Below are 285,554 nucleotides of genomic sequence, written 5' to 3' on the forward strand. Positions count from 1 at the left end.
TCAAAGTCTGCACAACGCAGTCATGAGAAAATACACTGATGTAGGAAGCTGGGAGTGGCTCGGTGCTCATGGATGTGATGGATGTCGCAGTGCAACAAGGTATGATCTGAATGAGTTAACTCTCACAAATGATATCACTGCAGCTCACTGGGGAGTATGTGTCTGTCAGGGAAGGAAAGGCAGATAAATAAAGTGAGAGAATGTTATTCCATCTCTGACTAACAGTTGTTGTCTTTTCCCAGTCTATTGTGTATTTCACATAATTGCCTGAAAATAACACCAATTTTTGGCTCTAAATTGAATTCTCATCATCCTCTCCTGCATGCTTTCACTAGCACTAAATGACTTCTGCCCCAAATTATTGCCTCATTCTGAGTATAATTGACTGATCTGTATCAGTGAATACTCTCCAGATGCTGATCGCAAAAACCTTGAGTTTCACATTCTAGGTTTACTTTGTAAAGCATGAAAACACTCACATTTGCATGAGAAAACATTAATTATACTGAAATAAAAACAAATACTGCCAACATTGAAAAATCTTTTGGACTTCTCGGCATCTTCATATTTTCTACAGTTTCTCTGTCCTGTTCAGTTATGTAGCAAGCAGGATTTGGACCAAAATACAGAACATGGGGTACGAGAGTCAACTCAAACACTCTGTTATGTTGCTGGTAACTCACAGAACAAACCTAAACAGGGGCAGAAAACACTGGAACACAATGCAGGGAGACACACAACAAATGAGGGAGGACATGACAAAGAACTAAGGAAAACTCAGGGCATAAATACACATAAGAGGTAGTTAGGGAGCAAAGAAACAGCCACAGAATCTAACTGACATGACAAGTGACTAGCAAAATAAAAGATAAAGTAACTAAACACTGAGACAATGACTAGCATACAAAATTGACACTAACAGGAAAGCTAAGAAAATCACAAGAGACTAAATCAAATAACCCTAAGCAGAATGCTAGTTGAAAATAGACATTAACTGAAACTTGAGGACTAAATTATAACCAAGAATCGAAAAACTCGAGCACATAAGCTATCATTCCAAGAACACAGGAAATAATAGATGAGAAAAAAAACTCTTAACTAAGAACAAAGAATAACAAACTTAAAACACTGGGTCAAATACTGAGGACCATGGCACCCTCTTGTTAAACAAGCTTAGACTCATAAGCATGTTTCTAACACTAAAAGAACGCTATCTAAATAGCAGTCCACATCCTTTCTCCTCTTCTTCTTCCATGGCAGGTTGTTGCAGTTGTTGTTGCCTGTAAAATGTTTACAGGTAGGTCCTTAAATACATGGACAAAAATGCTATTTTTTGTAATTTTGCATTTTTTACACCACCACGCGGATTTTAAATCGGACAATCAAGATGTAAAGAAAGTTCAGATTCAGCTTTAATTCATTACAGTGGATTTAATAAATCTTATATTGTCGTATGAAATGTTTAGGATTTTCAGATTCTCAAAAGTAACTGGACAATAATTAATTAGCAAAAATGTAGTAATTACTAATTCCTAATTTCTAACTAATACAATATTTTTTAGGGAGGAAAAAGTTTTTAGCTCTCAAGGATCATCTATTCATACATCAACACACAAAATTTCATAACTTCAACTGATAATTTTGTTGTCATAAACAAAGTTTCCTCATTTAGAAAACGACAAGGACCATTAAATTCCATGGCATTATAAATAAGAATGTGTTTTTCATATATCAGCTTGACTTATTTGGCCCTAAGAAAAACTATATAAACAGTAAAAGTTGTAAAAACACAGTTGATTTATGTAAATTCTACTGCAGCGCAACCTTCTAAGGTGTTGCTGAGTACAAAAGAACAAAAAGAATTATTGCACAAGCTGTTATTATATTGGATAAAATTGGATTTTTTTCATGCTGCCTTTCCATGAAAATGAAGACTTTACAACACTATATCTCAACATATAACGCTCATATAACCATGACAGACACCTCATTACACTCTTTTAGCTGTGGCAGATTGGCTCTTTGTGGTGAGGTCATCTTGCCATAGATGCTCAGACTTCATTACTGAGGGGCTGTGGTGACGCACTGAAGCCGGCTGGGGAGGGACACTGATAAAGTCGCACTCTAGTAGTTGAGAGAAATTGCTTAAATGTTCCAAGTGAGCAGCAAAGAGAGAATCTGAGTAGACTGATGGCTCTTTGTAACATTTCACTCCATCACAGCTGTTGCTCAGTTTGACAAATACATCAGAAGCACCAATATAATCGAATGTATTTCAGCAACCTGTGTTAAAAGTAAAAATTTGGTTTCACTTTATGGTCATTTTCAAGCCTCTCAGTAGTGGATATGTTATATTGAAGGGTGTCTAAAGCTCCGTACTTTTAAGTTTTACCTTCAGTATCTTCAGTCACTTCTCATGCAAGGTTATTATAAATAAAATGCAGGCGAACCACTTCCATTGTAAGGTTAGATTTTTTTTTTTTTTAAGGTTAGATTTGACTAAATAATGCTTAAGTATAAGTAACACTGTAAATTTTGATAAATTGGCTTCACTTAAAAAAAAAACAATGCAAATTTAATTCCCCTGAAAAATAATTAATGCCAATTTCAGAGGGATGAGTAATATAAATGTGTTAATTTTGAGTGTTTAGTTTTCATTAGTATTTCTTTTGTGTTTAAAAGTTAAACTTGTATATGACAGTGTAATAGTACTGGATGATTTATAAATACGTGGAAATGTTTGTGAGAGTGTAAACTGGTAAGTTACAAGGGCTGTACATCTCAGACTTTCAGTACAGCTCTGTGTCATGCCACTTACAGAAATACTCTGACGAACCTTCAGTTGTGGGAAATGTTGGTGACAGGCAGGAGGGGAAGGGCAGAGTACTTTTATAGCCCATTACTCCTCCTTAGTATGTGATTTAGAAATAGAGACATACATGTTTTTCTTGATAAAAAAAGCTTATACATAATGTGTTCATGGTGTCATTTAAAAAGTTGAAGCAAGATTAACTACGAAGTCTCAGTAGATTAATAAACCATTAAGATGAATATATTAATGTATATATACATATACAATGTACTGTGCAAAAGTTTTAGGCAGGTGTAAATTGCTTTAAACAAAGAATGCTTTCATAAATATAAATGATTGTTTATTGGCCCCAAATGTATTCATTTTGCAGGACAATGACCCCAAACATACAGCCAAAGTCATTAAGAACTATCTTAATCATAAAGAAGAGTGATGGTATGGCCCCCACAGAGCCCTGATCTCAACATCATCGAGTGTGTCTGGGATTACATTAGGAGACAGCCTACATCCACAGAAGATCTGTGGTTAGTTCTCCAAGATGTTTGGAACAACCTACCAGACAAGTTCCTTCAAAAACTGTGTGCAAGTGTGTGTAGAAGAATTGATGCTGTTTTGAAGGCAAAGGGTGGTAACACCCTGATTTGACTTAGATTTCTCTTTTGTTTATTCACTGCATTTTGTTCATTTGTTTGTGAGTGTGTTAAAAGTTTTATAAATACTTAATTCATATCATAATTCATGTTTCTTTTGGGAGGCTGCTAGTTTTGAGAGTATTATTTTGAGGAGTGATCTTAAACTAATCATTTGCTTCTGAATATAAGACCAGAGAAATGGTGACTGACTTCATAGAGAAAAGACTACACAACATGTCCAGGGACAGGATGTTCATGTGGTGGAGGAGTACAAGTACCACACTAACAGCAGAATGAACTGAAAGACGAACACAGAAGCTGTGTACAAAAAGGGAGCGAGCAGGTTCTGTTTCCTAAGGAAGCTGAGATCACTCAGTGTGTGCAACACAATGATTGAGATTCACAGTTTTGGTGAGCACAGTGTGTAGGGAGCAGCATCAGACCTGGTGACTCCAACAGACCCAACTGATTAGGAAGGCTGGCTCTGTGATGGCAGAAAATTAGACACTTTTAAAGATGTAATATAGAAGAGGTCCATTAATAAACTGTTACCCATCATGGATAATCCTAACCAACGTCTGCATCATTTTGCTACAACTTTGAAACTGTTGAATATCATTTACTCTCTATGTTCTATGGTCACCATATTGGTGCAAATCATTTCCAGTGTGGCTGCAGATTTAGGCTTTTCTTTATGAAACAAAAACATCATTTATTCTATGCATTTGACTCCTAATGAGTCCCCAAGAAAGAAACTTTAAAGTCTCAAAAAAGAGAGAGCTGGGAGAGAGTAAGCAAACTGGGGGAAGTCAGCTGTTTCTTTCAGAAGATAAGCAGAGCACAGCTAACATGTTAAGCTATTAGAAGTTGTGAGCCAGTGTCACATGTGACACTGTATCTACAAAAGTGATCCAGCACAACTTAATTAACAGCCAGAGAGAGTGAAGCAACAGGCCCTTCTAATGATATGACACAGGGATGAGCTTATGTACTGGCAAATAGAATAGAATAGAATAATCCTTTAATTGTCCCACAAGGAGAAATTTGGTTGTAACAGCAGCCAAAAAGACATATATACAAACAAACAGTACACAGGACACAGAACAGAAACATACACAATTTTTCTTACATATTTACATTAAGGACAATGGTTACTATATACAGAGAGTACTGTACAGTTATTAAATTAAATATAAATAACTACAGATAAGAGGCAAACCAGGTTGTAGTGCGAATCGGTTAATTAACTTAGTGCAGTTACAGTGCTGATGTAAACATCTATGTTTGTTGGGAGCAGTTCTGATTGTACAGTCTGACAGCTGCAGGGAGGAAGGATCTGCGGAAACGCTCCTTCATGCATCTAGGATGCAGCAGTCTGTCACTGAAGGAGCTCTGCAGTTCAGCAACATTTACATGCAAGTTATTCCAAGTTATTCCAAGTTATTCCAAGGAACCATTTATATCAATAACTGTTTTCAGTTAGCATCAGTGCCTATATACTGGTGACCATTTTGATGTAATACTAAATCACCCAGTATATTTGGGGTGGCCATAGCTCAGGTGGTAGAGCGACTCACTGGAAGGTTGGTGGTTCGATCCCAGGCTCCTCCAGCCCACATGCCAAATATCCTTGGGCAAGATACTGACCCCATGTTGCCATCGGAGTGTGAATGCTAGATAGAAGCACTAAAAACCTTAGATAAATCCTTAGAAATGATTGGGTGAATGCACGAGTTGTATAAAGCCAGGTAAACCAGTCCGTTATACCATATATCCAAAGGCATTAGACTGCTGTATAACTTTGGTGTTTGGCAATATCAGAAATATGCTAAAACGAATTAGATATCATTTACCCCATTTAATCTGAAAATCTAATCTGTATTATAGTTTTGACACATATTGAAACTTTCATAGATGTTATTTTTATTTATATAGAGAGATATGACTAAATAAAAGAAGGGGACCTGGAGGTATTGCTTATATACAGAATTATTAGACCGATAACAATTTATTTTTCAAAAGTATTTTCCAAGTGCTCTTAAACAGAGCAAGGGTTTTTCAACACAGCCTTTACAAACATCCTAATTTTGTTTTGGATGCTTAAATTATTTAATTTAATTTATTTTTTTATGTTAGTTTGGACACAGAAGTAAAATTATTTAGCAAAAAAAATGAAAACTAACAGGATCAAAATCATGTTAATAACTAGTCATCCTTTTTGCCTGCAGTAATTTTCTGATGTTTTCAAGAAGTCTTACACACGTCTCTTAAACAGTCTCATTCCCACTTCTTTGGCTAGTCTCTGAAGCTTTCCAGATTTGATAGTTTTCTGACTTTGGCCTTCAGTTCACCCTACAAATTGTTAGTGTGTGGGTGAGCTGAATATCCCAATGCGATAGAAGTCAGGGCCAGTTTGCTCTGAATCCCCCTGCTGGCTGCCTGAGGTTTACTTTTAGAATCTTCACATATTCTTCTTTCTTAATGATTCCTTCTACGTTGATGAGATTCCCAGTTCCACTCTCAAAGCTGCTAAAGCATATCCCCACCACCATGTCCGACTGTGGGGATGGTGTTCTTTGAGTCATATGCCTCTCCCTTCTCTTTTCAAACATAAGAAGCTGTCATGGTCCTCCATTCCTCCTAGACATCCCTGCCAGTTCTCTCTCTCTCTGTGTGTGTGTGTGTGTGAGTGTGTGTGTGTGTGTGTGTGTGTGTGTGTGGATAATCATGCCTTACCTTACGGTGGGGTCTTCCTGGATCTCTGCCCTTCTCTTGGCACACCTGCGAGAACCTGTTCATCATCAGTTAATCTGCTGGCAGCCTACTTAAGCTGGAGACAAACCTTCATCCTTTGCCTGACTGTTGCACTGCCTGTGTTAGTGAATCCTGCTGTCCTGGAAGTCTGGATTTATTTATCTCTCTGAGGATTGCTAATCTCCCATCTCCTTTGTGCAGAATCCTGGCCATTTCCCAGCTATGGTGTTCATGTGAGGGAGAGAACTGTGGAGGAGATTCTGTGCTTGCAAGGATTCAACTCTGCAGACTTGGACTCACTACCTGAAGATTGTTTTGTAAATAAAGACTGTGGATTACCCCTTGCAAGAAGATTCTGTAAATAGTTAATTTACTACATGAACTATAAAAAATAAATTCACTTAACCTGCTTTCTGACTCCTGCATTTGAGTCTGGCCTGCCTGTTGACCATGACAAGCAGCATTGCAAAAGACCTATAATTTTGTCTCATCTGCCTTTTGTGGCACACTTTCCGTATGCATGCTTCAGTATAGTTAGAAGGTGTCTGTTCTCCAGCAGAGGAGTTTTTCTTGATCTGTAGTCCATTCTTGTGCAAGGTTCAAGTGATTGTCTACTTTGAGACAATTCTTCAGTTCTTTGGCAAATTCTGACTTTATTCACTTGTGTCTTGGCAGTTGTTCTGTGGTCTTCAGAAAAATCTCTTGATAGCTTTTTTTTTTTTTTAAATATTTGAAATATTTTGTTCCCTACTTCTGCCAGGCTTGTTCTGTATTGTGTGACACTCTTTGAATTTCTTGATGATACTTCTCACTCTAGTTCTTAACTCTTGGAGGGAGATGCTCTATTTATCCATCTCCTGCTTTGTGGAAATCATCAGTTCTTTTTCTCAAGTCTAAGCTGATTTCTTTTGTTTTTGACATGATGCTTTCTGAAGTGACAGCTCAAGCCCTTGCTTTTATACTGTGTTTAAACTGGAAGATCAGTCTCAGCTTCAACTTGAATTTACAAACTTTGAGCATTGCAAAGTTAAAGCACATCGTTGCCCATCAGTACTTTGTGCTAATTAAACTGACCCTGGTCATTTTTATTTTTTCCTGAAATAGTTCTATTATGTGAAAAACTTTTCTTTAGATACCATTACGTATGCTGAAAATCGCATACTCTATTAAAGAAGCACTTGGGAAAATTTTGACAATAACGTTAAATTTCAAAAGGTGGACGAAGAATTTTGTCCTCATCTGTATATAGCCCAGAATTCCCCAAATATTTGTCATCTTAACATCATCTCATCATGTTGGTTTGCTGCCTGAGAGTGTTTCATCAGAAATGGTAAAAACAGTGTCATTGTGATATTTTAAAATGCTATTTCATCAACCTCAGACCCACTGCCTTTCTCAAAATACTTGATCTCATGGTCTATGATACAGTAACAATGTATGGTACTGTTAAAATTTTAACAGGAAGAAAACTCAAGTAGAATCAGGTTAAGGAAGGGGCACCCATCTGCCGTGACCTGTGGAAGGGAGGCAGAGTTTAATAATAACTAATGATTAATTTCTTAGTGATATAAAACACAAACATTCAAAAACACGATTTTTCGCCCTCAATAAACATGAATCATTAATCATAAGAAGCATGAAGCAGCAGAAGTGTGGGTTCAGGGTCACCAGATCTAGATCTGACCATAAGCTTTGTCAAAAAGGAAAGTTTAGGAATATTGCTTAAATGCAAGTAAGTAATCCTACATATTTGTTTAATATGCACGTTGAAGGACATATCCTGGTCAAAAATGACTCCAAGATTCCTGACATTGTTACTAGAGGCCAAAGTAAAGCTGTCCAGAGAAAGCAGCTAGCTAGATACCACGTTGCTAAGATTTCAATTTCTGAATTTAGAAGCAGGAAATTGTAGTTCATCCAAGGCCCGTATGTCTTTAAGACGTTTCTGCAGTGTGAGAACAATGAACACATGAATGACTACATAAAGTTATTAAACTGAGGATTTGACGTTATTTTTAGTTGCCATTGCAGAAGTTGTCCTTGTTTTGGAATTGTTATGTATTTAATAAAACAGCTATAGCTACAAATATTACTGAACATGTGGGTAAAAATACAAAAATAACTCCATATACACAAGTATTGTTAAAAACTATCTTGAATTCAGTTCACTTATTTAAATGAAATAGGCACATTGTCTGCAATTAGAAACAAAGAAAAAATGACATTTACAAAAATTGTCTTTAGCATCACTAAAAAGTCTTGTCCAAAAGTTCAAAATCCAACACAATCTAAAATCACAGACACACTGGGCTTTATTTTCTTTTAATAAGATTTGTAACCTGGATAGAAAAGATAAGTCAATTGAATTATTTTCTTGAAATGGGAGAAATTTGTAAAGATAACAATTACAATAATAATATAATACAATTCCAATAACAAAAAAGCTATTCTAAAAGAGTCAAACAAGAAAAACACCAGTATTAGGTTGTGATTAGTATCATCAGTAGTTATTTCAACAGAATTTTCGACAGAATTTTTTATTTGTGTACTAACAGCAATTTTTACATGAAATTCATAGTTTATGGCCACATAACATCAAATATCCTTAATAGAGATGTTGAAAGGGACCTATCTCAGCACACTTTGACATGTCATTGCAGAAAAGCTCAGCTGTAAAGAATGACTTTAATGATGACTCTGTGATATTCAGCCTGCTGGTGACCCAGTCTGCACAAAAGAAAACCCTCACCTACAGTAAACAGGATGCAGCCATTATGATATTACTTATTAGTTGCACTTTTCTGACAGGTTAAAATGTCTGTTGTGAAAAAAAAATGAAAAAGAATATTTTACTCTGGTTAGATGCTATTACACTTTCTCTCCCTGCAGAGAGCTTCAGGTGATACATCACACATTCTCAAAGCAAAATGTATTATATAAAGAAAGATTTTTATTTTTTTTTTGATGGAGAGATGAAAGAAAGGCCATGGTCATGTGCCATATAATTTCCCGAACAGGAAAACCAAACTAATATGATTGGTCCTCATGAGAGTCAGATAGGTACATCATTGGCAGGCCTTTTCTGGTTAATCAGGGCTAATGATGGGAATGTTCGTGTGCATGTTTGCACTAGTGTGTGTTTCACCAATTAAAGTCTCAAGATGGCATTGCTGCGCGTAATGTCTGCCATGGGGCTCAAACCAGACCAAATGTATTTATGTATTTAGTTAACTGAGGATGCAATGAAGAGCTCTGGTCGTCTAATTGATCTGAACAAGAACAAGACCTTTATTAAAGCAGCCTCCAGGGACTTGAGCTCTGATGAGTGTGTAAGTGTGCCTGAGTGAAAGAGGAAGTTGCACAACAAGATGAATCTCTCTGTTGGTGTGTGAACTATAATGCAGGTTCTTTTACGACAATAATATACCCTATGTCTCATATGCTGACAGGGCTGTGTGTCATTTTTGTACTTAGATTATCTTTAACATTAATACTAGTCTCTTGTCATGCCAAGCAGAGCCTAGAACTTGGAACCAGTTTAGCCTAGATCAGTAAAATAGTCCAATGGAATACAAAATGTTAAACAAAATATAGATTTCATGTTATGGTCACGTCCAAGAGCCTTTGTGTTTATGACTGGATCAAAGGAGGAAGTCACATATAGCGTTACGCCAGTGTTACTGCATGCAACAGTCTGCTCAAGTCCAAGTAAACACAAGGCTCCATGACAATCTTGGTTTATCCCAATTCCCCCCAACATGATGTGACCTTACGGATTTGTACATCAAAAAATCAAGGGCAAGGCAGGGCATTCAAGAAAAGAGTATAACGAGAACACGTTTTTGTTAGTGGTCTCTGCAGCTGTCTGAGTTTGTGTCATTGTGCCCTTGTGCTTGTGTTATGATCCCCGGGATCCGTCATCGATCTGGGTTTTGTGTTTTGTTTTCCTGTAATGCCACTGTGTATTGCAGACATTTTTTTTGTTTATGTTCTTTTTTAAAATTTTAAGTTTTTATGTGCATGTGGCTTTGAGTATTTTTTCGTCCCCCATGATTGTCCTGATTGTCTACTCCTATCGACTCTTGTCTAGTCTTGTTTCCAATTCCCTGATTATCCAGCGTGTATAAATAGTCCTGTCCTTCCCCTTCATCTTTATCAAGTGTCTGTATATGTCTCCCTGTGTGCTTCTTATTCCGCCTGTTCGTTATCGGTACAGATTGGGATTTTTCGGACTCTTTCTACAACCCAGATAATCTTGTCAACCTTGTCTTTTGTTCATGTCCTGAAATCATAACTTTCGACCAGGTTGTACACAAAGCCTTGATTTTACCCTCTGATTATAAAACCTTTGCTTAGTCAAAGATACAAAAAGTACAAGCCCAGCCTTGTCGGGAGCATGTCAGAGTGAATGGATGGATTTACCAACGCTGACTTTATTATGGGAGACAACAACCTGTTGCATGTTTATTGCACTGCATATCTCTATCTTCTTTTTAACAATGAACCATCACTAACCTTGTATTCAATATTATAAAAGACAACAGAGTGCACCTATTTCAACCTAAGGCTAGTAATTGATTGGATCAGCCAGCGAGATGCTTTGTTTTGACCTGTTATTGGTTTGTTAGCTGTATCTGATGATCACCAGACCATTTCACGGAAAAGGAGGAGCCTCAAATCCCCACCCAAAAAATATATCAAAGTTTGATGGTTCAATCTTTTTAATGTATTAATTTGTTGCCATTTTTCAGTAATTTTAATAATTAAAACATTTGATCTGTTGGTCAGGGAACGCATTGTGATAGTATCCTATTGAGCGCCAGTCCTTTAAAGTACATGAATTTGTGTTTTCAAAAACTAAAACCATAATCCAGATGTTGGGATTTTTTTTAATTAAATAATTTTTAGTTTATTTATTTTTATTTAGTCTGCTCAGCAGCAGCAAAACAATTAAAACAAACAAAAAGCAACTTAGTGAAGTGTATTACTGCTCGGCGTGCAGTCTTTTTCTAATGCCAAGGCTATCACCATTTCTGTGAGGGTGGAATCAACCTTAAATCCAATCGTGTATTATGAGGTCCCCCCCCCTTCAACTCTATATTCTGAAGTATTCCACCTAAGGGTGTTCATCAGTTCATCAGTGTTAGTCAGTGTTTTCCCACCTGTTGGTAATGGACTCATTAGGTAGTATGAGTATGAGAAGGACTTGGGGTACCGCCTTCAATGCCAGACCATTTCCTTTAATACAGCTGCCTCAGTTTGTAACCCATTTTGAAGCTTCTTATTTTTTCACCATGTTCATCTGTGCTCCCTGTAGCAACCTACCTGGAAATCCTGTTTGTGATCTGTTAGCTCGAAGATCAACTTACCAATTGGTTGGTGACTGCTCCTGCTGTTCTTTCACCCCTTAGCATCCTCTTGACTCCACAGACACAGATTTTTCCTGTACTCAACCCACTCTTCTTTGGAAACTCAGCTGTCGAGTAAGGCTGACTCTGATTCCATTAACTCACTGACTCACAATACTTGCCTCCTGGATAACCTGCTAATACTTAGCTAGCTCCCATTAACCATTCGATGTTGTACTGAACTTCCTTCAGCTCTAAGCTGAGTCTGCTTGGTGAGTCTCACAAGTACCTAAATATGACAACCTCATTATTCCCTAAACCTTTTTGCTACACTACACTACATTACTATAAGTTGAATTCAGTAGGTAGTGACAAATTACCTTTATGGTCACTCAGCTTGAATAACCTATATGATTATTCAAGTTGACTTGGCAGGCTAATCACAGTCTGACTGCAGCTCAGTGTTTCACATGACTTAAAAATGATATCAGTCAGATTCTCGCCACATTTTCCCAAGACAGTTTAACTGTTTGCAAGCTAAGGAATACAAAAGTCTTAATTATTTTACTTTTTTCCAACCTATACATGTTCTAAAATGGCACATAGCAGTTAATGCTATTATTGAGTTCATTAGGGAGGAAGTTAGGTGTCATAAACATGTCATTTGCATTACAGCATTAATGATGTTCATTTCCCAAATTTCATCCGGCAGTGTTGGCCCAGTCTTCATTTTCAATTCTGAATGCAGCCTGTATCCTGCTGCAGTAAACTAGGTTTAAACCATCAGGGGAGTTTAGCTGTAATGTATCAGACTAATCTCCTCTGGTTGTCAATGGCAATCCATCACCTAACCCAACTGGGTCCATGTTGAGCCTGGAAGAGAAGAATCTTTTCACATGGGAGACGAAAACCAGTTTGAAACATCACCTATGACGACATTTCAGACGAGTGCAAAGGCCTGCCATTCGTCTGTAGAGGGATGTCTTGATATCGTCCTCTCTACACAATCACCGGTGGGAAGAGAAGTCATTCATACTCTTTTTTTCACTATATTTTTACAGTTAACATCAAATTATTCCTACTACCTTCTGAAAAATTCAAAGGATTATATACATATAGCAAAATATATGCAGATAAGATGAGGTAATGCATTTCAGGGTTATAGTGAGGAACCTTTGTGTTTTGGGTCATTTTTCTAAAGCTTTCTTAAAATTGTCTGTCTTCAGAGACTATACACCACATACATGAGTCATCTGTCTGTCATTGTGCGATATGAAAAACATCTTCATATGGCGTAAATATTTTATAACATTTTCCTGTCGTTAAAATTAATTTAGAGCATCAAATAGCCATGCATCAAATGTTTTGAACACTGCTGTCAACAGAAAATGTAAACTTTCCCTGGCCTTTTCATATATTTCACACTCAAGCGTCCTTTTCCCTTTATTTTAAGCTTGACCTGAAAATAAAAATTGACAGATAGGCTTTTATTTCCCTAACTTGCTTGCATTTTTTTTTCTAGGATCCCTCGATCCTGTTTTCCTTTCATCTCTCTCCATCTTTATTTCAGTCACTTGCCTCTGCCTTGGTTTCTATCTCTCTTACACACTTTCTATCATCATCTATCTTTCCTTTACACTTTTACCTCAGTATCTTTACTTTGTCTCTCCCTACCTGCCACATAAACTCACGAGAGAGATTAACTAAGGTGGCAGAGAGACCTGGGCAAGTCCCATCAGGCTGCAGGCAGCAATCTGCCATCAGAGTTGTCGCTCTATGTGGCTTGCTAATTGGATAATGTGGTGCAGAGAAGGCACTCAGCAAGCCAGGGGATTCCCCTCTTCACACCGTCAGGTGGGAGAGTCACGCTGCCGACTCTCACACAGACACCATTTGGACCTAAAATTGGATTTCACTCATAATTTTTTCCACATTTGTAACCTTTAAAAAATGCAGATGGATTACACCCCTCCACCCCCACCTTTTTTTGTCCCTTTACATCTCTTTTCAACATTTGAGTTAATTATTAGTGTGTTTACTTCTTATAGTTTTTGGATCTCAGAGTTGTTGTTGTTGTTTTTGTTTTGTTTTTTTTGTTTTTTACATCAGACTGTGTATGTTCTGCCACTTTGAGCTGGTTGTGTCACTTTCTTTTTTTCTGTTACTTTGTAGTAATTTTACATCAGCTCGTGTTCTCCCTGTACTTTGTTTTCATTGGTTTGTGGTTATTTTATATCTCCTTGTAGTTGATTTGACTCATTTTGCAGAGTGTCTGACAGACTTGTTAATGTCAGTGCCCCTCTTTGTCGTCCAGTTGTAGGCCTGCCTTCACTCTCCGTCTCCCCGTCTCTCTCCTCTTTGTGAATGTAAGCATGGATGTCACTAACCAGTCTTTTGCAATGGTGGCCAAAGTCTCAGCGGGGACACCTGATCTCCATCTTCAATCAGTGCTGTACTTAAACTTGGATTCCACCATCACCACTCCTTGCTAGATTATTGTCCTGCTATTTAAAAGAGTTCAAACACATTTTAATAATAGACAAAGGCAGCTAAGCAAAACTTTCTAAATGATCCTAATCAAACTTACCTTGCCCTTTGTGAAAAAGTAATTGCATTACCCCACTAAAAAATAACACATCATCCCACAAGCTTAACAAACTCTAACACGTGAGGAAATATAGTTATTGACATCTGTCAGTCTGGAAAGGGTTACAAACAATTTCCAGTGAACCACAATACAAGCTATTCTCCACAAATGGAGAAAACTTGGAACAGAGATGAATATTTCCAGGAGTGGCCGGAGCAACATCTAATGAACTGCAGGCCACTTGGCTGAATTTAGGTTGTGATTCAACAATAAGAAAGAGACTGGGCAAAAACTTCATCCATGAGGGAGTCCTAGGTGAAAACCACTGCTTTTGTTTAAAGCCCCAAAAGAACACAAATGCTCATCTCATATTTGATGTTATAGTTTAGGCTAACTTACCTGCTTACTCGGGTATAATAAATTCTGTACTAACCTGTCTGTCTTCTCCTTCCTTTTATGCTTTAAGGAATTCTGTTGGAAACCCTGCTAAATGCCTACTTTCAAACATGTCTGTCAAACTCTCACTTAACCAGCCATCTCACGTGCTCCAGCGCTCTAAGTACTGCCCTGGTAAAAGAGAAGGGAAGCCCCGACTCCTGTTAGATCACTTGAAAACACTTACCTAATCAAAGTTCCAGCTGTCAACCTTACATGTGATGATTTCATTAAAACTGTGTCCTGCATTTGACTCTTTCAGAGAAGCCTACACAGCTAATGCTTGGTTCAGTGTGCACCCATTTATTGTGACCATACTAAGTGCAAACAGATATGTAAATTTTGCATCTATATATGACAATATGTAATATTCAATACACAACTACACTGCAAAAATTCACAAAAATGTAATGCTGGTTTCAGCTGATCTTTCAGCTGATCTTTGCTGGTTTCATCAAATGCTTTACACAGTCGTCAGTTATTCAGGTGACATCACTTGCATTATGAATTCTCAAGAAAGGCCAGGATTATTTCACTATTCAATGGCCGGGTATATTATTTAGTCCTCAGCACACTATTGTGCTTATATGGAGCTTACATATTTTCTTAAACACAGAATTAACACAGATTAATTTAATTTGTATCAAGTATTTTATTATCTGTTATAATGTTATGTATATCTGCTATACACAAGGCACACAGACCTCAATGAATGTTGCTTGACTGGTGCAGAACCAGGGCTTATTTCTTCCCCCAGTGACCCATGATCCAACCTGGTGAGTTACTTATGGATTGTTGCGTAATAGTGACTGTAAGTTCATGCAAAAGCAGGTTTGAGTTTAGAAATAACAACAAAGTTAGTTGCTTTAGTAGACGTGAACTCAGTACTACTCTAGTACCGGTATTTAAAGTGCCAAATAAAATCTTTTAAAAACAAAAAAGGCATCAGATTCTTGTTGACCTCAGTGCTCTGTGCCATCTTGTGTGCAGAGGTGACCCATTACATGTCTATAGGAACGTTTTCCTCCGTACATTCCATCAAGACCCACATATTAATGCTGATGTTTTTCCTCCATCAGCTTCCTCTTCCTGCACAGATCTGCCTCCAATCACTGCTGTCAATTAGACCAGCTCTTTCTCCATGGACTTCTACATAATCTACTTTCTTTCTGGACTGATCACATTAAGGTTTCACATAGTGCCATCATGACTGAGAAGAGGGAGGGCGAGGAGGTAAAGGGGGGTTCATCTGCTGACTATGACGAGATATCAAGGACCAGATAGGGGCCAGAGACTTTCTTGTCACGAAGAGGTAAATAAAATTTGCAGTAATCATCAGGTGAACAACTGCAAATGCAAGCAAAATGAATCATATTTTTCACATTTTCCATTCAGACACACTCAGCAAAAATCATGAACCACTCCTTATTTCTTTATATTTTGCAGGGAAAATGAGAACTAGGTGCAGTGATTTACTGAAACATGTAAGCATACATAAAAATATACCACAAGTAACAAAAACAGAGTTTTTACAATTCTAACAAGCTTGAAAGTCAACATTTGGTATGACTGCCTTTTATTCTTCAAGATTAGTAATTTCTTCAAATAGTCTTCAGGAATATTTCTTTGGGCTTCCAGGAGGGCATCGAAAGATCTTCTTTGAATGCTGGGTGCCTTTAGATAGTCTTACACTATCTCGATAATGTTGAGGCTCTGGGGAAGCCAATCTATGACTGACATTGTCCCCTTATTTGTTTTCTCTATCCATGTCTGCTTTTACTGCATTGACAGTGTGTTTAAGATGATTCTGATACTGAAAAATGAGCCATCAAATGTTTTCCAGACAGAATTGCATTGTTGATCAATATCTGATGGTACTTTTCTGTATTCATAATTTAGATGAGATCCACAATATCACTGGCTGAAATATTGAGCAGTCAAGATTTAGATAATTTCAGAAAAGCACTGCATAAATGCAGTCCATTTAGGAGGATATCACAATGCAGAACATGTGGTGAAGTAAACAGTCAAGTAAATGCAAAACCATGTATTAAACATCACATACAATGTCACTTACTGCTAATATAAATGATGGAAGTTTTATTTTTTTAATACAATAAGATAAATATATATAAGAAAATATCTAATACTGGGAGTGTCGCAATATGCAGTAGCAGACTGTATTGTGAATACTGGACCCAAATGCAGACACAAAGGAATGTGAAACAGAACTTGAATTAACAAAAAGAGAGCCGTTTAATATGGCTGATGGAGAAATACAAAGTAATGCATAAGGCAAAGAAAGACAAGAATAAACAATAACTAGTAGAAATGAACCTAAAGGACTTAAACATAAACCATAAACATCAAGATAAGCTAAAAAATCAAAACGCTGGGTCAAAACACCCAGGATCGTGACAGGGCGAGATGCACAGTGGTCATTAGTGAGCCAAATCTGAACCGCCAATAAGAAACACATGTTTATTTTTGGCATTTCCCTGATTAAATTCTGTTTTACTTCTGTTCTGCATGTATTTAATGTAATAGGTTGCAGGATTTTCACTCCACATAACAGTTGGCCCTCAAGTCTTTTATATATTTTTTGTGAAATTGAATGCACAGTACCTGTTTTGTGCAACTTATAGAAGATTGTATACTGAAAACATTCTTATGGCATGCTGATTAATAAAACAAGAACTGCACTGTTTTTGGTTCATTTCTCAGAGAGTTGATAACTCTTTAAATCTCGAAGTTAAACACAGAACATGGACTACGTACAGTAGGACATCATCCAGTTTACTGTTCTGTAACCTGTCCTTGCCTCCTGCCAAATCTGGAGCAGCCACCAATATTCAGCCTTCTCCAAAGATCAGCCTCAGGTCCTAAGTTGTGTCTTTTCGTTCTGCTGTCATCTTCATTATCAATAACTGTTTATTTGTGTTGTGATTGTGCCCAGATGAAGTTACAGACTCCTGGGCACAAATGTTTGATGGACCCTAACCAACTTGTTTTGATGACTGGGCTTTTTTCCCCTCTCTTTCATAAACTTGTGTCTCTTGAGAGCACCAGAGACCTGCTTCTGAATAAGTGCTGAAACAATGAAGCAGAGCTCATTGCATTTTTAGATGTGTCTATAAATATAAATCAATAATAATAAAAGTAATAATGCAAGTAAAATAGAAATAATCCCTGGATTATCCCTGGACACGTTATAACAACACAGGATGGGAACATACACAAAAATATACAATGATATATACGTAAATATCAGCATAAATTACAATTTATTGGCAATTTAAATCAAATGCTAAAAACTGGGAAATATGTTAAACTTTTGAAAGTTATAAGTAAGAAGATATTGAGCGATTTCAGGCACAGGTAAATATTCAACTGCAGGTAAATTCTGAATAAAATTTCTGAGGTGACAAAAGGGTAAAACAAAAAAGGTGAATACTTAAATGTTAAAAAGATTTGTTTTTAATATTATTAAAGTTTTAAAAAGTCATTAGTCAAAGACATTAACTATTAAGAGTCAGTTCAAAGTTGGACTAGGAGCGAGGAACAAAGACCAGGGACAAAGTAACACACTATGGAGAACTATGGAGATTAACAGAGACTTTTTAGAGAGTTAGGGCTGATTAGGAATAGCCATGGAACAAAACACAACTGAAAGTAATCAGGATGATTAGAAGACCTTTAAATAAGACCCTAGAAAGAGCCATCTATCAAAGCGAAATAGGTAGCAACCCAGAAGACACATTACTGAACACAGAGACAAAAAGACTCATGCCAAACATAAAGACAGAGACAAGGGAATACTGGAGGAAAAAGGTATAAACACAGGAAAACAAGAAAGAGGAAAGAGCAGACAGAAACACAGAGGGAAGTAAATGCATGAGGAATTCATCAAAACAGAAGCTAAATAAAGACCAAGTATTCAAAACTAGGTCCATAGACTAAACAGCTTGTCCCTGTTTCTGCAGCCTGCATTTGGATCCTAATTCTATGCTTCATGACAACAAGAATTAATGCTCAAGATCCCTAAAATGAAAACAAAAATAAATTTTTAAAAAACTAAATATAATCAAAAACTTAAAAGCTAAACATCGAAATCAAACAGAATGCACAGAATATTAAATATGAATCCACAAAATGACTCAAAACCCTTGAGCCATACCCAGGAACCATGACACAGATCGAATATTTCATATCTTCAAAACATCTATAAAATTTGTGCAAGTTGACATATAATTGCAACAGGATTGTGTTTATCTGTTTAATTCAACAACAATCCTGTGTATTGTTTCTGTGCTTATTTTTTTCAGCTTTGCACTCTCACCTAAAGGCAGCACACAGTCACGCTTTCTCTCTCTGTTTCCCATGTCTGAGCCAATCATCTTTTCCCTCTCCGGTGATATTGGCTAAATGGTTCACACTCATTTGGATGGACGGAGAGATGGATGGATGAGGCGCCAGCTGACGTCACAGCTATTTCACTGTGCCATTCCAGCAGAGCAAATCAGACTCATCAGGGACACTGTGGGTGGACTCAGGAACACTTCAGTCCTGTATGCTATTCTTTTGTTTAAAGCCCAATACAACCTGAAATAGAAAGCAGCATCAGTACTTTGCAAACATCCTGTAATTTTTTTTGGTTATTGGAGGTGTAATCTGCAATATCCATGGCATTTTCTTTTCAGCACTATCAATGATGCTCAGCACTCACTTTAGATTTAAACGAGAAGGTATAAATAGCAGCAATAGAGGATTTTTTTTGGTAGCATTGTTGTGGAATTACTGTTTGTGTCAATGATTAAGTTGATGGAAATAAAAATAAGCTAGAACATCTTCTTCTTCTACACTTCGCATACATTTATAACTTTTAAACACTTTTAAACTCTGGTTGAGAGAGATGGAATGGTGAAACCTCAGATATGCTGAATAAAAGTGGAGTGAACATGTGGTTATTACATGCACATGTATACACACATTAAAATAATTTCTTATCAGTGTCTGAACATTCAAAGGCCAGTGGAAATTGTGTAAAACATCCCAATATCACACTCCACTAGTTATCAGACATTTTCATCAGGTAATGAAATGCACACTGAAATGTTTGAGAGATGTGTTGGCATTAAAATAAATATGAAGAACATGATGAATGTTTTTAATTATTTTTAATTAAATATTTTGATTGCCACAGTGGCTCCACGTTGCATTTTTACTGGTAAATCTACTTTGATGACATTGTTTCTGAAACCAGGAAGCCTTTAAAAAGCAGCTCATTAAAAGAAAAAAGTATTAAATGCATTTAAACAAAATAATTTGTGATTTTTTTAAGGTCTTGCTTTTAATTTTTGTTCTATATTGACGTTTTTATGCTCCAGATCTAAAAATGTAAAACATAATCAGCACTGTACCTCAGAAAATCAGTCAGAAAAAAGCTTCCAAGTTCATGATTTATATTCATCCACAGCTAAAAAGTCTTTTTAAACTCCATTGCTCATGCACTTTTCAAATGCCCATTTTCAGGATGACAACAAAGGGCTGCTATGCAATAAAATTATTTATAAAATCATGTTAACATTTGAAATTCACACCTGTTTAATTCTTATTCTAGTTTCCATTCAGGTCTCAGGGCTTTCGGTTTCATTTCCAGTCCAATTTCCAGTTCTCCCTGACCTGCACTATAGTTTTGCACGATGGGGAACTCATGGGGAAATGATCAGATGAGTCAACAACATCAACCCTGGCATATAAGTTAGTTATTCCTGCGATTAATCAGAAGAAACAGAATAACACTCCCCACTAATTTCACCATAGGCCTCTTTGGTTCCGTGAGCAACACCAATGACGAAAGCAGCGACCCACTGACGTCTCAGGCCCCTGATGAGTCTGATGCTTCTTGAGGAATATCCAGGTGTATAAAACGGCAGCAGAGCTGAAGGTAAACAGAAAGACAAAGGAGAACGAGAGTGAGGAAACATCGGAGCAGCAGTGTGGACATAAAGAAGCGACTCAAGATCAGGAGTCTGGGCAGCACAGCAGAGAGAACCAAACCAGACAACTTTCTCTAGCGCACATGTAAGATTTTCATTTGTATCACAGTAATTCTGGGGTTCCTTTGAGAATTTGTGTTTATTTTTCGTATTTGGTGGGATTTTAGTTTTGGTGTTATGCCGGCTTCCATCTGCTTTTGGAAACTCTTTACTAATAACTAAAAGTTGCGTTTTACATTGAATAAACTACTTGTTTTGGTTTAAATAGCAATTGAAGGCTTTACACTTCTTGACGAAGGGTAATAAAACTCCTCGACATATCCGCGCTGTGCACAATTACGCATGTTTTTCTTTCTTGACAAAATTGAACTGAGTTGCTTTAACGGTGTTTGGTAACGGTTATTTCCCTGACAACCTTTCGAAGATAAACGCTTTTATTTAGTTTCTTCATTCAACATCGAACTCTCACTGCACTGAGAGTCACAGAACTGAGTAGTTAAAAAGAAATTTTGAAGCAAAAGTTACTGATAAAGGTATTTAGACTTCAGGTGATAATTTTCCTCGTGGTATTTTGATGGAGATCGCAAGCGTTTTCTCAATAACTCTTTTGAATTGTAAATTTCAATACCATTTCAGATTAGTTGCGCCAACACAGTCAAAGTATGTGGTATGTGGAATTAAATCTTTAGTCCTACCCTGTGACGGCGACGCGCGCAATTGCGCATTGGATTCCGATGGCTTCTTGTCTTCTCTATGTCAAGATCGTCATCAAAGGGGAAAATTTTTTATAGTTTATTCCACAAATAGTCCTCTCTTCTTTGAATTTGCCTCGAGAAACTGAACTGGACTGTTGCGCGTAATTCCGGATAAAGGATATCCTTCCTCTGTCGGCACGATCAGATGTACTTTCTGTGTTCCAGACCGAATGAGCATAACTCTTCACCATTTCCATCTTCAGGTATAAAGCGATGGTACAACGAACCGGCCCCCACCTGCTTCTCCTAATAGCCCTGTGCAGTGTGTTGTACTCCCGGACCCTAAGTCTACCGCACACAACCATAAGGTAAGGGCAAGCACGTGTTATTTCCAACAAAACGTATAGAGAAGGAAATGTACCCAACACTGTATGGTAGGACGAACAGCTTTTTCTTTAGACTCTGGAGCTGAAACTTTTATGTTCTTGAGTAAATTGTTTAAGTTATTGGTTTTGCTGAGCGCAGATGACATGGATATGAAACTGAAAGAGGGGAGAAAGTTTTCTCGGTAATAAATACCATGAGGTATGCGATTAACTGTTTCCATAGCTGAATGAACCGTTCATTAAATGTAAGCATCGGACTTCTACAATAACGACCAATTTGGAACTATTTAAGAAACTTGTTGGGGGTAAAATTAGAGACATTTGATCATCATTTGTCATTACACTATCATATTACTGAGAAACTTACATAATTTTTCATACGGAAAAAGTAATAAAAGATTCTGTTACAATCATAAGCACGATGGGTATGTTTTAAATGGTTTTTAATGCCTTGTGAATCTGTGCAGAGCGACGAGACACGCAGACGGTCTGTTTACCAGCGGATACAGCAAACTCCTGGGACAGCTATCAGCACGGAGGTACCTGGAGTCTCTGATTGGAAAGCGGGTCAGGTAGGTGAAATAATCCCTCAGAAAGCATGCTGAATTTCGCTTTTGAGAAAGCTGTGGTTCTTTCTCATGCCCAACCCTTTTCTTTTTATTAAATATATATAATGATTCATGTTTAGGCTTAATAAACTCGTGTGTAAATCTGTCAATCCGGACTTGAGGAGCATTTAGATGCGTTTAAAATATTTTCGGATTATAAAGAAATGTGAAGGTTTCAGAAAATTATAAATAAATGAATAAATAAACAAAGCTCATTCTCTGTAGAAAATTTCTTTGTTCATTGATCAAAACCACAGTCGAGGACCAGTTGTTGACCATAAACCATCAAAATATAAAAGTAAAGTACAGTTTGATTTTTACCTTAAAGCTATAAATTAGGTTGAAAATTGATTTTTCTCCAAACCCCCAAAGTTCATATTTTTTTTCATTGATAACATTTAGTCATATAATCAAATTAAATACAAACAAAAGAAATGAGTTTATGAAGACTTCATAGAAATGTTATATTTATTTATATTTACAATTGAAAGAGTTTATGCATTTTGTAATTGCACACATATTTTAAAGGTTAATCAGTGACATCACATCTTGTTTTTATATATTCTAGAGGAACACACACCCATTCACACACGCATGACAGCATGAGTCACAGACCATGAGCTGCACTGAGCTTGCATTAAGACCTGCTGCCCTCTGAGCTATGGTATCACTCTGCTGTCATCTCTTCTGTTCAGTGATGAGCTGATGGATGAGCCAGCAAAGCGTCACACAGACGCTATCTTTACAGACAACTACAGCCGCTTCCGCAAACAGATGGCTGTCAAGAAGTACCTGAACTCTGTCTTATCAGGAAAGAGAAGGTAGGAATCAGTCCTTGTGTTCACTTTTTATTTCACTGTAGTAGTTTCTGAAACTGCTTATGGATGAACAGAAGCAGACATTAAGAAAATAATGGAGCTAAAAGAACATTTACTTTGATTATTTCACTCCATTTTGATGGATGCTGCTTTTTTTGATGTATAAATGAGCGTGATGGTTGCAAATCACAATAACCAGTTGATAAATTGATAAAGTGGCTCTGCTCAAATGTATTTATACTTTTTTTTTATTTGGGTATTGAGTAAAGCAAATTTAGCTGAATATTGTGCAAAACATGCAGCATTTGCTATAAGAAATCCTAATTTTAAGGTTCATTGACTAGACTGTTTGAATTACCTGGACATGTATTTGTAAAGCTACTTTTTTACAAAAACAATAAATACAGAGTCCGTCGGATAATCTGTCCATTTGATTATGTGAAGAAAAAGACCTGTAGAACCCCAAATGGAAAAAAAAATCTCTGCTTGAAAATGCCCAGACAGTAAAAAGACAATCAACTTTGCTTAATATATTGGCTTGTGCGTCTTCAAAACTTTGTCACTTCAATCACTTAGTACACAAATAAAAGCGGTACACTCATCTAACTAGAAAAAAATACACTGAACAATTGTTATGGTTTGTGAAGAAATATGGAAAGGAATAAAGACAAGTCTTTCAGATTATTTAGACCTGTCAGGTGTTTATTTAAAAATTAAAAAAAAATTGTGGACCTTGAACCCCTCTGTCCTCCCCGATGTCCTTACACCACACAGCCTAGAAGATCCTGTAACCAGCGAAGAGTCCAGGGATGAACCCAAAACCTTCCAGGAGAGCTACGACGACATAAACGTAGACCATCTCCTAAACAACTATCAGCTGGTAAGTACAGACACATATGCACACTTATATGCAGTTACTTGCAGTTACACGTGTAGCACACAATGACATAAATCATTCCTTACCGAAGCTCCACTCATATTTGATTTGAGGCCATTGCTAATGTAGCATTGTTTTTTTAAATGCTAACATCAGGTGAAAACATTATTTGACTCCACATCATCTGCTCAGTTTTGGTGCTACTTTTGCAACATGTGCTCCAGACATTGTTCAAAGTATTAGCAATGGAGCTGCTCTGCTCAGATATAATCAAATGTTCTTCCTGCAGCATACGTAGTTAATAATGTGTTTGGAACATATGGGGAAAAAAAACATCAACATCAATGACACCTATTGGTTTCTTTTGACTCAGAATTTTGGGGCCTTAAGACGTGAGGCATGCTCATGCCAGCAAGTTATCAGCCTACAATCATAAACTGTACAGCTGCAATGCACAGACATATTACCAGATAGTTAGTGCTAATTAACAGATTAATGAAATCCTAGATTTGACTCACCAAAACCAAATGCAAAAGTTTTGGGCTGCCTGTGCCACACAGCAGGCCATATTATTTGTCAGAATTTCATTAAAAAGTGCTAAAAGGCACCAAAAGCACAAACAATGTTAAAAGGTCCAGTTTTATGACAAGTATGAAGCTAAATTTCTGAAGTAACTTTTCACACAATTTTCACACAATTAGTACCAGACTATTAGTCAATGCTGTATTATGTATTGCAGTTTTTAACCTTCCTCTCTGCCTTTTCTTTGCTGTTCTTTTTGCAGGCACTTTGAGGAGAAGCCCATGCTCGAGTGAATACCTCAAGTCATCCTCATGAAACCATTCATTCAGAAAAAACAACACCGTATTAATCCAAAGGACATTCAGAAGTCAACCAACAATGATGTGTTCTCCAATGTGGTTATCTAGCTATCTGTTCATCTACACAGTACACGTTTTCACTGTATATATACCACATATATATACACAATGCTAATCGCAAAAGAATTTTCGGGCCGCACTGAGCAACATGCATGTGTCAACAAATGGCAGCAGTGGATAAAAAGGAGGTCGCTCTTCTTCAATTAAACATTTCTGGGGAACAACAGCAGTGTTAAATTTAAGAGAAATGTGTCCCATGAACTTTCAGTTGAAAATTTGAGCCATTGACTATTGATAGAAAAGTGTTTGTTTTTTTTAAATAGCATACCGGTTGATTTTCAGTGGATATACTAGCTTTACTGGCCAATATCTCACTTTCAATGGAAGATAAACTTGATTAATCTCTCACAAACCTTAATTTGTCAGACAAAGGTTTAACTTCCAGTGGAAAAAAAACAATCCAGAATTTTATCTAAGGATATTTGGCCCCATCCGCTTTTGGGATTTTAAATGGCCCAGTCAAGTTAAACTAAAATAATAACACTCAGTCCAATTTCATTTGCACACAGAACGTAATCGGTCCCAGTAAATTTCAGTTGGCATATTTACTTTGGTTTTAACTAACCAGCACTTGTCAAATTAACTTTAAATGGAGCATTCAAATCTATGTGATTAAATTCAGACTCATTTCATTAACTGTCAGTGGAGCATTGGTACAACCGATCTTCAGTGGAACATTAACAGTGTTAACTTTTTGTGAAATTACAGCTTTATGCAAATTTCATCAGACTACTTGTTACATTTTGATTTTAAGATGACTTTTTTCTATTAATTTTCAATGGATAATTTCCCCTGATTATTTCTAATGGTACAACTTTTCCATTAAATTTAATCAATTAGTTGACATGTTGAATGTTAATAAAACATTGGTTTTTATGTCTTCATTTTTCATTTCAGGGTATCTGTAATCCTCTCACATTTAAGTAAAGCATTTGTCCACTCAAACTATAAATGAAATGTGATTTATTTGGTTTCCAGCCAGTGGTGCCATTTGTAAATTTGTTTATTTAGAAATGTTCAGTTGACCCATTTAATGTCAACAGAACAATAGTCAAAAGATTGACAGTGGAAGATTTAATTGATTTCCTTTCAACAGGATAGATAAATTTATTGCTCTTTAATGTACAGTTGTGTTAAATTAAAGTGTTGTCCCAATCATTTTCAGTATTGCAGTCATGAACTGTGCACACACCAAGTTGTCAGAGAATTCATAAATGTTCTTTTCATGGGGGATTCACAGGCGAGGAGGACACACATTGAATGGACACAGATGCATATAATCACTTTACATTATTCAGTATGTAGAGCAAGGAAGTTATAACTGTGCATAGACCTGCCTTTAGTGTATTTAGTGATGTAAACCAGTCACCAAATAAAAGATTTTGGTTTATTTTTCAAAGCTGATGTGTTTTGTCTGCCTGATTGTTTGATGGGTAGAGATCTCATTGCCTTTTACAACCAGCTGATCGTAAGTTTGAGGACAAAAGTTTGTTTAGTGGGAATCCAAAGAAAAGTTGGCAAAAGGTTGGGGTTGGTTTTTTTTCATTCTTAAATGTGTTTCAGTCAAGGAGGCAAATGTTTTTGGGTCAAAATCAGCATGTGAGTTGTTTTTCCTGAAAGCTGAACATTAAAACAGAATGCTATCTCTCTTACACAATCCCTTTTTCCCCCTCAGATTTTAACTGTTTTAAAATATTATTGCTACTCTGGGTCAACCAATCAGACCTTCTCAATGAAAACACCATGAACATAACGTGTAGATGACAACATGTCGACACATATGAGCATGAAGCACCAAGCGGCCTTTACTTTATCCCTGTGGGTTTCATCTGATTGACATAAAGATTTGTGACAGTGACATAAACAAACTGGATACACCCTGAGTGCATTTCGCCTCAACCATTTTCAGTGCCCAGAGAAGCAGGTGTTTCTGTGTGGGGATCCTATCAGGATCTATTTTTAACAAAAGGGAATGTGTTGCCAATGGCGATTCACACTTCATGTCTCTTTTAGGACCCTTATGTCATTTATTTAGATTCACAGTCAGTCAACCGGAAAACATCTATAGCTTTAAAAAAAAATTAATAAATCAGTCAGTTAGTAAAAAATACAGATCATGTTGAGATGATCATACAGAAAACAAAAAGAGCATGCCCCCTGTGAAAAATATGTTGACCACACCACATAAAGTTCTTTTATATAAAGTTTGTTTTAGGTCATCTCAGTCACAAGTTAAAATTAATGTGGCGTATTATAACCTGTGATTCCTCAGCTGTCATTTCTAAATTACTGTAGGATTACTTATCACACAGAGTCTTGAACTTGTACATTTTCTAAGGGAGAAGAAAACCCTTGGGGACCCTAGAAAACAATGAGGAGGAATTTCAGCACCATGGACAGTGACACTGGGATATTATGAGTTTTACATCTTTTGGTTTTTAATTTCTTTCTGATGTGGTTCTTCTAAATGTCTGCCCCGGGATGGGGCTGGATCCTTGTTTTTTGTCTATAGTTATGTCTATTGATACTTTGTATTCTTGCATTTGTGGCATTTGGAGTTTTGTATTCTTTTACTTTCAGCAGTTATTTGTGGTTGGTTTCTTTATGTTAATATTCTCAGACCTTCTTAGCTATATGAATTCTGCTGGTGTTATACTTTGTTTGCATTTGAGTTTTCCTGTATCCTGTTGTTAAGTCATTTCTCTGTATTAGGTGTTTTTCTGTCTTGCCATTTTCTTTATTTTGATTGTCATCTGTCTCTGTTCCCATGTCTTAGTTTTTAATTCCCCATGTCATATTTTCTGATTTAGTTCTGCTGTGTCTCCCAGGTGTCTCCTTTCTGCCCCTATCATCCCTCTGTGCGTTTATAGTCACTGTCTCACTTTGTTCTTTGTCAGATTGTCATCAACACTTTGCGACTTTATGTATGTAAAATTAAACTTTACGTACTTTACTTAATTACTTTACCTAGCATTGTCTTCTGTTGCTGTATCTCCTTCAAGGTTCAAGGTTGGCTGTAACAAGGTTGTGATGAGGGGTTATTTGAGTTACTGCTGCCATCCTATCAGCTTAAAGCAGTCTAGTCATAGCAAAAAGGGTGATGATGTGTCTTCCCACTCACTTGAGGCAACACTGGAGATGACAGGCTTGAAAAGAAAAGCTAAAACCACCTATAGAGAGGAGAGGAAGGTGTTTGCAACAAGATTGCAATACTAAATGCTGCCCTTTCAGAAGAATATGCATTCGAGAAGCTGAAACAGAAGAACACTTGATTGTCAGATTTGTTTGTCTCCCTTTATCTTACTGGATGATACTTTTTTGTTTTTAGAAAGAAAATAAAGAAAAAAATTGGTTTAGTAATAGTATAAAATAATTGCTCAAAACTAAAGTTAGTTTGGAAACAAAAATAATATTAAAAAATGTCAACTTGATCTCAAATCTTTTTTGACAATAAACCTGATTGGTATGTTTCTTATCGTGCTGTAAAGCTAAATCAGGGTTTTCAGTTATACTTGTGTTGATGGCCATTGACCAATAAAGAATGAGAACATCCACAAACTATAGATATTAAATTCAGGAATTTATGTCATTGGGTAAATTAAATATATGCGCACTAGAAAATGATGGTAAGCTACTCACAGTAAGTGTTCATGAAAGAAAAAAGCTTTATATGCAGCCATTTAAGTCAAATATGCTTGTGTCCATTCAGACTTGTGCAGATGGCTACTTTATTTTATTTTTTTCTACAAACAGGCTCAGGTATTTTAGGCCATAACTTGATAAACAAACCAAAAAATCTTATAAGGTTATACTCCCACACACGGACACAAATCCTAATGAGAACATACAAGATCTTTGTTTTAGTGTTTACCTACACAAACCCGATAACAAAAAGAACATTTTAAAACCCGTTCAAAGAGCTTTCAAAGCCATTCTATTGTAGGAACATACAGTTAAAAATGAAGGCTACAATGCTGCAAGCTATACTGCTCGTCACCACCTTCATTAGCAGTTGAAGAAGTAATTAAGGCATCACTCTGGGTTTTCAATTATGAATGAATACTTGGAAACCTCAATGTTCATGAGCGCTACTGTCAAGAAGAGTGGCCCAAAATTTCTCCACAACAACGCGAGAGATTCATAAACAACAAGATGACAGTTACTTCAGGTTATTGCTGCATTATGAGGTACAGGTTGGGGCTCCATAATTCTGCAGTTTGGTTTAGCTTTCGTTAAATAACTAATGTCACAATGCAAAATGTCACGTGCTGTTGCTCATCTGGGCTTGCATGTAAATAGTTTTAGAAGCTGGCAAGTTCAAGATGATTTTTTATTATGTTCAAATACATAAAACCTTGGCATGGACAGAGGGTGTACTTTGGTTTTGTTTTGGCTTTTTTTACCATGAATGTATGTTTTCAGAAGGAATCAATAAGATTTGGACTGGGTGCTACATAAAGAGCTGATTAGTGGAAAAAACCTAATGTGATATGATTTTTTTCTTTTTTCTTTTTCTTTTCAAAATCAAAATAGTAGTGCTAATGGCTCACACTCTCCTAACGTCACACCAAAACCACAAATGAATGCATCTTGCTCTGTTGTACAGTTTGCCTAGTGTAGTTTATTAACACAATATTCTGATATAAACACAATTCAGCTTTTAGAAATAAGTATGTTACACCTTTGATTCCTATTTAGTTGGTCTTCACAGTTTTAGTGTAAGTGTGTCGCACTAGATAATGGACTGCAGGTCTGTTGTGTCATGTCTAAATGATTGTATCATGACTAAAGGTCTAAATGTAGCTGTGCTTTCATCCATGTTGTCATTCTTCATGCCATTTAGGAGACATCTCAGTTATCCCACTGTGAGGTTCCACAGCTTTGCTGTGTAATGACTCCCACTGTGGGAGAGAAAGGTTCCCTGAGATGAAGTTCAAGTAGAAAGTTCTCTCATTGGTACTTCTCACTATTCAGCATAGCATCAACTCAGGAATCAAGTATCATCACATAAAGATTTCTTTGTTTTTTTACTACAAAAAAAATCTAACAAACTCTCTGTTTTCCTCTTTCCTATTGCTAAACTTTTGGCTCTTGAAAGGCTCATCCATGGAGTTTAGCGGGGTCCAGTTTTCCCCAAAGCAATACTTCTTGATAATTCGGACAAGTTCCACACATAGTGTCAACTTATGAGGGTAAAAAACCAAGCCAAAGCTGAAGCTGAAGTTTGCTTCAAAAGATAAATAGTTCCACCAGTGTTTATGCACTTATGATAACTACCCCCAGATTGTATCCCTAAGTGGCTATGTCCATCTTTTATGTACAGTCTCTCCTTTGCATGCACAAACCTGTCACGTCTACCTGAAGTAACAACATTTTAGACTTTGATATGTAAGTTTTGTTGTCACCATCTGCTGACAAGGAAAGGAAAAAACTACTGGTTAACTGTTAAGATTGTCTGTGATGTTAGAATTTCTCTAAATCAAGCTGAAGAATCAACATGACCTTTGTGGAGAAGAACAAGCTGCCTTTGTTCATGTGTAACAGATAACTTAAAATACTCTGGTTAAATCAAAGGTTTATAGTGAACATGTTAAACAACTCTTCTTCATAGCTCAATGCTAATCTACATTTCGGATTTCTCTTTTAACTGATGCTTATGTTATGATTAATTTACTGTCCTTTGCCATTTTTACTATAAAGTCCTTAAATAAACCAAAGAGTAAACCATGCTTGCCCCCAAATGACTGAATTCTGGCGTTAGGTAAAAATGTAATTGCTTGCTTTCAGTTGTGACTCACTTTGTTTACAGGTGTCAAAATGGCAGCAGATATTTGACTCATAAATGTCATAAGCAACATTCTGCAGGGTGGACCCACATGCAACGATCTTATAATTAGAAGGTGTTACTTGTTGTGGGTGAAAAACTTAAATTACTTTGCTGATTCAGTAAAAGCAATCACCAATTTCAAACTGTGCGTGCACAGTAACACTTTGAGCTAAATGCTCACAGTGACGATGTTGACATGCTGATGCTTAGCAGTCCTTACCATTTTCACTATCGTAGCTCAGTGAGTTAGCCTTGCTAACATTTGTTAATAAATCTGTCATCTTCTGCCACGTTGCCAACCAGAACTGCCTGCAGAGATCATAGAATTAGTTTTTCCTTTAGGAACACATGACAGGAAGTAAAGCAAAAAACATCAGGGATAATGAATTCATTCATTGTCCAGTGTAGTCTTGAAAAAAGACTACTGCTTATATCTGCTATACTCTATTACAGCCACCAGTGTGGTCAGTTTACATACAATCATCATGGGCATGAACGCTCAATGAATGAACAGTCCCAAATACCCAGCAAAATTGGTTTTGGAATGGATTAAGCAGGCTAAATTTATGGAATGTGCCAGGAAACCAACTAGTTTAAAAGAAGTCTACCAGTTCTGCCCAGATGACTGGTAGACAGATAGAATTATGCCAGAAGCTTGTTGCTAAAAAAGTGTCTGGTTGAGATGTTGCTTGCTCAGGGACATTTAACCAAATGTTAGTAGAAAAATTAATGCCACTGTAAATAGAAAAGTCCACGCAAAAGATACACAGGTAACTATGTCCTCATTTAAGCATGGCAGTAGTGTATACCTTATATACTTTATACAAATATATACATAAAGTTTTTAAAGTGTGCATGGTTTTAAACACATGCAATAGCCTACACATCAATAGTGTGGGCATGTGTGTGTGTGTGTCCACTCTGTGATTACTGCCTGCTTTGTCGAGGGGCTTCACTCATTAACTATCATCACTGCTGATCTTAATGGACCAAAACAGAGTAAAAATAGACGGGGAGATAGGGCTGCAGCCTTTTAACACCGAGCACTGTGGGTGGGTGTATGCGTCCATGTGAACGTGTGCGCTTGCTAAAGCTCAACTGCTCCTTCTACGATTCTGCTGAAGACACTCATGCATCCACAGAGTCATAAATCCAGCATACTGCTCAACTTAGCACCTTGTTGTTGTTGTTTTTCTCTCAGCACTGTTCACTGATAACACAAGACTTGGTTGCAAACCTTTAGTAAGTTCATGTTCTCTCCACTTACCTCATACAACAAACAGCAGAAATTATTTAATATCAGCTCGTTAGGTGAAAAGTCTGATTTGCGCACAAAACCTGGGTCACACAGAAATGAAAGCCCTTTTGATATTTGTACAGGTCCATTTATCAGCTGCCCTGGAGCTTTTGAAATTAATTTTGCAGTCCAGTCTCACAGCAATTTTTGCAATGCTGGGTTTCACAAACTGTTTGTGTGCGCAGGCACATCTGCAAGGCTATCAAAAATGAAACAAACAAAAACAAAAAAAACCAAAACAAATGTAGATGAAGTAAATTCCCTGTGGTATCCAATTTCTAGTGTTTCCAGTGTTAATTCTCTGTCATCGTGTTTAGTGTTAGTCGTCATGCAACAGTTTTACTTTTTCTCATGTGCTCTCATTCCTTTCACCAGCTTGTGTTTAGGATTTTCTCAATTCTCTAATGTGTGCCTCTTAAGATAAGCTATCTTATCTTATCTTATCTTATCTTATCTTATCTTATCTTATCTTATCTTATCTTATCTTATCTTATCTTATCTTATCTTGTCTCCTCTGTCATCTGTGATCAGTTGCATTTTAGGAAGTGAGACAACCTTCAGCCTGGCATACTGAGAAGGATTTCAGGGTCAGAGACAGGAGGAGAGAAGAGGTTTACCAGAGGAAATATAATTGCTGAAAAGGTGCATCCTTTGTGAGAATATTTTTTTAACCTTCAGTGTACAAAAAAGGGGTGTGACACAGTTGGAATACGCACCACTGTAAGAGGAGGATTCTTTAAATAACAAGTCCTTTCATATTCATAAGTTGTTTGCGTTATTTAAGGTCAAGGTTTAAGGTTCAGTTAAGTATTAAAAGTCAATGACATGCTGAAGTGCATGCTTTCAGCTTTAATAATTGGACAGACTAAGATCATTTTAAATATAAGGACTGTTATTAACCCACTAACACCGGTGGGATTAGTGGGTTAAAGACTATCGGTTAAAAGCTTCCATGAAAGAGCACAAACCAACCCATGAAGTCCAGATTGTATCAAGGCACAAATCTGGGGAAGAGTACAGAAAGATTTTGTCAGCATTTTACCCTATCTATCAAACTTGTTGCTCTACTGTTTTCTATCACACTTTCATGTTAAGGAATAAGAATCTAAGGGCGGCACAGTGGTTAGCACTGTTGCCTTACAGCAAGAAAATCCTGAGTTCAATTTCAGGGCCAGGGTCTTTCTGTGTGGACTTTGCATGCTCTCCCCGTGTCTGTGTGGGTTCTCCCCTGGTACTCTGGCTTCCTTCCGCAGTCCAAAGACATGCAGTTAATGGGGAAATGAAACTCTAAATTGCCCATAGGTGTGAGTGTGAATGGTTATTCTAATAATAATGGATTGCATTTATGTAGCGCTTTTCTAGGCACCCAAAGCGCTTTACAATTCCATTATTCATTCACACACTGGTGCAGGCAAACCACAGTTGTAGCCACAGCTGCCCTGGGGCCCACTGACAGAAGCGAGGCTGCCATATCACGCCATCAGCCCCTCTGGCCAACACCAGTAGGCGGTAGGGTAAAGTGTCTTGCTCAAGGACACAATGACCAGGACAGAGAGAGTTGGGGGATCGAACCGGCAACCTTCCGGTTACAGATGAGCTTCCCAACCGGTTAATTGTCTGACTCTCTGTGTTAGCTCTGCTACAGACTGGCGACCTATCCAGGGCGTACCCTGCCTTTCGCCCTAACACAGCTGGGATAGGTTCCAGCCCCACCGCGACCCTAAAAAAAGGATAAGCGGCAGAGGATGGATGGAATAAGAATCTATACACAGACTTAGAGGTAGGCAAGGCTAAATTTCAAATGCATTTTCAAAAAACAGGTGGTGAAGCAGTCCAAAGGAAAATAAAGCCAGTTAAAGGAAAGGCAACAGAATCCCGCAAGTCCCGGGAACACTCAAAGGCCCATTAAAGTAGTTTTAAGCATAAGGTGACAAAATCTAAAACACACAGCTGGGTAACATATGAACCAAATCACTATATACAAGAGAGAAATAACAATTAAAATAAAACAGGACATGAAAGCGTAACTACATGGGGAGACAAATGTCGTGTTCCAGGTACCTCGGAAGTCAGCTGTCAGAGCTTGGGAGTGACATCACTTATGCAAGAACTTAACAAAAGAGATTGACAAAAAAGGGTTAGATGGGGAACACTAAGAAAAAAAATAAACAAACAGAAACTGGAACTGAGAACTATACAAAGGAAAGCAATAAGCAAACTAAGAATCAAACAGAACATATTTAAGAATAAACAGAACAGGAAAGTCCAAACGATGATATATATACACACAGAAATTCTTACGGCTTTTCTTTTAAACTACTGAAATCTGATTAGATCTGATTATATCACACTAGAACTTTCATTAAAACCTGCCTCCTGTTTTTAGAACATTTACAATTACTTGGAATGGATGAGATCATTGTTGAACTGTACATCACCAGATTAAATCAGAACTGACAAGAGCACAAGCAGCCAGGCAGACGCAAATTTTTAAAAAGACACACACACACACACACACACACACACACACACACACACACACACACACACACACACAAGACCCCTGAACAACAGCTGAAGCCAGATTATCTAAACCCCTTAATTTAGGTGTAAATATGAAAGCCACCATGTATTCTAATAGCAACTGGTTCCACAATTGTGTTTATTATTCAAGGCTGGATTACCAGCCAAGAAGAGCGTGCAGTTCCCCATGGGGCCAAGACCTGCAAGGCCCCAAAATATGTACAACTAATGCACAATCGTGACTTGAATTATTAAGGATCTGTTTGCCTAATGTAGAGGGTCCCTGTGTTTATCTATAATATCAATATTATTTCTGTACACATTATACTTTGTACATGCACAATGATAAATAAATTTGAGCATTAAAAAAAAATCACAAGCTACATCACGGGTGGTAGGTAAGCAAACTGGAAAAGGCCACCATAGCTCATTTTGCCTCTGTGTTGCCCAGTGAGTCAATCTGGTACATCGCTTGTTTCCCAAAGGATGATTTGGGTGTCCGGGCTGCCTTTGTCATCGAAATAAATTTGTTTATCATGAGACTTGGTAAGTACAGACGTACAATAAATTATTGCCTCAATACAACAGCTACAGCTGCTTAAAGAGTACAGGTCAAATATTTCCCACCAAAATATATAAAACATATGAAGCTGGATGTTTCTCAAAGGGAGACAGCAAACTTTCTCTCATGGATTAAGGTTACAAAATATTTGAGCCTGCTTGTAGCACAGCAGTGAACTTGGTTTGTTTGTTATGCTCCATTCTTGATTCACTTCCTGTTTCATTCTTGCTGTGCTGGAGGCGCTCGAATGACAGCTTAATTCCAGGGCTTTTACAGTTCAACTTTGGTGACACATGGCCAATTGACCTGTGGAAGTCACTGCACATCAGGATCATCAACCTGAAAAACACACAGCTCACATGGTCCGGATGTTGCCTTGACATACACCAACCCCCGCACCCTCTGTCCTTGGGCTAAAATGAGCTATTTATGCAAAAAAGCAGAAAAAGCGTGAACTTCAAAAGAGGCAGATAAAACACCCAAAATAGTGACAGAAGAAACACAAGAGGGATGACGGGAGAAATAAAGACATGGATTTCACCATGTGGTGACGCTTTATGTCATCAGGAGGCTTCAGGTCCTAACCTGCACGCTGTGATTAAGTAACCATGGTGTCTGCTAAACACCTGTTTATTAACACACATAGTAAAGCACACACACACACAGAGGTGGAAGCTGAGCCTAATAACTCTTACAATAAGCAGCATCAGGTCTGATTGTGTTGGAGATGTGTCTCGCTGCGGCAGGCGATCAATAAACCTGCGGGATAAATGAGCCTCAGTTGCAGGGGGAGCAAAAGGCCACAGCACAGATTAATCAGCAGCCGCTGCAACAGCTCCATCAGCAGCTCTCACGTTTTACAAAATCGTCCATTTAGTTCCATCATCATGACATTTTCTTACATGTCAGGCGTACAGCTGCTGCTCTTCTCTCTATCAGCACATCTGTGGCTCCTCAGTTACTTTTGAGCCAAATCAGTGGCTTTGCATTAGGTCATTTGTGGTCATTTTATTTTAAAGACACATTTTATTTTAATATGTAAAAATAAATATTACTGGCTCATTCATTTGTTAAGCAAACATACTTCATTAGGGTATGCGATTTGCAGAGTGGTACCTTCCATATTTCAAATTATCAGAGATCAAATTGCAGCGAGATAATATTTTTAAAATACCTCAGATATATTTCTTGTGTTTTTCTCTGTCTGCTGAACACGTCAGTCAGGCTCTGATTAAAACTGTGAGGTTCCTAAACAAAAAACAAGAATTAGGCCAGTCCAGTGTTTTCAGTTTTCATGCCAAAATAAGCAACCTGTTTGTTTTCAGTATAAAACTGTTTCAGTATATAAGATGGACACTTATTGGTTCAATTGTAAACTTCATTTAGCACTGGCTGACATTAATAGTCATATATTCCAAAAGAACCCAGAAAAATAGTCATAAAATGCAACAATCGCCTTTGCTTTTAATTTAAAAGCCCCAATGTTTTTGGCTCCACTGACAGTCTTCGGGCCTGGTGGCTCTTCTTAAATTTGGACACAATAACAGGCTTCAGGCATAACTAATAAAATCAATAAGGATGGTTTAGTTGAGTCCTAAACACTGGGAATGAGACAGCAAATGCAAAACTTCTGGCTATTCTAGTTGGCCTATCCTCCTGAGAACCGAGGAAAAAAAAATCTTCACATTGAACCTTTTTTGTGATTTCCTTCCTCTTTTGGAGCTAAAAGAGGCTACCCAAACACATGCGATATCAATGGAAAGCCCCGGATGTCCTCTGTTTAATACATCAGGACTTAGTAGGATAGCTCAAATAAATCAAAAGATCTAGACCAAAAACAAATGGCCTTTACAGAGGACATTAATGAATAGGCTGGTTCTCAGGAGGCTATTGTTAAGATTAATGTTGTTTTTTATTTTCTTTTAGGTTTCTCACATAACATGTCCACACGGATAGAGGAAACTATTTTTGATAAGAAATGTGTTTTTTACAAGGCCCAAATCAAAGAAACCTAATTGTAAACCTTAAATATACACCAGCTATTTCACAGTGAGCTCTGACAAGCGCACACCTGTAGTGCACCGAGGCTTTTCTGAGAACCACGTCACAGCTCCATCTTGCTAAACAGAAATCATTTCCATGCAAGAGCTAAATGAATGTTGGCTTATGTTTTTATGCGTCATCCCAACAAACCACACACACGCACACACACAGCAAGTCAGCGAAAAGCGAGCGAGGTATAGATAAAGAGAGGGAGAGAGAAAGAGGCGAGAGACAAATGGGCTGTTCTCCAAATGTCAGAGGCAATCATGTAATGTCAGTGATGCTATTTGCAGCTTCATAACTCTTCTAAACAAACGATGACTGATGCAAGCAAAGATTTTTAAGAGGAAACTGAAGACAGATATTTTCATTCCAGGAGGAACTTTTGTTGTGAGGGTTTATTTTAAAAGCGGATTTTCCAAGAGCACAAGGTCAGACTCTCAGGGATGAAAAAATGCATTTAAATGCTAACGTTAAACTGGCACTTCAGGTTTTGCAGGCACTTTATCGAAAAGCAGAACTGAGTTTATGATGGGTATTGGAAAATTATTAATATAATAACTTTGATAAATGTAACACACTTCTAAAACTTCTGTCCAGAATCTCCAATCTGTTTGTAAAACATTAAAAACTGGGGTGTTCACAAGATACCCATGAATGCTACAGCAAGGGCTTCTTCAGGTTCACTGTGGTGTTATTAAGACCTCATTGAACATCATGTAACACTCCTACATGAGAACACAACCCCAAATTATTATGGTGGAACACCGCTGAGGAAAATGTAGTCAAGGATCTTCCCCAGCGTAACAACATGTAGCAGAAAATGTATGGATGCTTGAAAGCACCACCTCCCTCACTAACTACATGTTAAGCCCTTCAGCAAAGAAAGGTGCACATTAATCTTCAGTGGTGATTCACCACTGAAGATTAATGTGCACATGAGAGCCGCATCTTTGCTGAAGCTTGGAGAGGAAATGCGCCTCCAAGGCAGCTCCTTTATGAGGTGATCAAGGAGCCAGGTGGGGCCTTGAGTTTCACAGGACTGTGGCTATATGATGATCGTACAGCAAAGAAGATTAACACAGGTGAACGAAAATAATTTATTTTGAATCTTCACTGTAATAAAAGGATGCTGGACCATGAAATTTTGAGGAAAATTATGTAAATATGTGATTAATGTCAACACTCCCCTCTGGCCTGAATTTGCAAGACTGGGTCCAGTGCTGTACTCATGAGTATAAAGACAGAAAGAGGGAGTGAAAACTGTACTTTTTCATATTTGTCCTAACCATGAGTCACCATGCTAGCCTGCCACAATGGATTCACTTTTTAAAGAAGAACTATTTCTTTAGTTTTTTTTCCCAAAAACTGACCCCTGTGTAAGAAGATGTACATGGTAGGTATATACACTACAGGTACACCTCATAAAACATGAGAACAGATTATACATTTTCTGGACATAAATGTGTTTTTTTCTTTGAATACTCTGTAAAATAGGCTCTCCATAATTCAGCTGTTTTATTTAAACAGTGTTAACATAAATCCGTACAAGCATACATGACCAGTTATCCTATAATCCACAGTATCTTGCAAAAAGATACTGCAAGATCACTTCAGTTCATTTAAATGTCCTGCATTTTCCATGTGAAGAGCAAAATAACAGTCAAATTTCATAAGTTGACAAATGTCCAAAAGTTGAATCTGTTCATCTGGACGTAGCGTTTTGTGGGAGAAACGTTTCGTCACTCATCCAAGTGACTTCTTCAGTCTCAGCTGACTGCAGGTTTCCCCAAACCTTATAAACAGTACATTTGCATAATGACTGAAACCAGCCCACTGAAGGAACAATGGGCTGTGAGGTCAGTTCCTTAATCATAATTATGCAAATTCTCATGACCATTGATCAACAACCACTGACCAAAACCCACTGATCAAAGAACACTGATCAATGGCCATAAGTATCATTCACAGAGAGTTGGGGAATGGCTGCAATCACAGCATTGTAAGATGGCGAAAGATGTACCCTTAGGCCCCCTCCTCGATTCAGAGATGGTCTTTCCCTTTTCACGTAAATGGCCTCCTTGACTCCGCGCTCAAACCAGCGTTCTTCCCTGTCCAGGATGTGTACATCCTCATCGTTGAAAGAGTGTCCACTGGCCTGTAGGTGTAAATAGACTGCAGAGTCCTGGCCCGATGAGGTTGCTCTTCTGTGTTGTGCCATCCGCTTCGCCAGAGGTTGTTTAGTTTCCAAAGCGTACACTATGTTACTCTGTTTGTGTCGGGGGACCCGATCCTTGGGGTGGACCAATTTTTGGCGCAGCGTGTTTTGGGGTTTAAAAGCCACAGAGACTCAGTGTTTAGAAAAAATGCGTCTCAACTGTTCCGATACTCCTGACACATATGGGATCACTACAGGTTTTCGCTTGGGCAGCGGTTGTCCTTCTCTCCTGGATCGGCTGGAGCTTTCTTTAGGTGCCTTTCCAGCTTTGACAAAAGTCCAGCTGGGATAACCACATTTACTCAGAGCCTTCTTTATAAGATTGGGGAAACCTGCAGTCAGCTGAGACTGAAGAAGTCACTTGGATGAGTGACAAAACGTTTCTCCCACAAAACGCTACGTCCAGATGAACAGAATCAACTTTTGGAGATTTACTTTCCTGGATGATTGAGAATGCATCAAGAAGTTGACAAATGGTCAAAAAATACAGAAAAGCTCAACTTTCCTTGTGAATTTGTCTGTGTATCTGTATATGGGATTTTTATCTTTTAGGTAAAATAGCTTGTTTACGTGATTTACCTAACATTTCCTCATAGTTTGTTGCTGTTTATACAGTTTGAAATGCTTTTACAATCAGGCATTAATTCATCTTATTAAAAGAAATTAAATATTTCACAAGAGAGCTTTGGCACTGAGAGGCTTTTTTCATTTAAGTCATAGTCACAGTTATAGATTACTTTAGTGGACAGGAGATAGAGAGGTAGCAAGCAACACTGCCCTCTGCTGTAATAAAAGCTGGCAGATAGAACCGAAAACAAATTGTTCACATCTGATGTATACAACATGGCCATGGAGGCTGCATATTGATTACAGTGGCTCTGTGGGAAATTATTAAAGAGAAATATTTTGAGTACTTAGGAGCTTTAAATGCAGCAATTGTGTTATACTCACAGTTTCTGCAGTCCAGCCTGAAAGTAGTCATCAAGCATTAAAGTTTAATAGTCATTAGTATTACATGTTAAAAAAAAAAATCTCATAGTATCGTATTAACCCAATAAGGTGCTTTGTTTACAGGCTGCAGGTTTGTTATTTCAGAGTTTGAGAAAGTAGAAAAGAAGGCAGAGCCTTCATCTATCAAACTCCACTCGTGTGGAAACCGCTCCCAGTTTTGATCAGGGAACAGACCATCTGCACTTTTAAGATAACGCTTCACTTTCCTTCTTGATAAAAGCAGGATCAGGAGACCTTAAACCATTATCCTTCAGTTATGTTGCTGTACGATTTCCCATGAAGCAGAGCGTTTCATTTCATGCTTTCCATTAATTTAAATGCCACTACTACTTGTCTTCTATAGGTAATGAACCAGACTAAACTGAATTGGTACCATATAAATAAAACTGACTTAAGTATCACTTAAACTAAACTGTGAAAATTTAAATTCAGTTTTGATTTAGTTTAAATATACAGAATTCAAACTTCAAAGCAGTGTTAGCTGTCAGTGTTAACTGACAGCAAAGACATCACTTCTTATTGCAAACTAAACTGATGAGTGCAGAAGCTTTATTCAGCTTCCCTGAGATAAATGTTGTGTTTTTAAAAAAAAATAAATAGAATACAAGGTAAGGTTTTAAAGAAACAATGTATTTACAGGAAACAAAGTACAATACAATAAACTTTAATACTTATATTTCCTGAATATCAAAAAATTTATTTAAAACTACTAAACAATTTACATTATCTAAAAGTTACATTACAATATATTTACACTCATTTCATTTAAAATAAAATAAAAGTCCTTATTTTGGGTTTTTTGGCATCGTCTTCTCACAGTCAGGTTATTTTTTGTGTTCGATTGTGTCAGTAGTTCTTTGAGTGTTTCACTCAGTGTTGACTTCCATATACAGGTTTTGGGAAAAGTACATGCAGTGGAGCCATTTTCAGGTCGAGCTTATATAAAAACTTCCACTCTTGTCTGAAGTTTGGACAGTGCTAGCGGAAACACTGCCGGCTCAGAGGTTGGCTGCTTTAAAAAAAAAGAAAAAAAGAAAAAAAAAAAATCTGAATAAAATTCCACAAAGCTTCCATCACAGTCGCCTGATGTTCCTCTTGCTGCGAGTGCTCCCCGGTAGGAGCGGTGATGTCTTAGAGAAGTTGGCTCGGGGCGTCACGGTTCTGCAGGGGGTCGAGCCATGGAAAGACTCCTGACAGCGAGTGCAGAAGGTGAAGAGACAACTAGGGCGAGTGCACGTAGCTTTCTGAACCTCATTCAGATGTGTTGCTGGTGAGCCGCAGCGCTTGCAGGCACGAAGAGACTCGTGCTGCTTCAGAGTGCTGGCAGCCTGGAGAGAAGATTGAAACATGGAGGTTTGTTAAAAACAAGGCTATAAAGAACATTTATGCATTTCCTACAGTGAAAACATCATTTGGAAAACTAATCTTGGCCATCAGGTTGTTTTTCAGTTCTCTGTTGCATCAGAGTGAATCGTTGAAAACGACGCTCACCTGGATGTACTCGTTGAAGCGTGAGCATCGGGAGGTGGGTGTGCTGCCCCTCTGAGAGGCAGCAGCCCGTCTGGTGGTCATGCAGCTGGGGGTGGACGAGGAGGATGATGATGAAGATGGAGTCTTTGAGGAAGCCATGGTCTGCATGCAGGACAGCACCATCCTGGAGACGGCCACATCTCTTGTCAAACCAATACCCCTCTGTCTCAGAGAGTTCCTTGACTCCTAAAAATGAATTAATCAAATAGATTAGAACATTTGCAGCTTTAGCAGTATAGTGTTATTCATATTGTTGCAAGAAAAACAAAATAAAGAAACTAAATATTCTTATAGAAAGAATGACATGAAGTGTGAATGCGTCATCCTTTCTTATAGCTCTAACGACCACCCGTTACATGTTTTCCTTACATATACAACTGTTCTTTTAAATAACTTGTAAGAAGACCTGTATGGTAGGTTGTGGTCTTTCTTACGATGTAACTACTTCATAAGAATCACACTGATGGCCTGAAGCACAAAAGCACTGTCTGAATCAGTGTCAGGTTGTGCGAGTTTCCTCACCCTGAGTTCCTGCTCAGCTCGCTGACACCGCCTCAGAGCTGCTGTATCTTCACAGATGATTTTCCTCCAAGTCCTGCTCACTTTCTTACAACTGTGAGGTTGAAAAAGGAAAAGTAACATGCAATTAATAAGAGCACAAGATTAGCAGTTAAAGTTTCAAAAATTAATTCTGACATCAACTAAATTCAAATTTCCTTACTTCCAAATACATTTATCCAGATAGGACAAAGTGAAGGGTTTGTAGTTTACCTAATGAGGTCCGAGTCTTCCAGAAAGGCCAGGATCTTTGTCAGGATACATTTCATGTTTCTGGCCAGCAGAAACTGAAAGATATCGATGTACTCCAAGCCCATCTGACGTCCAATCACCCGATCCAAAAGAAAATTCTCTGCAACTTTTGTGACAATGCTCCAGTCGTACCTAACACGCACAGAAAGACAACAACATTTTATAGCTGCGCAAGTGTAAACCAATCCAGATGAACACCCAGTCAAATGAGATGTCAAAATCTTACCTCTTATTCTTCTCATAGCTCTTAGCAAGTTCTTCACACACAACCTGCTGGAAGTTCAGTATAGGCAGGGGGCCATCGCTGTGATGGCCGGATGGGGTGGACGACGAGTATACCGCAGTTCTCCTCTGGGGATGAACCACAGGAGTGCAGACTGCCTCCGGCTGAATAGGGGCGCTCCTTACTTGGCATTTTGAAGGAGAATTATGTGGAATTCCTTGATTTGTAGAAGTAGACAGCACTACTGTGGGCTTTCCCAGGAGGTGGTCATCCTCTTCGTTCTCATGGTGATATTCAATCTGACTGTTTTGCAGAGACAGATAACCACTGTCCTCAAACTCCAGAGTCCTGTCATGCACTATGCCAGTGCTGTTTTCCTTGTCGTGGATTGCACTGGTGTTGTTCTTCGGAGAGAACAACACAGTGGTCACCTTTACAGGGGAACACAGAGGTTTGATGGGGATGGGCTCTTTTATTGGGGAAGCTTTGGCCTCCACGGCAGAGGCTCTTGGAGATTCGCACGCGGCAAACTTCATGATGATTCCGTTAGAATGAGACATATGCACTTTGCAGATTTCTAAGTAAAGGAGAGAAATAACAAGATTGTGTTAGGTTTTACGGAGTGCACGGGACTGAACGCAACACAGCTTCCCAAATGCAAGCTAACCAGGCCACATTAAACATCAAATTTAACCTATGAGTGGCTAGACAGGGAATAAAGCTATAATATAAACGTTGTTGTTTAAAGGGGGGCATAAAGGTTGAAAACTTTTCAATATGATAGTTTTCTAAAGTCTTGATTTTGGCGCGATGCAAATTTGGCGGAAATGTAGCGATGACGTGAAGCTACTTGGTTTTCGCCTATTTATGGTGTCTTTGGTCAAACGTATGTTAAATAACATGAACTGGACATTAATGAAAGTATGATGGACGTTAAATAAAATTCTGCAATACTACCAAGCTATATTTGCGTGGTCTCAGATGATAATACGGTAAGTAGTTTGCCACTAAGAAGCTACTTACGACCCACTCCCCATACCGCGAACAGAATATCGGTCCGCTAAAGAGAACTGTTAAAAGTTTAGAAAAGGTGCGTGACTCCTCTTACCTTACTGTTGCGATGTCGTTATCCACAGAAGAGTCCTTTCAGCAGGTGAAGTATCTTTTCGACTGTCGCCCGCTCTTCCCAGATTAAATACTCCTCAACTGAAAATCCGCCAGTTGTAGCCTCCCTTTTGAAATCGGTGCGCAAATGGCGCAAACCAATCACAGTGCAGGGGGAGGTTGTCTCTTTAAAACGTCAACAAATGAAAGCTGGCTTCAGTTTCGGTGACGTCACCACGCAGTGAACGTGTTGCAAAACTGTCGTGAAAAAAAACATGGCCTTTCTGAGCGCCATTCAGCGTTTGAAGCTGATGTAAACAGATATTTCTCACGCACTTAAACGTAAGAAGTTTCTAAACGTTAGCCGATCTGAAAATCGTGGTATGCAAGTGGCATCCTGCGGAACGTAGCATATTTTGCAGACCACAAATATGCAAAAAACAAAATAATATTTCTAAATCCTATATTTTGATGATGGCACTTCATTCTACATCATGGTACACGCGAAATAAGCCTTTTAAAGTCTTTTAAAGAGTTGGTATGTTCGGAATCTTTAATGCAGCTTGAAATTAGAGTTACTATTGAATAATTCTGTGTTGCTTAACACTGGAAAAAAAATAAAATTATGCATGCACTAATTATGAGATTTTGGGTGAAAATCGATACTACTGTTTAAATAGAATTTATTAAAGAATTTATAGAATTTATTATTAAAAATCTTTATCACACAACCTTTAACCAATTAGGCATACGATAAACATCAGCCATACTGAATTTACCAGTAAATACTGGTAAATTCAATTACTAATTAATTATTTGCAGGGTTTCTGAAAAGTTTGAAAGGTCCACGGATGTTTAATCAGTGTACTTGATTAATCTTTGTGACTGAAACAAACACTCCCGTTTCAGGATGCTTCAAACATTCAAATGGAAACAACAATTATCATCACTGAGTTTTATTGAGCCTATTCTTACATGGAAAACATGAATAAAAGACTCTTTCCCCAATTCTGCCAGGACTCCCATTGCTTGACAAACAAAAGCTCTACAATGCAGATAATGTACAGGGTGGTTAAGTTCACACCCTGCCTGGAATGTGTTAAGTAGCTCTTTCGATGAAACCAGTGGGGGAAGCTGGGGGGTGTAATATAGGTTTATTTCCAGACAGTATCTCAGCTTTTTCCTCTAACACTTTTCTGTTATTTAACTCATAAAAAATATCATCAGGATCTCTGTATAATTTAATATTTACAGGACAGTGAAATGGGAATTGTTGATCAACTGGGAGAAAACATGAGAGAGGGTCACTGAAGATGTATGCGAGGGCTCATTTTGCATGCTGGAGTCCACTCTGATGAGTTTATTGATCCTGTTGTCAAACTCTAATTTAAACGTCTAGTCGTTCTGGTTGAAAGCTGTCCCAGATACATTTCAAAGTCAATAAAAATGCTCAGATGACCGAATCGTTTTTGTAAAAGCCACAAAGGCCATTGTTTGCTATTTAGCTTACAGTTTCTGCAAGCTAAATGTGTATATGTAATCATGTTATTTAACAGTCTGTTGTATACGACTTTAAACTTTAAAAGCAGTATTTTCAGAGTTAGATTCTTAATATTTTCCATAAAATTTCACATAGTGGGGAAACTGCGTGCTATTTTTCCTGGTGTTTATTTCGAGCACTGAGCAATCTACTGTGGGCCAGAGCAAGCAGTAAAGTATGCAAAGCATGTACCAAGCAACATGGTGTGTTTGTGTTGATGTGTTGATGCTGATATTAGAGAATTTTGTTCATGCATGTGCGCAGATGAATTATTGTTTGTATGCACATACATTCCTAGATTGAAGACAGAACACAGTGAAATACCTGCACCCCAGACCACATATGGCCCCTGCTCATCCTCTTGATTGCCAGTTACTTATATGGGTTTCAGCATTATGTTCAAGTGGCATGTTAATTTGTCCTAATGATTCACACCATGCCCGATCAGTGGGGGGTCTACAATTCACATGCAATATCATTGACTCCAAATGCCATGAGAGGCCACTCGAAACCCCCCACCCCCACAGTTAATTAAAAACAAAGTAGCCTTGTTAATTAGTAGCAGCAAGATTATGCAAGACTGATTATATATGAAGAGGATATGTTTATCTTGGGGGTCAGGGATTTATTAACATTACACACTTGCACATCCAATAGGCTAAATTCATTCAAATGTATTTCTAAAATATAATTTATAGCAGTATATCTGATATTTATCTTTTCCTTGTCAGTTCAAGTAGCATTTACAGTGTGGATTTTGTTGACAAGTTCATCAAGGATGGGAAACTTAGTGAATTTAGTATTCATTTATATCATTAGCTCAAAGAAGAAGATGTGCTCATATCTAAGGGTAGTTTCAATAAGTTTGGTCAAAGATACAAAACACAGTATAACAGAGGATCAATCCATCTTAAATAATTCCTTTTTGGAAGTCTAAGGAAACTGGAAAGAAACAAACTGGACTTCTTTAAGTTACATGAAGACGTTTCACCTCTCATCTGAGAGGCTTCTTCAGTTGTGACAGTTTCTGAAGGGTGAATAGTTATATCCTTCAGAAATGGGTAATAATCACGTAGAATGACATGAATTCTAGTCACAAATGTGAAGAGAATGCCATTTTTATTCAACTTATATTATAAGTTATAACATAAAAAACAAAAACATTAGTATGTAGTCTAATTTGAATGAGACTATCACTTCCAAGTTAACAAATTGGTAGTCAAAAATCAGAATTAAATATGAAATTACAGTCAAACTGAAGTTAGAAGCATAATGAAATCAGAAGATGTTAAAAAAAAAGTCAAATTACTGCAGTAAACATGCAAGCTTATGGCTAAATAGTTGAGTAGACCTACTGTGACTGTCCATGGGAATAGCGTTATTATGTTGTTGTTGTTGTTGTTTACCACAATTTCAGATCATGTGTGGTAACCCATTCTTTAGTTTCTCATTGTGGCCAGGTCCAGTACACAGTACCATCCAGAAGGTGGCAGCACTGAACTGTAAAGCTGTTTCCCAATCGCAAGAAATATGAAAAAAAGAAGAAAATATTCAATATGTCTGCGCCCTTTAGCAAGGTGGTAACGAAGCAAGCTGTTTGTAAATGATGTTAATAGGACGTTTCTAGACAATGTTTAAAGAATTTATGACTGGAGACTGATCCGATATAGCCACCGCTAACGGGAAAAATGGATTAAAGCATTCGGCATCTTGAAATTTGATTTTATGATCACGTTGAGCTAGCAGGGAACCTTCAGTGAGTCGTTTACTTCCTCAGATATTCATATCATGTTTTTGTAGATTAGTTCAGACTTAATTGTAAACACACCACCCATCAGCCATGTTTTGTCAAAGATTTTCTGAATCCAAAAGAATAATCTGTTGTTGGGTTGTAGTATTCCGCATGAGAGCTTCTCACCACTGACTTGAACCTGTTACAAAATTTAAAGTGTCATCAAAGTAAAGTTATCACTGCCCTGTTATATTTACGCCGAATTCAAGAATTTCTTTTCACTATATAGGCTGTATCTTAATGTAGCATCTGAAAGGAATTTATTTGTGTTAAAACATAAATAAATACCAACTTCTGTATTTTTGAATGAGATTTGGCTAAATGGACTAGAGACCGGCAAAAATCAAGTCTGTTTACTACGCAGTGAATATTTCAGCCACATCTACATGTAAAATGGCTTACAGAAGACTTCTAAACCTTCTGCCCAGAGGAAAAGAGTCTGCCTATAATCTATGGATACCTCGCTTTCAAAAACCACCATATGTCTTAAACCAAACTGTTGAAAATAGAGCTAAAAGAACTCTTTACACCAGCACGCCACTGATGATGAAGTTGTTGTCAGTGGATGAGATTTTTGCCAGGAAGTCTCTGCAGGAGCACCTAAGGAAGACTGAGGCAGAGTACAGTGAATGTTTACAAGCCATCAGTGGCAATTTGGTAGAGGAGCAGTGCAGTGAGGATGAACTGAAGGCCAAGAGGACCAAAGTGTCCCTGCTGGCTCCTCTTATCCAGACCATCAGAGAGCTGGACACCAAGCAAAAAGAGATTGCAGAGACTGAGACGCTTCTGAAAGGTTTGTGGAGAAAGATCTCTAATTACTAAGCCACAGTTGCTCTCATTTTGTGAGAGTACAATTACTCTCAGATCATGGTAAAAATTCTATGGGTGTCTGTTTTTCCTCAAAGATGAAGACCCATGTTTGCGGGAACTGGCAGAGGTGGAGAGAGCAGGCTGTTTGGAAGATATTCAAACTCTTAGACAAAAGGTAGAAACTTGATTTTTCACTTTGTGATATCAAGGTCTCACCCGAGCTATTGGTAAATCTTATTGAGCGCGCTGACAGTGTTTCTCTTTGCATTTTCAGTGTTGTTATACTTGTTGCACAGCTGACACATTATCACATTTCTCTTGTTAATCAACATGCATCATCAAATCAGATTCTGGATCTATTGATTCCAGAGGAGGAGATTGATCTGAGTGACCTCGTCCTGGAGGTCACCGCTGGCGTTGGTGGTCAAGAAGCCATGCTGTTCACTGCTGAGGTCAGGAAGTCCATATGTGTATTAGTTATTTTAAATTGAATATTGCTATTGCAGCTGGCCAAAAACAGGATGCTCACAGACACACATGCCATCTGCAATAAAGAATAAAGCGAAAGGGTTTTTTTTTTTCTGTATTTACATGCCAACTTCTATGTTCTCCTCTCCCCTTAAGGTGTTTGACATGTACCAGGGCTTTGCTCATCACCACGGCTGGTCCTTTGACATCCTGGAGCACACAACCAGTGAGCTAGGTCAGTGGACATACACATTTCTATTACAAAATCTTCCACACATTTATTTTTCCATCATATCAGGGTTAAAACTTTAAAGAAAAACTATCATTACAGTTTTTTAAAAAAGATTACTTTAATGTATTTATTGGATTTCCAAATGAAGGAAAGACATTAAAAATTAAAAAAAAAAAGGAAAAGAAAATAGATCTGTTCAGTTAAAGACACAAGCTCAGCATCAGTGAAATCATATAGTTTACAGAAGCCAAATTTCTAATTACTATATTTACTCAATTATATATTCATAGCAAAGTAATAATCCTAAAAGACAAAAGAAAGCACAAACAAAAATAATGCCATGCATGCACTAAGAAAACGTCACAGAGAAACAGAAATGCTTGTTTAACAAATTTGAGAGAAGAATCAAAACTAATCAAGAATTATTCCTTAGTTTTTGGTGGTCTCAGTCACGTGGTCATTCTTACGCTTTTATGGATTTTCTCTTGTTTAGTATCTGTCAGAATCAGAGTGAATTCAATTTTATGTGTCCCTTCCACATGAAAAAGACAACGTTTGGCAATTTTTCAGCTAGCGACTGAAATTTAGGTTATGAGGTGATGTCTAATTAAAAAAAGAAGAAAAAGTAGATTTGCGAAACGTGTTTACAAAAAACAGCAAAGGCCTGAAGTTTTGATTTGGTAAAATTGTAGTAACTTATATGAAGCACAAGAGGGAGCCCTTGTGCCACAGAGATACTGAATGTTCAGCGGTATGGATTCAAACAGTGCCATTAAACAGTGGGGAAAAGTTCATTTTTAAACTTGTAATCTAAAAACATGCACCAAATCAAATACTTTATTCGTGGTCACATTAAAAGACTCAATTCACTCAAATCATACCTAAATTTTTTCCATCTGTTTTTGTATTAAAATAGTGAAATTTCTGTGGTTGTTATAATAAAACAACATCAGGGAAATCAGCTTTTTTATGTTACAGTGCTTAACAAATTCCTTAGACCACCTATTGTAAAAAACAAAAACAAAACAACCCCCCCCCCCCCCAAAAAAAACCAAGAATACACAAATATTAAATTTATTTATGTTAATCTATGTTAATTATTTGTCACGTAAGAACAGGTGGACTACGTCACGCCTCAGCTAGTATCAGCGGCCCTCAGAGCTACAAAAGGATGAAGTTTGAGGCAGGAGTTCATCGCGTTCAGAGGGTTCCCAAGACTGAAAAACAGGGCCGGATGCACACCAGCACCATGACTGTGGCTGTGCTGCCCCAGCCCACTGAGGTACAGCTGCAAATGGATGTATCCAAATAACAAGGATGCTGTTAAAACAGCTCAGTTTGCTCAAATGAATCCTCATTAAACTTACAAAGTTTCCAGAGTGTTTTGTTCTGTTTAGCTGCTGCTGATCTAAATATATGTAGTATATGTAATTTGTAATGTTTGTTTGTGTTCTTGTCAGATCTCTTTCACAATAAACCCAAAGGACCTCAGGATAGACACTAAGAGGGCGAGTGGAGCTGGAGGTCAACATGTCAACACCACAGACAGCGCTGTCAGGATAGTTCATCTTCCTACAGGTAAAAACTGGACATAGCACGAAACTGAATGCAATACATGGCAATTAAGTTTGAGGCATCTGTTATTCCTTCCACAAATGGGGAATATAGTCTGTTTTTCATAGACTATTAACGAAAGGAGATGACAGTGCTGTTTAAAGTGGTTGAAAGGAATTAGCACTGCGACAGACTGGCAACCTATCCAGGCTGTACCTTGGCTCTTATCTAGTGGATAGGCCCCAGATCCCCCACGACCCTGAATTAGATAAGAGGAAGAAAATGTAAGGATGGATAAATGCAGTAAAGTAGATCTTTATTGTGTGTTTGTTGGGCAGGTGTGGTTGCGGAATGCCAGCAGGAGCGGTCCCAACTGAAGAACAGGGAGAAAGCCATGAAGTCCCTGAGAGCAAAACTGTACAGCATGAAGCTGGAAGAGGAGACCAGCAAACGCTACAACCAGCGGAAAATACAGGTAGGACACAGTGAGATACAAAGGACAGTTAAAGGTAAACCACAGGTGGAAACCATAAAATACAACATAAAATACAAATGTGATGCTTTGTCTCTAAAACACTGACATGATGTTGAATTTGACTGGTGTGAAAATATAATGAAAACACAGGTAAGATATTAGTGATTTTGTTGCTAGAAGTAACAAACATCGCTAAATTCAGTGCTTCTCCTTTTCCTTCTCCTCCAGATCGGCACTAAAGGACGCTCAGAGAAGATTCGGACCTACAACTTTTCCCAAGATCGCATAACAGACCACCGGATTGGCATGACTCTGCACGATTTAAAAAGCTTCCTGCTGGGAGAGGATCTTCTGGACGAGATGAACTCCTCACTTCAGGAGTTTTCCAGCCAGGAGATTCTCATGGAACTGCTGGGAGAAAACAGTCAGGACAGCTCATGAGTTTGTCTCTGACAGAATTTATTTCAGATAATAATGTAATGCTGGTCATTCCTAGACTGTGAAAACTGTGTAGGGAAAGAGAAGATGATGCATTAAAAGTGGGCACAAATCTCAGCAGTGCCTGATACGAGATGCGTGTCCGAAAGTGACACAGCGTCACAACAAACAAAAAATTGGCAAATAAGTAACTCAACTTTTTTTGAGTGGATCTATAATTTAGTCAATTTGCACATTTGTCTGACAAGTGAAAGATTCTGGGAGGAGACCCAAATACCTCAAGGGAAGTTCAGGGAGGGTGTCTGGCATAAAAATAAGGCAAATCACCAAACATGTTAAATGTTTGTACTGCTTAAGCAGATTATAAATTATCTCTGCTTCCTTACTACCCAAGAGGTCATCACAGTAGATGGATCTATATGTTTGATTTGGCACCAGATGCCTTTCTACAACCCTCCTATTTATCCAGGCTTATGACCTCTGGTCTCAAACTAGGGATGTTTTTAGGCAAACATGTTAACCACTAGACTATGGAACCACTTCAATAAAGACTTTAAAAACTTGTTCCACCAAAATGCAAAACAGTTATTCAGTACAAAATGCTGTTTAATCTCTTGTGCAGTGCTATTAATCATATACTGTCATCTATATTGGAGCATGGGGTGGCAAAAACAAAGTCTGAAAATCATGCCCAGTGATATACAGTGCTTAATAAAATTTATTAGACCATCTTTCCTAACACCAAGGAAACACAAATATTTTAGAAATCTTTTAAAAACTTGTTTAAAAGTTATATTTTTTATTTATTATTTAAATAGCAAACTGAATTCACATTTGTATACCTCAGTTTGAGCTCGCTCACTGGTTACAAATGACTCAAGCATAACTAATTTTTCTGCTCAGGAATGCAAGTGGAATACTTTGATTTGGCATCTTAGTAAAAAAAAAATATCATGCTTTACTGTTTTACAAAAAAAACAGTAAAAATAGTAGATTTGAAGATTCATGGACCAGAACAATAATTAGATTTTAGCATTTCTTGTTTATGTTTATTTTCTGCGATTTTGGTCACTCAGACCACATCACTTTCTCCAGAGATGAACTGCTAAACATCAGGCAGTCGTCTCACTATAGTTCTTATCCATTTTTCACAAACCTGGAAAATTTTTTGGAGATTTTAGTTGGAGGCGCAGCAGCTCTCTGTGGCTCCTGGAGGAGACGTAGACTGGTCGGAGTTTACATCCCTCCTCAGGCCAACTCGAACAACGCACTGTGCGAGCTGGCTGACCAGATCACCACCCTGGAAAGGAAATTCCCGGATTCCTTTACAATTATCCTTGGGGATTTTAACAGAGCAAACCTCAACCACGATCTCTCTAAATACAGACAGCATATAGACTGCCCTACCAGGGACAACATCATACTGGATCACTGTTACACCACTCTAAAAGATGCCTATCGCTCTGTGCCCCGGGCAGCTTTGGGACATTCTGATCACTGCCTGGTCCATCTTATTCCAGTTTATAGGCAAAAACTCAAACGTGCCAAGCCTGTAGTCAAAACCGTGAAGAAGTGGACTAACGCAGCAAAGCAGGAACTGCAGGACTGTTTTGACTGCACTGATTGGACTGTTTTTGAAGCTGCATCTGATAACCTGGATGAGCTCATGGACACTGTGACATCATACATCAGTTTTTGTGAAGACGTGTGTGTGCCAACAAAGACCTTTTGCACATACAACAACAATAAACCATGGTTCACTCCTAAACTCCAACATCTTCGTAAGGCCAAGGAGGACGCCTACAGAAGTGGTGACAGGGCCCTGTACAAGCAAGCCAGGAACACACTGACCAAGGAGATCAAAGCAGCTAAAAGGATCTACTCCCAGAAGCTGGAAGAACGGCTCTCAGCCAACGACCCTGCGTCAGTGTGGAGGGGCCTGCAGGAAATCACCAGCTACAGACGCCCCCCACCCACTGTTGAAGCAAACAAAGACCTGGCCAACGAGCTAAATACATTCTACTGCAGGTTTGAGACGGACAGACTCCCACGCCTCACCCTCCCCTCCCCAGAGACACTGCTTCAGACACTGACCCCCAACATACCTTCCACTTCACCCCCCTTCACCCCCACCCTCCCCAATCCAGACCCAACGACCACCACCACCCTCCCCATTTCAGACTCAACGACCACCACCACCCTCCCCATTTCAAACTCAATGACCATCATCACCCTCTCCAATCCAGACTCAACGACTTCCATCACACCTCTCACCCCCCTTTCCTCCTGGCGATAGATGTACCCTTAGGCCTTTCGCCATCTTACAATGCTGTGATTGCAGCCATTCCCCAACTCTCTGTGAATGGTACTCATGGCCATTGATCAGTGTTCTTTGATCAGTGGGTTTTGGTCAGTGATTGTTGATCAATGGTCATGGGAATTTGCATAATTATGATTAAGGAACTGACCTCACAGCTCATTGTTCCTTCAGTGGGCTGGGTTCAGTCATTATGCAAACCTGGAAACCTGCAGTCAGCTGAGACTGAAGAAGTCACTTGGATGAGTGACGAAACGTTTCTCCCACAAAACGCTACGTCCAGATGAACAGATTCAACTTTTGGAGATTTACTTCCCTGGATGATTGAGAATGCATCAAGATGCCAGATTATAGCCAAAGGCTAATTTCCATCTGTTGTCCTTAAACATAAAAAATAGACATAATAATTCATAAAAATTCATCATTCATTCATAATAAAAACTCCATCACCAAACTTACACATACACACCATTCTGTTCCCAAATAAAACATTAAAACTATACAACTTATACATGATCACACACTTGATTTGTCCATAACCGGTTTTTAACCTGTGCCTTAAACAAATTGAATGTAGAGCACTCTCTAATGGGTTGAGGAAGACTGTTCCACAGATGACCACCCTTGACAGAGAGGACGTTCTGCCCAAATGCTGTCCGTCTGTGGGGTATAAACAAGTCTCCTCGGATTGTAGCTCGAGTGGTCCTGTCTGAGCTTTCTTTATGCCTAATGAACTGCTTTAGTGGTGGTGGAGCAAGGGAGTGTAAGACTTTATATATTAAACAGACTCTTTTAAGTTTCACTAAGTTATTGAAGTTCAGTAATTTATTTTTTTGTAACACATGACAGTGGTGGTGGGAAGTCGGTTTTTTGTCAAGTAGTTTTAAACTTCTTTTCTAAATGTTTTCAATAGTTTTAAGTGTTGTTGGACAAGCAAGTGACCAGGACGTCAAACAATAGTCCATATGAGAGATGATCATTGAGTAAAAATAAGTTTTTGCTACATTCATATTTAAATTATTACGTATATGATTAAAATTTCGATTATTAAATTTAATTACCTGGGACACTTTATTTATGTGACTCTTGAAGGATAATGTTGGGTCTAGAATGACCCCAAGATATTTAAATTCTGGAGCTAATTCAAGCTCTACTCCATCCAGGAATATGTTTGACTGCTTCAAGTCAGTGGATCACCAGCTTCCTGACAGACAGAAAGCAACAAGTGAGGCTGGGGGAGATCACCTCTGAAACTCGGTCCCTCAGTATTGGTGCCCCTCAAGGATGTGTCCTCTCACCACTACTGTTCTCCCCCTACACTAATGACTGCACCTCCATGAACTCGGCTGTTAAACTCCTAAAGTTTGCAGATGACACCACTGTCATTGGCCTCATTCAGGATGGTGATGAGTCTGCATACCGGCAGGAAGTTGAGCGGCTGGTACTCTGGTGCAGTCAGCACAATCTGGAGCTGAACACTCTTAAAACTGTAGAGATGACAGTAGACTTCAGGAGACATCCCTCAACACTGCTCCCCCTCACCATATCAGACAGCCCTGTGTCGACTGTGAAGATCTTCAAGTTCCTGGGTACCACCATCTCCCAGGACCTGAAGTGGGAGACCAACATCAACTCCATCCTCAAAAAGACCCAGCAGAGGATGTACTTCCTGAGACAACTGGGGAAGTACAGTCTTCCACAGGAGCTGCTGATCCAGTTCTACACTGCAGTCATTGAGTCTGTCCTGTGCTCCTCCATCACAGTCTGGTATGGTGCAGCCACTAAACAGGACAGGAGCAGACTGCAGCGGACTGTACGGGCAGCAGAAAGGATCATCGGCACCCCCCTGCCCTCCATCCAGGATCTGTACCTCTCAAGAACCAGGAAATGGGCAGGGAAAATCATCACAGATCCCTCACACCCTGGACACAGACTTTTTGATCTGCTGCCGTCTGGCAGACGGTACAGAAGCCTGCAGACCAGGACCACCCGACACAGGAACAGTTTCTTTCCCCTCGCCATCTCCCTTCTAACAGTTGACCTGTCACGCTGCTCCCACTGCCAGACTGCAACTGCACCTTATGTACATCCTGTAGTATTCATTCCACCTCATTTCATTTCTGTATTTTATGTATATAAGTTTAGATTAGTTATTTATAGTTGGTTTATACAGCTTTGTGTATGTATGTGTATGCATGTGTAATGTATATATAGACACGTGTGTGTATTTGTCTGCACATATACATGGCCAATAAACACGATTCTGATTCTGATTCTGATTAAAAATACAATTTTGATTAAAGAGTTTGCACGTACTGGTGAATTAACCATTACAGAAACACATAAAATTATTTTGGTTATTACCAGTAATGGTAATTTAAGGCAGCTGTGGCATAAACTTTAGATTGAATGGTAGTATAATAAATTCGTTAAGAACTGTATACACCATTCTTGTTGAACTGAATCTGATCAGATATTCTGATTTCCAATTTCCAGTGGACCCCCTTAGCAACCTCATTTTATTTATTTATTTATTCATTTTCTAAAGTCTTGGAGTCACCCTGTTTCTTGTGGGATCTTGCTCAAATTCAACCAAAATGACCTAAGTACTGCTCTCTCTGTCTCTCTTTGTTTTTAAGATATGGGGTATTGTGCTTTATTTTTATATGGATGGAAAATACATTAAAAGAACCACCCTAGACCACATTTGCACTTTCTGTATTAAATAGTGTAAACTCTACTTCGTTTATTTAGAAAATACACTGCTCAAAACAAATGCAGGGAACACAAAAATAAGACATCCCAGATCTGAATGAATGAAATATTCTTATTAAATACTTTGTTCTTTACATAGATGAATGTACTGTAAACAAAATCACACAAAAATTATCAATAGAAATCAAATTTAGCAACCATGAAGATCTGGATTTGGAGTCACACTCAAAATTAAAGTGGAAAAACACACTACAGGCTGATCCAACTTGATATAATGTCCTTAAAACAAGTCAAAATGAGGCTTAGTAGTGTGTGTGGCCTCCACGTGCCTGTATGACCTCCCTACAATGCCTGGGCATCCTCCTGATGAGGTGGCAGATGGTCTTTAGAGGGATTTCCTCCCAGACCTGGACTAAAGCATCCGCCAACTCCTGGACAGTCTGTGGTGCAATGTGGCGTTGGTGGATGGAGCGAGACAAGATGTCCCAGATGTACTCAATTGGATTCAGGTCTGGGGAATGGGCGGGCCAGTCCATAGCATCAATGCCTTCGTCTTGCAGGAACTGCTGATACACTCCAGCAACATGAGGTGTAGCATTGTCTTGCATTACTAGGAACCCAGGGCCAACCGCATCAGCATATGGTCTCACAAGGTGTCTGAGGATCTCATCTCGGCACTTAATGGCAGTCAGGCTACCTCTGGCGAGCACATGTGGCTGTGCGGCCCCCAAAGAAATGCCACCCCACACCATTACTGACCCACTGCCAAACCGGTCATGCTGGAGGATGTTGCAGGCAGCAGTCTCCAGGCAGCAGTCTCCAGTCGGTCAACAGACTGACTGAGTGGTGTTCAGTTAACAACCTCCAACTGAACACCACGAAAACTAAAGAACTCATCTTGGACTTCAGGAAGGGCAGAGCAGACCCGGCCCCACTTTACATTCACGGGAACCGTGTGGAGAGGGTACACTCCATGAGGTTTCTGGGCGTGCAGATCTCTGATGATCTCTCCTGGACTGCAAATACCACGGCGGTGGTAAAAAAGGCCCAGCAGCGTCTCCACTTTCTGAGAGTGCTCAGGAGGAACAACCTGGAGGAGAGGCTGCTGGTGACATTCTACAGAGCCACCATAGAGAGCATCCTAACGTACGGCATAACAACATGGTATGCAGGGTGCTCAGCTGCAGACAGGAAAGTACTGCAGAGGGTCATCAACACAGCCCAGAAGATCACTGGCTGCTCTCTGCCCAGCCTGGAGGTCATTGCAAACTCCCGGTACCTCAGCAGAGCTGGCAATATCATCAAGGACCATTCCCCAGCAATCAACTGTTTGAACTATTACCGTCAGGCCGACGATACAGGTCACATAAAACCAGGACAAACAGATTCAGGGATAGCTTCTTTCCCAGAGCTATCACCGTTGTAAATAAGCACAAAACGATTGAACCTGCTTAGCCATACCATACTGTCACTGTCATTATATTATGCTGCTATTCATACTGTCATACTGTCATTATATTAATGCTGCTATCCTGTAAATATCATGCTTACTTTTGTGAGTACTTAGGTTTGTTTTATTGTACCTTTATATTTTACATTTATATTTATTATTGCATTTTGCACCAAGGGAGTGGCACTCCAATTAAGTTGTACCCTGTACAATGACAATAAAGGCTATTCTATTCTATTCTATCTCCAGACTCTGTCACATGTGCTCAGTGTCAACCTGCTTTCATCTGTGAAGAGCACAGGGCACCAGTGGCGAAGTTGCCAAACTTGGGGTTGTCAGTGTTTTGCTTCCTAAGTGGACAGTTTGATTTCACAGAAGAGCGATTGACTTGGAGTTACATTGTGTTGTTTAAGTGTTCCCTTTATTTTTTGAGCAGTGTAGTTTGGTTGGGCGCTCGTTTTCTTTATGAACTACATCACCCATAATGCTCAGTGCGCTAAGGGAGATTAATAGAGTGATGGGCTCATCGCTCTGCTCCTCAACATCGTCCAATTTCTCCCAGCAGTCGCATCCTGCCTGCAGCTCCATTGCTACCGTTAGCCGGGGCTAATAAGGGAGTAGCAAGTCATTTTTTTACACAGGGAATTTCCTTTTTATGTACCTACATTATGTGATTTAGCTAAGTAGTTTGTTTGGGAAAATGAATTTGACTTTTTTCCGCGGCACGGCGTCTTCTGGAAGAGAAAATTCTCCCTGTAAACTCAGTGTTTTTTCGCGGCGACCTCGGTAGCCGATAAGGTTTAGCAAGTCAGTTTTGGTAACCGATAGATTCATCTGTCCGCCTCTGCTGCTGCTCTGTCGGGGGATATTTAGACAAAGTCAGTCAGATGTTGGACGGTGAAAACATCATCGGAACTCTAACGTTTTTACACCGGGTTGCGAAGTTGAATTACCAAGGTGAACATCTTTCGTGAAAGAGCCAGGAATAATAATAATAATAATAATAAGAGGAGAGCGAGAGTTTGGATCTCGCACCGAAGGAAGAGAAACCGGAGAGAAGAAGGGACGCTGGGGGAAGAAAATCCTGATGCCCAGTGATGGCAAACGAGCCGATTATCCTAAATGTCTATGATATGGTAAGTAGAAGCGGAAACGTGAACGTTTTCTTAGTTATTTGTTATTACTTGATCTAAGAAGTATGTTTGAGATGAGTATTATTTTTGCCGGGACACTACGCTGAAGCGCGTTATAAAAATGCGATTTTAATTCCTCGTTGGTTATCAGCACATGTCCAATAATGGAAGAAAAGCACTTAAAAGCATTTTTCGTGATTACGAACCACTCTTCAATTCGGCATACTCACACAACACCAAAGCAATTGCTGTTTAACGCAGTTTCATCTTTCGTAATTAGTTTGCTTATTTCCCCTCAGTTGTTTTCTTGCAAAACAGTGAGTGACACAGGGTTGCAAAAGGCTGAACCAATTCATGTACGCTTTATTGTATCGTATGATGCTTGTAGAAAGGTTTTTGTCTATTTGTATTAGTTCCAACATTGTTTTGGTGTCTGTTCAGTGCAAACAAAATAAGCCGGTTTGCAAATGGCGACAGGAAAAGCAGTGTGAAAAGATTCAAGAACGAAAATTAAGCAACTTGAAACCCACAGCTGACTTGCTGGTCCATATATTTAATCTCCGTTTGTTCTGGCTATGTTTTAATTATTTTCCATGATAGGACTGCCACAAAACTGGTCCACTGTGGACTACAGACAAAAAACAAAACAAAAAACTATTAAAAGTTTAGGCTTTACAGGAAGTCACTATTTAACTAAGCCTAGTTTTGCATCTTAAGGATTTCAGTTCACTCTAAACACCAAACCAAAAGCAGATGTGAAAGTCGCCTGGTAATTTCTACTGCATAGGACATGCTATTGACTCTTTGTTATAGCGTTAGTCTGAGGTTCAATAATTTGAGTCACTATGTTGTCACCATGCTGGGATGAGTCAGTGGGGATGGGTTCTGGAAATTGATGTATTGATGAATCATTGATTGATATGGCTTTAATATGGCTGAAGATTACATTTAAAGTTGGTCTAGCTTGAGGATATAAAACAGATCGGGGTACTGTTGTGGGACAGTGTGTATGAACTCCTGGCTGGAAAACCACAACATCCTGTGTATGTACACTTGGCTTTTGCTGCATTTAGATGCTGTTATTCCTTTGTGACCTGTGCATCGTAAATCATGTCGGTCTTCCTTACTTGAACATGTTACTTCCTGGTAAAATGTAAAGGGCCTTTTTTAGGACTCGATTCTTTTCTTCTTGGTCCTGCTTTTGTTCTATTTATTGATGTCCCTCTGCAGCTGCTGGTCAATATATCTGCAGAGGTTTGGGGTCACATGGGTGGAAATGGATTAACATTGAAAGCCAGAGAGTTATTAAACAGACCTTTGAGAGTCAGTAGAAAGAGTAGTGTGTTGCACGATTACATATTATATACATTAGTATATATTCATTCCTTTCTTCCTTAGGTTCTTATCCTTTATTCCCTTTTTCTCCTTTCCTGTTCTCTTCATTACTTTCTTTCACTTTCTCTTGCTTTCCACATGACTTCCATTCTCTGTAAAGTCTGAAGAGCTTTTATTTCTGTCTTGCTTCCATTCATGTGAATAGCTGCAGGGGCCGTTGCTTTCAGAAGCTACTCATACACATCTAAAAGACACATGCATAGGATTTTTAGAATATATTTGAGAATCAACAGTAGAGACGGAAGGACATATTTTGCATGCAGAAGAAATTGTGTGTGTTTTTTGCTTCTGCCTAAAGATCAGCTCTGAGCCATGCATATATGTGATGTTTGTGTGGAAACTAGTGCCGCAGCAAACATTCACACTGTGGCAGGAGTCCAGTCATTCATTCCAGCACTTTTTAAAGGCTTCCTCTTTCTTTTAATCAGACAGTTCAGACCTAAGTACTGTAGGAGGGGTGAACTGCTAGTGGCATGATCACTGACTGGTGGGTACATTTTGCTGTCTGCTGATTGTTAATTGGCTTCCTTTCCTTCACTTTTGACAGTTGACCTAAGTAAAATCAGTTTTGCTTTGTACATGCAATGGCCCCCAAGACGATAATAACAGTACAGCAGAACTAATGGTTTTGCACCTCAGTTTGAGTGTAATTATACAGTACTGTGCAAAAGTTTTTGGCAGGTGTGAAAAAATGCTGTAAACAAAGAATGCTTTCAAAGACGGAAGTGCTAATCATTTATTTTCAGCAAGCAACAAAATGGAGTGAATAAACAAGAGAAATCTGAATCAAATCAAAATTTAGTGTGACCACCCTTTCCCTTCAAAACAGCATCAATTCTTTTAGGCACACTTGCACACAGTTTTTGAAGGAACTCGTCTGGTAGGTTGTTCCAAACATCCTGGAGAACTAACCACAGATCTTCTGTGGATGTAGGCTTCCTCACATCCTTCTGTCTCTTCATGCAATCTCAGACACACTCGACTTACAGTACTTCCTGTTCTTCTTTACGTTGAAGCTAGTTCTTAATGACTTTAGCTGTATATTTGGGGTCGTTGTCCTGCTGCAGAATAAATTTGGGGCCAATCATATGCCTCTCTGATGGTATTGCATGATGGATAAGTATCTGTCTGTATTTCTCAGCATTGAGAACGCCATTAATCCTGACCAAATCTCCATTTGCAGAAATGCAGCCCCAAACGTTCAATGAACCTCCACCATGTTGCCTGCACACACTCATTATGGTACCGCTCTCCAGCCCTTCGACAAACAAACTGCTTTGTGCTACTGCCAAATATTTCAAATTTTGACTCATCAGTCCAGAGCACCTGCTGCTATTTTTCTGCACCCCGGTTCCTATGTTTTCATGCATGCTTGAGTTGCTTGGCCTTGTTTCCACATCAGAGGTATGGCTTTTTTGGCTGCAGCTCTTCCATGAAGACCAATTCTGGCTAGTCTTCTCCGGACAATAGCTGGGTGCACTTGGGTCCCACTGGTTTCTGCCAGTTCTGAGCTGATGGCACTGCTGGACATCTTCTGATTTCGAAGGGTAACAAGTAGAGCTGGGCGATATAAGATTTTTTCATATCACGATATGTTTTTTTCATTTCAGGCAATAACGATATATATCACGATATAAGCCAAATAACTATATTTGTAAGATTTAAATGTGCCGTTGCTCACAAGTAAAATGTGAAATAATTAGCAGCTTGTTTTAATTAAAATATTTATTTCCCATAATAAGTTCAACAGGGTAGATGTACTTAAGGAACATGAGACTTCAGTTTCAGATAAATAAAGGCAAATATTGCAAACTACACAAAAGGCAGCCGCTAAAGCGTTTAAGTTTCAAAATAGAACAAACAAAACAGACTACTAAATTGTCAATTCCACTTACAAACAAAATTTTAATTCTAAAAATAAATCTTAGTTTGTTTTACAGAAGAACAGACAAAATTGACTAACTTTTGTCAATATCAAATAAACTGAGAACTAAAAGGAAATTCTCAATCTCTCCTTGTTGTATAGCTTAGCTTTTCAAACAGTTTTAACAGTTACTTTAGTCTGACAAAAGCCGAATGACGAATTAGCGCTTTCAGTCAGAGATTGAGCATGCACCGCTTTATTGTATTTCCAGACTTGCTTTCGGCACAATTTACAGTGCGCACTGCTCTGTTTTTTGTCAGACTTGAAATAGCCGAAATACCTTCACACTACGGAACTTCTGTGGCCCTTCCGTTCGACAAGCTCTCCGGCATTGGAACCGTCATCTGTTTTTTCTTCAGTAACCTTCGCTCACGCTCTCGGTTGATTTTTCTCTAGTCGGCACACTCATTTCCTCCATTACCTGGGCAGCCCGGCTGGCTGCTTCCCAAACAAATACACATGTGCGCCTTGGCGCTTGTGCTGTACGTAACAAGTCACGTGACGTGACGCTGCGGCTGTGATTGGTTCGGCTCTGCGCTACTTAATTTTGATTGGCTGTTCTTTTTTTCCTTTTTTTAAGAGGACAAGAGAGATGAGGCCTATCGCAATAGTTTAATTTTTCTATCGAGAAAAGGTTATTTCGCAATACATATCGTTATTGTTCTATCGCCCAGCTCTAGTAACAAGCTTGATGTTCTTTCATCTGCTGCACTAAGTTTCCTTGGCCGACCACTGCGTCTACGATCCTCAGCGTTGCCTGTTTCTTTGTGCTTCTTCAAAACAGCTTGAACAGCACATCTTGAAACCCCTGTCTGCTTTGAAATCTTTGTCTGGGAGAGACCTTCCTGATGCAGTATACTACCTTGTGCTTGTTGATGTGCTCAATCTTGCCATGAAATGAAACTCTTTCACAACCTCACCTTGGTAGCCGAGTTTGGCTGTTCCTCACCTAGTTTTAAGCCTCCTACACAGCTGCTTCTGTTTCAGTTAATGACTGTGTTTCAACCTACGTGCGACATTGATGATCATTAGCACCTGTTTGGTATAATTGGTTGATCATACCTCTGACTATGATCCTATAAAATCCTTGACTTTGTGCAAGTGTACCTATAGGAATTGATGTTGGTAGTAACACCAAATATTGATTTAAAAAAACTGATAAAAAAATTATTATTTATATTTCTGGAACCATTCTTTGTTTACCACCATTTTTTTCACACCTGCCTAAAACTGTTGCATAGTACTGCACTTGTATGGAAGTTCTGTGTAAATGTGTTTTGCATTCAAGGAAAAAAACATTAGTTTTGCTCTACTGCACCGTAGATCAATCCCAGTGAGTGTTGTTTGACTGATTTGCTTGGAGGCTGGTTGAGTCACTTGGTGGGTGACCATCAGCTTATAGATTGAGTCACTGTTACTGGGCCACCAGTAACAGGGTTTTCTTTTACTTGTGTTCTATGCATATTTTAGCCATGAATCTTTACCAGTATCAAGTACCAGTCCACATTGGAAAGATACAAATAGAAGTTATTTGTGGAGCTTTTTTTCCCCCATTATACGCTAGCTTGTCTGCCGCTGATGTTGCATTAAGTAAAAAGAGAACAACATGAACTGAAGTGAGTGGATCGGACAGCGGATTGACTCATCACTGATACCAGTCCAGCATTTTGGGTCACTATCAGACCAAATATCAGGTAGATACATCCCCAGTGTACAGTAATTTAAAGATTTTCCCAAATGTTTATTTATTTTTTGTTTTTGTGCACATTTTACCTTTAAAACATCAATTATTATATTAACAATACATAATAATCTAATAATCAAGCCCAGATGGGTGTATTTGTAAAGTCTGGAGAAAAGCAGACTATCTAAGCTAAGTGATTTAGCTTCATGCTTTGCAAATGCATCGTAGCTCCTAAATAAGAAAAGTAGTGGTAGTGTATTTCCACAATAACTCTCTTTGAGCTGGAATAAAGTGTTAATATTTTAGTTAATTAAAAAAAATAAAAATTGGATTTCTATGAGGCTATCGTTTTAGCTTACAAAATATAATCTTGGATTTAAGGAAACTGGAGAATAACAGAGCACTGATAGATGAGGAGTGACATGCTTCTTTTACTAACTTGGACTCATGTTGGACTGTTTTTTTCTGATGTTGCCAAAATTCCAGTTAGAATATTTTACCATCCAAAATATTCTTTAAGGACAAAAAAAGGTCCTTAAAGACGCTTTAAGGACAGAAGAGATGGCTCTGTTGTTTTGCTCTTGTGAGGCCACTTTACAACTGTAGAAATTCTTAAGGCTTCTCAGAAAATGTTATACTTCACCTCAGTAATAATGTCTGCATTCATTAAGCCCTTACAACATTAAAATGTCAGTGAGATAACAAAACTGTTTCACTTTTAATGTTTTTAAACCCCCAAAGCGGTATCACATTTATAAAAAAAAAAAATAAAAAAAAAAAATGTCTGAACAGCAGTCATAAATCAGGAAATATTTAGATGACTTTTATGATTATGTCACTTTAAACCAGTTTTCTAATTTATAGGTTGTTTCTTCTTAGTCATCCACTTGAGCAAACAGCTCTAATGTCCCACGATGATGTTCTCATAGAAGTGAATAAGGAAGCTGTGTTTTGTCATGCAGTTTATTTGATGGTCTCAATGGGGCCTGTTTTATTGGGAGGTGCAAGCTTAGGGCTGACATTTCATGTAAAAGAAGGTGAGAAAACTGCAAAGATCAGATGATTGCAGAGGTCAAGACAGTTGAGTAACAACTCAGGATCCTTACCTTCATCTCAAAGTATCATCATGGTGGCATTTTATGCAGTGTGTGTGAGTCTGCCTGCTCTGTTGTTCTTCTTGGAGCACAACTGTGAGCATCTACTCAAAAAGATTGATAACAAGTCCCCATCCCCTTTGAGGATCGATAATGTCACGTGACTGTCAAGAGTGTATGTACAGACATGATTACAGGCGCCCCCTCAGCCCCAAACCACTGCTTTTCCCAATTCCCATTCTGTCAGGTCCTCCCCACAGTCCTGCTCACATCTCAGCTAAGTGGATTTCCTGGACAGCTCTGAGTGGTTTAGTGCACTGCTCTAATGAGACAGCATTATCTGCACACCACCTGTCTGCCTGCCAGCCAGCACCACGGGTTTCTTTGTCTCCAAGCGTGTGAGAGGACATGTTAGGATATTAGGTTTAACTGTGTAATGTAGCCTGATACTCAGCAGAGCAGGCTATGTGTTGGCTGCAGTGTCTTTGTGTGGATCAATTAGGGACATGCAGCAGTCATGATTCCTCCTTTTCTTTTTTGCCACCTAGTTTACAAGGTAACATGGGCCAACACAAAAGAAGTAAGTTGGGAGTGTACTGTGTTGCTACAGCCACTTAAACCTCTGCTAGTGGAATATAGTGCAGCATCTCTAATGGGAAAAAATCAAAACCGATTAAAATAGTACTATAGCTTGGGTGTATGTTTATGGTTATCATTCATTAAACATTGCAATGATGGCAGCTTTCAACTCTGTCTACAATTACATAATAAAAACAATCCGAGTTTGGAACTGGACCTAATTTACTGTACTCTCAATCATTTTAATTAGAGCTAACAGCTGACATATGAAACTGGAGATTTTATTTCCATAATAAACAGTCTCTTAATACAACTTCACATTTGATTCACTCACTCACTATTCACTTTATTATATACAAACAAAAAAACTAATGCAATGCAATCTAAAGCTAACAGTAATGGAAACAATATCTGAACTCTGAACAATATTCTGAATGAATATCTTAACACTCTATCTGAAAAATCCTTTGTGTGTAAGGCAAATGTCTTAACGCTACACCACAGGTTATGGGAATGTCAAAATTGCTCATTTGTGTTAATAAAATCAACAGACAGCAGTACAAAGAGCTCACAGGAATCAGTGACTTGGAATCAGCAGTGATCTTAATTTTTTTATTAATCATTTACCTAGTTCAGTGTAAACCTGCTGAGTGTTTAAAAAAAGAAAAAAAAAGTAACGCACTTTGCGTGGGAGATTTCAGATAACTTTGTGGGTAAAACTAGGGCAAACTATTATTGCAGATGAAGGTAAAATTCACCAGCACCTAGCTTGTGGCTGGTAGTAGCTTCCTTCCATCGATTTCTGTTTTGAGCTTGGTTTCAGTCCGCTTGTTTCCGCTACACTTTCAAATCAGCGGTGTACATCTTAACAACTTAAAAACAGAAGAAAACTACAGAGCAAACTACAGCAAGCATTCATCCACCTCTCTGTCTCCCGTTCCTTTCATTATCTGTCTTTTAATTCATTCATAAACACTCAGCCTGTTCTCTACAGCACACAGGTTTTAACAAGCTTTGAAGTAATGAGGTCTAAGATAAGAGTCTTAGTTCACTACCAACAGGGGCGAGGAGTAGCAGCGTAGTAGACTATTTGTCTTTGTTACTCCTGTTAACAGAGCGCGAGACAGTCATGTTGCATTTTTTTGCAGATTAGTTTTCTTAAAATAACTCCTACACACGTTCTACAAGGACATATTGGCACATACTACACTGCCACTGGGTGTTAGTTCACCAACGTGCTGTTTATGCTTCGCCTTATATAAAGTCAGTTAAAGAGGTTTTTTGGGGGGTATCTGTTTATTTTTTTTGCAGCTCAAATGCTGATGTGTGTTCAAGTTTTCTAAACTGGCTTCTGTCACCATTACTGTAACAGAAATGTAGAAAATGTTTTAAAAAGGAGCCAGCAGCCAAGGCTTCTCAGTCTGTGAGAACCAGCTGGTGCACACACAGATGGCTGCTGTTCCTGGGCTCAAAGAAACCACTACAGATCTGATACAGACATGATTTCATATCCGTAGGAGATCAGCTGATGTGAGAAACTCTTTGGTGGGAAAAACCCTTCCAGAAGTAATGTTAGGAAATGGAAAAATGAGATGCTTTATTGTGTTAGTTTGTGGACTCGATGTTGGTCCTCTATCACTGACCTTTATCAAAATCAAAAAGGTCTCTATAGTGAGAGATACGTCTGCAAGCTCTAAATGCACAAGCTGTAGCTGGACTCTGGTAAAATGGGGATATACAGTGGCATTTTTGCTTCTTCAAACAAAACTACTGACAGACTCGTGTTGTGGCTTTCTTTGTGCAACGTTTGACCCATATGTAGTTCAGGAAACAGAAACCCGGCAGCATGAGAAGTTTGAAATGTGGGTATGAAAAAACAAAAGTTGTGCCAAAGGCTCAGTAAATGTTGTACTTGATCAGAATGCAGATTCTGTTTTAAATCAGTTCCCTAAATAAAGTTTAAGGGTGTGAAATTGTGCTGTTCGCTTGAGCCAATTGAAAGATTAGATGACACCTTTGAAAAGGGACCAGTGAAGCGTTTCCTTATTTTATACATATATATAAAATATAAGGATTTTTTTTTTTTGCATATACTGTTACAATGGTTGGTGTGCATATTTAACATGGCTGACTCCGTGCAAGTAATCCTATAAGCCTAAAGCTTAGGTTTCAGCTTGGTTTCATGCATTTGGATGGTCTTAGCTCTGTATGATGTCAGTGAGAGGATATCCTAGTATGGTCATCTCAATCACAGAGCTTCACCATGAGCATGGCAGCCCCAACCATCTGAATTCAAATAACAAAAAATGAAAGAAGCACATCAGATAGTGGATAAAGTGTTTAAGGTGCAATGTAACTGTTTAAGATATTCTAGTAGATTTGAAGGATACATCCAGTGTACTCCTAGTGCTGTTTTTCCGCTCCCAAGACTGGAAAAACGGGGAGCGTTGCATCCAGAAGGGCATCCAGCAAGTAGCATCCGCAAAGCCTTTGTGATCAGTTTGTGTTTAAACTTTTACATTCCACAGAGGTTATATTTTGCATTGCAGATGTGGCAGAGACCAGCAGCTCTGCCACAAGTGACTTTAAGCAGCCACATAATGTATTTGCATAATGACAGACAGGAAATGTGTCGACTGTTTTAAATAGCATGCTGTCTTCTGTGATACCTGATAACTGTAGTTTGCATTGGAAGCTGTTTCCATGTCAAGAAGGAAAGCCTCTGTGTGTACACACTAATAAAATTTAATCAATTTGTTTATTGTCACTCTGGTTAAACACATGTAATGCCTCAAATATGTAAGATGGAAATCTCTAATATAATATACAAATCCAAATAATACTTAAAATCGATGTCTTTAAATGGTCAGCATAACACAGAGCTCAAAGAAACTGTTAAAAATCGAAGCGCTACATCTCAGACTCTACAGGCCTTAGTTAACTGTTAAAGGTCATGGCAGTACAGTTAGAAAAAAGACATTTATGGCTTGTTTGGAAGTGTTACCAGGACCAAGCTGCCAAGTATGGTGTTACAGGGGTGACTATTTGGGCTTGTTTGGCAGCCGTAAGACCTGGAAACCTTGAAGTCAGTGAGTTGACCCCGACTTCCTCTGTATACCAAATTATTCTAGAATCAAATGTGAGCCCATCTGTCCAGCAGCTAAAGCTCAGCCAAAATTAAGTCATGCAACAGGACAACGATCCTAAACACAACAGCAAATCTGCAACATAATGGCTGAAAAAAAGAATCACTTTTGCAATGGCTTAGTCTGTCTTAAATGCTGTGGTGAACCTTGAGAGTTGTGTTCGCAAACCTCAGTGAACTGAAGCAATGTTGTAAAAAAGAACAGGCCAACATTCCTCCACAACAATTTGAGAGACTAATAAAGTCGTACAGAAAATAATTACTTCAAGTTATTGCTAGTAAAGGTGGTTCTACAAGCAACTAACTTATTGGTTATGCTTAGTTTTTCACAGGACTGCAGATTAGAAAACCTTAATTTCTTTATATGACAGTGTAGGTGTATATTTTTTTGTAGACTTAGTCTACAAAAAAAATTGTCTCAGATTTGCATGGTAAGAAATCTGTCACCTTTGTTACAGTGCACTGGCAGAAAGGAACTGCTATTGGTTAACTTGGCATGTTTTAATTCATGCTGATCAGCACTTGATTTGGTTTGAAGAAACATCAACAAGGTTTTAGGTTCAGACCTGTCCTGACCAATCATGTGATTGTTTGAATGAATACATGTCGCATCACATCAGTACACTTGCATCTTCCTGCAGCTTGTTTGAGAGTGCATACTGGATTGATCAGTATAGATGTAGAAAGATTTTTGAGGTATGAACAAATATTAGATTTAGAGTTCTGAGACGCTTCGCCAACACTCTCCTCTGCTCCATTTTTTGTGATAAAATAATGGTTTTTTTGAGTGAAAATTCTGCCTAGCAACAGCCTGCCCAATCACCTTGTAGACACAATGTTTAACAGACATACTACAGAAAAGATGGATAGCAGTTTCAAAGATTAGTGCAGCAGTTATTGATTTATTTTTGTGCAGCTTGACTTTCATTATCTGCATGTAAAGAAATCTTGTGTAAGCATCAGGGATAACATCTGAACTGTGGTCATAAATACCCACAGAAAAGTTTGTAAATGTTTTTTGTAGCTTGCGTTGAATTTGATTATTCTGATATGAAGACTGGATAAAGGCCAAAGTACAATAGGACAATGACAATTCAGTAATAAGGTTTGCATAGCTGCAGGATGTCAAACATATTGCCTTTTCAGCTGCCGTCTGTGGCTTTATTGCAGTGGAGGCTACATTTTAAAGGAATTTCCCGTCTTTCAGAGGTCAAAAAATTGAACTATCACTTGTAGTTATGCAATGATTCACTGTCTGTCTGTAACAGCAAGGATTTGGAGATGCCCTGGAGCTCTCTGTGCATACTCCTCATTCCTTCTTTCTGCCTCAGTGAGGGGGAGGGTGTTGTCTTCCTCCTGAAAAATATCCACATACATTTGATACTACATTGTTTTAGCACATATTGTTTAATTTGATTCTTGTTGTTGGAGCTTCAGTGCTTCTTCTAGCACCTTAACTGACCTGATCACAAAAAAATAAATCACATGCAGTATGATGCAGATCCCCGGGCACATAATTTGAATTTTATGCGTAGTGATTTGTCTTGCCACTAAAACAATAATTGAATTCATTAAATCACATTTTATCACAGTGAATCATTCCAGTCATTTAGCGAGGAAAAGGCTTTAATAGTTGCTGGTTCAGATTTCTTAAATAATTAGCTGCTTCTTTCACTTTACTATGATATGTTTACATTTTGAACGGTTTAACAAGAAAAACTTTCATGTTGGCCTGTGGGAAATTGTGATGGATTGTTTTCGTTGACATTTTGTAGACTAAAAAATAAAATGTATGAAATCAATAGGTGTAGAAAACATGCATTATTATTTTACTGTTATTTAACAAATGTGTTATTCTGTGTTTCTCCTTCTGCCTTCAGTACTGGATCAATGAGTTCACCAGCTCTCTGGGCATCGGAGTCTTTCATTCAGGGATTGAGCTCTATGGAAGAGGTAAGGTTACCCAGAAATAAGACTCCGCCTACATCAAGTCATCTGCCTAAGGATAGTGTTACAGAGAGGATGCTTATTTTATAGCTAGGATATATATACACGCCACTATGTTCCCTTCCGGGCATGTTTGAACATACTTATATATAGTGTATGTAAAACTATGTTATCTGCTAATGGCTTTTGTAACATCAGCAGCTCAAATTTGTGTGTTCTTGTGTGTTTAGAGTTTGCCTATGGCGGACACCCGTACCCATTCTCAGGGATCTTTGAGATTACACCAGGTGATGCAACTGAGCTTGGCGAGACCTTTAAGTTCAAGTAAGTGTGGGATAATTGGTGTTTATATGAGACATACAAGCACAGATATGCATGTGTTCTGTTTTGCTAAATATCTTTCGCAACAGCCTGGGCAGCTCGCAACATGCTTGTTGAGTTGGCCTGTTTAATGTAGAATGTTAATCAAATGGCGAGTCAGTCAGGTTATGGCTCGGAAGTTTGTTAGTCTATTAGCTTTTTAACTCAGAAGTGACAAGAGAACAGTTGCTCATGCTGCAAGGGCTGGGCAGTAAAATAATGCCAAAACCCTTCAGTTACTATGATAAACCAATGAGGAATGTATCATAAATCTATTTGGGTCCACCCTTATCTGTGCAGTTACCTCAGTAGGTTGAAGCAACACAGGATCTTTGGAAAAATGAGTAACTGCAAGGGTTGCCAGCTGGCGCACAAGGGAGGGGAAGTTGTTGGGAATCTGTAGAAATAGTTCTAAACATGGAAAAATAGAAAATCCGTGCTGCAAAATCTTCCAGCAACCCACAACAACAAAGACAAACACAGCCATCTTTTGTTCCTAGGAGGCTGAAGTTCAAGGCACACCTGGGACCACTTTTAAGTTTATGCTAGAACATTTTCTAGTTAAGAGTGCCAGGTTCTGCCCCAAAGGCATGATGCTGGCGCATATTTTTTACGCACCTATCTAAACAGCTATTAGAAGTCACTTAACATTACTTACTTGCTGTAGGTTTTAATAACCATTAACAGCCTTTTAGGTTGTTTGCTGGGCAAGGACAATCTCAGTTAAGTCCATTCTGCTCATTAAATGGCTGATTGTTCATGTCATTCTTCCACAATATGATTATGTGTGGAGTGATCAGTTTGGAAATTCAGGCAGTGTGTCAAATGTCTTTTGACAACTGACAATGCCCAGTTTGGTTTAGGTGGAGATGCTGGTAGGTTCTGGTAGCACATACAGTAAGCGTGTATAGTGACTGTTTTGGTCAATCAGCCATTGGCCAAGTTAGAAAGCACTGATTTGTTCCCTAAATAAGTTAGAGATTCATGTCTTGGTCAAAGACTGAATAAAACAGAAGATTGAGATTTGAAAAAAGCTCAGCTTATCTTGAACTGAAACTGCAAGTTTTCTCTTTTGCTTTATTTTGAGGAACGCGGTGAAGCTGAAAAAGTAACGCTAACAAATTGCAGACTGCAGTTCCACTTATGGCCACTCAAGGCTGGATGTATTAAACCTTTACAACAGAAAGAAAAAAAAATATTATTACTGCTGGAAAGTCGGACATTTTTCTTTTGGATCATTTATACTTTCATGACATCTGTGGGGGCAATAATATTTTATTTAACTCAGCAGGCTAAATTGTGTTTAGGCTTGAACACAGTGTTTGGCTGTAATAAAATAAATAAAATTCATAATTGTTGATGTACTTTTCAAGTATAGTCTAATAATTAGAGTTTTGCAAATACACTGCAAATCAGTGCAGCTTTTTACCATATCGCCAGCTGTCTTTTAAAAGCTGTTTTTGTAGTGGACTGCAGCAAAATGTGCAATGTTTCTGATTTGTTTTTGTTTTTTTTCCATCCTGCGAAATATGCACATGATGCGCTGTAGGAATGTGGAGCCCAAATGTACAAATCGCAACATCCTATTTCAGAAAATCGGTTCAGTATGTTTCTGTGCTTGTCTACTCAGACCTACTCTGCTGCTGAGTATTACTTCTGCTCTAGTTGATTTGCCCTGTGGCTTTAGACAGACTCCGCCTGTCACACACACACATATGCACACACAGTAACTGTCTCCAAGCAGGCCACTAGACCAAATATGGATCATCTGTGACAAATGCCTGCTTATTATCCACAGAGCTGAGGCCTATCCCAGTGAATAAAGCACTCTCTCATACTAAAATCATCATAATTCCATTTCATTTTATTTCATTTGATTTTAAAGCCAAAAACTCAGATCGCGTTTAAAATGTTTTTAAAGTTCACTACTTATTTTTTTGGCTGAATGGAAAATCACAAAAAATATGTCAATGTTTTCTTCAAAAAATGTGCAACATGGTTGTACTGGATATAATGTTAAAAAAATCAGTGTTGGTTTAAATGCACACAGTGTTGAACATTTTTCACTACTTTATCTGCTGTCAGACAGCTTTTTCCAACACGAAGTGGAACAGTCACGCTCAGCCAGACCACACTCACAGAAACAGTAAAGACAAACAGTAAAGAATATATCAATAAAGGAAAATGGTAAAAAGTAGAATTGGATTAGAAACATTTCTTTCCCAGAAGATGCTCTTTCAGTAACATCAGTACCTTCTGCCTGTTTGTCTCTGCAGAGAAGCTATTGTCCTGGGAAGCACAGACTTCACAGAAGAGGATGTGGAACGGATCGTGGAAGAGATGGGGAAGGAGTACAAAGGCAACGCCTACCACCTCATGCACAAGAACTGCAACCACTTCTCCTCAGCACTGTCGGAGGTGGGTTAAAAAAACACTCCATTTCATTGCACATTACTCTGAGCTGCGCTGAGTTTAAAAGCCAAGTCTTACGGTGATTTCGCACCTATAGTTTGTTTACTGTGGTTGAAATCAGTTGAAGAGTTTGTAAACTTGTAGATTTTCCCATTATTTGGTTTGTTTTCACACAGAGAAACACCAAGCGAACCAAAATGCATCACTCAAAAAACCATGTGAGACTGATCGCTCATTGGTCAGATGTGTCTGGGGTGGGAGCAACAACAGTAAATACAGGAAAAAAGTGCTGTGTGAGATCAGAGATTATACCTGGTAGTTGGTTCAGATCACGTTCACACCATAAACGAACCACTCTGAAGTTCATTTGGAACTTTACAGAGATCACCCCCCCTCTAAAGGGTTACTTAAATCTATCTCTCTCGCTCTCTGTGTGGACGGGTATTAACATCTTTGTGTGGGGACCAAAAATTGGAAGTTTACTATACTTGTGGGGACCAACAGCCCTTATGGGGATCAAAATCCTGGTCCTCACGAGTTTGAAGGCATTTTTGAGGCTCAAAATGTGGTTTTAGTGTCAGTGTTACAATTAGGTTATAGTTAGGTTTAGGGTGGTTAGGCATTCATTTTTGATGGTTAGGGTAAGCGGTGAGGGAAAGCATTAGATCAATGAGATGTCCCCACAAGGATATAAATACACACACACACACACACACACACACACACACACACACACACACACACACGTGTGTGTGTGTGTGTGTGTGTGTGTGCGCGCGCACGCACCCGCGCACCTAATTTCAATCAGCTTATCCTGGTGTGACTAATGAGCAGGGAGTTTTACAGTTAGCATCTAATGCTGAGTTGGGGATTAGGACACTGATACAAGCCCAGACATGCAGAGCCAGCTGGTAAACACACACACAAACGTGTAGAAACACAGACAATTAATAAAAGACACATCCTTACAACATACCATGGTAATTTCTAAACCTTAAATGCAGACAGTACTTCACATCGGTGCAATAGAATAAAATTCAGACATGTACGTGGAAATAAAATCAAGCACACATGCAGGTTTACCATCAAGAGTCATCCATCTTCCATCTCAGGATTTGATTTTTATGCTTACTGTAACTGCATTACCTTGAGAGGCTGACTCAAAGCGACAGTAAAAAATGGCAGGACACATTGATTGTTGTTGCAGGAATGCAGGATGCATGAAAGATCAAGCATAAAAATTAAATCTTCAGAAAGAATGTTTGATGTGTACGTCTTAGATGTCAGTTTTGTTTTTGAAAAATCAATACTGTGCTCCCTGCAGACCACTGAACTCTAACTGTAGATCAGTAGAAATTCCTAATAACCTTTCAGTATTGTAGACCTAGTAGTCTGCCAGAAAACTAGATTTATAAACCTTTACTTGGCTCTGTTTTATAAAATGTTGGCCACAGTGTGGGGCTCTAGCCAGTCAGAATACTGTTTGTTTGTTTCAAAGTAAGGTCATTACTATTGGTTATTCCAGAAACACAGATATGTGCGGAATATTCCTTCACATTGCGAGATGATAAGCACATTTAAAGCATGTACATATTGCTGAAGAGTTCAAAGAGACTCTTTAGTATTTAAATATGTAGCTGTTTGGTTGTGTTGATAGATTTGCCACAAAAGCATGTGAGTAGTTTATCCTTCAGCTAGAGCTGGGCGATATAAGATTTTTTCATATCACGATATGTTTTTTTCATTTCAGGCGATAACGATATATATCACGATATAAGCCAAATAACTATATTTGTAAGATTTAAATGTGCCGTTGCTCACAAGTAAAATGTGAAATAATTAGCAGCTTGTTTTAATTAAAATATTTATTTCCCATAATAAGTTCAACAGGGTAGATGTACTTAAGGAACATGAGACTTCAGTTTCAGATAAAGGCAAATATTGTAAACTACACAAAAGGCAGCCGCTAAAGCGTTTAAGTTTCAAAATAGAACAAACAAAACAGACCACTAAATTGTCAATTCCACTTAGAAACAAAATTTTAATTCTAAAAATAAATCTTAGGTCGTTTTACAGAAGAACAGACAAAATTGACTAACTTTTGTCAATATCAAATAAACTGAGAACGAAAAGGAAATTCTCAGGCTACGTCCACACGTACACGGGTATTTTTGAAAACGGAGATTTTCCGTTTTCGTTTAAAAAAATAATCCCGTCCACACGTAAACGCAGAAATGAAGGAAAACGCTGCTAGGAACATGCCAAAGCAACAGGTGGCGATATATTCCTAACCGTGTAGAAATGTTGGCCAATCAGAAGTCTAGAAGCCTCGGTAGGAAATAGTAAACAAAGATGGGGCATAGAAACAGAACCGAGTCGTATGTGTGGAGGGACAGTAACTATGTGTGTATATGTAAGCATTTAAACACTGCAGAGAGTACAATTAACAGTAACAGTATTGTAGAAATTCATTTCACCGAAACAATAACGTGGCGCACAGTGTGACGTCAAAAAAGGCGCACACCTTTGACGCTGCGTTTTCTCCGTTTTTCTTGTCCACACGTAAATGCAAAAACGGAGTTTTCGAAAATATCCACCCTGGCAGGCGTTTTTAGAAATCTCCGTTTTCAGTGACTGAAAACGCCGTTTACGTGTGGACGAAAGGTGCAAACGCATAGAAAAATCTGCGTTTTCAAAAATACCCGGGTACGTGTGGACGTAGCATCAATCTCTCCTTGTTGTATAGCTTAGCTTTTCAAACAGTTTTAACAGTGACTTTAGTCTGACAAAAGCCGAATGACGAATTAGCGCTTTCAGTCAGAGATTGAGCATGCACCGCTTTATTGTATATCCAGACTTGCTTTCGGCACAATTTACAGTGCGCGCTACTCTGTTTTTTGTCAGACTTGAAATAGCCGAAATACCTTCACACTACGGAACTTCTGTGGCCCTTCCGTTTGACAATCTCTCCAGCATTGGAACCATCATCTGTTTTTTCTTCGGTAACCTTCGCTCACGCTCTCGGTTGATTTTTCTCTAGTCGGCAAACTCATTTCCTTCATTACCTGGGCGGCCCGGCTGCAAAAACAAATACACATGTGCGCCTTGGTGCTTGTGCTGTACGTAACAAGTCATGTGACGTGACGCTGCGGCTGTGATTGGTTCGGCTCTGCGCTACTTAATTTGGATTGGCTGTTCTTTTTTTTTTTTTTAGAGGACAAGAGAGATGAGGTCTATCGCAATAGTTTAATTTTTCTATCGAGAAAAAGTTATTTCGCAATACATATCGTTATCGTTTTATCGCCCAGCTCTACCTTCAGCTAACATAGCCAAATGCTCATGACTGTGGGAGTGGATTATCTTTAAGTACCATATGTGGTGCATGTGTATAACTGTGTTTGGCTTTGCAAGACTTTTGCCAGCTTTAAATCAATGGTTCTCTCTCGTTATGTCGCCAGACCTAATGTATGATAAGAATCATTAAACAGGAATTTCAAAGTTACAGTCATGCCTGACTTATTTCTCATTTAAAATCGATTTCTTGTGAACCAGCGGACCACAGGTAGCACTTCTGCTCTTTTTAGGTCATCTGTGGAAATCCCATCCTTTAGCATGCTTGCAATTTCACCACAGACCCTAAACTTGCACAGAGTGTAAAATTGACTGTCTCAGGCTTTTGAAAACTAAGTTGCAGCCAACTGGTTCCAATTAAATAATGATGAATGTCCAAGGGCAAAGATGAAGCCAAACCAGAGGCATGCTCATCATTTATTTTTTATATTTATTTATTTATTTGTTTGTAAGATGTCCCATCCTGTAACTTCATTCTCTACCTGAAAATAAAAACTCAGGTTGAAGGATCACCATTTTGACACACTGGAGGTCTAGCTCTTGTGACAGAGAGATAAGTGCATTGAATGCAAAAATATAAAAATAAATATAGGAATACAGTGGTCCCTCGTTTATCATGGGAGTTACGTTCTAAAAATAATCCGTGATAGGTGAAATCCGCGAAGTAGCCAAATTTATTTTTTACAATTATTATAGATGTTTTAAGGCTGTAAAACCCCTCACTACACACTTTATACACTTTTTTCAGACAGGCATGAACATTTTCACACTTTTCCCTCTTGTTTAAACACTCTCAAAGTTCAAACCTTGGTAGGAAAATAAGTCCAGTATTATAGAATCAAACCAAGGCACCCACAGGTGTCTTTGACGGTGCAAAACGTTTCGTTGACATTGTTTTGTTTGTTGGGGAGAAAGCTTACAAACATACAGAACATCACTTCAGAGTCACACTGCTAACAATCGAAGATTTATGTAAATTTGACAAGCTGAACGTATTCTGTACTATACAGAAGGCACAGGGCGAGATTGATTGACAATGGTCTACAGCCAATCAGGACGCAGAACACAATGCGCTGTAAAAAATTTAAAAAAAATCATGCAAAATTGCACAAAAAAAATCCGCAAAACAGCGAGGCCGCGAAAGGTGAAGGACCGCTTTATAGGAATTGATAAGATATCATTGATACCAGTGTCATTAACAAATCTGCTTATCAGTCTGGTTCTTTAGCACTTCTCTTATTGTTTTTTTGTTTGTTTGTTTGTTTTTAAGTCTGATTGTAAATGAGGAAACAAGGAATATCTACACAGACTTTCAGTGTAAATACAACTGCTTTATCGTTTAAAATCCCAAAAAGACTACTCCCTAATTCCAGTTGTAGCATCAGTCTCTCAGTCAACATCTAAACTGGATAAAATGAAAGAATATTTATTTTCATTCAAGCTTTCTTAGTCAAATAAAATTGTGCTAAGAATCTTTACGGATGAGCTGCTCGGTTGGGAAAGAGTAGCAGCAGTGCTTGTGGTGCACATACGCATAGTGTCAAATACATGGCATAGAAAAATGTTTCTGTTGTTGGTGATGTTTCCAACCCATTTGAAGTAATCCTGTTATAGAGATTACACTTTGGACCACTTTACCCTTCCTGCCGTGACTCCTTTTTGTAGCACCTGCAGTCATTGATAAAGGAATTGATAAGCTCAGACACACATGAGCTTAAGTGGCACCATGTTCAGTTAGAAAAGACCATTTTATATGGGATGAATAGTGCCTGTTGGTGATCTGAAGACTTATTTTATTATTGCAAAGGAATATTTCATGACTGTAGTGTGAATTGCTACAGTTTATTATATGTCAGCCACATGTCAGCAAACACTGAAACAGATGATATTTAAGGCTTAGATGGTTCTTTTGGTGAATGTAGGCCACCTCCTCCTCCTCTGCGAGGAGCAGTCCTTGCAGAGTCTCTGAAGAAGTGGAAGAACCTCATTGCTGGAGCCTAAACAAACTATGCAATCTAGTATCATCAGCAAAAATCAGCCACTTTGTAAGAATTTTTTTGTAGATAAAAGCAAACCCACTGTCTCCATCTCCTTACACGTCTGAAAAAGCAGCTCGTCAGCAGCTTCAATAAATGTTCTGATCGAAGCATAATTAAGCCCTTTCACTGGGAAAACACTTTGAATTTCTTGGAAGCCACTTTTCCCATTATGCTGTAATAACCTCTAATAGTGCTGAGTAATCATAATTAGCCCCAACACAGACTGTGTCTGCCTGTGCAAGCATGTTAGTTGTTAAGGAAGATTGTGAGAGAGAAAAATCAACCACAGACTGAAAAAGGTCCAACTAGACGTACTCGTGAACAAACTGTTACAGTAGGTTGAGAAATCGCTAGCACAGAGTCATATTACTGATTTATTTATGGCATAGAAAGTCAGGAAATCTGATTCAGTTTCCTGGAAGTTCAAGACACAGGCAGGATGTAGTTTCTGGTTATGCAGTCATTGTTTCAGATTCATTTCCTCCACAGCATTCTCACAACACTGACAAGTGCTCTGAAATGGAGAACAAACTAACCAAGAAGTGACAGAAGTGACTCATTGAATATCATTTAATACTTATTACTGCTCTTAATCTCACTCAGTGTTGGCATAGTCAGTTATTTTATATTCTCTAGCACTTGACTTGCCAATTGACACAACTCACTGGCGATACGGAAATTCAGAAAATACTATAATATAATACGTGGAAGTAAACTTTGCAACTTTTTATCTACGCAGCTCTTTTCTCTCTCCTCGTGTCCCTCACTCTCTTCCCCATGGAAGCTTATTTCCACCACTGAAACAAAAACCCTACACAATCCTGCCAGTCAAAATTTTGACTTGACTCGCAATTTCAATGAATTCTTTTCAATTTCCAGTTATTTTCCCAGAAGTTTAAGTTTATAAGTTGACATTTTTAGATACTTAACTCAAATTTTAAGATGATCTGAATGTTCTAGATAACATCCTGAAATTTTGACTTAAGGATGGCAAAAATGTGTTTCTCAGTGGCAGAATCTCCCATACTTCCTTCTCAAGGTATTTTCCCGTTAAAAGGACTTGGTAGCATTATTCTATCGTTCATCTTTTCTCTCTCATTCGGTTCGTTCTTTACTCTATAATGTAAGCTAATTGAGACAGATTTTCTTTTGAACTGAAGCTTCATACATAAGTTGAATTTAAGTAAACCTTTGATTTTTCTGTCAGTCTAGTAACCAGTGATTTGTATTGGTATTGTATTGCCCAGCGGCCGCGAGAGTTGAGGCGCGGGTGTGAAATTTATGGCTTTCGGGGTTTTTATTGGTTTTCATCATTATTTTTTTTTCCCGTGTTATCTTTAACTCTGTTTTCCTGGGTCTTTTCCCGTGTGTTATGAATAAATCTTTTTTGGTACCAGTACTGGTTTTATTTTGTTGTATTTATCCGCGACACCTTAAAGGCCGGTCCATGAAAATATTGTCAGACATAAACCAGTCTGTGGCGCACAAAAGGTTAGGGACCACTGGTATTGACTACTAATTAAAATACACCAGTTATGGTCAGTTATTTGTACTGTTAGACACAAAAATAGTAGCGCTGCATGATTTGCAGATCAGTTTAACCCTTGTTTGTCATGTACTGGGTCTTTGTGCAGATCCTCAGTTCATCTTCTGTCTGAGAGGAGTCATTGTAGTTCCCTTCCACCTCCCTTTAAGCAAACTTTATTCTGTCCCTAAAAAAAAACGACTTGAATAGCAGGTGGATGGAGCTTTTGTGTCTGAAATGACTTCTTTGATTTAATTTTACTGTACTTAGTTTCATTTGCCGTTGTGGCTGTATTGCAGCCTGAGGTTTGAAGTTCTTTAGTAGCTGGAGTAACAAGTGTTTTTGTTAAAGTACAGATATGAAGTTACTAGGCGAAAAGGGGTCTGTGCTGTTTTTGTGTGAATATAGTTTATTACGTACCCCAAAACTGCAAACCATAACAAAACATGTAAGTGAAAGGCACTAAACACGACTGATTACTTTTTTCCTTGATTTTGACGACTTACGTGGAGTTGAAAAATGTAATATTATTCATTCACATAAAAAAGAATCTACATTTGCTTTAAGGAGTCACTTCTTGTGTACTGAACTTACTAAAACTTTCCCTTCTTCCTTCCTGTCTTTCTTCTCAGATCCTGTGTGGCAGGGAGATCCCTCGCTGGGTCAATCGCCTGGCCTACTTCAGCTCCTGCGTGCCATTCCTCCAGAGCTGCCTGCCCAAAGAGTGGCTGACCCCAGCTGCCTTACAGTCCAGTGTGAGCCAGGAGCTCCACGGAGGTGAACTGGAGGAGGCAGAGGATGCCGCCGCCACAGCCTCCCTGGCCTCCATGTCACCCTGCTCACCTTCTTCGTCCTCCAGCCCTTCCTCCTCCTTGCCTCGTCACTCTCGCCACCAGCCCCGCAGGTAGAGGCTGCACGGCATGCTGGGAAACTGGAGGCTGGACTCGTTACATTGGCAGCCAGGTAACAGAAAACCTGCTGCAGTTGATGGATCTATCTACAGCCAAAGGTCCTGTCAGACTTATCCTCGCTCATGGTGGGGTGTCAGCCAAACACATGAAGAAATCCAGAGCAGTGAAGTGTTTTTTTTCCTGCCGAAGAAAGGAGCTCTTATTGCTGACAAAGACGGGAAACCTGTGGTCATCGCTCTCAACAATCTGAGATTTTAACTTTTTCACATTAAATATGTTTTCATTATTTTACCTGCCAAATTCCTTCATGTGTTTACCAGCCACATCCAAACTATACCAGTGCTTTATTTATCAGTGGTGTTGATCCTCACCAAAAGGGTATGATTTAGCTTTGTTAAGGCTTATGGCTGTGTTAAAAATGTCAGAGGACCGCTACAGAAATTAAAAGTGCTGGATGCTCTGCCTTATACTTTTAAGTACTTGAGCGACCTCCCAGTTATTGGTGGTTTTAAATGTCCAGGACCTGAGCGCTGATATCATTTGATCTGTGGCTGGTAAATGTTTCCACTGCCACCTGCTGTATTTCAGATCTGGTCTGGGACAGGTGGCTGCTAAAATCCTGAAAGTAACAGGTGGATTTCAGGAACTCTTACCCTTTGCCTCAAATTGCTGGATCCTCTGCCTTTTTTTTTTTTTTTATTACAGCAGGCTGTAGGTTTGTAAACAGCCTAAACCAGAACTACAATCAGCTGCATAGACAAGAACAAACAGATCCAGAACCACTGTCAATCCATAAGACTTTCTTAGCTTCACAGAGACCCCTGCCTCTCTTCTATGATGTCAGACCCCCTCCCCCCATCCTGAATAACCTCACATGCTTTGATTAAAACAAACTAATGAAGTGGATTTACTTAATAATTATGAAGTAGCAACAAGTATTTCACCACCAATAATGTAAAATGTTTCTAAATCATTTTGTAGTTAGGTTCTAGTGCAGGGAGAGTGATTTAAGAGGGGAAACATTTCTTTCTCAGTAGCAGCTGCCAAGGTGCCTTAGAGCACCCACAAGTGTTCCGTTGGTCAACCGTAGAAGACTCTGGTTGTTCTGGAAATCTCCCAGTAGTTTAAAAGTGTAAAGCAAAACGTTTTATCCGAAAAATTCGAGGTCCGCGCTCACACTTAGGACACAATGTCAGTCTGTAATGTATAAAAATGTGTCTGAAGAAGAAGCGAAAGCAGACGAGCTCTTCTTTAACTGACCTCTCTTCAGCCTGCACTTCTCACAGTCTTTTTCTTCACACTGTGTCCAGGTGGGAGCGACACAACGTGGTGCCGTTTTGAAACATCGCTGCACAGTTAAGTTTGATTATCGGAAGGTTATTGGTGGGGAAAACCTCATGATTTACTCAGACAAATATATATCCTGTTAACAAGGGGACATATGCTGCATATTGTGTATTGTCCCAAACAAGAGCCATGGATGTTCTGAAAACATGTAATGAAGACTAACTGATCTTGGATACCCTTTTTTTTCTTTTTCTTTTTAAAAAAAAAAATCCTTATAGTATTTCTACAAAATAAAGACTGGCCTTTTTGTCTGTTTTGCCGTCAAACTCAGGACTCTAAAAGGCTTTGTAACATATGATCTTTTAAACTTTTTTATGCCACATGCTCATTTGCGTCGTCGCTGTTGCTTTTCGAATGCAGTTGTCACTCCATAGAGCTTTTCGGCAGCACACTGTGGCAGTGCAGTTTTCTACTCTTCGCTCAGATTTAAAGAAAAGGCTTTGTTTACATCCTGTATGCTTGTTTGCGAGCCTGCACACTTTTTCCTTTTCTTTTCTTCTCCTGTCTGTGCATGAATGTAGGAGCGTGTGCCCCCACTTAGTATAAGCGGTTTCAACGAGCTGCCAACTGGGCCAAATTTACCACACATCTCTTACACACTGCAAAAAAAATATCAATCTTAACAAATGTAGCACTGTTTTCAGGGTGTATTTACAAATGCGTCTGCATCTTTAAGAGATTAGTTTTATTCTTTTTGTGCTCACGCTAATTTTTAGCAACATTTTGTCGCAGTGTCAACTATCGGGTAAAAATGTTGTTTTCGGGACTTTCTAACAAAACTGAAGCAGTTTTACAGGAATCCTGTAAAACGCACAAAGACCAGCATATTTTATCTGATTTGAAGTGAAAGGATTTAATTTTTAAAAGTTATTTTCATGTTTCAGTAAATAAACTTTATAATGCACACTCACACGTACTGTTGTTGACGACGCCCTCTGCTGGCTGTTATTTGTACTGTTATTGAGGTTTCCTGTAACCTTCATAGCTTCAGGTGGTTTTCAGCTGTGATACAATCATCTGTCTGTTGACAAATACACAATAAATCATTAAACACTAATCACCAACAAGCTTAGTTATTATTTTACTTGTGATTTAAGGTATAGTAAATTAAAATGACCAAAGATGGCTGTAATGTCACTTTTTTTTTTCTTTAATTTTTGTTTTACGTTGGCAACCTATGAATTGTAGTCATCCTCATTCCTTATGTGCATTTATTTTCTCAGAGTAGTAAATATCCTTTAAAGTGATTACTTGTGAGACTTTTGTACCACATTTGTGAGCTATGAATGCAGATCGGGAAACCTCAATCATTCAAAACACAGAAAAACTGACTTCAGCCGTTTCACAGTGAACTTGCAGAGACTTTAGATGGAGCCGAACACATTTGTATCTGTTGGAAAGTTATTAAAGAAAATATACAATCTGTGACTGTGTTTGTGTTATTTCAGAAATAAGAAGCCCCAGGTACACCACCAACCTGTTCGTGTGTCTAACCGTTTTTCCCCACTCGGCGACACACCCGCCGGGGGTCAAACTCTGGTAATTGGTGATTCTGTTCTCAGACATGTGAAGCTAGAGACACCGGCAACCATAGTCAATTGTCTTCCAGGGGCCAGAGCAGGCGACATTGAAGGAAATTTAAAACTGCTGGCTAAGGGTAAACGTAAATACAGTAAGATCATAATTCACGTCGGCAGTAATGACACCCGGTTACGCCAATCGGAGGTCACTAAAATCAATATTGAATCGGTGTGTAACTTTGCCAAAACAATGTGGGACTCTGTAGTTTTCTCTGGTCCCCTCCCCAATCAGACCAGGAGTGACATGTTTAGCCGCATGTTCTCCTTAAATTGCTGGCTGTCTGAGTGGTGTCCCAGAAACGATGTGGGCTTCATAGATAATTGGCAAACCTTCTGGAGGAAACCTGGTCTTGTTAGGAGAGACGGCATCCATCCCACTTTGGATGGAGCAGCTCTCATTTCTAGAAATATGGACAAATTTATTAAACCCCCCAAAATATGACTATCCAGAGTTGGGACCAGGAAGCAGAGTTGCAGTCTTACACGCCTCTCTGCAGCTTCTCTCCTCCTGCTACCCCCCCAAAAACCCATCTCCATTGAGACTGTGTCAGCTCCCAAAAAGACAAAAAACAAACCAAAAACCAGCAATAAACAACTTAAACATAAAAAATCACAAAGAAAGAACAATACAGTATCCACATCTGAACCAAAGAGTAAAACAGTGAAATGTGGATTATTAAATATTAGGTCTCTCTCCCCCAAGTCTCTGTTAGTACATGACTTAATAATTGATCAACAAATCGATTTACTCTGCCTTACAGAAACCTGGTTGCAGCAGGATGAGTATGTTAGTTTAAATGAATCAACACCCCGAGTCATTCTAACTACCAGAAATCTCGAAGCACAGGCCGAGGGGGCGGTGTGGCAGCAATTTTTCACACCAGCCTATTAATTAACGAAAGACCAAGACAGACTTTTAATTCATTTGAAAGCCTGATGCTTAGCCTCGTCCACCCCAGCTGTAAAACTCAGAAACCAGTCTTACTTGTTATCATCTATCGTCCACCTGGGCCTTACACAGAGTTTCTCTCTGATTTCTCAGACTTTTTATCTGATTTAGTGCTCAGCTCAGATAAAATAATTATTGTGGGTGATTTTAACATCCATGTAGATGCTAAAAATGACAGCCTCAACATCGCATTTAATCTGTTATTAGACTCAATTGGCTTCTCTCAAAATGTAAAAGAACCCACCCACCACTTTAATCACACTCTAGATCTTGTTTTAACATATGGCATAGAAACTGAACATTTAACAGTGTTTCCTGAAAACCCTCTGCTGTCTGATCATTTCCTGATAACATTTACATTTACAATAATTGATAACACAGCAATGGAGAGTAGACTTTATCAAAGTAGATGTCTTTCTGAAAGTGCTGTAACTAAGTTTAAGAATATAATCCACCCACTGTTATCATCTTCAATGCCCTGTACCAACATAGAGCAGAGCAGCTATCTGAACGCTACTCCAACAGAGGTCGATTATCTTGTTAATAATTTTACCTCCTCACTACGTACGACTCTGGATACTGTAGCTCCTGTGAAAACTAAGGTCTCAAATCAGAAGTACCTGACTCCGTGGTATAATTCTCAAACACGTAGCCTAAAGCAGATAACTCGTAAGCTGGAGAGGAAATGGCGTGTCACAAATTTAGAGGATCATCATTTAGCCTGGAGAAATAGTTTGCTGCTTTATAAGAAAGCCCTCCGCAAAGCCAGAACATCTTACTATTCGTCACTGATTGAAGAAAATAAGAACAACCCCAGGTTTCTCTTCAGCACTGTAGCCAGGCTGACAAAAAGTCAGAGCTCTACTGAGCCAACAATCCCTTTAACGTTAACTAGTAATGACTTCATGAACTTCTTCACAAATAAAATTTTTATCATTAGAGAAAAAATTACCAATAATCATCCCACAGATGTAATATTATCTACAGCTACTTTTAGTACCATCAATGTTAAGTTAGACTCTTTTTCTCCAATTGATCTTTCTGAGTTAACTTCAATAATTAATTCCTCCAAACCATCAACGTGTCTTTTAGACCCCATTCCTACAAAACTGCTCAAAGAAGTCCTGCCATTAATTAATGCTTCAATCTTAAATATGATCAACCTATCTCTAATAATCGGCTATGTACCACAGGCCTTCAAGCTGGCTGTAGTTAAACCTTTACTTAAAAAGCCATCTCTAGACCCAGCTGTCTTAGCTAATTATAGGCCAATCTCCAACCTTCCTTTCATATCAAAAATCCTTGAAAGAGTAGTTGTCAAACAGCTAACTGATCATCTGCAGAGGAATGGCTTATTTGAAGAGTTTCAGTCAGGTTTCAGAGCTCAGCACAGCACAGAAACAGCTTTAGTGAAGGTTACAAATGATCTTCTTATGGCCTCTGACAGTGGACTCATCTCTGTGCTTGTCCTGCTAGACCTCAGTGCTGCGTTCGATACTGTCGACCATAATATCCTATTAGAGCGATTAGAACATGCTGTAGGTATTACAGGTACTGCACTGCAGTGGTTTGTATCATATCTATCTAATAGACTCCAATTTGTACATGTAAATGGAGAGTCCTCTTCAGACACTAAGGTCAGTTATGGTGTTCCACAGGGTTCAGTGCTAGGACCAATTCTATTTACATTATACATGCTTCCCTTAGGCAGCATCATTAGAAGACATAGCATAAATTTTCACTGCTATGCAGATGACACGCAGCTCTATCTATCCATGAAGCCAGGTATCACAGACCAATTAGTTAAACTGCAGGAATGTCTTAAAGACATAAAGACCTGGATGGCCGCTAACTTTCTGCTTCTTAATTCAGATAAAACTGAGGTTATTGTACTCGGCCCTGAAAATCTTAGAAATATGGTATCTAAGCAGATTCTTACTCTGGATGGCATTACCTTGGCCTCCAGTAACACTGTGAGAAACCTTGGAGTCATTTTTGACCAGGACATGTCCTTCAACGCACATATTAAACAAATATGTAAGACTGCTTTCTTCCATTTGCGCAACATCTCTAAAATTAGAAATATCCTGTCTCAGAGTGATGCTGAAAAACTAGTTCATGCATTTATTACTTCCAGGCTGGACTACTGTAATTCTTTATTATCAGGATGTCCTAAAAACTCGCTGAAAAGCCTTCAGCTAATCCAAAATGCTGCAGCAAGGGTACTGACAGGGACTAGAAAGAGAGAGCATATTTCTCCTGTTTTGGCTTCCCTTCATTGGCTTCCTGTTAAATCCAGAATTGAATTCAAAATCCTGCTCCTCACATACAAGGTCTTAAATAATCAGGCCCCATCTTATCTTAGTGACCTTGTAGTACCATATCACCCTATTAGAGCACTTCGCTCTTGCACTGCAGGCCTACTTGTTGTTCCTAGAGTATTTAAAAGTAGAATGGGAGGCAGAGCCTTCAGTTTTCAGGCCCCTCTTCTGTGGAACCAACTTCCAGTTTGGATTCGGGAGACAGACACTATCTCTACTTTCAAGATTAGGCTTAAAACTTTCCTTTTTGCTAAAGCATATAGTTAGGGCTGGACCAGGTGACCCTGAATCCTCCCTTAGTTATGCTGCAATAGACGTAGGCTGCCGGGGATTCCCATGATGCATTGAGCTTTTCCTTTCCAGTCACCTTTCTCACTCACTGTGTTAATAGACCTCTCTGCATCGAATCATATCTGTTATTAACCTCTGTCTCTCTTCCACAGCATGTCTTTATCCTGTTTTTCTTCTTTCACCCCAACCGGTCGCAGCAGATGGCCGCCCCTCCCTGAGCCTGGTTCTGCCGGAGGTTTCTTCCTGTTAAAAGGGAGTTTTTCCTTCCCACTGTCGCCAAAGTGCTTGCTCATAGGGGGTCATATGATTGTTGGGTTTTTCTCTGTATTTATTATTGTGCTATCTACTGTACAATATAAAGCGCCTTGAGGCAACTTTTGTTGTGATTTGGCGCTATATAAATAAAATTGAATTGAATTGAATTGAATATTTTTCACTAATAAGCCAAAAATAAGTCCATATAATTAAAAAGTGTGAGTAGTAGCAGAGTGCATTTTAAGGCTGTAAACTCCATTCATTAGTTTATTAAACACTGACCCTTGGCACACTGATGGGTTTAATCATGTGACAGTAACCCGTGTCACTGATGTTTGATCAAGATCTTTATCTCTTTGGGTCTCCTGGGTTATTGTGGAAAAAGAAAATAATAATAAGCCAGATAGATTAGTTTAGGTGACATGTTATAGAGCCCCTATGCGATGGCAAAAGGGTGTTTTTTTTCTTCTGACTCAACTGTCGATGCAAACAGTGAAAATGCAAACAAAAGAAGATTAAGAAGCCTCTGAACCTTTGTACATATTATTTGTCTCAGAGTCCATTGGCCACAGAGAGGCTTTAAGGTCGCTTGTTTTCCAGCTCGCAGCCAGATTTCCTCTCCTGTTTGTTGGAACAACGTTAAAATGTTTTTCACCTGGACTTTGCTGGCCCTGCTTTTTACTTTGATATTACTGTGAGTATTCCTCCAAAGCAATAGCTGGGTGTCATCCTGGCTGATTTTTTTAATTTTTTTATTTTACTGTCCAACTGATGATCCCAGATTTTTTCTTTTTTGTAACACAGATATGGAATATCGCCATATCGGTTCTTCAAAAAGCTGGGGATACCTGGACCGAGGCCGCTGCCTTTTATTGGAACGATGCTGGGCATGAGGAAGGTACGCACAGAAACCAAACTCACATTAGAGACTGGGATATGAAGAGCTGACTGATTTGATCTTTGAGAATTCGAGATGAGGGTGTTTTTAATGAAATGATTGATTATCAGTCTCAGTGACCTGCCTGACCTCTCTGTATACTTTGGGTGCACATGTCCTGTTCAGTGGCTTTTTTACACTAAAACAAATTTTCTTCTAACTTCTTGTAGGGATTTCTTGCTTTTGACAGAGAGTGCCATGCCAAATATGGGGACATCTGGGGGTGAGTTCTTGCTTCATCAGTATACATACAAGAAATCACCAGGAGGTCTGTTGATATCAAATTCTGTCTGTGAGCCATGATCACTGGGACAGGGTGGAAAAATATTCACTGGCTCCCATTTTTCATGAAGCCGTTTCTCCTTGTGGCCTGAAGCATATCTCTTTTAGTGGAAGCATAGGATTCCAATTTTCTTTATTTTAGGGATAAAAGGGGAAAAAGGTTGGGGACAGTTCTTCACAACACAAGGCGAAATGTCTGAAATGCATATATCCTACTATATCAACACTAGATTCACAAACAGGTTCACAGTATAAGTATGTCAAAATTCCTTTATCAATATATCAATAAAATGATTAATAAAAGATTTGAAAAGCAGTTATTTCACTTCAGCTTTAAATTGGTTCATCATCCTTTTTCACTCTTTTTTGCCAAATGAATTCCAGTCAAAATATGAGTTCAGAGAATCTGAAATGAGAAGCATATGAAAACCTACAAAAATAAATTCTATAAAATTTCTTATTCCATTGTCATGTATTTATTTATTAATAATAGCACCGTGATATCCTATTCATAGCATCATGTGTAATTTTACTACCTGCACAGATGAAAAAACCTCTTTGATTAACTGAAGGTTGTTTACTTATCCAGATGCTTAATAATGCCTTAAATGATTTGCTGTGATTTAAGCTACTGTGAAAGGCTCTTTCCTTTTTTGCAGGTTGTACGATGGACAAATGCCGGTGTTAATGGTAACCGACCCTGAGATTGTTAAAACTGTTATGGTGAAAGAGTGCTACTCTTTATTTACCAACCGCAGGGTAAGAGGCTCCGCTTTTTATCGTAGAGTGAAAATTCAGCAAATCGTGAAACCTTTGGACGTCCTGTCAGCGCAACACTCCCCAAAAGAGTTTTATCTTTTGCTTTTTTGTTTGAAAGCTAGATTAGTCACATATGTTCCCCCCCCCCCCCCCCCCAGATATATCATTAACATGGGGTAGAAGGGCAGGCTAATAATTACATTGTACTCTGGCCTGTCCAAACTGTTCTAATTCCATATGCATTGATCTATCCAAACAAAGTCCTACATGAAAATGCATAATATAGAGCTAACACAGAAATGATGTTACAAGATATTACAAATGATATTACATTATCTGAGCAAACTACACGAGTTGTTATGGGACTGGAAGATGTTGGTGGAAGCAAACTGTAAACACTAAGAGTAGTTTTTCCTTGTCCTTTTCAAAGGATACTGGTCTCTTCAGCGGACCTCTGGATGATGCAGTGGTAGCAGTGAAAGACGAAAGGTGGAAACGGATTCGCAACACTCTGTCTCCATGCTTCACCAGCGGCAGACTGAAACAGGTCGATATCATATGTGGGTTCATTAACCACGTCTGTGTTTCATGTGTGCTTACAACAAAAGTAATAGATTTATTTCTTGTTCAAATGTCATCACTTTATATTGGGTTCCCCCCCCCCTCAAACTACTTATACAGGCATCATTGGGGTGACCGTGGCTCAGGGGGTTGGGAAGCATATCTGCAACCGGAAGGTCGCCGGTTCAATCCCTGGGCTCTCTGTCCTGGTCACTGTGTCCTTGGGCAAGACACTTTACCCTACCGCCTATTGGTGTTGGCCAGAGGGGCCGATGGTGCGATATGGCAGCCTCGCCTCTGTCAGTCTGCCCCAGGGCAGCTGTGGCTACAACAGTAGCTTGCCTCCACCAGTGTGTGAATGTGAGAGTGAATGAATAGTGGCATTGTAAAGCGCTTTGGGTGCCTTGAAAAGCGCTATATGAAATCCAATCCATTATCATTAAAAAGTTTTGGTACCTTTACACATAATATATAAAATCACTAACATTTAGCTGTTTCTTTGGATAACACTGACATAAAGGTACACAGTAATTTGAGGTATTTCAGGAAATCACTAAAATAAGGCACTATTTGTAGCTCCTAATAGCCTTATTTCACTATTTCCACTTCAATTGACATTAATTAAAGCCCTGAATTTAAAGTGAATTGTGTTCTGGTACTTGCCATTCCTTTTTCAAGTTCCCAAAGTGTGCAAATAAGTATAGCTAAATGTTGTCCACGGCTCAAAATATAATCAAATAACAGACACTTTTGGCTGCCCCCTTATTCAAAAGGTGTCATTACACCTATTACATTTAGCAGAGTGTTATACTAAATTTCTGTCTTCTCCTGGTACTAAACCAGTGAGTTTTTGCTTGTTTGGCAATTCTGAAAACCACCTTATTATGAAGCTACCAAACATACCACTAGTTATTATTATTATTATCATCGGATATCACTAGTTATTTATAAGTCCTCAGAGAAATCAGTAATTTTCAGAATGAGCAGGAATTTGACTCTTTTATTGCTCTTTTATTGTTTTATTTTGTGGCAAACATGGGTATATCTCTCCAAAATAAAATAAAGGTACCAACATTAGAGCATTCACAATATAATATAATTCTCTTCTTTTGTCTTTTATTTTTTTAAGGTTTTTCCCCTCGTTGCCCGCTATGCAGAACGACTTGTTGCAAAACTTGAGGAAACAAATCTGGATGAACCCATCAATGTTAAACAGTATGTTGTTAATCTGTAAAATGCAAACCTATTACATTGTTCACTGTAAAATAAATTCATTCACCACATGTATTTTCAAATCTTATAGGTTTGTGGCTCCTTACAGTTTAGACACTGTGACCAGTGCTTCTTTCAGTGTGGAGATAGACTCCATAAACAATCCAAACGACCCTATTAATGTTCAAATTATGAAGGTCCTTAAAGTCAACATTGGGCTTTTCTTTTTGCTAGGTATGACCTTACTTTTACTCTTTTACACAAACTCCATTTGATCATATGGTATCCTTTTGTTAACCAGTCTTTACTCTTCTTTCAGTGGCATTTCCCCTCGGTCGTCGTCTGTTAAAGCAGCTCAAAATTGAGATCATCCCCAAAGAAAACATGAACTTTTTCCTCAACATCATCAAGCGATTTAAAGATGAGCATCGTGAAGACAAATCTGTAAGCATTATATCTGTAAAGGAAGATCAACATTATCTTGTCTGTATGCACTGGGTCATTTTCAAGTCCTGCTATGAAACGTCCCCATTTTAATGCTTTAAACCAGACACGACCAGACTTCCTGCATGTGTTGATTCAGAGTGAGATCCCAGAAAAGAACTATAAGAACAATGAAGAACAGCCAAGTAAAGGTATGTTTTTATCGCAGAAGTAACCAAGACCAAGTTAGCCTCCAGTCTCAAATATGAGGTCTCCGATATATGATGGAGTCTTGTTCATTAAGAGCTTTGTATTTGAGGATGAAGATTTTAAATTCAATTCTGTATAGCTGATTACTGATCATTTATTTTAACAGTTAATGTCAAAATACATTTTCTAAGAGGGAAGAATACTGGGCAGAGCTCACGAATGTAGTTGAGACAAGCTCTGGGTGGTAATGAAGAGTTTTGAGTGTTTTTAAGCGTTGAGGGGAAACTGCCAAGAATGTGTTTGGTATATCCTCTGGATAGAGGAAAGAGGACAAGCATGATTTAGTGATTTAGAAATGGAGAAGTACAAGAAAGTATTCAAACGTAGAGGTTAGCGAAGAAAATGTGAACTAGGGAGATGAAGACAGTACACAGGAGAACTGCTCTGAGTCTCTTGTTTTCACAATGTTAATGGACACGTTGACAGATGAGCTCAGGCAGTGCTGTTCACCGATGACATTTGTAGTGAACGAAGGGAGCAGGTGGAAGACAGCCTGAAGAGATGGAGGGAGACTTTGGAGAGAAGAGGAAGGAAAGTCAGTAGATGCAAGACAGAATACATGTGTCTGAATGAGAGGGAGACAGATGCTACAGTGACGCTGCCAGGAGGAGAGATACTGAAGCTATAGGAGTTTAAATACTTGGGGTCAACCATCCAAAGCAACAGATAGTCCAGAAGAGAGTGGACTGGACATAGAGTGAAGTGGGTATATATGAGTGTGAGGGGGGAAGGCTAACAAGAATGTAGTTGTGCCTACATGTAAGGTTTAGAGATGGTGACCCTAGAAAAGGCTGAGCTGGAGGTGGACAGCTCAGTTTGAGCACTTTAACGACAAGGTTAGAGAACGAGATAGTTGTACATGTCCAGAGGACGGATAGTAGATATGTTAGGTAAAGGGTGTTGAATATGGAGCTGCCAGGCGGGAGGAAAAGGGAAAGACCTCAGAGGAAGCTGTAGTAAAGAAGGACACGCAGAGCATTAGTGTGACAGAGGAAGACGCTAGCGACAGTGTGAGATGGAGGAATATGATCTGCTGTGGCGACCCCTACAGGGGGCAGCTGAAAGAAGATCAACAATGTCAACCAGTATTTGGTCCCTGCTCCACTTTTTATTACCATAAAAATCTTTTGTTTTTTGTTCATAGGTTTGACTGAACATGAGATACTTTCCCAGGCCTTCGTCTTCATCCTTGGAGGCTACGACACCACTAGTAACACTGTTACTAACATCCTTTATAATCTGGCTACAAACCCTGATGTGTTGCAGACCTTACACAAAGAAATCGATGATAACCTGAAGGAAGATGTACAGTAATTCTTTACATAATTTTCTGCCATCTTTGTTTGAATAATAGACACCAATGTGTTTTCTTTTTGTGCTTGCCACCTCCATTATTTGTCTAGGCGCCCATTTCATACGAGGAGCTGACCGGTCTACAGTACCTGGACCAAGTTATACTTGAATCGATGCGATTGATTCCCGTTGTCCCTCGCCTCGACAGGGTGTGCAAAAAAACTGTTAAAGTGAATGGCCTCACCATCCCTGAGGGAACCGTGGTTGGAATTCCTATGTGGTTGTTGCACAAAGACCCACGCTACTGGAACTCACCTGAGCTTTTCAGACCAGAGAGGTAAATCTGTGCCATTAGAAACTTATTGAAAACTCCTCCACTGGGACATAATTCTTAAAGAAAATGTATTTGTGCAGAGTAACCCAGCCATATCTCTCTTTTTTACACACCTGCTATGTTATTTTTTAATGTTTCAAATAGCGGATTTGAAAAGTCTCATCTGTATCTGCAGGTTTAGTAAAGACAGCGGGGAGGAGGTGAACCCATACGTGTACATGCCATTTGGACTCGGCCCTCGTAACTGTGTTGGGAGGCGCTACGGCCTACTCACCACGAAGATGGTTATTGTCTGTCTCTTGCAGAAGTACACTTTGGAAACATGCAAAGAGACCATGGTAAGAGCAGCACTGCCACATACTGTCATACAACTCTGCTGTCATGTTCCTGATTTTCTTTTCTTTTTCGTTTAGATTCCACTTCAGATTGACTGGAAGTTTGAACCTGTTCAGCCTGTAAAACTCAAGTTTGTTCCCAGAAAAGAGTAATCTAAGAGGGAACGTCTCCAAATCCCATCAAACATGTTTTTATATCTGCTGCCAAGATAACGTTCACTGAGTTGATATTTTCAGCTACTTTAAAATGTTATTTGAATCAGAGCAGGGTAAACATCTGATTTTTGTTTTTTTGCTGTGTTGATCTCTTTTAATTACTTTTATTTAAATTGTGTTGAAAATTTGATCTATTTTGTGTCCAAAAGCTACACCAGTCGGTGTCTTAAATGGACCTTACACTCAAGAGATTTTGACTTTAACGTCTATACATTTTTAAATTATAATTGCATTTATTAAATCATAAGGCTACTGCTTGTGCGATACACCTCTCACTGATGACTGTAGTTTTATTATTGGTGGTATCTGTTAGGTTTTTGTATTGTTGATTGTCATTTATGCTTAGAAGTATATAATCATTTGTAGATTGAAAGAATGTCTCATCCTAGGAGGTCTATAACAACTCTGTGTAGCATGAAGAGGGGAGTGCGTTCACTCCTCTTCAGAGTGTTCTGGCATAGATCACACACCTCCTAGGAGAGGTCGTATCTTCTCCTGCTGATATATGGTATAGCAAACACACGTATATCTGTTTGAGTCTAAGAGCCTTTTGTTTAGATGGACCGCTAGACTCCTGGCACCAGCTTTGGGGAGTCACACACACACACACACACACACACACACACACACGGTATTCTTTGTTCACATGTATATCTATGAAAGAGGTCATATGTTAATGAACCTATGCATATTCATGTAACCACAATAAAAGAGCAGTGTTACGGGAGAGCGGACGAGAGCAACTGGGGTCAAGCGAAGGAACGGCGCCTGTCCAGTTCTCTCCCGTGCACGTGAAACATAAAGAACTTGCCTACTCGTGTCTTGCTTGCTGTGTAATTACATTGTCTTCAACGTTCCAGCGAATAGGTTCAAGCTACAAACCTATCAGTATCTGTCTCCACCTAGCTTCAACAGCTGGCAACAAGCGTTTGATTTGTTCTAAACTTTGACCACTGTCCATTGCTGGTTATATAGAAAGAAATTTCAGATTGTGTCATCAAATGCAAATACTTGCATCACCTGTTTACTGTCAGTTTCTTTCACGTTTTCACAATAAAATACGTCCAAAATCCACAGTTCCAGCGTATGTTTCCAGAACTGAGCCTCTGAGATTTTTCTTTTACGCTGACAATTTGGATAAATTTTGTTTTCCAGAAGGAATAGTTCCACATGCTCCTTCTCTTTTATTATTTTTAACAGCGGCATGTTGAGCAAATGCAGTACTGAGTAAAAATCTGTAAAAATCTGTAAAGTTTGCCTGTTTAAAATGGCTCGTTTCATAGACAGGATAAACTGGGGAGCTGAATAAAGCAGCGGTCCTCAACCTTTTTTGCACCACGGATCGGTTTATGCCCAACAATATTTTCACGGACCAGACTTTAAGGTGTTGCGGATAAATACAACAAAATAAAACCAGTACCGGTACCAAAAAAAAAAAAAAAAAAAAAAAAAAATTTAAAGAAAGATTTATTCATAACACATGCGAAAAGACCCAGGGAAACCGAGTTAACGATAAAAACGATTAAAAAAAATAATGATAAAAAACCGATAAAAACCCCGAAAACCATAAATTTCCCACCTAAACCTCAACTCTCACGGCCCGATACTGGTCCGTGGCTCGGGGGTTGGGGACCACTGGAATAAAGCATATGATAAGTACAGCTTGAGCTACTCTGGAGTCCAAGTATACAAATATAGAACAGGAATTCAGCATAACTGGTCCGTTTTAATTAGTGAGCAATACAAAACATTGGTTTTTGGACTGTCAGAAAACCACAATCAAACCTGTGAGTCCAGAATGAGCCCCACTAGCTGTTGAAAAATGGGTGGAGACAGAAACCACCAACAATAGGGCTACAGCCATCACTAAGACATGCATCACTGCCAGCAGCATATTTAATGCACATGACAGATTTTAAAAAGACTGAAGTCTCTAGACTATATTTATTTACTTTGTATTTATTAACCCATGAAACGCATACATGAAGAGAAATCAAAATCTACCAAACTGACACAAAGGTAATCAAACAATGATGAAAAGCAAATTTAAAGAAGAAGTGTCACAAAATAAATAGAACTAGTATAGTTATCTTTTTGAACTCAGATCAATCAGATTAAAAATTCAATGTAATTTAAAGAAAAGTCATTAACATTTATTAATGTTGTAAGAAAATTAAAGTATTTACAATACACTGACTTGATAACCTTATAAAATTTAGCAGTAGAAAAAAAAAAATGCACAATGAACGTCATCATGGTAGCAGCTCCCTCTACTGATTTCTGGAGACAAACTTGAGTGTTACAGGCTTAACTGGCTGAAACTTCCAGTCAAACTGAAGTGGAATCTAAAAAAAAAAAGAAATGGATGTAACATCAGGGACAGGACAGCAGAGTACCATGACAGTTTGAATGTGGAGGAGTGTTGCTCTTACCATGGTCTCTTTGCATGTTTCCAAAGTGTACTTCTGCAAGAGACAGACAATAACCATCTTCATAACGAGGATGGCGTAGCGCATCCCAACGCAGTTACGAGGGCCGAGTCCAAACGGCATGAACGCGTATGGGTTCACCTCCTCCCCGCTGTCTTTACTGAACCTGCAGATACAGATCAAACAAACCTTTAAAAATGTAGATATGTAAAGTCCTACAATTCACTGTATGATGTTCAGGCAGCCCTCTGTAGACCTTCAACATAAAGAGTAGGAGGGCGTAGTTCAGGGTAAAAATATACTGTTACTTCTAAAGCTTTGAGGAGCTCTCGGGCCTGATTGAGGACAAGTCAGATCAAAACCAGCTCCACACTGCAGCACCCTCCGTCTAGGGGAACAGTTCAGCTTTCAGAACAACAATGACTCGAAGCAGACAGCTGAAGACAACACTGCAGAGGTTTTGGGATTAAAAAGATAAGGCAATTGTCCCAGATTTCACTAATTTCTCTCTCTTGTGGAAGACGACAGGGTTCTTCATAACCTTGTGATGACACACCTACACTCACATTTACCTCTCTGGTCTGAAAAGCTCAGGTGAGTCCCAGTAGCGTGGGTCTTTGTGCAACATCCACACAGGAACCCCAACTATGGTTCCCTCGGGGATGGTGAGGCCATGCACCTGCACGGTTTTTTTGCATGTCCTGTCAATTCGAGGGGCAGTGGGAATCAGTCGCATTGATTCAAGTATAACTTGGTCCAGGTACTGTAGACCGGTCAGCTCCTCGTATGAAATGGGTGCCTAGACAAATAAAGGCAGCAAACACAAAAAAGACAATCTGTAAATGGTGTCCACCACTGAATCAGTGATGGAAACACATTACGACCAATTACTGTACATCTTTCTTCAGGTTAGCATCAATTTCTTTGTGCAAGGTCTGCAACGCATCAGGGTTGGTGGCCAGATTATAAAGGATGTTAGTTAGAGTGGTACTGGTGGTCTCGTAGCCTCCAAAGATGAAGATCAAGGCCTGGGAAAGCATCTCATGTTCAGTCAAACCTATAGAAAAAACAACATCAAAGTCAGTTTATAATTAATATAATAACCCTAAAGTAATGATTAACCAGTACTGAGCCAATCTCACACTGAAACTAACAACTGATCAAAAGGAAAAATGCCAGAGACAGTTTCCTAAATTTGAAGGTGATGTGAAGAACCACATAATGTTTGACACTCCTGAGGAATTACTTTAATAGCTAACAAATTCTCTAGATAGTTAACTGAATGTAAGACAAACTAATTATTGCAAGTGTTTTGTGACATGGATACAGCGTTTTGAGTTTGTGTGTTCTCCATTTTGTCTCTCTAGGTTAATTATAGCGGACTTTTATCCGTTCCCTTTTGTGCCTGTGTTGTGAAGACAGTCATGTCTCTGTGTTTGTTACCTGTGTCAAGTCCTCTCATCTCCATCTCAGTGTAATTTCCTGTTTTATTGTGATAGTATCTTGTCTCAGGTGCTTTGTATTCCGTTTAACTTCCCTTGTCTCGTTATTCCTGATTTGCTCCCGGTGTATTTCCCCCCCGTTTCCCATCTCCCCTCATTACCTGCTGTGTATTTATTGTCTGTCTCTCCTTGCTCTTTGTCATGTTGTATTCGCATGCTGTGTGTCTTCGCTTGTGTGTTATGTTTCTCCAGTAGTTTCCAAGTTCCAATAGCTCTAAAATGCTGTATAAGAAGTGGTAACACCAACTAGAAATAGATATCCCATTTCTCCTGGCTACTCTTCCATGGCTCCCTCATCTTGAAATACAAAGCCCTTAATGCTCCACAATATCCTATAGACCTCATAGTGCCATATTGGCCTGTTACAGTCCAGGCTTACTTGTGCTTCCTAGAGTTTCCAATAACAGGAGGCAGAACCTTCAGTTATGAGGCTCACCTCATGTGGAGTGCCCAGTGTGGATTCAGGAGGCAGAAAACCTCTGCAATTTTAAGATTGACATTTTCATCTAATCTTATATAATATTACTTTATCCTTACTGTTAGTATTATTAATGAAGCAATCACTTTGATATCTCTCACATACACTTAGCCAGGCTGGCTATATAAATACTTACAGGGATATTACAGAGGTATGTACAGCCCTTCATTTAATTATCACCCAGGTCCTGATTTATAACATATAACACTGACAGGTCTCTTGTACATGAGACATATGAGCAGACTCATGTCATGAGAAAAATTTGTGTGTAAAACCCCTGATCCTGAGTGGTCTGAAGTAAATGTGACATGAGTGACTTGAAAGTGGACAAGCTGAGCCCTACACTTGGCCCTACTTGCACTGTTACTTCTGTGGTCAAAACATGCCTTTACTTGGCTGTTCTTCATCATCCTTATACGTCTTTTCCGGGATCTCACTCTGAATCAACACCTGCAGAAAGTCTGCTCGGTCCTAGATAAGAAAAGAAAACATTCATCGTTAGCAACAATTCCAGAAACCATGTATGAAATTGAATATTCCAAAGTTAAAACAATACTAGATCAGCACACACAAGTTAATACAGGTGAAATTAGTTCATAAGGAGAAGTTATAGGAAAATAGAAAATAGAGACAGCTTTGGCCCTTCTTGTAGCGGACTTCCATGTTTTTAATGAAGTCCAGTTTATCATCAATGTGAACATCAATTCAATTTTATTTAGATAGCGCCAACGTGTTGTAAGGTTTGTCGCCGCACAGACTTCATGGATGAAAACAGGTATCACTGGTGTTCTTGTCAAAAATACATCCAATATAAAAGATGGCAAAAGTTTCTCCAAAGTTTTTCCCTGAAGTTTTTTTTTTCCTAATGGCCACCAGGGGGTGACTGCTCTTGTTTCAAAGCTACATAAAACACCACTTTGGCTATATTGTGTCACTTTCCTGATGAGGTGATTGCCTCTGCAACTAGTTTCATTTCCTTTTAAATTCAACAGTACGTGTGCTTTGTAAATTATGGTCCCATTAGAATGACACAGGAAGAAAAGGCATGGCATGTTTTACTATGTGATTGAGAAGTTGCCAGTGAGGATAGAGCTGCTCATTGTTTGACATGTTAAGTTTAAAACATCAGGATGGGGACACTGAAAAAACTATAGTACTGCTATACTATTATTGTACAGTATTATAGCCAAGGATATGTACAGTCCCTCGTAGCATCTTCCTTTTCGACCCCACATAACATGAAGCTACAGCTACATGACAATGACCCAAAGGTTAGTGCATACATACAAGACAATGTTGATCTTCCGTTTCAAACTTCATGCTTACAGATTTCTCTTCATGATGCTGATCTTTAAATCTCTTGATGATGTTGTAGAAAAACTCAATGCTGTCCTTGGGCACAATATCAATTTTCAGGAGCTCTACCAGACGTCCACCAAAGGGAAATGCCACTGAAAAGACAGCAAAGAGTGGTTAACCTAAAGCTAAAGATAGCATATTACCAAATGGTGTTTGCATAAAAGGACGACATACTTAGTAAGAATAAAAGCCAAATTTTCATCTTAAGGAGTTTCTGCACTTGAACATTAACAGGATCATTTGGATTGTTTATGGAGTCTGTCTCTACACTGAAAGAAGCACTGGTCACAGTGTCTAAACTGTAAGGAGCCACAAACCTATGAGAGTTGGAAAAGACAAGTGGTCAGTGCATTATTTATTTTAGGATGAACAGTGTAATATGTTTGCATTTTACAGATTACCAACATACTGTTTGACAGTGATGGGTTCATCCAAATTCGTTTCCTCAAGTTTTGCAACAAGTCGTTCTGCATAGCGAGCAACGAGGGGAAAAACCTTTTTTTTTTTTTAATAATGGAAACAAAATAAGAGAATTATGTTATTGTTCTGTATGTGTTACATGTTTGTCAATTAATATAAAAAGAAAAGAGATAAAGACACACTGATGATGTTGGTACCTTTATTTTACAGTTTTTTAAGTAGTACCATGTCAATATTTTTTGTCCATGATTTTTTTTAAGTGTAACGGTACCAACAGTTTTAGCCATGCCTGGGAATTGTTCTTCCAACATATTTGAGCAAGTAAAAAATGCATTTCTTCTTTCATATACATGTTAACACACAAGTGGTTAATGAAGTCAGATGTGATATCCACCTGTTTCAGTCTTCCACTTGTGAAGCATGGAGACAGGCTGTTGCGAATTCGTTTCCACCTTTCATCTTTGACTACCGTAATAGCGTCATCCATAGGTCCACTGACAAAACTGGTATCCTGTGAAAAGGAAATAACTTTACTGTTGCTTCCACCCTGTCACACAGAAACTCAAAGTTTCCTCAGATAATGTAATGTCTTCTAACACCATTTTCGCCAAAGCGCAAGCGCTTATGATGTTTTCATTACAACATACTGACGTCAACCTGAGTTTATAGCAGAATGCTGATGTCTGACCTTTGACCCCTGACCTTGAAGCATTACATACTAAAATTTTATGACCAATATGATTTTATTACCCTTACGATAGGAAGCAATGATTGTTGGCTGAAATCTTTGGCTTCTAATATCTGAGATCTTAAGATATATTCACGCAGTGTGTGATTTTGTACAGCTCCAAGCCCTTCTATATAATATATTATACTCTATATGTTTTTTTGATTTTATTGCCGAGGTCCACTTTGACGTACGTCACTAACAATGAAGGTCAACCTCCAGTGCTTAGTCAACCTAGGTACTCATGTCATCCAAGGCCTAGTATACTGTTATGAAGATTAAAGATGATCCATAAAAAATTGTAGGTAATATAAACTTTTTCCCTATTTGGTGCAACCTTTACCTTAACCAGATTTTCACCAGAAATGGAGAAGTTTTTTGTATCTACCAGCACACAAAACTGACTGCTAACAAACAGACAGAACCAATTATATATGCCGGGGGAGAATTATAAAAATGCCTTCTTACACCAGATATATAATATCTGCACTATATGTACTGCAGCAGTACCATGCTTGAATTCAGTGAGCTCTTTAGAATAACCCATTCTTTCACAAATGTTTGTAAAGGTAAAGTGCTTGGCTTGGTGCTTGATTTTATACACCTGTGGCAATGGGACTGAAAAGTCTGAATTCAAAGATTATGTTGTGGACCAATAATGTTGTTCACATAGTACATGTGTTTACAAATGACAGGTCACAGAAAAGAAGCGTGTTTTAATTTTAATTTCCTGTGGGCTGAGCCATGCTTGTCCCGAGCTATGCTTGTCCCACATTCACTTCACATTCTCAATAGACATGAGCCTAATGTCATTTAAGCACCTCAGCCCAAAATATATACCTATTCCTTCTATTTGATGATGCTTAGTTAAACAGTTATATAAATTAAAAAATGAGCCCTGAAAAAAATCCCTCCTTTTAATCTATTCTGAAGCAGTCCCAGAAAAATAAATGTCACAAGGTGAATTTGTTTAAATATATAAAACCTTTGTAAAATTCTCTCTGATTCTTCTATACAGAGCAAGAAAGATAACATCTATCTTTCGTCTCCAGGTGGCTACAAAACAATGAAGTGTGTTGCTTGGTTTACTTCATGTGTCTCAGCTCCTGTGTACGTGTGGGCTGATGTAACCCTTGAGTATAAATGTGTAACTCTTGGTGAAAGTCCAATCTGCCAGATTTGAACATTACTTCATTTATATACTTCATTTATATTTGATATAATACCAGTTTGTCCCTGTAGTTATTGTGTTACTACACACGTCAGCCTCAGACTATAGCGCCACTGAAAGCAAACTTGGAAAAATAATAAAGTAAAAAACAAGGTTTTGTTAGCAGACTCCATGTTACATGGAGAGTGTTGCACTGACAGGACTTCTGATATACAACAAGATGAGCCTCTTACCCTGCGGTTGGTAAATGCAGAGTAGCACTCCTTCACCATCACAGTTTTAACAATCTCAGGGTCAGCAATCATCAACACTGGCGTTCGTCCATCGTACAACCTAAAAAGAAGAAAAGAGCCTGTTAGGTCTAATTGTTGAATGTTGCCATTGTGTTTCTTAAAATTGTACAGTCTTAGTTCAAGCAGTATTATCAAAGCTATTCCTTTGATCCTGAGCACCTCTAACCACTTTGTGTTGGGGGAGGTTTTATAGCAGATACATCCTATCTGGAAGATCTACTTCCTTTGATGTAAGCTTCCTGCGTTTACGACCCTTTGGTCAGCAGGAGGACACACACACACACACACACACACACATACCTGCATATACATACATACAGTGCCTTGTCTTTGTAACCAAAGGGGGTTACGAGGGGAGGTGTTTTGTAAACTATTGTTTGAAGTTTGTCAATAAAAGCCAGCGAGAGGAGGTCCTCGGGGGGTCACTTCCATGCTGGACATAGACGAGGCCTCCCTTGCGCAAGTAATCGATCGATCGCTGACTGTCTTGTTTTCATTCATGATGAATAAGTCTCTAGAATTAGCGGGGTTTGTGGGAACAGACCCAACATTTATTTGGTCCTCCGAGCCGGAGCCCAACACATTGCCTCCATCGCGAGGAGAGGGAGAGGACGCCACCGCAACGTCTGGGATGATTGACGGAAAGCCCTGGTGCCTTGATGCTTGTCACCAGGCCGGGAAGTTTGCGTCTGAACTCCCCTCGGGATGGATGGCGATTGACGGGATACAGAGACTCTTCCCATGAACGGAAACAACACGAACAGTAAGTACAGAAGGCCTTAGAGAGCGGCTACGTGACCCTGCGTTGATCGCAGGTACGGGAGCGCGCTAGCCGCGTGAGAGAGACGCAGGCTTCTCCGCCGTGTGGGGCGTGGAGATAACCTAGGTTCGGTAGCTCCGCCGTGAGGAGTGTTCGGAATCTCCGCCATTTGGGGCGTTTGGAGAGTGTCCGAAGGTTGGAATCTCCGCCATTTGGGGCGTTTGGAGAGTGTCCGACGGTTGAATTCTCCGCCATATGGGGCGTTTGAGAGTTTTCAACAGAGCGCGCTAGCTGTGCGTGTAGACGCAAGCGATAGGCCTATGTTGTGTGTGTGCGGGCCAGACGTGGTCTGCGTGAGTGTGGCTGATTGTTGTCTTGTGTGAGAATAAAATGTGTAAGTCTGCCTTAGAAGGGGATGTAAAATTTATGGAGAAATATTCACCGGGCAGCATGCAGTATGTAGGTTGTTGGTGTATTTGAAGGGATATTAGTGGAAGTTCAGTGTAAAATGCTTGTAGAAAGAATAACTCTAAGTGCAGCAGGTAAAACAGGGACAGCTAAGCAGAGGAAGGAATTGCAGTTAGCAGTCGCTAAGTTGTGGAACAACACCGTGGAAAAGCATTAGAAAGAGCAAGAATGTTAGCAGAAAAAAAAAAGAGCCAGAGAAGAGCGTAAGAGGCAGAGGTGGAGGAGAGACTAAAGGCTGAGTATGGAGAGGCATTAGGAGCAGCGTTGAGTCCAAAACAGACTAGGCAGGAGAGGAGACAGAAAGGAAAGAAAGTGAACATAAACGTTGCAACCACATATCCATCCCTGATACAACAGAAAAAAAACCATATGGTGTTTAAGTCTGCCTTGAAAGAGGATGAAATACACTGCAAAGTTTTATTGGGCAGCACGTGGTGTGTGGATCGTTGATGAATGAAGTGAAATTGTGCTCTAAGCAGAAGCGAGTGTGAGTGTGTCTGACGTCACGGTGTGTGTGAAAAGGCATCCAGCTGGGGCAGACGTGATTCTGCAGGTCACCTGCCCAGCGGACAAAGAAATAACATAATTTGTGTGGTGAATGATAGCACGAAGAGTGTTTGGTGTTTCTCAGCCTGAAACAGCTATAATGCTACTTTCTGTTTATGAGAGAAGGATAGTTTAAAAGAGAGAGAGAGAGAGATGTGTGTGGTTTTAAGCAGTGATGAGATTAATGAAATGTGATGAGAGGAACACAAAAACATACAGAAAATACATCAACCATACTAACCCTACATGCATATACACAATAAATGATACTCATGAAGACCAGACAGCATCTTGAGATTCATGCATGAGATTCTGTTTGTCATCTTGTCCAAGTCACTAGTACGATGAAAGTGATACATAGACTAGTGGACTGAATATTATAGGAGGAAGAATGCTGATGAGGGGTTTTAAATGAGTGAGCTGATTGTGAGTTTCTGGTGTATGAAGAAGTTTTACCACGGCAAACATTTTTTTGGTTACATGAGAAGAAACTTATTATGTGATGAGACAACAGGGTTATGCTGTATGTTGTGTATGTGACTGATTGGATGAATGTTTGAGGTTAAACTGGCTGTTGATTTGTCTTTTGTTACCAAGTTGAGCCTGCCAAATGGGTTGTTACGATTTATCCCCCTGGCATGAAGAACACGTGTCATGACTTAAACAAGGCCTTTCTTTCCTTTGCTTTCCTTTCTTTTTTTATTTTGTTACTTTCATGGTGCACTGAAGGTTTCGGTTGATGATCTCTGTTTGAGCAGATATCCACGATTAGAATAAAAGAGCTATACGACTCATCGTCGAGAAAACTGTTGCAAAAGTGAGTTTCTCCAAAAAATTTAAATGAGCTCAGGAGAAAGCCACTTATTTGGGACAATCAGAAAACAAGTCCCTGTCAAAAAGGATTCAGAGAGGGAATCCAATTTGGAGTTTTTCTTTTTCCTTTTGAAATGACGTTATTTTGCTGTGGGTGAAAATGAAAATGCGACGATAAAATTCCACAATCAGCAAAAAGAAAGAATGGATGACTGTGTGAATGAGTGAGAATTTTAAAATAAATGGGGAACTAACTAACTGACTGACAAAAGCTGACAAGACTGACTGACTTAACACCATTGTGTGAAGTTAACCCCCACCTGACAAAGGTGTGGATGTATCTCTGTGTGTGTCTCTGTTGCAGGAACAGAAGGAGACCACAGGAGGAAACTTGGGTCACATGACTATGTGAACTCTGCAAATTTAACCTTTTGGTTTAAAATTTTCTGTGTCTGTGAATTCACCATGGGTGTGTTATTAACTACTTTGTGTTGCTCACAGAGATCACTGTGAGAAAGAGTGTATACACCTGCGCAGCGCTAACATTAACATTTCTTTTTACAGCAGATGGTTAATCATGTGATTTGATCATGTGATTTATAGCAGGACACAACTTAATGTGTTTTTTCTACCACAGGATTACTGAGATTTTGTGTGAAGAAAACTGTGGTTACAGGCTGTGTGTTGATGATGAAATTACACTGTGTTGTGGAGAAAATATGAATGTTACAGGGGAGAAGTGAATACAGTTTGAGACATACTGTGATGAAACTATTGTTACTTTTTCTACAGCGAGTGTTAACTTTATGACTTTTCACAGCTTCTCTGGAATCTGAATGGCCGACACCTGATAACCAGGATGAACTGTGTTTGGCTAATGTTTGTTTTCTTTAAGAGTGCTTGTAAGGGATTCAGCACAGACAGAGAAGTGACAATTGAACAAATGTGCAGTGGTTACAGAATAGTTGAATATGGGGCTCATTAGCTGGCCACTACTGAGCTCATAGTGATAAAATGAGTGGAGTGACATTGCTTAAGGAAAGTCACCGATTAAATTGTGGAATAAATTGGGATGATTCATGATTTGGGACAAATTGTGATAATAATAGTGATTTAATGATTGGGGAAAACCTGCACATGATATTTGTCTTTTATGCTGAATACTTTATTATTCCTTTGATCTATAGTCGGTTGAAAATGTGAAGTTTGATTTAACGGATTTGTCTTCCAGGATACAGGCTCCAGGTGGAGCTGAGAGTTAGACAAGCTAAACATTTAATTGCTGACTAATGTTTTTACACAGGGTTACAGGTTGGAGTGAAGCTGCTCCAAGGGACAAACCCTGGAGATTGTTTTAGGGAGAATGTGCAACATTCTTGTACATGTCTCATTGGGGAGTTGACACATGGCGGAAGCCATGTGGCAAGAGGAGTGTCATTTTAATTTGCAGATGTCGTGAGATGCCATGACGAGAGAAGTGACTGAGAGGATCGTCCACAAGATGGGAGCTGAGGCCTGGAGAGAGTCTTCAGGAGGATCAGAGATCGCCTTCAGCACAGAGAGCTGTGCTACTGAGCTTCCAGGAGATCGTCATGAGGAGACTCTGCACAGCAAAATCTTAAAATAAAATGAAAGAGTTTCGACGTTGACGTTGAGGAAGACAACTAAGGTGTACGACGTGCTCTGCCTTTAAAATCTTCAGCAACGTTGAATCATGAGGATTTGAGGGAGCGTGCCAGGCTCCATAAGTGACAGCGCAGAGGAGGTCCAGCGATGGACTTGTGGTTCTGTGAACAGCATAAATGCCAGGTGACTGTGATATAACTAACAGCACTTTTTTTTCCACAAGTGAAGCCAGTAACTTACTATCCTAAAAGATTAGCTCTAGTTGCTTGTGCTTTACCTCCATGTGTGAGATCAGTATGTGCAGCAGCCTAAGCTGTACAATGTTTCAGGAAATAGTTTATTTCACCTTTTGACATTGTTAGTTTCACACGAGGTAGATGTCTACTACTGCAGACTAAAATTACATTTCTGTCACCTACAAGACACTTGTCTTTAATGTTACTGTTACTCTCACAACCACATATAACCATAAAGTGATGCACAATTCTGAATCCATCAAACCTTTTGCCAACGAAAGAAGAGGGCACTTCTCATGAGTGTAGACAGCGCGTAGAGAGGAGTATAAGCCGAGGGATGACTTAACAGATGTGCCACTTGGTGAGGGAAAGGTTTGGTTTGTTGGTGGTTGAGTTCTACAACAGTAGAGGGACAAACTAAAACGGGTTTACTGTAGTAGATAGTGAGAAAGTTATTTATGCAGGACAACTAGCATGTTTTATATTTGCTTGAGTAGCAGAGATGCTAGCTTTAACGGAAGTGTCTAATTCTGCAGAGAAATAAGATGTGACGATATACACTGATAGCCAGTATGCATTTGCTACATTACATTTCTTCGTGGTACAGTGGGTGAGCTGAGGTGTGACAGCCTCTACAGGGAAACCTGTAGAACATGCCAAACTCTTGCAAAATCTGCTGGAGGCAGTGTTATTACCCAGTAGAATTGCCGTTTGTAAATGTGTAGCACACATGTGAGGGAAAGATCCAGATGCATTAGAGAATGCTTTTGCAGATAAGATCGCGAAAGAGGCAACTTTAGGAGAACATGGTGTTAACGTTTTAGCAGTGCACCGCCAGCAGACGTTGGCTATTATGCGGGATGCACTGGCAGACATGCAGGGCCACTCATCTACTGCAGGGAAACAGTTGTGACTTACAGTAGGAGCGAGCTTGCAGGATGGTGTTTGTTATCTGTGTGATAAACCAATACTGCCTTAGAATTGGTATAAAACTGTTGCTATTTTGCGCCATGGGCTTTGCCATGTCGCAACAGGAGGGAGATAATGAGTAGTTTATACTTTAAGATTAAATACCCTTAAAAAAAATTTTGCAGGTCATGTATGATATGCTGCAAATATTTGGAACATGGGATTCCCGAGACCATTTATAGTGATAATGGTCCACAATTTGTAAATAAAGTGATTAGATTAATGGCACAACATCTAGGGATAACATTAACAACATAATTGTTTATATCACCCACAAAGTGCAGGGTTGGTAGAGAGACCTAATGGAACAGTAAAGTTAAAACTTAGGAAGACTTTGGAAGAGACATGCAGGACATGGTTAGACTGTGTAGAATTAGTTAAGATGTATATGAATGTACATGAGGATTACTCCAACAGAGAATGGTCTGATTCTTTGAGATTATATATGTTAGAGCATTTAGAGTTCTAGTCTTCTGTAGTGATGATAGGAGAGCAGAAGAGAGAGCATATTAGCAGGTTAGATGCTTAAAGTGTTTAAAAGTAAAAAAGTCTTGAGAACAAATGATCTGCCAGATGATTCTGTTCTCCACAGGAGCAGAGTCTGAAGTCTGGAGATTGGATGTGGACAAGGCCATGGAGAGGAAGTGCTGGTCCAGTCCACGGTGGGAAGGTCCATATCGGGTGCTGCTGACGACGACCACAGCAGTGAAGATTGCTGAAAGGACACTTGGATACATCAAGCGCACTGCAAGAAGGTGACACACATCCAGGCCAGCTCGGAGTAAGTGGCAGGAAGACCGGGTACAAAGGGGGGAGAAAGCCTCCAGGGCCCCTCGTCTCAATCCGGTGAAGAAACCAACTGAGCCACAGGTACTCATCAGATGGCTGGGAATGTGCTGTGCGCCTTCTTGTGCCTGTGGACCCAGAGTGGGATGACAGGAGCGCACTGGGACAGAGCAAACCACACCCAGTGCCTGCATGGGGTTTTCAACCAACTATTGGTGGCAGTTTGTGAACACAACCGCTCACATAAAGAACGAGACCAATGGTTATGCTTGTGAAGCCACTGTCTACACATTCTTCTGGACTGTGGCCATATAGCATCACTGAGAGCGAGACAGTTTGTTTGGTTGCCGTAGCAACACATCCAGGAGTAAACATACTTGGAACACTGCCAACTTTTCAACTTCTGAACCTGACGGTTGATTCACCAGTAGCTGGGAAGGTGAACTGCTCTGGTAAGACAGACCTGCTAGTCCGACTCCAACTATCTGACTTGCTGCAGGACATTGAACAGCTAAATAAACTGGAAACAGGCCAGTTGCCTATGTGTATGAAGGGCAATGGATTAGTCCAAGTTGGAGATTTACCATGAAATCTGAGCAACGTCACCTATTCTTGTGTCCTCTGCAAGAAGGATGCAAACAGAGAAGCCCTTTGTCTACATCTACATCATCTACATCTACATCAAGCTGGCTGAGGTTTTGAGCCAAGAAGATCAAAACACCTTGATCCAATTTCCTTTACAAAGGTTTTCCTGTGGTGACAACATGACAGGAGAAGTTGTAAATGCGGATAATTTACCAGTTGACTCTAACCCCCACAGGATGCCTACAGTGAGAAGATTTGGGGGTTGATAGGAGTCATAAAGAAGGGTGTTGACCAGGCTACAGCTTTGAAGTTAGCTGAGAGCCACATGGACAAACAATAAAGTCAACTGATGTGTTTGAATGTCTATGTCTGTATACAGTTGTATTGTAGTGACATATGATTTTTGAGAATGTTGATTCTTCTTGTTTGACTGTTACATTCAGTTGTTTACTTGCAGGAATACATAATGAATTGCACGACAGGAGTAGATGCACCACAAGGCTGGATAACTTGGTGAATGTCTGGTCCTTGGTGGCATCTTCTTTTGAAAATATTAATTCCTGTTTTTGGACTGTTGATACTGATTTGCTTACGTATAGGATGTAGTTTACTGTGTATGAGATCAATGAGAAGCAGGTTAACTGCTTACATGTATTAACTGTGAACTTTTGCATCGATAGAAGGTGAATGAAGAGGAGTTGTGTATGAATGAAATCTACACTGACACTGTCCAAACAAAGGGTGCATAAGTTGAAATTTAAGTATATACAATGACAAAAAGGGGGGAAATGTTAGGTCTAATTGTTGAATGTTGCCATTGTGTTTCTTAAAATTGTACAGTCTTAGTTCAAGCAGTATTATCAAAGCTATTCCTTTGATCCTGAGCACCTCTAACCACTTTGTGTTGGGGGAGGTTTTATAGCAGATACATCCTATCTGGAAGATCTACTTCCTTTGATGTAAGCTTCCTGCGTTTACGACCCTTTGGTCAGCAGGAGGACACACACACACACACACACACATACCTGCATATACATACATACAGTGCCTTGTCTTTGTAACCAAAGGGGGTTACGAGGGGAGGTGTTTTGTAAACTATTGTTTGAAGTTTGTCAATAAAAGCCAGCGAGAGGAGGTCCTCGGGGGGTCACTTCCATGCTGGACATAGACGAGGCCTCCCTTGCGCAAGTAATCGATCGATCGCTGACTGTCTTGTTTTCATTCATGATGAATAAGTCTCTAGAATTAGCGGGGTTTGTGGGAACAGACCCAACAGAGCCTTTCACAAATCTTTTTTTTTTGTATTATTACACATCTGGATATGTAAGCTGATTTTTGCAATTATCCCTAAAGAGAAAATGGTTTATGTTTCCACCGAAAGATTTTTGTTTACCATCTCATCTCACATTTAACCTATTTTACCACATCAAGCTCCAAAGTAGGAACAGCTTCATAAAAAGAGGAAGCCAGTAAAAAAACTTTTTTTCATTATTCCATCCTGTCACAGTGTTGACCTCACAACCACAGTCACAGCGGATATTTACATTTTAAACAGATTGTGAGTTTGGCTCCCAGATATATTTTGATATGAGTGGATATCAGTGGTGGTTTTGAATGCTCTTCTGTCAGTCATGATGAATTAACAACTCACCCCCAGACGTCCCCATACTTGGCATGGCACTCTAGGTCAAAAGCAAGAAATCCCTGCAAAAACGTAGACAGGAAAAAAAATGTGTCTTAGTGTCAAAAAGCCACTGAATTGGACATGAGCACAGAGAAGCTTATCAAACAAATCCTGATCTCTAATTCTCAATGATTAAATCAGTCAGCTCCTCGTATCCCAGTCGCTAAGGTGAGTTTAGTGTATGTACGTACCTTCTTCATGCCCAGCATCGTTCCAATATAAGGCAGGGGCCTCGGTCCAGGTATCCCCAGCTTTTTGAATAACCGATATGGCCATATTCCGTACCTGTGTTTCAAAAAGAGAGAGAGAATCTGAAATAGGCAGTTGGACAATAAAACAAACAGCAAGCCTGACACCCAACTGTTGCTTTCGAGGTAATTAAGGAGAAACAAGATTCCAGGTGCGGTGGCTTGACCGCAGTGAACAGTCGAGGAATACTCACAGTAATATCAGCGTGAAAAGGAGGGCAAGCAAAGTCCAGGTGGTTGCTGAAAACAGCGTGAAAAACATTTTGACCTCGTTCCGACAAAAGCGTAGGTGTAGCTGAAGGCTGGAAAACCAGCGAACCTCTATTTAAGAAGACGTTATGTGGTGGGAGGAGCGTATGAGACAAAAATGTGTTTATGTAATAAGATGTAAAGGTCATAGGCTTTTAAAACGTTTTTAGTTTTGCGCAAGTCTGAATAAAATACTTTAACCATCAATGATTTCTAATGTGTCTGCTATTTCTGCTGCATGAAATGATCCGCTTTAGGGTGTCCTCGGTTTGTAAATCAACTTTCGTTTTGATCTGTTTTTAATACTTCCCGGTAATAACGAAGCAATTTCACCCGGAAGTTCACCATTATTCTCCCAATAATTATTTTCTCACTTTCCACGGTTGCCGTCCCGTCTAGTTTGTCTCTAATCGACTTTTAACATATGAGTCTTGTGAATTTTTCTACGGGGCTATTACTCCTGCGCATGCTCAGCAGTTGTTTAGGAGGCCCTGCAGAAGCTGACGTAATGTCCCTGACACAGGCTGCTGTAAAATGATCACGCATCAGTGTTCCAAGGGTTACTGTTTAACAAATTTATGGTGTATTTACACTAGGTTTATTAGTCGTCTTACACATCGGCGGGTTATTCACTGACTGAAAAAAACTGTGTAATCCAAAGTGATGAGAATTTAAAATACAGTTACAATTACCTATATGTAATTCAAGTATAGTGGTTCAGCTGTTTTCTTTTTCCCCCCTTAACTCTCTTACAACAAGCAGGTTTCTGGCAAATTCCTCAGGAGATGTTTACGTCCTGTCTTTACAAAAACAGAGTAAAGTTGTCTTATTCTTCTCTCACAGCTTTGTGGAAGTGTGCAAACATTACTCTCGTCAGTACTTTTGTTGTGTTTTACTTAACATGTTTATCGCTCTGATGAGGTGGTCCATACTAATTGCAGTGAGATTTATCTAATTCTACCGTGCATTAGAGTTTTGCTGGCGTGTTATTGTCCAAACTAAAGAACAAAGATATCTCCTAGAGAGTATAAAGATTAGCAAAGGAGTAGGCACAGGGTTTGCGACTCTAATTACATTGAATTGTGTAAACATTTCCAATTCTGGGTAGCATGTCTGTTTTTCCTGTTTGGCCAGTGAGTTGAGAATCCAGCATGACACACAATGACCCCAGCTTGAATCTGGTCTTAGTTTCTCAGTTAATTTCTATGCTTTCATCATCGAATAAATATTAATTTCCCAGCTTCTCAGTTGGTTTCTTAGCTAAGTCTCTCCCTGCACTACAGCCTAATTCTGAAGTTATCCAAAAACATTTCACAGTATTCATCATTAAATAATTGTTCCTGCTTTGAGATTATTAGATAAATCATTTCTTTTATTTTAAAATGTACACCAATTCAATTCAGTTTCATTTATAAAGCGTCAAATCACAACAACAGCTGCCTCAAGGTCCTTTATATTGTAAGCTAATGACCCTAAAAAATACAAAGAAAAGCGAGAAAACCTCAACAATCATATGACCAAGCCCTGAGCAAGCGCTTTGGAGATGGTGCGAACGAAAAACTCCCTCTTAACAGAAAGAAACCTTCAGCAGAACCAGGTCTGGGGGGCAACCATCTGGCATTTGGTTATTCTATGATGGGAGTTATGATGTGACACAGAAGAACACTCATGAAAGTTAAATTTATCTCCTTTAAGCAGACAGAACCTCAAAGTAACATTAAGTAATCTGACATTTGAACTGTGATTTAATGGGAAAACGTTTAAATCTTGGTTTGATGGGAGACATGTCAATAAATTTCCCATGCTTTTCAGTGTTAAGAGCACCTTTCCTCTGAAGGAAAAACTCTACCATTGCTCTGGATTGCTGCAGAAATTTGCCTGACACTCTCACCCAGAGCAGTTTGCACTTTACTGCCTTGCTTGAGGACAGTCTGACAGGACTTCTTGCTGCAGGCATTCTGTAATCTGACTGCCTGTTCCCAGACCCAAGTTCCCCAGCTGGACATGCAGCCTTAAACTGCGGGGCTGGTTGTGAGAATGACAAGTCAAGGAGGAGGATGGGCTGCGGGACAACACAGGGGGCTCTGGATAAAGATAAGGAAAGAATCTAAATGCTAGTGTTAAATTTCAGTGAATTCATAACATTTTTCTCTAACATGGACGTAATAACCGAACCTCCAACTCCACATGAATCACATGAATTATGGAATCTAATAATACAAATAAAGAGCTCAAAGGCAGCATAAGTGGTGAATTTTAAATAGTTAACTAAACCCCCAAATTTGTTTCTATAAAATTCAGTTTTTACTTTTTCTTTCACCGTTAATTTCAAAGTCCTTCGAATTGATGTTGTGACTCTGGTTTGCCTCAGTTTGGGAACTAAGGGATCGACGTATGCTTTCCTCTTTGTTTACTGCTGTGAATGTGGCTTTTTCTTGAACATTTTTCCCACCACCCCATAAATTCTGCTCAGTTATTTTGGACTCTTAGGTAGCCAGACTAAGACAGACTAAAAAAAATGCTTGCAGAGACATTTCCACCAAAATTAAAAGTTTAGGTGCAAAGAGTTATGTCATGAAAAGTTTCCTCACACCTGCTGATAGGTCCTCTATGGTTGGATAAAGGAGCCTGATGGCTCCATTTAAGGGCAGATCTTCTAAATCATGGCTTGCTTTTTTTTTAATTGGTCACAACTTTCCTTAAAAGGGTGTGTTAATCTGATTACATGCTGGCTCTTTCTTTGCATACTATTGGTGTTGATTATGACTGATTACATAATGGCTTATGCTGCAGACTGCTTAAGTGTTCATATCCTCCGTACGGCGGATCCTACCACATTTTGTTTCGGATGTTTGTTGGACTTAAATGTTTCAGATCATCAAACAAATATGGACAAAGATAATAAAATTAAACACAGCATGCATACAAAACGTCTAAATGAAGGTGTTTATTATTAAGGGTGGAAAAAATCCAAACCTAAAAGGTCCTACATATTCCATATGTTTGTAGAATGATCCCCGTCTTACCTGGCCACACCCAACAACTTATGCATAAAACATCTGTGCTCGTGGAAATCACTGATAGTTTGATTATAACGTTCACCAAGTGGCCCTAGAGCTAGAGAGAGTCTCTCACTGAGACAACCAAGGTTACAACATAGCCAAACATTCGCTACTGTATCTTGACTGTCTCTCCACTCTGTTAACTCTTTAAGACACCCCAAGAGGAGGTGGAGCAGCCCAATATTCTGACCACAACACTGTAAAAACCATTAATGAATGTGTATATTTACATGCTAACTAGGTCCAGGCTTTGTAAGATGTGAACATTCATGCCTGAGAGCCAGAGAGGCTATCGGTCTACAAGACTCAAGACTGGATGCAGGAGGGAAAATGGAGTATCTGCTCTGACTAGCCCACAAGACCCTATGCCTTTGGAAACCTGACTACCTGTGAGGTAAAACCAATAATAAGACTACAACCATCAATGAGACGTGTATAGCTGCCAGCAGCTTATTTCATGGACTTAACTGTCCCAAGAGATATTCTGATAAGTCTCTAGATTTCAAATTGTAATTTTATTTATTCATTTGTATAAAGCTCATGCATGACGGAAAACAAGACAAAAATAACAAAGGCAAACCTAAAGATAAAGTGTCACAGAATAATATGTTTGCACAAATCAAAGATGGTTATCAGGAAATTCATACAGTAAACCATTAGTAAAGTTAGCTTTTTGAAAAAATTCAACACAATTTTAAAAAAAGTAATTAAAATACATTTGATTTATTAATATTGCAAGACAATTCAAATATTTACACTGCACTGATTTAACATTTTACAGTTAAGCAGCAGAAAAAAATTGCATACTGAATGCCCTTATGGCAGCACTTGCCCCACATCAAAAGAAAATCATACAATAAAATGTCTGAGAGGATTTGGAGAGGTTCCCTCTCAGACTACTTATTTCTGGGAACAAACTTGAGTTTTACAGGCTGAACTGGTTGAAACTTCCAGTCATACTGAAGTGGAATCTAGAAAAAAGAAAAGAAATGGATGTAACATCAGGGACAGGACAGCAGAGTACCATGACACTTTGAATGTGGAGGAGTGTTGCTCTTACCATGGTCTCTTTGCATGTTTCCAAAGTGTACTTCTGCAAGAGACAGACAATAACCATCTTCATGACGAGGAGGGCGTAGCGCATCCCAATGCAGTTACGAGGGCCGAGTCCAAATGGCATGAACGCGTATGGGTTCACCTCCTCCCCGCTGTCTTTACTGAACCTGCAGATACAGATCAAACAAACCTTTAAAAATGCAGATATGTAAAATCAAATAATTCTCATTGTATTGAGCCATGATTTTTAGGCAGTCTGTAAACCTACAACATAAAGAGTAGGGGGGCATAGGTCAGGGCAAAAATATATCATTACTTCTAAAGCTTTGAGGGGTCTTCCTGCTAAACCATCTAATCAGGGATTAGGGACCCATTGGCCAGTTAGATCTTACAGCAGGGAAAAACCTATGATCAAAGCAGTACTTAGGTGGAAGCTATAATGGATAAAACATCCAAAAGATCTACCAAAGATAAAGCAAAGCATAATGTCCCAGGTTTCACTAATTACTCTTTCTTGCAAAGGATAACAGAGTTCTTCATAACCTTGTGATGACACACCTACACGCACATTTACCTCTCTGGTCTAAAAAGCTCAGGTGAGTCCCAGTAGCGTGGATCTTTGTGCAACACCCACACCGGAATTCTAATTGTGGTTCCTTCAGGGATGGTGAGTCCATTCACTTGCACAGTTTTTTTGCACACCCTGTTAAGGCGAGGGGCAGTGGGAATCAGTCGCATGGATTCAAGTATAACTTGCTCCAGGTACTGTAGACCGGTCAGCTCTTCATATGAAATGGTTGCCTAGGCAAAATATAAAGAAGAAGGCAAACATAAAAATAAAATATGCAAATGGCATCCACCACTGACTCAAGGATGGCAACAAATTATGTGATGAATTACTGTACATCTTTCTTCAGGTTAGCATCAATTTCTTTGTGTAAGGTCTGCAACGCATCAGGGTTGGTGGCCAGATTATAAAGGATGTTAGTTAGAGTGGTACTGGTGGTCTCGTAGCCTCCAAAGATGAAGACCAAGGCCTGGGAAAGGATCTCATGTTCAGTCAAACCTATGAAAAAAAAAAATTAATGATCTTATTTAAGCGTAATCAGTAGCTAGTACTTTCTTGCCCCTGTGGGCAGCTAGAGTTAGGGTTAGGGTTAAAGCTGGTGCTACTAATTCCTACAGGCGTTCTGACTTTTCTGGAGTCTTGGAACACACTGTGGTACCATATCCTCATGAGCATCAGTTGAATATGGTTGTACTGCAGAAAGTAGTGTGTTACTACAAAAATGGCAAGAAAAAGGGAATTAAGATGGAGGAGAGACAGACTAACATAACACTTACAGATGTAGGTCTTTCTTACAGAGAAATTGTAAACAAAGTCAGACCCAAAGAAACAACTGAATTCGAGGACAAGTTTCTGTGAGTTAACAGCTTGCATGATAGGCAGCTCACAGGACAACAGCTTAATAGTGGTCGTAGTTATTAGGAGTTGGGATGGTGTGTGTTGCTGTCCTGTCATTTCCCTTTTTCGGCGCAGGCAGGCAGGACTGTGATCCTCTGAATTCCCTGGCACACCTGTAGGGCATCAGGCATCATCAGCTGGGGCCATTTGAGGAGCAGCACAGCTGCTCTCTGGTGTCGGAGTATTGCCTCATGCACAAGTGGTAACGTGTTGGTTTCTTTCTGAATATTGGTCACCCTCGTCAGCCTGCGCCGTCACTAGCCCGCACTCTATTTGCCTCATCCACCAGCTCCTCACACCCCCTGGCCCAGCCTGTCACCAAACTTGTGGCAAGTAAGCTCTCCAACTCACTCACCTCACATAGTCCTCGTCTTCCTCTCACCGTGTCTATTCTCTAATCTCTGCTCCCTTGCCTTCCCATAGACTGTTTGAGTCCTCCACCACTTATAACGGCAATCCCAGAACTGTGTTATTGTTACTCTGTCACTGTAAATAAATCATTTACGCTGTAGCTTAAAGTGTCTGTGCGATTTGCTACCTGGGTCCACACGGGTTGACCCTAACAGCAGTAAGCAAGTCTCAGCTTCAAATGTACAGAGAAGACTTCGAGCTGCAGGCATGACAGGACGAGTTGAAGCAAGAAAGCCATCGGTAAGATGTTAGAATAAGCCATAAAACACTGCCATTGGACTATTGAAGACTGGAAGAAGGTATCGACTCATGAATCAAAATTTGAAAATTTGAAATCTTCATTTCATCATGCAGGACATTTGTACGCCATCAAGAAGGCAAATTTTTGGTTCCACAGTGTGTGGCATCAACTGTCAAACATGGAGGAGGAAGTGCGATGGTCTGGGGCTGTTTTGCTGGATCCAGGTTCAGTGACTTGTACAGAGGGAGAGGCACCCTGAACCAAAACGACTACCACAACATTCTGCAGCGGCATGCAACACCCTCTGGTATGAACCTAGTTGGTCAGGGGTTCATCCTACAGCAAGATAATGACCCAAAACATAATTCCAAGCTTTGCCAGACTACCTCAGGAAAAAAAGAACAAGATGGTAACCTTGAAATCAGGGAGTGGCCAGCACAGTCTCCAGACTCAAACCTTTGGTTTGGGTTGGACTTGGCAGAAGAGTGAAACCAAAGCAACATACAAGTGCCACTCATTTATGGGAACCTCTGCATCAGATATGAGAAGAACTTTCTAAAAGAATATTCGATATTTTTTGTTTTATTGTAGAATGAATCCCACGGGTGTGTTCAGCTGTTATATCTGTCAAAGGTGGCTGCTTTGATGGGTCAAAAGTTTAGAATACATTTTGGTTCATAAATTGATTCCATGATTTCTTTTTTTTAAACTCCAACTGCATATTTGTAATATTCATTCGTTTCATTTCAGAGTGCAATGAGACATTAAACTGCATCATTTTTAATAAAAAGATACAAGAACTGATTTCCCTGTTCTTGTATTATTTTTCTATGCTTTTAAGATTAATACTAAAACTTTCTGTGATGGAGTGTGGTTTGTGGCTCAGCTGCAGGGGAAGGGTGTAGCAGCAGGTTCAGGGTGTGGTGTCAGAGGCTGTACACACCTGAGCTCCATCATCCAGTCATGGCTCCCCGATAAAGGATGTGCTGGGACCTGAGGTAGGAAGTGTGTGTGCTACAGGGCAGCTGAAAAGTTGCTCAGTGAAACTGTACATTTAGTTAAGGGTATGCATTGGCACCAATGCATACCCTTAACCTCGATTCTTGTCTTCTGTAGTTTACATTCTGGCTGAAGCTCTACATGTTGACCTGAGATCCAACTTGGTTAATGTAATTTTTTATAGCCACATTCTCAAAAATGTTACCATAGCTAGGGTGGCTCTATAAATATTTACAGGGATGTCATAGTGATGTGTAGAGCCCTTCAGCTGATTATCATCCAGCTCCTGGCTTATAATATATGATACTGACTGACTGGTCTTTTGAGACATTTGATCTCATGAGAAAAGTGTGTGTGTTAAACCCCTGATCCTGAGTTGTCTAAAGTAAATGTGACATAGGTGACTGGATTATTCTGGATTACTTCTGTGGTAAACACATACCTTTACTTGGTTGTTCTTCATCATTCTTATACGTCTTTTCTGGGATCTCACTCTCAATCAACACCTGCAGGAAGTCTGCTCGAGCCTACATCAGAAAAGACAATATTCAAATGTGCTCACATGTGGATGATTGAGAGTCAATAGCAGAAGAAAAATATCAATAATGTTTGCGGTGTGCATAGACTGTATATAAAAGGTGGCAAATGATTCCAGGTATTGCCCTAAATTATTTTCCCATAGCTTACAGGGAGCGAGTGCTGTGGTTTCAAAGCTAGATGTATATGGAAAACAACCTTCTCTTGTCTCTCATGTCTATAAACATTTCTGATGAGCTGATGGCCTCTGTGACTAGTTTCATGTTCTTGTCGATTTAAAGCTTACAGATTTGTCTTCATGATGCTGGTTTTTAAATTTCTTGAGGAGGTTGTAGAAAAAGTCAACACTGTCCCTGGGTGTGATTTCCATGTTCAGGAACTTTGCCAGATGTCCACCAAAGGGAACTGCCACTGAAAGGAGACCAGACCGAATAAGCAAAATTTGACACCTGCAGATACCATTGAGTTTGCTTTCTGAAAACAACTCAATTAAATGAGTTTTTTAAAAGTCAAAAGAAGGACATACTTATGAATAAGAAAAGCCACATTTTGAATTTAAGGAACTTTTGGACTTGAACATTAACTGGATCATTTTGATTGTTTATGGAGTCTATCTCCACGCTGAAAGAAGCACTGGTCACAGTGTCTAAACTGTAAGGAGCCACAAACCTATGAGAATTGGAAAAGACAAGTGGTCAGTGCATTATTTATTTTAGGATGAACAATTTAATATGTTTGCATATTTCTGATTAACAACATACTGTTTGACAGTGATGGGTTCATCCAAATTCATTTCCTCAAGTTTTGCAACAAGTCGTTCTGCATAGCGAGCAACGAGGGGAAAAACCTTTTTTATATAATGGAGACAAAATAAGAAAATTATGTTATTAATATTCTGTATATGTTAAATGTCTGTCAGATATGTAGAAAGAAAACAGATCAAAACACACTGATGATGTATTTACATTTTTTTTGTAAACTCGTTTTCTCTATTTTAAGAACTTTAACAATGTTTGTACAGTAGCTGTGAAAAAAATAAGAACATATAATGGGAACTGCTGGCTTTTGTATTTGTACTTCATTTTGTATATAGTTTAATCACATTAGTGGTTATGTCTTGATGCATGCTCAATCATCCAGGTATTGAAATCCAGAAAAGTTGATTCTGTTCTTCTGGACGTAGCGTTTTCAGTGGGGGAAATGTTTCACCACCTTTCACCCACTGAAACAAACTTTTTGGGATATAAGTGGTTAATGAACTAAGATATGATATCAACCTGTTTCAGTCTTCCACTGGTGAAGCATGGAGACACGCTGTTGCGAATTCGTTTCCACCTTTCATCTTTGACTACTACAACAGCGTCTTCCATAGGTCCGGTGAAAAAACCAGTATCCTGTGAAAAGGAAATAATAACTCTCAATGTTTGCTTACATCTCCCTCATCCGTTTCCACGTATAATGTAATGTAGTTGGTATCTTCTCTTTGTTGGCTCTATGTTGATTATTCATATGGAACAATCTTTGGATAGATCGACACACATGGCTACATGCAACAGTGGAAAGTAAACAAACAACAAATACCAACATCACCATAAATAAGCACTACAGTGTAAAGAGGTTTGAGTAAAATGTAATCATTAACCCGTCCTCTTTCTCCAGGTTTGTTTGATAATATAGATGTGGGGAAATATGTGATATTTGTTAAAAATATCTTAACTACTACCACTGCTTAATGATGATTGATTAAATAAGCATATGTCAGAAAACTGTTTCAAAGTACACCACTCACTAGTACAACGCTGATAATTTATATTGATTATATATTATATAATATATTTATATATTGTTTCTGGGACAGAAACAATAATGTGATGATTTCAATTGGTTTAAATTAGGGCTGTCAAAATTAACACGTTAACGCAAATTAATCTGCCATCGCGGTCAACGCGATTAAATTTTTTAACGCAATTAACGCATCTGGAGTGGAGAATGACTCAAAATCCCTGAAATATTTCTGTTAACGCATTTTGGGCAGTTTGTCCAAGTAGAGTTACCTTCACACATGCACAAATGGGCAGTTGATCTGTTAATCACGGGCAGCTGAACCAATCAACTCAGTATGGAAGATGATAAACGCACATTGGCCCTCTCGATGGGAAATTTGAGTAGTAAAAGAATAACAAGACGGAACAGTCGACCGACATAAAGTATTATGCACGCTGTGCAAGAATGAATTTTCTTTTCATCGAAGCACTTCCAGCTGAAAATATCACATTGACCCGAACCATACATTAGCCAGGGGTGCTGCTAGCACTTTGGCCCAACTTGCGACAAACCACTCACGGAGCATCGGGGACTCAGTAAGTCCACCTCTGAAATATTGACTGACACAGTTGCCAAGAGGATTGCAACAAACTGCAGACCTATTACTATCGTTTAGAAGACGCACATAGCTTTGGTTCCTCATTTCAAGGACTTGAAGTGACTCTCAAGAGTGACAGAGAGAGTGGATAAAAGTTTACTGAGTTTTTTTGTTAACATGAATTTCAAGATGTTCAATAAACATGTTAGGTGTGTATATTTTCCTTTTTTCGCGAGTCTGTTTGCTCATGCCAAATGAAATGGGATTAATATAGAATAAGAATGAATGATATTTAGTCGTGATTAATCAAAATTAATCCACAGTAACCCTGTGTTGGATCAGATTAAACATTTTAATTGTTGACAGAACTAATATATATTATATATTAGTGTATACTTAACTATTAGTATATAGGTTTTTTTTATAGTTGTATTTCACAGGAGAGAACCTGTGTTCAGAGACTGAAGGAAACTATTCAAATTCTCTTTGAATTTAAGCACACATTCTTTGTGTTTATTCTGCATTTACTTCATTATATTGCATAAATTTCAGTTACAAGCTTAACTAAAAGTTTTGAAGTAATTGACCAGGCTATTGATCAAGTCACTGTGATTAATGGTGATTAATTACAGAAAGTTGTGAGATTAATTAGTTAATTTTTAATCCATTGACAGCACTAGTTTAAATACATAAACCCTTCCTACAATTAGTTTTGATTCTGTCATACAGAGTGAGATAGATGTTAAACATCTGTCTTTGTTGTGTAGTTTTTTTGTGAAACAGTGAAGTGTGTTTCCTGGTTTGCTTCATGTTCTTCAGCTGCTGTGTTGGCTGATGTAACCCTTGAGTAATATTACTTCTTTTACATTTCATCTGGTAACAGTCTTTCCCTGTAGTGCTGCTGACACTATAAACTGGAGAATTTCCTAAGTTGCTTTCAAAATCACTGCTAGCAATTTTGTTAATGTAAAATAGTGAGAAAGTATTTGTATCCATGTTTTGCTAATATTTTACGTTCTATGGGGAGTGGCAGGACGTCCAGAGGTTTCATGAAATCTAATAAATGATGCAACTTAACAGAAATCTGAGAGCAGATGTCAGCATTGTACTACATATGATTAGCTGAATTTTCACTCTGGTATATGATAGAAAGAGGAGCTTCTTACCCTGCGGTTGGTGAACACAGAGTAGCACTCCTTCACCATCACGGTTTTAACAATCTCAGGATCGGCCACCATTAACAATGGCGTTCGTCCATCGTACAACCTGCAAAAAAGAAAACAGCCGTTTACAATAACACAATTCATGGCTAATTGTTTAAGGCATTTTTTGTTTTAAACACCCTTTTTTTTTTTTTTGCTTTAGACCGCAGCATTATTGACAATGAATTCAGAATTGTTCTATTTTATTTTTTATTTTATTTATTCTTTTTTTTGGGGGTGGGGGGCTCACAAACATATTTTAACATGAGTGGACTTCCTGGTTGATGAAGTAAATACCAGAGGTGGGACCAAGTCATTGTTTTGCAAGTCTCAAGTAAGTCCCAAGTCTTTATCCTCAAGTCACAAGTCAAGTCTCAAGTAAAGTCAAGCAAGTCAGAGTCAAGTCGCAAGTCAAGACAGACAACTTTCAAGTCAAGTCCCAAGTCCGAAACTTTGAATTTCAAGTCCTTTCAAGTCTTTTTTTAACCCTCTGGGGTCCCGGGTATAATTGGCCGTTCTTGACTACTTTTGATTTTACTTCTATATTTCACTTTTAAAATATGTTTTTCTTGCCTTGTTTGGTATCATTATTTACAGCACAACCTCAAATATCTGAAATTTGAGTTATTTTTTTCATTTTGGTATACTATATTAGCACAGTTGATCTAAATTCAGACAAAAAATTCAGAATCCGAGTAGAAAAAAGTTATATTTTTTTACATGTTTAACGAATCATTTTCATAACTTGAAATGCAAATAGAAATTGTACATTTCTAAAAATTATGCACAAGTTTTGCAAACAACAAAGTTATATGGTACTATTTACCTAAAAATGCAGCCAAGGCCTCAGGCGTTTTTTATATAACCATTTAAATCTATTTACAGAACAATCAGGTGTGCTGCCTCAAATAAGAAGGCACACAAATTATTTGTGCCAGTCCAAAAAATGTAGTTTGTGTTCAGTATAAGACAGAGGAGAACACCACAGGCCTAAACCCTGCAGGTCTGACAACTGGAGGTGCAACAGTCCAGTTTTCTATGTGGAGACAGCGTTTACACTGGAATCTGCCTTTGACAGCTTTTTTAGATCAAATATGAAATTCAGCAGTCTAACCGACACACAATACAAAACAATAACTACACGACAAACTAACTACAGCCTCCAAACACGCTAAACGTCACTAATGTCTCACATATGAAAACTCTCTCTCTCTCTTTCTTTCGCTCGCCCGCTTTCCGTCGCGGGTGTCACTCCTAAAAACTTCCCCTTCTCCCTAAACAACCAAATGTCACATGTTGCCTTATCATTTTTTTGATTGGCTGACATGGTAAACTCTAACACCAATAGGGAAGGGGTGTTTTTTCTTTTTCTTTTTTCACTCGCAAGTGGAGAGCGTATGCTAGGCTGTCTGTAGAAAACGCCGTTTTTGTCTAGCATCCCTGTTGAGAATAACCTTTGCAAATAAACAACAGCTAATAATATAAGATCAAAGTATTTTATTTGATGTATTGACATAAATGACAGAAGAAAAAGGCCATGTATAGCAGGACTACTCAATTACACACTAAGGTGGGCCAGATTTTCTAACCAAAAAAAATTTTTTTCCCTGGCTCAGACATGCAAAAGTTAAACACGACCATACACTAATTGCAAATTAAACACAGTGATTTTGAATTGTGATGTGATGGTAAAATAAATATTTGTCAGTCTAAACTGGGTTAAATCTACGGGGTTAATGATGGGGAGGAGACGGAGAGGGACTGAGTACAGCTACAGAACCCACTTTCTGAAACGGACCCTGCTCACCATTCACCGACAATTCTGAGCTAACAAGTTGCATGTTATTCTTGGATGCGCTTGCAGGACCGGATTTAAAATAGCATGACAAACATATCATACCTGTTAAAGCCAAACAGTATCATCAACGTAGCCCGAAGAACATTTGCTAATAAGATGAAGTTAGCTAAGTCAGCTGTCTCATCGTAGCAAAAAAAAAAAAAAAAAAAGCACCACCTACCGTTCTTTATGCAACTTCAAATGTCGGACAAAGTTGGAAGTTGTTCCATCTGTGATTCTCTTCTTGCATGTTTTGCATATTGCATTTCGTTTTTTGTTGACTACTTCGTAGTTTATGTACCCGAAAGAAATTACTCTTGGAAGCATTTTTGGCTCGAGCGTTTTTGTTCTTGTTTTTTTCAAATCTGGTTAATTTGATTGGCTGTGCTACAGCCCACGCTCACATACATACAGAGTGTGGTAAGAATGAATGAATGAATAAAGTGAATTAATGGTCCGCACTTTTTATATAATATGTATGTTAAATTTTAGATTTGGGTAAAATATCAAGTCTTTTCAAGTAAACAGGTTCAAGTCCAATTCAAGTCCCAAGTCACTGGTGTAAAAGTCCAAGTCACAAGTCTTACAACCTTTTTTCAAGTCAAGTCTAAAGTCATAAAATTAATGACTCGAGTCCGACTCGAGTCCAAGTCATGTGACTCGAGTCCACACCTCTGGTAAATACTCACCCCCAGACGTCCCCATACTTGGCATGGCACTCTAGGTCAAAACCAAGAATTCCCTGCAAAAAGTTATAGGAAAATGTGTTTTAGTGTCAATATGCCACTGAATAGGACATGTGCATTCAAAATACAGAGAAGTCAGGCAGGTCAGTGATAGTGACGATTGATAAGGATATTAAATATTTCCTCCTCACTTCTCAAAGATCAAATCAGTCAGCTCCTCATATCTCAGTCTCTAAGGTGAGTTTGGTTTCTGTGCGTACCTTTCTTATGCCCAGCATCGTTCCAATATAAGGCAGGGGCCTCGGTCCAGGTATCCCCAGCTTTCTGAAGAACCGATATGGCCATATTCCGTACCTGTGTCACAAAACAGAGAAAATCTGAAATCGTCAGTTGGACATTAAAACAAAGGGAATACAGGAGAAACAAAATTCCACGACGGGTGGGTGGACCGCGACATAACATAAGGGCTCGATTGTCTTGCAAAACAGTAGTCGAGGAATACTCACAGTAATATCAGCGTGAAAAGCAGGACCAGCAAAGTCCAGGTGGTTGCTGAAAACAGCGTGAAAAACATTGCGACTTCTTTCTGACAAAGCGCTACAGGTGATTCTATTTTTTATGACGTTTGTGTGAAACTATTACAGCTGCGCATGCTCAGCACTTTTGTGTAACTTTTCCCACAATAACACAGGAAGAGCAAGGAGATAAAAACGCTGGTGTAAAGTTAGTGATATTGGTCACATGTATCAGTGTGCCAAGGGCAACTGCTTAGTAAATGCACGACCTATTTAACACTGGATTTACTAGTACTTTTACACACCTGTGGTGTTTATTCACTGACAAAAATGCACAGAATTTAATGAAGTCGTTTATCTTAAAACTGTGGAATTGCAATTAGAATTTAAGATACAATTACACAAACATTCATCATTTGAGTATAAATGTTTCAATTTCTTTTCAGTTTTATGAAAAACAGATTTCAGGCAAATTCTTCTCTGTGATATTATTTGTGAGGTTTATTTTCACAAATCTTTGTAGGAAAATTTCCATCTTTACAAAAAAGATAATTAATTTTATTTCCTCTTCGCACACCTTTATGGAAATGTGCTCACATTAATCCCTTCAGTACAGGTAGCTGCAGAGTTAGCTGGATCAATATGCCAACATTCACAATTCTAGGAAGCAGCACTGTTCTTCCTGTTACAGTCTATTCTTTTTGTTTTACTTACAGTCTATTCTTTTTGTTTTACTGGCGGATGCATATATTTAACAGTTTCAAATAATCAAGTCAATATATGTGAATCCCTACAACGCGTAATAGAGTTATTTCAGAAACAGCAGCTCCACCCACCTGCTGTTCAACTCTCGGCTTTGAGGGACAGCCAAGTAGAAGAAAGTTTGATAGGTGGAAGGTTTAGTATTATTGTTAGGATTTTCTTTCATTTAAGAATACAATCAAACGATCTCAAAGACAGCATTCAAATTTATCTTGTGATGCTTTGGTGTGTCTCTGTTCAGAGACTAAAGAATTGACTAGAAAACACCTGTACCTGTATAAATATTAGGTTATGTTAGACACTCCACACTGAGGGCATTTTTTTAATAGCATCAGTAAACTTTGTGAGTACTGTTTCTTTATTTTTCTGTGATGACTGATGAAAGGCTTGAGCTGGGTCTGAATGAGAAAAAGTTTCCTCCAGTCTTCCAAGTAGCATTCTGCTTACTTAGATTTTTGAGGATAAATTCAGTTTTGTGGAGTAGTATTGGTGAACTTTATGGTTTCCTTTTTGTCTACAATTGTGAAATTGATGTTTTCTAGAACATTTTCCCACCACTTCATAAATCCTGCTCAATTACTTTAGGTGGACACATTAAGACAGACTTAAAAATGCTTCTGGTGACAACGTGCAAAGAATGATGTCATGAAAGGTTTCCTCACACCTGAAGGTGAGGGTTGGAGGTTTTCAGACTGGATGGCTAGAATGAAAACTAGCAGGGTTCCCTGCACTGCAGAGACACTTTGGTTAAGGCTGTTTTGTGCTACACCAATTAAAAAGGTGGAAAATAACAGAAACTTCCTGCTGTTTTGCTATTTCACTGTCCTGCACCTTGATATAAACACAGGAGCAACCACTGCAGATCATCTTCTTATATTACTGTCAGTTACACTTTAACCCATCATGTGGCATCTGCAGGCTTTATGCCATGTATGCCATGTGTCTATGCTCACTGTCTCACCTTTACTGCTGATAAATTCTCATTGGGGCAGGTAAATCAACCTGGTGTCAGTGGCTCCATTTAAGGGCAGATGCTTTCTAGGTCACAGTTTATTTAGTTACAACCTACTGCAATATTTCCTTAAAAGGTTGCGATAATCAGGTCACCTGCTGGCTCTTCCCCTAGATACTATTGGCACGGATGACTGATTGTGTAATACATCTTTTATAAAAAGTGTGTTACCAGTGTGTATAAAAGCAAAGTTTATAATGCAAACACACGCACCCAAACACACCCAAGAGTGCTTTATACAGTTCTTGAGCTCACCTGTGTACTTCATAGCTTCAGGTGGTTTTCAGACAACTACATCAGTCAACTCAATTATTGTGCTGTATTCATGTCGCCAAGTTTAAGGTATAAAAATTAAATTACAAAAGATAAATCTAACTTCATTTTGTTTTTATGGCACTTTATTTCTTCAAATGATCATCATCATTATTATTTGTGTACATTTAAGAAAACTCAGATTAAATATTCAACACAATAAAAAGTGAATTAAAATACATTTGATTCATCAACACAGCAGCTGAAAAAAGAAATGACACGGTCAATGTCATCCTGGCAGCAGTTCCCTCACATTAAAGCAAAATCATAAACATGTTTGATGGGATTTGGAGAGGTTCCCTCTCAGACTACTTATTTCTGGGAACAAACTTGAGTTTTACAGGCTGAATTGGCTGAAACTTCCAGTCATACCGAAGTGGAATCTAAAAAAAAGAAAAGAAATGGATGTAACATCAGGGACAGGACAGCAGAGTACCATGACAGTCTGAATGTGGAGGAGTGCTGCTCTTACCATGGTCTCTTTGCATGTTTCCAAAGTGTACTTCTGCAAGAGACAGACAATAACCATTTTCATGACAAGGATGGCGTAGCGCATCCCAACGCAGTTACGAGGGCCGAGTCCAAATGGCATGAACGCGTATGGGTTCACCTCTTCCATGTTGTCTTTACTGAACCTGCAGATACAGATCAAACAAACCTTTAAAAATGTAGATATGTAAAGTCAAATAATTCTCATTGTATTGAGCCATGATTTTAAGGCAGCCCTATGTAGACCCACAACATAAAGAGTAGGGAGGCATAGGTCAGGACAAAAGTATTCCATTACTTCTAAAGCTTTGAGGAGCTCCTCCTGCAGAGCCATCTAAGCATAGTCTTGGCCAGGAATTAGGGACCCATTGGCCAGTCAGATCTTACAGCAGGGAAGAACCTATGATCACAGTGGTACTTAGGTAGAAGCTACACTGGATAAAAAGTATTGAAGAAAACCAGTCCCACAGTGCAGCACTCTCAGTCTCGGGGAAACCAGCAAGCTTCCCGAACAACAATGACTCAAAGCAGACAGCTGCAGAGGTTTTGGAATGCCTATCTGGCTACTATTCATTTAAACCACATAGAACATCAGTGAAGGGACCTACATGTGGCAGTTCATTGATCTACCAAAGACAACAACAACGCATAATGTCCCAGGTTTCACTAACTACTCTGTCTTGTGGAGGGCGACCAGGTTCTTCATAACCTTGTGATGACACACCTACACGCACATTTACCTCTCTGGTCTAAAAAGCTCAGGTGAGTCCCAGTAGCGTGGGTCTTTGTGCAACACCCACACAGGAATCCCAATTGTGGTTCCTTCAGGGATGGTGAGTCCATTCACTTGCACAGTTTTTTTGCACACCCTGTCAATTCGAGGGGCAGTGGGAATCAGTCGCATGGATTCAAGTATAACTTGCTCCAGGTACTGTAGACCGGTCAGCTCTTCATATGAAATGGGTGCCTAGGCAAAATATAAAGAAGAAGGCAAACATAAAAATAAAATATGCTAATGGTGTCCACCACTGACTCAAGGATGGCAACAAATTATGTGATGAATTACTGTACATCTTTCTTCAGGTTAGCATCAATTTCTTTGTGCAAGGTCTGCAGCGCATCAGGGTTGGTGGCCAGATTATAAAGGATGTTAGTTAGAATGGTACTGGTGGTCTCGTAGGCTCCAAAGATGAAGATCAAGGCCTGGGAAAGGATCTCATGTTCAGTCAAACCTATGGAAAAAAAAAAAATTCATGATCTTATTTAAGCGTAATCAGTAACTAGTACTTATAACTTTCTCGCCCCTGTGGGCAGTTAGAGTTATGGTTAGGGTTAAAGCTGGTGCTACTAATTCCTACAGGTGTTCTGAATTTTCTGGAGTCTTGGAACACACTGTGGTACCATACCCTCATGAGCATCAGTTGAGCAGTGTTGTACTGCAGAAAGTAGTGTGCTACTACAAAAATGGCAAGAAAAAGGGAATTAAGATGGAGGAGAGACAGGCTATCATAACACTTACAGATGTAGGTCTTTCTTACAGAGAAATTGTAAACAAAGTCAGACCCAAAGAAACAACTGAATTCGAGGACAAGTTTCTGAGAGTTAACAGCTTGCATGATAGGCAGCTCACAGGACAACAGCTTAATAGTGGTTGTAGTTATTAGGAGTTGGGATGGTGTGTGTTGTTGCTGTCCTGTCATTTCCCTTTTTTGGAGCAGGCGGCAGGACTGTGATCCTCTGAATTCCCTGGCATACCTGTAGGGCAGGGGTCTCGAACTCCAGGCCTCAAGGGCCGGTGTCCTATAGGGTTTAGATGTGTCCTTAATCCAACACAGCTGATTCAAATGGCTAAATTACCTCCTCAAAATGTCTTGAAGTTCTCCAGAGGCCTGGTAATGAACTAATCATTTGATTCAGGTGTGCTGACCCAGGGTGATATCTGAAACCTGCAGGACACCGGCCCTCGAGGCCTGGAGTTCGAGACCCCTGCTGTAGGGCATCAGGCATCATCAGCTGGGGCCATTTGAGGAGCAGCGCAGCTGCTGTCTGGTGTCGGACTTTTGCTTCATCCACAAGTGGTAACGTGTTGGTCTCTTTCTGAATATTGGTCACCCTCGTCAGCCTGCGCCGTCACTAGCCCGCACTCTACTCGCCTCATCCACCAGCTCCTCACACCCCCTGGCCCAGCCTGTCAAACTTGTGACAAGTAAGCTCTCTCACCTCACATAGTCCCCGTCTTCCTCTCACCGTGTCTATTCTCTAATCTCTGCTCTCTTACCTTCCCATAGACTGTTTGAGTCCTCCACCAGTTATCCCTGCAATCCCAGAACTGTGTTATTGTTACTCTGTCACTGTAAATAAATCATTTACACTGTAGCTTAACGTGTCTGTGCGATCTGCTACCTGGGTCCACACGGGTTGACCCTAACAGCAGTAAGCAAGTCTCAGTTTCAAATGTACAGAGAAGACTTCGAGCTGCAGGCATGACAGGAGGAGTTGAAGCAAGAAAGCCATCGGTAAGATGTTAGAATAAGCCATAAAACACTGCCATTGGACTTTTCAAGACTGGAAGAAGGTATCGACTCATGAATCAAAAATTGAAATCTTCTGTTCTTAATGCAGGAGATTTGTACGCCATCAAGAAGGCGAAAGGATGGTTCCACAGTGTGTGGCATCAACTGTCAAACATGGAGGAGGAAGTGCGATGGTCTGGGGCTGTTTTGCTGGATCCAGGTTTGGTGACTTGTACAGAGGGAGAGGCACCCTGAACCAAAACAACTACCACAACATTCTGCAGCGGCATGCAACACCCTCTGGTATGTACGGAGCCCCTCTGATGACATGGTCCAAAAAATAAATAAATTGTGGCCACAAAATACTATTTCGAGGGCACGAAATAGGTATAACGTGCGCACGAAATGCTAATTTGTGGGCACGAAACACTTCCCAGGCCCTTGCAGTTGGCTGACAATAAAATCTATCCCGGTGTCCAGGTCGTACTTATGTCTGTAAAGCAACTGGGCTCTCAATATCCTATTTAAATGTCTCTCCGTAAAAATGGTTCCTTGAATTGCCAGGCTTTTCAAAATGCATTTGTAGCTCATTCCCAGCCTAAAATAGAACTCAATCATACTGCCTCTGTCCATGGTGTATAGGTTTAGCCTACTCTTATGCTTATGTCTCTACGCAGCTGTCCAGGAATTGTATCAATATGATGTGCGCACGTTATCTATTTCGTTGCCACAAATGCGTAATTCGTTGCCACGTTATACCCAATTCGTGCCCACAAATTAGCATTTCGTGCGCACGTTATACCCATTTCGTGCCCTCAAAATAGTATTTCGTGGCCACAAATAAGTATTTCGTGGGCACGTTATACTATTTCGAGAGCACGAAGTAGTATTTTGTGGCCACAATTTATTTATTTTTTGGACCATGTCATCAGAGGGGCTCCGTAGGTATGAACCTAGTTGGTCAGGGGTTCATCCTACAGCAACATAATGACCCAAAACATAATTCCAAGCTTTGCCAGACAACCTCAGGAAAAAAAGAACAAGATGGTAACCTTGAAATCAGGGAGTGGCCAGCACAGTCTCCAGACTCAAACCTTTGGTTTGGGTTGGACTTGGCAGAAGAGTGAAACCAAAGCAACATACAAGTGCCACTCATTTATGGGAACCTCTGCATCAGATATGAGAAGAACTTTCTAAAAGAATATTTGATATTTTTTGTTTTATTGTAGAATGAATCCCACAGGTGTGTTCAGCTGTTATATCTGTCAAAGGTGGCTGCTTTGATGGGTCAAAAGTTTAGAATACATTTTGGTTCATAAATTTCACGATTTATTTTTTATTTTTTTAACTCCAATTGCTTATTTGTAATATTCATTCGTTTCATTTCAGAGTGCAATGAGACATTAAACTGCATAATTTTTAATAAAAAACTGGAAAAATTAAGGTGTTCTAAAACTTTTGACCAGTATCAAAATTAGGAACACTGTCTTAAAATGAAAGAAAAAAAAAGTTTCCAATGGTAGAGCACTTTAGCTATCAGACTTCCCTGTTCTTGTATTATTTTTCTATGCTTTTAAGATTAATACTAAAACTTTCTGTGATGGAGTGTGGTTCGTGGCTCAGCTGCAGGGGAAGGGTGTAGCAGCAGGTTCAGGGTGTGGTGTCAGAGGCTGCACACACCTGAGCTCCATCATCCAGTCATGGCTCCCCGATAAAGGATGTGCTGGGACCTGAGGTAGGAAGTGTGTGTGCTACATGCAGGGCAGCTGAAAAGTTGCTCAGTGAAACTGTACATTTAGTTAAGGGTATGCATTGGCACCAATGCATACCCTTAACCTCGATTCTTTTCTTCTGTAGTTTACATTCTGGCTGAAGCTCTACATGTTGACCTGAGATCCAACTTGGTTAATGTAATTTTTTATAGCCACATTCTCAAAAATGTTACCATAGCTAGGGTGGCTCTATAAATATTTACAGGGATGTCATAGTGATGTGTAGAGCCCTTCAGCTGATTATCATCCAGCTCCTGGCTTATAATATATGATACTGACTGACTGGTCTTTTGAGACATTTGATCTCATGAGAAAAGTGTGTGTGTAAAACCCCTGATCCTGAGTTGTCTAAAGTAAATGTGACATAGGTGACTGGGTTATTCTGGATTACTTCTGTGGTAAACACATACCTTTACTTGGCTGTTCTTCATCGTTCTTATACGTCTTTTCTGGGATCTCACTCTGGATCAACACCTGCAGGAAGTCTGCTTGAGCCTACATCAGAAAAGACAATATTCAAATGTGCTCACATGTGAATGATTGAGAGTCAACAGCAGAAGAAAATAGGCAATTATGTTTGCGGTGTGCATAGACTGTATATAAAAGATGGCAAATGATTCCAGGTATTGCCCTAAATTATTTTCCCGTAGCTTACAGGGAGCGAGTGCTGTGGTTTCAAAGCTAGATGTATATGGAAAACAACCTTCTCTTGTCTCTTATGTCTGTAAACATTTCTGATGAGCTGATGGCCTCTGTGACTAGTTTCATGTTCTTGTCTCCACACTGAAAGAAGCACTGGTCACAGTGTCTAAACTGTAAGGAGCCACAAACCTATGAGAGTTGGAAAAGACAAATGGTCAGTGCATTATTTATTTTAGGATGAACAATTTAATATGTTTGCATATTTCTGATTAACAACATACTGTTTGACAGTGATGGGTTCATCCAAATTTGTTTCCTCAAGTTTTGCAACAAGTCGTTCTGCATAGCGAGCAACGAGGGGAAAAACCTTTTTTTTTATATAATGGAGACAAAATAAGAAAATTATGTTATTAATATTCTCTATATGTTACATGTCTATCAGAAATGTAGAAAGAAAACAGATCAAAACACACTGATGATGTTGGTACATTTTTTTGTAAACTCGTTTTCTCTATTTTAAGAACTTTAACAATGTTTGTACAGTAGCTGTGAAAAAAATAAGAACATATAATGGGAATTGCTGGCTTTTGTATTTGTACTTCATTTTGTATATAGTTTAATCACATTAGTGGTTATGTCTTGATGCATGCTCAATCATCCAGGTATTGAAATCCAGAAAAGTTGATTCTGTTCTTCTGGATGTAGCGTTTTCAGTGGGGGAAATGTTTCACCACCTTTCACCCACTGAAACAAGCTTTTTGGGATATAAGTGGTTAATGAACTAAGATATGATATCAACCTGTTTCAGTCTTCCACTGGTGAAGCATGGAGACACGCTGTTGCGAATTCGTTTCCACCTTTCATCTTTGACTACTACAACAGCGTCTTCCATAGGTCCGGTGAAAAAACCAGTATCCTGTGAAAAGGAAATAATAACTCTCAATGTTTGCTTACATCCCCAACATCGGTTTGCACATATAATGTAATGTAATTGGTATCTTCTCTGTGTGTGCTCTATGTTGATTATTCATATAGAACAATCTTTGGATAGATCGACACACATGGCTACATGCAACAGTACAAAGTAAACAAACAACAAATACCAACATCACCATACATAAGCACTACAGTGTAAAGAGGTTCGAGTAAAATGTAATCATTAACCCGTCCTCTTTCTCCAGGTTTGTTTGATAATATAGATGTGGGGAAATATGTGATATTTGTCAAAAATATCTTAACTACTACCACTGCTTAATGATGATTGATTAAATAAGCACATATCAGAAAACTGTTTCAAAGTACACCACTCACTAGTACAACGCTGATAATTTATATTGATTATATATTATATAATATATTTATATGTGTGATGATTAAAATGTGATGATTTCAATTGGTTTAAATTAGGGCTGTCAAAATTAACACGTTAACGCAAATTAATCTACCATCGCGGTCAATGCAATAAAATTTTTAACGCAATTAACGCATCTGGAGTGGAGAATGACTCAAAATCTCTGAAATGTTTCTGTTAACGCATTTCGAGCAGTTTGTCCAAGTAGAGTTACCTTCACACATGCACAAATGGGCAGTTGATCTGTTAATGACGGGCAGCTGAACCAATCAACTCAGTATGGAAGATGATAAACGGATGGGAAATTTGAGTAGTAAAAGAATAACAAGACGGAACAGTCGACCGACATAAAGTATTATGCACGCTGTGCAAGAATGAATTTTCTTTTCATCGAAGCACTTCCAGCTTAAAATATCACATTGGCAGGAAGCATACGTTAGCCAGGGGTGCTGCTAGCACTTTGGCTAACGCTCACCCAACTTGCGACAAACCACTCACGGAGCATCGGGGACTCAGTAAGTCTCCCTCGGTAATATTGACCTACACAGTTGCCAAGAGGATTGCAACAAACTGCAGACCTATTAATATCGTTTAGAAGACACGCATAGCTTTGGTTCCTCATTTCAAGGACTTGAAGTGACTCCCAAGAGTGACAGAGAGAGTTGATAAAAGTTTACTGAGTTTTTTGTTAACATGAATTTCAAGATGTTCAATAAACATGTTAGGTGTGTATAGTTCCCCTTTTTTCGCGAGTCTGTTTACTCATGCAAAACGAAATGGGATTAATATGGAATAAAAATGAATGATATTTAATCGTGATGAATCAAAATTAATCCACAGTAACCCTGTGTTGAATCAGATTAAACATTTTAATTGTTTGACAACACTAATGTATATTATACTAATATATACATATATATATATATATATATATATATATATATATATATATATATATATATATATATATATATATATATATTAGTGTATATATATATATATATATATATATATACACTAATATATATTATATATTAGTGTATACTTAACTATTAGTATATAGGTTTTTGTTTTTTTCTATTTCACAGGAGAGAACCTGTGTTCAGAGACTGAAGGAAACTATTCAAATTCTCTTTGAATTTAAGCACACATTCTTTGTGTTTATTCAGCATTTACTTCATTATATTGCATAAATGTCAGTTACAAGCTTAACTAAAAGTTCAAAAAAAGTTTTAAAAAAGTAATTGCAACCAGGCTATTGACCAAGTAATTGTGATTATTCGTGATTAATTACAGAAAGTTGTGAGATTAATTAGTTAATTTTTAATCTATTGACAGCACTAGTTTAAATACATAAACCCTTCCTACAATTAGCTTTGATTCTGTCATACAGAATGAGATAGATGTTAAACATCTGTCTTTGTTGTGTAGTTTTTTTGTGAAACAGTGAAGTGTGTTTCCTGGTTTACTTCATGTTCTTCAGCTGCTGTGTTGGCTGATGTAACCCTTGAGTAATAAAAGTGTAACTCTTTGTGTAAAGCACAGGGAACTACTGCAAGTCCAGCCTCTTGGATTTTAATATTACTTCATTTACATTTCATGTGGTAACAGTCTTTCCCTGTAGTGCTGCTGTTGTTTTCCTAAACACATCGGCCTGACACTATAAACTGGAGAATTTCCTAAGTTGCTTTCAAAATCACTGCTAGCAATTTTGTTAATGTAAAAAAGTGAGAAAGTATTTGTATCCATGTTTTGCTAACATTTTACGTTCTATGGGGAGTGGCAGGACGTCCAAAGGTTTCATGAAATCTAATAAATGATTCAACTTAACAGAAATCTGAGAGCAGATGTCAGCATTGTACTACATATGATTAGCTGAATTTTCACTCTGGTATCCCAGATAGCAAGACGACATTGAATCTATGTTGATTTTTCATCCGAACCGTCGTATATGGTCGGGGTTGAAATGCCAATGTTGTAACAACATTGAAATACTGTGGTAAACCGACGGTCTTACTATAGGGACGTTGTAACGATGTTGATTCACCGTTGTTTTTTTGTCATTGATATTTGATCTATTTATAGTCGACCAGGTGACAACAACAACGTCGAGAAAACGTCTATTTATAGTTGACGATCATTCGGCTCCGGTCACCATCAAAAACCATCGATTTGTAGTTGAGCATTAAATTGCATTGCAACTGATCGGGTATAAAGTACCAGAGAAAGTAGATTTATTGTTTATTTGTTATCAATGACTTGGTCTAGTTCACCAGCTTTAAAAAATCGTGTCTACGTGCAATTTATGTGTAGTTGACCGGGAAATTAAAGCAGCGATCACTTGGACTATTCCGCAGCACCCCTCTCACATTGGTACATCCCCCCAGGTATTCATTGTCTTCTACAGTAGAGCGGGACATTTGATTTACTCTCAGCAGAATTGACCGGAGAAGGCATCAGTTCATGCACTGCACTGGCCCGCACCACGATTAGTATAAGGTAAGAATGAATGATTTTTTCCCTACTCGTTATTTCCATGTTTGCATTTGAATAACAGTAAAAAACTCGTTAATGTTGTATATTAACGAGTTTTTTTTACTGTTATTTACGTTGCTCCACAAAATGTGGGAGCCCGAAATTGTGTCTACTTCTTACAATCCGGCAACAAATAAATTGCACTGCGAACAAAGTATATCAACAAAGAAAACATTTTCGTTTCATAATTTCTTCGTTATATTCCCTTACAAAGCTAGCTTTAACGCTTCGAGGTTTCCTTTGTTCTTGCCGTCGTCGCCTCAGCGCTTGACCCAGACTTTCGCTCTGTAGTTGCTTAGTACTACAAAAAATTCTAAATCTGTGATATATGATTTAACGTAAAGTTAACTGTATAAACGTGTTCAATGACTTTGTTACTTTTGATGATTGGAGAGCACTCGCTTCAATTCGCACACGAAAACTTTAGACTCAGTTTGAATGCTCACGCAGCATGCCCACGTGACTGTACGTTGCACGCTGACCTAACTTTACGTTGCACGCGTACATGACTTTCCGTTTGTGCCTTGAATAATGAATAAGGCTACGTCCACACGTACCAGCGTATTTTTGAAACCGCTGATTTTTTTCTATGCGTTTGCACCTTTTGTCCACACCTAATGTATGTCTGGCCGTACGTTGTGTTTGTATTTCCAGGCACATTTCACGAAGCAGAACGCAGTCGTCAGAGATATCCACGTGAACGCTGTGATACGTCTGACCTTCAGTCCGAAGAAGAAACCCAGACCAGGCTTAAAAGAAAGCACAAGTAAAACCTTTTTATTCACAAACATATCTTTGATTGTTAAGAATTTATGATCTTGTCTTTTATACATATCTGTGGTGCTTGCATACTGCAATATCACCACATAATATAGTCCAAAAACTGGAAGTTTGTAAACTTTTTAAAAATGCAAAGCCGTGTACACTTGTGCACTTCAAAAATTCATTGTATACTGTACCTTCTTGCACGTCTCTGTTTCCTGTGTGTGTTGTTAGAAATCAAACTAACTTTAGGAAACAATATGCCAAAAGCATATTTACAATTACTTAAGACCGTTTTTAATTTCTTTTCTTTAGACCAAATCCCCTGTACACATATATGGACTCAGAGGATGAGCAGCCTACAAAAAAACGGTTTCCCCAGGCCCCTCGAGTGAAAATACCAGGTAATAAAATACTGTCTAGTGTCTGTGTACATATCTGTGTCTGACACGAGGAAACTTTTCTGACAAGTTGTCTGTATTCTTAAATACTTAAATTATCTTTTTCTAAACAGCCCTCATCACTCCGCAGTCTGCCCCCCAGACCACTGATAGCAACCATCATAATGCCCCACCCAGCTTCCGGCACCTTTCGCCACTCCGGCACAAACCGACACAGCTTTGCGATCTCGCCAGCATGCAGAGTCTGATGTCTTCCCTATAGATGGTATGCTTTTAAAAAAGCTTTAAAGCTGCATCACAATGTCATTGTACTCTTATCTAAAAAAATCCCCAATTTATACTCCTGAATGTCATCTTGTTGTGATTTTTTTTTTTCTGTAGATTCCAGAGACTCTGTGAGGCCACTATTACAAGGCAAGTTTGAAAATCTTGGAATTTCACAGTTTACATGGTATAACAAATATATGTGACAGGCAAAAACTAGTAAACACTTTTAGCAGTTACAAGAACTAACAAATGAATATCCAACAAAAGGGAATAGAAATACATTGTACTGCCAATACTTTGGTTTATTCTTTGTATGACTTGAAAATCAGGCTTTAGGGAAAACTAAATGACATGTTTCTATCATCAATTACATGAAGTAAACACACAAGCACTTGCATACACATTTAAGACATGAGACACGCTAATTCCATCTCATAAAATGTGTCTATAGGTGAGACGCTTTGCGTTGATTGGTGCTGCTGGACCACACTGGAGGTGCGAGTCCGCCGTGTAATGGTTTATGCCATTACAAAGGAGCTGGCCTCTGTACTCAACTGGGCAGGGGAAAAAAAACCAAGGACCAGACAAAGCAAAAAAGGGCATTTAAAGAGACAGCGCTGTGCAGATGCGTATTTGGTAAGTTTTAACATTTATTGTAGTTTTATGAGCCTAAAGTGAACAATAAAGGGATCAATTGATGTGCTGGGTGCGTTTCACATTTCCTATGTCTGGTTTTTGCTATATTACTTTGTCTTTCTTAATAACAAGACTTTCATGTCCGGTTAATCTGGAGATAGTCTTTGGTCTTCGGCTTGTCTTGTCCTCGGGTTGTACACTTTGTACAGCCCGAGGACCCCATGTTTTCTTTCTTTTTTTTTTTTTTTTAAAAGGATACATGTGTATCCTTTAAAAAAAACGGCACACCATGCTAAGACACATCACATTTTCAGCTTATAGCTCTTTGGGAATCAAATGCGGCAGTTTGCCGATTTCCGCCTGGTGACTTTCATGTTTATCAGCCTAGGAGTTTACATACTTTCTCCCTGCTGAAGACAATTAACAAGAGCTTATTCATGTGCTCTAATTCCCTTTTTTTTGTCTTTGTTTTTTTGTGTGTGTGTCTATTTTTGTCCTAGATGGCCTGGCGCAGCAGGTAGGGGCGAACTCTGTCTGAGTTGGTCTTTGCTCAAGCAGTCCAGAAATGGCTCAGATATGCTCCAGATCGTACGGGTGGCGCGCAGGACGCACATCATCCATCCCCATCCCAGAGTAAATGATAAAAAGTGACGTGAAACATAGAAATGTAAATAGGAAACTTTGTCTTTTAATAAAGTATTTTGCAAATGATACATGTCTATTGACCTTTTTTGTTTTTGTTTTTTTTTTTCAATAAAAAGCAACTGTGCGAAAGGGGTGGAAAATCAATACCATAGCTCAACAGTGTTTCAATATCAGAATCTGACATTGTTTCAATGTCAACAGTGTTAGAAAATATAACGTCGAATCAATGTCAGGTTTCAACATTGATTCAACATCAAAACCTGACGTTGTTTCAACGTTAAAAATGGGTGCAAGAGTGACGTTGGGTCAACGTCACACTTCAACGTTGCTTCAATGACGTCGCCTGATATTGACTCAACATTGTTTCAATGTTTCCTTGCTATCTGGGATATGATAGAAAGAGGAGCTTCTTACCCTGCGGTTGGTGAACACAGAGTAGCACTCCTTCACCATCACGGTTTTAACAATCTCAGGATCGGCCACCATTAACAACGGCGTTCGTCCATCGTACAACCTGCAAAAAAGAAAACAGCCGTTTACAATAACACAATTCATGGCTAATTGTTTAAGGCATTTTTTGTTTTTTTGTTTTTTGCTTTAGACCGCAGCATTATTGACAATGAATTCAGAATTGTTTTGTTTTATTTTATTTATTCTTTTTGGCGCGGGGGGGGGGGGTATGCATGGCTCACAAACATATTTTAACATGAGTGGACTTCCTGGTTGATGAAGTAAATACTCACCCCCAGACGTCCCCATACTTGGCATGGCACTCTAGGTCAAAACCAAGAAGTCCCTGCAAGAAGTTATAGGAAAATGTGTTTTAGTGTCAATATGCCACTGAATAGGACATGTGCATTCAAAATACAGAGAAGTCAGGCAGGTCAGTGATAGTGACGATTGATAAGGACATTACATATGTCCTTCTCACTTATTAAAGATCAGATCAGTCAGCTCCTCATATCCCAGTCTCTAAGGTGAGTTTGGTTTCTGTGCGTACCTTTCTTATGCCCAGCATCGTTCCAATATAAGGCAGGGGCCTCGGTCCAGGTATCCCCAGCTTTTTGAAGAACCGATATGGCCATAATCCGTACCTGTGTCACAAAACAGAGAAAACCTGAAATCGTCAGTTGGACATTAAAACAAAAGGAATACAGGAGAAACAAAATTCCACGTATGGGTGGCTTTAGATAAAGGCTCGATTGTCTTGCAAAACAGTAGTCGAGGAATACTCACAGGAATATCAGCGTGAAAAGCAGGACCAGCAAAGTCCAGGTGGTTGCTGAAAACAGCGTGAAAAACATTGCGACTTCTTTCCGACAAAGCGCTACAGGTGAGGAAGAAGGCTGGAAAATCTGTGTTTTAAAGCCTCTGCCTCTGTGTGGTGGGAGGAGTCCATGAGACAGAAATGTGATTATGTAATAAGCTCCATAAAGGGTCAGAGGCGGGTCAGAAGCTTTTAAACCTTTTTTCTTCGCATTCTTACTGTGTTTGCGCAACAACTGAATGAGAAGAAAACACACTTTAGCCTTCACACTGAACACCACTGCCTGCAAAATATGGCTCTTCTCCAAGAAAATCAAGCAAAATAAAATTTATTTAATTTAAAACGTTTAATTTCGGTTTTTTCTCTTTCTTTCTTTCTTTCTTTCTTTCTTTCTTTCTTTTTTTTTTTGCTGTTGTTCTTATTGAACGCATTTCTGATCGTTTTTCATCTTGTCGGATATTCAGTTGCAAACAGGATAGAAGGTCAGCTAAAAGACAAAAATATTTCTGCCGTGAGTAAATAAAATAACTAAATGCCTGTATTTGTATAGCGCTTTACTTAGTCCCTAAGGACCCCAAAGCGCTTTAAACTACATTCAGTCATTCACCCATTCACACACTGGTGATAGCAAGCTACATTGTAGCCCCAGCTGCTCTGGGGAGCACTGACAGAGGTGAGGCTTCCGGACACTGGCGCCACGGGGCCCTCTGACCACCACCAAGTAGGAAAACATGGGGTTAGTATCTTGCCCAAGGATATTTAGCATACAGCCAAACGCAGCCGGGGATCGAACCACCGACCTTCTAATTAGGGGCTGACCGCCTCTGCCACATGAGCTACAGCCACAGTGTGAGTGTGAAATTGCTCTGTAAATTAGCTTTTGTTTTGAACCATTTTAATATTTCTTCACGGTTATAATGTTAGAATCTGAAGTTCTTCATTATCCCCATAATAGTTATTTTTCCACCTTCCACGGCTGCTACGTGATCTAGTTGGTTTGTGATTGACTTTTGACATAAAAGTCTTGTTATCCGATTCTCTTTTTTTATGACGTTTGTGTGAAACTATTACAGCTGCGCATGCTCTGCACTTTTGTGTAACCTTTCCCACAATAACACAGGAAGAGCAAGGAGATAAAAACGCTGGTGTAAAGTTAGTGATATTGGTCACATGTATCAGTGTGCCAAGGGTAACTGCTTAGTAAATGCACGACCTATTTAACACTGGATTTATTAGTACTTTTACACAGCTGTGGTGTTTATTCACTGACAAAAATGCACAGAATTTAATGAAGTCGTTTATCTTAAAACTGTGGAATTGTAATTAGAATTTAAAATACAATTACACACACATACATCATTTGAGTATAAAGGTTTCAATTTCTTTTCAGTTTTATGAAAAACAGATTTCAGGCAAATTCTTCTCTGTGGTATTATTTGTGAGGTTTATTTTCACAAATCTTTGTAGGAAAATTTCCATCTTTACAAAAAAGATAATTAATTTTATTTCCTTTTCTCACACCTTTATGGAAATTCACATTAATCCCTTCAGTACAGGTAGCTGCAGAGTTAGCTGGATCAATATGCCAACATTCCCAATCTAGGAAGCAGCACTGTTCTTCCTGTTACAGTCTATTCTTTCTGTTTTACTGATGGATGCTCATATTTAACAGTTTCAAATAATCAAGTCAGTAGGGGAGACCGGGGATAGTTGTAACGTGGGTCAGTTGTAACACTTCCAATTTCTCCAATCAGGGCTAAGTTTCAAATGATGTGATTCATCCTGTGCATGCCCAATTCAGTTCTTCTATCACATGTGAAAAATCAGCACATTTTGTCAAACACAGACAATTTAACACGAAAAAAAGTAATTTGTATGCCAAAAAGTAAGTTTTTCTACTTTATTTCAATTTCTAATAGCATTATCTGCTTTGCAGTTAAACTCATCAAACTTAAATTATGTTATTTGTATGTCTATGGGGATATATTCTGTGTAGGTCTTTAGTGCTAATGTTTTAGCCGTTGGCTGTAATGTTAGCTAGTTCATGGCTATAGGAGTCTGGGTCAGTTGTAACAGCAACAGTCTGGGTTAGCTGTAACAATAATGCAGATGTTACAACTTACCACACTATTACTTTAACTTATATTAAACAAGTTGGGGCAACGACATCAGCAGAGAGAGGTTCACTGGTCGCTTTTGTATATGCGGTTAATGCCATTGGCAGCACAATTCCTCCACTGTTTGTGTTCCCACACATACATTATGCAGACCACTGTGTCAGAGATGGACCAGTAGGAAGTATTGGTAGTGGAAATAAATCAGGATGGGTGCAAGAAACAGATTTCCTCATCTTTCTGAAGCACTTTGCAAACCACACCAAGGTAAGCCATGATAAAAAGTAATGGAATTGCGATGCTGGTGAACAACTACAATTTTTCAGCTTCATTGTTATGTTCAAAATTGGTGCAAGAGTTGTAGGTTATAATGCCCACTGAGCCAAACTCAAGGAAGACCAACCAAAATTAATGAAATATTCAGTTGCAGAAAATTCCATCATTTGTCTTTTTTGGGGGGTTGGAATATGTTCAAAAGCTAGATTTCTGCATTCTGTCACACACACACACACAGCTACATAAATGGCTCTAAGTGCATTCATGTGTTGAATAAGCAAAGATTACATGTTAATGTTTTGTCAGTACCCTTATTTCATTGTGTTACATTTCACCCCAGGATATGTTACAACTAACCCAGACTATGGGGTTAATTGTAACATTTCACTCTTTGTGTTTGAGACCATACCATGCAATGGGTAATTGTGCTGCAGAGAAAATAGCTGCACTATTTAATAGCAGAGACATGTAATTACTTTGCATTACATTTTGAATCCACTACCTTAAAAGAGCTCCAAGCTACAGACAGAAATGTCAAAAATGTTACAACTATCCCCGGTCTCTATATGTGAAATCCCTACAACGCCTAATCGAGTTATTTCAGAAACAGCAGCTCCACCCACCTGCTGTTCAACTCTTGGCTTTGAGGGACAGCCAAGTAGAAGAAAGTTTGATAGGTGGAAGGTTTAGTATTATTGTTAGGATTTTGTTGCATTTAAGAATTCAATCAAAAGATCTCAAAGACAGCATTCAAATTTATCTTGTGACTCTTTGGTGTGTCTGTATTTGGAGACTAAAGAATTAACTAGAAAACACCTGTACCTGTATAAATATTAGGTTATGTTAGACACTCCACACTGAGGGCCTTTGTTCTTTTAATAGCATCAGTAAACTTTGTGAGTACTGTTTCTTTATTTTTCTGTGATGACTGATGAAAGGTTTGAGCTGGGTCTGACAGAGTAAAGTTTCCTCCAGTCTTCCAAGTAGCATTCTGCTTACTTAGATTTTTGAGGATAAATTCAGTTTTGTGGAGTAGTATTGGTGATCTTTATGATTTCCTTTTTGTCTACAACTGTGAAATTGATGTTTTCTAGAACATTTTCCCATCACTTCATAAATCCTGCTCAAATACTTTAGGTGGACACATTAAGACAGACTTAAAAATGCTTCTGGTGACAACGTGCAAAGAATGATGTCATGAAAGGTTTCCTCACACCTGAAGGTGATGGCTGGAGGTTTTCAGGCTGGATGGCTAGAATGAAAACTAGCAGGGTTCCCTGCACTGCAGAGACACTTTGGTTAAGGCTGTTTTGTGCTACACCAATTAAAAAGGTGGAAAATAACAGAAACTTCCTGCTGTTTTGCTATTTCACTGTCCTGCACCTTGATATAAACACAGGAGCAACCACTGCAGATCATCTTCTTATATTATTGTCAGTTACACTTTAACCCATCATGTAGCATCTGCAGGCTCTATGCCATGTATGCACACAAGATGAAAGTGTCTATGCTCACTGTCTCACCTTTACTGCTGATAAATTCTCATTGGGGTGGGTAAATCAACCTGGTGTCAGTGGCTCCATTTAATGGCAGATGCTTTCAAGGTCACTGTTTATTTAGTTACAACCTACTGCAATATTTCCTTAAAAGGTTGCGATAATCAGGTCACCTGCTGGCTCTTCCCCTAGATACTATTGGCACCGATGACTAATTGTGTAATACATCTTTTATAAAAAGTGTGTATCTGATGGGTCTTACAAAGCAAACTTTATAATGCAAACACACGCACCCAAACACGTCCAAGAGTGCTTTATACAGTTCTTGAGCTCACCTGTGTACTTCATAGCTTCAGGTGGTTTTCAGACAACTACATCAGTCAACTCAATTATTGTGCTGTATTCATGTCGCCAAGTTTAAGGTATAAAAATTAAATTACAAAAGATAAATCTAACTTCATTTTGTTTTTATGGCACTTTATTTCTTCAAATGATCATCATCATTATTATTTGTGTACATTTAAGAAAACTCAGATTAAACATTCAACACAATAAAAAATGAATTAAAATACATTTCATTCATCAACACAGCAGCTGAAAAAAGAAATTACATGGTCAATGTCATCCTGGCAGCAGTTCCCTCACATTAAAGCAAAATCATAAAATAATATGTTTGATGGGATTTGGAGACGTTCCCTCTCAGACTACTTATTTCTGGGAACAAACTTGAGTTTTACAGGCTTAACTGGCTGAAACTTCCAGTCATACCGAAGTGGAATCTAAAAAAAAGAAAAGAAATGATGTTAAATCAGGGACAGGACAGCAGAGTACCATGACAGTCTGAATGTGGAGGAGTGTTGCTCTTACCATGGTCTCTTTGCATGTTTCCAAAGTGTACTTCTTCAAGAGACAGACAATAACCATCTTCATGACAAGGATGGCGTAGCGCATCCCAACGCAGTTACGAGGGCCGAGTCCAAATGGCATGTACGCGTATGGGTTCACCTCCTCCATGTTGTCTTTACTGAACCTGCAGATACAGATCAAATAAACCTTTAAAAATGTAGATATGTAAAGTCAAATAATTCTCTTTGTATTGAGCCATGATTTTAAGGCAGTCTGTAGACCTACAACGTAAAGAGTAGGGGGGCATAGGTCAGGACAAAAGTATTCCATTAGTTCTAAAGCTTTGGTCAGGGATTAGGGACCCATTGGCCAGTCAGATCTTACAGCAGGGAAAAACCTATGATCAAAGCAGTACTTAGGTGGAAGCTACACTGGATAAAAAGCATTGAAGAAAACCAGTCCCACAGTGCAGCACTCTCAGTCTCAGGGAACCAGCCAGCTTCCAGAACTATAATGACTCAAAGCAGACAGCTGCAGACAACACTGCAGAGGTTTTGGGATGCGTATCTGGCTGTCACTCAATTGAACCACTGAGAACATCAGTGAAGGGACCTACATATGGCACCTCATTGATCTACCAAAGATAAAGGAAAGCATAATGTCCCAGGTTTCACTAATTACACTGTCTTGTGGAGGGCGACAGGGTTCTTCATAACCTTGTGATGACACACCTACACGCATATTTACCTCTCTGGTCTAAAAAGCTCAGGTGAGTCCCAGTAGCGTGGGTCTTTGTGTAACACCCATGCAGGAATCACAATTGTGGTTCCTTCAGGGATGGTGAGTCCATTCACTTGCACAGTTTTTTTGCACACCCTGTCAATTCGAGGGGCAGGGGGAATCAGTCGCATGGATTCAAGTATAACTTGGTCCAGGTACTGTAGACCGGTCAGCTCTTCATATGAAATGGGTGCCTAGGCAAAATATAAAGAAGAAGGCAAACATAAAAATAAAATATGCAAATGGCGTCCACCACTCAATCGAGGATGGCAACAAATTATGTGATGAATTACTGTACATCTTTCTTCAGGTTAGCATCAATTTCTTTGTGCAAGGTCTGCAGCGCATCAGGGTTGGTGGCCAGATTATAAAGGATGTTAGTTAGTGCGGTACTGGTGGTCTCGTAGCCTCCAAAGATGAAGACCAAGGCCTGGGAAAGGATCTCATGTTCAGTCAAACCTATGGAAAGAACATTTCATGATCTTATTTAAGAGTAATCAGTAGCTAGTACTTCTAACTTTCTTGGCCCTGTGGACGGTCAAGCTCTATGAACCTCGGATCCTCTATCAGAGGTGTGTGTGTGTGTGTGTGTGTGTGTGGTGGTGGTGGGGGGGTCCTACAGGGCTCAGTTCTAGGCCCCCTCCTCTTCTCTTTATATCTGCTTCCTCTTGGTTCTATACTGAGAAAGCACGGCATTGCATTCCACTTTTATGCTGATGACTGTCAGATCTACGTCCCTCTAAAGAAAAAAGACACATGCTCCACACAGCCATAACTTCAGTGTCTTGATGACATTAAGGCTTGGATGTCTCTTAACATTTTAAAATTCAATGATAAAAAGACTGAGGTGATGGTTTTTGGTACCCCCACTGAGACCCCCAATGTGTATTTAGATACCTTGGCCGAGTGTGTTAAACCAGCTGTCACAAACCCTGGGGTCAAAGTGGACTGTGATCTGAAGTTTGACAATTAGATTAAGGCAGTGGTAAAATCAAGCTTCTTTCAGCTCAGGCAGCTGTCCAAAATAAAGCCAATTCTTTCACAGCAGCACTTTGAGACAGTGATCCATGCCTTTGTTAGCACTCGGCTGGATTACTGTAATGCACTTTATATTGCGGTCAGTTCATCATACATTACTCATCTACAGAGGATGCAAAATGCCGCAGCTCGTCTTTTAACTGGCAGTTGAAAGCTTGAGCACATTTCCCCTATTTTAGCTTCACTTCACTGGCTGCCCATTTCTTTTAGTATTCTTTTAGGACTCCTGAAAACCTACCTCTTTACCCTGGCCTATGACACCACGTGAGATGTTGGTTTTTATTTTTTATTTTAGTTGTTTTTAGTTGATTCTATGCCGTTTTATCTTGTTTTCTTTTTTAATATAGGGCTGTTTTAATTTTTATGTATTATGTGCTTTATTTATTTATTTTTGCTGTTTTCTGTTATTCTAACTTATTTTCTGTACAGCACTTAGGTCCTGTGCTGGGTATTTTAAAGTGGTTTATAAATAAAATTGGATTGGATTGGATCATCCAGCTCCTGGCTTATAATATATGATACTGACTGACTTTTCTTTTGCGTATGAGACATTTGAGCACATTGATGTCATGAGAAAAATGTGTGTGAAAACCCCTGATTCTGAGTTGTCTAAAGTAATGTGACGTGAGTGACTGGATATTATGGATTGCTTCTGTGGTAAACACATACCTTTACTTGGCTGTTCTTCATCATTCTTATACGTCTTTTCTGGGATCTCACTCTGGATCAACACCTGCAGGAAGTCTGCTTGAGCCTACATCAGAAAAGACAATATTCAAATGTGCTCACATGTGGATGATTGAGAGTCAACAGCAGAAGAAAATTATCAATAATGTTTGCAGTGTGCATAGACTGTATAGAAAAGATGGCAAATGATTTCAGGGTTTGCCCTAAATTATTTTCCCATAGCTTACAGGGAGCGAGTCCTGTGGTTTCAAATCTAGATGTATATGGAAAACATATACATCTAGATTTGTCTCTCATGTCTGTAAACATTTCTGATGAGCTGATGGCCTCTGTGACTAGTTTCATGTCCTTTTCAATGTTCAGTGAACATGCAGTATCCCAAAAGCTGCTTCTGGCTTTAAAATAATCAAGATAGAGACATCAAAAAGACAACAGGACGTGTATGGACACGACAATGTTGATGTTCCTTTATAAATTTAATACTTACAGATTTGTCTTCATGATGCTGGTTTTTAAATTTCTTGAGGAGGTTGTAGAAAAAGGCAACGCTGTCCTTGGGTATGATTTCCATGTTCAGGAACTTTGCCAGACGTCTACCAAAGGGAACTGCCACTGAAATGAGACCAGACCGAATACCGGTAAGCAAAATTTGACATCCTGCAGATACCATTGAGTTTGCTTTCTGAAAACAAAACATTAAATGAGTTTTTAAAAGTCAAAAGAAGGACATACTTATTAATAACAAAAGCCACATTTTTAATTTAAGGAGCTTCTGCGCTTGAACATTAACTGGATCATTTGGATTGTTTATGGAGTCTATCTCCACACTGAAAGAAGCACTGGTCACAGTGTCTAAACTGTAAGGAGCCACAAACCTATGAGAGTTGGAAAAGACAAGTGGTCAGTGCATTATTTATTTTAGGATGAACAATTTAATATGTTTGCATATTTCTGATTAACAACATACTGTTTGACAGAGATGGGTTCATCCAAATTCATTTCCTCAAGTTTTGCAACAAGTCGTTCTGCATAGCGAGCAACGAGGGGAAAAACCTTTTTTTTATATAATGGAGACAAAATAAGAAAATTATGTTATTAATATTCTCTATATGTTACATGTCTGTCAGAAATGTAGAAAGAAAACAGATCAAAACGCACTGATGATGTTGGTACATTTTTTGTAAACTCGTTTTCTCTATTTTACAAACTTTAACAATGTCTGTGAAAAAAATAAGAACATCTCTGGGAACTGCTGGCTTTTTTTTGTACTTTGTATATAGTTTAATCACATTAGTGGTTATGTCTTGATGCATACTCAATCATCCAGGTAATGAAATCCAGAAAAGTTGATTCTGTTCTTTTGGACGTAGCGTTTTCAGTGGGGGAAATGTTTCATCACCTTTCACCCATTGAAAAAGAAACTTTTTGGGATATAAGTGGTTAATGAACTAAGATATATTAACCTGTTTCAGTCTTCCACTGGTGAAGCATGGAGACACGCTGTTGCGAATTCGTTTCCACCTTTCATCTTTGACTACTACAACAGCGTCTTCCATAGGTCCGGTGAAAAAACCAGCATCCTGTGAAAAGGAAATAATAACTCTCAATGTTTGCTTACATCTCCCTCATCCGTTTGCACGTATAATGTAATGTAATTGGTATCTTCTCTGTGTGTGCTCATATAGAACTTCCTTTGGCTAGATCAACACACATGGCTACATGCAACAGTGGAAAGTAAACAAACAACAAATACCAACATCACCATAAATAAGTACTACAGTGTAAAGAGGTTTGAGTAAAATGTAATCATTAACCCGTCCTCTTTCTCCAGGTTTGTTTGATAATATAGATGTGGGGAAATATGTGATATTTGTTAAAAATATCTTAACTACTACCACTGCTTAATGATGATTGATTAAATAAGCACATATCAGAAAACTGTTTCAAAGTACACCACTCACTAGTACAACGCTGATAATTTATATATTCACTAACTCTTTTTAAACTCAGCTGTACAGGAAGCAGTCCCAGAAACAATAATGTGATTATTTGAATTGGTTTAAATACATAAAACCTTCATAAAATTAGCTTTGATTCTGTCATACAGAGTGAGATAGATGTTAAACATCTGTCTTTGTTGTGTAGTTTTTTTGTGAAACAGTGAAGTGTGTTTCCTGGTTTGCTTCATGTTCTTCAGCTGCTGTGTTGGCTGATGTAACCCTTGAGTAACAAAAGTGTAACTCTTTGTGTAAAGCACAGGGAACTGCTGCAAGTCCAGCCTGTTGGATTTTAATATTACTTCATTTACATATTATGTGGTAACAGTCTTTCCCTGTAGTGCTGCTGTTGTTTTCCTAAACACATCGGCCTGACACTATAAACTGCAACATTTCCTAAGTTGCTTTGAAAATCACTGCTAGCAATTTTGTTAATGTAAAAAAGTGAGAAAGTGTTTGTATCCATGTTTTGCTAATATTTTACGTTCTATGGGGAGTGGCAGGACGTCCAGAGGTTTCATGAAATCTAATAAATGATTCAAATTAACAGAAATCTGAGAGCAGATGTCAGCGTTGTACTACATATGATTTGCTGAATTTTCACTCTGGTACATCATAGAAAGAGGAGCTTCTTACCCTGCGGTTGGTGAACACAGAGTAGCACTCCTTCACCATCACAGTTTTAACAATCTCAGGATCGGCCACCATTAACAACGGCGTTCGTCCATCGTACAACCTGCAAAAAAGAAAACAGCCTTTTTTTTTAAACAATAACACAATTCACATTTTTTGTTTTGTTTTTTAGTTGCTTTAGATCGCCACATTATTGACAATGAATTCAGAACTTTTGTATTTTATTTTACTTATTTATTTATTTTGTCTGTGTGTGGGTGTGCACTTCCTGGTTGATGAAGTAAATACTCACCCCCAGACGTCCCCATACTTGGCATGGCACTCTAGGTCAAAACCAAGAAATCCCTGCAAGAAGTAAAATATGTTTTAGTGTCAATATGCCACTGAGTAGGACATGTGCATTCAAAAACACACAGACAGCTCAGGCAGGTCAGTGATAGTGACGATTGATAAGGATATTAAATATTTCCTTCTCACTTCTCAAAGATCAAATCAGTCAGCTGCTCGTATCCCAGTCTCTAAGGTGAGTTTGGTTTCTGTGCGTACCTTTCTTATGCCCAGCATCGTTCCAATATAAGGCAGGGGCCTCGGTCCAGGTATCCCCAGCTTTTTGAAGAATCGATATGGCCATATTCCGTACCTGTGTCACAAAACAGAGAAAACCTGAAATCGTCAGTTGGACATTAAAACAAAAGGAATACAGGAGAAACAAAATTCCACGTACGGGTGGTTTGACCGCGACATAACATAAGGGCTCGATTGTCTTGCAAAACAGTAGTCGAGGAATACTCACAGTAATATCAGCGTGAAAAGCAGGACCAGCAAAGTCCAGGTGGTTGCTGAAAACAGCGTGAAAAACATTGCGACTTCTTTCCGACAAAGCGCTACAGGTGAGGAAGAAGACTGGAAAATCTGTGTTTTTAAAGCCTCTGCCTCTGTGTGGTGGGAGGAGTCCATGAGACAGAAATGTGATTATGTAATAAGCTCCATAAAGGGTCAGAGGCGGGTCAGAAGCTTTTAAACCTTTTTTCTTCGCATTCTTACTGTGTTTGCGCAACAACTGAATGAGAAGAAAACACACTTTAGCCTTCACACTGAACACCACTGCCTGCAAAATATGGCTCTTCTCCAGAAAATCAAGCAAAATAAAGTTTATTTAAGCTAAAACGTTTAATTTCTTTTTCCTTTTTCTTTTTTTGCTGTTGTTCTTATTAAACGCATTTCTGATCGTTTTTCATCTTGTCGGGTTATAGAAGGTAAACTAAAAGACAAAGGTGTGGTTATCGGTTATATTTGTGCTGTGAGTGTGAAACGAGCCGCTCTCCTTGCTCTGTAAATTAGCTTTCGTTTTGAACCATGTTAATATTTCTTCACGGTTATAATAAAGCTGTTAGAATCTGAAGTTCTTCATTATCCCCATAATAGTTATTTTTCCACCTTCCACGGCTGCTACGTGATGTAGTTGGTCCGTGATTGACTTTTGACATAAAAGTCTTGTTATCCGATCCTCTTTTTTTTTATGTTTGTGTGAAACTTTTACAGCTGCGCATGCTCAGCACTTTTGTGTAACCTTTCCCACAATAACATAGGAAGCGCAAGGAGATAAAAACGCTGATGTAATGTTAGTGATATTGGTCACATGTATCAGTGTGCCAAGGGTAACTGCTTAGTAAATGCACGACCTATTTGACATTGGGTTAATTAGTATTTTTTTTGTCTTATTTGTTTAGATTTAAACGGTGGAAATGTAATTATAATTAAAAAAAAAACCCCACACATATTTAATTTGAGTAGGGATAAAGGTTTCAATCTCTTTTCAGTTGTATGAAAACCAGATTTCAGGCAAATTCTTCGCTGTAATTATTTGTGAGGTTTATTTTCATAAATCAAAAAAGAACATTAATTTTATTTCCTTTTCTCGCACAAAGGAGCTTAGGCAGCTGAAGTGTAGTGGTAAGACTGCGCACCTTTTCAGCGGTAGTCACAAGTTCGATTCCCACCTGCTATCCAGTAAGGGTCCTGGCTAAACCCCCCATGCTAAAACCAAACTCTGGAATGGCGCAGCCTGTCCGCAGCTCGGACACAAGAATTTCACTACATGTTGTACTCTGTATAATTGTGTATGTGACAAATAAAGGGTGTTTGTGGAAATGTGCTCACATTAATCCCTTCAGTACAGGTAGCTGCAGAGTTAGCTGGATCAATATGCCAACATTCCCAATTCTAGGAAGCAGCACTGTTCTTCCTGTTACAGTCTATTCTTTCTGTTTTACTGATGGATGCTCATATTTAACAGTTTCAAATAATCAAGTCAGTATATGTGAAATCCCTACAACGCCTAATAGAGTTATTTCAGAAACAGCAGCTCCACCCACCTGCTGTTCAACTCTCGGCTTTGAGGGACAGCCAAGTAGAAGAAAGTTTGATAGGTGGAAGGTTTAGTATTATTGTTAGGATTTTCTTGCATTTAAGAATTCAATCAAAAGATCTCAAAGACAGCATTCAAATTTATCTTGTGACTCTTTGGTGTGTCTCTGTTCAGAGACTAAAGAATTAACTAGAAACCACCTGTACCTGTATAAATATTAGGTTATGTTAGACACTCCACACTGAGGGCCTTTGTTCTTTTAATAGCATCAGTAAATTTTGTGAGTACTGTTTCTTTATTTTTCTGTGATGACTGATGAAAGGCTTGAGCTGGGTCTGACAGAGAAAACGTTTCCTCCAGTCTTCCAAGTAGCATTCTGCTTACTTAGATTTTTGAGGATAAATTCAGTTTTGTGGAGTAGTATTGGTGAACTTTATGGTTTCCTTTTTGTCTACAACTGTGAAATTAATTTTCCCATCACTTTATAAATCATGCTCAATTACTTTGGACCCTTAGGTGGACACATTAAAACAGACTAAAAAATGCTTCTGGTGACAACGTGCAAAGAATAATGTCATTAAAGGTTTGCTCACACCTGAAGGTGAGGGCTGGAGGATGACTGGATGACTGGATGGCTAGAATGAAAACCAGCAGGGCAACCACTCCAGATTATCTTCTTATATTACTGTCAGTTACAGTTGTGACATCTGCAGGCTTTATGCCATGTATGCCATGTGTCTATGCTCACTGTCTCACCTTTACTGCTGATAAATTCTCATTGGGGCGGGTAAATCAACCTGGTGTCAGTGGCTCCATTTAAGGGCAGATGCTTTCTAGGTCACAGTTTATTTAGTTACAACCTACTGCAATATTTCCTTAAAAGGTTGTGATAATCAGGTCACCTGCTGGCTCTTCCCCTAGATACTATTGGCACCGATGGCTGATTGTGTAATACATCTTTTATATAAAGTGTGTTACCAGTGTGTATAAAAGCAAACTTTATAATGCAAACACACGCACCCAAACACACCCAAGAGTGCTTTATACAGTTCTTGAGCTCACCTGTGTACTTCATAGCTTCAGGTGGTTTTCAGACAACAACATCAGCCAACTCAATTATTGTGCTGTATTCATGTCGCCAAGTTTAAGGTATAAAAATTAAATTACCAAAGATAAATCTAACTTCATTTTGTTTTTTTTATCCTTTTATGCCTTCAAATTATCACCATCATCATTATTTTTGTACATTTAATTTGTCAGAGTTGAAGATAGATCACATACAATTTTCACTTGAGTGACATTTTTAACTCATTTGCAAATTATAATTTTAGATTGGGGAACTTCATTAATTGGAAATCTCAAAAAGTGACTTCCGCGATTTTCCATTAGTTATCATTGTTAAAATAAATGTGTATAAATATAAATATATGTGGCTCTGTTTATGTTGCATGACTGTTTGATTGTTTGGATAAATTAATTAAATGTTTATGATTGATTTAATTCCATAAATATAACTAATGATTCCTTCTGTCTGGAAGCAGAGGACTTATTCAAGATGTAAAACAATAGTACTACATTACGGGAAACATGCTTATTCATAGTCTTGCAAGTTACAAGAGATACAACTCTTGTACTCATGGACTCATAAATTTATAAAGTCCTGTTAAAAAAAATTGCCGTGCTATGAAACAACTTTATTATTGTCTGTGTGTAACAGGTTTGTTTCAACCAGAGCTCACAAGAAGAGCATGTGGAACTTGCTAATATAATGTATTCAAATTGCCAACCCAAGCACTGAAGTTCAAGTTTAGGATTTTGTTCTGGAACTCTGGATTTGGTAAAAAAAAAAAAAAAAAAAAAAAAAGATTCAGTACATCAAGTATAAATTTATAATTCAAGTGTTTGGATTTGAGGACATACTGTAAGATTTCCTTTTGATATAATCAGCAGTGGACAGCTGTCAATGTTTAAAACAAATTATCGGTCGAAGCTGGTCGCCAGCTGTTGAAGCTAGGTGGAGACAGATACCACCAATAATAAGGCTAAATACATCAGGGCATGTGTGTTCACTGCCAGCAGCTTATTTCATGGCCCTGACAGTCTCAAGGAACATGCCAAAGCAACAGGTGGCGATATATTCCTAACCGTGTAGAAATGTTGGCCAATCAGAAGTCTAGAAGCCTCGGTGGGAAATAGTAAACAAAGATGGGGCATAGAAGCAGAACCGAGTTGTATGTGTGGAGGGACAGTAACTGTGTGTGTATATGTAAGCATTTAAACACTGCAGAGAGTACAATTAACGGTAACAGTATTGTAGAAATTAATTTCACCGAAACAATAACGTGGCGCACAGTGTGACGTCAAAAAAGGCGCACACCTATGACGCTGCGTTTTCTCCGTTTTCCTCGTCCACACGTAAATGCAAAAACGGAGTTTTCGAAAATATCCACCCTGGCAGGCGTTTTTAGAAATCTCCGTTTTCAGTGACCGAAAACGCCGTTTACGTGTGGACGAAAGGTGCAAACGCATAGAAAAATCTGCGTTTTCAAAAATACCCGGGTACGTGTGGACGTAGCCTTTGACAAGACTCTGAAGTCTCTGAATTTCTAGTTGTAACTGTATTTATTGCATCATGAAGCTCATACATGAACAGACATCAATTTCTACCAAACAAGGAAGAAATGCGACCCATAAAGCAGAAGTGTCAAAAGATAATATGGATGTTTGCACTTTTCAGAAGTCACAAGTCCAAGAATGTCATCAAAAAATTCATGCAATTAACCATAAAAGGAGAAATAGCAAAGGTAGATGTGTTTTTTGAACACAGAAAAGTCCGATTAAACATTCAACACAATAGAAAAATGGAAGTAAAATACATTTCATTCATCAACACAGCAGCTGAAAAAAGAAATGACACGGTCAATGTCATCCTGGCAGCAGTTCCCTCACATTAAAGCAAAATCATAAACATGTTTGATGGGATTTGGAGACGTTCCTTCTTAGACTACTTATTTCTGGGAACAAACTTGAGTGTTACAGGCTGAACTGGCTGAAACTTCCAGTCAAACTGAAGTGGAATCTAAAAAAGAGAAAAGAAATGGATGTAACATCAGGGACAGGACAGCAGAGTACCATGACAGTCTGAATGTGGAGGAGTGTTGCTCTTACCATGGTCTCTTTGCATGTTTCCAAAGTGTACTTCTGCAAGAGACGGACAATAATCATCTTCATAACGAGGATGGCGTAGCGCATCCCAACGCAGTTACGAGGGCCGAGTCCAAATGGCATGTACGCGTATGGGTTCACCTCCTCCCCGCTGTCTTTACTGAACCTGCAGATACAGATCAAACAAACCTTTAAAATCATGGAGTTACTACGTAAAAGGAAAAGGCTCTGCTGTTACAAAAGGATGCAGTTAATCTAGCTACTCGAAGCAGTAGCAAAAAATCCTGTGTTGAATTCTTTCTTTTTTTTACATTTATTTCAGGTGTAGTATTCAGTAAGAATATTTGTAGTTTTTACTTCAGCACTCTAACACAAAAACGAATACTGTTAACCAGTGTTGGTCAAGTTACTTGAAAAAAGTAATCAGTAGAGCTGGGCGATAAAACGATAACGATATGTATTGCGAAATAACTTTTTCTCGATAGAAAAATTAAACTATTGCGATAGGCCTCATCTCTCTTGTCCTCTTAAAAAAAAAAAAAAAGAACAGCCAATCCAAATTAAGTAGCGCAGAGCCGAACCAATCACAGCCGCAGCGTCACGTCACATGACTTGTTACGTACAGCACAAGCGCCAAGGCGCACATGTGTATTTGTTTTTGCAGCCGTGCAGCCCGGGTAATGAAGGAAATGAGTTTGCTAGAGAAAAATCAACCGAGAGCGTGAGCGAAGGTTACCGAAGAAAAAACAGATGATGGTTCCAATGCTGGAGAGATTGTCAAACGGAAGGGCCACAGAAGTTCCGTAGTGTGAAGGTATTTCGGCTATTTCAAGTCTGACAAAAAACAGAGTAGCGCGCACTGTAAATTGTGCCGAAAGCAAGTCTGGATATACAATAAAGCGGTGCATGCTCAATCTCTGACTGAAAGCGCTAATTCGTCATTCGGCTTTTGTCAGACTAAAGTAACTGTTAAAACTGTTTGAAAAGCTAAGCTATACAACAAGGAGAAATTGAGAATTTCCTTTTCGTTCTCAGTTTATTTGATATCGACAAAAGTTAGTCAATTTTGTCTGTTCTTCTGTAAAACGACCTAAGATTTATTTTTAGAATTAATATTTTGTTTCTAAGTGAAATTGACAATTTAGTAGTCTGTTTTGTTTGTTCTATTTTGAAAGTTAAACGCTTTAGCGGCTGCCTTTTGTGTAGTTTACAATATTTGCCTTTATCTGAAACTGAAGTCTCATGTTCCTTAAGTACATCTACCCTGTTGAACTTATTATGGGAAATAAATATTTTAATTAAAACAAGCTGCTAATTATTTCACATTTTACTTGTGAGCAACGGCACATTTAAATCTTACAAATATAGTTAGTTGGCTTATATCGTGATATATATTGTTATCGCCTGAAATGAAAAAAACATATCGTGATATGAAAAAATCTTATATCGCCCAGCTCTAGTAATCAGTAACTAATTACTGATTACTTCCCCCCAAAAGTAATCTGGTTACTTCACTGATTACTTATTTTCAAAAGTAATTAATTTGTTTAACATTTAAACCTATTTTCTGCACATTCCAGCACATAAAATAAAATATTTTTTTGTGTTTACACTCAGTCTTTCAAATAAATGCAAGTGAAACACAGCAGAAAATAAATAAAATCAAAGACTCAGCGGTCCTGTTGCTCTATTTTCACCTGTTTAGCAGGCGGATGTTTGCGCTGGTGCAGGTGTGCCGCAGCGGTCAGTGGAAGAATCCGCGAGTTTGTCTGTGAATTTCTCATTCCGTGGTAGCGCACTCGGTGCTTGCTCGGAAGTTAAGGGGTTTTTTCGCTGTAAAAAGAAGTTTTCTTCCCACACAGTGAACAGCGGACGCTAATGTTTTTGTCACTTTTTACGGAATCAAACTCAAAGTAAGGTCAGTACTTCCACGCTTTAAACGCTGCACGGTCATACTCTCTCCCGCACTCGATATATTATCCATTGTTGATCTGCACACAGCTGTTGCCACGAATGTCGCACTCGCTTACGTCACTGTCATGAGACACTCTCGCAAAAAAAAATCACGGTTTTAGTAACGCAGTAACGCAGCGTGTTTACGGGAAAGTAACAGTAATCTAATTACCTTTTTTGCAATAGTAATCCCTTACTTTACTCGTTACTTGAAAAAAGTAATCGGATTACAGTAACGCGTTACTGCCCATCTCTGCTGTTAACCCTCTACAGCACAGTGTGGCCCCTGGACTACAGAAAGTTTTTGGGTGTCTATGATCAGATAAGATTCGGCCTCTCCTAAATCACATCCTCATGAAGCTTTAACACAGTCTTAAGACACCACTTGATAAGTCTCTGGCTATCCTTGACTTAAAGTAAAGGGACCTAAAGCTTTTCATGAAGTCTGCTCGAGAGGATCTGTCAGGATAAATGGGATGAATGGCCCAAAATCCATGTGTGCACAGCTGCTGCCAAAGGGACTGTTGCAAACTAGCCAATTAAGAGAGCCTGAGTGTTACAAATGAGAGATTCAAGTTTTTGATTTTCATTAAATTTTCAAAAATGTCATCACTTCATTACTTGAAATATTAAGAATAAACTGATGGGAACTAGAATTTGTATATATTTAAATAGAAGGAATTATGCAAATACAGAGAAATCTAAAAAAGATGAAAAGAAATTGAATCTTTTTATAAATGTATTTAAAATAAATCTATAACTAATTTCAATACAGCCTTGCTTTGTCTTGTTGTGATGATTGTGTAGATGTCTCTGAGTCGCTTCTTGTCAGAAAACCCAACTGTATTTCAGCATCTATGTCAGGTTTGTTTGTAAGGTTTACAAAGACAAAGTGATATGAGTGGCTTAGTCTATAAAAATAAACCTTGTAAAGCACCCTTTCTTTAAAATTAGTGTCCAAGATTTAACCAAGATTGGTTCTTGATAAGACTGCAGATTTACCTCTCTGGTCTGAAAAGCTCAGGTGAGTTCCAGTAGCGTGGGTCTTTGTGCAACAACCACACAGGAATCCCAATTACGGTTCCCTCAGGGATGGTGAGGCCATGCACCTGCACAGTTTTTTTGCATGTCCTGTCGAGGCGAGGGCCAGTGGGAATCAAACGCAACGACTCGTGTATGACATGGTCCAGGTATTGCAGGTCTGTCAGCTCCTCATAAGACATGGGTGCCTAGGAAAAATATGAAAAGACACAATCACAAAAAAGGAAAATGTGATAAGACTGTCCGCTACTGTAACAAAGACAAATTATGTGATGAATTACCGTACATCTTTCTTCAGGTTAGCGTCAATTTCTTTGTGTAAGGTCTGCAACGCATCAGGGTTGGTGGCCAGATTATAAAGCATGTAAGTAAGAGTGGTACTGGTGGTCTCATAGCCGCCCAAGATGAAGACCAAGGCCTGGGAAAGGATCTCATGTTCAGTCAAACCTATCAAAAAGAGAAATCCTTGTCAGTGTCATTTTCAGAATCATATTCAAAGCTAGTGTAGTCCTAATGTAATAACTGACTGGTATTGGTTAAATACTGATTTAAAGTCCAACCTTCCTGGTGTACATTTTTGATACTCAGTACATGTTATTAGTGGTTCTCGTGTACAGTTTAGTACACATAGTTGCCTGGCTGTCTCTAAATATTTGCAGGGATGTTATAGGGATATAATATCCCTGTTTATGGATTACCTATCTGGTAAAAACATACCTTTACTTGGCTGTTCTTCATCATTCTTATACTCCTTTTCTGGGATCTCACTCTGAATTAGCACCTGCAGGAAGTCTGCTCGGGCCTTGATCAAAAAGACAACATTCAGTGTCAGCAACAAATGCAAACTTGCTCAAAGTCTATTGACTCAAATATGGGTGACTGAAAGACAACAGCAGAAGAAAATTGCAAATTATATTTGCAGTATGGGTAGACTGTATGTAAAAGATGGACACAGTTTTCAATTGTTGCCCAGCTAATAGTCAGGTTATTAAACCTATGAAAAACAAAAACACATTTCTCAAATTTAGTTTTGTTTTTTTAATACAAATTAAAATAAACCAGAACAAAAATTTGTAGATAAAGTGTACGCAGCTCATTTCCTGTTTTCAAGCTAATATAATGAGCTTGACTGCTGTGCTTCACAGTCATTAATGTAACAAAATAGAAAGCATTCTATTTTGTGAAATGTTGAACTTCTTTTACAAATTTAATTCTTACAGATTCGTGTTCATGATGCTGGGTTTTAAATCTCTTAATGATGTTGTAGAAAAAGTCAATGCTGTCCTTGGGCATGATTTCAATCTTCAGGAGATCTAGCAGATGTTTACCAAAGGGAAAAACCACTGAAAAGAGACAAAAGAGCAGTTGAACAAAATTGAAAAACCTAGCAATACTATATGAGCAAATGGAGTTTGAATAAGCGTCAAAAGGAAGTCATACTTTGGAAAAGTATAGGCCAAAATTTGAAGTTAAGGACCTTCTGGACCTGCACATTCACAGGATCATTTGGATTGTTTATGGAGTCTGTCTCCACGCTGAAAGAAGCACTGGTCACAGTGTCTAAACTGTAAGGAGCCACAAACCTATGAGAGTTGGAAAAGACAAGTCAGTGCATTATTTACTATAGGATGAACAATGCATTACGCTGGCATATTAAAGATTAACAACATACTTTTTGACATTGATGGGTTCATCCAAATTTGTTTCCTCAAGTTTGGCAATGAGTCGGTCTGCATAGCGAGCAACGAGGGGATAAACCTTAAAAAAGGAGACAGAGAATTATATTATTTATGTTTTGTTTGGAATGCATGTCAGTATGTTTACAGAGAAAGAAATGATGTAGATACTATAGAGATGGATGTAACTAACGATGTTGGACCAGAAAGACAGAATTTTTCATAAGACATAAGGGAGAATTTCCTTTGGACAGATTAACAAAATTGGAATCACAACATAACTGATACAAAATATCAACCTGTTTCAGTCTTCCACTGGTGAAGCATGGGGACACGGTGCTCCGAATTCTTTTCCACCTTTCATCTTTGACTACTGAAACTGCATCATCCAGAGGTCCATTCATCAAACCAGAATCCTGTGAAAATTAAATTACACTTAAAGCTTAAATTTAGCTTCCTCCAGCATCTCCATGTCCCACATCAACTTATGAAGTTTGCTCAGATAATGTAATGCAAGTGTAATGTCTTTACAAACTAGAATAACAAGCCTGTCTGTTCTGTCTGTAATGCTGTTTTTTAATATATGCATAGGTGTGTACAAATGACAAATTTGAAAAAAAAATAAAAAATACATTTCCCATGTTTCATTAGTACCTATCCCAGGCAAAAGCAGGCAGGTTGTCAGGTAATCAAACTATTCCTGCTACTGAATGACGGCTAAATAAACACATTCATGTAAATAAACCTGCAAAGGGACTTTTGCAGGTTTATTTACATCACTGCCATTAAACCCTTGTTATGTTACTTGAATTCTCAACGGTTTCTTTGAGTCTAATATGTGATGTAGCTTTATAGAAACCTGACAGTGTCACCTTTTCATTGAACTAGATATTTGCGTAGGTTTCACTTTGCTATGTGATAGAAAGGGTCTCTTACCCTGCGGTTGGTAAACGCAGTGTAGCACTCCTTCACAGTGACAGTTTTAACAATCTCAGGGTCAGCCACCATTAAAACCGGTGTTCTTGCATCGTACAACCTGCAAAAAGGAGGCATCTAGTCATTTGAGTTAACATTTTGGATTTATGCTTGAACCAAAAGAGATCTGCACTCTTTTTTTTTAACAATTTCAGGTCCAAAGGAGGAACACCTTCATAAAAACAGGAAATACTCCCAATCATAGTCACGTACAACTTATTTAAAAGGCACGCAAGTGCAGCTAAGTGTACTTGAGTTGAAAACATCTTTCACATGAAGCAACAACTCACCCCCAGATGTCCCCATACTTCGCCTGGCACTCTCGGTCAAAAGCAAGAATTCCCTACAAGAAGATGCAGGAAACTGTGTTTTAGAATAGGATGTATGCATTCAAATTAAATAGAGAAGACAGGTACTCATTCTCAGTCATCAGTCAGCTCCTTTGGCTGTAAGGTGAGGTGTATTACTATGTTGGTGTTTGGTTTTGTTACCTTTTTAAAGCCAAGTGCTGTTCCAACAAAAGGGAGAGGCGATGGTCCAGGTATCCCCAGCTTTTTGAAAAACCGATATGGCCAAATTCCATACCTGTGTTACAAAAAAAGGAGAGAAACTGAGATCGATATGACAGTTATTATAAACAAATAACTATCACTAACTAATAACAAAGCTTGACACCCAGTTGTTGCCTTCGCAGAATACTCACAGCAAAAGCAGGGTAAACACGAGCGCCAGCAACGTCCAGGTGGTTGGTGAAAATAATGTGAAAAACATTTTAGACTTTCTTCCTGAAAGCGCTGGAGAGGGAACTGAGGAAACGAGCAGGGAGCCTGATCTTAAAGCCACTCCATGATGGGAGGAGACTGACAAATTATCAGGCTGTAAAAAAAAAAAAGAAAAAAAAAGAGGTCAGTGGTGGGTCAGTTTACCACCTCTGACTCAGCGGCTTTTCCAGGATATCAAACAAAAATGTGATCAGAAAATAAAGTTTATTCGAATTGAAGCATTTAAATTCGCAATAAACAAACAACTTAAATAAAGTAGCAGTTTGGCGCAAAAACTGCTACTTTTTTAACGCTCAGATGCGTAAATTCGCAATGACACGACCTGATAAACAATTTAAATGTTACAGTTTGATACTTTTTTCTAATTAATTCCTAATTATACGTTTAAAAATAGTTTTACGCCTTTTTAAAAAAACGCGTTTTCGGAAGACTTTTGGGCCTTTTCAGGCCCCATAGTTTGCCCGGAAATACAAACAATGACCCGGGAAGTTAGCTTCGAATGCTAGTTATGCGGCTTGTTTTTTGTCTTGTTTTTTCTTTGTGTTTTAATCAAATTGAGTGATCCTGTCTTCTGGTCAGAGTTTCAGCTGCTTTTACCGCAGTCAGAAGGTAAGTTAAAGATTAGATGCGTGGTTTCCCATTTTGTGCCTGCTGTGACTCTGAAATGATCCGTTTTTAAACTGTCCTTGTTCTGCAACGTGAATCACGGCTGACATTAGCTTTCGTTTAGAGCTTCCATTTAGAGCTTTTCATTTAAACCACGCTGAGGTGTTTGCTTGTTCCATATTTTTAAATATTTTTCCCACCTTTATAACAAAAAGGTTAGACTCGTAATACATTTCATGATTTTTTTCTTTTTATAACGGTTTCTGTGTAAAGGGCATTTACTTCTGGGGCGTCAAGGTTGTTTTTAGTTGATGAATCACATACAGCTTAATCTGACCTCAGTAAAACCATTGGATAATAACTTACCTTTTCTAAATGTTTGGTAGTATAATTAACGTTGATATTGGTTCACAAAGCAGATAATTTAGGGATCAAATGCAGGTTTTGCTATAAATTTGTCCCATGCCACTCTATTCATGCACATCACCAGACTCCTCATTTTGCATTATAACCCTAGTTGTTTCCTATTATGTCATATATAATATGATATTTTATATCCGAGTATCACTGCACAATTAACATGACCCAAAGAATTTACTTTAATGATGTCATTGCAATATTTATAGTGAATGTTGGGAAAAAGGAATAATACAGATGTTAGTCAGATTTATTTTAAATTAGCAAGAGGATTAGTATAGGATATTCATAGTGTGCATATTTTATTTATTTATCTTTTTTCTTTTTTTTAATAACTCCATAGTTATAATGGCGTGGTTAGACTCTTAGGAAGTTTTATGTCCACTATACTCCTAATAATTATTTTCCACCTAATAATCCTTACTATATTACTCTGTTGAAGTATAACCTAAACATCAAAGATATCTCCCAGATGGAAAAATGATTGCAGTTATATAAAAAAGGTGAGTTGGTGCAAGGTTAGCAGCTCCAAATATGTTGGAGTCCAGTGTAAACATTCCCAAGTCTAGGTAGCTACTCTGTTCTTCCTGTTTGGCCTTTTTAAAAGAAAATCTGAATGCAGCATGAAGCATAATGGCTTGAATCTGGTCATTTTATGTTTCATCATTTGCAGTATTTTTTTCTTTTTCTTTTTTTTTTTTTATGGGCTGTGGCTCAGGAGGTAGAGTGGGTTGCCTACCAATCGGAAGGCTGGTGGCTTAATCTCTGTCTCTATTCTGCATACCAAAGGATCCTTGGGCAAGATACTGAACCCTTAATTGCTCCTGACGCATACTGAGTATGACTGTTAGATTAAAGTGCTTAGGCACAGACAATGGTGCTTGTAGGAAGGTATATGATTGGGTGAATGTATTAAGTAGTAGAAGTAGTTCCCCTAAAATAAAGTTTTATTGGTGAAATAGTGAAGTTTTTCTCAGTGTACAGTTGGATTCATAGCAGTATGTAGTTAGCATTATGGGAATTGTTTATTGTATGCTCTTTTCTTTTCTTTTTTTTGTTAACAAAACTTGAAAATGCAAACGTCTTAGAAAACTGGTTTGTCAAGCAATTTCCAGTCTGTCCCAACCTTCGTTGGATTTAATATCAGCTTTCCTTCAGTGTACTTTTTATTTTTAGCCCTTTCTTAAAAGAAATCATTTTCATTTAAAATGTTCAAGTTTGTAATCACTTTGTCTTTTGGTTATTTTCTGCCAATTTTGAATGTCTCTGAAGCCCCGCTATATTTTCATCAAAGCCCTTTTGCTGTCATGAATTGTCTCCACAGCAGTCCCTAATTTCAGCTGTTTTCGTCTTTCACAGAAATAATTTGCCATCATGTTCCTCACCCTCACCCTTCTGCGAAAAGGTATTCCTGGAAAGCAGTGGATCGGAAAGTATCGACGGCCTCGACAGATTACTTGGCAAATGAAACGCAACACACTGAAGCAACTGGAGCGCGAAGCTGAGAACGAGTACTGGATCAGCCGGCCGTACATGACCCAGGAACAGGAGCACGGGCATGCAGCAGAACGCAGAGCCCAGAACTGGCTCAAGATCAAGGAGGCCAACTTTGCGAATTTTCCTGAACACAAACGCATCACAGATCACCTGAGTCATCTGAGAATCACCAAGAACTGGTCAAGTTAATGTGTGAAGTGACATGCAAAGACTGTTTATAGTATAACAATCTAAAACTGTTAATTTGTCCAAAGAAGCTCTGTTTTTGTTTGTTATGGCTTATTATTACTGAGTTGCTTGATGTCAACTGAGAAGCCCCCTTGAAGTGTTCCCAAAAGACCGTTTTCACTCCCTCTGTTCGCAGATGTTTTGGGTTCGGCTGAAATTGTGACTGGAATTCTTCCTTTCGATGTAGCTTTCTTTGGATAAAATCCTCTTCAAAAGCCACGTTTTATCTGTGCGTCCTTAATTAAGAGCTTAACAACAAAATACACTTTTAAGTTCAGCCTCCCCACTGGTTACAAAAGCTCTTTAACTGAATGAGCTGCACAAGTGTATTCCATGAGGAACTGAGAAATTGTATAGATTATCTGGGGCATTTAGGGCAAAATTATGTAACTTTAACAAACAATTGAACCCATTTTTAATTTGTTGTGACTGTAAAGCCTTTTTGACCCTTTGAAGTTTTATAAGAGTGGGAGGAATATTTTTTTTTTATCTAAAGGAAATGCTGTTGTTTTATTCACAGATCCTTTTAAGGTATTGTGTTTGTAGGTAATGAGCCTTATTATTTTATCTACTGCTCTGTAGTTTTGTGATAAGATATGCTTTATGATTCCTGCTATTGCCACAAATCTAAGGCTCTCCAGAGACTCTGGATTATTGGCCCTCATGAAAACTCAGGCAGTCTCCTCAGATGCAGCACAACACTGTTGTCTAACAGTGGTTATTGCCATCACATATCAGTAATATTGACAGAACCAATACGTATCTGTAGGAAGAACCTTTTAAGGACAGACTGAATAAAGGAAGGTGTGACCCAAACACAAACTCAAATTACATGCCCTTAAATGGAAACACAGACCTGAGGCAAATTTATGTGTAGTTTACTTTAAGACCTCATTCAGCATTTCCAAGCAATAAAGCAGACAATGCATAACACATTCTGTATTGGCCATGGATATAAGAAATAATTCACTGTATAGTATAAACACTTTTGTTAAAATTCTTTTACACAATGAGGGTTTAAAGAAGGGTGTCACAAACAATAGTATGAAATGCTAATTTAGTTAGTGTTCTACATAAATCTGTGTTTCAGGTAATTGATAGAATCAGCACTAAAGAAGATACTGACTGTCAGTGAGAACACAACCAATCTGCACACACGCAGTATTACACTGTTGTCTGATAACAGTTATTGCTTTTATGTAATAATTCATAATTATATCACCAGAGAGGTGGAAAAGCCAGCAGGTGACCTGATTATTATATCCTTTTAAGGAAAGACTGGAGTAAGTTGTGACCAAATTAAAAAAAAGAAAAGCAAACACTGACTCGGAAATCATTTGCCCTTAAATGGAGCCATCAGGCTCATGTACCCACCCCAATGAGGGTTTATCGTCAGTGACGTACACATGGTGAGCATAAACACTTTGATTTTGTGTGCATAATGCCTCCAGATGCTACATGAGGGGTTAAAGTGTAACTGGCAATAATATAAGATAATGTGCTCTGGTTGCTCCTGTCTTTCTATCAGTGTGTGCAGGACAGTGAAATAGCAAAATAGCAGGAAGATTCTGCCATTTTCCACCTTTTTAATTGGTGTAGCACAAAACAGCGGTAACCAGAGCTTCTCTGCAGCACAGGCAGGTTGCTGGTTTCCATAGTAGCCATCCAGTCTGATTTAGGCTTGCTACAACAGGCGAGCCCAAACTGTGAGGACAGAAAACCTGCAGCCCTCACCTGCAGGTATGAGGAAACCATTCATGACATCATTCTTTGCACCTAAACTGTTTTAATTTCGATGGAAATGTCACTGCAGGATTGTTTTTCTTAGTGTGGCCACCTACGGGTCCAAAATAATTGAGCAAGATTTATGAGGTGGTGAAAAAAATGTTCTAGAAAGAGCTCACGGCAGTAAACAAAGAGGAAACCACAAAGTTCAACATTACTGTTCCTGCAAAGTAACTAACCAGAATTCTTCAGGGGGGATTTTAGGAAGGTTTTTTCTTCATTTAATAACACCCGCAAACTGAGAAGAGAGGTTAAACCTCACTGTTTGAGATTTGACTTTTATAACTAAAAAACCCAAAAAACTGAGGGTCGGGGCCCAACACAGAGACACGAGTTAAATTTGAAGGGTTGTGTGATGTTTAATGAAGAAGAAAACAGGTGCAAATGTAAGTTCTGCTGCATAACTTATATCTAAAAATAAATAATGTGAAGTAAAAAGTACAATTTCCACCGCAAAGTTCCATAGCATCTTGAAGGTATCTTGAAATTTTTATTTTTTTTTCTTTCTCATGCATTATATAAATTTTTGCAGTGGCCTTCCATTGATCTTTGAGTAGTCCTTCATATTATTAGACAGTTATGTGCTCTTATGAGTATTTTTTCATCACTCTACACATATTTTGGCTTGTTTTATGTCCTGTCGTCTTCCCCCCCACTGTCAGAGTAAGGAGTCAAAGTAATTTTCTTTTTACTCCTTTTCTCTTTGTTGTGATTTTGAGAAGATTTGTTCTAATTCCATGTTGTAGTCTTGTAAGATTTTGTGTCTGTTAATATATGTTTTAGATATTTTGGTTAGTTTTTGTTTTTCGGGGGGTCTGTTTGGAGGTCATTTTCAGTTCTTTGAGGTTATTTTTGAGTCCCTTTGCAGTTGCCTTGGCCTCTGTGTGGATATTTAATTGATTTTCCAAAGAGGAATATGACTTCAAAACGTCTGTCCTAGGGTTTCCCTTTCGCCTTTGGCCATCTGAGTTGTGCTTGTTGGGTTCTTTCAGTGGTTAATCCCCCCGTGACTTAAACGCTCTTAGTTCCACAACTGCAGTTTGTTGAGGGCAGGAGCCACTGCGAACTTGCAGTGTACGCATAATTATGTCCAGCAGATGGAGCTCCAGGTCCTGTTAGTAACATCAGTCAATAACAGCCAACCCAGAGTCTCTCCTCTCCTCTCCTCTCCTGGATGATGAGGTGCGTAAAGAGGCGCCAACGCACCACACCGGGCTTGGGAGGTAGCTAATGAGCAGACCAGACAGCCAGCCCCTGTCCAAGAAATCCGCTCAGAGCCGGAGACACCATGAAGACAAACTGCAGATTGCGGAGTAACGATTCACCGGCAGACGACTGAGTGAAGCGGCAGGATGGCGGGGGGTCGGAGGGGACTTGTGGCCCCTCAGAATACTTTTTTGGAGAATATTGTCAGACGGTCGAACGGTAAGGATGATGCGATTTAAACATTGAAAATGAAATCTACTCTGTTTTGGAAAGCTAGGCATAATAAATGCCTCGACACAATCAACTAGTCTAATTAACTAATAACGAGGAGGGCTAATTAATTAGGAATCCTTTATTGAGATTTTTTTAAAGTAAAATTTTAGTGATCTTTTTACCAGGAGGGGAAAAACTACTGGGTGTTAAACATTCTGATTAATGTTTCTAGTAGGACTGTCAATATCTCACTCATGTATTTAGAGTAAGCCTATTCATCTTTAAAATTATTTCATTTTTTCACTTCGAGTTCCCATTTGTGAGCCCCTACTGTGTGCATTACAAGCATTAAATGTACTACTGATTACATAAGACCATTGGAAATGTCTAAGGAAAGATTGTATGGCTCAGAAATGTCTGGCGTGATACTTATTTCTATAGTTTTCACATGAATAGATTATCAGTATAATATACAGAGTGAAAAGTCCTGCGTTTGACAGGATTCACTTTAATTTCCCTTTAAGTTACAGGTCAGTTTGAAATTTAGCTGCTGGGATTTTATTATAAACATCTGAGGCATTATTATTTATTAAACTAAATCTAAAAATGTATCCAAAAGTAGTTGACATTTGTCCAGCCATAATCCTAATAGTTATTTTTTATCATTTTCACTTTTCTTCATGGAGTCTGGAAAGCCTTGCACCATGTTCTAACTGGTGCTATGAGTCAGTTAATAGAGGTTTTCTTTTATAGCATTTTGAGTTACATTTCACTGAAAGAAAACACACAGATCAGACTTCTCAGGAAAAATATATGAACTAAAATTAGGATTCATTATTTTTCAAACTTATAGAGACAAGTGGGATTTGTTAAGCCAACTGTTCTTTTAGTGAAAGCTGGGAATCTTGCAGTATTTTTGGACACTAGCTTCAGTAAAAACACAGAAAGTAGCTTTTCTGTGTTTTTTAGATCCAACAGGACGTGACAGCACGGACTGGAGAGTTGACAGCTAGCTGTGACAGTGAACCACCTGCGTTTGTTAATGCCTCTTTCATGAGACACATTTTGGGAAAATTACTGGATACGTACTATCTTTATGGGTTTTTTTGTTTTTGTTTTTTTTAAATAGGGGTTCACACATGTGAAACCACCATGTTTCTGTGCATGAACTCTCCGCCTCACTGTCAGTCTGCTCCTGCTGCACATATCTACATTTAAATGTGTTATGACAAACAGGGAGCAGCCTGCTCAGAGACAGTGACAGCATCTCTTCACAGTGAGGCTGGCTTTACAGCGTGATGTCTGGATTCCTAAGCTGTATAATATATTTAAGAAAATCCACCCTTTAAAAAACAAAAGCAGATACATATGTTTTTCTTATGGCCTTAGGCAGCCCATGATGGATTAGTGAGCGGTAAATCTCTCCCAAGCTTGAAACAAAGGAGCCGAGACTATAATCTGCTGGATGCCACTGAGACAGTGGTGGGTGGGCATTCGCAAACAATGAAACATTCCTTTTATGTACCAGTCATTCATTTTTAAATAGCTAGCTTTGTGCTATATTTTGATGACAGTGTTCAAGACAACTTTTTGATTTTCGTGCCCAGCAGTTCACCACCTACTTTGACTTTTAAATTATGCAGATATCTTCTCTTCTCTCACTATACTTACACTCCCCATTTAAACCTGTCAAACATTTTTCTCAGCACTTGTCTTAAAAGGAAACGAACAGTCACAAAGCACAGCACTGATGGCTCAATTACACATGTCAGTAACTTAAAAAGGTACATATTATGCTCATTTCCACCTCTGTATTTTTATTCTGGTAGTCCACTAGATTAGCTTTGCATGACTGAAAGTTTAAAAAAACATCTTTGATATACCTGTTTTATATGTTGCCCCTGAGTTCGTCCTCTTGTCCAAAACAATCCCTAGATTTCTTTACTGAAGTCTATTTCCCTCTGATTGGCTGACTTCTAGAAGCCTGCCGAGGGGCAGCACTGACAGTTCTATGTGCTGTCCCTGTAGAAGACGACTGTATAAGAACATCACATGGAAAAAACAGACTGAAGCCTGAGATTTTGGCTCACAGAGATTAGATGTCACTGTTTGAAACTTTTTCTCCCAAAATTTGGTTCATACTAACAACCTGCATAGGTCTCTTTACTCATCTTTTCAAATGACATTATACTAACAAAAAAGCATAAGATAGGCACGGTTGAAGAAACAGCTGAAACAAGGTCAGATTACATTGATATTAGTGTTATATTTGATACTGTAATATAAACTTACCTTGACTTTTGTAGAACATAGTCATGTTAGCTATAAATTTTATTTTGTATTTATGTTTTTCTGTAGCAGTGTTGTAGAAGAGTGTATGTAGTCCAGGCATTTTAAGAGCACTGAGCAACACTGATAATGTTACACTATATTTACAACTCCAGTTATGAGCAAATGCAATGCTGGCATTACTTTAAGTCCTTTTAGGGTTGGTCCCATATAAAATAGGGTAAAGCATAATAGGTCGCTTTTATTTGTTTCGAGTAAAGGTGCCACTAAAGTGTCCTGGAAACCTTGAAAACTGTTACAATGCATCTCAGAAATTAGTATAATTATAACCAATCAGCAAAAACAGAATGCTACTAGTTCAGGCCCAGCTGATGATCAGCTGTTAGAATGATTATTCAGCTGCTGAAACAGCTGCTGTTGTTTATGGTAGTGCACTGTTAGGTTATGCAGTTGCCATTCTGCTACACATTTGCCACATTTTATCGAATTAAACCAAAATGCTTATTTTTAGGACCTCCATCAAGAGCTGCAGCACATTTGACTCTAACGACCTTACCACATTTAAATTAACTTAAATTAACTTTCTTTCCCATTTCGATGTTCAGATTGAGCTTTGTCAGGTCATCTTGACCATGGCTGCATTCCTAAATATGTCAAGTTGCTGCCGATTGGCTGATTAGATATTTATGTTAATGAGCAGTTGAACAAGTGTAGCTACTGAGTGGGGCACTGGGTGTATAAGTGAAGCTGATGTTAGGTGAAGAAAGTTGAATCCATTAGCAGCTAAAGTGGCAAATATTTCTCTCAGAAGTTATTAAAGATGAAATCAAAGCTTAAAAAATTGATCACAGGGCTATAAATGTGATTAAGTCTGTATGCTTGTTTCTGTTTTTATCGGCCCTCATGTGGCCACTAATGTGTTAACTTAATCAGAATAGTTTTTTTTTCAGATAGTTGCTTTAAATGTCTAACAGCAGCTATTCAAGTTAAACACAAGCGTGTCTCTGTTTGTTTGACATTCAGTGCATGTTTCTCTCTGTAATCTGTTAACCCTCTTTTCTTTTCAAACATTTCAGTTTGGACACTGTCACATAGGCAGACAGGTACTATGAAGTTTAATTTGGCGTGCTGCTCATATTCCCCCTACAGTGTCTCTCTTTTTGTAATGTAACACTTAATGTTCTAGACCAAATGCTGTTAATTTACAAAGCTCAGATCTGAAATGTTTGCTGCAACCCATTAGTGAGTGAACAGATGCCTCCTTTTATGCCTCCTTCCTCCCAGGATCCCAACATTAACATGTGTTCACTGCAAAATAACATGTTGGCATGAAATGTTCTGTGCATCGTCCCCATGCTTTTAGTGATCATTCATGTGTTTTTGTGTTTAGATGTGATATGCAAACTGTGTTTTGTGATCCAGTGTTTTGAATTCCTTCCCTCCTGCTCCTTTACCTCAGTGTTGTGACATTGTTCTAGTCTATGCCTGTATGTTTAGTTTTTCATGTTAGTTAAAATCACTATGTCCACTAATACATAGTATGTTTTATTTTATTATCTTATCCAGAAAAATCACCAGAATCTTCCTTTGATTTTGATCCCTGTAGAACATTGTGTGATTGTGTGAGCTAGCTGCCAGGCATTATATGCGTAATGTTTTGCACATTTTATATATCACAATGTGCATATGCACAAGTTATTTCATTTGTCATTTAAAGCAAATGTTATTTGTAAAAGTGACACATATTCATGTTAAAATTTGTCTGAGTTTTTCAAAGTTTCCCAGAAAAACCCACTGCAGTCATGTGCATGATGTAGTACTTGATCTCAGTTTTTTAAAATGTCCCCTAAAATAAAAAAATAGCAAAGTTATCTGTTTATTTAATGTATTACGACATGAATAATGGCACTGACTATGCTAATTATATAACCACTGACAGGCTGAAAAAAATAGGATGGAAGCAAGTACGCATGCGAGTCTGGTTATTTAAGCTTATTAACATTTTAGCCACAAATACGTTTTGCTCTGAATAATTCAAAATATGCCACATGATAACAAATGTGTTCTGTTCTCCATAAAGGGTAGATACAGATATTTACAGTTTTCCATATCTATAAATTAATGGCAAACATAACTACTACACACACACACACACACACACACACACACACACACACACACACATTAAGCAGCTAATTAGGTCTATTACAAACTCTACATAGGTAAATATAAAAAAGCAATAAAAACCTGTTTTTGCACTGCCGAGAAGCAAGTTAATGAAGCAGATAGTTGGATGCTTTCTGCATAAGCAAAGAGTTTTGTTTACACTTGCCCAGAGTGTTTAATGAGCCATAGGCGACCATGGACTCTAATAAAAATCTTTAAACTGCTTTAAGTCACCAATCTCTTCAATTATAGACATTACAAAGATAAACATATGCCCATAAAATAGAGAGATATAGAGATACATGGATAGTGGTCGATAACTTTTTTACTTTTTCGGTTTAAGATACAGTTGCACCAATTACTTTGCTGTTAGGTCTTTTCCCCTACCCCGTCTGTAGTTGAAGTATGTTACTCTATAATGCTGTTTTTAGGAAATGCTGCGAGTTATTTGCCCTTTTTATTTCCTGTTGACTCTAAAACAGATACCAACTTTGTCCTGGGAAATGCTCAGATAGTGGACTGGCCCATCGTCTACAGCAATGATGGTTTCTGCAAGCTGTCGGGGTATCACAGAGCAGAGGTGATGCAGAAAAGCAGCACCTGCAGGTAGGCAGAAGGGAACTCTATCTATTAATATATTGTACGTTAAAAGCTAAAAACAAGAAACTGTCATACGTATTTAAATTTATTAAGAGAATTTCAAGACCACATCACAACATAAACATTAGCTTTGTTCATTTTACCAATTATTTTTTAATTACAGAGAGGTAATGAACTAAAAACTAGTTTAACATAGCCAGGATCTGGGTTGGCAAAACCTAAAACTACATCATGTAAAAGGAGGGCTTAACATGTAATTTGGCTATTCTTCGGCACATAATTGGTAGATTAATTAAGAGCTGTCTTCATTCAAAGACATCATTAGAATGAGTGCCAGGGATGTATAAAGAATATAAAAAACAAAACATAAAACCAGTCGTACAAATACACCAAGAGAGCAGCTCTACACAATAGACTTACTGTCTTCAGACTTGATCTATTTGAATGTTATGGGCTACTATAAGTGCAGTTAGGTCCAGCAGTCAAACAACTAAAGGTGTGCAAATTCCAGGGAGATTTATACTGTTTTCACTGCTGTGATTTCTTTCTTCTAACGTACAGCTCAAGAAGTTGCACGTAAAAATGTATTCCTTAATCAGAATGTCTTTTTTTACACTTAGAGTACTGAAAATTCAAAGAATCAGTATAAAAATTGGAGCTTACAGACGATTTTAACCCGACACTGAACCTGAATCTGACAGGGAACAAGGTAATGTACTGTATTGTACTGTACTACTGAAAACTTTAAATTTAGACTCAAAATACTTCATTAAGCCCTCAAGCATTTAGTTGTTATGGTACTACCTTAGTGTGAACTTTTTTTTTTTACAGCTGTTTCTCGTCAATAAATAAATGATTGTTCAGTGACACTTTGAGAACATGTTATGGCCGCTGCTGTCTCGATGAGCTCCTGGCAATGCTAAAATATTCACACTTTATGTTTAATCAAGTTAGTTTAAATTTCTCCATTAAAAAGAAATTTGTGGAGCCCTCACTTAGATCCTTTCATCACATAGGTATGGTGTTACTTTGGGTCCTGTGATAAAAGATCTGTATGGGGTTGGCATTGTTTGATCTGACATCAGACAGTTTAATATGCATTTCTTTCACAATAGGAGTCATTTTTAGTTATGGATGCAGTTACTGTGAATTCCTTTGATTTTATGCATTTACACCTTCTATCACCAGGCAGAGCTGATGTTGTGAAGTGGGAAAGCCTTATTTAAGGATAATGTAATCAGAGGTTGCTTGTGCTCTGAGAGATCTGCCTTTAATGAATATTTGGAGTTATTTTAATTGAAATGGAAAATATAGCCTATACTGCTAATAGTCCCTACATGCCACAACTGACTATATGTACTGTTTTCAGATTGAACTTCTATGCAAAATTGCTTGTTAATTACCAGAATAAGAGGAACACTTACCCATCAGCAGTACATGCAAATGTTTTTCCTGTTATTTTTTTTAATGAAATAGCAAGAAGTACTTCTGGTCTGGTGCAGCATCTGCAGTAATGGGATTTGTTGTTCAGTACAGTGAAGTTGTACTTGAGGTACGGTGCAATGAAAAAGTATTTGCCCTCTACCTGGTTTCTTACTTTCTTGCATATTTATCACATTTACATATTCCAGATCATCTTATAATTTTAATTAAACAAAGATCACCCGAGTAAACACAAAGTGCACATTCTAAATGATCATTTCATTTATTAGGGGGTTAAAAAAAGCTATCCAAACCTACCTGTGTGAAAATTTAACTGCTCTTTTAACAACTGGTTGTGCCATTCTTGACAACAAGAGCTGCAATCAAGTGTTTGTGACTGGCCGTTTTCACACTGCTTTGGAGAAATTTTTGCACATTGTTCTTTAGAGAATCGTTTTAATTCAGCCACACTGCAGGATTCTCAAGGTGGACATTCTGGTGTGTATGGATTATTGTCCTGCTGCATAACTGGAGTGTGCTTGAGCTTCAGAGCATGAACTGATGGCTGGACATTTTTGGCAAATGTGAGGCTCTTTGTTCTTTTTGGTCAGCCTTGGACGTCTTCCATAGATGCTATTTTTGCCCAGTCTCTTTCTTGTTGTGTGAGGCCTGCAGTTATTTAGATATTCTGAGTTCTTTTGTGACCTCATGGATGAGTCGTCAATGTGCTCTTGGAGTAATTTTGGTAAGCTGGTCTCTATGAAGTGTTCTCCAGTTGTGGCTCTCACCGTGTTTCCTTCCAGTCCCAGTCCTCAGAGATGGCTTTGTAACCCTTTCCAGACCCAGAGATTACAATGACTTTTATATTGAATTCTTTAAATTCTGGCATGATGTCTTGTGTTTTGAGATCTCTTAGTGTACTTCACTTCTAAGTTTTCTTGATTCAACAGGTCTGCCAGTAATCAGTGCTGGGTATTGCTAGTGAAATTTAACTTGTAATAATTTGTTTGATGGTCAGAAATGAAAGTGTGACAAACATGCAAAAACCACTACTGTTGTGCATTATATATATATATTTTTTTACATGCAACCAGCACTCTGCATCCACTTTACACTGCCACACACTTGACCAATTGTCAGTGTGACAGGAATGTCTAAACTTTGCCCAAGTGCTTCTCTAGGTGGAGATACATTTTATTTAATCATAAACCAAAGTAATGGACAAACTGACATTAAAGCTATAGTGCTACACAAAAGGTTAAGGGATCACCAAAGTTTATTTATGTTTAATCCGGTAGGAGACAAGACATAACACTCCCAAACATAAATGCCAACTTCAATGACACTATGTAGGAAAAGTCAGGGGATCAGACCAGATTTCATGGCAATATCGGTGGGATATTTCAGTCTGGGCCAAATTGCTGGGCTTGACAGGGGATTGATAGAGCCGTGTCTCTAGCAGGCCTGAGAGGCTGAGTGATCAGTTTTTGATTTATTTGTCACAAATTCAAACCTAAAAATACAAATATCAGCGTAAACCTAACAATTAAGATGTGGATACACAGTTATTAGTGACACTGTGGGGCTAACTTTGCTATGTCAAAGGCCTGGCTTTATTCGAGCCCCAGCTGACAGGAGAATCAATTCTTTTTGCCAGAGCATCTCACCAGAGGAAGTTCAAATTACACAGACCACTCAATTAGATCTGATATGATATTCCCATAGTTAAACACAGTCTAGCAGATTGTTGTTTTTTTTTTTGCACCACCACAGAGCCAGAAACCAGACACAAATCTGTGATGTAATCAGCTTGTAACAGCTGAAACTGCCTTTGCAACTGTAACGGTAAACCTGTGGATATACATAAACATAAAGGAATAAAAGGTTATTGGAGTGAGTAAATAATTTCAGGACTTGTGTTTGTTGTGCCTACAATAAGGATGCCACTAACCACTATATTAATAGGATCCCAGTGAAAACAGTTGGTGCTGCCAAATCTGAAAAACGTGGGAGATTTCATCTGTTGCGGGAGATGGTGTTTGTTACAGCCAGCACTGCGGCTATTACTGATTTAGACCCTCGGGTACCCAAACATAAGCTGCAGAGCACTCGCCAATACAAATATTGAAGCCAATGTGTAATGGTTTGTTGTAGGTTTAATATCAGGTCGGTAAATCAAGTGCAGTCTTCTGTTTGAAAGAGGAAGAAAAACAAACTTAAAATCTCCCGAATGTCTTTGATGGAAAGCAGAAAACGAGTGAGGGAGGAAACCTGATAATTAATAAATCACTAATGTGTTATTTTTGCAATAGGTAGTAATGAATTGTAGGAGAACACACTGAGAGATATATTCATCACTAATTACTTAATTATTGTGGGGAAAAGATCATACTGAGCACTTACTATTAAACGGCTCACAAGAGTGAGGAAGAGCATAAAAAGAGAAACCAGTGATTAATAGTTATCAGTGAACGAATTAATGAAACAAAACATTTCCGTACATAAACTTGCATTTCTCTATTTCCGCAATTTATTGGTTATTCCTGTGTCTTTGTAGCTACACTTCTATATTTATCTTCACATATTTATTCCTGTATTTCTTTGTGGGGATTTCTACTATCTTAAGTCTAAAGCAGGATCTTAGTGAACTAAACAAAGGCAAATAATTGCTATTAAATATGTATGACACAAGCCAACTGCTGGCCTATTAGCAACACCCAATAGGGGCTGTTTATAGGCCTTATAAAATCACAGGGTAAGCATTTTGTGAGGTAGTCTTGCTGTAGGGAGATGTTAGGAAAGCGGCACACACTAGCATCGCCTCCTTTCTTTGAGATTATTTTTTCGGTTATTATTATTTTATATTTATCAATATTTAATTTATCCTGAGAGTAGGGATTTGAAATCTTGAGTAGTGGTGGAAAGTTTGGAAAATGTCATCAACTTGAATGCTTTTTTACAGTTTTTTTTGTGGCACAAACACTATTAGTGTGGAAAGAAGAAGAAGAAGAAGAATAGGTTTGCTGGTGCTTCACTGCTTTGTCAGAAGAATCTTAAAAACGTCTAATTTTATCATGTTAAATGGGGCATTATTCTTACACAAAGAAATGAACCGAAAGGCAATACTTTAAAAAGTTACATTAAACACAAAATTAAGAAAAAAAAGTATTATTAAAAAACAAAAGACTTTCAGGTTGAAACTACAGTTTCTTGCGCCTACCTCTCTTAAATATATATATTAACTGGCACTGAAAGACATAATTACAATACTCCAGCTGTATAAAAGGCTATTATGACCACAGTAATAAAGTGATTTTCCCATGGCAGTGACTGTGAAAGCAGAAATTTTGATATATCTCAGCCCTCAACATGGTCATAAAGGCTGAATCTGAGCCAAGCAAGAAGCAAAACAAAAATCAGCTATTTCATTAAAACCTGGCAGCGCTGGTGTTACTGCCAGTGTTTAACTGCTTATGGAAGATAACTATACAACACTGTCTTTTTATGCATTGCTGTATGTTAGGAATGGAGTCACTGGCTATACACTCAGCAGCTTACACAGTTCTCATGTTAATAATTCATATTTGCTGCATTTTTTTACATGAGTCGGTACTCTGTTTGTTTGTTTTTTAGCTGGTTCTCTACTGGAAGATAACTTTCCAGATCAATTTTATTTTTTGAACTGAACCATTTAAAAAAGTCATTTAGGTAGTAGCCACTTTCTCTTCAGAGATATTCCCGCACCTTTAATCATCCTGGTGTTTAAGTTATTTTTATTTTATATTAAAAAAAAAATCCTGTGCTTTATTATGAGCTCATAAAACATTCACATTGTGGATTTTTAATGTTTTTGAAGATGACTCAAACATAAGCTGTATGCTCATTTCTCCAGAGTCTAATAACGAGCTCTTTTTGCGCATCAGTTACATCCTTCTATATACACACATGATGATGATGATGATGATGATGATGATGATGATGATGATGATGAAGTGATTTGAGGAATTGCTATTACATATTCTTCTTTGAAGAATGTCATTCTCCTCCCCACACAGGGGAAAGACAGGAGGTGTGAGATGAGGACATTCGTCACTGATGTTACATCAAGCGCTGGTCTGAAAAGTCTCTGCAGCATCAGAATTTAGTCTCATTAAATTTAGCCTTCCTTTTGTATTTCATAACAGACTATATTTAGATCACGCTGGAGCGGGCTGCTACTGAGGCTGGCACTAATAAGTAAAGTGAGATGAATGTCTCTGTAGTGTACTTAAAAGTGTCCGTGGTTGCTTAACCCATCTTCAGGTTTAATTTGCATTTGGCCAATTAGCATCCAGGGCTGCATTTGTCTTTTTATGCTTTCAGGATACATTTATATGAATTTTAACCCACTTGATATTTTACACAGCTTGGTCTGCTTAGTTTAGATATAATTTTTTATAACTGAGGTGAGGAAATCATGACCAAGGAATGATTTAAAGGTAAATGCAGCGACATAAAAAGTTGTCAAAGCAGTGCTTGATTTTAAGCCAACAGAACAAAATCTCACAAGGTAATCTAACACTAAAGATATTCTCACATTTAAACCTTTCTCGCCACCCTTTTAGCAAAAGAGAGAAAGCTGCTTCTCTTTTAAGATTTCAAATTGTTATTTCCCTTTGTGTTTTCCAGCTTCATGTACGGGGAGCTCACAGACAAGGACACGACGGAAAAAATGCGACTAACATTTGAGAATTATGAGATGAACTCGTTTGAAATACTGATGTACAAGAAGAACAGTGAGTAGCGACTCCACATGCGAGAAAAGAGAAAACTTCCACTGTCTCCTCGTCATGCAAATGTATTCAGAGCCTCTGTAACATACAGCAGAGTTCAAAGGCAGCCAAGAACATTTCTACCTCTAGAAATGTGCTAATTGGTTGAGAGCCAGACCAGAGGAGCCTTCCTCAGCAAAATGTTGGGGTTGTTTGTTTCCTGTTGCTGGTGTAACATGCAAAGTTTTGAAAGGCCATGCAATCAAGATTCCTACTATGCTATATGCACACTCTGATTATTTCCCTTTATAAAAAGCAAGTGATGAAGCTAAATGTTTGCTGTTCTTTGTACTTTCAGGGACGCCTGTTTGGTTTTTTGTGAAGATTGCTCCCATTCGTAATGAACAAGAAAAAGTGGTCCTGTTTCTCTGCACATTCAGTGACATCACAGCCTTTAAACAGCCTATTGAAGACGATTCTTCCAAAGGTTAGACTCTGGGCAAATTTAATTTGTTTAACTTCACATTTTTATCAGACAGGGTGAGAGTGAGTAAAATAGAAAAAAAAAGAAAAGAATGTACATCCATACTTGGGCGCCACATGAGTCTGTAAAATCCTGTTAGATCTATTTTTCCACTACACATGATAGACCCGTATGATCTACTTCTCATTCAGAGGTAGAAGTCAAATCAGTCTGCCAGCTTTCACCATTCAACCCTCTACATTGTGCATCTGCTCTGGAAAGTACCCAGTCAGTCAAATGTGACTCATCTTCATAGTTATAGTGTTAAAGACAGATAAAATAGAACATGAATTAGTGCAAGAGTGCATCCAGTAATAGGGGCAAAAACGGGGTTTGTCGTTAACATGAAACTGAAATTATAGTTCAGGCTTGAGCATCAACAGGTAGGATGAAAAGACATGTATGTTTGTGTTTCCTGAACTGATACTGGAGACTGTAGTAACATACTGCCAAAACAGCATTTGGAGGGTTGATGGATAAATGCATTTCATCACTATAAAAAATACATTTATGTGCACTATAGGGCTCTAAACTAACTAGCAGTTGCCGGTTTCCACATGTAGCAGAGAGGGAGTGGTATTTTTAATAATTAGGATTCATCTTTTAATTCACCTTATGGACATAGGTCCAATATTTCCACTCCGTTGTGCTCTATTTTTAGTCTTCACCAACTCTTTAGTGAAATGTATGATTCTGAATGCTCAACAGTGTTCACCAGCCAGTGGCTAACTTTGTCTGTCTGCTGCTTGGTGCTCAGTAGGGGACGTGCACTGCTTTTGCTGAAAACAGCAGCCTGCTGTGACCATAAACAACATTAATGAGAGTGAACCAAAGCCACCCACGCAATTTTGTTGCCCAAAAGATGCAGAAATCTAAACATTACCCTGATATGATCTGTTTTTTGACCTGATAGATTTGTGGAAATAAAAACAAAACACACAATAAGTTGCATTGTGTATGTTTGTGCACCAATATCCCTTCTTAAAAATGTCTATCGTGACTCTGAATTTTGTATGAGTACAGTAAGTATACCCTTACTGTTTTCACAGAAATTAAGACGGTAAGTAGCAGCCAGGTGCTGCTAATCAAATTCACTTGATTAATTGATCATCACCAAGTGTGACCACCTCTATAACAGGAAACGTTTTTTTCTGGCCCGGAGCATTCAGCTTTGTGTGTACACAATGCCACAATCTTCCCATGAGCAGACGTGCCAGCAAATTTGCCCAAGGTCAGACCGTGTAACGTTAAGAGAAACTGCAAAAACCCAACAGCTTCATCTTAGACTCTACAGGCCGCAGTTAGCATGTTAAATGTTAAACTTAGCGACAGCATAATTAGAAAAAGCCTGAGCAAGTACAGGTTGTTTGGAAGTGTTGCCAGGAAAAAGCTTATTCTCTCTAAAAAGGTACATGGCAGCACTGCTTACAAAGCTACATCTGAGCAAACCACAAAGGTTCTCTAACAATGTCCGTTGACCATAATGCACTGTGCCACATTGGGTGAAAGCAAACACAGCATATCAGCACAGATACCTCATACCAAGCACGGTGATGGAGGGGTGATGATTTGGGCTTGTTTTGCAGCCACAGTAGCAGCTTGCTCAACCATGAACTCCTCATTATGCCAAAATATTCTACTGTCAAATGTGAGAGCATCTGTCAGACAGTGAAAGCGTAGTCAAAACTGGGTCATGCAACAGCACAATGATCTCACTCATAGCAGCAAATCTACAACAAAATGCTATAGTCCAATCGAAGGCCAGATTCAACCTGCCTAAAATGCTGTGATTGGGCCGTAACAGATCTGTGCAAGTGCCCACAAACCTTAGTGAACTACAGCAACATTGTAAAGAGGAGTAGGTCAAAATTCCTCCACAAAGATGCGACTGACTGATCATACATTTCAAGTTATTGCTGCTAAAAGTGGTTCTCCAAGCTTTTATATGATAATGTATGTTTCTAAGCATATGACAGAAGATATAAACAGATCTATACTCATGATCTCATGTGATCGTATATGATCAGGTGGTCTGACAATGTTCATGAAGGTAACTCAAAAAATTAAACACGGGACTATAGAAAACCACATCCTGTCAGTGGTTGACTAACATTTTATGATGAACTTCTCTTTAATTCGCCTGGACCAAGAACTCAACAGTGTTTTTAAAACCCAGAGGCTGTTATCATGTTCTGTCCTATTTGGCTTATAAGACTTTTGCTGGGCAGTTTGGCTTGGTCTTCTTCACCTGCACATGAATTTTTGTAAAAGTGAGGTATCATGAATTTATTCAAAGTGAAATCTGAAGCTTGTTGAAGTTGTTGATGCCCTACATACCCAGATAATAATCAAGCTTTAATATCAGCAGGTGCTGAGCAAATGTTCAATACTGAAAAAAGTGATTTCAGAGCCACAACTCTACAAGCAGCGAAAGCGTGTTGTAGCCCCAGGAAAAATCTAAAGTATCAAGACTCATATTGAAAATTTGCTTTCTGTTCGTGTTTAATGATCAGGCTGGGGAAAGTTCGCCCGGCTGACTCGTGCTCTAACAAGCAGCAGAGGAGTCTTACAACAGCTGCAGCCCACAGTTCACAAAGGAGAGAACGTCCACAAGCACTCCCGCCTCGCTGAGGTAAGGTTCGCTCATTGGATTTAATTTCAGATTTTTTTTTCCACTGTTGAAGTTAAACAGTGTAACATTCTGTAGGAAATAAAATGTCCACAGATGTGAGATGGTGCTTAAATCTCATTAGTAGGTGAAGATCTAATAAAAATATGAATATTGTGTGTGAGAGGGAAAACAGAGTAAACGAACAAGGGAGTTTGTTACATATGAGCTAACTTTGGAGACATTTTTCATGACCAGGTGAGCTTTAGTCACTAAAATGATTATGTAATGCAAACCTTAGCTGCTGCATTTTTGGCTCCCTATTGTGGCAATTTACCTGTCTGCGCTGAGCTTTACATATTTACTGGGGGTTTTTGTGCAGGTTCTGCAGCTCGGCTCAGATATCCTACCTCAGTACAAGCAGGAGACTCCCAAAACTCCTCCTCACATCATCCTGCACTACTGCCTCTTCAAGACCACATGGGACTGGGTTATCCTCATCCTCACCTTCTACACCGCCATCATGGTGCCCTACAATGTCTCCTTCAAGATGAAGCAGAACAACGTCACGTGGCTGGTGGTAGACAGCATTGTGGATGTCATCTTTTTGGTGGACATAGTTTTAAACTTCCACACCACATTTGTTGGACCTGCCGGTGAGGTCATCTCAGACCCCAAGCTGATTCGAATGAATTACCTGAAGACTTGGTTTGTTATTGACCTGCTGTCCTGCCTGCCATATGATGTCATCAACGCCTTCGAGAATGTAGATGAGGTGAGTGCAGCGCTGTGCGTATGGCTCAAATGATTTGTTGATTGAAAGATTGCCTCCCAAATAATAGCAGTTGTTGTTTTTCTTTGCTTTGGCTCATAGTAAACAAAACAGTTGGACTGTCTTGACCTGGCAGAAACTGAATGTATTATTTTTAGGTATTTTTAAGAGGTTACTGGCTGTTTCCCCATTTTCTACTAATCAAGGAATATGAATGCATATTATTTTAGATTTAATCCTAAGTTTTAGACTGTTGGTCAGTCTAAATAACTTCTTGAAACACCTTGAAGTAACAAGCAAATTATTCTAAACTGGTGATAAAATATAAAGCCATCAGCCATATGGACCTTTGGTGGTGTCCGTCATGTCTGGTACCTCAGAGGATGGCGCTTTAAGGGGTTTTCAAGTGATTGGCTTGTCACGCGTCACTTTGTAGGTGACATTTTGTCACTGGTGATCATTCTGGCCTCCAGTTGCCTAGGTAGTAGGCCCCTGATGTGTTTACCATCTGTCATCAGTAAATCAACAGTATCCTTCGCTGTTGTATCCTTGTCTTAGAGCTGGTCTTTTTGCCCGTTGTTACACTTGAAGTCACTAATTGTCACTGAATTTCTGGCTGCCATGCCGATTCCTCTCTGGATGCCACCTTAGACTCTTTGTAGTGTTCCCCCAAGCTGTTCCCGAACAGTGTTTGCTGCTCGAGGAGGACACAGCTGTCAGCGAGTGCCTTTATGCTAGACCTGCAAGAATGTTTTAAGATGGAATCAATCGCATGAATGCAAGGATTTAAGGATTTTCAGCAGAATATTGAGTAGTAATGAGATGATGAATGCATCTTACTTCAGCTTTCAGTGGTTTTAATGTTGTGGTTAACTGGGTGGTTTGGTAAATTCTGATTCTCTTCAGTCAAACTGAATTCAGCATTTAATAGTGATGTTTAAAATGCATGTTATCCACTGTTATTTTTTTATTTTACTTTAAACAACATGGAAATACACAAATATATTAACATATTAAAGCATGAAATTAATTTTCCACTGTGTAATAACTGATCTCTAAGAAAGTTTTGAAGTATCCAAGTCTGTTATTAGTAGTTTGACATATGCATTGTTGTTGAATTATTTGCTTATTTGAATTGAACTTTTTTAAAGTTTTCCAATGGTTAAAACATGTACTTAAGCTTAGGTTATTAAATAATAAGCTTGCAACCTTAACTATCTGGAAAATCTCTGCAGTAACGATGGGGGAAAGATAGCATTGCATGAACCAGGCCTTTGTTTCTTTCCTATAGGGCAGCAAACACAATATAAAACATCTGGATAGGTGTTACTCTGAAATGTGTACACTAAATGGTTTACCAGAGTAGATTAAGCACTGATGCTGGCATGCACTTCACAGTGACTGCAGCCGCTTATCATGTTCTCTTGCTGCAAACTTCCCACAAGAAGAGACTTAGATTACATACATGGTTCTTAAAGATGAAGGCTTTGCTGGTGATAAGTGCATCACTTTGCATCAGATTACTGCTGCATTCTCTGCTGCTTATTCTCTCATCAGTCACCCTGAGTACAGTGTATGTTGTTGTGCGGATAAACAAATGCTCGAGAATCTTAGTTGGATCTTAGTTACTGGATCTAAATATATCTAAATAACTTTGTTGCTAAGCGATCGCCAGTACTCATCAGCCAATGTAAAGATTTAACAATTAAAATGAACTTTTAATCCGAAGTTTGTGAGATGAATGTGATACATTCTTTACAGCATGTGGTGCCAGCTCTATGACCCTCTCTAAAATGTGAAAATGCACTGGAAGCCCTCTAAACCAATCAGGACTTTTCTTACTTTGGTTTCTCAGAGCCATCAACAGCAACTTCACATTAAGATTAAACAACGGAAAAATAATTTTACTGTTAAATGCAAATTAAAATCCTGTAAATAATGATTTGATGGACAGGTTATTAGATTACCATGCAGCCATTTAACCACATTATTAACTACTCTGTATCAGAGCCCATTCACTGGTTGTTATTTTGGGTAGGAACATTAAAAAACAAGTTTTAATGAACGGCTTAATAATATGCTTGTTTGTGAATAAATGTTCCACTATAGTGATGAGTGTTTGCTGGAGAGCCATCACAGGATCTCGAGATAATTGGCACATTTTAATTTGAGGAAGGAGCGTTAACACTGTTGAACTCGGCCACTCGCCAGTGCTCCACTGTGTCACTGATGCCCTAAAGCCATTAACACCTAATGACAGCTGACTAATCATGGGAAACAGTGCCATTCTACCAGACAAGCACTTTGAGTTAGTCCATTTTTAATGGATAAATTTCAGTTTCATAATGTGATGAAGGAAGGTTTGCTAAAAGCCTAACTTTGGTTGGTTCTCTGAAGAAAAAAAGGTTTTTTACGTGATACCATTTCTCATCTGCATTTAGAATAAAGAGAAAAAATAACTTAAAGGAAGGTTTGCATGTAAAATATTGTACATGTTTAGCTCTGTGTGATTAAAATTGTCCGAGGAGAAACCGCAGCTTCAGAATCTGGCGAAAATGTACATGGAGATCTTTTTTTCTCCCTCAAACAAACGTGTTGATTAGGCACTTTAAAGTCCTGCATTTGCCGGTATTCATTATTTCAGTGCATCATTTTGTGTCTCGGTGTGTGTATATGTGCCACATCTCTTGATGTGTGTGTGTGTGAGTGTGTAAAACACTGTAATAGCAGTTTACAGCGCAGTTTCTCACAAAGTGAGCAGGCACTGTTGGGTGTCCCACACAGTATAAGATATGCAGTAGTAAAGCTGATTGGTGGACAGAGAGCATTTAGTTGTGCTTGCAGATCAGGCATTTCAGCCTTTCTAGTGTTTCATCGGTTCAGCATTCTAAATGCTGACGAGTTCAGTTGACCGGAGCAGTCAGGGGTCAGTAGAAAGGAAAAGCAGCAACCTTTTTGTGGCTTGAATGCTGATGTTATTTGATCACGTGATGTTCATTAAAGAAAAACTAAACCAACCATGGACTGTCTGAATAGCTTTTGTCATTGACAAAATCTTTTGAAAGTATATGAAAAAGCTACAGTTCTTCTTAGTTGATTTTTTTTAAAAAGACAGTTGATTATATAAATTGCTGCCAGTTTAAGTAAATGCATCATTAATTGTAGCTTTAAATTGTGAATATTGGCTGGTTTTACAGTAGATTGAAATTTCATTTGGACTGTCATTGGGACCAAATAGGGATTTTGTTCAGTCTTTCACTGAGCATTGAGGTCAAACAATAGCTGGAGTGTTTGATTGTTTAGGTTTTCTTTGTATTATTCTAGTGTCTCTGCTGTCCAATATAAAATGCCTTAATGTGACTGCTGTTGTAATTTGGTGCTATATAAATTGAATTGAATGTGTGTTGTATCCAAAATAAATTGGAGACTCATTTAGGCTGATTATACTCTCCTGAATACAAGTACAGTAGATAGCTGTGGTACTCAGAAGCGAGTGTTTTTGGTGCATCAGTCAGAACTTGTGGTCACAGGAAATTGGAGAGCAAGCAGATGTCCGCAAGAGGCCTCTGATGATCAAATTTGCATAACGGAGACCCAAGAGGACCCGACATACTCAGGGAAGTGGATGCACTGGGGGGTTTTTATAACCGATGCACAGCACTACTAGGGATCAGAACTCCCTAGGGTACCAATTCAGCAACTGAACAAACGCTGAAGTTATGGTTTTATAGATGCCTTAAAATTCACATGAAATAATCAGTTATTTTATAGTGTGCATTTCATGCAGGTTAATGCCATTTAAAATTCTTTACTGATGACTGAACATAAAGGAAATGATAAAATCATAAATAATACTAAAGACATGTAAAAGCTCATTTTATAGCTCGAAAGCCAGGCTAAAAACATGTGCTTTTAGTTTGGTTACACTTTGTCAGTTCTCAGTAACTTTAACAGTCGTCTTTCATGCAAATACTGAAAAACTTGCATACATACATGTGTGTTTCGATTTCACCATATGGCATCCAGCAGTATCCAGTTGTCTAAGAAACAGAATCATTGCACAGTATAGTCAGTGCAGTATACTGTAAACTGAGCATGCTCGGTACGCACTTGAAAAGACGTCACTTGCTATTCCATTGACGTGGCTGGAATATTATATGATATCAGAATCAGATCAGAATCAGAATCGTGTTTATTGGCCAAGTATACGTGCAGACAAATACAAGGAATTTGGTTCCGGTAGATGGATATGTGGCTTTGACAACTAAACACTGCTTGTCAGGTGTTGCTGGCTTTATTCTGTAACATATGTTATTTTTATTTTTCACTCTTTCCATTTTAAAGTGATTATTTGCTTCTTATGCTGCCAAGGATACAGTGTCGCCTTCTGAAATAATTATCCATTTAGGTGATTGTCATCCATTTATAAGCTGTTTATCAAAACAATATGTCAGATATTCAAAGGTCAGTGGTTTTCTCAGTTGAATATAATTATGTTTTTTTTATATAGATTTCACAGCTAGTAAAAAAAAAAGAGCTATTTACTTGGACTTTCTTTTGAGATACTATTTTACAGACTTGACATTTACCCCTTAATTCATAAAAACATCTGCAGCAGCGAAGATAATTATTTGATGCAGCCTTACACGAAACAGTGCAGCCTAACACTTATGTATGTATCTGCTGTGAGTAAGAAATGTGATACGGCAATGAAAGTAATGGATGCATTGGCTGTAAACCGACATCAAAGCCATGACCGCAAACTCAGGATCATCTTCTATTGTGTCTCTGCAACAACTCAGTGACTCCAATTTGTTCCAAATTGCTTTGAGGCAATCCATGGCAAGGGTAAATGAGAGTGAGCAAACAATTGCCTGTGTTATTAAACCAGTATGGAAACATCTTGCTGCTGCAGCGGACCTCAACGGCTGACATGAATAACTTTGATGGCTGTTTTCCCCCAACAGGTTTCCGAATAGGAAAGATTAGATCATTAACGGGGAGCCGCTGTCAAAGTTATTCTTGGCAATTTGAAACACTGACCGATTTGGTTTTCACTCAGGGATAACCCAAAACTACAATAAATGGACCACCTCATGTTGCAAGTGGTTTGAAATAATAAAGCTTTGAGTGCGTGCTTTGCACTGTAAACACTTTAAAAACACAGATAAGAATGTTCTTTTGTGTTTCCTTTTGCTTGATTATTGAATGTTGATTTTTTTTAAACTGTGTTTATTCATCGCTTACCAATGATCAAGTATGTTTTCTCTTACTTGTGCTTCGTTTTTGTTTTCTTCTTTTTATCCCTCCATTCTGTTTGCATGGCCCCCCCATCCTCTTCTGCCTGTGTTCATGCATGGAACGTGATGGGAAGAATTGGAACCACCGAGCTGTCACTCAAGTAGGCTTCAGTTTGATTAGAATATCACAGAATGTGTTTTTATTTTACTTGTAGACACACATTCACACATTAATATGAAAAAAAAAAAAAAGTCTCGATCAGGCCTTAACAATTATAATAGGTGCACAATGTTCTCAATGAGGATATGGCAGCATGAATGCATGAACTGTCAAGATAAGATATGGGATTCTTGTTTTTTTTCTCTCTCTGCAAAGCTTTTTAATGCCAGGATTGTCTTCTGCAATATTTAAAAATGAGGTTCATTAAACTTGCACAAGAGCAGATTGAGTCCTCACATCAGCAATCATTTATGACAAACCGACTACAGTTAAGTTTTCAACATAAGAGTCATCCTGGGATTAAAAATGTCTTTTAAGACAGGGTGTTTCTAATATAGAGTAGTATACATTATTATAAGAACCACCTCTTGCTGTTAGCCATCTCTGACGGCTTTCATTACTTAACTGGCTACCTTAGAGTTGAGTTTAAGGGCAAAGTTCTGAAATAGATCCAAACAGTCTGTAGGTTAAGGTGGTCGTTAACCTGCACACTGTTAGGAAATTAAATAAAAGGCTTTTTACTGAAACTTGCAGAATTATATTACAACAAAAGTTGCTGCAGGAAAATTCAGGAAACTGCAAAAGAGCATAAGGACAAATACCAAATCTCTTAACAACTCCGGGTCAAGGAAGGCAATGCAGCCAAAAAACCGAGGGAGAGCAAAATATATAACCAGGTTCAGAGGGTAATGAGGCACAGGTGAGCTATGCCAAACTATAACGAGGGTGAGAAAGGAACACAGACAGGAAGTAAGCCACATGAGAAATAACCTTCATAATAAAACATGAAGCAGCTAAAAAAGATATAAAACACACAGACGCAGGACACAGACAGAGACACAAAGACCAACAGAGAGAGAAAACCAAAGAAAAACTGAGGACTATGACAACCAGAAGCTAGAATTTTTACAACGTATTTTAATATTGAACTTTTTAGTGTTGCTAAATCTGCCTAATTAATGTCATATGAAATTAATTATGTACCTGACATATGTGATGACCAAAGCAATGTCAATTAAACAGTTACAAGAGATAACAACAGTATGCATTTTTTTTTAAAAAAATGATAAGCTTAAATTTAAAAACAAAAAAGGCTGTTATCTCAACCGTTCAACCGTTGTTTTACACGTCTGAGATTTTTTTTAGAATTTATTTATTATTAGTTTTATTAAGAGTAAACTTTATCTATAAAAAGCTTCTTTTAAAGAAATTATTAGTGAAAAATATATCTTGTTACAGTTAAACTGTAGTCTTCTTGGCTCATCCCAGCAAACAAATTTTACTCTCAAATATTATTATATTATTATGGTTTTTTTCTTCAGTGATACCTGAACCGTTTGCCTTTATTTTGCATGATTTTGGACAAAGCAATCTCACGACAATGTCCATTTAGTTTTAGATAAAAATGTAAATACCACAGAATCCTAGTTGTGAGAGTAGATTATATTAAAAAAGTTGCGTGGTTGTCAGGTGTGTAGGAAATTGAAGTATTTCAAATTCAGTTTTCAATTTTCAGACATTAAACTAAATCTAATTGTGCGAATTTGTAGTTTTTCTAAATGATATCTTAAAGAAAGCTGCATAACAAGTACCAAGTACACTCTAATCACTCTAATTTACTCGGTGCCATCTCCACTTTCACCAAACTCCAGTAGCATCAGCAACATGAGCATCCAATCACATTGTCCTTCAGCCCCCAGTAGGTTGGTATACATTTTATGAGGCAGTGTAAATCCATCATAAAATGTAATTACTCTGGGTAAAACCACAAATCAAATCTAACTGAAACAAACAAGATATTCTGTGATTGTGGATGAGCTCTAATGCTGGCATGTGTGTTTTGGAATAACTGTGGCTCTACTGCCATATTTAGTGCACAGACACGATGATTTAATCTAAGTGCATCTCCACAAAAAGGCAAATAAGCACATCTACCAGCTTGTCCTTTGATTAAATCTCTCTCGTATCTCTTCACTGGCAAACTTTTCTTCCAACTTGTGCTTGTAGAGTTTGCAGCAGAACTCAGAAGCACGATTGCACTGATAATTAAATCATGTCAGAGCTCAGAGCTGTAAAGTGATTTCAGAGAACCTGAGGTGTCTGGCAGGCAGCTAGATCAGATCAAGTGACAGCGAGCACTGCAGTTGTACTGGCATTGCAGACCACAGCACATTAGCAAAATCAATATCTTTGACTGAACGTGCGCACACACACGCACACTCGCATTATGACACTAGCACTGAACTGCAAAGGAGACTGATGCGATTGCAGTTGTCTGTCTGAATCACTGTGTTGGTGCTTCAGCATACAGTTAAGCTGAGTAGGCATTTAGCTGCCGGTTATGTAAGTGAAGGAAGTTGTAAAATTTCATCTCATTTTACATAAATGTTTTCAAAATCAGCTGAGCAGATGCTTGGAGTCTTTTGTTATTCCTCATCTTATTTGTGTATTTTGTGTTTGTTGTTACGTTATGGTTCATAAACACTCATATTTATTCTTTAAAATGCATCTGAGGATTTGTTTCTCTCGCTATGCATTCTGATATATCATTACACAGTAGAACACTGAATCTTATTTAATTTTCGGATTTTGGATTTCCACTGCTACTTTTGCATGTTTGAAAGGATACAGATTAAAATATGTTTGTTAATTAGGATTTATTACCTTATACCACTGATTACCAAACAGTGGGTGGTGCATGCTGTTTGTGGGGAATATAGCCACTACTAGTGTGAAGTAGATGACCAAAGAAAAGCATGTGTACATTTGGTGAACTTTTGTAAACAAATTTTTTAAAGAATTTGCTAATGCTATTGTTCTAACTATTATTCCGCTGAAATGTTACTTTTTTTTATTAGCTTTTATAACAAGCAGGGCTTTGCAGACTTTTTTTTTTTTAAAACAATTTTAGAGTTTAAATAAATTAGAATTATTTAAACTGTATGCAAAAATATATGTAATACTTTAGGTAGATTCTTTACGCTAGGGACTTATACATTTTTTTAAGTGGGAAATTGCAGCGAAAAAAAGCGGGGAAAAAAAAGTAGAAAAATAATACTACTGATTTCTATCAATACCATTCATAAATGTAACTTAACATTTAACAAATGGCTAAAACTTATGAATACATTATAATGTAGTTGTATAAATTATATCTCCAAAGTAGCAACAAATATTTAAAATAGATTAACACTTAAAGACAAATTACTTGGTAATTACCTGTTTTGTTTTGTTTTTTTGTAACCACTACACTCTGTGGCACATTACCACCTCCACCTGACACATGTGAAATCTTGTGAGGTGAGAGTAACCAAACAGGAACGTACTCATCAAACCATTGGTTACTTTTTAGTCTACAAGGTATCTATGGATGCCAACAAGAACACAGTGTAATATTATGTGTTTTAAATGTTTTTATAAACAGTGTTTCTAAAAGAAAAGCTTTGTATTAGCGCAGCACAATTATTGTAGATAAAGTCAAGTCCTGGATATTATTCACAAGAGCTTGACGTAAAATTATATCAATTTGAAATATCTTGAAATATAGTTTCTGATACCTGCCTTTGTTGTGTGTACTTTTCTCCTGTTTTAGGGCATCAGCAGTCTATTCAGCTCACTTAAGGTGGTTCGGCTTCTCCGGCTGGGTCGGGTAGCTCGTAAACTGGATCACTACATTGAGTACGGAGCAGCAGTCCTGGTGCTGCTGGTGTGTGTTTTTGGACTGGCTGCTCACTGGCTGGCCTGTATTTGGTATGTTCAAGTCACTTTATTAATAATAATACAGTTTTGTCTCATACAGTAAAACCAGAATTCTAGTTTAATTGCTAAAATCGTCTTAACAGGTAATCATGTGACATTTGAGGTATTACTGTACTTTACTGTAGGTTTGAATTACATAGTATGTTTTGATTTTCTGCCACATTTGCAATAACAGCCCAGCTAATTAATAGAAACAAGGTCACTGATTAAGATAATGAGGTCATTAATTATCAGTTACTTTTTGCCAACATCCTTGTTCTCACACATTTTAAACTGCATGTTCTTCCACACTTTAAAGCCAAGAAAGCGTTATTGTAGTTTCAAGGGAATTAGTTTTTTTTTTCCTTCCCATTAATATGCAAATTTATGGAGCAAAGGCCTCCAAAGTCTAATCAGATCTTCTGCTCTACAGGGGGCAAGTGTGGCAGAAGCATTAACTCTCCATTGTGTGTCGTGCTTGATTTATTATGTTTATAAGAATGTCTACACATGCAGAGTGACTGACAGAGCCCATCATGACGAGTTAATGTCCTGCATGCATAAAAACAGAGAATGTGTCTGACAGTTTATGATGAACATTTCTTCTTTGTAGATATTTTCTCATTTTCATAAGAGGTCTCGTGAAAAGCCCCGTAACTACATTTAATTACATATATTAACATAGATGTAAGATTTCAAACAGAGGCTGTAACCAGTGTCATAAAGATTGTTTTTGGAGCCAGACAGTGTAATCAAACTTGATAGGCTGAAGCAGACAATAATACCAGTAAAAATAGCTCCTGTATCGTTTCCCTCCAAATGGTTTCTGTGGTTGCCATGGTCACATGCCGAACCGTGTCGCCGACTTGAGAAAAGTTAAACCATCATCAAGTGAGATGACAGGAGCAACAGCCGTAGCCTCCCTCTCTCCTTGTTGCTGTCACTTTTTTTATAACGAGGAAAAAAATGGAGGTGGTCGCAGCAAGACATGAACACCAAGGCTGTAAATAAGAAAGTCATAATCAGACCATACAATAAAAACTATTGAGTTTTGCTTCCTCGGGGCTATATAAAAATATATTCAGATGATACAGTCAGACGAGGGGAAATGCATTCTGTAATTTTCCATAGAGAAACCCACAACAGAAAGAAGGAATGAAAACAGCGTTTGTTGCATTACTGGGGTTATTTTTTCATCTCCAGGGCTTTCTGCAAGGAACTAGGTATCTTCAAGCTTTTATATGTAAATAGTGAACTCAGGCAGATGTATTTTAAGCTGTGTGTCTTTTTCACTCAATCTGAAAAGTTCAGAGGTCCGGTCCCTGAAATTAAAGTGAATTGGTGGATATTTATTTTTGTTGTTGTTTTAAAACCAAAAAAACAGCCCCCCAATATCTGCCACTTCCTAACTAAATGAATAACTGTGCATTCACTGGTCATTTAGTTAGATACACTTGTTTGTTTGCTCATTAATGTAAATATCAAATCAGTCACGTGGCATGATTTTTGGTGCCAGACAGGCTGGTTTCAGAAAGTGCTGATCTGCTTGAATTCATCGTGCTACGCATCAGCAGCTCAGTTTGGAGGATGTGTAATGGGATATTTTATTTTCACTTACCTCTTCCTCACCATTTAAACATTGTCTCATAAAGCAGGACGGCAAACTGAAAGCAAGTCAGTTTAAATATGTATGTACATTTCATCTCTATAGAAACTTCTGCAGTTGACTCAATGTTTGAGTCTTGAGTCTACACTGTTTGTGTGCAATGCATAATCATTAGCAGTCAATAGAAATTTCATTCTATATCTCAGAAGGACATTTTCACATACTAGTTTTCGTGTAGGCTCAGTAGAAAGTACTCTGCAATATTCTTTTTATATGGAAAGTCATTGTTTTTATAGATTTTTGGAGCTAGAAAGCACACAGTGACATGAGGTAAGCTAAAAAATCATTATGGGTACCATTAAAAAGTTATAAACAGTGGGAGATTTTTTTGAAATTCAAGCTGCTGTCTGGGAGATTTTGCTTTGGAAAGTGTGCCAAAAGAAAAAAAATAGACTCAAAGTGTGAAGGCTTCTGTGTGGAGCCATATATTGATGGAAGACGTCTATCTGTTCCATGTGATGGGCATCAGTAAGCATTTCTAGAAGCTTTTTTATGCCTTGTTTAAGACTCAAATTCTATTGGTAAGTAGCTGTAGTTATGGACTGAGTATTAAGTATGAAATGGAATGTAAAATACATGATTGATTCTTTGCACTTTGCAGGTACAGCATTGGTTATTATGAGATTATTGATGAGGAAACCAACATCATTCGGAAGGACAGCTGGCTCTACATCCTGGCTGAGACAGTGGGCTCACCATACTACTACAACGACAGCTCAGGGAACTGGGACGGAGGGCCTAATAATGACTCTGTCTACATCACTTCTTTGTACTTCACCATGACTAGCCTGACAAGTATAGGCTTTGGTAACATCGCCCCAACGACAGACGGAGAGAAAATCTTTGCCGTGGCCATGATGATGATTGGATGTGAGTAGAGGTGTTTTATCTTCCCTGGAATCTAGCACATACAAGATAAATGATAAGTCCAACTACGCTCTTTAAAGCCACAATCCTCTGAGGTGGTGAATAAGTGAATTATAAATAGAGTTATTGAAATTCAGAAGATAACACACACGATTAGCTGAGCAGTCTTTCTACCTCTCTTGATACCTTGAATGTGTTGCTGAGGTTGATTATAGTTCACTGCCTGAACTACTGGCAGAATTCTTATTTCATTTACTGTATCCTGATCCTGTATTGTATTTGAATGGTGCTTTTGCTGCCTAACGTGCAGTGTATATACAGCTTTGACAAAATGTCACACTATAAAACACTGGTTGCATGGGTAATTCCAGTTCTCTAAAAACCATGTGAGGTATACCATATTGCTAAAAGTTTTCACTCGCTTATCCAAATCATTGAATTTGCTCCAATCACTTCCATGGTCACAGGTGTATAAAATCAAACACCTAGCCACACAGACTGCCTCTACAAACATTTGTGAAAGAATAGGATGATATTCAAATTTGTATGCATGCAAAAGCAGATGAGCAAATACTTTTGGCAGTATAGTTATAGGATATAACTATAGTATGTTGGTTTTTAAGGTCTAAACATTAGCGTTTTGGCCAGCACCATTTTAGTTATTTGGAGCCACAAGTTACATTATATTGGATAAGGTGTAAAATTTAATGCTATAAAGCTGGGCATTTAAAAAGTGTTAAGTGGCCATTAGAGGAAATGCAGTTATTGGCACTTCCAAACTGGCTTCATTGGTAGTGTGTATATATCAGTCTCCACCTTATTCATAAAGACATTTATCAGTAATGTTAGATAGCTATTACACTATACATGTTACATATTTTAGCATTTGTATGATATTTGTGATTGCACATGCATATTACATGCATTTCCATTCATTTGCACTTTTTTAATTCAGTTTTAAAATTCCATGGGATATGTGAATTTCAAAAAAAGAGGGACGAATATAGATTTTAAACTTACTTTTTGACCTCTGGGAATATTTTTCACCATCGGTAGACTGACAGCCAGATTGAACTGCCCTTTGATTTTTGCTTAACAACTAAAAAGGTTGACATTGTTTAATACCAGACAAACTTTTGTTTTACTTTCAGTGGTGACTGATTGACCTGACCTTTTGATTTTTCATTTTTGACACTTGAGAAGCTGCCAGAAATATGTTCTTATAGACATTCAGTCATCACCACCATATAAAGGGACTAAATTGATCTATTAAATTTTAGTAATTTTATTGTCCCATTAGCATCTGAGCTTATAAAGATGCTAACTGCCCATTAGCCTGCCACTTGAGCAAGCTTCTTCTTTAGCCCTGATGAATTTCATTGCCACTTCTGATATGGCCAAGCTGTAATTTGCATAGGTCTTTTTCCAACTACCTGTACAGTTACTTTTTTAAGTAACTGTTTTCATGTGCACAGGAATCTCATTCTCAGTCATAGATGGATTCAGGTCTCAATCACACAGAGATAGTAACCAGCTGATGAGCTGCTAGCAACTTCCAGTCACTTGGCAAAAATATCTATTACCTGACCAGGTGCGAGTGGTTTCTGGTTGCCAAGTGAAATTAGTTGCAAAGATTGTGTTGCACCAAAAACCTACTTGGAACTGTTTTGATCAATATTGGATTGCCACAGTTGCCAATAGTTTGCATACAAGACATTAACTTCCACTTTGCTGCATATAATACAACATCCACCTTCAAAGTAAATTTTTAAATAAGTTGCATTTTAGTTTTTCAACCAACACATTTGAAAAGGAGTAACTTTTACTTCATAAGCAAACAGTCTCTTTTTCTTTTGCGTTGGACTTTTCATAGTTGAACTATTTCTTGGCAAGTAGTTTACAGGTGTTTGCAGACAAGTTGGCATATTCCATGCAAACAACTGACAATGTGCTCACTGCTCAGTCATAAGGAATATTATTGTGATGCACCACTGTAAATCACTTAGTGTCCAATTTCAACCTCCATCAAGCACTTGCCAACCAGCTGAGACAGATAGTTGAGAGACAGTCCAGCCAACTGGTCTCCAGGCCTGTGTGACTGAGGCCCAAGAAAAACTGGAAACTATATTACAAATATGATTTCCTTCATTTAAATGATAGATTGGTTTCTCCAGCTCTATCAGACAATATTTATCCACTTTGATATGGATCAATTTTTCATAATTTGCATACTATGAAGCAGCTTTTTGTTGGGTTTGTATTGCTCGTTTGCCAATCATTGAGTGTCTTAGGAAGAATAGTTTTTGGGCCACAGCGCGTCTTGTAACGAATGTGGGAAGTTGCACTAACAAGGTCTGGTCACCATGCCAAAATCACCTCACATTTCTGTTCTGTTCCCGGGTACTTGATCTCAATCCTTCAGAGCTCTAATTGGCCCAGTTGTCAGTGAATTATGTGAATTGCTGAAAAGAATCAGAGATGTGGACAGGTTGAAATGGGCTTCTGCATGAGTGCTGTAACAGTCTTACACAACAGCTTCTTGTAGAAGTAAATCTAAGCAAAACATATTGATACAGTGATTTTTTTTATAAATATATGAGACGATGTAAGGCATATAAACTGAATCCTTTTTTTTTTCATTCTTATCCACACTTCTGTTAGCTTCAAGTGAAACTGTTTTAATGAATTGGTATACATATATTTCAAGGTCTTGCCTGAGTGAGACTTGTTACCTCAGTGTGCTATTCAGTTGTTCTGAATTATTAAGAATTTCTGAAGCGTATTTAAATGCCTTAGGGAAAAAAAACAAAACAGCTGGAATAGTGGAAAAGAAAACACTGTCTCACAGGCTGGAGTAATATTAAAATATATATATATATGTATATGTATTTGTTGTAGTGAAGATATTTTAAGAGTATCAACAACCTTTGTGTATGTCACCAGCTGTGGTTTGCTAGTTTTTTCTTTAAACAACTAAGATCTTAATTGGTAAATGTTCAGTTTTTTATTTTTATTTGAAATTGTACACCTCTGATTCTTCACCCAGAATTTGGATCAGTCCTAACCCCCTAGATTCGTTCACATCCCCCCAAATTGATATTAGTTTGACGAAGGTGGAGGTTCAGGGGGCCATTGGGCAGTTACAAAACAGAAAATCTCCCGGCCGTGACGGTTTTAGTGTAGAATTTTACAAAGCATGTTCCAGCATCTTGCCATATCTGGTTAATGTTTATAACAAATCTTTCATTACAGTTGTTTGCCCCCAATCCTAACTGAAGCTAATATTTCACTTTCATTTAAAAAAGATAAGAATCCCCTTCAATGCATCAGGTATAACCTATTTCACTTTTAAATGTGGACCAGAAAATTCTTGCCAAGGTCCTAGCCATATGTTAATAGCAATTACCTGCGGTAATATCAGCTGACCAGACTGGTTTCATGGCGGGAAGGAACTCATCATTTAATACTAGACAGGTTTTCAATATTAATGGGTTCACCTGATCCTGTGGTACCGGAAGTGAAAATATCCTTGGATGCAGAGAAAGTGCTTGACAGAGTTGAGTGGAAATATCTTTACTAGATTCTGTCAAAATTTGGTTTTGGCTCTGATTGTATTGTATGGAGTAGAGCACTCTATGACTGTCCTACTGCTCATGTTCTTACAAATGGTGAGAGATCTTCCCCCTTTGACTTTTGCTGGGGCACCAGGCAGAGGTGCCCTCTCTCCCCACTTCTATTAGCGTTAGCAGTAGAGCCATTGGCCATCTGGCTTCATCGGAAGGCGGGAGCAGAAGGCATCACCAGAAATGGTTTTACCCATAAACTTTCTCTGTATGCTGATGTTTGTTGCTATATGTATCAAACCCAGTTTCATCTATTCTCGTCATTACAGACATTCTAATTCTATTTGCAAAATACTGTGGCTATAGATTAAATTTTGGTGAAAGTGATCTTCTCCCTGTTCAGAAGGTTGCCAACATCCTGCTTCCCATTCAAGGTTGTCCAAAAAGGATTTAGATATTTGGGAGTTTTTAATACTCCTACCTTTGACAACCTTTTTGGCAGAAATTTTCATCCTCTTGTTGGCAAATGTAAGCGGGATATGACTCGTTGGTCCTCTCTCGCGCTTTCCATAACTGGCAGAATTAATCTTATAAAGCTGGTGATCCTTCCGAAATTTCTCTTCAGTTCCAACACATTCCAGTATTTATGAAAAGATCCTTTTTTCGCCAACTGGATTGGGCAGTATTCTTTTTTTATATGGTCTGGCAGGCCTCCCTATATTAATAAAGCTGTTTTGCAGTTCCCCAAAAAGCTGGGGGGTCTTGCATTACCCAATTTTAGTCAGTACTATTGGGCATTCAGTATCAACACGCTCCGCCATTGGCTCAAGGCCCCGCCTGGACCGAAACAGAGCTGCGGTCCTCAAAGTTCCCGCTACACTCTCTTATTTGTGCACCACTTCCCCTTAAGATCCATAACATTTCACAGGATCCTGTGGTCACCAAGTCCTTGAAAATTTGGACTCATTTTCATCCAAACACTATGTTTTGCATGAACCTTTCAATGTAGCTCAAATTTTTTTTAATCATTTTTTTTTTCCTCTTTGTCTGACCCTACTTTTCATTACAGAGAAAACATTTTCTTTACAAAGAAAACACCTTTACTAATCTCACAGAGCTTACAACCAGATTTGGGTTGCCCAACTCTCACATCTTCCATTTCCTTCAAACCAGAGACTTTGTCAAATACATATCCTCATTTTCTTAATCATCCACTAGGGTCACTGCTGACCCATATGTAAAAGAAATAGTAAAAACCTATATGATTTACTCATGAAAGTGGCCACTTTCTCATTACTTTCATATACTGTTTTAGTAAGTATCCAAAACATACAAGTTTCATTTATATAATCTTTCAAGGGATCTTATATCTGTTTTCACTCTTGTATGCTTTTCATACAAGTTTCACACAAGACAGATACAAACTTTATAAGATTTATATATATCTTTTCCATATGGGGATTGACTCCTTGCTCACTCAGGACTCTGCTCAGAGACACTCTGTTTCCGTGATATCTAGCCTCATTGTTTCTCCTGATAGTGCTCGGATGGCTCATCCTAAGCGGACCAAGGAGGAGGAAATAGGGGTACTGATACCACATAGTCAGTGAACCCTAATTTTTCATCCTCCATATGTTTCATGGTTTATTTCAATGTGAGTATTCTTTTTAGAGTACACTACACAAATGCTTGGCTTGCGAAAATTTATCCAACCACCAGCGACAGTTGCAATAGATGTCAACAGTCTCCAACCAACCATACTCACATGTTTTGGTCCTGCCCAAGCCTCTCTAATTTTTGGAGCCAAATATGAGACACTCTTGCTACAGTGCTGAATGTAGAACTTAGCCTTGACCCCTCCTCAAACTTAATTTGGTATCCCCCCACTTAAATTGACTAGTATCCCATCTATAGAGTGTAGTGTATTTGCCTTTACAGCCCTATTACCCAGGTGTCTCAATCTACTCATAACAGCTGGCTCAGGGAAGTTTTGACTCCCATCAAACTTGAAAAACTTAGATACACTCTTGCAGGTTCTTGCAAGACATTTAATAATATCTGGCAACCCTTCTTAGAATATTTAGACAAAACAATTATCTATTCAGAAAGTGATTAGATGCCCCCCAGGTTGCTTACTTTCTTATTTTATGCAGGGTTATTTTTGTTGTCTTGTTAGGAAGGGAAGGGGGTACAGCATAATTTAGGCTCTGTAGATATCATCACAAGCCCTGCTAGTTGTTTAGGTTGTTATTGATGCCAACGGATTTCTAGTATTGCAAATATCCCACTGCCAGTTAATCCAAGGACACCAATATGTTCTTTGTTCTGTATGTAAATAAAGAAAAAAAATAATAATCTTGCCTCTGCATTTGAACAAAACATGTAATATGCTAAATGAGGCAGGTTTTCACAGCATGCCCTTCTTTCCACGTCTCAATATTTATAAGCCATCTCGTGTTTGTGTGGCTCATAAACACTGTATGCCACAGTGCGGTGCCATTATGTGCAACTGCACACAGAGAGCAACACCTCGGAGCAATAACTGACACTGCCAGATCAATTTAGCGCAGTGCTCCCTCCGATCCCTCTGCAATCACTCCTCACCTCCGCTGTACTTTTTTTCAGCCACAATCTCAACCCTGAGACTTGGAGGAAGATTCACCTCCCCCTTACTTTTTGGTTGCGCAGGTTTTATTAATACACTCTCTTGGGAACTGGCAAAACTCATCTGCACTTGTCTGTGTCTAAATTTTTCATTGTGAGGTACATATAATCTTAAAGCACAAATATCTAAAATCAGACAGCCTCGGGAGGATTCAGTAGTAGATGCAATCTAGTGTCGTCCACGGCTGTTCTCTATGAAATATAGATGCCCTGATACTGTTCTATTTTTACCAGCAGCACTGGATGGGGGCTGGCAGAAGAAGATCACAGTGTGACGAGGGATTGCGGGATGGCATGGGGAAAAGGAAGGGGGAGGCAGTGGGGGCACTATACATATGTCCTGTTTCTATAGCAACTGTTGGCCGGGGGCTTGAGTTTCTGACAACTGTCTTTTAACTACCTTCAAACAAGCCAGCTGTTGGACGGCGAGTGTCGTGTGATGAAGTTGCGTACGTCAGCAAGTAAAGAGCTGTTGGGAGCTAGATGAGGCTCCGCTCTGCAGGGACCGATTGAGTTTCCTTTGATACAGCATTCTCTGCTTATCAGAGACATCAGCATTGCCATCTGTGTTCAGGCTCGAGGAAGCAGCCACGCCAAACTTTGGCAACTTCAAAAGGAGTAGATTCTAAAATCATCATTTTACAAGGAGACGACTGTCATACTGTCTGTATATATACCTCGATGTGCTTCTTGCTTTTCCTATCTTCCTATATAGATTGTGCTCTCTGGTGGTGCCCAGATGTGGACTTTGCTTCACCTTAAGTCATTGCCTTAGATCAGGGTTGTCAAACATGTGACCTCTGTCCACCAAAGAGACAAATTTGGTCAACTGGTCAATTGAAAATACACTCCGGATAGGCCGCCCGTCCATCATGGGGCAAATACAGTGAGACAAAAAAATCATTGATCACTGGCCAATTTAGAATTGCAGATTAATCTAGCATGTATGTCTTTGGAAAAAAAACAAAACATGCTTGAACAAGGAGAATATGAGCATATAGAAAGCCAGCAGCTGGCCAGTAGCTTTACTAACAAGAGATGATAAAATTAAGGGAATGTAAAGGTATTCCATAGAGTTTTGCTGGTCTGGTCCTCTGGATATGACACCCCTGCTTAGACATCTGACTTTCTGCCTGTAAATGTGCCAGACTATCATGGCCCCTGGTTTTGCCCCTCAATACTTGGATATTAAGCTTTCTTTCTGTCTTTTTGAGGCTCATTTTTGTTAACTTGTCTATCTCTAAGTCCCGGTTCCTGAAATTTTTTTTAACATACTCATAAAATCTTTCCATTATGTGGCTTCACTTCACGCTGGCAATCAACCTAAATGGTCACATGAAGGTGGTTATCAACCAACCACTGGGTTAACCCAGAGTTTATCAATTGAGTTTTGCACGCATAAAAGGGTTGGCCTTGGTAGCATATGAACAATCGCAAACATGGCACCAGAGCAGCTCGTTTAACAAAGAAAGACAGTCCAGAAGAGATTAAACACATAATACAGAATAAAAGAGACACAACTGCTACAAAACAGCAGTGTGAGTGTGCGTGTGAGAAGAAAATGTGCGTACACTTCAAGTGCTTTGGTCAGTAAAGACCAGTTTAGCTAATTTAAGAATAAGAAGTGTCTAAGAGAGTTTACACCCTGCTCTTTGAGCTGTAGTCCTGGTAAGGGTTAAGGGTCTGAGAGCAAGAGAAAAAATAATTTCCAATTCAAATGTAAGCTTAGAAATCTAAATTTAATTTAAATACAAATTTAAAACATACAAATAGATACCCCGTTTTAGGGTCATATATAACAATATAATTAATGTGAAATTGTTTGCAGCAAAAAGGAAAAAGAAAAGCAGAGAATAAAAATCACTCTCCACACAGAGAGGTCTCTGGAAGGAACACAATTTGTCAGATAGTTGATTAATCAGTAAATGAAGATTTCATACCTGATGGTCTCTAATGTGGAACATAGCCTGGTCTGGAGCAGGTTAGATTCAATTCAATTTTATTTATATAGCGCCAAATCACAACAAAAGTTGCCTCAAGGCGCTTTATATTGTACAGTAGATTGCACAATAATAAATACAGAGAAATCTGCAGCGTAGGTTCCCATGGTGATGCTTTTTTAGTAGTAAGAAGTGAACTGCCCTCCATACTACTGAAAAATCCAGGGTTAACCCTGATGTTACCTCAGTTATCCCAAGTCCTTCTGTATTTAGCTCTATTCTTTGTTATTTTTCATGTTTTACTTTGAAAGTCTATTGTGTCTTGAGTTTACTTCCCCTTTGCCTTCTTCCCTTTTGCCATATTGTTTGTTGTTGATCACAAACTATCACACTATAATGGTGACTTTTATATCATTCTTTTAAACAAAATTTGGGAAGAATTATTTATGCAAGATGGAGACAAAGAGATTAGGAAACTGATTTTTTCTTTACTGGTGTTTATGTCTCTAAAAAGAAACGCCTATTAAAGGTGTACCTCGCTTCTCTTACTTTGATAAGTTTGATTAGCAGCTAACAAGGTATCAACTATAATGAACGACTGAGTGATAGTAATAAAAAGGTGAAGTTGTGGTTATCCTGAGCCTGAAGGAGTTTTGAATGCTTTTTAATTAGTATTATTCCCTGTGCAGTTTTTCACCCCTTTGATTGTACGCTGTGAAATAAACAAACATACACAAACAATTGCACAGGTTACTGTCATCATCTGAGGATAATTGAAATGTGTGGCTGGCATGTTTCCTCTCCGTCCCTTCTAGCAGGGCTAATTAGGGCTCTGCTGCCAGGAGAACAGTGCACACACTGAGCAGACATCTGATGGCTTTGATCCACACATACACGCCAGCTGTTGCACCAGTTCAACCACCCAACCACCTTGGAGATGCTCTGCACTTCTCTTTCTGTTGCTTTTCATTTAATTCGTCTATTACGAATTATGAAAACCGTTATTTAGTGGGATGGTAGCTGCATGGGGATGGATGGTTACACACAGTCAAAATGAAGCTCTAATTGTAGTTTTCCTTTCGGCGAGACTTTTGTTGATTATATTTGGAGGCAGTCATAGGTAGTAATAGTTAATTTCCCATGTGACAAATTCAAGTATAAACCACATAAAACAATATTAAGTCTTAAGGCACATTTGTTCAAAACTGAAATGTGAAAATAATTATAATCCTAAATTAAGCTTTTGGAAATTTTTATGTAATTGTGAATGAATTTGTTGATTTGCTGGTTGTCTTCTTAAACCCCATTGCTACTTTTATGCACTTGTAAACCAGGTTTTGGATGTTTTTAAGTCTTTAAAAAACAAGTTTTAGAGACTTTACTTTACAGTTATGTAAACTATGCTCTGGGGATTTGTTTTATATTATTTTGAAACCAACTACCATTTTTTGTGTCCTTTTAAAAAAATTCTCCTTTTAAACAAGGAGAATTTTAAAAAAAATAAATTATTTGTATAAAACTATATTTTGTTACAGGTATATTTTTTTTGCTTTTTTAAAACCAAATCTTAGATTTTATTTTTATATATATTTTTAGATCTATAAGACTTTACTTATTTTTATATCCTGAATCTCTACAAATTGAGTTTTTTTTAAAATCCAAAAACATAATTTATTTACATCATTTTCAATGGCAAATAGCTGCCCTCATTATCTTCAAAGCTAATAAAACAAAAATCTGCTATTTTAGATTTTCTCTTAACGTCTTCCTTTGTATTTTCTCTATATTCCCCCAGCCCTTCTTTATGCCACCATTTTTGGTAACGTGACAACGATTTTTCAGCAGATGTACGCCAACACAAATCGTTATCATGAGATGCTCAACAGTGTCCGGGACTTCCTGAAGCTCTACCAGGTCCCAAAGGGCTTAAGTGAAAGAGTGATGGACTACATCGCCTCCACCTGGTCCATGTCACGGGGCATAGACACTGAAAAGGTATGTCAACATGCGCTCGCTGGCTATTTATTTTTGTTTCTAATTAACAGATGACCTTTATTTATTCTTGGTTGAAATGCAGAAATTTTTAATAATGTGCAAATAGCATATAGATGTAAGCATAAGAATACAGGGTAAATTATATACTGTAAATAACCATATATATATATATATATATATATATATATATATATATATATATATATAAAATAAAATATTACACACTGAAAAACTACCTGGTTACTCTTTGGCAAAATTTATGAGTTTGCTAAAAAGAGACACTGCTGTGGTGCTCATTCAGTCATCCTCCTGAATTAAAATGATGCTAAAACGATCTGAGTGTGTTCAAATTAAGCATTAAAATCTGGAAGCGGAGACACTGAAATAGTGCCACTCTGGTTAATCGCAAGCCAAAAAGCATTCATATCACTGCATCCCATTTAAATCCACTTATTATATCATTTCACCTCCAATTAGGGTCATAACTACAATGACACAGGGATTTTATTACAGGGAACGCCACCTCGGTGATTCAACTGTAATGATTCTTTTGCTCACTTATACTGTTGTTTCTATGTTGAGGCTGAACTGCATGTATGGATCATCTATTTGTCTAGCTGAAGGCCACACTAAAGGGTCTAAAAATGGCACATAATCCCTTTCTGCTTGACATTCATCTTCAAAGAGATGTGTTTTAAAGGCAGAACCCTGCAACGGCCTGGCATCCTGTTGATTAGCTGTACTTGGAATGACATGCTGCCACTCAGTGACACTCAGCAGAGAGGTGGCTGGACTCTGCTGGCAGCAGCTTCCATGTTCCACACATGTGAAACCTGACATATTTACAACCCCATTTGACAGATAAGTTGACTCCTAGTGCAGAAATTAGCTGGACACATATATTGTCTGTTTTATCGCACACCATATAAGAAGGGCCTGCATAATATTTGCTATGGATTTCACATTTAACAATAAACTAACAAAAGGTTTAAATGTATAACTTAAACTATATAAAGTTTATATAAGTTTATTTCTCTTTATGAATTTGAAAAAGCTTCAGTCTTAAGGTACTTTACTTTTTCAACTTCCATGAAATCTGCTGCACAGTTATAAGACATCTGTTTTGCTCATTAATGGATATTGAACAATTGCAGAAAAGTTTAAAAATTCACACTTTAGTAGACTCAATTAAAACATATATGTATAGTATAATAAATACTCTGCTTTTTGCTGGAAGAATATGGACAGAAATACCGGCCCACCTACACATTACATCTGCAAGAGCTGCTCAGCCATGGAAACCTGTGCCCTGAGGCTCCTGCTGCACAGTTTTGAGCAGTTCAGTTTTATTTTTATTGCACCAAATCCTAACAGTCATCTCAAGGTGCTTTATACTGTGAGGTAAAGACCCTAAAATAATACAGAGAATATACAAAAAATCACATGACCCCCCTATGAGCAAGCGCTTGGCAACAGTGGGAAGGAAAAACTTGCTTTTAATAGGAAGAAACTTCTGGCAGAAACAGGCTGAGGGCAGGGGCAGCCTGCTGACATGTGGTAAAGGGAAGAAGACGGGACAAAAGACACACTGTGGAAGAGAGCCACAGATGAATTATAACTGATGACTAAATGATGTGAAAATGCATAGAGAGGGAAAAGTCGAATCCTAAAAGTAGAAAGGGCGTCTGCTTTGTGACTCCAAACTGGGAGCTGGTTACACAAAAGACTGGGTCTGAAAGCTGAAGGCTCCGCCTCCCATTCTAGGTTTTAACACTGTAGGGACCATAAGTAAACCAACGGTCTGATGCTGAAGTGCTATGTCGGAGTACTAGGAGGTCTTTAAGATAAGAAGTGACAGTTCTTTTATGTAGTTTGATAAAAGTTTGACAACCACAACTTGTAAAAAAGGAGGACAATAGGTGCTTTTCTGTCTGTTAACAAGGTAAAGCAACATGGGAAATTATCCTTTATATAATTTTAGTTATGCAGTCGCCACCTACTCTGTCAGGACCAAATGAATCACTGCCTCATATATAAGCCCACATATAACAACCTTAATCACTTACTGATGAATAATGGTTTCAAATACCCTTAATGCATCAAGCCAGATAAACACCTGTATGTATGTCACACTAGTGAAATGAGGCAAGCTGTGACGGTGGACTGTGTAGTGTGAATTATAAGGTCTTTTCTTTTATTTGTTTCCAGGTGTTACAGATTTGTCCGAAGGACATGAGAGCAGATATTTGTGTTCATCTCAATCGCAAAGTTTTTAAAGAGCACCCGGCTTTCCGACTGGCCAGTGATGGGTGTCTCCGAGCACTGGCCATGGAGTTTCAGACTATCCACTGCGCCCCTGGCGACCTGATCTATCACGCTGGTGAAAGTGTGGACAGCCTCTGTTTTGTGGTGTCAGGGTCACTGGAGGTCATTCAGGATGATGAGGTAGTTGCCATTTTAGGTGAGTAAAGCTCCTTTGTTTTACTTTGAAGAGAACTATGTGTAATTCCCAATTTTTACATTAGATTTGACTTGATCTTACCAAATAAAAGCAGATGTAAAAGATGTTTTATAATACTAAAATGTCAGGTACTTATTTTTCATTACATTTCTAAATTCACCAGATAGCAGGAAATTGACCTAATTTTTTAAACTTCTCTCTAATGTTCCTCATAGCTGCTTTGGGCTTTTTTCACTGCTCATACCGAGGCTGCTGCCTTGTGGCTAGCTCTGCACTCTAGCTAGCTTCAGATGTATCTACTTTCCCTTCATCAAACTAGGCATGTTTAGCTGGGCAAAGGTGATTCAAGTGTCTTATTAGACTTGTTGTTACAAAGTAATCATGGTGATTCACTCACGGTTTACTTTGGCAAATTTTTTGTCTTTATTCTCTCACGAATGCCTACAGCCACAAGCTAATGACATGTTCGGGTATGGCTGTGAGTGTCTGAGTGATTATTTGTCTTCAACATTGTGTTGCACATGCATGAAACCGAGTGGCTCCTAATTGGAAAAATGTGACTGACCAGCCGGTCACCGCTCCAGGCCGAGCATGCTGAAATTTCATTCTCCGATGAACTGATCAGTGCATTTCTACAAAAATAAAAATGTAGAAAATATTGAAAAGTAATCTTCCTTTAAAGAAACCTCATTCTATAATAATGATAAATTTGCATCATACTGAAAATATACAACATGTATAGTATAAATTTTCAGGCCATTTGAAGAAATATACTACTACTACATGCTTGATGGGGAAATTTGCATTTCCTCCATCGGAGAAGCATTATACCTCTTCATTTCCCCAGCTGTCGAAGGACCTGCTGCTGATCTCCTCGGTTGTTTCACAATATGAAGTTTTAGATTACTAAAGCTGTGTGACTCATTGCCAATAGTGTCTCTAATCTGAATTTATTGTCTTGGAAGCAGAGCCTCACCAAAACACTGGATGATAGCATAAAGGCTTTTAAGTCTAAGTGGCCTCTAGCTCTCTCTGAACATCATAGCAAGAAAATAATTTTGTTCGAGGACTTACTTAAATCCTCTCTTTTCTTTTTTGCGTAGCAGCACTTTACAAACTGTCCCTGTCTGCAGTGTAAGCTGAGCTGTTTGGGGATCACTTTCTGCTGAGTGATGGATTCAGGATTTGGACAAGAATTTGTTTGTCAGTCCTCTCAGCAACACTTCAAATAAAGTCTGGTATTTTCAGTTTTATCTGAATCACATTAAGCCAGCTCACGTACTTTGGGCGCATATTGTAATAATCTCCAGTACATCAAATTTACTGCATTTTATTGGCTGTCCCCTTAAATATTGTCTGAGATCAATGAAAGATTTTAGCATTTTAAACAATTGGAATGATGAAGATTTGTGGTGCTGTGAACTGCATTAACAAACATTTTTTTAAACTTCAGTTTTGCCTGTATGAATTCATCTGTGTGAACTCCAAGGGTATAAGTGAATTAAATTTAGTGTAAAAAACATACTCTACATACCTGAAAAACCACCTAAAAGTATATTATTTAGCGTAAAACTACCTAGAATAAGCTTCTGTGGTTAATAAGTGTCTTGGGATTTACTCTCAGTTCTTTTGGTGAAATTTGTCAATCTAACCAGTCTGTGGTGTCTGTGAAACTATGCTCAGTGCTGTATTCATTTAAGTGAAATGAAATTAGTTGAAACTAAACCTAACTGAAAATAATCATTTTAAAATAAATAATAATTAAAAGTATTATAACTCAGGACTGAACAGAAAACCACAACGCAACACTTGCGATTTTTTGGCCTTCAAAGGTTACAATCAATACCTGTGCCACAGGTTCATTTCAAGCAAACATGTAATAATGCTGCCTGGATTGATTTTTCACTGATTTATTGAAAAGGCAATGCAACTGAACAACATAAACTAAATAAACCAACATTATTTTCAAATACCTAGTTAGCTAATAATAAAATCCTAAGAAATAATGGAAGCTAATTTGAAAAAGCTTTAGTTAAAATTGCATCTTTCACAATCTGTAGCCAATGACGCAACAGTCAGAAGATAATAACTATCTAACAAAGCTATGTTGAGTAATTTATAATAAACCTGTAAAGAAATATTACCTGAATCTGCACATGATTAGCAGTGCATCTACAACTTTATTGGTTGGCTTTACACCAGCTCAACTAACTGGTGACTATAGTAGAGACTTTTCTGGAGATTTAGCTCTTTAAGACCTACATATTTCACTTAAGAGTTAGTAGAAACAAAAAGAAAAGGGTTAAAAAGTTCACACTTGCTCATAAGGGATTGCTGGATCGTTGGGGTTCTCTCTATAATGTTATAGGGTTTTTTTTCCCTTTTAATATTAAGCATACTGGAATAAATAACGGTGAACATAATGGAAAACCTGAGGGGTTGGTAGAAACCAAAGGCGGTGCTAAAAGGGGGTAAATATCATTACATTTGCAGTCTGCTTGCTCATAAGTGATTTATTAGCGAACACACTATTATAAAGGCCACTAATTTCCTGAAGTATTTTTTCCCACAGTGGTTGTGATAGATGTATTGACCTGAGACCTGTGCCAGTAAATGAGACCATACTTGACCAGATTAAAGTAAGCACAGTATCAGCGTCTGTAATGATTACGCCATCTAAGCCTAATGAATATTGATAAGGACCTACTCCTAACTACTGGGATACTTCCCATGTTAGTGACCCTAGTTTGTCTTCCAATGCATCTAGATTTGATCTTATTTTAAAAAGAAAAGTGGAAAACTGTTCACAGCAGAATGTTTCGTTGTTACATTTAACGTGCTTTATGAGTGATTAAATGAATAACGGATGCCATGCTCTGGTAGGAAATGTTACAGTTCCTTGGCTGGTTTTTGTCAATATCCTTCTATTGTTTTCTCTTTGCATAAATCAATATACTGTCAACATGAAACCAATGAACCGGAAGGCAACTATAGTGATGAATAAATAGCTTCTTTGTATTGAATTCCTTATGAGACTAATAACAATGTAAAAAGAAACGGCATGTAAAATAAATCAGCAAACAAGACAGAGCATCTGGTTTAATCAACTACTGCTATTTTTACCACTGTACCACATACTGCTTTATATTAATGCTTTTGCCACATATAAGGTTTATTTTCATCCACTGCGTGCGTTTCGTCATGTCATCATGTGCAGAAATAACAAGGTGTTTTTAGTCAAGACAACTAAAAAAAAAACTTTATTCATCTTTTCTGGAGGTAAAGTTCATGATAAGCTGTTGATTATACTGAGTCATAGTACTCCTTTGTTCAGGGTAGTTTTATGGTAATACTGGGCTTCTCAAACTTAAAGAAAGTGCTGTGCATGAGTCACAAATGACAGACCTTATAAATTACTGAGTTGGTCTAATGAGCTTTAGATTATGAAGGTAATTTAACACTCTTTATAAAGGTTTAAAAGCTATATTTCTTATATGTATTAATAGTTAATACACCAGTTGTAAGCCATTACCTCGAACAGCAGAAAATCCTCATCTAGCTTTGTCTTCAGTTTTAAATATACATAAAAGTCTCCTCAAAAGAACAAAGGGATTTAGTTCCAGCTGTTCTGCAGCATCTGTCATGCTGGAGGGGGACTTTCCAAGACCTCCCAACCCAAAATATGTTCTTGACTCATAAATGATCCACATTGCATAACTGTATTATTTATAACCAACCTAAAACAAGTAACTGCTGCTTTCATTCAATATATGGAGGGACTTTTCACAGGTAAAAGACTCACCGTCCACTTTATTTGGTTTCTACTGGATCTGGATGGATGTGGTCAGTAACAATACTTAGGCAGCCTGTGGTGTTCAGACAGTCCTCTTGTGTGCCAAAAAATATCCCCCAAACTATTACACCTCTACTGGCAGCCTGAACTCTTGATACAGGCCTACTTTCACGTTGCTTACGTGAAATTCTCACCCTGCCATCCGAACGTCAGAGCAGAAAGCTCTGGTATGTTGCTTTCTTAAGTAAACCTATAGATGTGTGGGAAATTCGGTTTGTTTTGTCTCTGACTGTTTTCTTTTACCTGGAAGATCAGATCTTGTTGCTGAATTAACATGGAACTAAAATTGTGCGCTCTCTCATGCAGGAAAGGGAGACGTATTTGGGGACGTTTTCTGGAAAGAGGTGACTCTGGCTCAGTCCTGCGCCAATGTGCGAGCTCTGACCTACTGCGACCTCCACGTTATTAAACGCGACGCTCTGCAGAAGGTGCTGGAATTCTACACGGCATTTTCCAACCACTTCTCTCGAAACCTGCTGCTCACTTATAACCTGCGTAAGAGGGTGAGTGACTGTTCAGATACCAGATACAGTTGACTGCATTTTCATTTAGGATTTACACAGACGTTTTCATCTGCAAAGACTTCAGCCATGTGCACACTGGTACATGAAAAAGAAACAAGATTATATTAGAAACATTTTAGAATATATTTACGAATTCCAATCATATTTTTCTGCAAAATTCTGTATTGATATTACCAGTACCAGACAGTACCACTTATAAAATTATGTTTAACATTTTTCAAAAGAAAAAACCTGAATATTGCAACCTTTAAGAAGAGAGATTTTTTTTTTGTAATCCAAGTTGAAATTGCATTAAATTCAACAAGATGAAAGCCTGGACGATTTATTAAATAAATCAATTCATCAATATTGAACCTATATATGTTTTTACTCATGTCAATATATTTCACAGCAGAAGACAGCCTACCTTTCATGATCTGGAGCTGCTTTAACTTGCCTTATAACTGCAACAATGAATCAACGTGAACCATACTGACAATCACAATTGCTCACACACATCAATTCTTGTTAAATAGGAGCCAGAAACTCCCACTCTGGGAAAAGGTAACCACAAAAAACCTTATATTCAACCTAAAGGACATGTGCACCTACTGCATTCAGTCACACAGCACTGCATACAAAAACAGAGCTCCATTAAACAGCCACCATGTACTAAAGCCACTCTCACGTCCTTCATTCAGAAATGAGCAGCTGTGATCAACAATAGCGTAAGAGTAGCTACCAATCATTGCTTCATTCTTAATGAGGTTAGCCTGCCCGGGAGAGTGCAAGTGAGATTGGATTGCTTGCATTTGAAGAGGCAATCTCATCTTCTGCATTAAAGTTACTATTCACCAGGGTCCCACATGTCCTGAATGTATGCAGCAGGGAAATCCCGATATGGGTTGACTAAGGAGCCTAATGCTGCCTTCAAATGGAGCTGCTGAGATTGTGTTTTTGACTGAGTGATCCAGCAGAGCAGACAATGTGCATTTAAGCAGTCTAAGTTGTGAAAACTTTATTGCTACAAGACAGAGAAGGAAGCTGATGCTGTCTTACCTTTTCAAATGTGATGAGTGACTTTCTGTGTGTTGCAAAAATAATGCCTAGACTTTCTGAGTTAAAACTGCCACATAAGCTATTTTAATCAGATAATGTCCATTTGAAAGTATTTAGTGCAGCAGAGGAATATAGTTAGAGTTCATTGTTGCTTCTGAATATGAAGAAACTGGGGAGTGATTAGCCTGTAAGTGGACAATAGGTGGTAAAATAGCAGGTAGCGATGCAGGGCAGCAGTGGCATTGACGTGTCAGAGGGAGAGATAGATTTATTTAATTTATCTCTCCCTAGAGAGATAGATTTGCAGATTAAATAAATGACCAAATTGGGAGGGTGTTTTTGTTACAGCGTGAGGACAGTAAAGAATTAACCAGCACAGCTTGAGTTGAGTTCCCTGCACTAGCTTTACTAGACTAGACTCTTCACTTAAATACAGCTAAAAAAAAAAAAAACCCCAAACCTGATAAACAATCATTAGGTAAAACGAAATGTCTCAAAGACATTACATTCATGCAAATTAACTGCATGTAGTCAAATGTTTGTACATGTTGGAGGTATTTTCCCCCTTTGTAGTGTTAACACAGAACACTTTTCTTAAAAATAATGCAGTACTCTACTTAATTTCTCCCAGGACAAAGTAAATTGTTATTCTACTTCTTATATTGCTTTCATTTTACTATGTAAAATGGCCTGAAACACACGGTCTCGTAATTACCATTTAACTCCATTTAACAATATAAACCTATATGCTACAGCCCCACACATAACACAAATCCCTATCTTAATGAGGACACACCTATGATCTTTCTCTTAGTATTTAGATATGAACATAAAGCCAACACCAAACATAAAGCAAGGAAAAAAACCTGCACAAAGAGACACTGAACTAATCGCCATAGTAATTCTACTGTAGAAACATGAACAGATAGAAATGAAGGCTGCAGACTGACTGCTCATTAGGTTGTTACCTGTTGAAGTTCAGGTTGTCGCTGGCTCAGCTTTTCACTCTGGGTTCCTGGCTAGCTTAGCCTTAGCATGGTGTCTGTGCAGATGCTTGCAAATAGCTGAAGTTGTGTTAGCAACATAATGCAGCTGTTTTTGCCCTGGATGCAGTTCGCACTTTACTATTGCATTCCCATCGTTGTGTGCAATAAAAATAAAAGAACTGCCCGTACCCACACCCAACTGAAAAGCAGTATCAATAGGCAAGCAGGCTGATTCCCAGTAGTCCAATTCCAGGGAATTGGACTACTGGGAATCAGTTCTATACAAGAACCAGTTCTCGAGTTTTAGCACTGTCATGTATCCCTGAGACAAACAAACAGCTACTCAAGTTGTTTCAAACTTTGGTCTATTAAGACCCTAAATGTCAAGAGCAGTTTGCGCTTATTTTCATCTGCTTTTTTGGGGTTTTGCTTGCAGACCTTAAAGTTGAATTGCTTACTGACAAAATGAATGTTATACGTTGAATGTTAGAGTGAGTGGGACACAAAGCTCTTACAAGCGCTATTAGCGGCCAGCAAAAAATCAATAACCAGAAAGTGGTTAAATCCAACTCTGCCAACACTTGAGGATTGGTTTAATGTGGTTTTTGAAATATTTAAAATGGAAAAATTGACTTTTTTTTTTTTTTTTTTTTAAATTCAAAAAGGCAAATTCTACAAAATATAGAATAAATGGATTAGCTTTGTGTCCCCCATCCGCCCTGAATTTAGGTAAGACCAGCCCTGAATTGGTGTATCTCCCATGTATCGTACAATGTCAGGTTGACCCTCAACTTCATAATATGTACTTAATGTTGTCTTTGTAAATAAGTTAAACATGCTGCATTATGTAATACACTGTCAAGCCACCGAGTTCATTTTTTCACTATCTGAATGTAAAACAAAAGGACTAAGAAAAAGACTTTTCCTTTTTTTCTTTTTTTTTTTTGACTAAATAATATCAATGCACTTTATTGTAACAAGTCCTTTTTTTTCTTCAATAAAAATATAATAATAAAAAAAAAGAATGTTAGAGTGTGACGTTAATGAAGGTTAATAAAGTATTCCTGAACATGTGAATACTGAATGTGTATTTGTTTTTTAATTATTACTATTAATTAATATTAATCCCTAATTGATGAGGCAAATGGATTACTGGATTGGGAGACTGGGATTGGGACATTTTAAAGCACAGAAATAAAGCTACAAAGGTAAAAACTGAAAATACAAAATGCCTAAAACATAGTTGTCCATTAGCATCATCTGGGTGGTAAACTGACAGTGTGTCTTCACCCGCTGAAGCCAGAGGCTTGATATGAACTTTCCCTGTACGCCATGGGAATTAGCCTTTTTAAAGTGACATTTGCAAAGAACACACATTTTGACATATTGGCAATCTTTCACACACAAACTCTACAATCAATAAGCGAGATGGTGAAAATGATGTTGATGTGCTTTTGTACTACTTCAGGAGGCTAAACTGACATGAGTGTGAGAGTGGTTTGGGTATAATTTTGCTTGTGTGCTGTCAAAATCTGAAACTTTTGGTCATTAAACTTTGTGGGGTTTTTTTTATGATGGTCTTTTAGTCATAGCAATTTTAAATTCTCTTTCAGATCGTTTTTCGAAAGATCAGTGATGTGAAACGGGAAGAGGAGGAGAGACGGAACCGTAAAAATGAGGCCCCTCTGAATTTGCCACCAGATCACCCAGTACGAAAACTTTTCCAGCGCTTTCGACAGCAGAAGGAGGCCCGCATGGCGACTGGGAAACCAGAAACAGATGAACAAGACATTGAGAAGGGTCCTCTCTATGTGGACATCCCCAAAAATAAATCGGCTATTACAACTACCAGCATTGTCACCGTAACAGAAAGCCCAGCTACACCTTCATCTTCAACTCCTCAATCACCATCACCTCTCAACTGTACAGTTGCAGACAAGGCGAAACTGCAGGTGCCATCGTCCATTTCTTTGGTTGGTGGCCGCTCTGCTGAACCACCCAAACTGAAAGGCTGGGGTCGCTTTAAGGAGTCGATGGCCAAAGCTGACAACTGGAACACAGTGTCTAAAGCTGAATCCATGGAGACTTTACCTGAACGAACCAAGGTGCAAGAATCCCCAATCTCTCTAAAGAAGACGGACTCATGTGACAGCGGCATTACCAAAAGTGAGTTGCGCCTGGACAAAGTGGGTGACTTCCGCTTGACGCCTCAGGACCGCAGTCCTGCCCAGCCTCCAGAAATGAGGCATTTCTTCTACCCCATCCCAGAGCAAACGCTTCAGGCTTCACTGCAGGAGCTCAAGCTAGAGCTAAAGGATGACCTTAAAGACCTAAATGTTCGAATGTCAGGCCTAGAGACGCAACTCACAGAAGTGCTAAAACTCCTCAAAGCCAGCCATTCAAGCTCTGGCTCTCCACAGCATCTTTTTGACATTTCTAGACCTGCTTCACCAGAACTGGACAAAGAGGATATCTTCTCTTGAAGAATGAAAGAGTCATCCGGCAACAGTTGACCTTAAATTCAGCTGGAATCCAGTAATATGCAGATTACTCGGATGGCTGAGACCGCACTGGGTATACCATTTAGATTAGGCAGCAGTGTGGTAAGATGCACCAGCCTTCATCAGGGTGTACCTACCTGGTAGCAAGGTAACGTCGTGTTGACAAGTTGAGGTCGTAACCTAGATTTTCGTGTCTTGGAATCGAATATCTGAAGGTTACACAAAAACTGACAGCTCTATGTTTGTACATAAGTTTGATTTATCTTTCTGCTGCACTATGATGGAAAAATACTTTGAGGGGTGGCATTTTATGAAAAGTCTGTTCAGATTTTGGGGGAGGTAGGAGAAGGAGGTATCTCCATTGGAAGGTTCCAATGGAAGCAGCATGAACCACTGGTTTGTTAGCATTCGTAAGAGATTCTTTGCATGTCACATAAAGTAGACGTCTGCCTCAAATAGCAGTTGGCGCATATTTGATTAATTGAGGCTGCACGCCGATCCATTTGCATTATTTCACATTGACAGTGAAAGAGGACAGTTTTTGCATATGCTGAATCAATCTTAGAGTAATTTCCTCAAACAGTTATGTTATTAATATCAGCTGCCAGAATCATTATGAATTAAACAACAGGTAACTCTGCCTGACCAATCTGATTTTTCAAAAACATGTTTGAGCAGAGATCATAATTTCCATAAACCACAAATAGATGTGCTTAATGGAAAATTAAATGAAATGCTAACTATTGAGGCAGCAGTTGGCAAGTTATCCCTCTTTCCTGATGTCTAGGTTTACTATGCTACAGCTTTGGCGATGCATACAGTAATTTTATAGGTACTGACTGTGGCCAAAACCCTTATAAATATAGAAAGTAATGGCGATTTGCACAATATTTGTAAACTAAAATTTATGTACAATAAAACAGGCTGAGATCATCAGATCATTTTTGACTTTAATGGTCCCTTAAGTAAATTTTTACATTTTAATCCTGTTAACGTGCATGATTTAACATTTCTGTTTGTCCTCATTTTTACTTGAGAAAGCAAACACACAAAAGCTAATATGAGTTGACTAGTATTAGGAGGTCTTTTCAGAGCACATGTTCAGGGTGAGTGTTTGAAATGCAGATGATCTTGAACTGCTTTAAATGTGTTAACTTGCTTCTGGCTTTGAACAACTGAAGAGTTTCCTACAGAGTGGGAAAAATCTTTAACCCCTCAACCCCTTTTTAATATGATGCAGTCAATACAAAAACATCTGAAAAAATGTGTTGCACACATTCAAATGTTTTTTAAAATTAGACCCTTTGTGCAGTAATGCCTGAATTATGCTTCAGCGGTAAATCTACGGCATAACTTACGTTACCCGAAACTCCTTTTTTAGCCGTAGGCCTTCCACCTAAGCTGATGTGCCCCGAGAAATATAACTACAGGTCGGGTCGACACAGCCCACAGCGACTGAATGCCAGTGTAGGGTTAAAAGGGTTACATTGTCAGTTATGCCGTAGATTTCCCGCAGAAGTCCAAATCACGCATAGCTGTTGTAGGAGTGTTTCATGTAGATGGTTTATGTTTATGTTAATATATATTATTTGATTGTTACAATATACACTTTCACTTCATCAGGTACACCTTGCTAGAACTGGCTTATTTCTTCATGACATACATGTAGATTCAATAAGGTGCTGAAACATTGCTCAGAAATTTTGGTCCATATTGATGTGATAGCATCATGCAGTTGCTGCAAATGTGTTGGCTGTACATTCATGAAGCAAATCTTCAGCTGCACCACATCCCAAAGGTGCTCTATTGGATTAAGATCTGGTCACTTCAGAGGGCATTTGATTACAACAAACTTATTCCCATTTTTAAGAAACCAGTCTGAGATGATATCATTTTGTGACATGGGACTTTCTTCTGCTAGAAGCAGGCATCAGACTAGGTGACATTTTTCCAATCTTACAACTGTCCAATTTTGATGAACCTGTGTGAATTGTAGCCCCAGTTTCTCGTGGCACCTGGTATGGTATTCTGCTGCTACATTCGGTGATGCTCTTCTGCATATCTTGGTTGTAACTAGTAGTTATTTGAGTTTCTGTTGCCTGCCTTCTCTGACTTCTGAAATCAATAAGATATTTTCACCCAGAGAACCCAAACCCAGTTTTCATTTTTTTCATTTTTCAGACCCTTCTCTGTAAACCCTAGAGGTGGTTGCGTGGGAAAATTCCAGTAGGTCAGCAGTTTCTGAAACACCCAGAACAGCCTGTCTAGCATCAAAAACCATGCCACTTTCAAAGCCACTTAAATCATCTCTCTTCACCGGATATCTGCATGCCTAGATGCATTGTGCTGCTGCCATGTGATTTGCTGATTAGATATTTGTGTTAAGCAGTCAAACAGGTGTACCTAATGAAGTGGCTGGTAACAATATAGAAGATTTAATATGATTATTTTTTTTAATTTTTTAAATGAAACATCTTTATTTTATTTCACTGTGAACATGCAATTATTTCTTTTTAATATCAAAAGACTTGTTTTTCCCCAATTCCACATAATCTTCAGTAGTTGTAGCGTCTAACTGGCCAAGAGGAGCTGCATTTGTATCATACAGACATTTAGTTTATACTAATGAGCACCTTGCTTTACGTAACACGATGACAACTGTAGACTCTGAGGGTAGAAATTGAATGTTGACATAGAATGCTGTATTTTTATCAAGTCCCAAAATGTATTTATTTCTTTGTTTTTTGTATTGAACACCAGCATCAGGCAGATTCCTCCAATCAGTATAAATAAAATATACAATAACAGGAACAATCTCTACAATTTCATTTTTCTCTTTAACTCTTGTTAAATAAGGATTAACTCAGATGTTACAATTTACAATAATTCCTGCATGATAAATACTAAAAGTTTACATATATGCCAACTATTAACATCAAATTTGTCCTTTGACTTTAAATTTTATTGACCAAAACAAATTGACGCACTATCACGTATCCGAAAGCAAGAAAACAAAAATACAATAGACAATCAAGGTGGACAGGCTGAGTGAGTGGAACATAAATGAGAAAAATATGCATGAAAAAAGTAAAGCAGAGCAATGCGCTCTGGTATTAAGCAATAAAAAAGGCACAGTTAGCTTTTACAGTACAATTTAGTTCTAAGATATCAGTCGCCGCACTTGAGAACCAATGAATAATGGAAGAAAGTTTCATAATACTCTGCAAATGTGAGTCATTTTTTAAACAATCAGACTGCAGGTAATGAAGCCCGGAAAGTGGTTGCAATCATCTGAAATAAAGTTTTATATCACTGAAATTAACGCTTGTGTTTCTAAAACAAATAATATGGTTTTTGGTTCGTCTTTGGAAAAAGTAAGAGCTTTACTGAATTTATCTAATAAAAGTATTTCTTTTCATGAGAAAAAAAATAGCCATTATTCTTTATTATTCATCACTCATGGATAATTTATGTTCCCTGCGCGCTTTCTCCATCACAAAAGACAAGCTGGGACGGACACAGCTGAGAGGAAAAAGATGCTGAGGTTTTTACTCCAACACTTTCTGTAGCCTCATGTTCCATCAAAAATTCAGCCTGCTAAAAATAAATGGGCATGTCATCACAGAACTGAGAAACTCATTAGGTTTATTGCCAGTGTTTGTGGGTTTGCTTTCTCCAAGAATTGTGATCTCAAAACCAAAAAAATGCACTAAAAATCACCATGGCCTCTCGATCACAGATTATTCATAAAGCTGCTGCGCATGAGTTCACAAATCAAAGGGAGAGGAAAAGAGGTCAGACGGCATCGCTGAGGAATTCAGTCACTGTAATGAAAGAAGGATCTAAAGATTATGTAACTTGAGACAAAGTCTTTATCTTAGCAGCAAAATCAACCATCAGATGTTTTTAAAAGCTTTGAAAGTGCAAACAGATGTGACAAAAACGTATTTATTATCTATGAATAGATGAGATGAGGATGATCATCTCGTGTAGTCATTATGTTTGAAGCCCACAGAGTTCAACACAGACTCTGATAATTGACAAATCTCTGGCTGTGAGCCTGCAACTTTTTTTCCTTTTCAGATCTGTTTTTGTAAGTGACTATTTTAATGTTCAATTTCAACTTATCTGAAAAAAAAGAAATGATAGGGTTTAGTTTAATACCTGTTACTGTGGCTTTCACAATTGAGCATATAAAGCATGGTTGCTTGAACAAACTCATTCCCAACACCGTAGGACAAATCCAGTAAAGTTACTGTGTGTTATTTTAAGAAAAAGCAGACCTACTTTGGCGGTTTTGAGGCTACATTTGGCAGATGCTAAGTCAAGTTTATATCAATAGCATACAAAATTCTTGAAACAACATTAAAGTATAATTTAATATCTCTGCATTTGTGACAAGTTGTGAGAAGATTTAAACCACACTCATGTCTGTGCAATAACTGCAGAGTAATGGGCCGCTCACATAAACATACTTAAGAGAGTGATAGGATGCTTTGTGCAGCCCGCTGAGCACCCGAGATTTAAACTCCACTTTATGCAAATGATCCAACAACTACACAAGAGCCAGTTACGCCCATTTTATTGTGCACTGAAACCTAAGCGCAGCGGTTTAGTACTCTGCTCCACCAAGGGTAGGGAAATTGCTTCAGCGCAGACATACGGCTGTAATCATTATCAGTCTCGTTGGTTTTGTATAATAACAGATTCAACAGTGGTTTAAAAACTGTAACAGGGAAATGAAGTGTGCTGTATGGCAGCAGCATGCCCCCTCCTTCTTCTTCATCCCTCTCTCTTGCTGTCTCCTAAGAGACAGACAGAGAGAAAACCCAGCGGGAAAACCCAGAACTCATTAAGGCAAAAAACTCAAATAGTTGCAATAGTTACCTTGATTAAATTGGATTTTAACTCAGTTTTTTTTTCCCCCAACAATGAAAAACTCAACGAATATCAGTAATGTAATTTATATGTAATCTATATGTGATTACAGGAGGCTTTTAGAAAGAAACATTTCTAGGGCTAGTCATGTAGATGTCAACATTTGAAATCTTCGCGTCAAACAGAAGATTAAATTAAAACACCTGCACTGATTTTTAGTGAAAAATGGCACATTAAAGTGGATCTATTATGCTTTTTATTGTTACAATTTTAGAGGCTTGCATTAAATATGGTGTAAGATTTAAAAAAGTGAAGTTAGTGCATGTGCAACTAATTCCTTTGAGCCAAATGCTCAGGTTTAAGAGTTTTTCTTGTTTTTGTTTTGTTTTTTTAACACTGGTTGATGTCAGAGAAAACAGATATTCCTAATATGGTAATCTAACAGAAGCTCCGCCCACCTGTTAAAATCTGTTTGGGAGGTGCAACCAATCAATCAATATCAGCCTTAAAACAACTTGATTCAGACAGTGGATGAACTGAGGGGCTCCACCAAGGCCTAACATAAGGTCAAAACATTTATTTTGAACTGTGAATCATACAAATCTATTCTAGTAGAGTCCAAGAATAACAATATGAAGCTGGAAATGAGTGTAACAGGTCCCCTTTAAGATATAATATTTTCACTGAAATCACAATAAATTGCTGTTTCACTTTATCAATGACAGGGTAATATTCATATATTTAAACTTTTATTATGAATGACACAACCTTATGACTATCATTTGGTATGTACCTTATTCCCTCATTGTAATCGGTTTTATTCATATTGTAAATTTACTGTTATATTACTTTTACATTTGTTCCATTAAGGCAGAAAACCAAATCTGATTGTTTTAAAATGAAAATAGTAAAAAACATCAAATCTGATTCATGCAGCTCAGTAACAAAGATACGGCCCGTGCAGGGTACTCTCACTTAGGCCTGTGGCAAGGCCATAAATATACAATACTAAAAGGGATGCACTCTAAAATGCTTGAAAGAAATATGTAGTTCTTTGCTTTAACATTTGTAAAAACAAACACACACACACACACACACACACACACACACACACACACACACACACACACACAAAAACTGATCCAAACAACAACGCAAATATAGAAAACATTAAGTTACCAAGTACAGCACCACGGTTTCATAACATCAACATTTACATATTAAAGTCGTTACCTTTGATTGCTACTGAGAAGCATGCGACACTGTGCCTTCATGATATTGCCCCCTTCTCCTTCTCCAAGCAGCATTAAATACCCAAATTACTGTTGCTCCTTTGAGAAGATTTACACTGATCTATTTTTGTGGTCAGCTATGGAAAGCTGCCTAGTTAGCAAACTCTACACAGAGATATAGAAATAGATATATAGAGAGATATGCACAAGTTGTACTGCAACGTTTGGATTCTTAAGAAAGAGCAGAATTTGAATTTTGTGTATGGTTTATGTATTATGCACATGCCTCTATGTTCACGTCATGTGATGAGAAATGTATTTTAAGCACAATGGAAACTCCGTGTTATGAACTGTGACATACTGTGCTATTCATAATAAATATTTTATACATGCTGCACGCTGTCAGATCTCTTCAGGGAATGGTTCATGGGTGTCTTTCGTGTTGTTGTGTTATAGCTCCTCTGTCAACGATAAGGACGCCTCTCTAAGAAGGTGTAACTCAGCAGGTGTATTCTGCTGCTGATCTTCTTGTGTCAGATAAGCCTCACTCTATTGTGCTAATTTAAGAGGATTCTTCACTGACCCCCCCCCCCCCCCCCCTCCCCCCTTCACACTGATCCTCCTTAGTGCCACAGATGTGATTATCCCAATGAAAGAAATCAACTAATGGAAAGACCTGAGCCTTATCAGAACAGCAGAGTCCAGATTACAATGTACTTCTGTTACTTAAGGGCAGAAAAGCTTGTGTCATACAAGTGTTTATACACCAAATTGCAGACCACTGCAGGTTAAGCAATTTAAACTCTGGGAACAGTCAGCTGCTGTGGCATGATCATGCAAAACTCAGGACCCTGAGGCAAGGTAATAGCTTTCAGTTATGACACATCTGACTTAAAATTCATTAATTCCTAACCTAATCTTCTTGAATCCGTACCCCGAAGCTGTTTACTTTCATTATTGTGCACTGTGAATAGCAAGAAGCCCAGACTGTTTTGCCACATTGCATGAAAAGCACAGATTACTTAAGTACTTAAACATGAAGTTTAAAAAATGTTGACAAACCCCTGAAAGGTAAAGAGGAGATGCAAATCCCTTGGAGTTGGTAGCCTTGGTTGCCAAAAACTGTGCTGTGGCTCACTGGTCAAACTTTAAAAATTTACTCTTAATAAATTACATGTTCCAGGCTTTCATAACCGATTAATGTGAAGATTTCTTTCTCTTCTACCAATCTTAATTTCTGTTGAATGGCTTATGGTTATTTGATTAGTTGTCATGAATTTTCACATTCAACTCTCCATAGTTTGGTTTGCCATGTGACAAAAATTTTCAACCTCTCTTTAAGGATCAGTCTGGAAAACAAAAGGTAACAAACAAACAGTTTCAGTGGAGCTGATCTCACCAATTATTACACTGTGTCATATACTATCACTTTTGTCAAAACCTTTTTCAAAACTTATCAAAGAGCCACAGTGTTGGTCTGATTGTAATCGATGTACTTAATCCCTGTCCTAGAATATGTAGTAAACACTAATTTGCTGTTTCAAGAACATTTAATAATGTATTTAAAAAAATATTAGTAAATAGCCAGGCCAATGGGACATAGTGGGTGACTCAGAAAAACATTAAGAAGATAAATAGTTTTATGTTTTGGCACGTTCAGATGTTTCTTGCTTTTGGCAACTAGCTTTACACACCACATTTTGCATACATTATAGTCACCACCCTTAGAATAAGGCTGTTTTAAAATCATTTTTGTATGATGATTTATGGAAGGCTGAAGGAGTTCCTCGGTCTAGAATATGAAAATTTAAAGCCTGTAACATACTGGCAAAAACCTCTCAGCAGAGCTGACATTTTTAATGGATTAAAATTGAAGCTGAGGCAGAAGTAGTAGGTGCTGGCACCCAAAAAATATCTGGCTACAACACAGTATTCAAAAAGTGTCAGCTTCTCTAATAAAATACTAAGTCATTACATTTTTTTTCCCACCACTCATTATGATGTCAGTTAAATTCACAATCTGCCCCCCATATTAATGAAAAAAAACTTAATAGATATTAGCCGTCAAACACATGTCAAAAAGACATATGTTTGGAGCAATGCCTCAGTGACTCTCTGTGCCTGAAGATGATTTCCCTATCGTTATTACTGAAGAGGTTTCAGAGATCCCTCTCATCCTCTGTGTCATTTCTTCACTTGCTTTTAAAATGGGGCAATTGTGCACGAGTAAAAATTCACCATCAACGTCATTAGTTACACCTTGCTAGTTCCTCATCGGACTCCCTTTTGCCTTTTTCAGAACTGCCTTAATAAAACAAGGTGCTGGAAACAGTCATCAGAGATTGTTGAAGAGAGAAGTTGAAGATTTGTCAGCTTCGCATCCATGTTGTGACTCTCCCATTCCACCACATCCCAAAGGCGCTCTATTGGATTGAGATCTGGTGACTCTGGAGGTCATTTAAGTGCACTGAACTTGCCATGTTGGAGAAACCAGTTTCACATAATCTAACCTTTATGGCAGGGTGCATTAAGGGGCCCAAATTATGCTCTTCAAACCATTACACCACCACCACTGGCCTGAACTGCTAATAAGTGCAGGATGGATACATGCTTTCATGTTATTTATTTCAAATTTTGACTTAACCATCCAAATGTGACAGCAGAAATCAAGACTCATCAGAGCAGGCAAGATTGTTCTAACCTCCTATTGACCTGTGTGAATTGTGATGCCTCAGTTATCCATTTTTAGCCGACAGGAGCTGCACCTGGTGTGGTATTCCACTGCTGTAACCCATCTGCGCTGACGTGGTGTGCACTCAGAGATGCTCTTCTGCGTGACTTAGTTATTTGAGTTACTGTTGCCTTTCCATCAATTCAAAGTAGTCTAGCTATTTTCCTCTGACTCCTGGCATCAATGAGGCATTTCTCCCAGAGAACTGCTGCTCACTGGGTAATTTCTCTTTTTTGGACCACTCACTGTAAACCTTAGAGACAGTTATTTGGGAAAATCCCAGCAGATCAGCAGTTTTTGAAATACCCTGATGAGCCTGTCTGGCATCAACAACCATGCTATGTTCAAAGTCGCTTAAATCACCTTTTCCACCATGTCTACATGCTAAAATGCAATGAGTTGCTGCCATGTGATTAGCTGATTAGATATTTGCATTACGACCCTTAGAAATGTTGAACAGTTAAACAACACACTGATTAACACGGAGTGTATATAAGGCTATATTATATTTATTCTTAGTATGTACAGTATAATACCTTTTTTTTTTAAGTAAATGGAGTGAATATTGAGTAATATACATTGACATTTAATCTGGCAGTGTAACTTTGAACATACAATTTGAAAGTGCCTTAAATACCCCCCAACACACACACAAACACACTGCTAAATGTTTTTTTTCTTCAAAACAAAGAGTCAGTCGGCATTATTTACGTCCAACAACATCTATCAGCTCTAATGCACATTATTCAGCAGTGTCACTCTCACCGGTGTAATCACCCTATGACTTGCAAAACCCCCTTGAAACACAAGCTTTACAGTAAATCACAAATGGATTGGACTCCTCTGCTGTTTCATAACCCTCAGTGTTAATCGCATTGCTTTGACTGAGCAGGCACATTCTGACAGTCCTTGATGACCAAGTACTTGACAGATTTGGACAGATGGCGGATGAGTTTTGCAACAAAATGAGATTTTACTTTTGTCTAAATTTAGTTGTTATGTTGACATTTTGGAAATGAAAGGTGATTTACTATGTAACAACAAATAAGCCAAAAACAGCTTGTGTTTATTTCACAAGCTGTAACAGCTTGTCATTCATTACATCCCAGATGTAATAAACTGATAATCAACACGATTCGTATTTTGAATCAAAAGCTGAAGCTGCATATGCTTTTTTTTGTCAACCGTCTACATCTGATTGTTTTTTGTGGAGAGCTACAGGAAGATGGTACTTTCTTCAGCTTCCTGCAACTCCGAGCAATACCTTGTCAAAGTCATATAACCAAGAGAGAGAGTCCACATTTTCTTTTACAGTTTCTTAGAAAAGCAGTGATTTCATCTAGCTTACTGCCTCACGACTGCTATTACAGACTGCCCTAAATTTTCAGCATTTTATTACAGTTTGGGTACACTTACATTTCACCCAAAGTTCAGAAAACTTTCTCTGTAAGTATCAGCTTACAGACAAATTTTGTGCAGACCTGCGGGTTTTGGAAAGTGGCTGCTCAGCCGTACTTCAGCCAGGTTTGGACAGGTTGTGTGGCTATGAGCCAGGTCCACCACAGTGAGACTCTGGCTGGTGAGAGCAAGGCAGTGGAGTCAGCAGGTTGTTGTATCTGTCCAGTAGCAGGGATTCTCAGTCGCTGCTCTTAAGTCAAGGTGACTCACGGTGGGTGAGGAGTCCACTCAAGTCCAATCTGAGCATAGCAGTAGAGGAAAGCTAGCATTGGTGGGGCCATGGTAGACCAGCCTGAAACCAAAAGAAAGCAAATATATTTGCATGTTTTTTGATTTACAAACTATCTGGATAATGAAGTCTATGTGTTGTTGTCAGTTATTTAATTATGAATGAAGCTTAAACGCAGCTTAAAAGTATACGCTAAGTGAGTAGGTTTGCTCATTTCCCTGTGCCATACTGCGTCGTGTTACGTTTTTTTCCTCCTTTTTCTATATTTAGCCGTTTCTCCGAGGGTCGTGCAGGCAGGTAAGGACAGCTGTCTGCACCTGCTCCCCAACTGGCCTGCCTCCAGATTATCTCAGTAACCTGCACCTGCACCCACAATGCTTTTCAATGGTCTATTCTTCTCTATTCATGCCAAAATCTAATTCACATACACACTGGCTGCTTTATGCACAGCTGTACTGTCAGTTTGCTGTCTGCGTAAAAAAAGGTTACATGAGCTGAGGCCAGAAAAGCTTTATTATGATGCAAAATATTTTAATGGCGCACGGAGGATAAGTTTTGTGTTGTGTAGTATGCACAGTGCGTTTCTGTCTGATTGCAACCGTCTTTAAGAAAAGCCTTGATGTTTTAGTAAATATGAACTAATTATTAATCACACTGGGTATAACCATTTTCACATAAGCTATCATTATATGAAGCCTTTCTCACCTGTTTATTCATTATTTAAACCCCTCTAGCTTGCATGTACATCCCAGTGTTTTGCTTTTGCAGGTATCTGCATTTCATTAACACCCTCAGTGTGAAATATGTTCTCCAGTCAGTCATCCAATCTTTAACGTGGCCAACAACTAACATAGTAGAAAGGCAAAGTTAAAAGAAACACTACTAGCCAAACGTAACTTCAGAAATATGTTGGAACTGATTGTATTTTTTAAAAATGTATTCAGTGTTTTCAATGCTTCTTGATTATTGGCAAAGTTTTTTGCAGGCAACTAAAATCTAAACACAAAATAAAACCAACTGATGACCAGAACAACTTTTCAGATAAAAGAATCTTAAAAATTGTAGGTTAGCTCTTTTTTTTTTTTTTTTTCCACCTCTTTGTTTATATAATAGCACTAGAAAGGCAGAAGTAGAGGAAAATGTGATTGTTTTCCTACCGCTGACAGTCACTCAGTCATTTTTCTATGGACTCAAGAGACTGTCCCATTTCTTATCAGTGGATTATGGATTCACCCAGCTAACAAAAGCTAACTAGCCACTGCTAGCTTAGCAACTCTACGGTCTTATCCCAATCACAGTGATGACTGCTTTAAAACAAACAAAGAAAAGAAAAGAAAAGAAAGTCAAATCAGATAGGGACATCATAAGGGTTCCACCTATCTTTTACATACAAGATGTGTTTAGTGCTACTTATTGAATGTTAGCATGCTTGCACACTAAAAAACTAGCTTACTGAAACGCTAATACTATGGCTTAACAGTGTAGTGGTTAACAACCTGGCCTAACACACAAAAGATTTCTGCTTCAAGATTTGGAGGAGACATAAATGCTTGGAAGGGTTGAATTAAGAAGGACATCTGGTGTAAAAGTCTGTGGTAAAATGAAATGCGTGGAGTCATCTGCTAAGGCGACCACAGTGGGTAGCTCCGCATGTTTGCTTTGGCAGGATTTTTATGTTGGATGTCCCTCCTGACGCAACCCCAGAAGGGACTTGTGTCTCTTCCCAGAAAGTACTATTATTATTTAGACAAAACAGAATGTGCTAAAATTGGGAACAACACACTTTTGTTGCCTAAAGTAAATATACAGCAATTCTACCAATGTTAGGTAAATGTCCTAAGGGGAAATACTGCCATTTTTAGGACTTCATGTGCCTTAAATTGAGCTTTAAGGAATATTTGCAGTTAAAAATGAAACACAGAAACTACTCCTTGGGTAACAGTGAAGATGTCATCAGCACATTTGTGTGTGCAATAAACAAAACCAAAAACAAAACACAACACATAACACTGTAGTGGTACTTTTTGCTGTGCTTGTGTACTCTTGAATTAAAACTTGGTCTGTCTCTTAGTTGTAACTTTAGAGTACATGGGGACTTTCAGGTGCAAGACTCAAGGGGACACTGTTAACACAAACAACTTAAGACACACAGTGTGTTCAGAAAATTGTTTGTTGTACATTTTGCCAGAAAGGTCAGGGAGCAATTACACTACTGCCTGCACCACTCACAATCCCAGACACTCATGTTAATGAAACCACAGCTCCCTCTCTGCGGTTTCCTGTGAGGACACACGCAGGCACAAGTAACTGCCTCAGGCGTTTCTGCTGGAACCATTATATCTCAATTTAAAGTGCAAAAACACATGTAATCAGTGAAAGAACCGAGCTTATTAAGTGATTTGTTAAATCATGTATTTCTAATTTTCCAGTCTTTATTTTTAGCATTTCAATGATCTTAATAAATCACCATAAAAGCAAACTGAGATTCTCAGCTATTGCGCAGCTCTTGCTCTGAATAATTCACAACTGAAATGGTATTTTCAAACACCATGCACTTATTTTTAGGTTCCTCTTAACTTATTTACACCGAGACTACAGTCTTGTGAGCACGAAGGAGGTCAGGAGTGCTAGAGGAGGTGTAAAGTTACGCACCATTTGCTGCCTCCAACAAAATTTTACTGTGACAATGAAGCTTAAGTGGTGACTGGAAAATACCCTGTCAGACTGCTTAGGGTTGACTTTAAGAGCCCACAGGCTATATAAACAGAAATGCTAAAATAATAAAAAGTGATAAAGAAAAGGAATAAAGCAGTGCTTCAGTTTGTGGATTTACACTCACTGCACATCATGAACTAAAATCTGCATGAGATGGAAAGATGGTCCTTTACCCTTTATCTGTCACCTGAGTTTACCTCTTGCCACTGCATTCGTGGATGATATTACACGACCTTTAAATCTAACAGTAAACCATTCACATCAATACTACTGATCTTCACATCAATGTATATGTATTTTTTAAATGAATGATAACAACAATCTGTCATTGTGAAGAAAAAAAAACCCGTCCCCGGCACTACATAGATCAGCTTAGTAACAACTGTCATCTCTTCAAGTCCCTTTTAAAATCCTATTTTAAACAGCAGGCAACCCTTTTCAGCTCTCATGAGCACAGTGTAAACCATAGTTTCAGCACCAAACATAAGCACACTGGCACAGTCTGGGACTGGCTGGTAAATGCATTTAGCAGCTAAAGATTCACTTATTTCCCTCAGGAGTTAGTAGAGTCAAAGAAAGAGCTGGGAAGCAAGAGAGAATGAAGCAATTATGCAGCTGTTTCCTAACATCCAACACTTGTACAAACTTTACAGGGTAGAAATGTTGTTGTTGTACAGCTTCCACCGCTGCTCATAAGTGGATAAATGTCATGTTTTGGTTCAAGCTATTGCTCGCTTTATTTTGTAATCACTGCTTCTCTTCTGTTGATGTAAGTTTTACTTCCTGCAGTAACTTTTTTTCTATTTGCCCCTGCCTTATTAGTTTTTCCTGTGTCATCTTCCACACCTGTTCCCTGTCTCTCCTGTGTTAAATCAGCGACTCACCCAACAGTATTTATATAGATACACTCCCCAGTTTCCACAGATCTCTACCAGATTGTCTTATTCCTTCTTATCTTTTTGTGTTTGTCTCGTTTGTGACTGATAATTGGATTTAGCGTTTGCCTGCTCTTCTTCTGGATCCTTTGCTGGGCTGCTTGCTTTACTGTCTGTGACCTTTGCCGGTTTTGAATAATAATTTACATTTTGGACTTTTAATCAGCCTCTATGTTTACTCATTTATATCGCTAAAATGTGGCAAACTCATATTCAACTCAATTTAAATTCCACATTAAAGTTTTGGTTAATATACAATATTGATGATGTGACATCCACTGATGGGCTTTTTTGTACCGACTGTGCTCCCAGCCCAGCAGCGAGTGCAGCTCAGACTGCTTATCGTAACTAGACAGGCTTCAAGAGGAGCTGCCATCTTTCTTTAGGTATCCAATGAGCCAAAAAAAGAGACACTGGGAGAAAAATAGGTCCTGGCACAACCACATAAGCAGATGTCTCTTTATTTGCCTGTGCAGATTAATTAAATTAGAAAAACTGTTAAATACACAAACCTACAGAGAAGCAAAATTTTTAATGATTTCTTATATTTTATTTCCAATTTTATTTTCTAGTACACACTGGCTGTCTTCGCTCTGTTGCTTTAGAAAAAACAATATTTAGCTGCTCTCATCGCTGAGGGCAAACATGTGATGACCTACAATGCAACTCAGCTGTCAAATTAAAAGGAGCACATGACTGATAATCCACACTGGAGAATGTACAAATGCCAGCTGAAACAATCCTGCAAAATAAAGCCACACGCAATTCCCACTGAGTGAATGTTGTGGAAAGCAATTTACCGTGAATGAAGACACGCTTCCAGAAGATTCTGCCAACATGTATTCCCCCAAGGAACACCAGATTAGAAAGGATGAGCATAGCAGTGGAGAAGGCAAAGACAAGGGCGATGCATCGCCTTTTCATCACCGCAGAGAAATTCTGCTCCTGGGAAATCAGAAAAATAAATACTAAGAGGCGAACCACAAGACATTTCTATTGTACATGGCAGAAGGAACAGAGAGGCACCTGGCACAAATGAACTGTGTGACCATAAACTAGGTGGATTTCACGGTGTGCCATCAGATATGAGTACTATATTGAGAACATGAACCATCTCCCAAGGCTATGGCCAAAGAAGCAATTGGGAACAGGCTTTTACTAACATGAATATTTGAGGTTAACTGTACTTCCCAATTAGATGTGACAAGATCCAGCCAGTTTGTCTCCAGTCTGTAATTAGTGTACCCTCTCTAGGCATCATCAAATAACATAATATGACCTCTTTATTTCTGACTGCAGGAGAGATTTTTATTACATCCACACATCTTAAATGAAAGACTCAGTAGGTAATTTAAATCTAATGTTTTAGCACTGTCAGTGGATTTCAAACTTACAACTATGGAGTGAATAAAGGTCGAGGCAAAGAGGGACTTCGCAGTATTTTCCACCAGAACTCCAGCCCAATTCATCAGGGCCCAGTACTGTAAGAAGTCATGTCCGCCGTGCCAGAGGCAGACGAATCCGAACGCAACGCCAGTGGAAAACATTTTGCAAAGAGGACCATGGCGTGAACCTCCCAGTGGAACATAGATGTATCTGAAACACGAATACATGACATAAAAATAACAGTAATCCAGTGTCAACAGAATAAAAAAGGGGATACTATCCTGTGTAAAGACTAACCAATGCAAAACATTGCAAGTGTAAAAATAGCACCACAATGCAAAGATGGACTAATCAGAACCAGAAAAAACTGCGCGGTCATGCTGATTTTACTTTTAAACGTGGCTTTGACGTCTAGTTGCAAAAATAGAGGCAAGCCAGATAATACTAATCAACCTATTAACAACTCTGGAGGAGAGTTAATGTTTTTAAGTGTTTTTTTATGATTCACACACATTTAACCCACTGTCAAACTCACAAATTCTGTATTATTCAACACTTTAGCGCACTTCTTTTTGCTCCTGGTTCTGACTTCAGTGTATCAGTTAATAAACTGTGAGGATACACAGTTAAATAAAAGAGCGACAATTCTCATGAGGTAATTCATCAAACAGTAAAGCTATAGCACAGCTCCTGCAGTTCATTTTTGTGGTTTAGATTAGATTACGTTCCATGTGGTATAAAAATAGCACCTCATGTGATAGCACACTTGATGTGAATAGCATCCAGTCGTTATCAAATGCAGAGCATGTTGTGAAGAAAAATTGCCTCAGATACTGTGAGAACCTTGTCTGTCCCAGAGGTACTGACAAGAGTCTGAACATGCTATATCACTCCAACACACTTAACAAACAAATCATTGTGTGCAGTGTTGCTGAGCTGGGAACTCATTATCTCAGCCACCCTGTGGCTAATCAATGTTCCTGAAAGATGAGCCAGCATTTTCTAAGCCTGAAATAGAGGGGCCAGCTCGGCCATATTGAGGATGAAAGTAGGTGCGAAAACAGATGGAAAGGTACCAGATTGTCGGAGCCAGAGGAAACTGAATACCTAAACATGCAGAGTATCTATCCATCTAATACATTCATTTGGATGTAGATGGATTCTAAACAGATGTTTTTCAAAATATGATAATATCATGCTGTACATTAATCTGTGATTAATCAATGTGTTATGTAACACCTGATTAATCCAAGCAGGTGGTGCAGACAACAACATGCTCACAGGCTTTATCGACTGTCATTAGGAATTAAAGAGTGTAGTATATATTATTGTTGTTGTGTAGGCATGCAGCTCACTTAATCTGTTTTGCTTTAAATGCACTAAAAACCAAAGTTAATTTCTGACCTTGCACCATACCTGACCTATTCCCCCACTTACATATTTGGAACCAATATTTACTAAGGTGTGAGATCAAATGCTTCTGCTCGTGTGTAGCTGCAATAATTCAATCAATAACCCAGTGAGAGCTCTTTTGTTGGGCAATAACTGAATGCGAGTGAAATGGAGAACCTGAGAGACGGTGGCACACAGACAGGAAAAGCGCAATGGAATGGCGAAGAATGAGCCACTTAGCTGCCCAGGGAGACGGAGTGTCAGTGAGTCATGTAGAGTACATCATTTAACACCTACGCACTCATCTAACGCTCTTCAGACAATTTCAACTGAATTTCAGAACTGCATTAAAACCTCTTTAAAAGCACTTTTGCAAGAAGGAACGTCGGGGGCATTGTGTCATGGGTATCATTTTGCATCTGCGGTAGGATAATTGCAACTGATGCCATTAAGCAGGAGAAAACAATTTCCAATGGGCACAAATTAAAATGGAAACTTGCATTTGCAATTTAAATTTTGGGATCTCTAGCAAATTAATTGGAGCCGTTTTAAATCTCTAATATGCATTCTTTCATAAAAGTAGATGTACACATGCACCGTCATACTGTACCCTTCACACAACTGAGAAAAAAATAAAACCCCAATTAGCAAATAATAACCAAGACAGGGGAACATTTCCACTGTGTTCTCTGACAACCATGCAACTGTAGCGTTGACTAAATGTAGCAACCTGCCTCCACCAAGCAAACCATAAACTCCCAATAGGCTGCATTCAGCCAAGTGTGCATCATTAAAAGCGAACAAACCAATAATGTGTGTTGTCCAAAGTACAAGTGTGCAAATTAGAAATGCACATATTAAACAAGGAGGCATTTCTCCAGGGTGCACGGGCAGCGCCACAATAGGGGAACTATTCACCAACAACATGCAACCTCATAATCATGAGAAAGCCTACATGCAAATGCAGCATCCTTGTCCATTATGATGAAAAATGTGGGCAGGCAGCAGGAGAATGGCATGTTTTTTTTAAGGTTATTCAGCTGACAAGTTCAATGCCCCACAGGAAATAAGCTCTTTTTAATTGCATAATAGATAACAGATGCGATACAAAAGTATTCCAAATATTAGATAAGACAGACATAGATAAAGACAGACAAATAAATAGATGCAGATAGGTAGATATTCTTGAGGCATTACTTGATTTAGATGACATTTCTCATTTTAAGTATGCATTAACATTGGAATTAGTCAGTCCATCGCTGAAGTGCCTCTTACCTGATGAGCCATCGATACAGCCCCTCATCAAAGTGCCTAAGAGTGAAAAAAATACATTGAGTCACAAATTTACATAATAATAATATATCATTGAGTAAGAGCCAGCTGAGCACTGGGCTTCATATAAACTGAGACCTGTGCAATAAGTATGTTTAGCGCATTTGTGTTTATGTGCTTCCTCTTTGTCATTAAGAAGATTAGATTTGGCTCAGTCTATAACTGGAGTTGTTTCATCAGCAATGTTGATGGATAGCTTTATGCAATCCATCAGTGATTTCGACCAGCACACACAGAGGCTCGATTGGAGTGCATCAGTGTCAGCACACTGGTCCGTCTATCCTACCTACAGCCGGGTTTTTTTTTTTCTGCTATACCAACCCACAGCCTTCTAGCTCAGCTTTTTGTACTCTAAATATGGGGAATTTCTCACTGTTAATTACATTTGGGAACAAGACTGATTGTACTGGGAGAAAGTGACAAACTGCTGGGATACTCTGGTAATTTATAACCAGGATCTAAACCCAATTTGAGTTGCTCCTTTTGTTGCAGACGGCAATATGTTCAAGGTTTGCACTTAATGGCATGTTTGTTCTGTTTAAAAACTGCCCAATGCTATACTAAGCTGCTAGTTTATACGGCAAGCTAAAACGGTCCTGCAGTAAAGCGTCCCTTGATGCAGGATATAAGCTCTTGTAGAGAGATTTAACTTCATGGTGATGATGATTATTACTTTGGAGTATTTATTTTTAAGATATGAAGAGTTGTTTCAACTGTCTACCCTTAACCTTAACCCATAAAAATAAAGTAAAGCCTGCCATCATCATACACATGAAACCTGATCATAAAAGTGAATCATTTAAGAGCTAAACAACAAATAACTGCACAGTATAAGCTTGTAATAGATAAGATCAAATGAATGTATATTTTGCATTATAAATACATAAAGAGATTTTCTGAAGTGGCAAAGGCTAAATACTAACAGCACTCTAGCACAAATGTTCATCCTTATTTATACACTTCAGTGTGTTATTGTTTTTGTTAATGAAATACCTGCTGAATAAGATTCCTTGTCCCTGTGTAACAAGCGTTTTCCTTTGCATGTTCATTAACTTGAGCAATTGTGACCCCTTCAGTATAAACTAGGAACAGCTCTATTAGACCAGTTTTCATTTTAATTGAAAAAATAAGTGAAAAGACAACTTATTTGTATTTTTTCTGCTCAGTGTGACAGAAATAATTCAATACAAGCACATTCTAAACCACGAAACAGAAAAAATCAAAGCATCTTTCCTGTTTCTTACAGTTACACAGCACTGTGTAAAATAATAATAAACCGGAAATATCCAGGTTCCTTTAACTGACACACAAGTAAAATTGAATTATTAAAGCTTTTGGTTTCACTCTACAAGGTTTCAGTTTGTTTCATAATTTCCTTGCTGTCTAAACAAGACTGCAACAAATCTGCTGATTAAGAATTAAAGAAAAACAATTGGCCTAAAAATAATAGCTTAACGTGTGCTTATCATTATGATGAGTCTGAAAGAATGATCTTCAGGTGATCTTGTGTAAGATAACCTGTTGTTTTTATTGTTAACAACATAAAATGAAACTATTTTCCGCGCCCACTTTGAAACTTGACAATAAATGACTTTGTTTTAAAATGAAACTATTTTCCGCGCCCACTTTGAAACTTGACAATAAATGACTTTGTTTTAATTTAAGGTCATGATGAAAGGTAGCTTTTCTAGTAAAGGGAATATTTAGCAAAGCTGTAAGAGCAGTATAGTACTATGTTTATTATTCAATCACTGTGGTTTCCCAGAATTGATTCCACTGTCTTACCTCCACATGCCTGTGAAACTGTACATGATGCTGACACAACGGGGAAGCTTTGGGGGAACCAGCTCATCCAAAGTAGCGAGCATGGATGGAAGGCCAAACAGTACCAGATACTTCACATAGAAGAACTGGACCACAGCTAGAGCAAGACCACCTGTGACAAAGATGAAAGTAGGTGGTAAAATGAAAAGTTCTTAATGTAAAAAAGTTCTATATAATCCTCAAACGTATGTTAGGTCAGTTTTATATTTATAAACAAATCTCAAAAGATATATGGGAAAGGAGGATTAGATGTGATTTATTTGTTCCACAGGTTTTACAGTCATCTTATTGTCCAAAAGTCTTGATCTAAACTTCATTTCTTCATATTTTCTTTTTTATTATTATTATTTATCATCTGCATGGTATATCCAGTTTTATTATGCAACACAGTATAAACTCTCTTAGGTAAGCTTTCTTGTCATTTCTTTAAGTTGTCTTCAGAAATAGTTCTCCAGGATTCTTGAAGCACATTCCAAAGCTCGTCTTTGGATGTTGCCTGTCAATCCCTGACTGATGTGTTCTAATGTATGGTTTCTATCCAGGCTTGTTTTTACTGCATTAGCAGTATGTTTGGGATCAGCATGGTGGATCAAAATCTGATATACTGTACTTCACAATTCCATAAATTTTTCCAAAATCCCTGACAACACTGGCTGAAATGCAGCCCCAAACCATGACAGAGCCTCCACTTGTACCTCTCTCCTGATCTCCTCTCTACATACTGACAACGATTTAAACCAAAAATTTCAAATTTGGATTAATTACTCAGTAAGATCCATAAGATAAGATCAGTGATTTTCAGTCCAGTTTTTGTATAATTTGGCATACATAATGGCCACTCTTCCACTAAGACTATATCTGATGAAGCTCTGGCAAACAATACACGAACCAACTGCAGGTCCAGAAGCATCTCTTAGGTCCTTTGCTGGATTTTGTTTCCAATTTCTTAAGGATATATCCTTTTTGTTCATCTGCAGTATAGTGATTTTAGGCCACTTGTCCAATTTCTTCACATTTTCAGATATGCCAATTGTCTAGCGAACAGCTTTTTAGGAATCTCCTTGTTGCAAAAATAATATTTTATGTCTGTCAAATTTGGCATTTTTCATATAGTGAACGAAGAAAATTGGAACAAATTATGTTTTTGCAACAGGCCAATAGTAACAAAGTCTTTCAGACCTTCAGAAAGCCTTGAGACGTTTGCTTTAAAATACCACTTACAAGAAAGTCTGGCTTCTTGGAAGCAAAATATAAAGAAATGAAGGATTAGATGGCACCAATTCAATTGTGTCAATAAGCAAACTGTGCTCAGATTGCAACGACACAACTGCCCAGAAGTTTCTGGAATAAACCAGATGTAGTGCAGGTTTAACATATAACCAGTAACCTTGGATTACTCAAGTGTGTGTTTCTCTATTATATCATCTTCGACATAAGTTCATAATCCAAGAGGTGTTTTAAAATTCATGTTACCAATTTTTGCTTAAAATTCAAAGAATTTATGCAAGACATTTTAGACAACCACCTGCATAAACTGTATATCTGACTCTATATGCATGTCAGAGGGCAGCCTTGCTAATTTCGAGTGGGCTGATATTTAACTTAAGTGCAAATAAATTATTATATCAAATACAAACAAATACACACATATATGAGAAAGTTTTAAAACTTACATAATCCTGTGGTGGTAACATGTAGCAGGTAAATGTAAAGTTTAAATTTTAATAAAGCTGTGCTGTTGGTGGAAAAAAAACAGAGTATCAAGACTTGCCTAAGGCCCAAGGAGGAAGAATTTCTATGTAGGTCTCATTAGACTGGATGGAGTGCATGTACATGACGTGGATCATGTATTCTGCAATACACCACCACAAAATGATCCGTCCTAATCTGAGCACCAAGTAACTAAGGGCAGATTCATCCCTGTTGCTTTCCTCCGTAGACTTCTGCATCTGTAAGTGGAGCAAGAGAGCATGTTGTTAAGGACTGCCAGCTGAATCTTTATTCACCTCCCAAAACCCCTCCCCCAAATCTCAGGGTTGTAATAAAAGAGCCAACACATAAAATAAGGATAAGTACAAAACTACAACAAAAAAAGAGAAGCCGATTAAAAAAAAGACGTGAATATGTGATGTTACTGCTCTTTTGTACTGTAAAAGGGAGATCTGCTCTCAGGAGCACCAATCAGCTTCAGTCTCTTGCAGATAAAAAAAAAAACAAAGAGGAAAATTTGATTCTCAGTTTAATTTAGAAGAATGCTTTGATGTCTCTTACCTGCTCAATGTAGTTTTTGTAGGTTATTATGGGTCCATTATAGAAAAAAGGATGATAGAAGGTATACGAAAACAGCCAGCAAAGCTGCACAACACTGCAATGGTCTTCAGGGCTCCAGCAATGCTCCAGGCTGAAGCTGATGAAGCGCAGACCACAAACAGCAACACTGAAGAGCAGCAGATAGTGCTCCTCATCACTCTCATACCAGCCTCTCTGTGTAATACAGTGGGAAGGCCAATTACATGTGACGCATTCCATCAAAATCCTTGCATTAGTAGTAACAGCACAAAGATAGACACTAAATATATATTCTATTTATTTATACAGTATAGGTAGACTATACTGAAATGGTTAAGTTACATTAAAAAATGAATCTAAATGTTTGCATTTTGTCTGAAATTATTTCTATTTATCATTTATCATGGAGGAAATTGAACCATGTGATGTGGATATTCTGTAGGAAGGTGAGTGACCAAATGGTTCCCTTAGTATTTTGCGCCCTCTTGTGTTCTTGGAAAATATGACATTTAGTAACAATCACAGAAGAATTAAGGATAAAGGAAGTTTTCAAATTGTAACTGGATAAAGTGCTGCTATAGAATAACAATAGGTTTTTACAACAAAAAAAATAGTTTAATATTATTATTTATATATTTTATATAGCCCTGTGATGGGCTGGTAAACTGCCCAGCATATACCCTGCCTTTTACCCCATGACATAGCAGTTAAAAAAGATTTTTTTCATATTTTAAAGGATATATAATCTCCTGAAAATAAGACCTGTGTTTTTATGATCTTACAATGACCTCTTCATATTTGCAGATGGAGTAGTCTGCCATTGTTTCTACAGTGGTTTGGATGGGACAAAAAAAAAAAAAAACCCACTCACTGGCAGATACCTGGCTTTGTGTTTGTTTGCTAATACCAATGTAGAAATAAAACAGTTTTTGCAGAACAGTCTATGGTTTGTTGTTGATGCAGTCAAAGTTACTATTTTTGTGTTAGTTTTAGAACTAGGTGTTGCTTTGTAAGTGTTCAGAACACCTACAAGCGTACAGGAAAAGATTTATTGTAGGAGTTAAAGCCAAGTCAACCCACCTGGAGGTCTTGAAGTTCCTTGATATGAGGTGTGTAGAGCAGCAGCAGGTTACATGCCCACGACAGAGCGGGCTTTCGCAGCTGGGCCATAGAAAAGGACAAGCCCAGATGTACTAGCAGCACACTCACACCTTTAATCCCCAAAACACTGCTGGCTGCTAAGAAGCCATATATCGCAAGTGCTGGCACTCTAAGCTGTTGGAAAAACACATAAAAATGTGTGGGATTAAACGGTACCACCTATATCATATTTAAAGATTACTGTAGCAACAGCTTCATACCTTGGGGTAAAAAATGCTGGTTAATCTTGATAAGACAGCATGACCAATCAGAGTCCACAGTAAAGAGTGCTTAGCCCAGTCAGTCCAGAAATTCCACTCAAAATCTAAAGGGTCCTGATAAAAAAAACAACAATGCACTTATAACACCTGAAACTTGCTCAAAAGCAGCTTTAAACAATGTAAATCTGTTAAGGTATTTTATTTCTATGCATCCATTAAATTGAAATTATTATTTTGTTATTCTAAATTTAAAATTAACTGGAAATTACCACAAACCTTTAGTGCACTATGAAGTCTTAAAATCTAGTCTGTTGGTTCAGACATGGCTTTACATCAATAAATTCAGCACTGAACTTACCCTTTTAAAACCCTTAACAAGGCCCTTTTCCAACTGGAATTCTCTCTCTAATCCCGCTTCATACTCTGGGGCAAAAACAGGATATAACAGCTTTATTTTTCGTCTCATTTTATCCAACTAATTTTAGTAGTCATCTTTCTACTTTACCTTTGCTGAACCTGTGAAGTTGATAGAAAGAGTAGAGATGAGAGCCCAAGGAAAGCACCCAATAGACAAGGACCTCTGTCCTTGGCAAGGGAGCCAACTGGGCTTTTGATATAGATGCCATCAATGAAAGTCAATCCGCTATAGTATACCTAAAAAAAATTAAAATGACCATAGACTAAATTACATTCGGCATATAATATCACAGGGATAATTACTCAAATACATTACTTGATCTATTAGAGTTGTAATTCCTAGTAGAGTTATGTTTGGACACTATCTGCTGTAGTTCTGACTCATTTCATGTGGTAAATATATTAATATTTTAGAAAGAAAATCTTGCTTTCACATGTTATTAATAGTTAAACAATGCAGTACTGCTTATACAAGTTTTTTTTTTTGTTTTTTTTTTACCAATTTAATGCAGGAAACCACGAAAAATTGCAACAAGACACTGTAAATAGTTCAGTAGTGATACTTCTCAGTAATTCTCATAATTAATACACTGTTTGGGTGTGCATATACAACACAAAGAGAAGGTAACAAGAAGACTACAAAGGTGGGAGAACTTTCTTTAGTTTAGTTTTAAAACTGATTTTCACACATAACCTATTTTAAATACATACTTCAATACACCCTGAGATATATCCTTTAGTTGAAACACAGCAGAAGCTTATGTGGAGGGAAATTACGTGTTGGTTTTTTTTCTTTCTTTCATTCTACTGACTGAAGGAGGCACAGAGACTGCAGTGCGTGTCAGTGCTAATCCGTAGGCTAGCACTGCGGTCGCTAGGTAACACTGTCCAGAGGTTGCTGGCCATGACGTATCGACCCTCTTAACTGCCTAAACAAATTAACGTTACTCTATACCAGAAACCGTCTCGGTATTTCGTCTTAAAAAGAGCCCACTGACATAAAGTCGGTGCATGTATGTTTAAACGTGAAAATTTGGGCATTAATTTTCGAGGTTTCCTGGGAAATTCCGTAAGCCATCCCACCAAAATACATATTTAGCTAAGCTAGCTCATCGATTGAAGACTTCGTAATGTTACCTAGTAATACTGGGCTGGTGTCCATTGCGTTGTTGTAGATTGCAGACTTTACTGTATAATAGTGCTTGGACAGTAGATTCCCCCGGTATCCAACATTCAAAGGTATGGCATTCTTCTTTTGCTTTTCCTTGGCTAGAACTTTTTGGAGCATGACTGCCCCCAATTGTGCGGGAGTTGCTTAGCTGGAGAAGTACTAGAGAAGTAGAAGTAATAGAAAACGTACTTTTTACGTACGTACGTTTTAGTCGTGATTTCATTTTTAGTATTGGAAGTTCAGCCGAACTCATAGCAGTTACTCACGATTTCTTATTTTGTTTTTACTATAAGCTACCAGGTATTTTCCAGACTTTCAGGAATTTTCAGAGAGTACTGTAGACATTAGTGTGTATGGTTTTTTGTTGTTGTTGTTTATATTACTCTCCATTTCTTGAATGAAAAATGAGAAGATTAATTAAATACAGAACTGTTAAACTGCGTAAACTAGCTTAAATGTTCCCAGTCATACATCCATTAATGTTTCAGCACACATGACATTTGCCAAGTGAGTATACAATTTGATATGGGTATGATAAGGATGATCTTTTGTTCGTTTTGTTCACTTCTTCTTTTCCCCCCCAGACATCCAAATAGTTAATAACATTTCTGAAATTTACATTGTACATACTAATACTGTATATTTCAAGAATTCATTCAGAGTGCACTAAATTATTTACAGTGTTACAGTTTATTGTGGAGAAACGGTGTTGTGTTGTTTTGTTTGGTTAAGGGATCAGCAACAGCATGCATTATTGAGTTAAACAAGTTTTGGTTTTTATAGCGCAGCAAATCATCAGACATTTGTAACAACAAAAAAAGACAATGTTGAGCGATAACAGTTATGGTAACAAGTTCAGACAGCCTGCACAAGAGTGACTTAGCATTCATCATCTATTCATCATATATGATTCATTCCTCAATGGGACATTCTGCAATTTTTCACCTACAACAGCAAACTTTCAGACAAATTAAAGGACTGTTTGGCTCAACTTATAAACTTATCAAACAGACATTTGATGTTTCATCTCCCCATAACAAATAAAGCTTTTTGCTTTACAACAGAGCATATTAAGATCAGGACCTCATTTTGTTTGTACGCTTTTAACTGTCCACACTGGGAGATTCAAATTCATCAGTGTAATAGTTAATTATAAGCTCAACATTTGTGTGTGCATGCTATGGTGTATGCATGCAGTTATTCTTGTGTGTGAGTATGTGCATGGTAATCAGTATGAATATGCTTTCACAGCTCGTCGGTCTCTCCATCGAAGGGCACAGCATCCGTCTCCATGTGAATGCTGCTGGGCTCGCTGCTGCCCACCCAGCCAATAGGAGTGCGATTGAATGAAGGCCTGCAGCTAATGTCATGATGGTACACAACTGCAGGTTCAGGCTCTTCTTTGGTTGCCTCAGCTTCTGGCAGCTGAAATTTCAGAAACTGATTGGCCTTTTCAAAACCGCCGTAGGGCATGGCACTCCTGTCAAAGCAAGGTGAAAGGTTAATTAAAGCTCTTTTTTTTCCCCCACAAATCTTCTACATATCAGACCTCAAGGGAACTACCTGTTGAAACACTTGTACTGGGGTAATTCCTTTTTGGCATTGGGATGTGGCATATTGGTTTTTAGAGTGGCTAACAGAGTCTCATCACCCTTCATGGCCTTCTCCCATGGGGACACGTAGGTTTTCACATGAATTTGCTTCTTAGTACCGTCATGTTTTCCACCTCCTGTAAAGAAAGTCATCCACATGTGCTGGTAACTAAAACTTAAAAATAAAGGTTGTGGCATGATTGAAATGCCCCTCTTATGCATGTATTGCTGCTAGAAATTGAAAGATTGTGACAAAATAAACCACCAATTTATCTGCAGACAGACAGCTTTTATTTTAGCTTTCTCTACATTTAGTTGTGCTTTTAGTAAGAAAGCAAATACAAATATTCAACACATTTTGAATAGTTCAGTGTATATTAGACATATGTAATTTTGCAAAAAATAAATATATATATAATATATATATAGTGTACACCAGGGGTGCCCAATCCTAGTCCTCGAGAGCTACTGTCCTGCAGCTTTTAGATGCATCCCTACTCCAACACAGCTGAATCAAATGGTTTGATGACCTCTTCAGCATGCCATCAAGTTTGGCAAAGGCCTGATAACAAGACATTCATTTGATTCAGGTGTGTTGGAACAAGGATGAATCTAAAAGCTGCAGGAAAGTAGCTCTCGAGGACTAGGATTGGGCACCCCTGGTGTACACTGTTATTTTTTATTAAATTATAAGGTTGTCTTTCTAGATGTATTTCTCAAGATGTAAACACACTTTGTTAATGCATTTTAAATAATTTTTGGAGAAATAGCCTTCTGTACATAAAACAGAATTGCACTACAAATGGCCAAAAGAAAAAGAAATTAGACGAACCTTTTAGTGGAGACCACTCACTACTACCTTCTCCTTTTCCACCTTTCTCGCCCACACCAACTCCTCCTGCACTTCCTGCTCCACCTGCACCTCCCGATCCTCCTGCTCCTTTGCTTCCAGGCTTTGGGGGAGGCACAGGGGCCCCTCCTCCTGTTTGTAGCCCTACAAAATTCAGACGTCCAGACTCCTTGCTAACAAAATGCCCACCGAGGTTTATTATTTGACCTCCCACTTGACCTCCCAGGGAGGGAACAAACTTCTGAAGGTTGTCCTGAAAGAAAGAGTAAATGGACTGGTTGTTATATAGTGCTTTTCTACTCTACCTGAGCACTCAAAGCTGTTTATACAACTTGCCTCATTCACACAACCATTTTTTTCTATGCATAAGTGCTATCTATCTAACATTCACACACATTCATGCAGCTTGGGGTTAGTGTTCTGCTCAAGGATATTTGGTATGCAAAGTGGGAGCAGCCAGGGATCAAACCACCAACCTTCTGATTAGTAGATGACCTGCTCTACCTCCAGAGCTTCAGCCACCCCATATATAGCTAAGTATCGCCATTATAATCAATCATACATCATACAATGCTTTGATTTGTACTTACTGAGTAATAATGATCAGGACTTGAGCATTAGAATAGTTAGAATTATGATTGTGTGGCATTTATCTGCTTCAAGACCAAAAAAAGACTCTTATATCACTGTTAAAATCAATCAGTAATGATTATAATTAAAGCCCAGGTGACTTTACATTTAAATAATCACCATCTGCATGCTAGTACTAGGTTTCTTTCAAATATTTATATCAACAAAAGCAAAATTGTAAAGGTATAGATACAGTTCTTCAGGTGTTACCTTTCTTCATGAAATTCAAAGCTATTTCAAGATTTATTTGTCTCAAATTCACTTGGATTATCAACCTAGTGTCAATAAATTTGCATTGCAATGACAAACAAGACTTTGTTTTGTTTATGAACTAGGCTCTCACCATGGACTCACTACTGAAGACGTCAGGGTTGTTCTCATAGATGAATTTCTCCACTCTCTGCTGTCTCATCCTGAACATCTTGGATCCTCGGTTCTTCAGCAGGGAAAGCTCTTCCAGCATGATGTCTTTAGGAGTCCTGATCTTTGTTCCCAGGTCAAACTCCGATGCCTCTGGCTCTGACTCATATTCTACGTAAGTGAGAGCCAAACAATGGCCCTAACATTGGTAAATGAGATCAAAAGTAGTACTAACTCATAAACATCGTTTCATTAAAGAATGGTATCCTTTATTAGTAAAGTAGATTGACTTAATTGTACTGCAAATAAGCAGCTCGTTCTCTAATATTTGTACCCCATATTTGTTTTACCACCGTGTATTTCTGTGTACTGTGTTTATATGAAAGAGCTCTACTGAGCAGTGGTAATTTGGTTTCATAGTCACGTCATTTTATGCAAGCCTTACCATCCTGAGGGATATGTGATAGGTCAGTTATGATCTTGGAGGGCTTTTTCCGCTTGGTTAGGGGAGCAGGTGTTCCCAGAGGCATGACTTGAGGGCCAGGGGAGAACACAGAACATTACTTTTGGTTAGAAAAATATAAAACAAGTGATATATTAACCTGAACACATACTTAAGCAATGAAACCCTTATGTTCAAGAGTCAAAAGTTAATTAATGTTAAGTAATATCAAAACATCTCCAGAAAAAAAACTCCTGAAAGGGATTAAGTCTAGATAAATAACATAGAAAACTTTAAGAGGTTTAGTATGAAAAAAAAGTAAATTAAAAAAATAGAAACCAAATAAGAGAAAGTAATTGATACCTTCAGTTGTAATTTTCTATGTCACACTACACATCCATATTCAAAGGAATTCATGAATCACAATTTGACTCTAAAGCTTTAATTGCACTGAAAGGGGTGTTGTTGCTTCAATTTTATCATTGATTTGCACCATAGTCACAAAATAACTCTCAACCATCAACACTTTACCACCACCCCTGAAAGTGAATCCCCAGGACCTGAATGTATCAGACAGACTGACAGCAAGAGCCCTCCTCATTTTTCAAGTTCAAACGGGATGTCAGTGCCCTCAGATTTCTTACATTCTCTAGTGAAACAGATGTCTGCCCCGAAGGAAACATATAGCTCAATATGTGTTTCAGTTTTGTTTGGAGACACAAGATCTGTACGCAGTCTGTGCCAATGTAAACAGAACCGTGTTATGGTTGAGACAGAAGCCTCAGGCTTATTAAAAATGATGGAATTATTTGTAATATATTATCGCAGTCTCTTGCATGGAAACATAAAAGTGGGCAAACTTCCCTCTATCTCATAGGCCAAGCTATCCATTGTGAAAGACATGCATCTGGTTTACATGTAATTATATGCATGCGTGTTTGTCTTTCTGAACAGATATCAACACTTTCAGCTCTCACCAGTTTCTTTAAGGCCCAGTCAAGTGGCAAAACATCACATCACATCTACTGGCTGTAACTCAACCCACTGAAGCTATTTTTAAAAGCCATTTCCAGCCAAGACATTTTAGCGACATGGAATGGCGTCATTCGGCTATCAAATGGGCTCAACATAACCCTTAAGAACACACACCTCCACAAAACAATTCGGACTATATATTTGGCCATCTCTCAAAACAGGTGTACAAACTGGTTTAGTTAATGGATGTTAACGAGGAGGATTTTCAACACTGTCTTTGAATTCCCTTAAATAATTAAAGGCTCAGACAAATCTGTTCTCAGATTTACCAACCCCTCTCAGGGTTTGGCAGTGCCATATAAAACATATGCTACACCCACCGAGTGAGATGATCAGCACATTTACCCACTCCTTTGATAATTTTAAAAACAGCAAAGGAACTTTTATAGCTATGTTGCATCTGCAATTAATTATTTGTCATAAAATTAAACTGCTAACTGATCATTTTTATTTATTGAACTTTTGAGGTCTTGCATTAGTTTCTCCTTAAGATCAGCTGCAGAAATATGAGTGGGACCACATTGTTAAATGTGTTAATTCCCTCTCACAGTTTTTGCAGTATGCAAAACTGAAATCCTCTCAGTTATGAGCTGTCAGTTGATTGGTAGAACAAATGGACACAGTGATTTGTGGGATGTAGATCCACTTACCGAGTTTTTGTTGTCGTCCTGGCAAGAAAGACAGACCTATAAATACCAAACAGTGAAGAGGAGACCGAGGGACCGATGTTGGTGATCTCGATCACAAGTTTACAAATCCCTCAGTGCCTCTGACCCTACGTTCGCCTGGACCCAGGTCCCGGGAAGTGCAAAACCCAACCAGCACTCAGATGGCAGCTCTTTCAGGGGGTTGGGGCTGTTGGTGTTCGTATCAAGACGGGAGGAGGAGGTTGAAGTTGAGTGTATGAATAGAGATTGAGGAGGGGGCAGGGGGGCATTAAAGTCAGGGGAGAAGTCTCTGTTGGCCAGCTGAAACTGCTGATGGTGATATTAAGGGAACAAAATCATTCTCACAGATGGCTCAGAAGCCTATATTTAGTAGCAAAGAGTGAGGGGGACAGAACCCAACTATAATATAACCTCAGAGGACTCTGGGGTGTGTTTAGGGTACACAGAAAGACTTGTCAGTTTCCCTGAACCACTGAATGCGATGGACATGCAGACAATGAGGTGACAGATATTTAAAACATTTTGTGCAAACCATCTGAATGTAGTGGAGTGCAAACAAAGAACAACAATAACTGTCAATAACTTTTATTTTTCTGTAAATGGACTTCAGACTACAAGCTATTACCTGTAAGTCTGTAAGTTGTTCACCCAGAAAGGGACTAGAATTATAAAGAGACTTAACTATAGTTACTTACTATTAAATAAATTACTACTAGTAATTTAAACCCCAAAACTACCAAAGATGTGTACTGGTAACTGTATATCTTCCATTTTAAACAAAAACACAAATTTTTGCTTTCTTGTGTGCAAAAACACATCCTGCCTTTGAATCACACCTTTTCCCAGGGCTTAAAAAATCTTCAGTAAATATATGTAATTACATTGTCATAACAACAGTGTTATCTTTTAGGTGGGGGTATAACAATATTAGATTTTTTCTACATTATTATAGTGATGAACAAAAAAATCACAATACTATGGGAAAGTTTGGACAAAACGTAATAGCATGCAATACAGGCATATGATCATGTGAAAAAGAAAGTTTTCACAGGGGTCTATGCAATCCTGTGAAAAACTAAGTACATTCAGTAGCTTGTAGAACCACCTTTAGCACCAATAACTTTAAAGTAATTTTTTTTTCTATATAACTTTATTAGTCTCTTACATTGTTGTGGAATAATTTTGGTCCATTCTTCTTTACGACACTGCTTCCATTCATTGAGGTTTGTGGGCATTCATTTATGCACAGCCCTCTCAAGATCTCACCATAGTATTTCAGTTGGGTTGAGGTCTGGCCTTTGACTGGGTCGTTTCAGCACTCTTTTCTTTTGTTTTTCAGCTTTTCCATAGTAGATTTGCTGCTGTGCTTATCCTGTTTCATGACATGCTTGAACTGCCAGGCAGATGGCCTCACATCTGACTATAGAATGCTTTTGTAAAAAGAGGTGGTGGACTCTGTAACTGCAAGGTGTCTAGATCTTGTGGCTGCAAAAACAAACCCAAATCCTTGTAATATCTCTGAGCATTGCATGGTTTGACCTTGGAATGAAATTTGCTGGGATGTCCACTACTGGGAAGATTGTGACATTGTGCCAACACAACTGAATGCTTCAATCCAGCAAACTGTTTTGCTGGATTGAAGCCTAATGAGTGTTTGATTATTAGCACCTGGCTGCTACTTACCCCTTAATTCCTATGCTAGCAGTAAAAGAGTACTTAATTTTTCACAGGACTATACAGTCCTGTGATACCTTTCTTTTTCATATGACTGTATAAACATGTATGTAACTCTATAACTCTCCTTAGTGTGTATTTTTTCTTTTTTGTGCAAATTTTAAAAAGGTAAATATACAGTTATATACAGGTATCATATGTACAAATTGACACAATATGAATGTGTCACTTTTAAATATTACTGTTACAATTCATATATATTTATAAAAACATGATTGTTAGTTGGCAAAATAATCCCAGGGGTCCTGAGTGAATGTCAGATTTTATGTGCTTCATTTGATCTAGAAAACTTTGACTCTGAAGCACTAGCTAAATCTGCAGTTGCTTTCTCTGAAAGTCAGTTAACTTTGTATTGTTCTAGTGTACTTGAGCACACAATCAAAGTAGAAAATGCAACTGGTAACTTTGTGGCTCTGTTTGGATGTTTGACTGTATTCAAGTACAATTGATCTATATGCTATGTGCAACATTGTTCTTAAGTTAAACTTCAATTCCAAGTAAGATGTATCTTATTTTACTTTATATATTCTAAGATATTTTATAATGCACGATTCTGAAATGTAGGAAAGCCATCAGACATTGGGTTTTTGACATCAATACAAATGCCCAATATTGTTAGTTTCCTTTATCTCTTAGGGTTAACTTCCTTAAATATTACCCAGGTCAGCTTTATATCAAAAAGGCTTGTTCAGGCTCTTCTTCATAAAGTCTTGATTTCTCATAAATTTTTGGCTCATCTCTGGCATCCAAAATCTAAAGAAAATTATCTATTTTTATCAAAATGATCACTGCAGAGAAGTGCTTGTAACAAGTGACATGTTTTCAGTCTTTCTTCGGACCAACTGAGGTCTTATATTTAAATAACAATGGTCACACTGTTTAAAATGTGTGTTTTATTTTTATACATACCTCGGTATACATTTCATTGTTTCATATGAAATGTAGAAATATCCATGTCCCTGCTCTGATCAATTCAAATGACAATTCAACGAAGTATTAAAGGGAAAGCACTAAGATATGCTGCAGATGTTCTATTACTAGTACATCCCATGGAAAACACTCCACGGGATGTTTTCTGCACATCTTGAAATAGAAACTTTCCGTAGGCCCCTTTTTTAATGTGTCTTTTTTTAAGTAGGTAAATTAAGAAGCAACTCTTAATTACAGTAGGGACCTGGCAACAATTCATTTTCTTTATAAATAAAGAGTATTATGTTTGGATATTAGCAGCTCTATATATAGCCTCCCATGTGAGTATGGGGCTTGGCCATTTTTAATGCACTGTCAGTGTACACTGCAGCCCCACAGTGCCACTTAGTGGCAAGTGTTCATTTAGGCAAAAAAAAAGAAAAAAAAAGAAAAGAAAAATACACTGACACACAGTACAACCGTATTACATTATTACATTACATTAAAGTCAAAACATATACATGAATATACATTTTGAGTTCCAGATATAGAATCACACATTCTGTGGGTTGGGAAATGAATATATGGCATTAAACAACAAGTTTCCAATGATAATGCACTTTTTGAGTATTAATTTTTAATCTTACTAACAGAAAAAAAATGAAAATAGTAATAGTTTTTTTTAAACACCAAACCACCCCTGCCCATTTTATATATATAATGTCCAGATTTAGCTCACTCCTACAGTCTTTACTGAAAAGTAAGAAAGTAAGACAAAGATTTGTCAAGAAGATGACTCAGCCTATCGGAACTGCAGAACTAATAAATCACTAAATCTTCACAATTTAGCTCTATGAAATATGTCAAAAAGAAGCTAACTCAATCTCAAACAACCGCTTCAACATTTGTGTTTAAAATGAGAAAAAACCATTAGAAAATACAAAGAAGGGCATTTTGTATGTTATAAATTGTACTGACCAGCTATTTCTCCAATATGATGATATGATACTTAAAAGTTTAGCCCATACTGTAGTTTTTGAAGTTTCCTCCTGTGAAATATAGGATGAAACATCCAAGGTTTCAATGCTTATGTCTGTTAGTCTGTCACATTAAATTGATGGAGTTTTGTTACTCTAGGATATATCCCATAATATAGATGTGCAGAGCTGTTTATAGAAAAAAAAGAAGAAAGAAATTACACTTTGGCTTTAAATTGTGACATTTGGAGTGGTTGCACATTTGATCTACCTACAATTTTTAACAATGCTTAAATGTATTTTCCAGCCCTGAAAATTTAATGTGGCTAGCTCCAATGTTAGAATTTTGATCTTTATCCATACTTTAAGAACTCACAAAATATTCAGAAGGTAGAATTTTTCATGGCTTTATTAAATGTGATAAAGTTGTTGTACAAACAAAAATCAGCTGATTCTACTCAAGTTAAACACACTCACTGATTTTTCATAGAATGACCCAATAGGTTCCTTATGTAGAAATATAATTCATATTCTATTATATTATCTGAGTTACTATTTTTATTATTGAGCTACAAACTTATGTAATTCATAGAATTAGTCTGAAGTAAAAAAAAAAAAATTCTCTGCACTGGCAATTATTTTTTATCTTTTAATCCTTTTTTAATGTTTAAACTAATATACAGTTACATTTATTTCATTGCTCAGTTACAAGTAACATTTTTGCATGCTTTTTGTCATACATTAAAAGACTAACCAACAGAGGGCAGTATAAAATCAGACATGTCAGACAGCTGGAGAGCCTTTAAGTCTAATTTTATTCCTCTAAAAATATCTTGTCATCTGTCAGTATAAACTTCTTCTCAGCAATAATAACAAACATTTTTCACACTCATTATTTAATTCATGTACTTTCAGAAACTCACACTGTACACCTCAGCATATCTATATCTAAGATCTAGTTTTCTGTAATCATAACATAATGAAAACAAGAACAAGCTTGAAGAGAAACTGTATTTTAAAAAGGGTAAAAAATCCAAAAAAAAAAATTCTACCAAGAGTACCACAAATATAACACAACAGTCTTTCTGTGTTTCTTACTTGTTCCTTTAACATATCCAGTCATTGGAAGCACATATTTGTCAAACATATTTCTCCTTACGTTTTAACAGCACCCATTGTTATTTAGAACACAACAGCTAAACCTCTGTGCTTCTGTCCAACAAACTTCATGGCTCAAACTTTCCTGGTCATTCTAATTTAATTTCTAGAGGCTGTGCGGTATCAAACTAAGAGACAGAAGTCTTACTTTGATTGTGACCACTTCAGTGAAATGGCAACACCAGAACTGTGACCCCATTATTCCTAAATATGTCCTCGTTCCACAGCCACTCTCTTTCCATTAACCCCTTCAGAAGGGCCAGTGCTTCTCTGTCTATCTACTTCCCCTTGCATTCCCTCTGAATAAATTACAACTTTACAAAACAAAATACACATTTCTTCATCTGTGTTATTTGTTTAATAAAAGTTACGAATTTACATATAGTTGCAAAGTTCACACTGATTCTAAGGAGACTCTGGTGTGTCTAGGTGGTAAATGGAAGCAGTGATATCCAGTAACAAGTGTTCATTCAGTGACAGCCCAGGCACTTGTTGTATGTGACCTGGGCTAAAAAGATAGCATTTCTCTCTAGTTATAGTGAGTAGAGGTATCTGACTCATTGCAAGAGCAAACCTTGTCTTCACTTATAGATCCTAGTGAGCTGAGGTGTTTAAAAAACAGCCATGCACCATTTAAACACCCAGAAAAAAAGAGTTTACATGACTGAATAGGGCCAGTACTGTGAATTACATGTTATTAGATCCACCTACTCCAGTCTACATCACACAACATATAATTTTAGTGGTTTGAGCTTTGCTCATAATGGCATTCATTCATTCATTGTTCACTTTTCAGACATTTCAAGTTTCAAAGAATAATTCAGTACAGGCTCTGATTAGACGGGTTTTCCGCTAAATTAGTAGAAGAGATCTCCAGAAGCCTTACACAAACCTCCCCCAGGACAGGCATATGGTGGGCTATACAGTGTATGGCAATATAGTTTAACACTAGTGTGACTCATTTAATCTGTTAGCAGCAAAATAAATGTGATAAGCAGCACTTTGAGCAAAAAAAGATCTATTGTTCTCATTTAACTGAACTCACTTGTTTTTTATATTTCAATTTCATACTCAATTGCCATTTTATGTTACTTCAGCTAATTTTTGCAGCTGAGTCCTGATCTTTGCCCAAGAGTTTCCCAAAGCATAAAATATCTTTAACTCCATGTTTTTTCTATCAACCAATTAACAAAATTGTCAGATATATTTCTGTCCTTAATTAATTAGCCTTTTCATGAATATGAAGATGTCCAAGCACGGTACTGACTGCTTCATTGCCCTTAGATTGCCCCTGGCCTCCAGACACGGGGCTGAACACCTCCCTTGGTGGCTACAAAACGTGGTTTGGGTGCCTGTACTGGGTTGGACTTGAGTGGAGGCAGAGAGGCAAGGATGCTTAGCTCAGGAGCACTCTGGAACTGTTTGGCTGACTGGAGCCCAGTGGTATATGACACTGGAGCATAAGGTGTTGGGACTGCAGGGGGCACTGGGTTTGGAATGGGAGTGGCAGAAAATTTTGGAAGGTTGGGTGGTCCAGTTGGTTGGGACAGAGGTGAGGCTGGGGTTGGTATACTGTCTGGTGCTGTTGTCAAGGCAGAGACTGGAGTTGGAGTGAAGGTTTCAGGAGGTGGGGAGGTCATGCCAGAGTGAGTCAAACGTTCTCCAAGTGAAGTGGCTGAGCGTGGTGCGAGGACTTTGGGAGCGAGAGATGGACCAGACATAGGTGTAGGTGTGGAGAATCGTTTGACCTCATAGACACGGGCTGTTTTGAAAGGGATCTGCCTTGGTGAGGTCAAGGAGCTTCCTACCATTGGTGGTATGTAGTCACGCTGCTGGGCCTGGTAAGAAGGCATAGCTGCTAGATTAGCAGCGCTGCCCCCATAGTTAAACATGGCAGAATTGAGCTGATAGGGTTGCCTTCTCATGAAATCCAGTGCTTTGATGCCCTCTCTTGGAGAGCTTCCTCTACCCCTGTTGTCTGCCTTGTTTGTTTCTCTCTGAGGGCCAGTAGGGATAGATGGGGCCAAAAGTGGGTTGTACCCAATTGGGGGCGGTGCACGGACATTTGGGGAGTATTTCCATTGAGAAGGAAGTGAAGGATTGAGGGAGGAACCAAGGGGTTGTGCTGCACTGTGCATTGCCCCTTCCTTCTGGTAACTAGTCTCGGGTGGAGTGTCCACTACATACATACCCATACGGCTCTGCCTTTTCGCAAACAGTTGGGCCCCCTTACCTCCTGCTTGGAGAATCTGTGGAGCTTCGTGAACAACTCGTGGCTTAGGTGCCACTGGAGGAGGCACCTTTCCTATGCTAGCCTCATCGCTTCTTATTTCCTCAGAATCATCAAAGATATTCTCGTTGGGTGGTTGGCCATAGTTGTGTCGGCTGGATCTGTCATCCAGATTCTGCACCATAGACAACAGTTCAGGATTGGGGGATTTCTTTTTAACATCTGGCACATTGAACATTGGTTTGGGTTTCCCACTACGCCTTCGAGCCTCAAGCAAGATTCCTGTGCGACCTGTTGGACCAGGAACTGGGGTTGGAGCTACAGTTTCAGGCTGGGAGACCACTGACACTTGAGACAAAGGTGCAATTGAAGATTGCAGTGGTAGTTGAGCAACTGGTGTTTGAAGTGGAGACACTGGGAAAACTTGGTCAGCTGAGACAGGAATTTGGGATGTAGGTTGACCAGGGGCTAGAATCACTGGTACCTGTGTTGCTGGTGGTACTGATGGAACAGAGGCTGGAGTCACAGTTGGAAATGGAGCCTGATGAACAGTAGTCATTAGTGGTGTTGACTGCACACAAATAGAGAGGGATGGAGGGTGATAGGTAACAGGAGTTTCTGGCTTTGAGGCCAAGGAACTTTGAAGTATGGAAGATTGTGGCGAGATCACTGATGAAGTACCAGGGGATAGCTGTGAAGTTCCTGCTGTATTGTTAATGTCTAGTTCAGATGTAGTGGAAAATGCTGGTGGCACAACAGCTGTTGAGGCAGGACGCTGGGTTGTCTTTGTGACAGGTGGCCGGAACGTCACAGGGGCAGTTGCAGCCCGAATGCTGATAAAGCCAGGGGTAAAAGGACGTGCTGTCCTATTGAGAACATTACTCACAGGTAGTTCTGGCAATGATGTTTCGGCTGGTTGACCAGGACTGGTCAGAATGGTCACTGAGGCAGTAGCTGGTTTGGGTGCCACTGGTAGAGATGACTCCTCCATGCTAGCTGTGCTGACTGCAGAATAGGATAGGTCTCCATTACTCATTCCACGGGCTGCAACAGGAACTGGACCTAGGGCTTGTGATAGCATTGGTTGTGCGGATATAGGTCCAGGTAGTGTTATGTGCTGAGGTTGTAAGTTTGTTTGTACTTGTGGCTGTACTTCTTGTTGTGACTGATACATCTGGGGTATCTGAGGTTCCTCATGGACTTGGGATTGTGGAGGTACTTGAGGTTTTGCTGCTTCTACCTTCTTGGCATGCTCAGCAACCCTTTTTCTCTGTTGATCAAATAACTTGGCACCCTTGCCCACAGTGTCACTCAAACCTGGACTCGGAGCGTCCTCTGCTCCATCCCCACGACCTTCAGTGCCTGCTGTTGCCCTCTTTTCCAGCATATCCAGATAGTCGCTGTCCCAAGTTGGGTCAGGAAGTGATGAAAAACCTTCCTCATCAAACTCAGATTCACTGCCAGGAAGTACCCCATCCTCCTCTTGTGAGTCCTGACACCTGTCCTCATCAACACTACCAAAGCTAGTGAGTGTGTACTTCTTGGAGCGCTGCCTTCTCTTCTTGAACATTAACACACCTTTTGAGTGAGGATTAGGAGCATCTGTCAGAAGAGAGGCGATTGTTCTACACTTGGTTTTGGCTTCCTTTACTTGTTTGTCTTGCAGTGTATCCCCTCGGTTCAGTTCTGCAGGATATGAAAGTCAAAACTATTAGAAGTTTTTATGCAGTGGCATAATGTAAAGTAAATCTTAGGGTCAGAAAAGGAAAAGATTTAGCCTTTGAAAGAATGAACTCTGACATAAGCTTCTAAACCTGTCCTGTCTGCCTGTCCAACAGGCATCCATCTCTTAACTTGCCACAGTAGCACTTCCAGGAAAATTCCACACAAGCTTTGAGCTTATCACATTAGCTAAGGTGAAGGATAAATTTGCACATTATTAGGGTCATGTACTCTGACATCTAACTTTAATCAAAGTATTTGCAGGCTAATGGAAACTTTCATGTCATAGGTGACTGGAAGGAGAACTTCAAAAGGCATACATAACATATCCTTTAACTTGTTATGGTATTAAACAGATTATCATAGGCAACCTATTTCTATTACCCTGGTATAAATGCCACATGAAGGGGAATTTTGATTTGTTTAGGACATGGCTCTTAAGTAGGACATTAGAATGTCAGTGATGGCAAGGAGGAATTTCAAGAATCAATTAAGGATGATGGACAGAATGACAAGTTTTAGGAAAGACTGCTTAGTCATTTTCTGTGCTTTCATCACTATCGCATATTCTTAACCTTTCTTCAAAGATTGTGAAACTATTAAGTCAAGGTTAATGTAAGCACATCATTCTTAATTGATGCATTTTGAAAAGCATAAAAATTCATTTGCAATTTTAATAAGAACCAAAGTACATTATATTGAGAATAAATCACATATTATTGTTCTTTCAACATATAGTAAGAAAGAAAAAGTGAGAAAAGAGTAAAGGGGATGAGAGCAGCAAAGTATATTATCCTCGGTTTGCCACCTGATATCGAAAAGCAGTTTCTGCTGGTTTTCCAGGCTCCTAGGTTGATTGCTGGGGTTTTTACATAACTGGAGGAAAATACAATAAACCATAATGACTATGCCCTGTTTAACAGATTTGACACCCACCCACTTTGAGCTACAAACCTCAAAGAACACTTATGTGTGGCTAGTTTTGCTAATTGTCATATTAAACAAATCACTATGGACACATTAGTCTTTTTGATTAAGCTCGATTAAGCTTCATATCACGCTATTCCAACAGTATTGGTACAATTAATTTTGGTATCAGTGATGTTTCCAGAGTATCAATGGATATAAATAGCTAATGACCAGCCTTAAAACTCAGCTAGTGACTCTAGGATGATTGTAAACAGGTACCATATATAGATAAATACTGTAGTTCAAAAACTGATCTGTGTTAGCTCCCTAAAGTGCTGTGTTAAATCAATAACTGACCTCTCTTGAGGCACTGTTTAGAAAAAGGTAAGGTGATAGATGAGTGTATTTGTTTGATTTTTAATTTGTGGAGATAACCTAAAATCCTGAAATCATAATAGTATCATAATCATAAACTCCCCAAAATCATAATAGGTACTGATATTTATTTAACTTTTGCATGTGAGGCACAAGTTGATCCCAGTGGCCTTCTCCAGCTGTACTTACTGGCTTGCTTGGCCTTTTCCATGTAGGTTGTTGTAAGCTCATCATCAATGGGTTTATTCACAGGGCCCACCATGGGCACAAGCTGGTTACGGGAGCCAAGCATCAGAGCCTCCTTTGCCCTCTCAGGGGATACCAGTGGCACATTGGCAGGCTCTAAAAAGCCACTATCCTCCTCTTGCCCTGCATCCCGTGGCCCTTGGTCATCTGCTGAGGATATGATAGAGGAAGTCTCTGTTGATGTCTGAGAAGACCACATTCCTGGACCAGGAGGTTGGTAAATCACTTCCCTTCTAGCCACCCCTGGCAGACCTCCTCCTCCATTTCCCTCTCCACCATCCAATAAACGGGGGTAAACATGTGCATCTGGAGCACTGTCATAGCCACTCATTTCTGATGTCTCCCCACCCTCAGGAGAGGTTCGTCCTGTGGGTTTCCCAGTGTTGGAGTTGCTGGGGCTTCGGCGTTTCTGCCTGCGTTGTCTCTCGTAACCTGCCACATCTGCATCACTATCAGTTTCGCCATAGTAAGCCTCACTCCCAGGTGGCGATGTCAAGCCACTGGTTAGGGTGGAGCGGCTACGATGGACTTCACGGACAGGTGCATGGTGAGGGTGATTTGGTGACATAGCTCGCAGAGCAGCACGGTACTCTTTGTCTATTCGGGGAGATGGCGCTCGGGTCACAAGCACCACAGACTGAAAACCAGCAGGTGCCCTGAAAACAAATGCAAAGGGTAAAGTAATATTAATGTCAACGAGTACCTTTGAATGTGATATCATAGCTTAATTTTTTATATTTAGTATACGCTGTTTTCTTGTTTTTTAATTAATTTTAAATGCAGGGCAGCAAGTATCAAGTCAGTGCATTTTACACTTTTCTTTATCCATTACAATGAGCTGCTGATGCTTTAAGATTAGGAAGAGTTTACTTTCTTTTGTAATTCTGACCTTTTGACCCGGATGTGTAATATCCCAGGGGAACTGTCGATGAGGTTCATGGCCTGGGCATGGGAGAGTGTTGCACATGGCTGCTCATTGATGGAGATCAGCTCATCAGCCTCCCGCAACCCAGCCCTGCATGCCTTGCTGCGTTTGCGCACCTGCATATAGGCAAAACAAGTTAAAAGCTGAAATACTAAAAATCATTGAAAATCTGAGTTTTTGACTCGTTGTATGAAAAAATATTGTTTCAGTCATTTGGTACAAGTCCCCGATAACCTACAAGAAGAGACATCCAGGACTATTTAGAATAGAATAGAACAGAATACAATAGAATAGCCCTTTATTGTCATTGTACATGTACAATAAAATTTTATGTCTTAAGTCAGGTATAAAGGCCTTGCAAGCAGAAGTTTTTAATAAGAAAAGGATGAGAATAGACTTCCTTAGTAAACCTTCCTTAGTAAAAGGAAGTAAACTTCCTTTCTCTGTTTTAAATTAATAGTGATTACATGCTACCAACACAAAATCCCTTTACTGTAAAATAGCTGTTAAATATTTAGAGTGTGCAGCTGTTCATATCCTGCTGAATGATGCCATATTTACTTTTTATTGTTCCAGGATTTTATCAAATGAAACATAACTTGATGCCAAGTCTCAACCCTGCCACCTTACTTTGAAGGGCTGTACAAGTTGTATAGTACAGAGTTGTGATAATATTTTCCCTGAGGATGATCAGTGAAATACCAGCTTTTGTAACACTTTTGATTAGAAAATGAAAAAAACAACAGAGCTATGCTGCTGTCTTGGATTGGGTTGTGATAGTGACTGACAAAGACAGAGACCAGATTTTGCACTGACAGCTCGATCTTGCTGCAGACATATGCCACATATTACAGCTCGAGTGGAGCTCTCATACACACTTTAACAAGGAAATGCCAGCCAGAAGCCATCTTCATTTGGTGCTTTGCTATTTGTGCCCAAGGTCTGTCAGGACCGTGGCGTTTTGCCCACTCTAAACTGCCTCAGGTCTGTGCAAGCTATGTCGACATGTCACATAGTAAATCTAAAGCAGAGGCCTGAAGATGTTCCTATTTTTTAAGCTAAGAGTGCAGTCTTGATTACGCTCTACGAAGGCATATATGAAAGAAATTTTTAATATTAGAATTAGTAGACGGAGAAGCATTGCTTTGGTCACCTTAACTAGTTTTCTTTCCAGCTATTCTAGTTTCTCTGTAATTAAATCCCATGTCCCCATTTAGCTAAGCCTTTTAAAATGGTCCGTGCTTACTTGTGGCAGAGGATGTCAGTTATTCATTCACGCAGTCACTTTGTGGCCACAAATCATAACAGTTATAATAGCCTTACATGCGTGCACACATTCACCACATGGGGAAGTACAAAAATACACTTAAAGTCATATAAATAAACATAGAAGCATGCGCATGCTGTCTCAACGGCACAGACCCAGGACTGACACACCACCTCTTTTCAGTGCAGCCACACACTGCTCCACCTGTTTGGGATGATATAGTGTGAGACCTGACAAGATTACAGCTTCCTCCTCTCAGGGGTGAAGGAGCACATTGTTTTAGATGATCAGACAGAACCAGCTGTCCACCTTCGTAAAGGTGACTTGGTGTCCCGAGGCCAGCTTGTCTACATATTACTCTTCATAACTCAACAATGTAGAATCACTCGTGAAGAAATATTAAAAGTTTACTTAGACAATTTAAGCCAGTAACTCAACTGTGAAAGATAATGAGTTACAGTACAGGTATATATCAGTGCATTATACAAATAAGGATGCAAGATTTATTGCACAGAAGAACTGGCTATTAGTACCAGCCTTTTCAAAGATACTAACATTTGAAATTTTGGGGAAATGTGAAAAAACAGGATATAATACAATTTCCCTGACCTACTGTGCCAAGCAGATTCCTGTATTTTGTAATATGGAGATCATTTTTTAAAAGAGGGGGGAAAAAAGCTTCATTTGAATTAACACCATGCCATATGTGATGTCAGAACAGCAGCAATCCAGAGTAACAGATGTTAAACAATTAGTAATTCTTTTTGATGTGAACCTACAAGGAAGTGACGATTAGCAGCAAGACGATTAGTGCATGTTCAGAAATAGTGTATGAGGCTAATTTTTAAATACTGAGCTGAAACATACACCTTGGCTGACCTAGAGACCTGATGCTTCTCAGCTATAAATAGCCACCTTCAAAAGTACTTCTGCTCAGTCAACAATTATGGAAAGTATGTGTGGATGAATCTATTTTTCATATTATGCTAATATACATTCATAAAGTGTGTGCAATATAATGTGTTCAATACAAGCAAAGGTACATATTAAGTCAGAAAATAAAAAGAGAAGCTTATATCAGAGGTGCTATTTTTTATATACTTGGGAGCCAAATTAATCCTTTTATCCAGTATATGTTCCCCATCTCATATCATGCCACACTCTGAAATCCTAAATGGAGATCAAGACTGAAATTTGGACTGCTTCATTTCTGCCAAGTGTGGGTACCAAATTGTTGCCCATGAAGAATTTGCTTTTGGAGAGTAAAATGAGCTGAGTGACTCCATGTGAGAATTCTAAGGTTAAATATTTCCTTTACCATCAGTGGACTCCATGAAATATGAATATTTGACTAGTCTGCAATTCTCAAAAATGTAATAAAGATTTTTCTTAACATCATAAATATCATTGTGGCTTTAATATAACATACACCACACTGATTTCAAGATATAACCTGAGGTCACTACATTTTGCTTACTTGTATGTTTTTCACTCTTGTAATTTTACTTTACAATAAAAAACCAACTGAATGTATCCTTCAAGATTATCGGGTGTGGCCAGGTTAATTGAAGTGTTTCTTTAATGAAATTATGATGTCGTTCAGAGCTGTAGGGCACACTGTGGTCAGCAACAGAAAAAAATATTTTCTGCAAATGTTACTTGATTTCTGGGTTACTATCATTTGCTATAATGCTGAGTTTAACAGGCAAAGCAGTCAGAGGAAGATATGCAACAGGGTGGCCTAGCATTCCCACCTATCTGTACTTGAAGTTCAAAGTTCAGCCAATCAATCATCAGTACAACTCTGCATAAAAAAAAGTTCTCAAACAAGATCATGACTCATATTCAGGCCCCAAACCAACATTGAACACTGCCAATGTTCCTTTAAACTTTGTTCACAGCTCTACGAATCTCTACACAATAAAACTCTGTTGCTGTTTCCCTTCTGCTTGGTGACGCTATTGACTTTAACACTGTTTTGTTCTTTTCACTGTTGTCTTAGCAAACTGTGAAATACTGGCTTCTGTGCTGAGTGACTCGCCTTACCTTCGCTACCTGGAGTGGTTTCTGATGTTCCACGCCTCCCTGGAGACGAAACCCCCATGGCGCTCCACCAGACAATGTAATTATCACTTCCTCTGCAACCATTGTTCTTCTCTCTGGATCTTCTTTTTTATCTTTTCTTGTTTTTTGTAGTTATTTTCTTTTCTTCTAAGGTTTTTAATCATTCATCTGAGGGCCCCCCTCAGTGCTTTGGCCCCAGTCAGGGCCCCATCGGACAGCTCTGGCCTGCTCTTCGCCTAGTACACTGTCCGGGTGCTGACTTCCCTCTGAGCTCGCACTCACACCTGAACACACAAACATGCAAGCACACACACACACGCACACACACACACTTCTGTGTGCCCACCCATTCGCCGTGTGAGCCAACTACCATCGCCAAAGGAAAAAGAGAGGGAGAAGGAGAGAGAAATATGATGGGAGGGGGTCTGTGTCTGCTTACACAGAGGAATGCCTGCCCCAAATGAGGGAGGGGAGGGTCCAGCTCAACACTTGTCCTGTCACTCAGACCTGTGCCACTGGTGTTGCCGTCCTATTTCAAAAATAGGACAGCACCACCACCTTCAATGCCTTGCCTGCTCCTCTTCAGATCAATGCAAAGTTACCATTCAGAACATCTAAATGCCAGTGTTTCATATCTGGCATTTGAGGTCGGTAGTAACCTTTAGCAGAGTCACTCTCCCATCTCGTGGCAGCTTTGCCATGAGTGAAGACACCACTTATGATTAATTACTTTGATACATTTTTTTCTGCTGAGAAACATTATCCACGTAGACAGTAAGTGGAGATTGTGGTGCTGTCAGTCATTAGTGCATGCATACTGCCAGATTCTCTGGAAGCATGCAAGGCTGTCATCATAGAGTCTTTGGAAGAAATACTAATGCTCTGGATGAAGAATCTGCATTGCTACACTGAGATTTGACCAAAGTTTATCCACAAGAATTCACATTATTGACTGAATGACACATACAGAAGTATCACATGATCACATAATTGCTTAAAAAATAAAATGAAAATGTTGTTTTGCTAAAAGATTTTTGGAACAGTTTGTTGTTAACAAAATTAGAGGTAATATAACGCCTCTCTTTGCAGGCAGACATGCATCCCAACGCATGTTTACTTTTATGCACATCGATCGGTCACAACTGGATGCCACATTCATACACACAGCCAAACTCTTGGATATGTTGGCTGCTGCAGATAGTCTGAACAAAGACATTTCACACACAAACCAAGCTAAGAGACCGGACGTCTGAGAAGCTGTACCTTAGTGCACAGTGATGCTTTGTGCTAAACGCTGCTGTCACAAAGTGCCGTGAGTGGCACTCAGAAAATCCTGAATCAATTCGATTGTAGAAACATAACTCTACTCGGGGGGAAGTGCTTTTTACCAGATTTGGCTATGTAATGTTTATATCCAGTTTTTATGCTTTTTAAGCATTGGTGGTATGTTTGGTAATTATTAATACTCTAAGACTGGCCTAAAGCGACAGATGTCTTCATAGTGTTTTTTTGAACACTGAACACGAGCCACAAGATGAAACAATGACAAAAGGTTTGATTTTAAGTTAAGGATGATCCAGAGTAAACTTGCTCCCCTTTTTTTGCATTGCTTGTATCTTTTCTTAATTTCATGTCATTTTAATGATTTAATCTTAAACTTCATCTAATTAAAATAGATTGCATTAAAAGAAGTTCAGTGCATGTAAACTTGTTTAAATTATGTTGTATTGTCCTTTGGGGCACTGACAGACCTTTTAAACCTGTTGATGGAGGGTGACTGATCCTCTTGCAAGAAAGCCAACACTGCTATTATCAATGTGGTGGGAGGTTACCAATGATAGTTGCTCCCTTTGGCAGCCTTGCTCTGCAGCTGTTTCCAGACCTCAGGATAGTAACCAGGATCAGTCCTGGGTCAGCCACTGAGAAAAAAATGTCACACTGTCTTCCTAGAGCCAATGTCAGATCTAATAGAATACCACAGTTAAAGAAGGTACTGAACAAGCTGATACACCGTATTTTATTATTTTTATTTGACGCATTAGAACACTGGGAAAGTGTGGTATTAGTGGGACCTCTGAACCAACAGTTGGAAAGAGTAGTTGTGGTAATTGCTCCCCCTAGTGGTTAAAAGCAGGCTTGCTCTTAGCGTCCCTGAGTTTTTACATAATTTCACAGTTTTAACGGTAATTTCTGTCTCTTTTGAGGTTAAAAAAACAATATCGTTACATAATTTTAGATGTAACAGAGACATTTCTAATACCATCTTTCTGGAAAATAGAAATTCTCCAATCCATATGAATAAAAAAACCCCCCCACTAATACTGGTAATAATGTCAGGAAAAACTTGAAGGATCTCTGACTGTCTGAGAACTCAGACCATTTCCAGACACTCTCACAGATCAGTGAGAAATGTTCGAATACAAAAATACATTTGTGATATTCTATGACTGACTTGCACAGTTAAATAAACACAGTGTGTCTTTGCTGAGAGGGACTATGTCTCTGCTAAACTAAACAAAAACACTGCAGTGCGAATAGTTGTGGTTTCAGTTAGAAAACCTGCATAAGTCAGGAAGAGGTCTGCTCAGTCATTCTATCCAGGACAGGAGCTGGCTGCCTGGAAGCATGTTTTTTTTTTTCCCCTTTTTTGTGGACATGGGAGAATTTCTAAATGATGCAGTGTCTTTGTCCCGCTCATGTTCCCTTTGTTAGTTTGTGTGTGCCCATCTCTTCTTTCAACATTTCTTTCCACTTTTTTTATTGTTTACCTTTTCTAGCATTACACTTCAAAGAGCTGCAAACATTTTCTCTGTTCCCTGCAGCTTGTTTTTCTAATAAATAACTTCTCTGTTGGCCAACTTGCCTTGCCAAGAAGAATTTGATAGACAGATTGGTGGAGTAGCAGCAGACGCAGACTCTGCCCTTTAACTGTGGCATCTGTGCCAGGATGGCAGATACTGCCAACCAGTCACTGCCAGACCTTCGCCCCAGCTCAGATGGGGTGAAAATGAGATTGCCATTCTAATAAACATGTTGTAAACTGAGCTTTGTGTAATGTCAAAGCACAAGTGAACATTCTGGATGTGTTTTATACGGAAAATAAGAGATTAGTCTCTCTTAAGTAATGAATATTTAGACTGCTCAAAGAGACAAAAATGAAGGGGATAGCGTGTCATAGTGGCGGGAATACAAGCATTAAAAATTAAATTATCATTTTAAACCTTCTGCTTTCAGAAATTGATTTCTACAAAACAGCTTTAAAGAACAGACTGTGCTCACCATCATACCTTACCCTATCATTCAAGTTTTAAGAGTCTCATATTTTTAAAATCTCAAGTTAAAAAGCTGGAGATTCCCTGTGGTGCAGGAATAATTATATCATTCTTCAAATATCCTAATAAAATTTGTTCTTTGAATTAATTTGATTATTTAAGCATTGTGGTGAAGGCTGGGTCTGTCCTCTGTTATTTTGGTCAGCAGGCCGGTTTTATATACTGTATATATATCTTTGTCAGTTAAATTTACATCATTTTGAGGTCTATGTTAACTGCAAAGTCATTTTAGGTTGGATCTGTGACACTATTATAGGGATATCTTTTAACTGTATTGAAAAGATTTATTTTAACAATAATTTGTTGCTTTAATTGCAGCCACTTACTGACTCTTTTACTCTGTGCCTCTAGCTTTTTTTCCTATAATCCTGAACTCCTGACCCCAGTCTGTGACAGACTGCTGCATCTCTCCCAGGACTCCCACTGTCCTCAGAGAGATGACTCCTGTATCATCTGCTTCATAACACAGGTGGCCCCTCTTAACCTCCTTATGCTGTCACACCAGTGAGTCACCCAAACAAATACATACACACACATTCAATGTCACCCAAAATAACGGTGCAGACCATCTGTCCTAAAATATGTTATACAACAGATCACTCAAACTAAGCTCTGATTGGTCAGAAAATAATACTTCAGTTCACTGGTTGCTATGCAAACATGGACCTTTCTGTATAAGAACTTACTGTATTTCAGGTGGTTTTATCTTAAACCAACCACTAAATAAATAAACAGTCTTTACCATTAATGATGCTTTAATGTCCTCAGCGAACCTTATATTACTTATGTAATTGTACGGTACCTTAATTACTCCCATAATAACCAGGAAAAGTGCTTTTTTAAATGTTTAAAATGTAGTAAAAAGTTTAACAAAGCCGACAGTCTATGCCAATACTGAACTAAAGGTTAAAGTGAACAAGCTACATGTTACATACTCTCAGTGCAAATGTGTTGCTGGTATGTTTGCCATAATCACAATCGTTGATCAGCATATTAGTACTCTACAGTGTATGCTAATTAATAAAGACAAATTTTTTTATTCCACTTATGTCGAGGGAGAACATGACTGCCACTGCAATCATTGCATGTTCCATTCAATAGCTCTAAAGAAAAGTCGATACAAATGCCAACCTGCTGGTAGCAGGATTCATCATCTAGTGATATGATTATTTTTTACAAAATGCTGGTCAACCTGCAAAGCCTCAGCTCTTTGTAATCAGTCCAGCACTGAGAAAATTGAGTCTGGACCAAAGTGGTTAGGTGATGAATGTAGTGACATTCATATAGCACTTTGTTAGTTTTACTGATGACTTAAAGCAATATGAGTCACATTCATTCATATACTTTATTCTGTGCACCTGGCACATCTGTCTATCCCACACAGATGGAACTGGGAAATTTAGGATTTGGTTCTTGCAAAAGAACACTTCGACATCTGGACCATAGGAGCTCAGACTCAAACCACCGACCATGGTGGCTAGTGAGCAAGCCACTCTGTTTCCTCAGTCACAGTTCTGGACCTAACTGGAATAACTAAAGTGTCCTGAATATTTTGACCATGAACATCTTCATAGGATAAATGAAGTTGTGGGATAATGAGTTTAATGAATTGTTCTTTTTCACGTAGATTTATGTTGAATTAAGGCCTTAATGGCAGATAGTTTTTCAGTTACTTTACAAGACCGAACCTGTTTTAAACTCTGAGTAATCTGATAATTGCAGCTGCTTCCAGGAATAAATGCTTAGCCAAAAACCGCAACTACCTTATATTTAGATAAGCACGTCTTTCTCTTCCACAGCATGTCTTTTATCCTGTCTTCCTTCTCTCACCCCAACCGGTTGCTGGTTGCTCATATGGGGTCATATGATTGTTGGTTTTTTCTCTGTATGTATTATTGTAGGGTTTGCCTTACAATATTAAGCAGCTTGAGGCGACTGTTGTTGTGATTTGGTGCTGTTTAAATACAATTGAATTGAATTGAGTTGAAAGAAAGTCTGCATGCTTGTTTGCAATATTTTCAAGGAGTATGGCGCTTTGTAATTATTTATTTTCTTGTATCAGGTATGTATTATTTCTTTAATCCTCACGGTGGCACTCTCCACTGACTGTATCACCACACAGCTTGTGTAGCTCATTTTTGTTGAGTCAAAGCCAGCACTCATTCTCCTCGAGGGAAATGTCTGATAGGAGGGAAAGGTCCAGGCTTTAAAAAGGACGAGGAGGAGGACGCAGAAAAGTTTAACCAAAGTTTGTGAATCTGACATAAGGCCACCAGCATCCTCCATGTGGGTGGTTTGTTTGATGTGATGAGCCTGAGTAATCCTTCAACCCCTCAGCCTCTTCTTGTCAATCCATCACAGTGTAAGGTGAGGAGAATAGGGAGTGGATTGAGTTTCTGCTGGCTGCAAGATGATCCTTGAGTATTTGAGGAGCAGCAGAGCCAGGGTTTCTGTCAGTGTCACCTTCACGGCTGGTGGGAGTGACAGTGTTTGTGTGATATCTCAGAGACCATATCTGCCAGCTCCACTGGTGTACTGAAGAGGCAATGTTTTGATCACTTAGGTTTAGATGGCAAATTCTATGTTTATTTTGCTATGTGTGTCTCACTTTAGTGACAAGTTTTGATAGAAAACACCTTAAAACTGTATATGGCACAAAGCTTATGAGACAAAAGTTCAGTTATAATTATTAGCTGCTATTGCAGTAAGTTAGCCCTCAACTTTGGTCCAGACTGATATATATTTTGAGTACAATGAAGGATGGAGCCTACTGTCATATTTAATTTTTCATGTAGCACCACCATAAGGTTGACACTGTTATCTTTTACTGAAATGCATTGGATTGCCAATAAATTTGGTACAGATATCCATGGTGCCCTGGGTTTGAACCGTAACATTAATAACTGCTTTTTCTGTAGCGCCAGCAGCTATAGTCAAACTTTTCACTTATTCTTGATTTATCATGTGAAATATTAAATTGCTTCTCATGCTGAGGTTTATTACAGACATCCATGCTGCCATCAGGATATTGGCAATAACTTTGATGCCCATCTGGCTTCCTCTAATTTTATCAACTGGTGAAGGCTTCAGATTGTTTAATACTTTGTTTTATGATCAGCCCACTCACTAATGTCAGTAAGTTACTTTGTGAGATGCCTCAAAGTGAAGTGATTTCCCAAGGACCAGCTAAAGCTGGGGATTGAACCTTCAAACTCTGCTTGGTTGTAGAATATGACCCACTCTATTGTCCGGTCGAGGAAGTAGAGTGGTCATAAATTTCAAGGAAAGAACATAGCACATATATATGATATGTTAGCATTTGGTTAATGTTATGTGTCTGGCAATAACATTACTCACCCATGATTTAAGAAAAGACTATATATAAAAGACAGATAGATCCAGTTATAACTCTATTTTGTTTGTGGACTTGTGGTTCAAAGCTTTAAGTTCTGTATTTTGGCCATTGCTGTCTTGGTTCTTTAAATCTGGATTTCTCAGTTGAAGACACTACACACTCCTACAGTAGTGATTCTTCAATTGTAAGACAGCAAATCTTAAAGCATGGCTTGCTTTATTGTTTATTTTCCTCTAGAGAGGATCATAATGTACAAGAATGTGCACCCTGCTTGAATAAAGACAACTTAAAGCTAGAAAAAGACATCATAAACTAAACTGTTTATGATCCCTTTTGCTAGTTTATTTAATCAAGGCTGCATTCAGAATTACAAATATATAATAAAAATCAGAAACTTAAATTTGCACCTAATAATATACCAAGTCTATACTATTCCCAGAGAAATATATTTTAATACATTGTATCATTTACTTACATAAATTGTTTGCAAGCACAGAACACTATAAATATCCAACTCAGTATACAGAGCTGTACTGACATGGCTGGACAGCGGCTGGGGAACTGAGAGCTAACCTCAAAAATTTTTCAGTTAGTGTTGTAAATAAAAAAGTTTTTAATTTGCCAGAAATAATAATTTCTTTCTTTTTTTTCAAATTTGCAAATCTTAAAACAGGTCAGATTAGGAAACATGACTCATATAAACATGTCTTTAACTTGCAACTACCTCAATGGAGGTGATACGTAATGAGCTAAGTAGCACATCCAAAAAGACACATATTGGAATACATTCAAAGTTATGTAGAACATATCTGAGTATCTAGTTTAAAGACACTCAGTTGATTTGCATCTGAAATTATAGGATTTCAGATGCAAAACAAATGAAAATATTTTTTTAATACAGCTGGACTTTTTTCCTAAAACATTTTACTTGTGCCCTGTGTTAAATCACTTAGTATTACCTTTAGTATTAGACCCAGAGGCCAAGGCAGTCTTTGCTTTTAGCTCTAGTTTGATCTCCACTAACACCACAGAGAATTATATGGCTCAGCTGCTAAACAAGCAGAGATTGTTTGCCAGACTAAAGCAAAACTTCGTAACTGGTAGCTTGTAGTCAGCTGCTAGCTAAATCAATTTCAGCTGTTTTGAAAGTGCCAGTGCCAGGATGCCACACCTGATTTTCATGTTATGTGGACTAAACATAATCCTGTGATAACTTGATAAAAATAGCTTTCTAGTTGTTGTTGTTTTTGCACTGCAGCAGTGCTAGTAACCGAGTTTTAAATCATAATTCAGACCCATCAAAATGCAAAATTGTGAGTTGTAGTTCTGATTGCATCTGCAGATTTTAGAGAGCCAACGTTCCATTTTTTTAATATGTCATCTGTAAGTTTCATTTACATGATTTGCCCTTCACTTGCACTGACGTCATTCTACTGAACCACAAATGAGTGTATATATTGGATTGTGGATTTGAAATACAATAAAGAGTCTCAAGTGCGTAACTTTTAATATAGAAGGCTCTCTATGTTGGATGATGACTTCAAAATGAAAGTCATATTCAGACAGAGTTACACACATACACACATTTCCTCACCTTAGATCCAGCTTAAGAGTGTCTCCAGCTCAAGTGAGTCACTTATTCGTCGTCATGAATAAATCACAGCAACTCCTACTCCCTTCTACCCTGCACCACTGCCTTTTCCAAAACACACCCGCATGCAAACACACACTGGTAAAACACACACTGGGTTTGCATGGTTTGCTTGTTTTACCTACACACCGAATTCCCCAGTACTGTCATTCAGAAAAGGATTTTTCCCCTCACTTAGACATTATTCTTGACAATGTGAGTCCTGAAAAAGTAAAAGCACCACCTATAAACTGAGCCTTTTTGTAGATTAATGTTTGTTTTATTTTCGTCTTTCATCATTGTGGGTCTTTAAAATGCACTTCTGCAGCCCACATAGTATGTCGAAAAGAATCTATAACAGCAGTTTTTGATAGCACCATGTCTTTTTGTCTCCTCAGACAGCTGAGGAAAGAGTACAATCCCTTACTATCTACTCCTCAAGAAGACATTTGTCACTTTCCATTTTTACAGCCCCTTCTCCTTCTCGTCTCCCTCCTCTTAGTGGTAGAACAGAGTTCATGTCGTCCTGCATTTCCCCGAAACAAACTGATGGCTACACCCAGAGACCTCGACGTACACACACACGAGACAAAGTGACTGCTCCTTTTATGCCACTTTGTTTATCTTGTACTCTTAGACGCTGAAGCTTTTTCTGCCCACTGCTTTTCCTCCCCCCCCCCCCCTCCCCCCTCTCCCCCTCTTCTTTCCTGTACCCCTCTTGACACTTTAACTTTATAATATATACTCCTTTGTTTACATGTTCACATTTCCCACTAATCATTTCATCATTCTTAGTGAAAGATGATACTGAGGTAAGAATGAGGAAAGAATCTCCCCAGTGGATGCTTCACTTTCAGCGTGGGTAAAAAGCCTGTGAAATTACATAAGTTGGCCTCCATACGTTAGGAAATGGACTCGTATGTGAGGCATTGATTTTCTCTCAGCATTGTGGGGTGCAGATGCCAGTGAGGTGAGCACAGTGGTCGATAAATATTCTCATCACAATTCCGGAAGCTTTCCGTTGGCCGGATAGGTTTCGATGCCATAGCAGAGGCAGTAACTGTTAACAGGTATTAAATGAGCTGCGCCAATCAATGAAAGAAAAATTAAAGAGGCTAAAGGATTTGTAGTGTAATTAGGGATAAACAGCACAGAAAATAATCTAAATATTGGCTGGAAAGTTTTAATATAAGTTTGGGAACATCAGAGTAGTTCAACAATAAGGGTCACCCACTGTAGTGAAACGAATAATGTTCATTTCTTCTCCGATAATGAATTTTTTGCAGGGTTTATGTCCAAAAGATGGGTTACAAAGTGGCTTGCAGCTGCACAACAACTGTGGCCAGGCCAAAGCAGCTGAAACGGAGGTAATAGATGTTTGACTCTTTGCACCTGCTTTTGATAGATTAGCTCGCTGCCAGCTCAGTACAGCACAAGCCAGAAGGATGTTGCTGTTTATTAAAGAAAAAAAACACAGAGCTTTTATAGTGAAGTCATTTTACAGTCCAGCACTGGTAACCAAGTGTTTTCCCGGCATGGCTCTACCTGAAGGAAAGAAAAGTATTTAAGTGTCAAAATTTGAATTTCGGGTCAAGAAAGTGCATCGTATGTTTTGCATTCTGTGTAAATCTTCCGTGTTCCTGCTGTCAAAACACAAGTTCATGTACTTTTTTTCACAGACTTGTGAAAAGACATCTTGTATGTGCGTGACATAGAGCAGCTTGAGTTGGCTAAGGCTGCTTGCAGGATTCACTTTATTAATGATTCTTCTGATCCAGTACACGTCCTCATTTGACAGTCTTATAAGTTAAACCCCTGTATAAAAAGTCAGAATTAGTGTCACTCTTTTTTCTTTCTTTTTTTTTTGCTGCTGTTCCTGTTTCATCACCAGTATGGCTAGATATAGCCCAAGCTATCCTCTTATAAAAGTGCCACCTCGTCACAGTAAACCAAATTGTTGTACAGTTCTTACTCTCATTTTTTTTAATCTTTCCGAAAATCTTTTTTTTTTACTATTGCTTAAACTCTTGGTTGTTTGACATAGTTACCACTGAACATCTGTTAGGTTTATGGTTTGTACCTTTAATATTACCTTAATGTAGTTTTGCTGTAAGTATGAAAATCATGATTTGAAAGCTAAGAACACCATCTCTGTCTACTTTGTCTGAGTAGTATATTTGCCTCTGTTTCCTTTCCCAACATCTTCCCAGCAATCTTATAGCACAGCTGAAGCTACTTAGGAATCTAGCGAGGCACTGTAAAAAGGTAAACCTCTCTGTCTCTCTCTCAAACTCTCACCTCTGCCAGTTTCTTGCACCTCTTGGAGACACACTTTTTTCTCCACCCACCACAGAAGCTGGCACCAGTTCAGCTCCAGCTTACAAAACCAAGAATAAGCCCCAGAAAAAGAGAGCAGCCCATACTTAATGGATAGATAAGACTTTTGGACAAGCTCTTTGAGACCACAGATCTGCCTGTTCTGCAAATGTGATCTGGCTGGAGATTTATTAACTGCAGACTCAGCAGAAATACGAAGAAAAAAATCAGCTTTGAGTAAATATTAGTTACAAGGCATTTCTCGAGATGAGGGGAAGAAGCTCTTCGTTTATTCTTATGATTGGTGCGACCTTGTTCTTTAGCCTTGCCTGTCAGGATGAAGACACGTTTATGGAAAGTGTGAAAACAGAGGAGGTTGAAAAGCCCAGGCCACCTCACTTTATCTTCATTATGGTGGACGACCAGGGCTATGGAGACATTGGTTACCACGGCTCAGACATCCACACTCCAGTATTGGACCGGCTGGCAGCAGAGGGGGTTAAACTGGAAAATTATTATGTCCAACCTATCTGTTCACCCTCTCGCAGTCAACTCATGACAGGGCGGTGAGTTTCCTCGTTGATTATTCAGGCAGTATAATTATTCATTTACAGCTTCTGTTTGCAGCTGAAGTAATCAATCATATCATCAACAGGCTTTTTGTCTTGTGGTAATGAAGTACCATCTGTGTTTATATCAAGGAGCAAAGAGATTGTTTGCCTTCTGAAATCCACTTTATTGGAATTTTGATTGATCATGTTGGCTATAAAAGGAGATGTGATTCTTTTTATTGACTTTATATCTCTTAGCTCTTACTACATTACAACTAAGGTGTTTTGCTGAAGTATATGATATCATATATATATATATATATATATATATATAAATATAGAGAGAGACAGAGGGAGACAGGGAGAGAGAGAGTATCATATATAAACTAAGACTTTAAAAATACCCCACCTTCACTACAATGGTGTGTAGCAGTCTATGAGTATCCAAAGGTGCAATACTGGTTACACAACCCTTCCCAGTATTGTTTCATAATATATGTAGCAATATACTGTAACATCTTTTCTCACACTCTCCCTACTCAATTTTGCCAGCTACCAAATTCACACTGGACTTCAGCATTCAATCATCCGCCCACGTCAACCGCTGTGCCTGCCCCCTGATAGTCCCACCCTGCCAGAGCGTCTGGCTGAAGCTGGATACGCCACACACATGGTGGGTAAGTGGCACCTGGGCTTCTGCAGGCCAAGCTGCTTGCCAACAGGACGTGGCTTTCAGAGTTTCCTGGGCACATTGACTGGCAGTGGAGATCATTTCTCCTATCAGAGCTGTGACGGGGCAGAGGCTTGTGGATTTGACCTGCATGATGGAGACAGGCCTGCCTGGGAGATGGCTGGGAACTACTCCACTCTCCTCTACATAGACAGGTAAGTATCCTGGTAAATGTAAAAAAAGATCCTACAAAAATACAGTCATTAAATTCTTTTAAATCTTCCATTTGTACAACCAGAGTGAAGCAGATCTTGAAGAGACACGACCCACATACACCACTCTTCCTCTATCTCTCCCTTCAGGCCGCCCATACACCGTTGCAGGTACCAGACCATTTTCTTCACCTTTATGATTCCCATCGCAATCGTCTCAGGCGTCATTATGCTGCCATGCTGAGCTGCCTGGACAGCGGGGTTGCACAAGTGGTCCAGGAACTAAAGACTCAAGGGCTCTATGAAAACTCTGTACTCATCTACTCTTCTGATAACGGTGGGCAGCCACTCTCTGGGGGAAGCAACTGGCCACTGAGAGGTGGCAAAGGAACCTACTGGGAAGGGGGCATTCGGGCTGTGGGCTTTGTCCACAGCCCACTTCTAAAGAAGAAAGGTATAGTAAGCAGAGCACTGATTCATGTCTCTGACTGGTATCCTACTTTACTGGGGCTTGCTGGAGCCCAGCAGTCCCACCATGGCCTTGATGGTCATGATGTTTGGGGAAGCATCAGTGAAGGTCTTCCCTGTCCTCGCACTGAAATTCTTTTCAACATTGACCCAGTTTCTAGGAAAGCTGGGGAACCATATGACAAGGCATTGATACTCAGTGGCTTTGGGATTTGGGACACAGCCGTGAGGGCAGCATTGAGGGCTGGTGACTGGAAGTTGTTGACAGGAAATGTGGGTGATGGGGACTGGATACCACCACAAGCACTTCCTGGTGGTCCAGAACGTTGGAAGAAACTTGAGAAGAGACGCAATAAGCTGGGGAAGTCAGTGTGGCTTTTTAATGTCAGTGCAGACCCGTACGAGAGATATGATTTGGCAGAAACTCGTCCAGAGGTAGTAAAACATCTGATGACCAGGCTGGCAGAGTACAACCAGACAGCTGTGATGGCCAGGAATCCACCAGATGATCCGATGGCTGACCCAGAGCTCCATGGAGGGGCATGGAGCCCCTGGCTGGGGCTGGAGGGGGATAATGAAAAGGAGGAGAGCAGTAAAGAAAAGATGATAAAGATTAGGCACTGCAAATTATCTAAGTTAAAAGCCCTCTTCAAAAAGGTGGGATCACGCCTGCAGAGGAAGACCTTATTCTAAATGTTTCTTCTAGTAGCATTAACTGTGCCAAAGGTTTTCTGTTTTCTAAGGACCACAATCATAGATGGAATAAGTTATCTATCAAATGTTCCTCTCCTCTTTTCAGTTCAGTTCAGTTCCCTTTTAATTATATAGGACAAATTCACAGTAGTCACCTGAGTATTCTGAGTATAACATAAGGTAAAGACCCTACAATAGTTTCGGAAAATAGAAAAAAATAGAGTACAAACATTGGTCATTTGAGGGCTATTTGATCTGAAAGTGTCTTCCCCTTAAAGTATACTTAGTGTGGGAATGAAAAATAGAAAAAATATAGACAAGCAGATATGCACACGGGCCAGATAGACTAGACAGACCTACAGTCAAATACTGAAGGTCGGCAGATAAACAGGCAGCCTGAAAGACAAAGCAGACAGGACTGTGTGGCTGGCTGAGCAAGCTGACTCACTCGCTGTCCTGCGGCCAAACTGCAGCAGAGAGACTGTGGGTCATCGTAGGACTGCTTAGGGAGCAATGTGCGTGTCACTGTGCATGTATGCCTGCATTCATGAACAGTTCGATTATTAGACATAGAGATGGAGTGCGTGCATGTGGAAGTGAGGCCTGTGGTGACCTCTCAATGTCTCATCTCTTAATCATCTGAGAGGACCCTTTAAGGATGCCACAAAAACACCCACAGGGCTTGTTTTTGTCAAATGTCACCTTGTTCTTTTGTTCTTAAGGGTTATACAGATTCTCTTCTGCTTATAGTATACCCCCATGCCTTTGAAAGACCTTACCCCCACACAGTGTCCTGTCCCTGCAGCAAACAAACCAACAAAGACTCCATAGCTGTTGCTTTTCTAGACTTTTAAATGTCACTTAAACACATCATTTTTTGAGTCTTTTAAATACGTTGACTTGAATTTCATTGTTTCAATAAAATCTTGAATAAAGAAGAAAAACAAGAAAAAATGCTGCAGGGATACTGCAGATTAATTGTTTCTTGCATCTTAGTTGTGCTCACATCCAAACCTTAAAAATTAATCTATCACTAAGCATAAAATTCAATATGTGTGTTTAATTTATACATGAACATTTACTAGACCTGTTATTTAAATTTCAATGTATATGTATCTATTTTTTTTTCTCAGTTATTGCCAAACTGAATCATACTGTCTTAGAAATGAAGCCAACCCCAAATGTGGGCAGAAAAGCTATTTTTCACGTCCATGTGATGCTTGTTATGGCTGTTCTGTGAAAAACATATTTGTCATTACAAACACTCTGTATCTTTATGCTTGTATTATGTGGAAGACTGAAGATGATTATCAGTAAAAAAATGAATTTGTAAAACCTTAGATTATGAATCTTTTTCAAAATTCTTGCTTTCCGTGTGGACTCTGCAGTATGGTAAAGATGGTGGTTCTTGAGCTTAAGGGCAGTACTTCCTGCTGGGGCATGAAGCAGTTGCATGTGAGTAATTGGATGCAAATTGGAACTGCTGTGATTTAATATAATAAATGCAAGTAAAACAAGCAAGTGAAAATTCCACTTGAATTCTTTGTGTTATTGTTAATGGCTGATAAAAAAAATTCAGGGATGTAGGTTGTGAACTCAAGGAGAACATAACAGAAAAGCTGTTAGCTAAGGTTGGGAAAAGATGATGGTTAAATATAATGATTGAAAAATAATAATATTCTTTTTAACCCCCTTTTTACTGAAAATAGTCAAACTTAGTAGCATAATGTTTGCTGAACTCTTGCTTTAAAAATAATATGTGGTGTATAATGAGTGAAGCTTTGTCTTTTATATTCACTTTGTGCTGCCTGTATGCAATCCAGAGAGTGTTAAATCTGATATAGGCAATATGATTTTGGTATCAGTGGACAAAAAAATTCATAATAACCATTTAGCATATTGGGAATCCAGAGGGAGCTGTGACCTTAACCTCTTCTGGTTTTCTGGACTCTAAATTTCGACTAAGAGACAGGAGATTTATGGAAATCAGAGATCTTTTAAGTCCATATCAGTTGAGCAATAAGCAAGAAAGTCTTCATAAAATGTAAAATTAGCCACTTTGCAGTGTTTTAAGCATAAGGCTTTCTCCTGAGAAAATGAGGTTTAGCGCATAAAATCAATATTTTCTTTTTCAGACCAAATGAGGGCAAGTGGCAGATGTTTGCCTTTGGCATCTTTTTGCTGAAATCTTTATATTATTTTCAGTTTTCAGTCATGTTTTGGCTCATTTTAGAAAAGATGATAATTCTAGTAAAAATACCAGGTAAAAAATCTTTCAAAAATGTTACTCTGGTCCTACTGTACAGAAACTTCCTGGCAGAAAGTGCCTCTCCAGTATGTAAAAGACGTGAAAAAGACACTCTGCCGTCTTTTAATTCTAAGGTTTCATGTTAGAAAAATCATGTGTTCCTTAGCATGGCTTAAAATTTCTTGATGCAAGCTCAAACATCTGGGTAAGGAAATCCCAAAAAGTAGCGCTTTCAGTGGGAGAAATGTTTCGTTCATCCAAGTCGCACAGTCAGCCTCAGCTGACTGCAGGTTTCCCCAAGCTTAGCCACGGCCATTGATCAATGGCCACTGATCAGTGATAAGTAGTTGTTGATCAGTGGTGATGACAAATTGCATATTAATGATGAAGAAACTGACCTAACAGCCCCGTGTTCATCAGTGGTGCTAGTTTCAGTCATTATGCAAATGTTCTGTTTCAGTGGGTGGGGAAACCTGCAGTCAGCTGAGACTGAAGAAATGTGAAAAACTACATTAAAAGTACATTCTTATTGATTTCATAGAGATTAAGAGGGTAGGTAAAAGGCAGGTGTTGCTTAACAAATGCACGTGATTAACTGATCGTCAGCATCAGCAGATATGACCTCCTCTGTAAAAGCCGAAATCTTGCAGTTTGGTCATCTTGAGCATTCAGGTGTGTTTTAACAAAATGTTAAGGAGGAACGACTTCATCACTGGTCTTAGAGAAACTGTCGTTCTTTCTGAGAAGGGTTATAAGGCTATTTTCCAATAAAACAAAGATGATTCACAAGTGGGAAACATTCAAAAGAGTTTCCAAATTTCAACTTTACCTCAAGGTCAGACTGTGCAATGCACAGAAAATTGCAGAAAACCCATCTCAGACTCTACAGTCCTCAGTCAGCGTGTTTAATGTTAAAGTTCAGAACAGTACAAGACTGAACAAGTGTGGCTTTCTTGGAAAGGCTGCCAGCAGAAAGCTGAAAAAAAAGAATCAAGGTTTTGCATCAACCCAGTAAAAGTAAAGACCTCAGCCTAATTGAAATGCTTTGTCAGGACCTTAACAGACCTGTGCATAAACAAATGCCTGCAAAGCTTATTGAAATGAAGCAACAATGTAAAGATGAGTGGGCCAAAATTCCCCCATAACAATGTGCAATGCTGATAAAGTCATACAGAAAATAATTATTTCAAGTTATTGCTTACAAGATACTGAATCATGGTGTGTACTCAGTTTGTACTTTGACTCAGAGTGTAACTTGCATTCTTGTACTTAAGTATCACCAGTCAATAAGGTAGAAGTGGACCAGACCTTTGTGGCTCACTCCTCGTGTCTACTTGAAACTATATTTGTACACGTGTCTGTGATAACAAGGCTCCCGGTCAAGTTGCATTAAAGGTAACAAAGGCAGTCTGAAATGTAAAAATCTGTGTTATAGTAGTGTTGTACATCTCAGATGCAGTGCTAAATAAGGGTTTAGGAAGGGATTAGGAAACCACAACAAACTACACAAGTAGGGATTAAAAAAGAAATATTGCTTGAAATAGTATTTACCCATCAACTAACTCACTACATAAAAGCGGTGGACCTGACTTGTGAGGTGAAGAATCATCCAGTATAGACTTAATTCCTCGAGACACTAGGCTGGGGGAGTCATAGTTTAGCCTCATGCTGTCTGATCCTGTGTGATGTATCCTCCCGCTGGGGTGACTGCCACTGTGTGTGATATATCTTGATAGGAGCAGATCTGGGATGGTACTGTTGGTCACCAACAGCATGAACAGCTATAGACAGCACTGTTTGTGTGCAGCAGCTCACTCTTTGACCTAAGCCTTTAGGTGTGACTCTTAATCTGTGTGTGTGTGTGTGTGTGTGTGTGTGTGTGTGTGTGTGTGTGTGTGTCTGTGTGTGTGTGTGTGTGTGTGTGTGTGTGTCTGTGTGTGTGTCTGTGTGTCTGTGTGTCTGTGTGTGAAGAAGTGTTTCTGGGTGTGAGTGCTGTAAATTTCTCCCTCGTGGCCTAATAATGAATATTCAGCTGTCCTTCTCCTGCATCTCTTCTCCCCCTGGTCAGCTCTCACTCTTTCCTCCTCCTCCCTGATACTTTTATCCCTCAGCTCTTTGCTCATTCCCTCAGCAAACCACCCTCCATGTCTTTCTTTTTCATTTTGTTCCCCATCCTACTCACTTGTTCGTGCTCATTTGGAAGATTGAGTTAGAGGTATTAGCCATGTTTTGCTCAGAGCTCTGTGGCATACCGTTAAATAGAAAGAGTGGAGGAGGGAAGAGAGAGTTCCTTTGAGGCTACAGATGGCTGTCGTGTCTCCAGTGCTTGTAGATCAGATTAAAAAGCCTTGTTTAGTGAAAAAGCTTCACTGCATAACACAATGTCTTGTTAAAGTAAAATAAAGCCAAAGGATAAGCCTGTAGATATTGTATATGATGCCTAAATTACCTGTTAAACCCATTCCGGTTTCCCTTCTCTCTGGCTTACAGCTCCAACACTATTGTAGTTTTTGGAAAATAATTCTTAAGTAGGAGTGTTATACAGACAGTATAGTTTATAGGATCAATTTATAAGCTTTTTGGCATCTGTTGTTAAAAAACATCGGGAAACTCAATAGGGTAGTTCACTGAGCATGGGTAAAGTGAATTGTTTTTCAATCAGGAACATTATAGTAATGAGAGGACTGTTATTTCCACCTGCACTAATTCATATTCCATGGTATAGCTCTCTTCTGGGAATTCCCTCTGCTTCCATATGCATACATGGAAAGCTGGAGGTTGGGAGAGCAGCAGCAGTGAGACCCCTGCACATTAGATTACATCTTGCTGTATTCCCTTTTTATTCTATTTATATTTGCATCATAGATCAAGGAAAACTCTTAATGCTATTAATGCTCCTGCTACTGTTAAAACCATGGCATTACACACATAATGTAGATAAAGTATGTTCTTTGGTTTGGCCTTTTGTCTTCCAGTGACATTAATGGAAAATATTTTAATGTTGATTTATTTTTGTATGTATTTTTATTTGATAAGGCTCAAAATGGTGAAGATGATGCAAGAAGTAGAGGTAATGAAGGTGGCTGAGGGTGGATAGAGGTGAGTGTCAGGTGGTCTGAAGTGCTTGAAAAAAAAGGCAACTGGACTTATTTAGAGTTCAGCAATGGTTGTTCATTTTCAGTCATTTTTTTTGTCAGTGACCAGGAGAGAAAGCATTAGAAATGAGTACATTAGAAGATCAGGCTAACTGGTTTGGAGACAAAGGTTAGAGAGTCGAGATCGAGAGGGATATTGGATATATTGGGAAAAAAGATGCTGAAGATGGAGGAAAGAGGAAAAGAGGAAGACCACAGAGAAGATTCACATATACAGTGAAGGAGGACACACAGAGGGTTGGTGTGACAGAGGAGAATAAAAGGAGATGGAGAAAACTTGAGGCATTGAAGCAGCAGCATCTTGTCCAGTCTGGGGCAGAAAGCATTCTAGCTTCTGTGTTAGCTGTAACACCGTGGTAAAAATTCCTTTTACTTTAGGTGCTTTAAAGACTGAACAATCTGCAGGACTGCCAATCAGAGACCATTTTTATTTTTAAATGAATTCAAGAGCGGTTTCACAAGCCAGGAAAAAGTTTGTTTCCTTTTGTGGTCATTTTTATGTAAACCACTTGGATTCTTTCTGTTCTCAAAGAGTATCCTTTTGCGCAGAGTTCATCACTTGTGTATCACCTCGCAAAGGAGCATTGAAGCCGAAGGCACTTCCTCTATATTCACACATACAGAGAAAAAACAATCCTCACAGCATCAAAACTGCTGATGAGCCTTTTGATGAGGTACTGGTGAAGACAGTCGTTAGATGCCCACACATCTGATTCCCAGTACACCGTGATGGCCTGCAGAATTCAGGCACTGTCAGAGGATATAAATCATGGAGGAGGTGTCCCACTAACACACACACATATGAACACACACGGCTGTTCAGCACGTGGGAGGGAGCTGTCATATCCACTGTTGGATAATCACATGAATGTAAGGCTACCTTTCAGATCTTCAGATTCTTCTTTATTTTCTCTTGTTGAAGTTGTGCAGTTAAACACAGTAGGCTCGTGATTCTGTCTTAAATAGAACTTGTTATCCTCTTGTGATGGACACTGTGTTCTAGATATGGCTAATGGTTCCACATAGAAAATGAATGCAGTCCTTTCTCTTCACTCATTCAAAGAGAATGGTATCAACGACTCAATTGGGACACACTGAATAGAGTCTCTGGCACCATAACTTGCAGGGCCATTAAGCACAGAAATTGCTCTGATGTGCTATTAAATGCTTACTTGCGACAATGTGACGATTTGGTAATCGACAAGAAAAGATAATACATCTACTCTAATGGACTATCCATGACAGATTGATCCCCAGGAAACAGTAAAGGTTATGATTTGAAAAAAGACTCACTGAATTGTAGCCAGCGTGTCTCAACAGCAGACAGGAATGTCTGACACCCCCAAGGCTTTTTGTCAACACACAAACACCTCAAAATCTTGAAAGTCTTGTGATATGACAGTGCAAGGGTGGAGAGATACGTAGAGCAGCCACGGGCCGAGCTGAACGCATTCTTGCTGAATGAGTCACTCCCCTTTGGCCTGTGTGGCTCCACAACACTGCTTCTACAGTATCATGACTTTTAGACCATGTGGAGCTGCAGAGGTACAAATTTTACCTTGTAAAAAAGTGCTTCAGTTCATCCTGCCATCAACTGGAAATCCTGTATTAAAATACACTCTGCATAAGTGTGTGTGTTGGTAACAAAAAATAAACTTTCTTTTGACCTTGTCCAGGTAATTTGTCCACAACAACTTTTCTAGTCCATTTTTTCTGGTTTTCAGGGTTTCGTGATAGTTTTGCTACAACTTAATAACTTACATGAATCCCAGAATACCTTTATATAACTTCAACAGCTAGGGGTGTTGTGTAGTGTAAAATAATGCACTAATCATAAATGTTAGCAGTGGAGTAAGAAGTACAAGATTTCCATTTGAAACATAATAGAATTAACTGGATATTTTCAGGTAAAGTATACTTACCTTAAAATTGCACTTAAGGACAGTACTTCTATAAATGATCTTTGTTAAATTCCACTGCTGTAATTAATGTAAAACACTTACCATAACTGCAAACCATTGCTCATGTATTAATGATATACACTCACCGCTGGAGAGTTTATTTTTCCAATCTTAAATAATTTAGAGTCGTATGACGAGAAGAGGCAGGGTAATCCAAACAGGATGTCAGGACAGCAAATTATGGGAGGCAATTATCTCTCTAAAATGGAGAAGTGGATGTGAGGGATTGGAAGCTAACTCTCTAAGGATGTGATATATTAAAAAAAAAAAAGATCTGAACCCTTGTGGAATCTAATGCACGCCTATGCAGCAGCGTTTAACATTTTGCTCATTTTGTTTTGTCATCGTTGTCAGAGGGGTGCTAAGTCTGCACCACTCTGACCCCTATATTGGGATTAGAGTGTTTGAGGAGGACACTTGATGATGTTTTCTGATCTGATGACATGCAGAATGAATGGTATCCTTTGTCTGAGTCATTAATTGGACCGATTTTTGCAAAGGTGTGTGGAGTGCTGTGGTTACATTTTGGTTTGGTTTAGTTGCTGAAACAATATGACAGTTGCAACAGAAAGATTATGGTTGGGTGTTTTCTCAATGTGAGATTTTTCTCAAACTCTCAGACAGAACTTGCTTCTTCAAAGGCACTTCAATCACTGGCTACTTCATTAGGAACACCTCTATAACTACTCATTAGTACAAATATCTAATTGGCCAGTCACATCTTTCGACATGTACACATGGCCGTGATGACCTCCCAAGGTTGTGCGTCAGAATGAGGAAGAAATGTGTTTCAGTGATGTCATTGCTTTTATAGTCAGACAGGTTGGTTTGATTGTTTCAGAAATAATAAGGATTTTAATATCTTCCAACTATTTTTAAGAGTTTACTGAGAATGATCTAAAAAAGAGGAAAGAAAAAATATCCAGTGGCCAGATGTCTTTGAGCTGATAGCGAGGCAACAGTAGGTCAAATAACCACTTGTTTTACCCAAGGTCTGCCGACGAGCATCTCTAAATGTGCAACCCTGAAGCAGATATAGCAGCAGAAGACAACACTAAATGTCCAACTCAGCTTCATGAAGGCTCGTCAAAACTGGACAATAGAACAATAGAAACATGTTGCCTTTTCTGATTAATCTCAATTTCTAATGTAAAATTCAGAAGGCAGAGTCAGAATGTGGCTTGAACAAGTTCCTTACCATGTGGATCCTTTCATGACCACCTATCTTCTCATGGCTGCCAGGTTATGTGCTATGTCACAATCCTCAAATCATCTTAAAGTTGTTTCCTGAACATAACGATGAGCTCACTGTATTTAAATGGCCTCCACAGTCACCAGATCTCAATCCAATAGTTATTTTAGGATGTGATGGAACAAGAGATTCACATCGTGGATATGCAGCTGACAAATCTGCAACAAATGCCCGATGAGATCATGTCAATGTGGACCAAAATGTCTGAGGAGGGGTTCCAGCACCTTGTTGAAACTATGCCATAAAGAATTAACAAAACTGGGAAGGCAAATGAGGGCTGCATCTGGTACTAGCAGACACTAGGCATTTGTTCATAAAT

At 38.6% G+C, this 285,554-nt stretch overlaps 14 protein-coding genes and 2 long non-coding RNA genes across 33 annotated transcripts; 8 read left to right on the forward strand and 8 right to left on the reverse strand.

The window, feature by feature from the left end:
- Positions 1-20,476: 20,476 nt before the first annotated feature.
- On the forward strand, positions 20,477-26,296 carry vip (vasoactive intestinal peptide). The gene is made up of 6 exons (XM_005474399.4): positions 20,477-20,652; positions 21,526-21,630; positions 22,116-22,220; positions 22,952-23,077; positions 23,849-23,954; positions 24,736-26,296. Coding segments are annotated over exons 1-6 (453 nt in total). The 5' UTR covers positions 20,477-20,650; the 3' UTR covers positions 24,745-26,296.
- Positions 26,297-41,021: 14,725 nt separating this feature from the next.
- Positions 41,022-44,201, reverse strand: fbxo5 (F-box protein 5). Its single transcript, XM_003438218.5, has 6 exons — positions 44,045-44,201; positions 42,940-43,513; positions 42,675-42,845; positions 42,426-42,516; positions 41,865-42,089; positions 41,022-41,701 (listed from the first exon to the last, which is right to left on the reverse strand). The coding sequence occupies exons 2-6, from the start codon at positions 43,494-43,496 to the stop codon at positions 41,447-41,449; spliced, it is 1,299 nt and encodes a 432-aa protein (XP_003438266.2). The 5' UTR covers positions 43,497-43,513; positions 44,045-44,201; the 3' UTR covers positions 41,022-41,446.
- Positions 44,202-47,101: 2,900 nt separating this feature from the next.
- Positions 47,102-51,708, forward strand: mtrf1l (mitochondrial translational release factor 1-like). 3 transcript variants are annotated; one of them, XM_005474398.4, is made up of 9 exons: positions 47,102-47,336; positions 47,737-48,165; positions 48,278-48,357; positions 48,530-48,634; positions 48,807-48,885; positions 50,001-50,164; positions 50,343-50,460; positions 50,775-50,911; positions 51,140-51,708. In XM_005474398.4, coding segments are annotated over exons 1-9 (1,326 nt in total). In that variant the 5' UTR covers positions 47,102-47,335; the 3' UTR covers positions 51,353-51,708. The 3 variants fall into 3 exon arrangements, with proteins under 3 accessions (XP_005474455.1, XP_003438265.2, XP_013126698.1); XM_003438217.5 differs by having other exon boundaries at positions 47,102-48,165; XM_013271244.3 differs by lacking the exons at positions 47,102-47,336; positions 47,737-48,165 and having other exon boundaries at positions 48,288-48,357; positions 48,552-48,634.
- A 6,651-nt stretch (positions 51,709-58,359) lies between these two features.
- Positions 58,360-84,102, forward strand: desi2 (desumoylating isopeptidase 2). Its single transcript, XM_003438216.5, has 5 exons — positions 58,360-58,967; positions 70,666-70,738; positions 70,963-71,056; positions 73,369-73,510; positions 81,052-84,102. The coding sequence occupies exons 1-5, from the start codon at positions 58,929-58,931 to the stop codon at positions 81,325-81,327; spliced, it is 624 nt and encodes a 207-aa protein (XP_003438264.1). The 5' UTR covers positions 58,360-58,928; the 3' UTR covers positions 81,328-84,102.
- Positions 79,249-81,098, reverse strand: LOC112841995 (uncharacterized). Its single transcript, XR_003213543.1, has 2 exons — positions 81,014-81,098; positions 79,249-79,408 (listed from the first exon to the last, which is right to left on the reverse strand). It is a non-coding gene; the product is annotated as an uncharacterized LOC112841995 (long non-coding RNA).
- Positions 84,103-88,457: 4,355 nt separating the features above from the next.
- Positions 88,458-95,092, forward strand: LOC100703674 (cytochrome P450 3A40). Its single transcript, XM_019366567.2, has 13 exons — positions 88,458-88,767; positions 88,878-88,971; positions 89,181-89,233; positions 89,952-90,051; positions 90,482-90,598; positions 91,742-91,827; positions 91,916-92,058; positions 92,144-92,268; positions 92,375-92,459; positions 93,662-93,822; positions 93,921-94,147; positions 94,320-94,482; positions 94,558-95,092. Exons 1-13 carry the CDS (start codon positions 88,718-88,720, stop codon positions 94,630-94,632), a joined length of 1,479 nt encoding a protein of 492 aa, XP_019222112.1. The 5' UTR covers positions 88,458-88,717; the 3' UTR covers positions 94,633-95,092.
- Positions 95,093-96,401: 1,309 nt separating this feature from the next.
- Positions 96,402-112,475, reverse strand: LOC102077052 (cytochrome P450 3A27). Its single transcript, XM_019366563.2, has 13 exons — positions 111,990-112,475; positions 111,739-111,832; positions 111,515-111,567; positions 103,015-103,114; positions 101,278-101,394; positions 100,873-100,958; positions 100,638-100,780; positions 100,431-100,555; positions 99,491-99,575; positions 98,021-98,181; positions 97,697-97,923; positions 97,128-97,290; positions 96,402-97,040 (listed from the first exon to the last, which is right to left on the reverse strand). Exons 1-13 carry the CDS (start codon positions 112,055-112,057, stop codon positions 96,966-96,968), a joined length of 1,497 nt encoding a protein of 498 aa, XP_019222108.1. The 5' UTR covers positions 112,058-112,475; the 3' UTR covers positions 96,402-96,965.
- A 3,127-nt stretch (positions 112,476-115,602) lies between these two features.
- On the reverse strand, positions 115,603-152,604 carry LOC100703397 (cytochrome P450 3A40). Of its 6 annotated transcripts, none has more exons than XM_025897666.1 (13): positions 152,444-152,604; positions 141,517-141,610; positions 141,260-141,312; positions 140,931-141,030; positions 134,719-134,835; positions 134,201-134,286; positions 120,342-120,484; positions 120,102-120,226; positions 119,721-119,805; positions 117,068-117,228; positions 116,737-116,963; positions 116,167-116,329; positions 115,603-116,077 (listed from the first exon to the last, which is right to left on the reverse strand). In XM_025897666.1, exons 1-13 carry the CDS (start codon positions 152,509-152,511, stop codon positions 116,003-116,005), a joined length of 1,497 nt encoding a protein of 498 aa, XP_025753451.1. In that variant the 5' UTR covers positions 152,512-152,604; the 3' UTR covers positions 115,603-116,002. The 6 variants fall into 6 exon arrangements, with proteins under 6 accessions (XP_025753451.1, XP_019222110.1, XP_019222111.1 ...); XM_019366565.2 differs by lacking the exon at positions 152,444-152,604 and adding an exon at positions 141,753-141,917; XM_019366566.2 differs by lacking the exons at positions 134,201-134,286; positions 134,719-134,835; positions 140,931-141,030; ... (1 more) ...; positions 141,517-141,610; positions 152,444-152,604 and adding exons at positions 120,577-120,662; positions 121,093-121,209; positions 123,344-123,443; ... (1 more) ...; positions 126,163-126,256; positions 126,409-126,538.
- On the forward strand, positions 118,156-119,028 carry LOC112841996 (uncharacterized). The gene is made up of 2 exons (XR_003213544.1): positions 118,156-118,278; positions 118,393-119,028. It is a non-coding gene; the product is annotated as an uncharacterized LOC112841996 (long non-coding RNA).
- Positions 152,605-156,617: 4,013 nt separating the features above from the next.
- Positions 156,618-164,709, reverse strand: LOC100702592 (cytochrome P450 3A30). Of its 2 annotated transcripts, XM_019366564.2 has the most exons (14): positions 164,583-164,709; positions 163,532-163,704; positions 163,320-163,413; positions 163,119-163,171; positions 162,790-162,889; positions 162,153-162,269; positions 161,850-161,935; positions 161,618-161,760; positions 161,396-161,520; positions 160,895-160,979; positions 160,464-160,624; positions 160,139-160,365; positions 157,187-157,349; positions 156,618-157,097 (listed from the first exon to the last, which is right to left on the reverse strand). In XM_019366564.2, the coding sequence occupies exons 2-14, from the start codon at positions 163,597-163,599 to the stop codon at positions 157,023-157,025; spliced, it is 1,497 nt and encodes a 498-aa protein (XP_019222109.1). In that variant the 5' UTR covers positions 163,600-163,704; positions 164,583-164,709; the 3' UTR covers positions 156,618-157,022. The 2 variants fall into 2 exon arrangements, with proteins under 2 accessions (XP_019222109.1, XP_005474452.1); XM_005474395.4 differs by lacking the exon at positions 164,583-164,709 and having other exon boundaries at positions 163,532-163,707.
- Positions 164,053-167,677, forward strand: mrpl57 (mitochondrial ribosomal protein L57). 2 transcript variants are annotated; one of them, XM_003438315.5, is made up of 2 exons: positions 164,053-164,219; positions 165,993-167,677. In XM_003438315.5, exon 2 carries the CDS (start codon positions 166,008-166,010, stop codon positions 166,317-166,319), a length of 312 nt encoding a protein of 103 aa, XP_003438363.1. In that variant the 5' UTR covers positions 164,053-164,219; positions 165,993-166,007; the 3' UTR covers positions 166,320-167,677. The 2 variants fall into 2 exon arrangements, with proteins under 2 accessions (XP_003438363.1, XP_025753452.1); XM_025897667.1 differs by lacking the exon at positions 164,053-164,219 and adding an exon at positions 165,115-165,136.
- A 1,152-nt stretch (positions 167,678-168,829) lies between these two features.
- kcnh1a (potassium voltage-gated channel, subfamily H (eag-related), member 1a) lies at positions 168,830-224,452 on the forward strand. Of its 5 annotated transcripts, XM_025897661.1 has the most exons (14): positions 168,830-169,568; positions 172,928-172,954; positions 174,500-174,623; positions 180,708-180,814; positions 181,149-181,277; positions 183,827-183,945; positions 184,304-184,696; positions 190,068-190,094; positions 193,746-193,903; positions 196,159-196,427; positions 206,387-206,586; positions 208,795-209,047; positions 213,207-213,403; positions 217,062-224,452. In XM_025897661.1, exons 1-14 carry the CDS (start codon positions 169,496-169,498, stop codon positions 217,929-217,931), a joined length of 2,946 nt encoding a protein of 981 aa, XP_025753446.1. In that variant the 5' UTR covers positions 168,830-169,495; the 3' UTR covers positions 217,932-224,452. The 5 variants fall into 5 exon arrangements, with proteins under 5 accessions (XP_025753446.1, XP_019222600.1, XP_025753447.1 ...); XM_025897662.1 differs by lacking the exon at positions 190,068-190,094 and having other exon boundaries at positions 168,831-169,568; XM_005474393.4 differs by lacking the exon at positions 172,928-172,954 and having other exon boundaries at positions 168,833-169,568.
- A 2,829-nt stretch (positions 224,453-227,281) lies between these two features.
- On the reverse strand, positions 227,282-243,838 carry hhat (hedgehog acyltransferase). 2 transcript variants are annotated; one of them, XM_005474389.4, is made up of 12 exons: positions 243,266-243,838; positions 242,217-242,365; positions 242,070-242,134; positions 241,712-241,825; positions 241,431-241,625; positions 240,333-240,545; positions 239,833-240,010; positions 238,023-238,173; positions 236,181-236,216; positions 233,522-233,723; positions 232,928-233,072; positions 227,282-228,540 (listed from the first exon to the last, which is right to left on the reverse strand). In XM_005474389.4, the coding sequence occupies exons 2-12, from the start codon at positions 242,335-242,337 to the stop codon at positions 228,455-228,457; spliced, it is 1,506 nt and encodes a 501-aa protein (XP_005474446.1). In that variant the 5' UTR covers positions 242,338-242,365; positions 243,266-243,838; the 3' UTR covers positions 227,282-228,454. The 2 variants fall into 2 exon arrangements, with proteins under 2 accessions (XP_005474446.1, XP_025753294.1); XM_025897509.1 differs by having other exon boundaries at positions 242,840-243,838.
- Positions 243,839-243,970: 132 nt separating this feature from the next.
- Positions 243,971-249,097, reverse strand: myoz1a (myozenin 1a). The gene is made up of 6 exons (XM_005474392.4): positions 248,859-249,097; positions 247,177-247,263; positions 246,715-246,902; positions 245,724-245,994; positions 244,863-245,028; positions 243,971-244,779 (listed from the first exon to the last, which is right to left on the reverse strand). The coding sequence occupies exons 2-6, from the start codon at positions 247,259-247,261 to the stop codon at positions 244,545-244,547; spliced, it is 945 nt and encodes a 314-aa protein (XP_005474449.1). The 5' UTR covers positions 247,262-247,263; positions 248,859-249,097; the 3' UTR covers positions 243,971-244,544.
- Positions 249,098-252,887: 3,790 nt separating this feature from the next.
- On the reverse strand, positions 252,888-264,383 carry synpo2la (synaptopodin 2-like a). Its single transcript, XM_005474382.4, has 4 exons — positions 263,375-264,383; positions 260,026-260,177; positions 259,080-259,792; positions 252,888-257,570 (listed from the first exon to the last, which is right to left on the reverse strand). The coding sequence occupies exons 1-4, from the start codon at positions 263,474-263,476 to the stop codon at positions 254,935-254,937; spliced, it is 3,603 nt and encodes a 1,200-aa protein (XP_005474439.1). The 5' UTR covers positions 263,477-264,383; the 3' UTR covers positions 252,888-254,934.
- On the forward strand, positions 263,331-278,136 carry si:dkey-174i8.1 (arylsulfatase I). 4 transcript variants are annotated; one of them, XM_005474386.4, is made up of 6 exons: positions 263,345-263,450; positions 272,996-273,076; positions 273,920-273,974; positions 274,349-274,591; positions 275,129-275,461; positions 275,545-278,136. In XM_005474386.4, the coding sequence occupies exons 4-6, from the start codon at positions 274,377-274,379 to the stop codon at positions 276,617-276,619; spliced, it is 1,623 nt and encodes a 540-aa protein (XP_005474443.1). In that variant the 5' UTR covers positions 263,345-263,450; positions 272,996-273,076; positions 273,920-273,974; positions 274,349-274,376; the 3' UTR covers positions 276,620-278,136. The 4 variants fall into 4 exon arrangements, with proteins under 4 accessions (XP_005474444.1, XP_005474442.1, XP_005474445.1 ...); XM_005474387.4 differs by lacking the exons at positions 272,996-273,076; positions 273,920-273,974; positions 274,349-274,591 and adding an exon at positions 267,076-267,228 and having other exon boundaries at positions 263,331-263,450; XM_005474385.4 differs by lacking the exons at positions 272,996-273,076; positions 273,920-273,974 and having other exon boundaries at positions 263,331-263,450.
- The last annotated feature ends 7,418 nt before the right edge of the window (positions 278,137-285,554 follow it).

This window comes from Oreochromis niloticus, linkage group LG13 (genome assembly GCF_001858045.2).
Source record: "Oreochromis niloticus isolate F11D_XX linkage group LG13, O_niloticus_UMD_NMBU, whole genome shotgun sequence".
NCBI lineage: Eukaryota > Metazoa > Chordata > Actinopteri > Cichliformes > Cichlidae > Oreochromis > Oreochromis niloticus.

Coding starts and splice junctions, on each gene's coding strand:
- vip (XM_005474399.4), top strand. Junction 22,221..22,951: donor CTGATTGGAAAGCGGGTCAG/GTAGGTGAAATA, acceptor TCTTCTGTTCAG/TGATGAGCTGATGGATGAGC. Junction 23,078..23,848: donor GTCTTATCAGGAAAGAGAAG/GTAGGAATCAGT, acceptor TACACCACACAG/CCTAGAAGATCCTGTAACCA.
- fbxo5 (XM_003438218.5), bottom strand. CDS start 43,496: ATGTCTCATTCTAACGGAATCATCATGAAGTTTGCCGCGTGCGAATCT. Junction 42,090..42,425: donor GAGCTGAGCAGGAACTCAGG/GTGAGGAAACTC, acceptor ATTCATTTTTAG/GAGTCAAGGAACTCTCTGAG. Junction 41,702..41,864: donor GCTTCAACGAGTACATCCAG/GTGAGCGTCGTT, acceptor TCTTCTCTCCAG/GCTGCCAGCACTCTGAAGCA.
- mtrf1l (XM_005474398.4), top strand. Junction 48,166..48,277: donor GACTGAGACGCTTCTGAAAG/GTTTGTGGAGAA, acceptor TTTTCCTCAAAG/ATGAAGACCCATGTTTGCGG. Junction 48,358..48,529: donor TTCAAACTCTTAGACAAAAG/GTAGAAACTTGA, acceptor TCATCAAATCAG/ATTCTGGATCTATTGATTCC.
- desi2 (XM_003438216.5), top strand. CDS start 58,929: ATGGCAAACGAGCCGATTATCCTAAATGTCTATGATATG. Junction 71,057..73,368: donor GGCGAGACCTTTAAGTTCAA/GTAAGTGTGGGA, acceptor TTGTCTCTGCAG/AGAAGCTATTGTCCTGGGAA. Junction 73,511..81,051: donor TCTCCTCAGCACTGTCGGAG/GTGGGTTAAAAA, acceptor CTTTCTTCTCAG/ATCCTGTGTGGCAGGGAGAT.
- LOC100703674 (XM_019366567.2), top strand. CDS start 88,718: ATGTTTTTCACCTGGACTTTGCTGGCCCTGCTTTTTACTTTGATATTA. Junction 90,599..91,741: donor CCAGCGGCAGACTGAAACAG/GTCGATATCATA, acceptor TATTTTTTTAAG/GTTTTTCCCCTCGTTGCCCG. Junction 92,269..92,374: donor AGCATCGTGAAGACAAATCT/GTAAGCATTATA, acceptor GCTTTAAACCAG/ACACGACCAGACTTCCTGCA.
- LOC102077052 (XM_019366563.2), bottom strand. CDS start 112,057: ATGTTTTTCACGCTGTTTTCAGCAACCACCTGGACTTTGCTTGCCCTC. Junction 100,556..100,637: donor TTGGCTTTTATTCTTACTAA/GTATGTCGTCCT, acceptor CTGTCTTTTCAG/TGGCATTTCCCTTTGGTGGA. Junction 97,291..97,696: donor GAGCTTTTCAGACCAGAGAG/GTAAATGTGAGT, acceptor CTGTATCTGCAG/GTTCAGTAAAGACAGCGGGG.
- LOC100703397 (XM_025897666.1), bottom strand. CDS start 152,511: ATGTTTTTCACGCTGTTTTCAGCAACCACCTGGACTTTGCTGGTCCTG. Junction 141,313..141,516: donor CGATGCTGGGCATAAGAAAG/GTACGCACAGAA, acceptor AACTTCTTGCAG/GGACTTCTTGGTTTTGACCT. Junction 117,229..119,720: donor TGAAGAACAACCAAGTAAAG/GTATGTGTTTAC, acceptor TTTTTTTCATAG/GTTTGACTGAACATGAGATC.
- LOC100702592 (XM_019366564.2), bottom strand. CDS start 163,599: ATGTTTTTCACATTATTTTCACCAACCACCTGGACGTTGCTGGCGCTC. Junction 163,414..163,531: donor GTGTTTACCCTGCTTTTGCT/GTGAGTATTCTG, acceptor TTTGTAACACAG/GTATGGAATTTGGCCATATC. Junction 161,761..161,849: donor GAACCCATCAATGTCAAAAA/GTATGTTGTTAA, acceptor CAACTCTCATAG/GTTTGTGGCTCCTTACAGTT.
- mrpl57 (XM_003438315.5), top strand. CDS start 166,008: ATGTTCCTCACCCTCACCCTTCTGCGAAAAGGTATTCCTGGAAAGCAG.
- kcnh1a (XM_025897661.1), top strand. CDS start 169,496: ATGGCGGGGGGTCGGAGGGGACTTGTGGCCCCTCAGAATACTTTTTTG. Junction 183,946..184,303: donor AGCACTCCCGCCTCGCTGAG/GTAAGGTTCGCT, acceptor GTTTTTGTGCAG/GTTCTGCAGCTCGGCTCAGA. Junction 209,048..213,206: donor TGAGGTAGTTGCCATTTTAG/GTGAGTAAAGCT, acceptor TCTCTCATGCAG/GAAAGGGAGACGTATTTGGG.
- hhat (XM_005474389.4), bottom strand. CDS start 242,337: ATGGCATCTATATCAAAAGCCCAGTTGGCTCCCTTGCCAAGGACAGAG. Junction 240,011..240,332: donor ACAAAAACTACATTGAGCAG/GTAAGAGACATC, acceptor CTCCACTTACAG/ATGCAGAAGTCTACGGAGGA. Junction 236,217..238,022: donor AGTTTCACAGGCATGTGGAG/GTAAGACAGTGG, acceptor TTTCACTCTTAG/GCACTTTGATGAGGGGCTGT.
- myoz1a (XM_005474392.4), bottom strand. CDS start 247,261: ATGCCTCTGGGAACACCTGCTCCCCTAACCAAGCGGAAAAAGCCCTCC. Junction 245,995..246,714: donor TCTTCAGTAGTGAGTCCATG/GTGAGAGCCTAG, acceptor TCTTTCTTTCAG/GACAACCTTCAGAAGTTTGT. Junction 245,029..245,723: donor TGAGTGGTCTCCACTAAAAG/GTTCGTCTAATT, acceptor CTTTCTTTACAG/GAGGTGGAAAACATGACGGT.
- si:dkey-174i8.1 (XM_005474385.4), top strand. CDS start 263,431: ATGGCGCTCCACCAGACAAT. Junction 263,451..274,348: donor ATGGCGCTCCACCAGACAAT/GTAATTATCACT, acceptor CTTGTTCTTTAG/CCTTGCCTGTCAGGATGAAG. Junction 275,462..275,544: donor ACTCTCCTCTACATAGACAG/GTAAGTATCCTG, acceptor TTGTACAACCAG/AGTGAAGCAGATCTTGAAGA.
- synpo2la (XM_005474382.4), bottom strand. CDS start 263,476: ATGGTTGCAGAGGAAGTGATAATTACATTGTCTGGTGGAGCGCCATGG. Junction 260,178..263,374: donor AACCACTCCAGGTAGCGAAG/GTAAGGCGAGTC, acceptor GCCTATATGCAG/GTGCGCAAACGCAGCAAGGC. Junction 257,571..259,079: donor GGAAAAGGCCAAGCAAGCCA/GTAAGTACAGCT, acceptor CATATCCTGCAG/AACTGAACCGAGGGGATACA.